General features: G+C 53.7%; 9 protein-coding genes and 2 long non-coding RNA genes across 85 annotated transcripts in view; 6 read left to right on the top strand and 5 right to left on the bottom strand.

The window, feature by feature from the left end:
- LOC107307746 (chromatin remodeling protein SRCAP-like) overlaps positions 1-25,423 on the top strand; it is a 33,469-nt gene extending 8,046 nt beyond the window's left edge. The window contains exons 5-12 of one of the 2 annotated variants that reach the window (XM_085533320.1): positions 2,739-2,908; positions 4,636-4,828; positions 8,608-8,744; positions 10,899-11,085; positions 19,090-19,259; positions 20,703-23,677; positions 24,086-24,235; positions 25,333-25,423. In XM_085533320.1, coding sequence (XP_085389446.1) covers positions 2,739-2,908; positions 4,636-4,828; positions 8,608-8,744; positions 10,899-11,085; positions 19,090-19,259; positions 20,703-23,677; positions 24,086-24,235; positions 25,333-25,376 — 4,026 coding nt within the window. In that variant the 3' untranslated portion in view covers positions 25,377-25,423. Of the gene's footprint in view, positions 1-2,738; positions 2,909-4,635; positions 4,829-8,607; positions 8,745-10,898; positions 11,086-19,089; positions 19,260-20,702; positions 23,678-24,085; positions 24,236-25,332 lie in introns of those variants that run through there. The other variant, XR_014941088.1, reaches the window with a different exon arrangement.
- A 24,102-nt stretch (positions 25,424-49,525) lies between these two features.
- Positions 49,526-71,367, top strand: LOC107307276 (uncharacterized). 13 transcript variants are annotated; one of them, XM_085533327.1, is made up of 7 exons: positions 49,526-49,577; positions 55,229-55,425; positions 58,768-58,882; positions 60,258-60,491; positions 62,712-62,879; positions 66,718-66,801; positions 68,935-71,367. In XM_085533327.1, the coding sequence occupies exons 1-7, from the start codon at positions 49,545-49,547 to the stop codon at positions 71,365-71,367; spliced, it is 3,264 nt and encodes a 1,087-aa protein (XP_085389453.1). In that variant the 5' UTR covers positions 49,526-49,544. The 13 variants fall into 13 exon arrangements, with proteins under 13 accessions (XP_085389453.1, XP_085389451.1, XP_085389450.1 ...); XM_085533325.1 differs by lacking the exon at positions 49,526-49,577 and adding an exon at positions 50,414-50,465; XM_085533324.1 differs by lacking the exon at positions 49,526-49,577 and adding an exon at positions 51,420-51,470.
- Positions 71,368-71,957: 590 nt separating this feature from the next.
- LOC146751975 (uncharacterized) lies at positions 71,958-73,926 on the bottom strand. Its single transcript, XR_014941090.1, has 3 exons — positions 72,334-73,926; positions 72,099-72,152; positions 71,958-71,973 (listed from the first exon to the last, which is right to left on the bottom strand). It is a non-coding gene; the product is annotated as an uncharacterized LOC146751975 (long non-coding RNA).
- Positions 73,927-74,710: 784 nt separating this feature from the next.
- On the top strand, positions 74,711-123,575 carry LOC107307273 (E3 ubiquitin-protein ligase BRE1B-like). Of its 9 annotated transcripts, none has more exons than XR_014941086.1 (20): positions 74,711-75,295; positions 77,012-77,179; positions 80,849-81,008; positions 81,941-82,183; positions 83,632-83,744; positions 84,984-85,130; positions 86,274-86,348; positions 88,647-88,766; positions 92,670-92,849; positions 96,159-96,294; positions 99,810-99,931; positions 101,262-101,797; positions 103,681-103,798; positions 104,892-105,041; positions 106,981-107,193; positions 108,508-108,633; positions 109,337-109,477; positions 111,863-111,964; positions 118,565-118,801; positions 119,727-123,575. XR_014941086.1 is itself a non-coding variant. In XM_085533312.1 (19 exons), the coding sequence occupies exons 1-19, from the start codon at positions 75,173-75,175 to the stop codon at positions 118,739-118,741; spliced, it is 3,150 nt and encodes a 1,049-aa protein (XP_085389438.1). In that variant the 5' UTR covers positions 74,711-75,172; the 3' UTR covers positions 118,742-123,575. The 9 variants fall into 9 exon arrangements, 3 of the variants coding, with proteins under 3 accessions (XP_085389438.1, XP_085389439.1, XP_085389440.1); XR_014941087.1 differs by having other exon boundaries at positions 118,565-118,927; positions 123,519-123,575; XR_014941085.1 differs by having other exon boundaries at positions 118,565-120,889; positions 121,318-123,575.
- A 936-nt stretch (positions 123,576-124,511) lies between these two features.
- On the top strand, positions 124,512-140,742 carry CD2BP2 (CD2 cytoplasmic tail binding protein 2). 4 transcript variants are annotated; one of them, XM_085533315.1, is made up of 9 exons: positions 124,520-124,791; positions 125,020-125,093; positions 127,646-127,760; positions 128,347-128,519; positions 129,418-129,619; positions 131,788-132,103; positions 133,881-134,197; positions 135,306-135,376; positions 140,619-140,742. In XM_085533315.1, the coding sequence occupies exons 1-9, from the start codon at positions 124,656-124,658 to the stop codon at positions 140,727-140,729; spliced, it is 1,515 nt and encodes a 504-aa protein (XP_085389441.1). In that variant the 5' UTR covers positions 124,520-124,655; the 3' UTR covers positions 140,730-140,742. The 4 variants fall into 4 exon arrangements, with proteins under 4 accessions (XP_085389443.1, XP_085389441.1, XP_085389442.1 ...); XM_085533316.1 differs by having other exon boundaries at positions 124,522-124,773; XM_085533317.1 differs by lacking the exon at positions 135,306-135,376 and having other exon boundaries at positions 124,512-124,791.
- Positions 140,743-147,229: 6,487 nt separating this feature from the next.
- Positions 147,230-154,234, bottom strand: LOC146751973 (uncharacterized). The gene is made up of 3 exons (XR_014941081.1): positions 154,169-154,234; positions 151,923-152,028; positions 147,230-147,405 (listed from the first exon to the last, which is right to left on the bottom strand). It is a non-coding gene; the product is annotated as an uncharacterized LOC146751973 (long non-coding RNA).
- A 170-nt stretch (positions 154,235-154,404) lies between these two features.
- Positions 154,405-177,602, top strand: THOC6 (THO complex subunit 6). The gene is made up of 11 exons (XM_085533305.1): positions 154,405-154,663; positions 157,550-157,653; positions 157,759-157,796; positions 162,258-162,306; positions 162,416-162,487; positions 163,392-163,491; positions 164,130-164,179; positions 165,559-165,621; positions 168,882-168,992; positions 171,723-171,851; positions 177,132-177,602. The coding sequence occupies exons 1-11, from the start codon at positions 154,426-154,428 to the stop codon at positions 177,213-177,215; spliced, it is 1,038 nt and encodes a 345-aa protein (XP_085389431.1). The 5' UTR covers positions 154,405-154,425; the 3' UTR covers positions 177,216-177,602.
- LOC146751972 (uncharacterized) lies at positions 177,583-202,047 on the bottom strand. 44 transcript variants are annotated; one of them, XM_085533281.1, is made up of 14 exons: positions 201,633-202,042; positions 198,777-199,037; positions 197,238-197,576; positions 193,700-195,739; positions 191,568-191,675; positions 190,110-190,152; positions 188,343-188,413; positions 187,088-187,177; positions 185,491-185,538; positions 183,927-183,965; positions 183,772-183,834; positions 182,423-182,482; positions 181,735-181,803; positions 177,583-178,937 (listed from the first exon to the last, which is right to left on the bottom strand). In XM_085533281.1, the coding sequence occupies exons 1-14, from the start codon at positions 201,865-201,867 to the stop codon at positions 178,885-178,887; spliced, it is 3,519 nt and encodes a 1,172-aa protein (XP_085389407.1). In that variant the 5' UTR covers positions 201,868-202,042; the 3' UTR covers positions 177,583-178,884. The 44 variants fall into 44 exon arrangements, 27 of the variants coding, with proteins under 27 accessions (XP_085389407.1, XP_085389403.1, XP_085389420.1 ...); XM_085533277.1 differs by having other exon boundaries at positions 187,088-187,243; positions 201,633-202,041; XR_014941063.1 differs by lacking the exon at positions 188,343-188,413 and having other exon boundaries at positions 187,088-187,243; positions 201,633-202,045.
- Positions 202,048-203,572: 1,525 nt separating this feature from the next.
- Positions 203,573-241,941, bottom strand: LOC107307526 (syntaxin-4-like). Of its 6 annotated transcripts, none has more exons than XM_085533308.1 (10): positions 241,500-241,941; positions 241,158-241,244; positions 239,795-239,894; positions 236,789-236,863; positions 235,558-235,625; positions 230,481-230,634; positions 216,420-216,496; positions 212,024-212,161; positions 206,016-206,126; positions 203,573-204,469 (listed from the first exon to the last, which is right to left on the bottom strand). In XM_085533308.1, exons 2-10 carry the CDS (start codon positions 241,209-241,211, stop codon positions 204,386-204,388), a joined length of 861 nt encoding a protein of 286 aa, XP_085389434.1. In that variant the 5' UTR covers positions 241,212-241,244; positions 241,500-241,941; the 3' UTR covers positions 203,573-204,385. The 6 variants fall into 6 exon arrangements, 5 of the variants coding, with proteins under 5 accessions (XP_085389434.1, XP_085389433.1, XP_085389432.1 ...); XM_085533307.1 differs by having other exon boundaries at positions 230,481-230,589; positions 241,341-241,937; XM_085533306.1 differs by lacking the exon at positions 241,500-241,941 and adding an exon at positions 241,341-241,474.
- A 4,031-nt stretch (positions 241,942-245,972) lies between these two features.
- Positions 245,973-273,614, top strand: LOC146751971 (syntaxin-1B). Of its 3 annotated transcripts, XM_085533273.1 has the most exons (10): positions 245,973-246,383; positions 251,528-251,602; positions 253,097-253,196; positions 255,465-255,539; positions 258,946-259,019; positions 262,786-262,894; positions 264,608-264,681; positions 266,292-266,429; positions 268,903-269,013; positions 270,853-273,614. In XM_085533273.1, exons 1-10 carry the CDS (start codon positions 246,354-246,356, stop codon positions 270,931-270,933), a joined length of 867 nt encoding a protein of 288 aa, XP_085389399.1. In that variant the 5' UTR covers positions 245,973-246,353; the 3' UTR covers positions 270,934-273,614. The 3 variants fall into 3 exon arrangements, with proteins under 3 accessions (XP_085389399.1, XP_085389400.1, XP_085389401.1); XM_085533274.1 differs by lacking the exon at positions 255,465-255,539 and having other exon boundaries at positions 246,073-246,383; XM_085533275.1 differs by lacking the exons at positions 258,946-259,019; positions 262,786-262,894 and having other exon boundaries at positions 246,073-246,383.
- A 4,767-nt stretch (positions 273,615-278,381) lies between these two features.
- LOC107307520 (uncharacterized) overlaps positions 278,382-288,358 on the bottom strand; it is a 17,893-nt gene continuing 7,916 nt past the window's right edge. Inside the window, exons 4-9 of the mRNA XM_085533272.1 lie at positions 286,844-287,644; positions 284,529-285,322; positions 282,414-283,276; positions 281,040-282,035; positions 279,682-279,833; positions 278,382-278,595 (exon numbers count right to left, since the gene is read on the bottom strand). Of these exons, the coding sequence (XP_085389398.1) occupies positions 278,448-278,595; positions 279,682-279,833; positions 281,040-282,035; positions 282,414-283,276; positions 284,529-285,322; positions 286,844-287,644 (3,754 nt within the window). The 3' untranslated portion in view covers positions 278,382-278,447. The remainder of the gene's footprint in view (positions 278,596-279,681; positions 279,834-281,039; positions 282,036-282,413; positions 283,277-284,528; positions 285,323-286,843; positions 287,645-288,358) is intronic.

The raw sequence follows: 288,358 nt of genomic DNA, 5'->3' as shown, positions 1-288,358 counted from the left end.
TCCCCCCATAACACCCTCATATACCCCCTTAACACCCCCATATCCCCCCATAACACCCTCATATCCCCTTATATTCTCCTATTACCCCCCATATCCCCCCATAACACCCTCATATCCCCCCATAACACCCTCATATCCCCCCATAACACTTTCATATCCCCCCATATCCCCCCATAACACCCCCATATCCCCCCATAACACCCCCATATCCCCCTATATCCCCCCATAACACCCTCATCCCCCCATATCCCCCCATATCCCCCCATAACACCCCCATATCCCCCATAACACCCTCATATCCCTTTATTACCCCCCATATCCCCCATATCCCCCCATAACACCCTCATATCCCCTTATATTCTCCTGTTACCCCCCATATCCCCCCATAACACCCCCATATCCCCCATAACACCCCCATATCCCCTCATATCCCTCCATAACACCCCCATACCCCCCATAACACCCTCATATCCCCCCATATCCCCCCATAACACCCCCATATCCCCCATAACACCCTCATATCCCCCTATGTCCCCCCATAACACCCTCATATCCCCTTATATTCTCCTATTACCCCCCATATCCCCCATAACACCCCCATATCCCCCATAACACCCTCATATCCCCCTATATTCTCCTATTACCCCCCAGATCCCCCCATAACACCCTCATATCCCCCCATAACACCCTCATATCCTTTTATATTCTCCTATTACCCCCCAGATCCCCCCATAACACCCCCATATCCCCCCTTAACACCCTCATATCCCCTTATATTCTCCTATATCCCCCCATATCCCCCCATAACACCCTGATATACCCCTATATCCCCCCATAACACGCTCGTATCCCCCATAACACCCTCATATCCCCCCATAACACCCCCATATCCCCCCATATCCCCCCATATCCCCTCATATCCCCCTATATCCCCCTATTACCCCCCATATCCCCCCATAACACCCTCATATCCCCCCATATCCTTCCATAACACCCCCATATCCTCGCATAACACCCTCATATCCCCCCATATCCCCCCATAACACCCCCATATCCCCCCATAACACCCCCATATCCCTCTGTTACCCCCCAGATCCCCCCATAACACCCCCATATCCCCCCATAACACTTTCATATCCCCCCATATCCCCCCATAACACCCCCATATCCCCCTATTACCCCCCATATCCCCCCATATCCCCCCATATCCCCCCATAACACCCCCATATCCCCCCATAACACCCTCATATCCCCCCATATCCCCCCATATCCCCCCATATCCCCCTATAACACCCCCATATCCCCCATATCCCCCCATAACACCCTCATATCCCCCTATATCCCCCCATATCCCCCCATAACACCCCCATATCCCCCTATATCCCCCCATATCCCCCCATAACACCCCCATATCCCCCCATAACACCCTCATATCCCCCCTGTACCCCCCTATATCCCCCCATAACACCCTCATATCCCCCTATATCCCCCATATCCCCCCCATATCCCCCATAACACCCCCATATCCCCCATAACACCCCCATATCCCCCTATAACACCCTCATATCCCCCTATTACCCCCCATATCCCCCCATATCCCCCCATAACACCCTCATATCCCCCCATATCCCCCCATAACACCCCCATACCCCCCATAACACCCTCATATCCCCCTATTACCCCCGTATCCCCCCATATCCCCCCATATCCCTCCATAACACCCCCATATCCCCCCATATCCCCCCATAACACCCCTATATCCCCCCATAACACCCCCATATCCCCCCATAACACCCCCATATCCCCCTATTACCCCCCATATCCCCCATAACACCCTCATATCCCCCTATTACCCCCCATATCCCCCATAACACCCCCATATCCCCCCATAACACCCTCATATCCCCCCATAACACCCTCATATCCCCCTATATTCTCCTATTACCCCCCATATCCCCCCATAACACCCTCATATCCCCCTATATTCTCCTATTACCCCCCATATCCCCCATAACACCCTCATATCCCCCTATATCCCCCTATTACCCCCATATCCCCCCATATCCCCCCATAACACCCTCATATCCCCCTATATTCTCCTATTACCCCCCATATCCCCCCATAACACCCTCATATCCCCCTATATTCCCCCATAACACCCCCCATACCCCCCATAACACCCCCATATTCCTCATAACACCCTCATATCCCCCTATATCCCCCTATATCCCCCCATATCCCCCCATAACACCCTCATATCCCCCTATTACCCCCCATATCCCCCCATATCCCCCTATAACACCCCCATATCCCCCCATAACACCCCCATATCCCCCCATAACACCCTCATATTCCCCCATATCCCCCTATAACACCCCCATATCCCCCATAACACCCTCATATCCCCCTATATCCCCCCATATCCAGCCATAACACCCCCATATCCCCCTATTACTCCCCATATCCCCCCATAACACCCTCGTATCCCCCTATATCCCCCCATAACACCCTCATATCCCCCCATATCCCCCCATAACACCCCCATATCCCCCCATAACACCCCCATATCCCCCTATAACACCCTCATATCCCCCTATATCCCTCCATATCCCCCCATAACACCCCCATATCCCCCCATATCCCCCTATTACCCCCCATATCCCTCCATATCCCACTCTATTCCCCCATACATCCCTACCCCGACCCCATATACATTCAATCTCTCCCTTATCCCATAGGGCTGGACGAAGCCCAACGCGTTCCACGTGTGCATCACGTCGTACAAGCTGGTGCTGCAGGACCACCAAGCGTTTCGCAGGAAGAACTGGAAGTATTTGATCCTGGACGAGGCCCAGAACATCAAGAACTTCAAGTCCCAGCGCTGGCAGTCGCTGCTCAACTTCAACAGGTGGAACAAGGGGGGGGTTTATTAGGGGAAATGGGGAGAAAATGGGGGGATATGGGGTCCCTATGGGGGGATATGGGGTGTTAATGGGGGGAATGGAGTCCTATGGGGGGATATGGGGGGAAATGGGGTCCCTATGGGGTGTTAATGGGGGGAATGGAGTCCTATGGGGGGATATGGGGAGAAATGGGGTCCCTATGGGGTGTTAATGGGGGGAATGGAGTCCTATGGGGGATATGGGGGGAAATGGGGAGGAAATGGGGGGATATGGGGGGAAATAGGGCCTTAGTAGGGGAAATGGGGTCCCTATGGGGGGATATGGGGTCCCTAAGGGGGGATATGGGGGGATATGGGGTCCCTAGGGGGATATGGGGGGATATGGGGTCCCTATGGGGTGTTAATGTGGGGATATGGGGGGAAATAGGGCCTTAGTAGGGGAAATGGGGTCCCTATGGGGGGATATGGGGGGATATGGGGGTCCTATGGGGTGTTAATGGGGGGATATGGGGGGAAATAGGGCCTTAATAGGGGAAATGGGGTCCCTATGGGGGATATGGGGTCCCTATGGAGGGATATGGGGGGAAATAGGGCCTTAGTAGGGGAAATGGGGTCATATGGGGGATATGGGGGGAAATAGGGCCTTATTAGGGGAAATGGGGTCATATGGGGGGATATGGGGGGAAATAGGGCCTTAATAGGGGAAATGGGGACCCTATGGGCGGATATGGGGTCCCTATGGGGGGATATGGGGGGAAATAGGGCTTAGGGGGTTTTGGGGTCATTTTGGGGGGTTTGGGGGAGTTTTATCTGTACCCCCCCCCATCACCCCCCTCATCCCCCTGTTACCCCTCATATCCCCCTATTACACCTTCATACCCCCCCATATCCCCCTGTTACCCCCCATATCCCCCCATATCCCCTTATTACCCCCCCATATACCCCCATACCTCCCTATATCCCCCTATATCCCCCCATATCCCCCCTTATCCCCTTATTACCCCCCATATCCCCCCATGTACCCCCATATCCCCTATATCCCCTTATTATCCTCCCATATCCCCCCATATCCCCCCATATCCCCCCATATTCCCCCCATATCCCCTTATTACCCCCCCATATCCCTTCATATACCCCTCATATCCCCCCCAAACCCCCCTTATCCCCTTATTACCCCCCATATCCCACCATATCCCCCCATATCCCCCCATATCCCCCCATATTCCCCCCATATCCCCTTATTACCCCCCCATATACCCCCATACCTCCCTATATCCCCCCATATCCCCCCATATCCCCCCATATCACCCCATATCCCCCCATATCCCCCCATATCCCCCCATATCCCTCCATATCCCCCCATATCCCCCCATATCCCCCTATATCCCCCTATATCCCCCTATTACCCCCCATATCCTCCCATATCCTCCCATATTCCTCCCATAATCCCCCCATAATCCCCCTATATCCCCCCATATTCCCCCATATCCCCCCATATCCCTTCATATACCCCTATATCCCCCCATATACCCCCCCATATACCCCCATACCTCCCTATATACCCCCATATCCCCTATATCCCCCATATCCCCTTATTACCCCCCCATATACCCCCATATACCCTTATTACCCCCCATATCCCCCCATATCCCCCTATTACCCCCTATATCCCTTCATATCCCCCTATATCTCCCCATATCTCCCCTTATCTCTTATCTCTTGTCTCTTATCAGCCAGCGCCGCCTGCTGCTGACGGGGACCCCCCTGCAGAACAGCCTGATGGAGCTGTGGTCCCTGATGCACTTTTTGATGCCCCACGTCTTCCAGTCCCACCGCGAGTTCAAGGAGTGGTTCTCAAACCCATTGACCGGCATGATAGAGGGCAGCCAGGAGTACAATGATGGGCTGGTAAAGAGATTACATAAGGTAATTGATAAGAGATAAGAGATAAGAGATATGGGGTGATATGGGGGATATAGGGGGGGATATGGGGGGGATATAGGGGGATATGGGGGTATAATGGGGGTATATGGGGGTATAGGGGGGGATAAGGATAGAGGGCAGCCAGGAGTACAACGACGGGCTGGTCAAGAGACTGCACAAGGTAACTGATAAGAGATAAGAGATAAGAGATATGGGGTGATATGGGGGATATAGGGGGGTATATGGGGGTATATGGGGATATGGGGGGTATAGGGGGGTATAGGGGGGTATAAGGATAGAGGGCAGCCAGGAGTACAACGACGGGCTGGTAAAGAGACTGCACAAGGTAATTGATAAGAGATAAGAGATAAGAGATATGGGGTGATATGGGGGTATAAGGGGGGATATGGGGGTATTAAGGGGGATATGGGGGGTATAGGGGGGTATAAGGATAGAGGGCAGCCAGGAGTACAATGATGGGCTGGTAAAGAGATTGCACAAGGTAAGTGATAAGAGATAAGAGATAAGAGATATGGGGTGATATGGGGGATATAGGGGGGTATATGGGGGGGATATAGGGGTATATGGGGGTGTTAAAGGGGATATGGGGGTATAGGGGGGGATAAGGATAGAGGGCAGCCAGGAGTACAACGATGGGCTGGTCAAGAGATTACATAAGGTAATTGATAAGAGATAAGAGATAAGAGATATGGGGTGATATGGGGGATATAGGGGGGGATATGGGGGTATATGGGGGTATTAAAGGGGGATATGGGGGGTATATGGGGGTATAGGGGGGTATAAGGATAGAGGGCAGCCAGGAGTACAACGATGGGCTGGTCAAGACATTGCACAAGGTAACTGATAAGAGATAAGAGATAAGAGATATGGGGTGATATGGGGGATATAGTGGGTTATAAGGGGGGGATATAGGGGTATATGGGGGTGTTAAAGGGGGATATGGGGGGTATATGGGGGTATAGGGGGGTATAAGGATAGAGGGCAGCCAGGAGTACAATGATGGGCTGGTAAAGAGATTGCACAAGGTAACTGATAAGAGATAAGAGATAAGAGATATGGGGTGATATGGGGGATATAGAGGGGTATATGGGGGATATATGGGGGTATTAAGGGGGTATATGGGGGGTATAGGGGGGGATAAGGATAGAGGGCAGCCAGGAGTACAATGATGGGCTGGTAAAGAGGCTGCACAAGGTAACTGATAAGAGATAAGAGATATGGGGTGATATGGGGGTATAAGGGGGATGTAGGGGGGTATTAAGGGGGATATGGGGGTGTTAAAGGGGGATATGGGGGGTATATGGGGGTATAGGGGGGTATAAGGATAGAGGGCAGCCAGGAGTACAACGATGGGCTGGTAAAGAGATTGCACAAGGTAACTGATAAGAGATAAGAGATATGGGGTGATATGGGGGATGTAGGGGGGTATATGGGGGTATATGGGGGTATTAAGGGGGTATATGGGGGTATTAAAGGGGGATATGGGGGGTATATGGGGGTATAGGGGGGGATAAGGATAGAGGGCAGCCAGGAGTACAACGATGGGCTGGTCAAGAGATTGCACAAGGTAACTGATAAGAGATAAGAGATATGGGGTGATATGGGGGATATAGGGGGGTATATGGGGGGGATATAGGGGTATATGGGGGTATAAAAGGGGGTATATGGGGGTATATGGGGGTATAAGGATAGAGGGCAGCCAGGAGTACAACGATGGGCTGGTCAAGAGATTGCACAAGGTAACTGATAAGAGATAGGAGATAAGAGATATGGGGTGATATATGGGGGTATATGGGGGGCAAAAGGGGGTATATGGGGGTATTAAGGGGGATATGGGGGGTATATGGGGGTATAGGGGGGTATAAGGATAGAGGGCAGCCAGGAGTACAACGATGGGCTGGTAAAGAGACTGCACAAGGTAACTGATAAGAGATAAGAGATGAGAGATATGGGGTGATATATGGGGGTATATGGGGGGATATAGGGGTATATGGGGGTATTAAGGGGGGATATGGGGGGTATATGGGGGTATAGGGGGGTATAAGGATAGAGGGCAGCCAGGAGTACAACGACGGGCTGGTCAAGAGATTGCACAAGGTAACTGATAAGAGATAAGAGATAAGAGATATGGGGGATATAGGGGGGTATATGGGGGTATTAAGGGGGTATATGGGGGTATTAAAGGAGGATATGGGGGTATAAGGATAGAGGGCAGCCAGGAGTACAATGATGGGCTGGTCAAGAGATTACATAAGGTAATTGATAAGAGATAAGAGATAAGAGATATGGGGTGATATGGGGGTATATGAGGGATGTAGGGGGGTATATAGGGGTATATGGGGGTGTTAAAGGGGTATATGGGGGTATAGGGGGGGATAAGGATAGAGGGCAGCCAGGAGTACAACGACGGGCTGGTAAAGAGACTGCAGAAGGTAACTGGTAAGAGATAAGAGATAAGAGATAGGGGGTGATATGGGGTGATATGGGGGTATAAGGGGGTATATGGGGGTATTAAAGGGGGATATGGGGGGTATATGGGGGTATAAGGATAGAGGGCAGCCAGGAGTACAATGATGGGCTGGTAAAGAGACTGCACAAGGTAAGTGATAAGAGATAAGAGATATGGGGTGATATGGGGGTATATAGGGGTGTTAAAGGGGGATATGGGGGGTATATGGGGGTATAAGGATAGAGGGCAGCCAGGAGTACAACGACGGGCTGGTAAAGAGATTGCACAAGGTAACTGATAAGAGATAAGAGATAAGAGATATGGGGTGATATGGGGGATGTAGGGGGGTATATGGGGGTATTAAAGGGGGATATGGGGGTATTAAAGGGGTATATGGGGGTATATGGGGGTATTAAAGGGGGATATGGGGGGTATAGGGGGGTATAAGGATAGAGGGCAGCCAGGAGTACAACGACGGGCTGGTAAAGAGATTGCACAAGGTAACTGATAAGAGATAAGAGATATGGGGTGATATATGGGGGTATATGGGGGTATAAAGGGGGATATGGGGGGTATAAAGGGAGATATGGGAGGTATAGGGGGGGATAAGGATAGAGGGCAGCCAGGAGTACAACGACGGGCTGGTAAAGAGATTGCACAAGGTAACTGATAAGAGATAAGAGATAAGAGATATGGGGTGATATGGGGGATATAGGGGGGTATATGGGGGTATTAAAGGGGTATATGGGGGTATAGAAGGGGATATCTCCCCATTTTGACCCCACTGCCCCCCTATTTCCCCCCCATTTCCCCCCATATCTCCCCATTTTGACCCCATTTCTCCCCATATCTCACTATATCTCCCTATTTTGACCCCATATCTCCCCCATTTCTCCCCATTTCCCCCCCATTTCTCCCCCATTTCCCCCCATTTCTCCCCATTTCCCCCCATATCTCCCCATTCTGACCCCATTTCCCCCCATTTCTCCCCATTTTGACCCCATTTCCCCCCATTTTGACCCCATATCTCCCCATTTTGACCCCATATCTCCCCATTTCCCCCCATTTTGACCCCATTTCCCCCCATATCTCCCCATTTTCCCCCATTTTGACCCCATATCTCCCCATTGCCCCCCCATTTCCCCCCATTTCCCCCCATATCCCCCCATTTTGACCCTATATCTCCCCATTTCCCCCCATTGCCCCCCCATTCCCCCCATATCTCCCCATTTCTCCCCATTCCCCCCCATATCTCCTCATTCTGACCCCATTTTCCCCCATATCTCCCCCATTTCCCCCCATTCCCCCCCAGGTGCTCCGTCCGTTCCTGCTGCGCCGGCTCAAGGTGGACGTGGAGAAGCAGATGCCCAAGAAATACGAGCACGTCTTGAGGTGCCGCCTGTCCAAGAGGCAGCGGTTCCTGTACGACGACTTCATGGCTCAGGCCAGGTGGGGAAATGGGGGGATATGGGGTCCCTATGGGGGGATATGGGGGTCCTATGGGGGTATATGGGGGGAAATAGGGCCTTATTAGGGGATATGGGGGTCCTATGGGGGGATATGGGGGTCCTATGGGGGGATATGGGGGTTTTATGGGGGGATATAGGGGGATATAGGGCCTTAATAGGGGAAATGGGGTCCCTATGGGGGGATATGGGGGTCCTATGGGGGGATATGAAGTCCTATGGGGGGATATGGGGAGATATAGGGGTCCTATGGGGGGATATGGGGGTCCTATGGAGGGATATGGGGGTCCCTATGGGGGGATATGGGGTAATATGGGGGGATATGGGGGTCCTATGGGGGGATATGGGGTCCTATGGGGGGATATGGGGGGAAATAGGGCCTTAGTAGGGGAAATGGGGTCTCTGTGGGGGGATATGGGGGTCCTATGGGGGGATATGGGGGTCCTATGGGGGGATATAGCGGTCCTATGGGGGGATATGGGGGGATATAGGGGTCCTATGGGGGATATGGGGGGATATGGGGGTCCTGTGGGGGGATATGGGGGTCCTATGGGGGGATGTGGGGGGAAATAGGGCCTTATTAGGGGATATGGGGGTCCTATGGGGGGATATGGGGGTCCTATGGGGGGATATAGCGGTCCTATGGGGGGATATGGGGGGATATAGGGGTCCTATGGGGGGATATGGGGGGATATAGGGGTCCTATGGGGGGATATGGGGGTCCTATGGGGGGATATGGGGGATATAGGGGTCCTATGGGGGGATATGGGGGTCCCTATGGGGGGATATGGGGTCCTATGGGGGGATATGGCGGGATATGGGGGGATATGGGGGTCCTATGGGGTGTTTAATGGGGGGAAATGGGGTCCTATGGGGGGATATGGGGGTCCTATGGGGGGATATGGGGGGAAATAGGCCTTAGTAGGGGAAATGGGGTCCCTATGGGGGGAAATGGGGGTCCCTATGGGGGATATAGGGCCTTATTAGGGGAAATGGGGTCCCTATGGGGGGATATGGGGTCCTATGGGGGGATATGGGAGTCCTATGGGGGGATATGGGAGTCCTATGGGGTGTTAATGGGGGAAATGGGGTCTTTTGGGGGGATATAGGGGTCCTATGGGGGGATATGGGGGTCCTATGGGGGGATATAGGGGTCCTATGGGGGGATATAGGGGTCCCTGTGGGGGATATAGGGGTCCTATGGGGGGATATGGGGGGATATAGGGGTCCTATGGGGGGATATGGGGGTCCTATGGGGTGTTAATGGGGGGAAATGGGGTCCTATGGGGGGATATGGGGGTCCTATGGGGGGATATAGGGGTCCTATGGGGGGATATAGGGGTCCTATGGGGGGATATGGGGGGATATGGGGGGATATAGGGGTCCTATGGGGGGATATGGGGGTCCTATGGGGTGTTAATGGGGGGGAAATGGGGTCCTATGGGGGGATATGGGGGGAAATAGGGCCTTATTAGGGGAAATGGGGTCCCTATGTGGGGATATGGGGGTCCTATGGGGGGATATGGGGGTCCTATGGGGGGATATGGGGGGAAATGGGGTCCTATGGGGGGATATGGGAGTCCTATGGGGGGATATGGCCCAATTTGGGGTCTTTGGGGGTCGGTAACCCCATAGGGGGGGATATGGGATATGATCACCCCCCAGCCCCCCAAGTCAGCCCCATAAGTGCCTTTTGGGGGTCAAAATGGCCCCATTTTGGGGTCAGATTGGCCCAATTTGGGGTCTTTGGAGGTCAATAACCCCATAGGGGGGGGGATATGGGATATAGGATACCATCACCCCCCAAGTCAGCCCCATAAGTGCCTTTTGGGGGTCTAAATGGCCTCATTTTGGGGTCAGATTGGCCCAATTTGGGGTGTTTGGGGTCAATAACCCCATAGGGGGGGGGATATGGGATATGATCACCCCCTAGCCCCCCAAGTCAGCCCCATAAGTGCCGTTTCCTGCCCCATAGCACCATAAGTGCCTTTTGGGGGTCAAAATGGCCCCATTTTGGGGTCAGATTGGCCCAATTTGGGGTCTCTGGGGGTCGATAACCCCATTGGGGGGGGATATGGGATATAGGATACCATCACCCCCCAAGTCAGCCCCATAAGTGCCGTTTCCTGCCCCATAGCACCAAGGCGACGTTGGCCAGCGGCCACTTCATGAGCGTCATCAACGTCCTGATGCAGCTGCGCAAGGTCTGCAACCATCCCGACCTGTTCGACCCGCGGCCCATCCACTCCCCATTCATCACCGACGGCATCTGCTTCGTTACCGCCTCCCTCGTTATCAGAGCGTTGGACCCAGACCCATTTCAGGTGATAATATGGGGTTATAGGGGGGTTATAGGGCGGTAATGGGGGTTATAGGGGGATTTGGGGGGTATATTAGGGGGATTTGGGGGGTTATAGGGGAATTTGGGGGGTTACAGGGGGATTTGGGGGTAATTGGGGGGTTATAAGGGGATTTGGCGGGTTATAGGGGGGTTATAGGGGGGATTTGGGGAGTAATAGGGGGGTTATAGGGGGGTTATAGGGGGGTTTGGGGGGTTATAGGGGGGTTATAGGGGGATTTGGGGGGTTATAGGGGGGATTTGGGGGTAATTGGGGGGTTATAGGGGGTAATAGGGGGGTATTGGGGGTATCTGCTTCGTTACCGCCTCCCTCGTTATCAGGGCGTTTGACCCAGACCCATTTCAGGTGATAATATGGGGTTATAGGGGGTAATTGGGGGGTTATAGGGGGATTTGGGGGTGTATTGGGGGGTAATGGAGAGGATTTGGGGGTATATTGGGGGTATTGGGGGTATCTGCTTCGTTACCGCGTCCCTCGTTATCAGGGCGTTGGACCCCGACCCATTTCAGGTGATAATATGGGGTTATAGGGGGGTAATTGGGGGTTATAGGGGGGATTTGGGGGGTTATAGGGGTAATTTGGGGGGTTATAGGGGGGTTATAGGGGGATTTGGGGGGTTATAGGGGGATTTGGGGGTAATTGGGGGGTTATAGGGGGATTTGGGGGGTTATAGGGGGGATTTGGGGGGTTATAGGGGGGTCATAGGGGGGATTTGGGGGGTTATAGGGGATTTGGGGGGTTATAGGGGGTTATAGGGGGTAATAGGGGGGTATTGGGGGGTTTATAGGGGGATTTAGGGGGTAATTGGGGGTTATAGGGGGGATTTGGGGGGTTATAGGGGGTATATTGGGGGGTATTGGGGGTATCTGCTTCGTTACCGCATCCCTCGTTATCAGGGCGCTGGACCCCGACCCATTTCAGGGTGATAATGGGGGGTAATAGGGGGGTTATAGGGGGATTTGGGGGTTATAGGGGGGTTATAGGGGTACTTGGGGGGTTATAGGGGTAATTGGGGGGTAATAGGGGAGTATTGGGGGTATCTGCTTCGTTACCGCATCCCTCGTTATCAGGGCGCTGGACCCAGACCCATTTCAGGTGATAATATGGGGTTATAGGGGGGATTTGGGGGGTTATAGGGGGGTTATAGGGGCTATTGGGGGTATTTTGGGGGGTTATAGGGGGGTATTGGGGGTATCTGCTTCGTTACCGCCTCCCTCGTTATCAGGGCGCTGGACCCCGACCCATTTCAGGTGATAATATGGGGTTATAGGGGGGATTTGGGGGGTTATAGGGGGGTTATAGGGGGCTATTGGGGGTATTTTGGGGGGTTATAGGGGGGTATTGGGGGTATCTGCTTCGTTACCGCCTCCCTCGTTATCAGGGCGCTGGACCCAGACCCATTTCAGGTGATAATGGGGGGTTATAGGGGGGTTATAGGGGGGTAATGGGGGTTATAGGGGGGATTTGGGGGTATATTGGGGGGTTATAAGGGGGGATTTGGGGGGTTATAGAGGTAATTGGGGGGTTATAGGGGGTAATTGGGGGGTTATAGAGGGGTAATGGGGGTATATTGGGGGGTATTGGGGGTATCTGCTTTGTTACCGCGTCCCTCGTTATCAGGGCGCTGGACCCAGACCCATTTCAGGTGATAATATGGGGTTATAGGGGGGTAATGGGGGGTTATAGGGGGTTATAGGGGGGTTTTATAGGGGGGATTTGGGGGGTAATAGGGGGCTATAGGGGGGTATTGGGGTATCTGCTTCGTTACCGCCTCCCTCGTTATCAGGGCGCTGGACCCAGACCCATTTCAGGTGATAATGGGGGGTTATAGGGGGGATTTGGGGGGTTATAGGGGGGTAATGGGGGGGATTTGGGGGGTTATAGGGGGGGTAATGGGGGGTATTGGGGGTATCTGCTTCGTTACCGCGTCCTCGTTATCAGGGCGCTGGACCAGACCCATTTCAGGTGATAATATGGGTTATAGGGGGGTAATTGGGGGGTTATAGGGGGATTTGGGGGGTAATAGGGGGGTTATAGGGGGGATTTGGGGGGTTATAGGGGTATATTGGGGGGTATTGGGGGTATCTGCTTCGTTACCGCATCCCTCGTTATCAGGGCACTGGACCCCGACCCATTTCAGGTGATAATATGGGGTTATAGGGGGGATATAGGGGGATTTGGGGGGTTATAGGGGGGTAATGGGGGGGATTTGGGGGTATATTGGGGGGTAATGGGGTATATTGGGGGGTATTGGGGGTATCTGCTTCGTTACCACATCCCTCGTTATCAGGGCGCTGGACCCCGACCCATTTCAGGTGATAATATGGGGTTATAGGGGGGTTATAGGGGGATTTGGGGGGTTATAGGGGGGTTATAGGGGGATTTGGGGGGTTATAGGGGGGTATATTGGGGGGTATTGGGGGTATCTGCTTCGTTACCGCATCCCTCGTTATCAGGGCGCTGGACCCAGACCCATTTCAGGTGATAATATGGGGTTATAGGGGGTAATTGGGGGGTTATAAGGGGGATTTGGGGGGTTATAGGGGGGTAATGGGGTTATTTGAGGGGTTATAGGGGGATTTGGGGGGTTATAGGGGGGATTTGGGGGGTTATAGGGGGGTATTGGGGGTATCTGCTTCGTTACCGCGTCCCTCGTTATCAGGGCGCTGGACCCCGACCCATTTCAGGTGATAATATGGGGTTATAGGGGGGTTATAGGGGGATTTGGGGGGCTATAGGGGGGTAATGGGGGGTTATAGGGGGGTTATAGGGGGATTTGGGGGATTATAGGGGGTATATTGGGGGGTTATAGGGGGGGTATTGGGGTATCTGCTTCGTTACTGCATCCCTCGTTATCAGGGTGCTGGACCCAGACCCATTTCAGGTGATAATGGGGGGTTATAGGGGGGTTATAGGGGGGTAATGGGGGTTATAGGGGGGATTTGGGGGTATATTGGGGGGTTATAGGGGGGATTTGGGGGGTTATAGAGGTAATTGGGGGGTTATAGGGGGTAATTGGGGGGTTATAGAGGGGTAATGGGGGTATATTGGGGGGTATTGGGGGTATCTGCTTTGTTACCGCGTCCCTCGTTATCAGGGCGCTGGACCCAGACCCATTTCAGGTGATAATATGGGGTTATAGGGGGGTAATGGGGGGTTATAGGGGGTTATAGGGGGGTTTTAGGGGGGATTTGGGGGGTAATAGGGGGCTATAGGGGGGTATTGGGGGTATCTGCTTCGTTACCGCCTCCCTCGTTATCAGGGCGCTGGACCCAGACCCATTTCAGGTGATAATGGGGGGTTATAGGGGGGATTTGGGGGGTTATAGGGGGGTAATGGGGGGGATTTGGGGGGTTATAGGGGGGGTAATGGGGGGTATTGGGGGTATCTGCTTCGTTACCGCGTCCCTCGTTATCAGGGCGCTGGACCCAGACCCATTTCAGGTGATAATATGGGGTTATAGGGGGGTAATTGGGGGGTTATAGGGGGATTTGGGGGGTAATAGGGGGGTTATAGGGGGATTTGGGGGGTTATAGGGGTATATTGGGGGGTATTGGGGGTATCTGCTTCGTTACCGCATCCCTCGTTATCAGGGCACTGGACCCCGACCCATTTCAGGTGATAATATGGGGTTATAGGGGGGATATAGGGGGATTTGGGGGGTTATAGGGGGGTAATGGGGGGGATTTGGGGGTATATTGGGGGGTAATGGGGTATATTGGGGGGTATTGGGGGTATCTGCTTCGTTACCACATCCCTCGTTATCAGGGCGCTGGACCCCGACCCATTTCAGGTGATAATATGGGGTTATAGGGGGGTTATAGGGGGATTTGGGGGGTTATAGGGGGGTTATAGGGGGATTTGGGGGGTTATAGGGGGGTATATTGGGGGGTATTGGGGGTATCTGCTTCGTTACCGCATCCCTCGTTATCAGGGCGCTGGACCCAGACCCATTTCAGGTGATAATATGGGGTTATAGGGGGTAATTGGGGGGTTATAAGGGGGATTTGGGGGGTTATAGGGGGGTAATGGGGTTATTTGAGGGGTTATAGGGGGGATTTGGGGGGTTATAGGGGGGATTTGGGGGGTTATAGGGGGGTATTGGGGGTATCTGCTTCGTTACCGCGTCCCTCGTTATCAGGGCGCTGGACCCCGACCCATTTCAGGTGATAATATGGGGTTATAGGGGGGTTATAGGGGGATTTGGGGGGCTATAGGGGGGTAATGGGGGGTTATAGGGGGGTTATAGGGGGATTTGGGGGATTATAGGGGGTATATTGGGGGGTTATAGGGGGGGTATTGGGGTATCTGCTTCGTTACTGCATCCCTCGTTATCAGGGTGCTGGACCCAGACCCATTTCAGGTGATAATGGGGGGTTATAGGGGGGTTATAGGGGGGTAATGGGGGTTATAGGGGGGATTTGGGGGTATATTGGGGGGTTATAGGGGGGATTTGGGGGGTTATAGAGGTAATTGGGGGGTTATAGGGGGTAATTGGGGGGTTATAGAGGGGTAATGGGGGTATATTGGGGGGTATTGGGGGTATCTGCTTTGTTACCGCGTCCCTCGTTATCAGGGCGCTGGACCCAGACCCATTTCAGGTGATAATATGGGGTTATAGGGGGGTAATGGGGGGTTATAGGGGGTTATAGGGGGGTTTTAGGGGGGATTTGGGGGGTAATAGGGGGCTATAGGGGGGTATTGGGGGTATCTGCTTCGTTACCGCCTCCCTCGTTATCAGGGCGCTGGACCCAGACCCATTTCAGGTGATAATGGGGGGTTATAGGGGGGATTTGGGGGGTTATAGGGGGGTAATGGGGGGGATTTGGGGGGTTATAGGGGGGGTAATGGGGGGTATTGGGGGTATCTGCTTCGTTACCGCGTCCCTCGTTATCAGGGCGCTGGACCCAGACCCATTTCAGGTGATAATATGGGGTTATAGGGGGGTAATTGGGGGGTTATAGGGGGATTTGGGGGGTAATAGGGGGGTTATAGGGGGGATTTGGGGGGTTATAGGGGTATATTGGGGGGTATTGGGGGTATCTGCTTCGTTACCGCATCCCTCGTTATCAGGGCACTGGACCCCGACCCATTTCAGGTGATAATATGGGGTTATAGGGGGGATATAGGGGGATTTGGGGGGTTATAGGGGGGTAATGGGGGGGATTTGGGGGTATATTGGGGGGTAATGGGGTATATTGGGGGGTATTGGGGGTATCTGCTTCGTTACCACATCCCTCGTTATCAGGGCGCTGGACCCCGACCCATTTCAGGTGATAATATGGGGTTATAGGGGGGTTATAGGGGGATTTGGGGGGTTATAGGGGGGTTATAGGGGGATTTGGGGGGTTATAGGGGGGTATATTGGGGGGTATTGGGGGTATCTGCTTCGTTACCGCATCCCTCGTTATCAGGGCGCTGGACCCAGACCCATTTCAGGTGATAATATGGGGTTATAGGGGGTAATTGGGGGGTTATAAGGGGGATTTGGGGGGTTATAGGGGGGTAATGGGGTTATTTGAGGGGTTATAGGGGGGATTTGGGGGGTTATAGGGGGGATTTGGGGGGTTATAGGGGGGTATTGGGGGTATCTGCTTCGTTACCGCGTCCCTCGTTATCAGGGCGCTGGACCCCGACCCATTTCAGGTGATAATATGGGGTTATAGGGGGGTTATAGGGGGATTTGGGGGGCTATAGGGGGGTAATGGGGGGTTATAGGGGGGTTATAGGGGGATTTGGGGGATTATAGGGGGTATATTGGGGGGTTATAGGGGGGGTATTGGGGTATCTGCTTCGTTACTGCATCCCTCGTTATCAGGGTGCTGGACCCAGACCCATTTCAGGTGATAATGGGGGGTTATAGGGGGGTTATAGGGGGGTAATGGGGGTTATAGGGGGGATTTGGGGGTATATTGGGGGGTTATAGGGGGGATTTGGGGGGTTATAGAGGTAATTGGGGGGTTATAGGGGGTAATTGGGGGGTTATAGAGGGGTAATGGGGGTATATTGGGGGGTATTGGGGGTATCTGCTTTGTTACCGCGTCCCTCGTTATCAGGGCGCTGGACCCCGACCCATTTCAGGTGATAATATGGGGTTATAGGGGGGTAATGGGGGGTTATAGGGGGTTATAGGGGGGTTTTAGGGGGGATTTGGGGGGTAATAGGGGGCTATAGGGGGGTATTGGGGGTATCTGCTTCGTTACCGCCTCCCTCGTTATCAGGGCGCTGGACCCTGACCCATTTCAGGTGATAATATGGGGTTATAGGGGGGATATAGGGGGTTATAGGGGGGTTATAGGGGGTAATAGGGGGGTTATAAGGGGATTTGGGGGTATATTGGGGGGTTATAGGGGGGGTAATGGGGGTATTGGGGGTATCTGCTTCGTTACCGCGTCCCTCGTTATCAGGGCGCTGGACCCTGACCCATTTCAGGTGATAATGGGGGGCAATGGGGGGATATAGGGGGTAATTGGGGGGTTATAGGGGGGATTTGGGGGGTTATAGGGGGGATTTGGGGGGTTATAGGGGGGTTATAGGGGGGTAATGGGGATTATAGGGGGTTATAGGGGGGATTTGGGGGGTTATAGGGGGATTTGGGTGGTAATTGGGGGGTTATAGGGGGATTTGGGGGGTAATTGGGGGGTTATAGGGGGATTTGGGGGGTAATTGGGGGGTTATAGGGGGGATTTGTGGGGTTATAGGGGGATTTGGGGGATAATGAGGGGGATTTGGGGGGTAATTGGGGGGCTATAGGGGGATTTGGGGCATTATAGGGGGATTTGGGGGGTAATTGGGGGGTTATAGGGGGGATTTGGGGGGTAATTGGGGGGTTATAGGGGGATTTGGGGGGTTATAGGGGGATTTGGGGGGTAATTGGGGGGTTATAGGGGGATTTGGGGGGTAATTGGGGGGTTATAGGGGGGATTTGTGGGGTTATAGGGGGATTTGGGGGATAATGAGGGGGATTTGGGGGGTAATTGGGGGGCTATAGGGGGATTTGGGGCATTATAGGGGGATTTGGGGGGTAATTGGGGGGTTATAGGGGGGATTTGGGGGGTAATTGGGGGGTTATAGGGGGATTTGGGGGGTTATAGGGGGATTTGGGGGGTAATAGGGGGGATTTGGGGGGTTATAGGGGGATTTGGGGGGTAATTGGGGGGTTATAGGGGGGTAATGGGGATTATAGGGGGGATTTGGGGGGTTATAGGGGGGATTTGGGGGGTAATTGGGGGGTTATAGGGGGATAATGGGGTTATAGGGGGTAATTGGGGGGTTATGGGGGGGATTTGGGGGGTTATAGGGGGATTTGGGGGGTAATTGGGGGGTAATAGGGGGGATTTGGGGGGTTATAGGGGGGATTTTGGGGGGTTATAGGGGGATTTTGGGGGGTTATAGGGGGATTTGGGGGGTTATAGGGGGGTTATAAGGGGGATTTGGGGGATAATGAGGGGGATTTGGGGTTAATTGGGGGGTTATAGGGGGATTTGGGGGTAATTGGGGGGGTTATAGGGGGGATTTGGGGGGTTATAGGGGGGTTATAGGGGGGATTTGGGGGGTTATAGGGGGGATTTGGGGGGTTATAGGGGGGATTTGGGGGGCTATAGGGGGATTTGGGGGTATTTGGGGGTATTTGGGGGGGTTATTGGGGTATATGGGGGGTAATGGGAGGGTTTAGGGGTATTTGGGGGGTAATGGGGGGCATTTGGGGGGGAATAGGGGGGATTTGGGGGCCCCCATTGACCCTATTGAGCCCCATTGACCCTATTGTGCCCCATTGACCCTATTGTGCCCCCATTGATCTCATAGTGCCCCCATTGATGTCATAGTGCCCCCATTGATCCTATTGTGCCCCCATTGATCTCATAGTGCCCCCATTGATCTCATAGTGCCCCCATTGATCTCATTGTGCCCCCATTGATCCTATTGTGCCCCCATTGATCTCATTGTGCCCCCATTGATCCCCTATAGCGCGTGGACCTGTCAGCGTTTGACCTGCTCTCATTGGAGGGCCGCGTGTCGCGCTACGCAGCTGATTGGTTCCTGCCTCGCTTCCGGGTCACACGGCGTTTCATTGAGGACGTCGCTGCCGCCCCCGACCCACCACCAAGACCCAAAGCCGTGCGCATGAAGGTCAACCGGTATGGGGGTATATGGGGTTCTATGGGGTTCTATGGGGTTCTATGGGGTTATATGGGGTTATATGGGGTTATATGGGGTTATATAGGGTTATATGGGGTTATATGGGGTTATATGGGGTTATATGGGGGGATATGGGGTTATATGGGGTTATATGGGGTTATATGGGGGTATATGGGGTTATATGGGGTTATATGGGGTTATATGGGGTTATATGGGGTTATATGGGGTTATATGGGGTTATATGGGGGTATATGGGGTTATATGGGGTTATATAGGGTTATGTGGGGTTATGTGGGGTTATATGGGGTTATATGGGGTTATATGGGGTTCTATGGGGTTATATAGGGTTATATGGGGTTATATGGGGTTATATGGGGGTTATATGGGGTGATCTATGGGGTTATATGGGGTTATATGGGGTTATATGGGGTTATATGGGGTTATATGGAGTTACATGGGGTTATATATGGGGTTATATGGGGGGATATGGGGTTATATGGGGTTATATGGGGGGATATGGGGTTATATGGGGTTATATGGGGTTATATAGGGTTATATAGGGTTATATGGGGTTATATGGGGTTATATGGGGTTATATGGGGGATATATGGGGTTATATGGGGTTATATGGGGTTATATGGGGTTATATGGGGATATATGGGGTTATATGGGGTTATATGGGGTTATATAGGGTTATATGGGGTTATATGGGGATATATGGGGTTATATGGGGTTATATGGGGATATATGGGGTTATATGGGGTTATATGGGGATATATGGGGTTATATGGGGTTCTATGGGGTTCTGTGGGGTTCTGTGGGGTTCTATGGGGTTATATGGGGTTATATGGGGTTCTATGGGGTTGTATGGGGTTGTATGGGGTTATATGGGGTTGTATAGGGTTATATAGGGTTATATAGGGTATATATAGGGTATATATAGGGTTATAATGGGGTTATATAGGGTTATATGGGGTTATATGGGGTTATATAGGGTTATATGGGGTTATATAGGGTATATATGGGGTTCTATGGGGTTCTATGGGGTTCTATGGGGTTATATGGGGTTATATGGGGATATATGGGGTTATATGGGGATATATGGGGTTATGTAGGGTATGTATGGGGTTATATGGGGTTCTATGGGGTTCTATGGGGTTCTATGGGGTTATATAGGGCTATATAGGGTTATATGGACCCATATATAGGGTATAGGGTTATATGGACCCATATATAGGGTTATATGGACCCATATATAGGGTTATATAGGGTTATATGGACCCATATATAGGGTTATATTATGTGGGCGTGGCTATGCAAATGCTATGCAAATGAGCCCTGTGTTTAACTTTAGGGGGGGGGTGGGGGATACTGTGTGGCCGTGGGCGTGGCTATGCAAATGCTATGCAAATGCCATGCAAATGATCTCTTTCCTTTCCCAGCATGCTCCAGCCGGTCCCGAAGGCGGAGCCTCGCGCCGTCCTGCTCCTCAACAGCCCCCGCCCCCTCCTCGTCAGCCCCGCCCCCTCGGCCTCCACCAATCAGGGAGTGACCTTGACCCCACAGGGGGTGACCTTGACCAATCAGGGCGTAGCATTGGCGGGGCAGGGCTTAACGTTGACCAATCAGGGCGTAGCGCTGGCCAATCAGAGCGTGGCGTTGGCGGGGCAGGGGGTGACGCTGGCCAATCAGGGGGTGACATTGACGGGGCAGGGGGTGACGTTGGCCAATCAGGGCGTGGCTTTGGCCAATCAGAGCGTAGCGTTGCCTGGGCAGGGTGTGACATTGGCCAATCAGGGCGTGGTGTTGGCTGGGCAGGGGGTAGCGGCCAATCAGAGCGTAGCATCGCCTGGGCAGGCAGTAACGTTGGCCAATCAGGGCGCAATGCTGCCAGGGCAGGGGGTAACGTTGACCAATCAGGGCGTAGTGGTGCCAGGGCAGGGGGTAGCGGCCAATCAGAGCATAGCACTGCCTGGGCAGGGGGTAACGTTGACCAATCAGAGTGTAGCGTTGCCAGGGCAGGGGGTAACGTCGGCCAATCAGAACGTAGTGGTGCCAGGGCAGGGTGTAACGTTGGCCAATCAGAGCGTAGGGCAGGGGGTAACATTGGCCAATCAGAGCGTAGTGGTACAAGGGCAGGGAGTATCATTGGCCAATCAGAGCGTAGCGTTGCCTGGGCAGGCGGTAACACTGGCCAATCAGGGCACAGTGCTGCCAGGGCAGGGGGTAACATTGGCCAATCAGAGCGTAGCATTGCCTGGGCAGGGTGTAACAGCCAATCAGAGTGCAGCATTGTCAGGGCAGGGGGTAACGTTGACCAATCAGGGCTCAACGCTGCCAGGGCAGGGGGTAACATCGGCCAATCAGAGCGTAGCATTGTCAGGGCAGGGGGTAACGTTGACCAATCAGGGCTCAACGCTGCCAGGGCAGGGGGTAACATCGGCCAATCAGAGCGTAGCATTGCCAGGGCAGGGGGTAACATCGGCCAATCAGAGCGTAGCATTGTCAGGGCAGGGGGTAACATCGGCCAATCAGAGCGTAGGGCAGGGGACAACCAGCCTTACAGTCACAGTGACGACCCAGGGGGTCTCTATGGGGTCCCAAGGGGTCCCTATGGGGTCTCAAGGTGTCCCTATGGGGTCTCAGGGGGTCCCTATGGGGTCTCAAGGGGTCTCTATGGGGTCCCAGGGGGTCTCTATGGGGTCTCAGGGGGTCTCTATAGGGTCACAGGGGGTCCCTATAGGGTCCCAAGGGGTCCCTATGGGGTCCCAAGGGGTCCCTATGGGGTCTCAGGGGGTCTCTATAGGGTCTCAAGGGGTCTCTATAGGGTCACAGGGGGTCCCTGTGGGGTCTCAGGGGGTCCCTATGGGGTCTCAAGGGGTCACAGTGGGGTCTCAGGGGGTCCCTATGGGGTCTCAAGGGGTCTCTATAGGGTCACAGGGGGTCCCTGTGGGGTCCCAAGGGGTCTCTATGGGGTCTCAGGGGGTCTCTATGGGGTCTCAAGGGGTCTCTATAGGGTCTCAAGGGGTCTCTATGGGGTCTCAAGGGGTCTCTATAGGGTCTCAGGGGGTCTCTATGGGGTCCCAAGGGGTCACTATGGGGTCCCAAGGGTCACCAGGGGTCTCTATGGGGTCTCATGGAGTCCCTATGGGGTCCCAAGGGGTCACTGTAGGGTCCCAAGGGGTCACTATAGGGTCACAGGGGGTCTCTATGGGGTCACAGGGGGTCTCTATGGGGTCAGCAGGGGCCGCAATAGGGTCCCAGGGGGTCACAGTGGGGTCTGAAGGTGTCCCTATAGGGTCTCAGGGGGTCAATATAGGGTCCCAAGGGGTCCCTATGGGGTCCGAAGGGGTCTCTATGGGGTCTCAAGGTGTCCCTATAGGGTCTCAAGGGGTCTCTATGGGGTCCCAAGGTGTCTCTATAGGGTCTCAAGGGGTCACTATGGGGTCTCAAGGGGTCAATATAGGGACACAGGGGGTCACAGTGGGGTCCCAAGGTGTCTCTATGGGGTCTCAGGGGGTCTCTATGGGGTCCCAGGGGGTCTCTATAGGGTCCCAAGGGGTCACTATAGGGTCCCAGGGGGTCTCTATGGGGTCTCAAGGGGTCTCTATGGGGTCTCAGGGGGTCACTATGGGGTCCCAGGGGGTCTCTATAGGGTCCCAAGGGGTCTCTATGGGGTCTCAAGGGGTCCCTGTAGGGTCTCAGGGGGTCTCTATGGGGTCCCAAGGTGTCCCTATAGGGTCCCAAGGTGTCTCTATGGGGTCTCAAGGGGTCAATATAGGGTCCCAGGGGGTCTCTATGGGGTCCCAGGGGGTCCCTATGGGGTCTCAAGGGGTCTCTATGGGGTCCCAGGGGGTCTCTATAGGGTCCCAAGGGGTCTCTATGGGGTCTCAGGGGGTCCCTATGGGGTCCCAAGGGGTCAATATAGGGTCTCAAGGTGTCCCTATAGGGTCTCAGGGGGTCTCTATGGGGTCCCAGGGGGTCTCTATGGGGTCTCAAGGTGTCCCTATAGGGTCTCAAGGTGTCTCTATGGGGTCCCAAGGGGTCAATATAGGATCTCAAGGGGTCTCTATGGGGTCGCAGGGGGTCTCTATGGGGTCTCAAGGTGTCCCTATAGGGTCCCAAGGGGTCACTATGGGGTCCCAAGGGGTCTCTATGGGGTCCCAGGGGGTCTCTATGGGGTCTCAAGGTGTCCCTATAGGGTCTCAGGGGGTCTCTATGGGGTCTCAGGGGGTCTCTATGGGGTCCCAGGGGGTCTCTATGGGGTCCCCAAGTGTCCCTATGGGGTCCCCCGGGGTCTCAGTGACCCCCAGTGCCCCCCAAGCTCTAGGGCTGAACCTGGGCCTGACCTTGGCCACGCCCCGGGCCACGCCCCCCGCCACCCTATTGGCTGCGGCTCCTGCAGGCCCCGCCCACCGTGAGTATTAACCAATGGGAATGGCTATAGGGAGAGAAGGGGCGGGGCTTATGCATGATTGACGTCCTGGTTGTACAGAAGGGGCGGGGCTTCACAAGGGGGCGGGGCTTGAGAAGTGGAGGGGGTTGTATCAGCCAATGGGAGGGGAAAGGGGGCGGGGCTATGATCAAAAGGGGGCGGGGCTTGAGAAGTGGGGCGGGGCTTGACACAACAGCCAATGGGAAAAGAGAGGGGGCGGAGCTTCGTAAGGAGCCGTGTCCCCGTTGAAGGCGTGGCTTATGGGATTGGGGGGCGGGGCTTGTCACAACAGCCAATAGGAGGAGAGAAGGGGCGGGGCTTGCCCCTGGGGGGGGGGGCTTGTTGCATGTGGGCGTGGCTTAACCCTAAAGTGGGCGTGTCTCTTTGTAGCCCCGCCTCCAGGCTCCCAGCCCCGCCCCCCGGCTCCAAGCCCCGCCCCCCCGAAGCCAGGCTCCGCCCCCTTGGCGGCCATTGCTGTCCCCATGGGGGGGGGCCCCCAGCGGCTCCTATTGGCTCCCGACCTGACGGCCCGGCTGCCCTGTAAGTCCCAAAATGGCTCTTTTTCACCCCAAAATCCCACCCCCTTCATTAACAGGGGGGGGGTCAGTTAATGAGACCCCATAAGATTCACCCTAGACCCCCATAATGCCCCCATAGACCCCTATAAACCCCCCATAGACCCCTATAAACCCCCTATAGACCCCCATAATGCCCCCATAGACCCCCATAATGCCCCCATAGACCCCCATTACCCCCCATAACCCCCCATAGACCCCCATAGACCCCCATCAGCTCATCATAAACCCCCTATAGACCCCCATAGACCCTCATAACCCCCCATAGACCCTCATAGACCCCCATAAGCTCATCATAGACCCCCCATAACCCCCCATAGACCCCCATAACCCCCCCTAGACCCCCATATCCCCCCATAGACCCCCAATAGAGCTCTATAGACCCCCATAGACCCCCCTAAGCTCATCATAGACCCCCATAACCACCCATAGACCCCCATAATACCCCCATAACCCCCCATAGACCCCTATAGACCCCCATAGACCCCCCATAACCCCCCATAGCCCCCCCAATAGACCCCTATAGACCCCCCATATCCCCTCATAGACCCCCATAGACCCCCCATAGACCCTCGTAACCCCCCTAGACCCCCATAATACCCCCATAGAACCCATAGACCCCTATAGACCCCCATAACCCCCCATAGACCCCTCTAGACCCCCATAGACCCCCATAACCCTCTCTAGACCCCCCATAACCCCCTATAGACCCCCATAGACCCCCATATCCCCCCATAGACCCCCCATAGACCCCTATAGACCCCCCATAGACCCCCCATAACCCACTCTAGACCCCCGTAGACCCCTATAGACCCCCTATAGACCCCTCATAGACCCCTATAGACCCCCTATAGACCCTCATAATACCCCCATAACCCCCCATAGACCCCCCATAGACCCCCATATCCCCCCATAGACCCCCATAGACCCCCAATAGAGCTCTATAGACCCCCATAACCCCCTATAGACCCCCATAACTCCCCATAGACACCCCATAGACCCCCATAATACCCCAATAGACCCTTAAATTAACCAAAATCCCCGTTTTTTGCCCCAAACCAGCCGGAGAGCTGCTGTCCATCTCCCACTTGGCCGCCCCACTCTAGACCCCCATAGACCCCCGTAGACCCCCCATAGACCCCCATAACCCCCCATAGACCCCCCATAGACCCCCATAGACCCCCCATAGACCCCCATAGACCCCCATAATACCCCCATAACCCCCCATAGACCCCCATAATACCCCCATAACCCCCCATAACCCCCCATAGACCCCCATAGACCCCCATAAGTTCATCATAGACCCCCATAGACCCCCATAATACCCCCTTACCCCCCCATAACCCTCTCTAGACCCCCATATCCCCCCATAGACCCCTATAGACCCCCTATAGACCCCCCATAGACCCCCATATCCCCCCATAGACCCCCATAGACCCCCAATAGACCCCCATAACTCCCCATAGACCCCCATAGACCCCGTATAGACCCTTAAATTAACCAAAATCCCCCTTTTTCCCCCCAAAATAGCCGGAGAGCTGCTGTCCATCTCCCACTTGGCCGCCCTGGCCCAGCCCCGTCCTTCCTCCCTTGGGGGCGGGGCCGGGGGCGGGGCTGGGGGCGTGGCTTCGTTACCGGCCCCGCCCCCTCCGAGCTCGAATCCGATTGGCTCGTCGCCTCCTCCGGCCCCGCCCACCCAGAAGGCGCTGACCCTCCAACTTCCGGGCGGGGGCAAAGTGCTGGGACCACCCACAGTGAGGGGGATAACGAGTAAGGGTTAATTAGCGGTAATTAATTAGGGGGAATTGGGGGTAATTAGTGGGTAATTAGTGGTAATTAGTGGGTAATGAGGGGCTGGGGGGGTTAATTAGGGCGTTAATTAGGGGCTGGGGGGTTAATTAGGGGGTTAATTAGGGTTAATTGGGGGTAATTAGTGGGAATTGGGGGTAATTAGGGGGTAATTAGTGGGTAATGAGGGGCTGGGGGGGTTAATGAGGGGGTAATTGGGGTTAATTAGGGGTAATTGGGGTTAATTAGGGGGTTAATTATGGGTAATTGGGGGTAATTAGGGTTAATTGGGGGTAATTTGGGGGTTAATTAGGGGTAATTAGGGTTAATTGGGGGTAATTAGTGCTGGGACCCCCCACAGTGAGGGGGATAACGAGTAAGGGTTAATTAGCGGGAATTAATTAGGGTTAATTGGGGGTAATTAGTGGGAATTGGGGGTAATTAGGGGGTAATTAGTGGGTAATGAGGGGCTGGGGGGGTTAATTACGGTGTTAATTAGGGGCTGGGGGGTTAATTAGGGGGTTAATTAGGGGGAAATTAGGGTTAATTGGGGGTAATTAGTGGGAATTGGGGGTAATTAGGGGGTAATTAGTGGGTAATGAGGGGCTGGGGGGTTAATGAGGGGGTAATTGGGGTTAATTAGGGGTAATTGGGGGGTAATTAGTGGGAATTGGGGGTAATTAGGGGGTAATTAGTGGGTGATGAGGGGCTGGGGGGGTTAATGAGGAAGTAATTGGGGTTAATTAGGGGGTTAATTATGGATAATTGGGGGTAATTAGGGTTAATTGGGGGTAATTTGGGGGTTAATTAGGGGTAATTAGGGTTAATTGGGGGGTAATTAGGGTTAATTGGGGGGTAATTAGGGTTAATTGGGGGTAATTAGTGCTGGGGCCACCCACAGTGAGGGGGATAACGAGTAAGGGTTAATTAGGGGGAATTAATTAGGGGGAATTGGGGGTAATTAGTGGGAATTGGGGGTAATTAAGGGGTAATTAGTGGGTAATGAGGGGCTGGGGGGGTTAATTATGGTGTTAATTAGGGGCTGGGGGGTTAATTAGGGGGTTAATTAGGGGGTAATTGGGGTTAATTAGGGGGAAATAGGGGTTAATTAGGGGTAATTAGTGGGAATTGGGGGTAATTAGGGGGTAATTAGTGGGTAATGAGGGGCTGGGGGGGCTAATGAGGGGGTAATTGGGATTAATTAGGGGTAATTGGGGTTAATTAGGGGGTTAATTATGGATAATAGGGGGTAATTAGGGTTAATTGGGGGTAATTAGTGCTGGGGCCACCCACAGTGAGGGGGATAACGAGTAAGGGTTAATTAGCGGGAATTAATTAGGGGTAATTAGGGGTGATTAGTGGGAATTGGGGGTAATTAGGGGGTAATTAGTGGGTAATGAGGGGCTGGGGGGGTTAATTATGGTGTTAATTAGGGGCTGGGGGGGTAATTGGGGGTTAATTAGGGTTAATTGGGGGTAATTAGGGGTAATTGGGGGGTTAATTAGGGTTAATTGGGGGGTAATTAGGGTTAATTGGGGGTAATTAGTGGGAATTGGGGGTAATTAGGGGGTAATTAGTGGGTAATGAGGGGCTGGGGAGGTTAATGAGGGGCTGGGGGGGGTAATTGGGGGGTTAATTGGGGTTAATTAGGGTTAATTGGGGGTAATTAGTGGGAATTGGGGGTAATTAAGGGGTAATTAGTGGGTAATGAGGGGCTGGGGGGGTTAATGAGGGGGTAATTGGGGGGTTAATTAGGGGTAATTGGGGTTAATTAGGGGGTTAATTATGGGTAATTGGGGGTAATTAGGGTTAATTGGGGGTAATTGGGGGGTTAATTAGGGGTAATTAGGGTTAATTGGGGGTAATTAGTGCTGGGACCCCCCACAGTGAGGGGGATAACGAGTAAGGGTTAATTAGCGGTGATTAATTAGGGGTAATTAGGGGTAATTAGTGGGAATTGGGGGTAATTAGGGGGTAATTAGTGGGTAATGAGGGGCTGGGGGGGTTTAATGAGGGGGTAATTGGGGTTAATTAGGGGTAATTGGGGGTAATTAGGGGGTTAATTAGGGGTAATTGGGGGTAATTAGGGTTAATTGGGGGTAATTGGGGGGTTAATTAGGGGTAATTAGTGGGAATTGGGGGTAATTAGTGGGAATTGGGGGTGATTAAGGGGTAATTAGTGGGTAATGAGGGGCTGGGGGGGGTTAATGAGGGGCTGGGGGGGTAATTGGGGGGTTAATTGGGGTTAATTGGGGTTAATTAGGGTTAGTTGGGGGTAATTAGGGGGTAACGAGGGGCTGAGGGGGTTAATTATGTTGTTAATTAGGGGCTGGGGGGGTTAATTGGGGGGTTAATTAAGGGGTGGGGGGGTTAATTAAGGGGTTGGGGGGTTAATGAGGGGCTGGGGGGGTTAATTAGGGCATTAATTAGGGGCTGGGGGGGTTAATTGGGGGGTTAATTAAGGGCTGGGGGGTTAATTAAGGGCTGGGGTGTTAATTAAGCCTGCTGTAATGAAGCTAATTAATGATGTTAATTAATTACCCCCCCCCATAGGGAACGTGCTGCATCTCCTGGCCCCCCCAGCCCAGGTCGCCCTGTTGGCCCCACTGACCCCCCCCCAAAACGCCGCCCCCCCCCACAACAACTGCCCCACAACCGCTATGGGGCTGAACATCCAGGGTTAGTTATGGGGCTGGGAACCGCTATGGGGCTGAACATCCAGGGTTAGTTATGGGGCTGGGAACCGCTATGGGGCTGAACATCCAGGGTTAGTTATGGGGCTGGGAACCGCTATGGGGCTGAACATCCAGGGTTAGTTATGGGGCTGGGAACCGCTATGGGGCTGGACATCCAGGGTTAGTTATGGGGCTGGGAACCGCTATGGGGCTGGGAACCGCTATGGGGCTGAACATCCAGGGTTAGTTATGGGGCTGGGAACCGCTATGGGGCTGAACATCCAGGGTTAGTTATGGGGCTGGGAACCGCTATGGGGCTGAACATCCAGGGTTAGTTATGGGGCTGGGAACCAACCGCTATGGGGCTGAACATCCAGGGTTAGTTATGGGGCTGGGAACCGCTATGGGGCTGAACATCCAGGGTTAGTTATGGGGCTGGGAACCGCTATGGGGCTGAACATCCAGGGTTAGTTATGGGGCTGGGAACCGCTATGGGGCTGAACATCCAGGGTTAGTTATGGGGCTGGGAACCGCTATGGGGCTGAACATCCAGGGTTAGTTATGGGGCTGGGAACCAACCGCTATGGGGCTGAACATCCAGGGTTAGTTATGGGGCTGGGAACCGCTATGGGGCTGGACATCCAGGGTTAGTTATGGGGCTGGGAACCGCTATGGGGCTGAACATCCAGGGTTAGTTATGGGGCTGGGAACCGCTATGGGGCTGAACATCCAGGGTTAGTTATGGGGCTGGGAACCGCTATGGGGCTGAACATCCAGGGTTAGTTATGGGGCTGGGAACCGCTATGGGGCTGAACATCCAGGGTTAGTTATGGGGCTGGGGGGCAGTTATGGGGCTGAACATCCAGGGTTAGTTATGGGGCTGGGAACCGCTATGGGGCTGAACATCCAGGGTTAGTTATGGGGCTGGGAACCGCTATGGGGCTGAACATCCAGGGTTAGTTATGGGGCTGGGAACCGCTATGGGGCTGAACATCCAGGGTTAGTTATGGGGCTGGGAACCGCTATGGGGCTGGACATCCAGGGTTAGTTATGGGGCTGGGAACCGCTATGGGGCTGAACATCCAGGGTTAGTTATGGGGCTGGGAACCGCTATGGGGCTGAACATCCAGGGTTAGTTATGGGGCTGGGAACCGCTATGGGGCTGAACATCCAGGGTTAGTTATGGGGCTGGGAACCGCTATGGGGCTGAACATCCAGGGTTAGTTATGGGGCTGGGGGGAACCGCTATGGGGCTGAACATCCAGGGTTAGTTATGGGGCTGGAGTTATGGGGCTGAACATCCAGGGTTAGTTATGGGGCTGGGAACTGCTATGGGGCTGAACATCCAGGGTTAGTTATGGGGCTGGGGGGGGAGTTATGGGGCTGGAGTTATGGGGCTGAACATCCAGGGTTAGTTATGGGGCTGGGAACCGCTATGGGGCTGAACATCCAGGGTTAGTTATGGGGCTGGGAACCGCTATGGGGCTGAACATCCAGGGTTAGTTATGGGGCTGGGAACCGCTATGGGGCTGAACATCCAGGGTTAGTTATGGGGCTGGGGGGAACCGCTATGGGGCTGAACATCCAGGGTTAGTTATGGGGCTGGGAACCGCTATGGGGCTGGGAACCGCTATGGGGCTGAACATCCAGGGTTAGTTATGGGGCTGGGAACCGCTATGGGGCTGGACATCCAGGGTTAGTTATGGGGCTGGGAACCGCTATGGGGCTGAACATCCAGGGTTAGTTATGGGGCTGGGAACCGCTATGGGGCTGGGAACCGCTATGGGGCTGAACATCCAGGGTTAGTTATGGGGCTGGGAACCGCTATGGGGCTGGACATCCAGGGTTAGTTATGGGGCTGGGAACCGCTATGGGGCTGAACATCCAGGGTTAGTTATGGGGCTGGGGGTAACCGCTATGGGGCTGGACATCCAGGGTTAGTTATGGGGCTGGGAACCGCTATGGGGCTGAACATCCAGGGTTAGTTATGGGGCTGGGAACCGCTATGGGGCTGAACATCCAGGGTTAGTTATGGGGCTGGGAACCGCTATGGGGCTGAACATCCAGGGTTAGTTATGGGGCTGGGAACCGCTATGGGGCTGAACATCCAGGGTTAGTTATGGGGCTGGGAACCGCTATGGGGCTGAACATCCAGGGTTAGTTATGGGGCTGGGGGGCAGTTATGGGGCTGAACATCCAGGGTTAGTTATGGGGCTGGGAACCGCTATGGGGCTGAACATCCAGGGTTAGTTATGGGGCTGGGAACCGCTATGGGGCTGAACATCCAGGGTTAGTTATGGGGCTGGGGGGAACCGCTATGGGGCTGAACATCCAGGGTTAGTTATGGGGCTGGGAACCGCTATGGGGCTGAACATCCAGGGTTAGTTATGGGGCTGGGAACCGCTATGGGGCTGAACATCCAGGGTTAGTTATGGGGCTGGGAACCGCTATGGGGCTGAACATCCAGGGTTAGTTATGGGGCTGGGGGGGTAATTATGGGGCGCTATGGGTCTCTATGGGTCTCTATGGGTCCCTATGGGGTCTCTATGGGGTCTCTATGGGTCCCTATGGGTCTCTATGGGTCTCTATGGGTCCATATGGGTCCCTATGGGGTCTCTATGGGGTCTCTGGGTCACTGTGGGTCTCTATGGGGTCTCTATGGGTCCCTATGGGTCTCTATGGGGTCTCTATGGGTCCCTATGGGTCCCTATGGGTCTCTATGGGTCTCTATGGGTCTCTATGGGGTCTCTATGGGTCTCTATGGGTCTCTATGGGTCTCTATGGGTCTCTATGGGGTCTTTGGGTCTCTATGGGTCTCTGTGGGTCCCTATGGGTCTCTATGGGGTCTCTATGGGTCTCTATGGGTCTCTATGGGTCTCTATGGGTCCCTATGGGTCTCTATGGGGTCTTTGGGTCTCTATGGGTCTCTATGGGTCCCTATGGGTCCCTATGGGTCTCTATGGGGTCTTTGGGTCTCTATGGGTCCATATGGGTCCCTATGGGGTCTCTATGGGGTCTCTGGGTCACTGTGGGTCTCTATGGGTCCCTATGGGTCTCTATGTGGTCTCTATGGGGTCTCTATGGGGTCTTTGGGTCTCTATGGGTCTCTATGGGGTCTATGGGTCCATATGGGTCCCTATGGGGTCTCTATGGGGTCCCTATGGGTCTCTATGGGTCTCTATGGGGTCTCTATGGGTCTCTATGGGTCTCTATGGGTCCCTATGGGTCTCTATGGGTCTCTATGGGTCTCTATGGGTCTCTATGGGGTCTCTATGGGTCTCTATGGGTCCCTATGGGTCTCTAAGGGTCCCTATGGGTCTCTATGGGTCTCTATGGGTCCCTATGGGTCTCTATGGGGTCTCTGGGTCACTGTGGGTCTCTATGGGGTCTCTATGGGTCCCTATGGGTCTCTATGGGTCTCTATGGGGTCTTTGGGTCTCTATGGGTCTCTATGGGTCCCTATGGGTCTCTATGGGTCTCTATGGGGTCTCTGGGTCACTGTGGGTCTCTATGGGGTCTCTATGGTTCCCTATGGGTCTCTATGGGTCCCTATGTGTCTCTATGGGTCTCTATGGGGTCTTTGGGTCCCTATGGGTCTCTATGGGGTTTCTATGGGTCTCTATGGGTCTCTATGGGGTCTTTGGGTCTCTATGGGTCCATATGGGTCCCTATGGGGTCTCTATGGGGTCTCTGGGTCACTGTGGGTCTCTATGGGTCCCTATGGGTCTCTATGTGGTCTCTATGGGGTCTCTATGGGGTCTTTGGGTCTCTATGGGTCTCTATGGGGTCTATGGGTCCATATGGGTCCCTATGGGGTCTCTATGGGGTCCCTATGGGTCTCTATGGGGTCTCTATGGGTCTCTATGGGTCTCTATGGGTCCCTATGGGTCCCTATTGGTCTCTATGGGGTCTCTATGGGTCCCTGTGGGTCTCTATGGGGTCTTTGGGTCTCTATGGGTCTCTATGGGGTCCCTATGGGTCTCTATGGGGTCTCTATGGGTCTCTATGGGGTCTCTATGGGTCTCTATGGGTTTCTATGGGTCCCTATGGGTCTCTATGGGTCTCTATGGGTCCATATGGGTCCCTATGGGGTCTCTATGGGGTCTCTGGGTCACTGTGGGTGTCTATGGGGTCTCTATGGGGTCTCTATGGGTCCCTGTGGGTCCCTATGGGTCTCTATGGGTCTCTATGGGGTCTTTGGGTCTCTATGTGTCCCTGTGGGTCCCTGTGGGGTCTCTATGGGGTCTCTGGGTCACTGTGGGTCTCTATGGGGTCTCTATGGGTCCCTATGGGTCCCTATGGGTCTCTATGGGGTCTCTATGGGTCTCTATGGGTTTCTATGGGTCCCTATGGGTCCCTATGGGGTCTCTATGGGTCCCTATGGGTCTCTATGGGGTCTCTATGGGTCTCTATGGGTTTCTATGGGTCTCTATGGGTCTCTATGGGGTCCCTATGGGTCTCTATGTGTCTCTATGGGTCTCTATGGGTCTCTATGGGTCCCTATGGGTCCCTATTGGTCTCTATGGGGTCTCTATGGGTCCCTATGGGTCTCTATGGGGTCTCTGGGTCACTGTGGGTCTCTATGGGGTCTCTATGGGTCTCTATGGGGTCTCTATGGGTCCCTATGGGTCTCTATGGGGTCTTTGGGTCTCTATGGATCTCTATGGGGTCTATGGGTCCATATGGGTCCCTATGGGGTCTCTGGGTCACTGTGGGTCTCTATGGGGTCTCTATGGTTCCCTATGGGTCTCTATGGGTCCCTATGTGTCTCTATGGGTCTCTATGGGGTCTTTGGGTCCCTATGGGTCTCTATGGGGTTTCTATGGGTCTCTATGGGTCTCTATGGGGTCTTTGGGTCTCTATGGGTCCATATGGGTCCCTATGGGGTCTCTATGGGGTCTCTGGGTCACTGTGGGTCTCTATGGGTCCCTATGGGTCTCTATGTGGTCTCTATGGGGTCTCTATGGGGTCTTTGGGTCTCTATGGGTCTCTATGGGGTCTATGGGTCCATATGGGTCCCTATGGGGTCTCTATGGGGTCCCTATGGGTCTCTATGGGGTCTCTATGGGTCTCTATGGGTCTCTATGGGTCCCTATGGGTCCCTATTGGTCTCTATGGGGTCTCTATGGGTCCCTGTGGGTCTCTATGGGGTCTTTGGGTCTCTATGGGTCTCTATGGGGTCCCTATGGGTCTCTATGGGGTCTCTATGGGTCTCTATGGGGTCTCTATGGGTCTCTATGGGTTTCTATGGGTCCCTATGGGTCTCTATGGGTCTCTATGGGTCCATATGGGTCCCTATGGGGTCTCTATGGGGTCTCTGGGTCACTGTGGGTGTCTATGGGGTCTCTATGGGGTCTCTATGGGTCCCTGTGGGTCCCTATGGGTCTCTATGGGTCTCTATGGGGTCTTTGGGTCTCTATGTGTCCCTGTGGGTCCCTGTGGGGTCTCTATGGGGTCTCTGGGTCACTGTGGGTCTCTATGGGGTCTCTATGGGTCCCTATGGGTCCCTATGGGTCTCTATGGGGTCTCTATGGGTCTCTATGGGTTTCTATGGGTCCCTATGGGTCCCTATGGGGTCTCTATGGGTCCCTATGGGTCTCTATGGGGTCTCTATGGGTCTCTATGGGTTTCTATGGGTCTCTATGGGTCTCTATGGGGTCCCTATGGGTCTCTATGTGTCTCTATGGGTCTCTATGGGTCTCTATGGGTCCCTATGGGTCCCTATTGGTCTCTATGGGGTCTCTATGGGTCCCTATGGGTCTCTATGGGGTCTCTGGGTCACTGTGGGTCTCTATGGGGTCTCTATGGGTCTCTATGGGGTCTCTATGGGTCCCTATGGGTCTCTATGGGGTCTTTGGGTCTCTATGGATCTCTATGGGGTCTATGGGTCCATATGGGTCCCTATGGGGTCTCTATGGGGTCTCTGGGTCACTGTGGGTCTCTATGGGGTCTCTTATGGGTCCCTATGGGTCTCTATGGGTCCCTATGGGTCCCTATGGGTCTCTATGGGGTCTTTGGGTCTCTATGGGTCCCTATGGGTCTCTATGGGTCTCTATGGGTCTCTATGGGGTCTCTATGGGGTCTCTATGGGTCTCTATGGGGTCTTTGGGTCTCTATGGGTCCCTATGGGGTCTCTATGGGGTCTCTGGGTCACTGTGGGTCTCTATGGGGTCTCTATGGGTCCCTATGGGTCTCTATGGGTCCCTATGGGTCTCTATGGGTCTCTATGGGGTCTTTGGGTCTCTATGGGTCCATATGGGTCCCTATGGGGTCCCTATGGGGTCTTTGGGTCACTGTGGGTCTCTATGGGGTCTCTATGGGTCTCTGTGGGTCCATATGGGTCTCTATGGGGTCTCTATGGGTCTCTATGGGGTCTTTGGGTCTCTATGGGTCCATATGGGTCCCTATGGGGTCTCTATGGGGTCTCTGGGTCACTGTGGCTTTCTGTGGGGTCTCTATGGGGTCTCTATGGGTCCCTATGGGTCTCTATGGGGTCTCTATGGGTCCCTATGGGTCTCTATGGGGTCTATGGGTCCATATGGGTCCCTATGGGGTCCCTATGGGGTCTCTGGGTCACTGTGGGTCTCTATGGGGTCTCTATGTTTTCCTATGGGTCCCGCTGTTCCCCCCTCCCCTAATTAACCCCCCTGTTAATTACCTTTATTGCAGTGCCCCCCCCCTTGGTGAACAGTGGGGGGGTGGTGAAGATCGTGGTCCGCCAGGCTCCGCCCCACACATCCAACATGGCCGCCGCCCCACAACCAGCCCCCCCCTGCCCCACAACTCCCCGCCCCCCCACACAGACCCCCCCCCCCCCACATAACCCTACAACTGCCCCACAAGTCGCTGCCCCCCCCCCAGGACATCGACCCGTATTGAGGCTGCTGACCCCCAGCGGGGGGGCTGACGGAGGGGGTGAGTTGGGGGGCTGACCCATAAGTGGGGGGGGGGACCCATAAGTGGGGGGGGGTCCCATAAGTTGGGGGGCTGACCCATAAGTTGGGGGGTTGGGGGGCTGACCCATAAGTGGGGGGCTGGGGGGGGTGCACGGGACTGGGGCTGACCCATAAGTGGGGTGGGGGGACCCATAAGTGGGGGGGGACCCATAAATTGGGGGGGGACCCATAAGTGGGTGGGGACCCATAAGTTGGGGGGCTGGGGGGGTCTTTGGGGTGACCCATAAGTTGGGGGGGGACCCATAAGTTGGGGGGGGACCCATAAGTTGGGGGGCTGACCCATAAGTTGGGTGGGGACCCATAAGTGGGGGGGGACCCATAAGTTGGGGGGCTGACCCATAAGTTGGGGGGGGACCCATAAGTTGGGGGGGACCCATAAGTGGGGGGGGACCCATAAGTTGGGGGGCTGACCCATAAGTTGGGGGGGGACCCATAAGTGGGGGGGGGTCCCATAAGTTGGGGGGGGGACCCATAAGTGGGGAGGGGACCCATAAGTTGGGGGGCTGACCCATAAGTGGGGGGGGACCCATAAGTGGGTGGGGACCCATAAGTTGGGGGGGACCCATAAGTTGGGGGGCTGGCGGGGGGCTTTGGGGAGACCCATAAGTTGGGGGGCTGACCCATAAGTGGGGGGGGACCCAAAAGTTGGGGGGCTGACCCATAAGTTGGGGGGGGACCCATAAGTGGGGGGGGGACCCATAAGTTGGGGGGCTGACCCATAAGTGGGTGGGGACCCATAAGTGGGGGGGACCCATAAGTGGGGGGGGACCCATAAGTTGGAGGGCTGACCCATAAATTGGGGAAGGACCCATAAGTGGGTGGGGACCCATAAGTGGGGGCTGACCCATAAGTGGGTGGGGACCCATAAGTTGGGGGGGCTGACCCATAAGTGGGGGGGCTGACCCATAAGTGGGGGGGGACCCATAAGTTGGGGGGCTGACCCATAAGTTGGGGGGGGACCCATAAGTGGGGGGGGACCCATAAGTTGGGGGGGGTCCCATAAGTGGGGAGGGGACCCATAAGTGGGGGGGGACCCATAAGTTGGGGGGCTGACCCATAAGTTGGGGGGGCTGACCCATAAGTTGGGGGGCTGACCCATAAGTGGGGAGGGGACCCATAAGTTGGGGGGCTGACCCATAAGTGGGGGGGGACCCATAAGTTGGGGGGGACCCATAAGTTGGGGGGCTGACCCATAAGTTGGGGGGCTGACCCATAAGTGGGGGGGGACCCATAAGTGGGGGGGGACCCATAAGTTGGGGGGCTGACCCATAAGTTGGGGGGCTGACCCATAAGTGGGGGGGCTGACCCATAAATTGGGAGGGGACCCATAAGTGGGGGGGCTGACCCATAAGTGGGGGGGGACCCATAAGTTGGGGGGGGGACCCATAAGTTGGGGGGCTGGCGGGGGGCTTTGGGGAGACCCATAAGTTGGGGGGCTGACCCATAAGTTGGGGGGGGGACCCATAAGTGGGGGGGGGACCCATAAGTGGGTGGGGACCCATAAGTGGGGGGGGACCCATAAGTTGGGGGGGCTGACCCATAAGTTGGGGGGGGACCCATAAGTTGGGGGGGGGACCCATAAGTTGGGGGGCTGGCGGGGGGCTTTGGGGAGACCCATAAGTTGGGGGGCTGACCCATAAGTTGGGGGGCTGACCCATAAGTTGGGGGGGGACCCATAAGTTGTGGGGCTGGGATCCTGGCGCCCCCCACTTGTGGGTCTGCCCCACACTTATGGGTCCCCCCCCCCTTGTTCCGTTCCAGCCCCCCAAGTGCTGCCCCATAAGGACGAGCCCCCGGAGCCGCCCCCCAGCCCCCCCCCCCCACGGCCGCCCCCCATCCGACGGCAGCCGCCGCCCCCCCCACGGTCCCCGTTTTATTTGGTGAGTAATTAACGAGGGACCGAATTAATTAATGGGGGGGTCATTAAGGACCAGAATTGCCCCATAGACCCCATAGACCCCCCATAGACACCCATAGACCCCCAATAGAGCTCTATAGACCCCCATAACCCCCCATAGACACCCCATAGAACCCCATAAGCACCCCATAGACCCCCCATAGACCCCCATAGACTCCCCATAAGCCCCCCATAGACCCCCATAGACCCCCAATAGAGCTCTATAGACCCCCATAGACCCCCCATAGACCCCCATAACCCCCCATAGACCCCCATAGACCCCCCATAGACCCCCATAGACCCCCCCTAGAGCCCCATAAGCACCCCATAGAGCCCCATAGACCCCCATAGACCCCCCATAGACCCCCCATAGATCCCCATAGACCCCCCATAGACCCCCATAAGCACCCCATAGACCCCCCATAACCCCCCATAGACCCCCCATAGATCCCCATAGACCCCCCATAGACCCCCATAAGCACCCCATAGACCCCCATAGACCCCCCCATAACCCCCCATAGACCCCCATAGACCCCCATAGACCCCCCATAACCCCCCATAGACCCCCATAGACCCCCAATAGAGCTCTATAGACCCCCATAGACCCCCATATGCCCCCCATAGCCCCCCATAGACCCCCCCTAACCCCCATATCTCCCCATAGGAAAGCCTGGAGGCCAAGCGTTGCCGTGCCCCCATAGAACCCCATAAACCCCCCATAGACTCCAAATAGACCCCCCATAGACCCTCATAGACCCCCATAGACCCCCATAAACCCCCCCTAGACTCCCATAAGCCCCCCATAGACCCCCATAAACCCCCCTAGACCCCCAATAGCCCCCCATAAACCCCCCATAGACCCCCATAGACCCCCATAAGCACCCCATAGACCCCCATAGACCCCCATAAGCACCCCCTAGAGCCCCATAGACCCCCATAAACCCCCAATAGTCCCCCATAGACCCCCATAGACCCCCATAGAGCCCCATAAGCTCATCATAGACCCCCATAGACCCCCAATAGAGCTCTATAGACCCCCATAGACCCCCCATAGAGCCCCATAGAGCCCCATAGCCCCCCATAGACCCCCCTAACCCCCGTATCTCCCCATAGGAAAGCCTGGAGGCCAAGCGTTGCCGTGCCCCCATAAACCCCCAATAGTCCCCCATAGACCCCCATAGTCCCCCATAAGCACCCCATAGAGCCCCATAGACCCCCATAGACCCCCAGTAGCCCCCCATAGACCCCCATAGACCCCCATAGACCCCCAATAGCCCCCCATAGACCCCCATAGAGCCCCAGTAGCCCCCCATAGACCCCCATAAACCCCCAATAGAGCTCTATAGACCCCTATAAGCACCCCATAGAGCCCCATAAGCCCCCCATAGACCCCCATAAACCCCCAATAGTCCCCCATAGACCCCCATAAGCCCCCCATAGACACCCCATAGAGCCCCATAGACCCCCCTAACCCCCTTATCTCCTGCCCCATAGGAAAGCCTAGAGGCCAAGCGTTGCCGTGCCCCCATAGACCCCCATAGACCCCCAATAGACCCCCCATAGACCTCCATAGACCCCCATAGACACCCCATAGACCCCCATAGATCCCCATAAACCCCCCATAGACCCCCATAACCCCCCATAGAGCCCCAATAGCCCCCCATAGACCCCCATAGAGCCTTATAAGCTCATCATAGACCCCCATAGACCCCCATAGACCCCCAATAGAGCTCTATAGACCCCCATAGACCCCCCATAGACCCCCATAGACCCCCATAGACCCCCATAGACCCCCATAAGCCCCCCATAGCCCCACATAGACCCCCATAAACCCCCCCTAGACCCCCAATAGCCCCCCAATAGACCCCCATAGACCCCCAATAGCCCCCCATAGACCCCCATAGAGCCCCATAAGCCCCCCATAGACCCCCATAGAGCCCCATAGACCCCCATAGAGTCCCATAAGCTCATCATAGACCCCCATAGACCCCCATAAACCCCCCCTAGACTCCCATAAGCCCCCCATAGACCCCCATAAACCCCCCCTAGACCCCCAATAGACCCCCAATAGCCCCCCATAGACCCCCATAGAGCCTTATAAGCTCATCATAGACCCCCATAGACCCCCATAGACCCCCATAGACCCCCATAAACCCCCAATAGACCCCCATAAGCCCCCCATAGACCCCCATAGACCCCCCTAACCCCCATATCTCCCCATAGGAAAGCCTGGAGGCCAAGCGTTGCCGTGCCCCCATAAGCCCCCCATAGCCCCCCATAAGCACCCCATAGACCCCCATAGAGCCCCATAAGCACCCCATAGAGCCCCATAGAGCCCCATAGACCCCCATAAACCCCCAATAGAGCCCCATAAGCACCCCATAGACCCCCCATAGACCCCCATAGCCCCCCATAGACCCCCCCTAGACCCCCATAGACCCCCATAGACCCCCAATAGAGCTCTATAGACCCCTATAAGCACCCCATAGAGCCCCATAAGCCCCCCATAGACCCCCATAGAACCCATAGACCCCCATAGACACCCCATAGACCCCCATAAGCCCCCCATAGACCCCCATAAACCCCACGTTGACCCCCAATAGCCCCCCATAAACCCCCATAAAGCCCCCATAGACCCCCAGTAGCCTCCCATAGACACCCCATAGACACCCCATAGACCCCCATAGAACCCCATAAGCACCTCATAGACCCCCATAAGCCCCCCCTAGACCTTCATAAGCACCCCATAGAGCCCCATAGCCCCCCATAGACCCCCAATAGACCCTCATAACTCCCCCTAGACCCCCATAGAGCCCCATAAGCTCATCATAGACCCCCATAGACCCCCAATAGAGCTCTATAGACCCCCATAGACCCCCATAGACCCCCATAGAGCCCCATAAGCTCATCATAGACCCCCATAGAGCCCCATAGACACCCCATAGACCCCCATAGCCCCCCATAGACCCCCCCTAGGCCCCCAATAGCCCCCCATAGACCCCCATAACCCCCCATAGAGCCCCATAGACACCCCATAGACCCCCATAAACCCCCAATAGAGCTCTATAGACCCCCATAGACACCCAATAGAGCTCTATAGACCCCCATAACCCTCCATAGACCCCCATAGACACCCATAGACCCCCATAGACCCCCAATAGAGCTCTATAGACCCCCATAAACCCCCCATAGACCCCCATAGTCCCCCATAAACCCCCCATAGACCCCCATAAGCACCCCATAGACCCCCATAGACCCCCATAAGCCCCCCATAGCCCCACATAGACCCCCATAACCCCCCCATAGAGCCCCATAAGCACCCCATAGACCCCCCATAGACCCCCATAGACCCCCCCTAGACCCCCATAGAGCCCCATAAGATCATCATAGCCCCCCATAGACCCCCATAGACCCCCCCTAGACCCCAATAGCCCCCCATAGACCCCCATAGAGCCCCATAAGCTCATCATAGATACCCCATAGACCCCCATAGAGCCCCATAAGCACCCCATAGACCCCCATAGACCCCCATAGACCCCCAATAGAGCTCTATAGACCCCCATAGTCCCCCATAGACACCCCATAGACCCCCATAGAACCCCATAAACCCCCCATAGAGCCCCATAGACACCCCATAGACCCCCATAGACCCCCATAAACCCCCAATAGCCCCCCATAGACACCCCATAGACCCCCATTAACCCCCAATAGCCCCCCATAGACACCCCATAGACCCCCATAGACCCCCATAGACCCCCATAAACCCCCCATAGACCCTCATAGACCCCCAATAGACCCTCATAACTCCCCCTAGATCCCCATAGACCCCCATAAGCACCCCATAGAGCCCCATAGCCCCCGATAGACCCCCATAAGCCCCTCCTAGACTCCCAGTAGCCCCCCATAGACCCCCATAGACATCCCATAGACCCCCATAGCCCCCCATAGACCCCCCCTAGGCCCCCAATAGCCCCCCATAGACCCCCATAGAGCCCCATAAGCTCATCATAGACACCCCATAGACCCCCATAGACCCCCATAGAACCCCATAGACCCCCATAGACCCCCATAGACCCCCATAAAACCCCCATAGACCCCCATAGACCCCCATAGACCCCCATAGAGTCCCATAAGCTCATCATAGACCCCCATAGCCCCCCATAAGCCCCCCCTAGACCCCCAATAGCCTCCCATAGACCCCCATAAACCCCCCATAGCCCCCCATAGACCCCCCATAGACCCCCAATAGCCCCCCATAGACCCCCATAGACCCCCAATAGAGCTCTATAGACCCCCATAGACCCCCTTAAACCCCCCATAGACCCCAAATAGACCCCCCATAGACCCTCATAGACCCCCATAGACCCCCATAGAGCCCCATAGACCCCCCCTAGGCCCCCAATAGCCCCCCATAGACCCCCATAGAGCCTTATAAGCTCATCATAGACCCCCATAGACCCCCATAAACCCCCCATAGACCCCCATAAGCCCCCCATAGACCCCCATAAACCCCCCCCTAGACCCCCAATAGCCCCCCATAGACCCCCAAAAGCCCCCGATAGACCCCCCTAGACCCCCTTAAACCCCTCCTAGACTCCCAGTAGCCCCCCATAGACCCCCATAGACCCCCAATAGAGATCTGTAGACCCCCATAGACCCCCCCTAGACCCCCAATAGCCCCCCATAGACCCACGTAAACCCCCAATAGAGCTCTATAGACCCCCATAGTCCCCCATAAGCCCCCCACAGACCCCCATAGAACCCCATAAACCCCCCATAGACCCCAAATAGACCCCCATAGCCCCCCATAGACCCCCATAGACCCCCATAGACCCCCCCTAGGCCCCCAATAGACCCCCATAGACCCCCATAAACCCCCAGTAGAGCTCTATAGACCCCCATAGACCCCCAATAGAGCTCTATAGACCCCCATAAACCCCCCATAGCCCCCCATAGACCCCCAATAACCCCCATATCTCCCCATAGGAAAGCCTGGAGGCCAAGCGTAGCCGTGCCCGCTCCGAGCGCCTGGAGCGGCTGCTGCGTCTGAACGAGCTGCGCTGTAACCTCAGCCCCATCTACGGCACCGAAGTGCTGCACCTCTGCACCCTGCTGCCCCATAACCTGCCCCATAGCCCGCCCCATAGCCCACCCCATAGCCCACCCCATAGCCCGCCCCATAGCCCGCCCTATAGCCCGCCCTATAGCCGCCCTAAGGGGCCCAGCACAGGGTGGGAGCGGTGCTGCCTGGCTCAGCTCAATGGGACCCCGAGGAGACTGGAGGACTATTGGGATCGGGGGGGGGCTCTGGGGGGAGCCATTATGGGGCCACAGCAGAGACTGGAGCAGATGGAGGATGTGCTGGACAGGTAAGGGGGGATATGGGGTGTATGGGGGGATATGGGGTGATATGGGGGGGATATGGGGGGATATGGGGTTATAGGGGGGGTATATGGGGGGATATGGGGCTTATATGGGATATATAGGGTTATATGGGGTTATAGGGGGGATATATGGGGGGATATGGGGTTATAGGGGAGATATATGGGGTTATATGGGGGGGATATGGGGTTATAGGGGGGATATATGGGGTTATAGGGGGGATATATGGGGGGATATGGGGTTATAGGGGAGATATATGGGGTTATATGGGGGGGATATGGGGTTATAGGGGGGATATATGGGGTTATAGGGGGGATATATGGGGGGATATGGGGTTATAGGGGGGAGATATGGGGGGATATGGGGTTATATGGGGGGATATGGGGGTATAGGGGGGATATGGGGTTATATGGGGGGGATATGGGGGGATATGGGGTTATATGGGGGGATATGGGGTTATAGGGGAGATATATGGGGTTATATGGGGGATATGGGGGATATATAGGGTTATATGGGGTTATAGGGGGGGATATATGGGGTTATATGGGGTTATAGGGGGAGATATGGGGAGATATGGGGGGGATATGGGGTTATATGGGGGGATATGGGGTTATAGGGGGGGAATATGGGGTTATATGGGGGAGATATGGGGGGATATGGGGGGGATATGGGAGTATATGGGGTTATAGAGGGGGTATATGGGGTTATAAGGGGTTATAGGGGGTTATATGGGGGGGATATGGGGTTATATGGGGGAGATATGGGGTTATATGGGGTTATAGGTGGGTATATGGGGCTTATATGGGATATATGGGGTTATATGGGGTGATATGGGGGGGTATGGGGTTATAGGGGGGATATGTGGGGTTATAGGGGGGGATATGGGGTTATAGGGGGGATATATGGGGTTATAGGGGGTTATATGGGGCTTATATAGGGTTATATGGGGTTATAGGGGGGGATATGTGGTTATAGGGGGGGATATGGGAGATATATAGGGCTATATGGGGTTATAGGGGGGATATATGGGGTTATATGGGGGGGTATGGGGTTATATGGGGGGATATGGGGTTATATGGGGTTATATGGGGGGATATATGGGGTTATAGGGGGAGATATGGGGGGGTATGGGGTTATAGGGGGGGGATATGGGGTTATATGGTGTTATAGGGGGGATATATGGGGTTATATGGGGGGATATGGGGTTATAGGGGGGATATATGGGGTTATAGGGGGGAGATATGGGGTTATAGGGGGGAGATATGGGGTTATAGGGGGGATATATGGGGTTATATGGGGGGATATGGGGTTATATGGGGTTACATGGGGTTATAGGGGGGATATATGGGGTTATAGGGGGGGATATGGGGTTATATGGGGGGATATATGGGGTTATAGGGGGGATATGGGGTTATAGGGGGAATATGGGGTTATAGGGGGGATATATGGGGTTATAGGGGGGATATGGGGTTATAGGGGGAATATGGGGTTATATGGGGGATATATGGGGTTATAGGGGGGATATGGGGTTATATGGGGGGATATGGGGTTATAGGGGGGATATATGGGGTTATAAGGGGGGGATATGGGGTTATATGGGGGAGATATGGGGGGATATGGGGTTATATGGGAGATATATGGGGTTATGGGGGGATATATGGGGTTATAGGGGGGATATGGGGGGGTATGGGGTTATAGGGGGGATATATGGGGTTATAGGGGGGATATGGGGGTATATGGGGTTATAGGGGGGGTATATGGGGCTTATATGGGATATATAGGGTTATATGGGGTTATATGGGATCTATGGGGTTATATGGGGTTATATGGGGTTATATGGGGTTATATGGGATCTGTGGGGTTATATGGGTTTCTATGGGTTTCTATTGGGCTCTATGGGGCTCTATGGGGTTAATCCCATATATCCCCTATATCCCCTATAGGTTCACGCTGGTGCTGCCCCCCGTGGCCGCCCGTTCCCTATCCCTCCATACATCCCACCCTGCCCCATGGCGGCAGCGGGAGGCGGCGCTGCTGGAGGAACAGCTGAGGAATGAGATAAGGGCCAGGAGCTGCGGGGTCCATACGCTGATAAGGAACAGGATCACGTTGTTCCCGGACCTCAGGCTCATACAGTATGACTGCGGTATGGTATAGGGGATCTATGGGGTTATATGGGGTTATATGGGATCTATAGGGTTATATGGGGTCTATGGGGTTCTATGGGTGTTATTACATCCAGTGGCCACCAGGTGGCGCTGTGGAGTGATGGGCTCTATGGGTGTAGTTACATGCAGTGGCCACCAGGGGGCGCTGTGGGGTCTTATGGGGTTATATGGGGATATATGGTATATATGGGGTTATATGGGATATATGGGATTATATAGGGTTATATGGGGTTATATGGGGGTATATGGGGTTATATGGGGTTATATGGGGTTATATGGGGTTATATGGGGTTATATGGGGATATATGGGGATATATGGGGTTATATAGGGTTATATGGGGTTATACGGGGTTCTATGGGGTTATATGGGGTTATATGGGGGTACACACACTGATAAGGAACAGGATCACGTTGTTCCCGGACCTCAGGCTCATACAGTATGACTGCGGTATGGTATAGGGGATTATATAGGATCTATGGGGTTATATGGGGTCTATGGGGTTATATGGGGTTATATGGGGTTCTATGGGTGTAGTTACATGCCTTGGCCACCAGGTGGCGCTGTGGAGTGATGGGCTCTATGGGTGTAGTTACATGCAGTGGCCACCAGGGGGCGCTGTGGGGTCTTATGGGATTATATGGGGTTATATGGGAGTATATGGGGTTATATGGGGTTATATGGGGTTATGGGGGATATATGGGGTTATATGGGGTTATATGGGGGTTATATGGGGGTATATGGGGTTATATGGGGATATATGGGGTTATATGGGGTTATATGGGGGTATATGGGGTTATATGGGGTTATATGGGGTTATATGGGGTTATATGGGGGTCCACACGCTGATAAGGAACAGGATCACGTTGTTCCCGGACCTCAGGCTCATACAGTATGACTGCGGTATGGTATAGGGGATATATGGGGTTATATGGGGTTATATGGGGTCTATGGGGTTATATGGGGTTATATGGGGTTATATGGGTGTAATTACATGCCTTGGCCACCAGGTGGCGCTGTGGAGTGATGGGCTCTATGGGTGTAGTTACATGCAGTGGCCACCAGGTGGCGCTGTGGGGTATATGGGGTTATATGGGGGTATATGGGGTTATATGGGATCTATGGGGTTATATGGGATATATGGGGTTCTATGGGGATATATGGGATCTATGGGGTTATATGGGGTATATGGGGTTCTATGGGGATATATGGGATCTATGGGGTTATATGGGGTATATGGGGTTATATGGGGGTATATGGGGTTATATGGGGTCTGTGGGGTTATATGGGGGTATATGGGGTTATATATGGGGTTATATGGGGGGATATGGGGTTATATGGGGTTATATGGGGGGATATGGGGTTATATGGGGTTATATGGGATCTATGGGGTTATATGGGATATATGGGGTTATATGGGATTATATGGGGTTATATGGGGTTATATGGGGTTATATGGGATCTATGGGGTTATATGGGGTCTATGGGGTTATATGGGGGTATATGGGGTTATATGGGGTTATATGGGATTTAATGGGGTTTTATGGGGTTATATGGGGGTATATGGGGTTATATGGGGTTATATGGGATTATATGGGGTTATATGGGGTTATATGGGGGTATATGGGGTTCTATGGGGTTATATGGGGTTATATGGGGGTCCACACGCTGATAAGGAACAGGATCACGCTGTTCCCTGATCTGAGGCTCATACAGTATGACTGCGGTATGGTATAGGGGATATATGGGATTAATAGGGTTATATGGGATCTATAGGGTTATATGGGGTTATATGGGGTTATATGGGATCTATAGGGTTATATGGGGTTCTATGGGTGTAATTACATGCCTTGGCCACCAGGTGGCGCTGTGGAGTGATGGGCTCTATGGGTGTAGTTACATGCAGTGGCCACCAGGGGGCGCTGTGGGGTCTTATGGGGTTATATGGGGTTATATGGGGTTATATGGGATCTATGGGGTTATATGGGGTTATATGGGATATATGGGGTTATATGGGGTTATAGGGGGTTATAGGGGGTTATATGGGATTTAATGGGGTTATATGGGGTTATATGGGGTTATATGGGGTTACACACACTGATAAGGAACAGGATCACGTTGTTCCCTGACCTGAGGCTCATACAGTATGACTGCGGTATGGTATAGGGGATCTATAGGGTTATATGGGATCTATAGGGTTATATGGGGTTATATGGGGTCTATGAGGTTCTATGGGTGTTATTACACCCAGTGGCCACCAGGTGGTGCTGTGGAGTGATGGGCTCTATGGGTGTAGTTACATCCAGTGGCCACCAGGGGGCGCTGTGGGGTCTTATGGGGTTATATGGGGTTACATGGGGCTCTATGGGTTTCTATGGGTCTCTATGGGTCTCTATGGGGTTCTATGGGGTTCTATAGGGTTCTATGGGTTCTATCTGCCCCATAGGGAAGCTGCAGACGCTGTGTGTTATATGGGGCTCTATGGGTGTAGTTACATGCAGTGGCCACCAGGGGGCGCTGTGGGGTCTTATGGGGTTATATGGGGTTATATGGGGCTCTATGGGTTTCTATGGGGCTCTATGGGTTTCTATGGGTTTATATGGGTCTCTATGGGTCTCTATGGGTTTCTATGGGTCTCTATGGGTTTCTATGGGGCTCTATGGGGTCTCTATGGGTCCCTATGGGTCCCTATGGGTCCCTATGGGTGTCTATGTGTCCCTATGGGGTCTCTATGGGTCTCTATGTGTCCCTATGTGTCTCTATGGGTCTCTATGGGTCCCTATGGGTCCCTATGGGTCTCTATGTGTCTCTATGGGTCTCTATGGGTCTCTATGGGTCTCTATGTGTTCCTATGGGTCTCTATGGGTCTCTATGGGTTTCTATGGGGCTCTATGGGTTTCTATGGGGCTCTATGGGTCTCTATGGGTTTTCTATGGGGCTCTATGGGTCTTTGGGGTCTCTATGGGTTTTCTATGGGGCTCTATGGGTCTCTATGGGTCTCTGTGGGTCTCTATGGGTCTCTATGGGGTTCTATAGGGTTCTATAGGGTTTCTATGTCCCTATAGGGAAGCTGCAGACGCTGTGTGTCCTGTTGCGCCGGTTGAAGTCGCGCTGTCGCCGCGTTTTGATCTTCACCCAAATGACCCGAATGTTGGACGTACTCGAAACCTTCCTCACATACCACGGGCACCTGTATCTAAGGATGGACGGGAGCACCAGGGTGGAACAGAGACAGGTACTTATGGGGCAGGACCCACAACTTGTGGGGCAGACCCATAAGTTGTGGGGCAGGGAACCAGTTATGGGGCAGGGCATCTGTACCTAAGGATGGATGGGAGCACCAGGGTGGAGCAATGGCAGGTATGGGGCCAGACCCACAAGTTGTGGGGCAGGACCCATAAGTTGTGGGGCAGGGAACCAGTTATGGGGCAGGGAATGAGTTATGGGGCAGGGTGAGAAGTTATTATACCACGGGCACCTGTATCTGCGGATGGATGGGAGCACCAGGGTGGAGCAGAGACAGGTACTTATGGGGCAGGACCCATAAGTTGTGGGGCAGGGAACAAGTTATGGGGCAGGGTGAGAACTTATGGGGCAGGGAAGCCATAGGACACACCATGGGCATCTGTATCTATGGATGGATGGGAGCACCAGGGTGGAGCAGAGACAGGTACTTATGGGGCAGACCCACAACTTGTGGGGCAGGGTGAGAAGTTATGGGGCAGGGAACCAGTTATGGGGCAGAGCAATATGTTATTATACCACGGGCACCTGTATCTAAGGATGGATGGGAGCACAAGGGTGGAGCAGAGACAGGTACTTATGGGGCAGGACCCACAAGTTGTGGGGCAGGACCCATAAGTTATGGGGCAGGGAATGAGTTATGGGGCAGAACAATATGTTATTATACCACGGGCACCTGTATCTAAGGATGGATGGCAGCACCAGGGTGGAGCAGAGACAGGTCAGTTATGGGGCCAGACCCACAAGTTGTGGGGCAGGGAATGAGTTATGGGGCAGGGTGAGAAGTTATGGGGCAGGGAACCAGTTATGGGGCAGCACACAACTAAGTTATACCACGGGCATCTGTATCTAAGGATGGACGGGAGCACCAGGGTGGAGCAGAGACAGGTCAGTTATGGGGCCAGACCCACAAGTTGTGGGGCAGGACCCATAAGTTATGGGGCAGGGAATGAGTTATGGGGCAGGGAAGCAGTTATGGGGCAGGGAAGCCATAGGACACACCACGGGCACCTGTATCTAAGGATGGATGGGAGCACAAGGGTCGAACAACGGCAGGTATGGGGCCAGACCCACAACTTGTGGGGCAGGACCCATAAGTTGTGGGGCAGGGAACCAGTTATGGGGCAGCACACAACTAAGTTATACCACGGGCATCTGTATCTAAGGATGGACGGGAGCACAAGGGTGGAGCAGAGACAGGTACTTATGGGGCAGACCCACAAGTTATGGGGCAGGGAATGAGTTATGGGGCAGAGAATGAGTTATGGGGCAGGGATCCAGTTATGGGGCAGGGCATCTGTATCTGCGGATGGACAGCAGCACCAGAGTGGAGCAGAGACAGGTACTTATGGGGCAGACCCACAACTTATGGGGCAGGGAATGAGTTATGGGGCAGGCAACATGCTATGGGGTAAAGCAATGTGTTATTATACCACGGGCACCTGTATCTATGGATGGACGGGAGCACAAGGGTGGAACAGAGACAGGTCAGTTATGGGGCAGGACCCACAACTTATGGGGCAGGGAATGAGTTATGGGGCAGGGAACCAGTTATGGGGCAGGGAACATGGTATGGGGCAGGGCACCTGTACCTAAGGATGGATGGGAGCACCAGGGTGGAGCAGAGACAGGTACTTATGGGGCAGGACCCACAAGTTGTGGGGCAGGGAATGAGTTATGGGGCAGGGAATGAGTTATGGGGCAGGGTGAGAAGTTATGGGGCAGGGAACAAGTTATGGGGCAGGGCACCTGTATCTAAGGATGGACGGCAGCACAAGGGTGGAGCAGAGACAGGTACTTATGGGGCAGGACCCACAAGTTGTGGGGCAGGGAATGAGTTATGGGGCAGGGAACCAGTTATGGGGCAGGGAAGCCATAGGACACACCACGGGCACCTGTATCTAAGGATGGATGGGAGCACCAGGGTGGAGCAGAGACAGGTCAGTTATGGGGCCAGACCCACAAGTTATGGGGCAGACCCATAAGTTGTGGGGCAGGGAACCAGTTATGGGGCAGAGCAATATGTTATTATACCACGGGCACCTGTACCTAAGGATGGATGGGAGCACAAGGGTGGAGCAGAGACAGGTACTTATGGGGCCAGACCCACAACTTGTGGGGCAGGACCCATAAGTTGTGGGGCAGGGAAGCCATAGGACACACCATGGGCACCTCACCTGTATCTAAGGATGGACGGGAGCACCAGGGTGGAGCAACGGCAGGTATGGGGCCAGACCCACAACTTGTGGGGCAGGGAATGAGTTATGGGGCAGGGAATGAGTTATTGGGCAGAGCAATATGTTATTATACCACGGGCACCTGTACCTAAGGATGGATGGGAGCACCAGGGTGGAACAGAGACAGGTCAGTTATGGGGCTGACCCACAAGTTGTGGGGCAGGGAATGAGTTATGGGGCAGGGAACATGTTATGGGGCAGGGTGAGAAGTTATTATACCACGGGCACCTGTATCTAAGGATGGATGGGAGCACCAGGGTGGAACAGAGACAGGTCAGTTATGGGGCAGGACCCACAAGTTGTGGGGCAGGGAATGAGTTATGGGGCAGGGAATGAGTTATGGGGCAGGGAAGCCATAGGACACACCACGGGCACCTGTACCTACGCATGGATGGGAGCACCCACGTGGAGCAGAGACAGGTCAGTTATGGGGCAGACCCACAAGTTGTGGGGCAGGACCCATAAGTTGTGGGGCAGGGAATGAGTTATGGGGCAGGGAACCAGTTATGGGGCAGGGCATCTGTATCTAAGGATGGATGGGAGCACCAGGGTGGAGCAGAGACAGGTACTTATGGGGCAGACCCACAAGTTGTGGGGCAGGACCCATAAGTTGTGGGGCAGGGAACAAGTTATGGGGCAGGGCACCTGTATCTAAGGATAGATGGGAGCACCAGGGTGGAACAGAGACAGGTACTTATGGGGCAGGACCCACAAGTTGTGGGGCAGGGAATGAGTTATGGGGCAGGGTGAGAAGTTATAGGGCAGGGAACCAGTTATGGGGTAAAGCAATATGTTATTATACCACGGGCACCTGTATCTAAGGATGGATGGGAGCACAAGGGTGGAACAGAGACAGGTACTTATGGGGCAGGACCCACAAGTTGTGGGGCAGGGAAGCAGTTATGGGGCAGGGTGAGAAGTTATGGGGCAGGGAAGCCATAGGACACACCACGGGCATCTGTATCTACAGATGGATGGGAGCACCAGGGTGGAGCAGAGACAGGTACTTATGGGGCAGACCCACAACTTGTGGGGCAGGACCCACAACTTGTGGGGCAGACCCATAAGTTGTGGGGCAGGGAATGAGTTACAGGGCAGGGAACCAGTTATGGGGCAGGGCATCTGTACCTAAGGATGGATGGGAGCACCAGGGTGGAGCAGAGACAGGTCAGTTATGGGGCAGGACCTACAAGTTATGGGGCAGGGAACCAGTTATGGGGCAGGGCATCTGTATCTGCGGATGGACGGCAGCACCAGGGTGGAGCAGAGACAGGTCAGTTATGGGGCAGACCCACAACTTATGGGGCAGGGAACCAGTTATGGGGCAGGGTGAGAAGTTATGGGGCAGGGAAGCCATAGGATACACCATGGGCATCTGTATCTAAGGATGGATGGGAGCACAAGGGTGGAACAGAGACAGGTACTTATGGGGCTGACCCACAAGTTGTGGGGCAGACCCATAAGTTATGGGGCAGACCCATAAGTTATGGGGCAGACCCATAAGTTATGGGGCAGGGAAGCCATAGGACACACCACGGGCATCTGTATCTATGGATGGATGGGAGCACCAGGGTGGAGCAACGGCAGGTATGGGGCCAGACCCACAAGTTGTGGGGCAGGGAATGAGTTATGGGGCAGGGTGAGAAGTTATGGGGCAGGGAACCAGTTATGGGGCAGGGCATCTGTATCTAAGGATAGATGGGAGCACAAGGGTGGAGCAGAGACAGGTACTTATGGGGCGGGACCCACAACTTGTGGGGCAGAGTGAGAAGTTATGGGGCAGACACACAACTAAGTTATACCACGGGCACCTCCACCTGCCCATGGCTGCCCCGTTGCTGCCCTGTTTCTGCCCCACATCCACCCCGTTTCTACCCCATAGCTGCCCCATGGCTGCCCCCTTTCTACCCCACATCAGCCCCACATCAGCCCCACATCCACCCTGTTTCTGCCCCACATCAGCCCCATAGCTGCCCCATGGCTGCCCCATAGCAGCCCCCTTTCTGCCCCACATCAGCTCCACATCCACCCCGTTTCTGCCGCACATCAGCCCCACATCCACTCTGTTTCTGCCGCACATCAGCCCCCTTTCTGCCCCATAGCTGCCCCACATCAGCCCCATAGCTGCCCCATGGCTGCCCCCTTTCTACCCCACGGCTGCCCCATAGCTGCTCCACATCAACCCCACATCCACCCCATTTCTGCCTCACATCAGCCCCATAGCTGCCCCATGGCTGCCCCGTAGCTGCCCCCTTTCTGCCCCACATCAGCCCCCTTTCTGCCCCACATCCGCCCCACATCAGCCCCATAGCTGCCCCACATCAGCCCCATAGCTGCCCCATGGCTGCCCCACATCTCCGCTCTATTGCAGGCCCTGATGGAGCGTTTCAACGCGGACAAGCCCCACATCAGCCCCGTTTCTGCCCCATAGCTCCCCCCTTTCTGCCCCACATCAGCCCCATGGCTGCCCCACATCCGCCCCACATCAGCCCCATAGCTGCCCCACATCCACCCCACATCTCCCCATTGCGTTCCAGGCCCTAATGGAGCGTTTCAACGTGGACCTGCCCCACATCAGCCCCGTTTCTGCCCCACATCAGCCCCACATCCACCCCGTTTCTGCCCCACATCAGCCCCATAGCTGCCCCATGGCTGCCCCATAGCAGCCTCCTTTCTACCCCACATCAGCCCCACATCCACCCCGTTTCTGCCCCACATCAGCCCCACATCAGCCCCATAGCTGCCCCATTTCTGCCCCACATCTGCCCCACATCAGCCCCATGGCTGCCCCACATCTGCCCCACATCAACCCCACATCCGCCCCACATCCGCCCCACATCTCCGCTCTATTGCAGGCCCTGATGGAGCGTTTCAACGCAGACAAGCCCCACATCAGCCCCGTTTCTGCCCCACATCTGCCCCACATCAGCCCCACATCAGCCCCGTTTCTGCCCCACATCAGCCCCATGGCTGCCCCATAGCTCCCCCCTTTCTGCCCCATGGCTGCCCCACATCAGCCCCACATCCACCCCGTTTCTGCCCCACATCAGCCCCATGGCTGCCCCCTTTGTGCCCCATGGCTGCCCCACATCAGCCCCATAGCTGCCCCATGGCTGCCCCATAGCTGCCCCATAGCTGCCCCACATCTGCCCCATGGCTGCCCCACATCCACCCTGTTTCTGCCCCACATCCGCCCCACATCAGCCCCATAGCTGCCCCATGGCTGCCCCATGGCTGCCCCATTTCTGCCCCACATCCACACCATTTCTGCCCCACATCAGCCCCATAGATCCCCACTTTCTGCCCCATTTCTGCCCCACATCCACCCCCTTTCTGCCCCACATCTGCCCCACATCTCCCCATTGCATTCCAGGCGCTGATGGAGCGTTTCAACGCGGACAAGCGGATCTTCTGCTTCATTTTATCCACCCCACATCAGCCCCGTGGCTGCCCCCTTTCTGCCCCACATCCACCCTGTTTCTGCCCCTCATCAGCCCCATAGCTGCCCCATGGCTGCCCCACATCAGCCCCCTTTCTGCCCCACATCTGCCCCATAGCTGCCCCACATCCGCCCCACATCTGCCCCATAGCTGCCCCCTTTGTGCCCCACATCAGCCCCATGGCTGCCCCACATGTCCCCATTGTATTCCAGGCCCTGATGGAGCGTTTCAACGCGGACCTGCCCCACATCAGCCCCGTTTCTGCCCCATAGCTCCCCCCTTTCTGCCCCATGGCTGCCCCACATCAGCCCCACATCCACCCCCTTTCTGCCCCATAGCTGCCCCATGGCTGCCCCACATCTCCGCTCTATTCCAGGCCCTAATGGAGCGTTTCAACGCAGACAAGCGAATCTTCTGCTTCATTTTATCCACCCCACATCCACCCCATTTCTGCCCCACATCAGCCCCATAGCTCCCCCCTTTCTGCCCCATAGCTGCCCCACATCAGCCCCCTTTCTGCCCCATAGCTCCCCCCTTTCTGCCCCACATCTGCCCCATGGCTGCCCCATTTCTGCCCCACATCCACCCCATTTCTACCCCACATCAGCCCCCTTTCTGCCCCATAGCTCCCCCCTTTCTGCCCCATAGCTGCCCCATAGCTGCCCCACATCTCCGCTCTATTCCAGGCCCTAATGGAGCGTTTCAATGCAGACAAGCGAATCTTCTGCTTCATTTTATCCACCCCACATCAGCCCCATAGCTCCCCCCTTTCTGCCCCATAGCTGCTCCACATCAGCCCCATAGCTGCCCCATGGCTGCCCCCTTTCTACCCCACATCCGCCCCACATCAGCCCCACATCCACCCCGTTTCAGCCCCATGGCTGCCCCATAGCTGCCCCACATCAGCCCCACATCTGCCCCATGGCTGCCCCATAGCTGCCCCACATCCACCCTGTTTCTGCCCCACATCAGCCCCATAGCTGCCCCCTTTCTGCCCCACATCAGTCCCATTTCTGCCCCACATCAGCCCCATAGCTGCCCCACATCCACCCCATAGCTCCCCCCTTTGTGCCCCATAGCTGCCCCATAGCTGCCCCCTTTCTGCCCCACATCCACCCCATTTCTGCCCCACATCTGCCCCACATCCGCCCCACATCTCCCCATTCTATTCCAGGCCCTGATGGAGCGTTTCAACGCAGACAAGCGAATCTTCTGCTTCATTTTATCCACGCGCTCTGGGGGTGTCGGTGTGAACCTGGCGGGCGCCGACACCGTCGTGTTCTATGACAGCGACTGGAACCCGACCATGGACGCGCAGGCACAGGATCGCTGCCACCGGATTGGACAGACCAGGGATGTGCATATATACAGGTACGGAGCGACAGCCAATCACAGCTCTTGGAGGGATAGAGGGCAGCCAATAGGGGCTCTGAGGGATAGTAGGTGGCCAATAGGGGGGCTTAGAGGCACATAATGGACGCGCAGGCACAGGATCGCTGCCACCGGATTGGACAGACCAGGGATGTCCATATATACAGGTACGGAGCGACAGCCAATCACAGGGCTTCAGGGGTAGTAGGTGGCCAATCAGGAGGCTTGGGGGGCAATGGGTGGCCAATAGGGGGGCTTAGAGGAGCCACCATGGATGCGCAGGTGTAGGATTGATGCCACCGGATTGGACAGACCAGGGATGTGCATATATACAGGTATAGACAACAGCCAATCACAGGGCTTGGAGGGATAGCAGGCAGCCAATAGGGGCTCTGGGGGATAGTAGGTGGCCAATAGGGGGGCTTAGAGGCACATAATGGACATGCAGGCGCAGGATTGATGTCACCGGATTGGACAGACCAGGGATGTGCATATATACAGGTACGGAGCGACAGCCAATCAGAGCTGGTCAGGGGTAGTAGGTGGCCAATCAGGAGGCTTGCAGGGCAATGGGTAGCCAATAGGGGGGCTTGTCGGAGCCACCATGGATGCGCAGGTGTAAGATTGATGCCACCGGATTGGACAGACCAGGGATGTCCATATATACAGGTATAGACAACAGCCAATCACAGCTCTTGGAGGGATAGAGAGCAGCCAATGGGGGCTCTGGGGGATGGTAGGTGGCCAATAGGGGGGCTTAGAGGCACATAATGGACGCGCAGGCGCAGGAGTGATGCCACCGGATTGGACAGACCAGGGATGTACATATATACAGGTACGGAGCAACAGCCAATCACAGGGCTTCAGGGGTAGTAGGTGGCCAATCAGGAGGCTTGGGGGGCAATGGGTGGCCAATAGGGGGGCTTAGAGGAGCCACCATGGATGCGCAGGTGTAGGATTGATGCCACCGGATTGGACAGACCAGGGATGTGCATATATACAGGTACGGAGCGACAGCCAATCACAGGGCTTCAGGGGTAGTAGGTGGCCAATCAAAAGGCTTGGGGGGCAATGGGTAGCCAATAGGGGGGCTTAGAGGAGCCACCATGGATGCACAGGTGTAGGATTGATGCCACCAGACTGGACAGACCAGGGATGTGCATATATACAGGTACGGAGCGACAGCCAATCAGAGCTGGTCAGGGGTAGTAGGTGGCCAATCAGGAGGCTTGCGGGGCAATGGGTGGCCAATAGGGGTTCTGACTGATGGTGGCCAATGGGGGCTCTTGGCTGCGCTGCCACCAGATTGGACAGACCAGGGATGTGCATATATACAGGTACGGAGCGACAGCCAATCACAGGGCTTGGAGGGATAGAGGGCAGCCAATGGGGGCTCTGGGGGATAGTAGGTGGCCAATAGGGGGGCTTAGAGGAGCCAACATGGATGTGCAGGCACAGGATTGATGCCACTGGATTGGACAGACCAGGGATGTGCATATATACAGGTACGGAGCGACAGCCAATCATAGGGCTTCAGGGGTAGTAGGTGGCCAATCAGGAGGCTTGCGGGGCAATGGGTGGCCAATAGGGAGGCTTAGAGGAGCCACCATGGATGCGCAGGTGTAGGATTGATGTCACCGGATTGGACAGACCAGGGACGTACATATATACAGGTACGGAGCGACAGCCAATCACAGGGCTTGGAGGGATAGCGGGCAGCCAATGAAGGGTTGTGGGGGATAGTGGGCAGCCAATCACAGCTCTTGGAGGACTAGTGGGCTATAGGTTGACCTATGGGGTATGCTATGGGGCAGGCTACGGGGCAGGTTATGGGGCAGGCTATGGGGCAAACTATGGGGCAGGCTATGGGCTGTGCTATGGGGCAGGTTATGGGGCAGGCTATGGGGCGCTATGGGACAGGCTATGGGGCACTATGGGGCAGGCTATGGGGCTGGTTATCATGCTATGGGGCTGGTTATCATGCTATGGGGCGCTATGGGGCAGGCTATGGGGCTGGTTATCATGCTATGGGGTGCTATGGGACAGGCTATGGGGCTGGTTATCATGCTATGGGGCGCTATGGGGCAGGCTATGGGGCAGGCTATGGGGCTGGTTATCATGCTATGGGGCAGGCTATGGGGCAGGCTATGGGGCTGGTTATGCTATGGGGCGCTATGGGGCAGGCTATGGGGCAGGCTATGGGGCGCTATGGGGCAGGCTATGGGGCTGGTTATGCTATGGGGCGCTATGGGGCAGGCTATGGGGCTGGTTATGCTATGGGACAGGCTATGGGGCAGGCTATAGGGCAGGCTATGGGGCAGGCTATGGGGCTGGTTATCATGCTGTGGGGCGCTATGGGGCGCTATGGGGCGCTATGGGGCAGGCTATGGGGCGCTATGGGGCAGGCTATGGGACAGGCTATGGGGTGCTATGGGGCAGGCTATGGGGCAGGCTATGGGGCAGGCTATGGGGCAGGCTATGGGGCGCTATGGGGCAGGCTATAGGGCAGGCTATGGGGCAGGCTATGGGGCGCTATGGGGCAGGCTATGGGGCAGGCTATGGGGCGCTATGGGGCAGGCTATAGGGCAGGCTATGGGGCAGGCTATGGGGCGCTATGGGGCAGGCTATGGGGCAGGCTATGGGGCAGGCTATGGGGCGCTATGGGGCAGGCTATGGGGCTGGTTATCATGCTATGGGGCACTATGGGGCAGGCTATGGGGCGCTATGGGGCAGGCTATGGGGCTGGTTATCATGCTATGGGGCGCTATAGGGCAGGCTATGGGGCGCTATGGGGCAGGCTATGGGGCGCTATGGGGCTGGTTATCATGCTATGGGGCAGGCTATGGGGCGCTATGGGGCAGGCTATGGGGCTGGTTATGCTATGGGGCGCTATGGGACAGGCTATGGGGCAGGCTATGGGGCTGGTTATCATGCTATGGGGCGCTATGGGGCAGGCTATGGGGCTGGTTATCATGCTATGGGGCGCTATGGGGCAGGCTATGGGGCTGGTTATGCTATGGGGCGCTATGGGGCTGGTTATCATGCTATGGGGCGCTATGGGACAGGCTATAGGGCAGGCTATGGGGCAGGCTATGGGGCGCTATGGGGCAGGCTATGGGGCTGGTTATGCTATGGGGCGCTATGGGGCTGGTTGTCATGCTATGGGGCGCTATGGGGCAGGCTATGGGGCGCTATGGGACAGGCTATGGGGCGCTATAGGGCAGGCTATGGGGCGCTATGGGACAGGCTATGGGGCGCTATAGGGCAGGCTATGGGGCGCTATGGGGCAGGCTATGGGGCAGGCTATGGGGCTGGTATTGACGATGTGTCCCTGCCCCACAGGCTGATCAGTGAGCGGACGGTGGAGGAGAACATCCTAAAGAAAGCCAACCAGAAACGGATGCTGGGGGACATGGCCATCGAGGGGGGCAACTTCACCACGGCCTACTTCAAACAGGTGGGGGGCTATGGGGCGCTATGGGGCGCTATGGGGTCTGTGTGTCCCTATGGGGCTCTATGGGGTCCCTGTGGGGCTCTATGGGGCTCTATGGGGTCTGTGGGTCTCTATGGGGCTCTATGGGGTCTGTGTGTCCCTATGGGGTCCCTATGGGGTCCCTATGGGGCTCTGTGGGTCTCTATGGGGTCCCTATGGGGCTCTATGGGGCTCTATGGGGTCTCTATGGGGCTCTATGGGGTCCCTATGGGGCTCTATGGGGCGCTTTGGGGCGCTATGGGGCGCTATGGGGCTCTATGGGGTCCATGTGGGGCTCTATGGGGCGCTATGGGGCGCTATGGGGCGCTATGGGGCTCTATGGGGTCCCTGTGGGTCTCTATGGGGCGCTATGGGGCGCTATGGGGTCCCTGTGGGTCTCTATGGGGTCTCTATGGGGCTCTATGGGGTCTCTATGGGGCGCTATGGGGTCCCTATGGGGCTCTGTGGGTCTCTATGGGGTCCCTATGGGGCTCTATGGGGTCTGTGTGTCCCTATGGGGTTGCTATGGGGTCCCTATGGGGCTCTGTGGGGCTCTATGGGGTCTGTGTGTCCCTATGGGGTCTCTATGGGGCGCTATGGGGTCCCTGTGGGGCTCTATGGGGTCTGTGTGTCCCTATGGGGTCTCTATGGGGTCTATGTGTCCCTATGGGGTCTCTATGGGGTTCTATGGGGTCCCTATGGGTCTCTGTGGGGTCTGTGTGTCCCTATGGGGTCTCTATGTGTCTCTATGGGTCTCTATGGGTCTCTATGGGGTCTCTATGGGTCTCTATGGGGTCTCTATGTGTCTCTATGTGTCTCTATGGGGTCCCTATGGGTCTCTATGGGTCTCTATGGGGTCCCTATGGGTCTCTATGTGTCTCTATGGGGCTCTATGGGGTTCCTATATGTCCCTATGGGGTCTCTATGGGTCTCTATGGGTCTCTATGTGTCTCTATGGGTCTCTATGGGTCTCTATGGGGTCTCTATGTGTCTCTATGGGTCTCTATGGGGTCTCTATGGGGTCTCTATGTGTCTCTATGGGGTCTCTATGGGTCTCTATGGGGTCTCTATGGGTCTCTATGGGTCTCTGTGGGTCTCTATGTGTCTCTATGGGTCTCTATGGGTCTCTATGGGTCTCTATGTGTCTCTATGGGGTCCCTATGGGTCTCTATGGGTCTCTATGGGTCTCTGTGTGTCTCTATGGGTCTCTATGGGTCTCTATGGGTCTCTATGGGGTCTCTATGGGTCTCTATGGGTCTCTATGGGGTTCCTATGTGTCCCTATGGGGTCTCTATGGGTCTCTATGGGTCCCTATGGGTCCCTATGTGTCTCTATGGGTCTCTATGGGTCTGGTTGGCAGCAAACCATCCGGGAGCTGTTTGATGTGGTTCCCGATGGGGATCAACGGGATCAGAACCGGGATCAAAGAGATAAGGAGCAACGAGATAAGGACGGAGATAAGGACCGAGATGATAAGGATGGAGATAAGGACGGAGATGATAAGGATGGAGATAAGGATGGAGATAAGGATGGAGATAAGGACGAGGACGACGAGGACCCCACAAGCACACGGCGCACACACATCCTGGAGCAGGTCTGAGCCCATAACCACGCAGCCCCATAGACCCCAATGACCCCATAGCCCCCCATAGCCCCCCATAGCCCTCCATATCCCCCCATAGCCCCCCATTGACCCCATTACCCCCATAGCCCCCTATTGACCCCATTACCCCCCATATCCCCATTGACCCCATAGCCCCCCATAGCCCCCTATTGACCCCATTACCCCCATAGCCCCCTATTGACCCCATTACCCCCATATCCCCCTATTGACCCCATTACCCCCCATATCCCCATTGACCCCATAGCCCCCCATAGCCCCCCATAGCCCCCTATTGACCCCATTACCCCCATAGCCCCCTATTGACCCCATTACCCCCATATCCCCATTGACCCCATAGCCCCCATTAACCCTATTGACCCCATAGCCCCCTATATCCCCATTGACCCCATAGCCCCCCATAGCCCCCTATTGACCCCATAGCCCCCCATAGCCCCCAATGACCCCATAGCCCCCCATAGCCCCCCATAGCCCCCATATCCCCCCATAGCCCCCCATAGCCCCTCATATCCCCGTTGACCCCATAGCCCCCCATAGCCCCATTGACCCCATTGACCCCATAGCCCCCTATTGACCCCATAGCCCCCCATATCCCCCCATAGCCCCCCATAGCCCCATTGACCCCATAGCCCCCTATTGACCCCATAGCCCCCCATATCCCCCCATAGCCCCCCATAGCCCCATTGACCCCATAGCCCCCTATTGACCCCATAGCCCCCCATATCCCCCCATAGCCCCCCATAGCCCCATTGACCCCATAGCCCCCTATTGACCCCATAGCCCCCCATATCCCCCCATTGGCCCCATATCCCCCCATATCCCCATTGACCCTATATGTCCCATTGACCCCATAGCCCCCCATATCCCCATAGCCCCCCATAGCCCCCTATTGACCCCATATCCCCCCATAGCCCCCATATCCCCATTGACCCCATAGCCCCCCATAGCCCCCTATTGACCCCATAGCCCCCATTATTACCCCTATATGTCCCATTGACCCCATAGCCCCCCATATCCCCCTATTGACCCCATTACTCCCATAGCTCCCCATATCCCCACTGACCCCATAGCCTCCCATATCCCCATTGACCCCCATATCCCCATTGACCCCATAGCCCCCCATAGCCCCCCATAGCCCCACTGACCCCATAGCCCCCCATAGCCCCATTGACCCCATAGCCCCATTGACCCCATAGCCCCCCATAGCCTCCCATATCCCCATTGACCCCATATCCCCCCATATCCCCATTGACTCCATAGCCCCCCATAGCCCCCATTAACCCTATTAACCCCATATCCCCCCATATCCCCCTATTGACCCTATATCCCCCCATAGCCCCCATTACCCCCATAGCCCCCATAGCCCCCGTATCCCCCCCTTAACCCCATTGACCCCATATCCCCCCATTGATCCTATTGGCCCTATATCTCCCCCAGGCCCTATGTGGGGCAGAGGACCCCATATCCCCCTATATCCCCATTAACCCCCATATCCCCCCATATCCCCCATTACCCCCATAGCCCCCATGTCCCTCATTAACCCCATATCCCCCCATTAACCCCATATCCCCCCATATCCCCATTAACCCCCATATCCCCCCATATCCCCCCATTAACCCCATATCCCCCCATATCCCCATTAACCCCCATATCCCCCCATATCCCCCCATTAACCCCATATCCCCCCATATCCCCATTAACCCCCATATCCCCCCATATCCCCCATATCCCCCTATTGACCCCATATCCCCCATTAACCCCATATCCCCCCATATCCCCATTAACCCCCATTGATCCTATTGGCCCTATATCTCCCCCAGGCCCTATGTGGGGCAGAGGACCCCATATCCCCCCATATCCCCCTATTGACCCCATATCCCCCCATATCCCCCATTACCCCCATAGCCCCCATATCCCCCTATTGACCTCATTAACCCCCATTGATCCTATTGCCCCTATATCCCCCCAGGCCCTATGTGGGGCAGAGGACCCCATATCCCCCCATATCCCCCATTAACCCCCATATCCCCCCATATCCCCCATGGCCCCCCATATCCCCCATTAACCCCATATCCCCCCATTAACCCCATATCCCCCCATATCCCCATTAACCCCCATTGACCCCATATCCCCCCATATCCCCCCATATCCCCATATCCCCCCATTGATCCTATTGGCCCTATATGTCCCCAGGCCCTATGTGGGGCAGAGGACCCCGAGGACATCCGGGCAGCGTCCCAGGCTCAGGCCGAGCGCGTGGCGGCCATGGCTGAGTTCAGCGACAACAACAGCCCCGAAGGGGAGCGGGACGATGAGGAGACGTCGAAGGCCGAGATGGAGATCGCCGCCCTGGTGGAGCAGGTGGGAATTACATGGGGTATATGGGGTTATATGGGGGGATATGGGGTTATATGGGGTTATATGGGGGTATATGGGGGGATATGGGGGTATATGGGGGTCTATATGGGGTTATATGGGGGTATATAGGGGGATATGGGGTTATATGGGGGTATATGGGGGTCTATATGGGGTTATATGGGGGTATATGGGGTTATATGGGGGTATATGGGGTTATATGGGGGGATATGGGGGGATATGGGGTTATATAGGGGTATATGGGGTTATATGGGGGGTTAGATTGGGATATATGGGGGTATTAATAGGATAGGGGGGGGTATTTGGGGTTATATGGGGTTATATGGGGGGATATGGGGGGATATGGGGGTCTGTAGGGGGGATATGGGGTTATATGGGGGTATATGGGGGTCTATATGGGGGTATATGGGGGTATATGGGGTTATATGGGGGGATATGGGGGTCTATATGGGGGTATATGGGGTTATATGGGGTTATATGGGGGTATATGGGGGGATATGGGGGGTTAGATTGGGATATATGGGGGTATTAATAGGATATGGGGGGGTATATGGGGTTATATGGGGGTACATGGGGGTATATATGGGGTTATATGGGGTTATATGGGGTTATATGGGGGTATATGGGGGGATATGGGGGTCTATATGGGGTTATATGTGGGGTATATGGGGTTATATGGGGGTCTATATGAGGTTATATGGGGGGATATGGGGGTATATGGGGTTATATGGGGGGATATGGGGGGATATGGGGTTATATGGGGGTCTATATGGGGATGATGAGGAGACGTCGAAGGCCGAGATGGAGATCGCCGCCCTGGTGGAGCAGGTGGGAATTACATGGGGGTATATGGGGGGATATGGGGGTTATATGTGGGGTATATGGGGTTATATGGGGGTATATGGGGGGTTAGATTGGGATATATGGGGGTATTAATAGGATATCGGGGGGTATATGGGGTTATATGGGGGGATATGGGGGTCTATATGGGGACGATGAGGAGACGTCGAAGGCCGAGATGGAGATCGCTGCCCTGGTGGAGCAGGTGGGAATTACATGGGGTATATGGGGTTATATGGGGGTATATGGGGGGATATGGGGGTCTATATGGGGTTCTATGGGGGTCTATATGGGGAGGATGAGGAGACGTCGAAGGCCGAGATGGAGATCGCCGCCCTGGTGGAGCAGGTGGGAATTACATGGGGTTATATGGGGTTATATGGGGGGATATGGGGTTATATGGGGGTATATATGGGGTTATATGGGGGTATATAGGGTTATATGGGGTTATATGGGGGTATATGGGGTTATATGGGGGTATATGGGGGTATATGTGGGGTATATGGGGGGATATGGGGGTATATGGGGGTCTATATGGGGTTATATAGGGGTATATGGGGTTATATGTGGGGTATATGGGGGTATATGGGGGTCTATATGGCATTATATGGGGGGATATGGGGGTCTATATGGGGGGATATGGGGGTCTATATGGGGTTATATGGGGGTCTATATGGGGACGATGAGGAGACATCGAAGGCCGAGATGGAGATCGCCGCCCTGGTGGAGCAGGTGGGAATTACATGGGGTTATATGGGGGGATATGGGGTTATATGGGGGTATATGGGGTCTATATGGGATTATATGGGGTTATATGGGGTTATATGGGGTTATATGGGGGTATATGGGGTTATATGGGGGTATATGGGGTTATATGGGGGTCTATATGGGGGTATATGGGGGTCTATATGGGGTTATATATGGGGGTATATATGGGGACGATGAGGAGACGTCGAAGGCCGAGATGGAGATCGCCGCCCTGGTGGAGCAGGTGGGAATTACATGGGGTGTATGGGGTTATATGGGGGTATATGGGGTTATATGTGGGGTATATGGGGTTATATGGGGGTATATGGGGTTATATGGGGGCATATATGGGGTTATATGGGGGTATATGGGGTCTATATGGGGTTATATGGGGGTCTATATGGGATTATATGGGGGTCTATATGGGGAGGATGAGGAGACGTCGAAGGCCGAGATGGAGATCGCTGCCCTGGTGGAGCAGGTGGGAATTACATGGGGTATATGGGGGGATATGGGGGTATATGGGGGGATATGGGGGTATATATGGGGTTATATGGGGTTATATGGGGGTCTATATGGGGTTATATGGGGGTATATAGGGGTATATGGGGTTATATGGGGGTCTATATGGGGTTATATGGGGGTATATGGGGTTATATGGGGGTATATGGGGGTCTATATGGGGTTATATGGGGGTATATGGGGTTATATGGGGGGATATGGGGGTATATGGGGTTATATGGGGGTATATGGGGGGATATGGGGGTCTATATGGGGATATATGGGGGTATATGGGGGGATATGGGGGTCTGTATGGGGGGATATGGGGTTATATGGGGGTATATGGGGGTATATGGGGTTATATGGGGTTATATGGGGGTATATGGGGGGTTAGATTGGGATATATGGGGGTATATGGGGGTATATGGGGGTCTATATGGGGATGACGAGGAGACATCGAAGGCCGAGATGGAGATCGCCGCCCTGGTGGAGCAGGTGGGAATTACATGGGGTATGTGGGGTTATATGGGGGGATATGGGGGTATATGGGGGGATATGGGGTTATATGTGGGGTATATGGGGTTATATGTGGGGTATATGGGGTTATATGGGGTTATATGGGGTTATATGGGGGTATATGGGGGGATATGGGGGGATATGGGGGTCTATATGGGGTTATATGGGGTTATATGGGGGTCTATATGGGGTTATATGGGGGTCTATATGGGGATGATGAGGAGACGTCGAAGGCCGAGATGGAGATCGCCGCCCTGGTGGAGCAGGTGGGAATTACATGGGGTATATGGGGTTATATGGGGGGATATGGGGGGATATGTGGGGTATATGGGGTTATATGGGGGGATATGGGGGTCTATATGGGGTTATATGGGGGTCTATATGGGGAGGATGAGGAGACGTCGAAGGCCGAGATGGAGATCGCCGCCCTGGTGGAGCAGGTGGGAATTACATGGGGGATATGGGGGTATATGGGGGGATATGGGGGTATATGGGGGGATATGGGGGGTTAGATTGGGATATATGGGGGTATTAATAGGATAGGGGGGAATATATGGGGTTATATGGGGGGATATGGGGTTATATGGGGTTATATGGGGGGATATGGGGTTATATGGGGGGATATGGGGGTATATAAGGCTTTATGGGGTTATATGGGGGGATATGGGGGGATATGGGGGCATATATGGGGTTAGATGGGGGCATATAGGGGTTCTTAATGGGGTTCTCTGGGGTTCTTAATGGGTTCTATGGGGTTCTTAACGTGTTCTATGGGGTTCTTAATGGGATATATAGGGGTACATGGGGGTTCTATGGGGTTCTTAATGGGATATATAGGGGTACATGGGGGTTCTCTGGGGTTCTTAATGGGATATATAGGGGTACATGGGGGTTCTATGGGGTTCTATGGGGTTCTTGACGTGTTCTATGGGGTTCTTAATGGGATATATAGGGGTACGTGGGGGTTCTATGGGGTTCTTAATGGGATATATAGGGGTACATGGGGGTTCTATGGGGCTCTTAATGGGATATATAGGGGTACATGGGGGTTCTATGGGGTTCTTAATGGGATATGTAGGGGTACATGGGGGTTCTATGGGGTTCTTAATGGGATATATAGGGGTACATGGGGGTTCTATGGGGTTCTTTATGGGATATATAGGGGTACATGGGGGTTCTATGGGGTTCTATGGGGTCTGTGCCCCCCATCCCGTTCCAGCTGACCCCCATCGAGCGCTACGCCATGAACTTCCTGGAGGCGTCGCTGGAGGACGTCAGCCGGGAGGAGCTCAAACAGGCCGAGGTCAGCGGGTGGGATGGCTGGGGGGCGGCCATATTGCAACATGGCGGCCGAGGGACAAGATGGCGGCCGGGTTTAAAGATGGCGGCCGTGGGACAAGATGGCGGCCGGGTTTAAAGATGGCTGCCATGGGACAAGATGGAGGCTGGGTTTAAAGATGGCGGCCGTGGGACAAGATGGCGGCCATATTGCAAGATGGCGGCCGTGGGACAAGATGGCGGCCGGGTTTAAAGATGGCGGCCATATTGCAAGATGGCGGCTGTGGGACAAGATGGCGGTCGGGTTTAAAGATGGCTGCCATGGGACAAGATGGCGGCCGGGTTTAAAGATGGCAGCCATATTGCAAGATGGTGGCTGTGGGACAAGATGGCGGCCGGGTTTAAAGATGGCGGCCGGGTTCAAAGATGGCGGCCGGGTTTAAAGATGGCGGCCGGGTTCAAAGATGGCAGCCGGGTTTAAAGATGGCGGCTGGTTTTAAAGATGGCGGCCGGGTTTAAAGATGGCAGCTGGGTTTAAAGATGGCGGCCGTGGGACAAGATGGCGGCCGGGTTTAAAGATGGCGGCTGTGGGACAAGATGGCGGCCATATTGCAAGATGGCGGCCGTGGGACAAGATGACAGCTGGGTTTAAAGATGGCGGCCATATTGCAAGATGGCGGCCGTGGGACAAGATGGCGGCCATTTTGCAAGATGGCGGCCATATTGCAAGATGGCGGACGGGTTTAAAGATGGGATGGTGGCCATTGTGGGATGGCGGCCATGTTACAAGATGGCGGCCATGTTGTGGGACGGGATGGCGGCCATGTTACAAGATGGCGGCCATGTTGTGGGATGGCGGCCATGTTGTGAGATGGGGGCGTTATTATGGTCTATCGTCTTGGGTCCTATTATGGGCTGGGGTCCTATTATGGTCTGGGGTCCTATTATGGCCTATGGAGGCCTATTATGGGCTGGGGTCCTATTATGGGCTGGGGTCCTATTATGGCCTATGGAGGCCTATTATGGGCTGAGGTCCTATTATGGGTTGGGGTCCTATTATGGTCTGGGGTCCTATTACGGCCTGGGGTCCTATTATGGTCTGGGGTCCTATTATGGTCTGGGGTCCTATTATGGGCTGGGGTCCTATTACGGCCTGGGGTCCTATTATGGCCTATGGAGGCCTATTATGGTCTGGGGTCCTATTATGGTCTGGGGTCCTATTATGGCCTATGGAGGCCTATTATGGCCTATGGAGGCCTATTATGGGTTGGGGTCCTATTATGGCCTATGGAGGCCTATTATGGTCTGGGGTCCTATTATGGCCTATGGAGGCCTATTATGGGTTGGGGTCCTATTATGGGTTGGGGTCCTATTATGGCCTATGGAGGCCTATTATGGGTTGGGGTCCTATTATGGGCTGGGGTCCTATTATGGCCTATGGAGGCCTATTATGGTTTGGGGTCCTATTATGGTCTGGGGTCCTATTATGGTCTGGGGGCTTATTATGGCCTATGGAGGCCTATTATGGCCTATGGAGACTTATTATGGGGCCTATTATGGTCTGGGGTCCTATTATGGCCTATGGAGGCCTATTATGGTCTGGGGTCCTATTATGGGCTGGGGTCCTATTATGGCCTATGGAGGCCTATTATGGGTTGGGGTCCTATTATGGGCTGGGGTCCTATTATGGTCTGGGGTCCTATTACGGCCTGGGGTCCTATTATGGCCTATGGAGGCCTATTATGGTCTGGGGTCCTATTATGGGTTGGGGTCTTATTATGGTCTGGGGTCCTATTATGGCCTGGGGTCCTATTATGGGCTGGGGTCCTATTATGGTCTGGGGTCCTATTATGGTCTGGGGTCCTATTATGGGCTATGGAGGCCTATTATGGGCTGTGGAGGCCTATTATGGCCTATGGAGGCTTATTATGGGCTGGGGTCCTATTATGGCCTATGGAGGCCTATTATGGGCTGGGGTCCTATTACGGCCTGGGGTCCTATTATGGCCTATGGGGTCCTATTATGGCCTGGGGTCCTATTATGGTCTGGGGGCTTATTATGGTCTGGGGTCCTATTATGGCCTATGGAGGCCTATTATGGTCTGGGGTCCTATTATGGCCTGCAGACCCTCACCCTCCCCTTCCCCCCATGTAACCAGGAGCAGGTGGAGGCGGCCCGGAAGGACATTGACCAGGCCAAGGGCGAAGGTCGCTTCCGGCTTCCGGATGAGGAAGAGGAAGAGGAAGCGGCCACGGCGGCCATGACGGTTGGGGAGGAAGGACCCAACCCCAGGAGAGCCCGCAAAGCGCGAGGACCCCCAAAGCCAAACCCAGGAACCAGGGTCAGCCAAAGGCTGCGGGCCGCGGCTGCCAACACTCCCAAGATGGCCGCCGTCACCACGGCCACCACGGCATCCAAGATGGCGGCCACCGTGACAACAACAGCCAAGATGGCGGCTGTGACAACAACGGGATCCAAGATGGCGGCCGCTGTGACAACAACATCCAAGATGGCGGCTGTGACGACAGCGGGATCCAAGATGGCAGCCACCGTGACAACAACATCCAAGATGGCAGCCATGACAACAACGGCATCCAAGATGGCGGCTGTGACGACAACGGCATCCAAGATGGCAGCCACAACGACAATGGCATCCAAGATTGCGGCCATGACGACGACGACAGCATCCAAGATGGCGGCCACGACAACAACGGCATCCAAGATGGCGGCCATGACGACGACGACAGCATCCAAGATGGCGGCCATGACGACGACGGCATCCAAGATGGCGGCCATGACGACAACAACATCCAAGATGGCGGCCACCGTGACAACAACATCCAAGATGGCGGCCACGACGATGGCGGCATCCAAGATGGCGGCCATGACGGGATCCAGGGGGCCCGTGAGCCAATGGCGGAGCCCCACACACCCCACACACAGGACGGCGCCACCCGGGGGGGGGATGACGTCACAGGGCGAGGTGATGACGTCACAGCCGGCGGCCATGACGGCGGCGTCTGGACCAATGGCGTCGCAGGAAGAGGCGATGACGTCACAGGCGGAAGCGATGACGTCACAGGCGGAAGCGATGACGTCGCAGGCGGCGGCCATGATGATGACGTCACAGGCGGAAATGGCGCCCTCGCAACAGGAAGTGACGTCATCAAAGCCGGAAGTGATGACGTCACAGCAGGAGGCGATGACGTCACAAGATGAATCGATGACGTCACAACCGGAAGTGATGACGTCACAACCGGAAGCGATGACGTCATCGCCGTCCCCTCGCGGCAGCGCCCCATTGGAGGTTGGGGGGCCAATCACGGAGCCCCCCACGGCCGCCATGATGGGAACCCAGGACCCCCAGCCCCACAGCGGACCCACAGCGGAAGCTCCGCCCATCCCAGCCGACCAATCAGATCGTTCCCAATCCAACCAATCGGATCATTCCCAACCGAACCAATCAGATCGTCCCACACCCAACCAATCGGATCGTCTCCAACCCAACCAATCGGATCGTCTCCAACCCGACCAATCGGATCGTTCCCAACCCGACCAATCAGAATCTCCTCCCCCCCAATCCAACGAATCAGAACGTCCCCCGCCCCAACCCAACCAATCAGAACATCCTCCCTCCCAACCCAACCAATCAGATCGCCCCCCGCCCCAACCCAACCAATCAGATCGCCCCCCACCCCGCCGTCGCCGTAGCGCCGACGTCGAGATCCGCCAGAGTCGACTTCCGGGTCCATCGGCCAAAGTCCTTCGACAACTTCCGGGTCGCCTGGTCACCATCTTGGAGACCCCCGCCCCCCCCATCCAATATGGCCGCCGCCGACGCTGCCCCCCCCCCCCACAACAACCCCCCAATGAAGACGACGAGGACGAGGCCGCCATGACGGCGGCGGCCATGACACCCAACCACACCCACCATCATCATCATCACCCCCCGCCCCCACCCAAACGCCGCCGGGGTCGCCCCCCCAAGCGCCGCCATCCCCCCGGTGGGGGGGGGGTCTCCTCTTCCTCTTCCTCCTCATCCTCCTCCTCCTCTTCCTCCTCCCGCCGCCGACGCCGCCGCCATCTTGGCCGCCATCTTGGCCGCCATCATGGCCGACGGAGACCTCCCCCCCCTCCTCCTCCTCCTCCTCCTCCTCCTCCTCCTCCTCCTCCCCCCCCTCAGGACCCCAAACGTCGCGGTCGCCCCACGCGGGGACCCCCCAACAACCCCCCAAATTCCTCATCGTCCCCTTCCTCTTCCTCCCCCCCCCATCATCTTCCTCTTCCTCCTCCTCCTCCATCCAGCCCAGGCAAACGCCGGCGGGGTCGGCCTCCCAAGATGGCCGCCGCTCCTTCCTCATCCTCCTCTCAACCCCCCGCCCCATTGAGGGGCACCCGGCGACACCCCCCACCCACTTTAATGGCCCCGTTGGAACGGGAGCCGGGGGGGGGTGGCCAGGAGGAGGAAACGAGCCCCCAGCCCCCAAGCGGAGCCCCCCGAGACCCCCCCACAACAGCCGCCATCGCCACCCCCTTCCTCCCGCTCTTCCTCCCCTTCCCCTTCCTCTTCCTCCTCCTCGTCCTCGGATGAAGGCCCCCCCCCGGCCAAGAGGAGGAAGAGGAGCCGACCCGGGGGCTCCATTGAGAAGGATTCGGATATTGGGGGGGGGGCCACGCGAAGCCGAAGGAGACGCCCCCAAACTCAAGGGACCCCCCCCCCACCGGACCCTCATCCATCCAAGATGGAGGACGGGAGGAAGAGGAAGAGGAGGAGGAACCCCCCCCGCCGTTGTGCCCTCGGAGCCGCCCGGCCTCCATCCGCTTCCTCCTCCACTTCCTCGGCCTCGTCCGCCATGGCTCCATTGGGCTCCATTGAAGCCCCCAACCCAACCGGGAGGGGGAGGAAGGCCAAGACGTGACCCCCCCCTATGTCCCTCCTCTTCCTCCTCCCTTTAGACCCCTTGGGTTGGGTTGAAGGTTCGGTGGAAGATGGATGACCCAGCCAAGATGGCCGACCCAGCCAAGATGGCTGACCGAGCCAAGATGGCTGACCGAGCCAAGATGGCTGAACCAGCCAAGATGGCTGACTGAGCCAAGATGGCCGACCCAGCCAAGATGGCGGATGGGGGAGCCAAGATGGCTGACCAGCCAAGATGGCTGACTGAGCTAAGATGGCTGACCAAGCCAAGATGGCTGACTGAGCCAAGATGGCTGACCGAGCCAAGATGGCTACGCCAAGATGGCGGATGGGGGAGCCAAGATGGCTGACCAGCCAAGATGGCTGACTGAGCTAAGATGGCTGACCAAGCCAAGATGGCCGACCCAGCCAAGATGGCTGACCGAGCCAAGATGGCCGACCCAGCCAAGATGGCTGACCTAGCCAAGATGGCCGACCAAGCCAAGATGGCTGACCGAGCCAAGATGGCTGATGGGAAGGCCAAGATGGCTGAGCCAAGATGGCGGATGGCGGAGCCAAGATGGCTGACCAGCCAAGATGGCTGACTGAGCCAAGATGGCCGACCCAGCCAAGATGGCCGACCAAGCCAAGATGGCTGACTGAGCCAAGATGGCTGATGGGAAAGCCAAGATGGCCGACCCAAAATGGCTGCCTAAGCCAAGATGGCTGACGAGTAACCAGACCATGTGACCACGAAATAGCCAATGGGCGTTGCCGCTTTGGAACGCCAATATGGCCGCCCTGGGGGGTGTGTGATGACGTCACGGCGGCGGCCATCTTGAACCGGAAGCTGTCAGGGATTGAATGCGGTTTTCCTGTTGGAGCTGGTGGCGGCCATCTTGGAAATGGCGGCGGCAGTGGGCGATGGCGGCCATCTTTAATGAACCCGGATGACCTCAGAGCTGGCGGCGGCTATCTTTGATCCAGAGGAGTCAAGAGGAGTAATGGCGGCCATCGTGACGTCATCGTGACTCATGACGTCATCAAGAGGAGACGTGGCGGCCATCTTGACTACAAAGGACTCTGCCTCACGGCGGCCATCTTGGATTCAGGAGGAGGAATCATGGCGGCCATCTTGGATTCAGGAGGAGGAATCATGGCGGCCATCTTGGATTCAGGAGGAGGAATCATGGCGGCCATCTTGGTTCCACTGCAGACGTGATAGAGGCGGCCATCTTGGATTCATTGGATAGCAGGTTATGGCGGCCATCTTGGATTCATTGGACACATGATCGAGGCGGCCATCTTGGATTCATTGGATACCAGGTTATGGCGGCCATCTTGGATTCATTGGACACGTGATCGTGGCGGCCATCTTGGTTCCATAGGACACATGATCATGGCGGCCATTTTGTATTCATTGGATACCAGGTTATGGCGGCCATCTTGGATTCATTGGACACATGATCGAGGCGGCCATCTTGGATTCATTGGATACCAGGTTATGGCGGCCATCTTGGATTCATTGGACACGTGATCATGGCGGCCATCTTGGTTCCATAGGACACATGATCATGGCGGCCATCTTGGATTCATTGGATACCAGGTTATGGCGGCCATCTTGGATTCATTGGACACTTGATCACGGCAGCCATCTTGGTTCCATAGGACACATGATCACGGCGGCCATCTTGGTTCCGTAGGACGCATGATCATGGCGGCCATCTTGGTTCCATAGGACACGTGATCACGGCAGCCATCTTGGTTCCATAGGACACGTGATCGAGGCAGCCATCTTGGTTCCATAGGACGCGTGATCATGGCGGCCATCTTGGTTCCATAGGACACGTGATCATGGCGGCCATCTTGGCTCCATTGGACACGTGATCGTGGCGGCCATCTTGGTTCCATAGGACACATGATCATGGCGGCCATCTTGGTTCCATAGGACACATGATCATGGCGGCCATCTTTGCTCCATAGGACACGTGATCATGGCGGCCATCTTCCCCCCCACCAACAGACTCAACACCCGGCGGCCATCTTTCTTTCCCCCTTCCCACATCGGCGGCCATTTTGACTCCATGTTCCCCCCCCCCCCCCTCCATGAGCTCCGATGTGATTTGGGGGGGGGGGGTTGTGGGATGGGGGGGGGGGGGGGGGGTCGTTTTATACCCGTGTACATTGACGGGGGCCCGACCCCCCTGTACAGCCCCATGTAAAATAGGTTCCTTTTCAACACGATCTATGCAACCCTGCTTTGTACCATTGGGGGGCGGTTATGGGGGACTCTATGGGGCTGAGGGGTCTCTATGGGGCTGAGGGGTCTCTATGGGGCTGAGGGGTCTCTATGGGGTTGATAGGGGTCTCTATGGGGTTGATAGGGGTCTCTATGGGGCTGAGGGGTCTCTATGGGGCTGAATGGGGTCTCTATGGGGTTGAATGGGGTCTCTATGGGGCTGAGGGGTCTCTATGGGGCTGAGGGGTCTCTATGGCGTTGAAGGGGGTCTCTATGGGGCTGAGGGGTCTCTATGGGGCTGGGGGTGTTTTATGGGGTTATGGGGGGTTCTATGGGGCAGAGCATTATGGGGGGGGGGGTCCGTGTCAGGATAAAGGGGGTTTCTATGGGGCTTTGAGGAGGGGGGGTGGGGGGATCTGTGGGTTTCTATGGGGCTGAAGGTGTTTCTATGGGGTTGAATGGGGTCTCTATGGGGTTGAGGGGTCTCTATGGGGTTGAAGGGGGTCTCTATGGGGTTGAAGGGGGTCTCTATGGGGCTGAGGGGTCTCTATGGGGTTGAAGGGGGTCTCTATGGGGCTGAGGGGTCTCTATGGGGTTGAAGGGGGTCTTTATGGGGCTGAGGGGGTCTCTATGGGGTTGAATGGGGTCTCTATGGGGCTGAAGGCGTTTCTATGGGGTTGAATGGGGTCTCTATGGGGCTGAGGGGTCTCTATGGGGTTGAAGGGGGTCTCTATGGGGCTGAGGGATCTCTATGGGGCTGGGGGTGTTTTATGGGGTGTTTCTATGGGGCTGAGGGGTCTCTATGGGGCTGGGGGTGTTTCTATGGGGCTGATGGGGTCTAATCTGTGGGGCTGAAGGCATTCTGTGAAGCTGGGGCTGTTGTTATGGGGCTGAAGGGCTCGCTGTGCGGCTCAGGGTGTTCCTATGGGGCTGAAGTGCTCCCTATGGGGCTGGGGGTGTCTCTATGGGGCTGGGGTCGCTCCTTATGGTGCTGCTGATGTCCAACAGACATCGCCCTTTTAAGAGCCGAGCGGTCCCCACCTTCACCCTCATCGCCGCTTTAAGAGCGAAGCTCCTCCTCCCGTTCCCACGGCACCGCCCGCGCATGCGCGCTGCTAACAGCCTCCCAGCCGCGCATGCGCAGCGCCTGGCGGCCCCTGAGGCGCCTGGGCCGGGCCGCTCTCCCTCCCTATTAAAAAACCATTAAAAAAACGCCTTAAATTCGCTTTTTTTGCCCCAAAATCGCTTCTTTTAAGCGCAATGTCCGGCGTTGGAACCAAACGGGGCCCTTCGGATGGAGGCGGAGCCCCACCGGAAAAAAGGCCGCCCCCCCCACCCACGACCCTCATCGAACCGCTTCGGTTGGGCGGAATTTCCTCTACGGTAAGAGAAGCTGTTTTTTTTTTAACCATTTTTGGCCTTTTTTACCCTATTTCGAGGCTTTGTTCCGATCCAAGATGGCGGCGCTCGGCTCCTCCCCTCACGGCGGCGGTTGGCGGCTTCACTTCCGGTTGGCGGCCTACTTCTTCCGGTTTGAGGCCGGAAGTGCGGGGCGCGCTGTCATGGCGGCGCACACGGGGCGAGTGATGGCGGCCGCCTGTGGGGGGAGCGGGGGGCGCCATTGAGGCCCGTAGTGGAGCACGTAGAGGAGCCATAGGGACACATAGGAGCCCATAGAGACCCATAGGGACCCATAGGGACCCATAGAGACCAATAGGGACCCATAGAGACCCCATTGAGACCCATAGAGACCCCATTGAGACCCATAGAGACCCCATTGAGACCCATAGAGACCCATAGAGACCCATAGGGACCCATAGAGACCCCATTGAGACCCATAGAGACCCCATTGAGACCCATAGAGACCCATAGAGACCCATAGGGACCCATAGAGACCCCATTGAGACCCATAGGAGCCCATAGAGACCCCATAGAGACCCATAGGAGCCCATTGAGACCCATAGAGACCCATTGAGACCCATAGGGACCCATAGGGACCCATAGAGACCCATAGGGACCCATTGAGACCCATAGGAGCCCATAGAGACCCATAGGGACCCATAGGAGCCCATTGAGACCCATAGAAGCCCATAGGGACCCATTGAGACCCATAGGAGCCCATAGAGACCCATTGAGACCCATAGAGACCCCATAGAGACCCATAGGAGCCCATAGGGACCCAAAGAGACCCATAGGAGCCCATAGAGACCCATTGAGACCCATAGGAGCCCATAGAGACCCATAGAGATCCTATAGGAGCCCATTGAGACCCATAGGGACCCCATAGAGACCCATAGGGACCCATACAGACCCCATATCCCCATATAACCCCCTATCCCCCCTGCAGAAGGAGATGGACCTGAAGGTGCTGCAGTTCACCATAGCACCCCATAGCCCCCTATAACACCTCCTATAACACCCCATATCCCCCCTTATCCCCCCATAACACCCCATATCCCCCCATAACACCCCATATACCCCCCATATCCCCCTATATCCCCCCATATCCCCCTATAACACCCCCTACCCCCCCATATCCCCATATAACCCCCTATAACACCTCATATGCCCCCATATCCCCCCATAGCCCCCCATATCCCCCCATATCCCCCTATAACACCTCATATACCCCCATAACACCCCCCATAACACCCCATATCCCCCCATATCCCCCTATATCCCCGTATAACCCCCTATACCCCCCATATTCCCCCCATATCCCCCCATATCCCCCTATAACACCCCCTATAACACCCCATATCCCCCCATATCCCCCCATATACCCCCCGTATCCCCCCATATACCCCCCATATCCCCCCATATCCCCCCATAACCCCCCATATCCCCCCCATATCCCCCCATATCCCCCTATAACACCCCATATCCCCCTATATCCTCCTATTATACCCCACATCCCCCTATATCCCCCCATAACACCCCATAACCCCCCATATATCCCCCCATATCGCCCCCATAACCCCCTATAACACCCCATATCCCCCCATATCCCCCTATAACACCCCATATACCCCCATATCTTCCCATATCCCCCCCATATCCCCCCATATCCCCATATAACCCCCTGTACCCCCCATACAGGAGGAGATGGACCTGAAGGTGCTGCAGTTCAAGAACAAGAAGCTGGCCGAGCGGCTGGAGCAGCGTCAGGCCGTGGAGGACGAACTGAGGGAGAGGATCGAGAAGCTGGAGAAGAGACAGGCCACGGACGATGCCACCTTAATGCTGGTCAACAGATACTGGGGGCAGGTGGGACATGGAGACACATAGAGACACATAGAGGAGCCATAGAGACACATAGGGACACATAGAGACACATAGAGACACATAGAGACACATAGGGACACATAGAGACCCATAGAGGAGCCATAGAGACACATAGGGACACATAGAGACCCATAGGGGCACATAGAGACACATAGGGACACATAGGGACATATAGGGACACATAGAGGAGCCATAGGGACACATAGATCCCCTGTATAACCCCATAGAGACCCTTAGGTACCCCATAAAGACCCATAGAGAGACATAGGGACACATAGAGACACATAGGGACACATAGGGACACATGGAGACACATAGAGGAGCCATAGGGACCCATAGGGACCCATAGGGACACATAGAGACACATAGACACCCATAGAGACACATAGAGACACATAGGGACACATTGAGGAGGCATAGAGACCCATAGGGACCCATAGAGACACATAGGGACACATAGAGACACATAGATCCCCTGTATAACCCCATAGATCCCCATAGAGACCCTTAGGGACCCCATAGAGACCCATAGAGACACATAGGGACCCATAGGGACACATAGGGACATATAGAGACCCATAGAGACACATAGAGATTCATAGAGATCCATAGAAACACATAGAGACCCATTGAGGAGCCATAGAGACCCATAGGGACACATAGAGACCTCATAGGAACCCATAGAGACACATAGAGGAGCCATAGGGACCCATAGAGACACATAGAGACCCATAGGGACACATAGGGACACATAGAGACACATAGAGACCCATAGGGACCCATAGAGACACATAGGGACACATAGAGACACATAGAGACACATAGATCCCCTGTATAACCCCATAGAGACCCTTAGGGACCCCATAGAGACCCATAGGGACACATAGGGACACATAGAGACACATAGAGACACATAGAGGAGCCATAGAGACACATAGGGACACATAGAGACACATAGGGACACATAGAGACCCATAGGGGCACATAGAGACACATAGGGACACATAGAGGAGCCATAGGGACATATAGGGACACATAGAGGAGCCATAGGGACATATAGGGACACATAGAGGAGCCATAGAGACACATAGAGAGACATAGATCCCCTGTATAACCCCATAGAGACCCATAGAGACACTTAGGGACCCCATAGAGACCCATAGAGACACATAGGGACCCATAGGGACACATAGGGACACATAGAGGAGCCATAGGGACATATAGGGACACATAGAGACACATAGAGACCCATAGGGACCCATAGGGACACATTGAGGAGCCATAGAGACACATAGAGACACATAGATCCCCTGTATAACCCCATAGAGACCCCATAGATCCCCATAGAGACCCTTAGGGACCCCATAGAGACCCATAGGGACACATAGAGGAGCCATAGAGACACATAGGGACACATAGAGACCCATAGAAACACATAGAGACCCATAGAGACACATTGAGGAGCCATAGAGACACATAGAGACACATAGAGGAGCCATAGAGACCCATAGGGACACATAGAGACACATAGACACCCGTAGAGGAGGAGTAGAGATACATAGAGACCCATAGAGACACATTGAGGAGCTATAGAGACACATAGGGACACATAGAGACCCATAGAGACACATAGAGACACATAGAGACACCATAGAGACACATAGATCCCCTGTATAACCCCACAGAGACCCCATAGATCCCCATAGAGACCCTTAGGGACCCCATAGAGACCCTTAGGCACCCCATAGAGACCCATAGAGAGACATAGGGACCCATAGGGACCCATAGCGACCCATAGGGACCCATAGAGACACATTGAGGAGCCATAGAGACACATAGAGACCCATAGCGACCCATAGGGACACATAGAGACACATAGAGGAGCCATAGGGACCCATAGAGACACATAGAGACCCATAGGGACACATAGAGGACACATAGGGACACATAGGGACCCATAGAGACACATAGAGGAGCTGTAGAGACCCATAGAGGAGCCATGGAGACCCATAGGGACACATAGAGACCCCATAGGAACCCATAGGGACCCATAGAGACACATTGAGGAGCCATAGGGACACATAGAGACACATAGAGACCCATAGAGACACATAGAGACCCATAGGGACACATAGAGACACATAGAGACACATAGAGGAGCCATAGAGACCCATAGGGACCCATAGGGACACATAGAGACACATAGACACCCGTAGAGGAGCCGTAGAGATACATAGAGACACATAGAGACCCATAGAGACACATTGAGGAGCCATAGAGACACATAGGGACACATAGAGACCCATAGAGATACATAGAGACACATAGGGGACCCATAGAGACACATAGAGACCCATAGGGACACATAGAGACACATAGGGACACATAGAGGAGCCATAGAGACACATAGAGGAGCCATAGAGACACATAGGGACACATAGAGACACATAGGGACACATAGAGACACATAGAGACACATGGAGGAGCCATAGAGACACATAGAGACACATAGATCCCCTGTATAACCCCATAGAGACCCCATAGATCCCCATAGAGACCCTTAGGGACCCCATAGAGACCCATAGGGACACATAGAGGAGCCATAGAGACACATAGGGACACATAGAGACCCATAGAAACACATAGAGACCCATAGAGACACATTGAGGAGCCATAGAGACACATAGAGACACATAGAGGAGCCATAGAGACCCATAGGGACACATAGAGACACATAGACACCCGTAGAGGAGCCGTAGAGATACATAGAGACCCATAGAGACACATTGAGGAGCTATAGAGACACATAGGGACACATAGAGACCCATAGAGACACATAGAGACACATAGAGACACCATAGAGACACATAGATCCCCTGTATAACCCCACAGAGACCCCATAGATCCCCATAGAGACCCTTAGGGACCCCATAGAGACCCTTAGGCACCCCATAGAGACCCATAGAGAGACATAGGGACCCATAGGGACCCATAGCGACCCATAGGGACCCATAGAGACACATTGAGGAGCCATAGAGACACATAGAGACCCATAGCGACCCATAGGGACACATAGAGACACATAGAGGAGCCATAGGGACCCATAGAGACACATAGAGACCCATAGGGACACATAGAGGACACATAGGGACACATAGGGACACATAGAGACACATAGAGACACATTGAGGAGCCATAGAGACACATAGGGACACATAGAGGAACCATAGAGACACATAGAGGAGCCATAGGGACACATAGAGACACATAGGGACACATAGAGACACATAGAGACACATAGAGACCCACAGAGGAGCCATAGGGACCCATAGAGACACATAGAGACCCCATTCCAACCCCAAATCTCCCCATTCTAACCCCAAATCTCCCCATTCTAACCCCCAAATCTGCCCATTCTGAGCCCAAATCTTCCTTTTCTGACCCCAAAATGCCCCTTTTCGCCCCCAAATCCCTTTCAATCCATCACCCAGCCTCCCCCCCACCCCCCAAATATCCCCAAACCACCCCAAAATCCCTTTAATTTCTTCCTCCTTAACAAAAACCTGTTAAATTAATGTGGGGGGGGACCCAAAAAGTGCTTTTTTCACCCCAAAATGTGCCCCCCCCCCCCCCCCCCCCTTTCTCTTGCAGCTGGATACTGAAGTCCAGGCCTTGCTGCACCGTTACCATGGGGAGGGGGCTGCCCCCCCCGCCCCCCCCGAGCCCCGAATGGATGGGGCCGAACCCCCCCCCAATGCTCCCCCACCCCCACCAGGGACCCCCGGAGACACCGAGGGGGCTGAGAGGAGGGGTGAGTTATGGGGGGGGGGGGGATATGGGGGGGAAATGGGGGCTATGGGGTGAGATTTGGGGGTCTAGGGGGGTCTATGGGGTGAATTGGGGTCTATGGGGTGGGATTTGGGGGTCTATGGGGTGAATTGGGGTCTGGGGGGTGGGATATGGGGGGTCTATGGGGTATGGGGGGGGTCTGTGGGGTGAAATGAGGTCTATGGGGTGGGATATGGGGGGTCTGTGGGGTATGGAGGGGGGTCTATGGGGTGGGATTTGGGGGGTCTATGGGGTATGGGGGGGGTCTATGGGGTGAATTGGGGTCTGGGGGGTGGGATATGGGGGGACTATGGGGTGAAATGGGGTCTGGGGGGTGGGATATGGGGGGTCTATGGGGTGAATTGGGGTCTGGGGGGTGGGACTTGGAGGGCTGGGGGAGGTCTATGGGGTTCTGTGGGGTTTCTATGGGGCACTATGGGTGTCTATGGGGTCTCTATGGGGTTTCTATGGGACGCTATGGGGTTTCTATGGGGCTCTATGGGGCACTATGGGGTCTCTATGGGGCTCTATGGTCTCTATGGGGTTTCTATGGGTCTCTATGGGGTCTCTATGGGGCTCTATGGGTCTCTATGGGGTTTCTATGGGTCTCTATGGGTCTCTATGGGGTCTCTATGGGGTTTCTATGGGTCTCTATAGGTCTCTATAGGTCTCTATGGGGTCTCTATGGGGTTTCTATAGGTCTCTATAGGTCTCTATGGGGTTTCTATAGGTCTCTATAGGTCTCTATGGGGTTTCTATGGGTCTCTATAGGTCTCTATGGGGTTTCTGTGGGGTCTCTATGGGGTTTCTATGGGTCTCTATGGGGTCTCTATGGGGCTCTATGGGGTTTCTATGGGTCTCTATGGGTCTCTATGGGGTTTCTATGTCCCCTCACCCCCCTTTCTCCCCCCCCAGACCCCTGGGCCGCCCCTCCCCTCCCCCCCCCTTCCCTGGCCCCGCCCCTTCCAGCCACACCCTCATTGGCTCCAGCCACGCCCCCCTTGTCTCTGATTGGAGGAGGAGCTGTCAATCAAGAGGGGGATTTAAGGCTCCGCCCCCCCCTGGCTTTTGCCCCCGCTGCCGTAGCCCGGCTGCTGGAGGGGCTGGGGGGGGCACAGCAGAGGGCACACGAGCTGGGGGCACGGCTGGCTAATAAAGGTGGGTATTGGGGGCTGGGGGGTCTTATATGGGTCTGGGGGCTACGATGTGGGGGGGGGAGTGGGCAGAAATGGGGCTGGGGGCGAGGATTTGGGGGGGTCCCATCAGATGGGAGGATATGGGTTGACCTGGCCAACATCTTGGTATAATGATTCCTTATGGGTTGACCTGGCCGACATCAGGGTTATAATGATTCCCTATGGGTTGACCTGGCCGACTTACCTGTACGATGATTCCCTGTGGGTTGACCTGGCCGACATGAGGATATAATGATTCCCTATGGGTTGACCTGGCTGACAGTGTACAATGATTCCCTATGGGTTGACCTGGCCGACATCAGTGTATAATGATTCTCTATGGGTTGACCTGGCCGACTTACAGTGTATATAATGATTCCCTATGGGTTGACCTGGCCGACTTACCTGTACAATGATTCCCTATGGGTTGACCTGGCCGACATCAGGATATAATGATTTCCTATGGACTGACCTGGCCGACTTATCCTATGTAATGATTCTCTATGGGTTGACATGATGTCTTTATGATTCCCTATGGGTGGAGGGGCTGGGGGGGGCACAGCAGAGGGCACACGAGCTGGGGGCACGGCTGGCTAATAAAGGTGGGTATTGGGGGTGGGGGGGGGGTCTTATATGGGTCTGGGGGCTACGATGTGGGGGGGGGAGCGGGCAGAAATGGGGCTGGGGGCGAGGATTTGGGGGGGGTCGCAAGACATGGGAGGCTATGGGTTGACCTGGCCGACTTATTGTGTAATGATTCCCTATGGGTTGACCTGGCCGACATCAGGATATAATGATTCCCTATGGGTTGACCTGGCCAACATCAGTGTATAATGATTTCCCTATGGGTTGACCTGGCCAACATCAGTGTATAATGAATCCCTATGGGTTGACCTGGCCGACATCAGTGTATAATGATTTCCCTATGGGTTGACCTGGCCGACATCAGGGTATAATGATTCCCTATGGGTTGACCTGGCCGACATAAGTGTATAATGATTTCCCTATGGGTTGACCTGGCCAGCATCCCTACACAGTGATTTCCCTATGGGTTGACCTGGCCAACATCCTTGTATAATGAATCCTTATGGGTTGACCTGGCCGACATCAGGGTATAATGATTTCCCTATGGGTTGACCTGGCCGACTTACAGTGCAATGATTTCCCTATGGGTTGACCTGGCCGATATCACTGTATAATGATTCCCTATGGGTTGACCTGGCCGACTTACAGTGTAATGATTCCCTATGGGTTGACCTGGCCGACATCAGTGTATAATGATTTCCCTATGGGTTGACCTGGCCAACATCCCTACACAGTGATTCCCTATGGGTTGACCTGGCCAACATCCCCATGCAATGACTCCCTATGTGTTGACCATTGGGGTTGACTATAGGGTTAACATTGGGGTCGTTGTGTCCCACCCCATAGCGGAGCTGGGGGAGTCGGGCCGGGCGCTGCTGCGGGAGCTGCTGCGGGAGCACCGGAGGCTGCATGACGTGGTGCTGCAGCTGCACGACAAACACCACCGGGTCTCCATGGAGGTAAAGGGGGCTGCGCCATGTCGGGTCACCCCTTGTTCCCCCGTGTTTCCCTATGGGTTGACCTGGCCTCTATTTATTCAATGCTTCCCTATGGGTTGACCTGTCTGCCATCGGTACGTTTTTATATGGGTTGACCTGTCCGCCCTGTATTCAATGTTTCCCTATGGGTTGACCTGTCCGCCCTGTATTCAATGCTTCCCTATGGGTTGACCTGGCTTCTACTGGTTCAATGCTTCCCTATGGGTTGACCTGGCCTCTACTTATTCAATGCTTCCCTATGGGTTGACCTGTCCGCCATCTATACAATGCTTCCCTATGGGTTGACATGGCTTCTATTTGTTCAATGCTTCCCTATGGGTTGACCTGGCTTCTACTTGTCCAATGGTTCCCTATGGGTTGACCTGTCCCCCATCTATACAATGCTTCCCTATGGGTTGACCTGGCTTCTACTTGTCCAATGCTTCCTTATGGGTTGACCTGTCCCCCATCTATACAATGCTTCCCTATGGGTTGACATGGCCTCTATTTATTCAATGCTTCCCTATGGGTTGACCTGTCCCTTATCTATCCAATGCTTCCCTATGGGTTGACCTGGCTTCTACTTGTCCAATGATTCCTTATGGGTTGACCTGGCCACCATCTATACTTCCCTATGGGTTGACCTGGCTTATATTTGTTCAATGCTTCCCTATGGGTTGACCTGTCCGCCCTGTGTACAATGATTCCCTATAGACTGGCCTGACCCCATCTATACAATGCTTCCCTATGGGTTGACATGGCCTCTATTTATTCAATGCTTCCCAATGGGTTGACCTGTCCATTGTCTATACATTTCCTTGTGGATTGACCTGGCTGTCATGTATAGAATGCTTCCCTATGGGTTGACCTGTCCGCCATCTATACAATGCTTCCCTATGGGTTGACCTGTCCGCCATCTGTACAATGCTTCCCTATGGGTTGACCTGTCCGCCATCTGTACAATGCTTCCCTATGGGTTGACCTGTCCGCCCTGTGTTAAATGCCTCCCTATGGGTTGACCTGTCCGCCATCTATACAATGCTTCCCTATGGGTTGACCTGTCCACCCTGTATTCCATGCTTCCCTATGGGTTGACCTGTCCGCCCTGTATACAATGCCTCCCTATGGGTTGACCTGGCCGACCCTCCCATTCCCCCTATGTCTCACCCCATAAGTTCCCCCTCTGGGTCCTGACCCCCCGGCCCCATTGCTGCCCCCCAGCTGGCCGAGCTGCAGGACAAGGCCACGTCAGCCGAGACCAAAGTGCTGGAGATGGAGACCACGGTGGAGGGGCTGCAATGGGACAGTGCCAAGCTGAGGAAGAGGGAAGGACGGCTGGACCGGCACCTGGCCGAGGCCATGGAGCAGGTCTCTATGGGGCTCTGTGGGGCTCTGTGGGTCTCTGTGGGGCTCTATGGGTCCCTATGGGTCTCTATGGGGCTCTATGGGGCTCTATGGGGCTCTATGGGTCCCTATGGGGCTCTATGGGTCCCTATGGGTCTCTGTGGGGCTCTATGGGTCCCTATGGGTCCCTATGGGTCTCTATGGGTCTCTATGGATCCCTATGGGTCTCTATGGGGCTCTATGGGTCTCTATGGATCCCTGTGGGGCTCTATGGGTCCCTATGGATCCCTATGGGGCTCTATGGGGCCCTATGGGTCCCTATGGATCTCTATGGGGTCTCTATGGGTCTCTGTGGGGTCCCTATGGGTTACCTTGGGTCCCTTTGTGTCTCTATGGGTCTCTATGGATCCCTATGGGTCTCTATGGGGCCCTATGGTCCCTATGGATCTCTATGGGGTCTCTATGGGTCTCTGTGGGGTCCCTATGGGTCGCCTTGGGTCCCTTTGTGTCTCTATGGGTCTCTATGGGGTCCTATGGGGTCTCTATGGATCTCTATGGGGTCTCTATGGGTCCCTATCGAGTCCCTATGGATCCCTATGGGGTCTCTATGGGTCCCTATGGGGTCTCTCTCTATGGGTCCCTATGGGGTCTCTCTCTATGGGTCCCTATGGGGTCTCTCTCTATGGGTCCCTATGGGGTCTCTCTCTCTGGGTCTGTATGGGGTCTCTGTGGGTCCCTGTCGAGTCCCTATGGATCCCTATGGGGTCTCTATGGGTCCCTATGGGGTCTCTCTCTATGGGTCCCTATGGGGTCTCTCTCTATGGGTCTCTATGGGGTCTCTGTGGGTCCCTATGGGTCTCCCTGGGCTCCTATGGGGTCCCTATGGGTCCCTGTGGGCTCTCTCTCTATGGGTCCCTATGGGCTCTCTCTCTATGGGTCCCTATGGGCTCTCTCTCTATGGGTCTCTATGGGGTCTCTGTGGGTCCCTGTGGGTCCCTCTGGGCTCCTATGGGTTCCCTATGGGTCCCTATGGGGTCTCTCCCTATGGGTCCGTATGGGGTCTCTCTCTATGGGTCCCTATGGGGTCTCTCTCTATGGGTCTCTATGGGGTCTCTGTGGGTCCCTATGGGTCCCTTTAATCCGGTGTTGCCCCACATCTCCCCCCAGTTGACTTCAGGCTCTTACGGCTCCGGCAGCTCCGGGGGATTCCAGGGGGGTCAAATCACCCTCAGCATGCAGAAGGTGTGGGGAAATCTATGGGGCAGGGGGGAAATCAATGGGGTTGGGGGGGAAATCAATGGGGTTTGAGGGGGAAATCAATGGGGTTTGAGGGAAAATCTATGGGGGGGAAATCAATGGGGTTTGAGGGGAAATCTATGGGGCAGGGGGGAAATCAATGGGGTTGGGGGGGAAATCTATGGGGCAGGGGGGGAAATCTATGGGGCAGGGGGGGAAATCAATGGGGTTGTGGGGGAAATCTATGGGGCAGAGGGGAAATCTGTGGGGCTGGGGGGGAAATCTATGGGGTTTGAGGGGAAATCTATGGGGCAGGGGGGAAATCAATGGGGCAGGGGGGGAAATCTATGGGGTTGGGGGGGAAATCAATGGGATTTGGGGGTCTTGGGTGGGATTTGGGGTAATTCAATGGGATTTGGGGTCTTTGGGTGGGATATGGGGGGTAATTCAATGGGATTTGGGGTCTTTGGGTGGGATTTGGGGTAATTCAATGGGATTTGGGGTCTTTGGGTGGGATATGGGGGTAATTCAATGGGGTTATGGGGAGATCAATGGGACTTGGGGGTCCTGGGTGAAGATTTGGGGTAATTCAATGGGACTTGGGGGTCTTGGGTGGGATTTGGGGGTAATTCAATGGGATTTGGGGTCTTTGGGTGGGATATGGGGGTAATTCAATGGGGTTATGGGGTAATTCAGTGGGACTTGGGGGTCTTGGGTGAAGATTTGGGGTAATTCAATGGGATTTGGGGTCTTTGGGTGGGATTTGGGGTAATTCAATGGGATTTGGGGGTCTTTGGGTGGGATTTGGGGGAAATCAGTGGGGTTTTATGGTTCTGGATGGGATATGGGGGGAGATTCAATGGGATTTGGGGGAGTAATGGGGTCTTTGGGTGGGATTTGGGGTAATTCAATGGGATTTGGGGGTTCTGGATGGGATATGGGGGGAATTGAATGGGACTTGGGGTAATTCAATGGGATTTGGGGTAATTCAATGGGATTTGGGGTAATTCAATGGGATTTGGGGGTCTTGGGTGGGATATGGGGGGGTAATTCAATGGGATTTGGGGTAATTCAATGGGATTTGGGGTCTTTGGGTGGGATTTGGGGTAATTCAATGGGATTTGGGGTAATTCAATAAGGTTATGGGGAAATCGATGGGATTTGGGGTAATTCAATGGGACTTGGGGGTCTTGGGTGGGATTTGGGGTAATTCAATGGGGTTATGGGGAGATCAATGGGATTTGGGGTAATTCAATGGGATTTGGGGTTCTTGGGTGGGATTTGGGGTAATTCAATGGGATTTGGGGTCTTTGGGTGGGATATGGGGGGGAATTCAATGGGACTTGGGGGTCTTGGGTGGGATTTGGGGGAAATCAGTGGGGTTTTATGGTTCTGGATGGGATATGGGGGGAGATTCAATGGGATTTGGGGGGTAATGGGGTCTTTGGGTGGGGATTTGGGGTAATTCAATGGGATTTAGGGTTTTTGGGTGGGGTATGGGGGTAATTCAATGGGGTTATGGGGAAATCAATGGGATTTGGGGTGATTTAATGGGATTTGGGGGTAATTCAATGGGGTTATGGGGAGATCAATGGGATTTGGGGGTAATTCAATGGGGTTATGGGGAGATCAATGGGATTTGGGGGTAATTCAATGGGGTTATGGGGAAATCAATGGGATTTGGGGTAATTCAATGGGACTTGGGGGTCTTGGGTGAAGATTTGGGGTAATTCAATGGGATTTGGGGGTCTTGGGTGGGGATTTGGGGTAATTCAATGGGACTTGGAGGTCTTGGGTGGGATATGGGGGTAATTCAATGGGGTTATGGGGAGATCAATGGGATTTGGGGTAATTCAATGGGACTTGGGGGTCTTGGGTGGGATTTGGGTTAATTCAATGGGATTTGGCGTCTTTGGGTGGGATATGGGGGGTAATTCAATGGGATTTGGGGGGTAATGGGGTCTTTGGGTGGGGATTTGGGGTAATTCAATGGGATTTGGGGTCTTTGGGAGGGATATGGGGGTAATTCAATGGGGTTATGGGGAGATCAATGGGATTTGGGGTAATTCAATGGGACTTGGGGTAATTCAATAAGGTTATGGGGAGATCGATGGGATTTGGGGTAATTCAATGGGGTTATGGGGGAATCAATGGGATTTGGGGTAATTCAATGGGATTTGGGGGTCCTGGGTGAAGATTTGGGGTGATTTAATGGGATTTGGGGTCTTTGGGTGGGATATGGGGGAATTCAATGGGACTTGGGGGTCATTTTTGGGGTCTCCCCCCCCCATATTTGTGTCCCAGTTTGAGATGCTGAACGCGGAGCTGGAGGGGAACCAGGAATTGGCCAACAACCGAATGGCCGAGCTGGAGAAACTGCAGCTGGAGCTGCAACAGGCTGTTAGGGGGCACGAGAGGCTCAAGGTGGGGCGATATGGGGAGATATGGGGCGATATGGGGCAATATGGGGCGATATGGGGAGATATGGGGCAATATGGGGCGATATGGGGCAATATAGGGAGATATGGGGCAATATGGGGGGAGATATGGGGTGATATAGGGCAATATGGGGAGAGATATGGGGCGATATGGGGAGATATGGGGCGATATGGGGCGATATGGGGCAATATGGGGCGATATGGGGGGAGATATGGGGCAATATGGGGCGATATGGGGGGAGATATGGGGAGATATGGGGTGATATGGGGCAATGGGGGGAGATATGGGGCGATATGGGGGTCAATGGGGGGTGATGGGGGGCAGTGGGCTGGAGAAACTGCAGCTGGAGCTGCAACAGTCAGTTAGGGGGCACGAGAGGCTCAAGGTGGGGCAATATGGGGAGATATGGGGCGATATAGGGAGATATGGGGCAATATGGGGGGAGATATGGGGCGATATGGGGCAGTATGGGGCGATATGGGGCGATATGGGGCAGTATGGTGCGATATGGGGGTCAATGGGGGGTGATGGGGGGCAGTGGGCTGGAGAAGCTGCAGCTGGAGCTGCAACAGGCCATTAGGGGGCACGAGAGGCTCAAGGTGGGGCGATATGGGGAGATATGGGGCGATATGGGGCAGTATGGGGTGATATGGGGCGATATGGGGCAATATGGGGTGATATGGGGCGATATGGGGAGATATGGGGCGATATGGGGCGATATGGGGAGATATGGGGCAATATGGGGCAATATGGGGGGAGATATGGGGCGATATGGGGGGAGATATGGGGCGATATGGGGCAATATGGGGCGATATGGGGGGAGATATAGGGCGATATGGGGCGATATGGGGCAATATGGGGTGATATGGGGCAATATGGGGGGAGATATGGGGCGATATGGGGAGATATGGGGCAATATGGGGCGATATGGGGCAATATGTGGAGATATGGGGCGATATGGGGCAATATGGGGCGATATGGGGCAATATGGGGGTCAATGGGGGGGGTTGGGGGGCAGTGGGATGGAGAAGCTGCAGCTGGAGCTGCAACAGGCCGTTAGGGGGCACGAGAGGCTCAAGGTGGGGCAATGGGGGGAGATATGGGGCGATATGGGGTGATATGGGGCGATATGGGGCGATATGGGGCGATATGGGGGGGGAATGGGGGGCAGTGGGCTGGAGAAACTGCAGCTGGAGCTGCAACAGGCAGTTAGGGGGCACGAGAGGCTCAAGGTGGGGCAATATGGGGAGATATGGGGCGATATGGGGCGATATGGGGCAATATGGGGCGATATGGGGCGATATGGGGCGATATGGGGCGATATGGGGGTCAATGGGGGGGAGAAGCTGCAGCTGGAGCTGCAACAGGCTGTTAGGGGGCACGAGAGGCTCAAGGTGGGGCAATGGGGGGAGATATGGGGTGATATGGGGTGATATGGGGTAATATGGGGCGATATGGGGGGAGATATGGGGCGATATGGGGAGATATGGGGCGATATGGGGAGATATGGGGCAATATGGGGCGATACGGGGGGAGATATGGGGTAATATGGGGCGATATGGGGTAATATGGGGCAATATGGGGCAATATGGGGAGATATGGGGCGATATGGGGAGATATGGGGCAATATGGGGCGATATGGGGTGATATGGGGCGATATGGGGCGATATGGGGCGATATGGGGGTCAATGGGGGGGGGGATGGGGGGCAGTGGGCTGGAGAAACTGCAGCTGGAGCTGCAACAGGCCGTCAGGGGGCACGAGAGGCTCAAGGTGGGGCGATATGGGGAGATATGGGGCGATATGGGGAGATATGGGGCAATATGGGGAGATATGGGGCAATATGGGGGTCAATGGGCTGGAGAAGCTGCAGCTGGAGCTGCGATAGTATGGGGTTGATGTGGGGTCAGTATGGGGCCCCATGATAGGGTCAGCGTGCTATGGGGCTGATATGGGGTCACTATGGGTCAGTATGGGGCCCCATGATAGGGTCAGCGTGCTATGGGGCTGATATGGGGTCAGTATGGGTCAGTATGGGGCCCCATGATAGGGTCAGCGTGCTATGGGGCTGATATGGGGCTGATATGGGGTCACTATGGGTCAGTATGGGGTTGATATGGGGTCAGTATGGGGTTGATGTGGGGTCAGTATGGGGCCCCATGATAGGGTCAGCGTGCTATGGGGCTGATATGGGGCTGATATGGGGTTGATATGGGGTCAGTAAGGGGCCCCATGATAGGGTCAGCGTGCTATGGGGCTGCTATGGGGTCACTATGGGTCAGTATGGGGCCCCATGATAGGGTCAGCGTGCTATGGGGCTGATATGGGGCTGATATGGGGTCACTATGGGTCAGTATGGGGCCCCATGATAGGGTCAGCGTGCTATGGGGCTGATATGGGGTCACTTTGGGTCAGTATGGGGTTGATATGGGGCCCCATTATAGGGTCAGCGTGCTATGGGGCTGATATGGGGTCACTATGGGTCAGTATGGGGCTCCATGATAGGGTCAGCGTGATATGGGGCTGATATGGGGTCACTATGGGTCAGTATGGGGCCCCATGATAGGGTCAGCGTGCTATGGGGCTGATATGGGGTCACTGTGGGTCAGTATGGGGTTGATATGGGGTCAGTATGGGGCCCCATTATGGGGTCAGCATGCTGTGGGCCTGCTATGGGGCTGTTATGGGGCCGCTATGGGGCAGATCCGAGGTCAGTATGGGTCTGCTATGGGGCTGTTATGGGGCCGCTATGGGGCTGATCCGAGGTCAGTATGGGTCTGCTATGGGGCTGATCCGAGGTCAGTATGGGTCTGCTATGGGGCTGTTACGGGGCCGCTATGGGGCAGATCCGAGGTCAGTATGGGTCTGCTATGGGGTGCTATGGCCTCCCTCCCCTAGGTGGCGCTGCGCTCGCTGGGCTATTCTGGGGCTGATATGGGGTCACTATGGGTCAGTATGGGGCCCCATGATAGGGTCAGCGTGCTATGGGGCTGATATGGGGCTGATATGGGGTCACTGTGGGTCAGTATGGGGTTGATGTGGGGTCAGTATGGGGCCCCATGATAGGGTCAGCGTGCTATGGGGCTATTCTGGGGCTGATATGGGGTCACTGTGGGTCAGTATGGGGCCCCATGATAGGGTCAGCGTGCTATGGGGCTGATATGGGGCTGATATGGGGTCACTATGGGTCAGTATGGGGCCCCATGATAGGGTCAGCGTGCTATGGGGCTGATATGGGGTCACTATGGGTCAGTATGGGGCCCCATGATAGGGTCAGCGTGCTATGGGGCTGATATGGGGCTGATATGGGGTCACTGTGGGTCAGTATGGGGTTGATATGGGGTCAGTATGGGGCCCCATTACGGGGTCAGCATGCTGCGGGCCTGCTATGGGGTGCTATGGGGCTGTTACAGGGCTGCTATGGGGCAGATCCGAGGTCAGTATGGGGCTGTTACGGGGCCGCTATGAGGCTGATCTGAGGTCAGTATGGGTCTGCTATGGGGCTGTTATGGGGCCGCTATGGGGCAGATATTAGGTCAGTATGGGTCTGCTATGGGGCTGTTATGGGGCCGCTATGGGGCTGATCCGAGGTCAGTATGGGGCTGCTATGGGGCTGTTATGGGGCCGCTATGGGGCAGATATGAGGTCAGTATGGGTCTGCTATGGGGCTGTTATGGGGCTGATCCGAGCTCGGTATGGGTCTGCTATGGGGCTGATCCGAGGTCAGTATGGGTCTGCTATGGGGCTGATCCGAGGTCAGTATGGGTCTGCTATGGGGCTGATCCGAGCTCAGTATGGGCCTGCTATGGGGTTGTTATGGGGCCGCTATGGGGCAGATCCGAGGTCAGTATGGGGCCGCTATAGGTCCATTATGGCCTCCCACCCCTAGGTGGCGCTGCGCTCGCTGCCGGAGGAGGCGGTGAAGGAGACGCTGGAGTACAAGGTGCTGCAGTCGCAGTTCTCCCTCCTGTACCACGAGAGCCTCCAGGTGAAGACGCAGCTGGACGAGGCGCGCGCCCTCCTGCTGGCCACCAAGAACAGCCACCTGCGCCACATCGAGCACATGGAGGTACGGGGGGGGCAACATGGCCGACAACATGGCCGACAACATGGCCGACAACATGGCCGACAACATGGCCGACGGGGGGACAAGGTGGCTGCTGGGGGGACAAGATGGCTGCCAAGATGGCTGCCAAGATGGCTGACGGGGAGACAAGGTGGCTGCTGGGGGGACAAGATGGCTGCCAACATGGCCGACAACATGGCCGACAACATGGCCGACAAGATGGCCGACGGGGGGACAAGGTGGCTGCTGGGGGGGCAAGATGGCCGACAACATGGCTGACAAGATGGCTGCTGGGGGGACAAGATGGCTGCCAAGATGGCTGCCAAGATGGCTGCTGGGGGGACAAGATGGCTGCCAAGATGGCTGTCAAGATGGCTGCTGGGGGACAAGATGGCTGCCAAGATGGCTGCCAAGATGACCACTGGGGGGACAAGATGGCTGACAAGATGGCTGCCAAGATGGCTGCCAAGATGTCTGTCAAGATGGCCGCGGGGGGACAAGATGGCCGCGAAGATGGCTGCCAAGATGGCCGCCAAGATGGCCGCTTGGGGACAAGATGGCTGCCAAGATGGCTGCTGGGGGACAAGATGGCTGCCAAGATGGCCGACAAGATGGCCGCCAAGATGGTTGCTGGGGGACAAGATGGCTGCCAAGATGGCTGCTGGGGGACAAGATGGCTGACAAGATGGCTGCCAAGATGGCTGCCAAGATGGACGCTGGGGGACAAGATGGCCGACAAGATGGCCGACAAGATGGCCGACGGGGGGACAAGATGGCCAACAAAATGGCTGCCAAGATGGCTGCCAAGATGGCCGCTGGGGGGCAAGATGGCCGCCAAGATGGCTGCCAAGATGGCTGCTGGGGGACAAGATGGCCGACAAGATGGCCGACAAGATGGCTGCTGGGGGGACAAGATGGCCGCCAAGATGGCTGCCAAGATGGCCGCTGGGGAACAAGATGGCCGACAAGATGGCCAACAAGATGGCTGCCAAGATGGCTGCTGGTGGACAAGATGGCTGCCAAGATGGCTGCTGGGGGACAAGATGGCTGACAAGATGGCTGCCAAGATGGCTGCCAAGATGGACGCTGGGGGACAAGATGGCCGACAAGATGGCCGACAAGATGGCCGACGGGGGGACAAGATGGCCAACAAAATGGCTGCCAAGATGGCTGCCAAGATGGCCGCTGGGGGGCAAGATGGCCGCCAAGATGGCTGCCAAGATGGCTGCTGGGGGACAAGATGGCCGACAAGATGGCTGCTGGGGGGACAAGATGGCCGCCAAGATGGCTGCCAAGATGGCCGCTGGGGAACAAGATGGCCGACAAGATGGCCAACAAGATGGCTGCCAAGATGGCTGCTGGTGGACAAGATGGCTGCCAAGATGGCTGCTGGGGGACAACATGGCTGCCAAGATGGCTGCCAAGATGGCCGCTTGGGGACAAGATGGCTGCCAAAATGGCTGCCAAGATGGCCGCCAAGATGGCTGCCAGGGGGACAAGATGGCTGACTTGTGGCTATCCCCACCTGACCCCATTGACCCCATTGATTCCATTGACCCCATTGACTCCATTGACTCCATTGACCCCATTGACTCCATTGACCCCATTAACCCCATTGACTCCAATGACTCCATTGATTCCATTGACCCCATTGACCCCATTGACTTCATTGACCCCATTGACTCCATTGACTTCAATGAACTCATTGACACTATTGGCCCAATTGACCTTATTGACTCTAATGACCCCATTGACCCCATTAACCCCATTGACTCCATTGACCCCATTGACCCCATTGGCCCTATTGACCCCATTGGCCCTATAGATCCCAATAACCCCATTGGCCCTATTGACCCCATTGACCCCATTGACCCCATTGACTCCATTGACCCCATTGACTCCATTGACCCCATTGACCCCATTGACTCCATTGACCCCATTGACTCCATTGAATCCATTGACTCCATTGACTCCAATGACTCCATTGACTCCATTACCCCCATTGACTCCATTGACTCCATTGACCCCATTGACTCCATTGACTGTATTGACTCCATTGACTCCATTGACCCCATTGACTCCATTGACCCCATTGACCCCATTGACCCCATTGACTCCATTGACCCCATTGACCCCATTGACTCCATTGACCCCATTGACTCCATTGACCCCATTGACTCCATTGACTTCAATGAACTCATTGACTCCATTGACTCCATTGACCCCATTGACTCCATTGACTCCATTGACCCCATTGACTCCATTGACTCCATTGACTTCATTGACCCCATTGACTCCATTGACTCCATTGACCCCATTGACTCCATTGACCACATTGACCCCATTGACTCCATTGACCCCATTGACCCCATTGACTCCATTGACCCCATTGACTCCATTGACTCCATTGGCCCTATTGACTCCATTGACCCCATTGACTCCATTGACTCCATTGACTTCAATGAACTCATTGACACCATTGGCCCAATTGACCTTATTGACTCTAATGACCCCATTGAGCCCATTAAGCCCATTAACCCCATTAACCCCAATGACCCCATTAACCCCACTGACCCCATTAACCCCATTGGCCCTATTGACCCCATTGGCCCTATTGACCCCATTGGCCCTATAGATCCCAATAACCCCATTGGCCCTATTGACCCCATTGGCCCTATAGATCCCAATAACCCCATTGACTCCATTGACCCCATTGACCCCATTGACCCCATTGGCCCCATTGGCCCCATAGGCCCTATTGATTCCAATGACCCTATTATCCCCTATTAGAGTGACGAGCTGGGGGTGCAGAAGCGGCTCCGTACCGAGGTGATCCAGCTGGAGGACAATGACCCCATTGACCCCATTAACCCCAATAACCCCATTAACCCCAATAACCCCATTGACTCCATTGACTCCATTGACCCCATTGACCCCATTGACTCCATTATCCCCATTGACCCCATTGACCCCATTGACTCCATTGACCCCATTGACTCCATTGACTCCATTGACCCCATTGACCCCATTGACCCCATTGACTCCATTGACTCCATTGACTCCATTGGCCCTATAGATCCCAATAACCCCATTGGCCCTATTGGCCCCATTGGCCCTATTGACCCCATTAACCCCATTGGCCCTATTGACCCCATTGGCCCTATAGATCCCAATAACCCCATTGGCCCTATTGACCCCATTGGCCCTATAGATCCCAATAACCCCATTGGCCTTATTGACCCCATTGGCCCCATAGGCCCTATTGACTCCAATGACCCTATTAATCCCATTGACCCTATTATCCCCTATTAGAGTGACGAGCTGGGGGTGCAGAAGCGGCTCCGTACCGAGGTGATCCAGCTCGAGGACACCCTGGCCCAGGTTCGCAAGGAATACGAGATGCTGCGCATCGAGTTCGAGCAGAACCTGGCGGCCAACGAGCAGGCGGGTCCGAACCAAGGGGGTTATATGGGGAATGGGGGGAGATATGGGGGGTTATATGGGAAATGGGGGGTTATGGGGGGATATAGGGGGAGATATGGGGGGATTATATGGGGGGTGGGTTATATGGGGGAATTATATGGGGGGTGGTTATGGGGTGGGTTATATGGGAAATGGGGGGTTATGGGGTGGGTTATATGGGGGGATTATATGGGGGGTGGTTATGGGGTGGGTTATATGGGGGTTATATGGGATATGGGGGGATTATAGGGGGGGATATAGGGGGAGATATGGGGGGATTATATGGGGGGTTATATGGGGGGATATAGGGGGATATATGGGGGGGTTATATGGGAAATGGGGGGAGATATGGGGGGATTATATGGGGGGTGGGTTATATGGGGGGATATAGGGGGAGATATGGGGGGATTATATGGGAAATTGGGGGTTATGGGGTGGGTTATATGGGAAATGGGGGGTTATGGGGTGGGTTATATGGGAAATGGGGGGAGATATGGGGGGGTTATATGGGGAGATATGGGGGGATATAGGGGGAGATATGGGGGGATTATATGGGGGGTTATATGGGGAGATATGGGGGGATATAGGGGGAGATATGGGGGGATTATATGGGGGGTGGGTTATATGGGGGGATATAGGGGGAGATTATATGGGGGGTGGGTTATATGGGGGGATATAGGGGGAGATTATATGGGGGGGTTATATGGGAAATGGGGGGAGATATGGGGGGTTATATGGGAAATGGGGGGAGATATGGGGGTTATATGGGAAATGGGGGGGTATATGGGGGGTTATATGGGAAATGGGGGGAGATATGGGGGTTATATGGGAAATGGGGGGAGATATGGGGGTTATATGGGAAATGGGGGGAGATATGGGGGTTATATGGGAAATGGGGGGAGATATGGGGGGTTATATGGGAAATGGGGGTTATATGGGGGGTTATATGGGAAATGGAGGTTATATGGGGGGTTATATGGGGGGTTATATGGGAAATGGGGGGTTATGTGGGGGGTTATAAGGGGGGTTATATGGGAAATGGGGGGAGATATGGGGGGATTATATGGGGGGATATAGGGGGAGATATGGGGGTTATATGGGAAATGGGGGGAGATATGGGGGGTTATATGGGAAATGGGGGGAGATATGGGGGTTATATGGGAAATGGGGGGAGATATGGGGGGGTTATATGGGAAATGGGGGGAGATATGGGGGTTATATGGGAAATGGGGGGAGATATGGGGGGATTATATGGGGGGATATAGGGGGAGATATAGGGGGGTTATATGGGGAATGGGGGGAGATATGGGGGGATTATATGGGGGGTGGGTTATATGGGGGGATATAGGGGGAGATATGGGGGATATGGGGGGATATAGGGGGTTATATGGGAAATGGGGGGAGATATGGGGGTTATATGGGAAATGGGGGGAGATATGGGGGGTTATATGGGAAATGGGGGGAGATATGGGGGTTATATGGGAAATGGGGGGAGATATGGGGGGTTATATGGGAAATGGGGGGAGATATGGGGGTTATATGGGAAATGGGGGGAGATATGGGGGGTTATATGGGAAATGGGGGGAGATATGGGGGTTATATGGGAAATGGGGGGAGATATGGGGGGATTATAGGGGGTGATATGGGGGGTTATATGGGGAATGGGGGAGATATGGGGGTTATATGGGGGGTTATATGGGAAATGGGGGGTTATATGGGGGGTTATAAGGGGGGTTATATGGGAAATGGGGGGAGATATGGGGGTTATATGGGGGGTTATATGGGGAATGGGGGGAGATATGGGGTGGGTTATATGGGGGGTTATATGGGAAATGGGGGGAGATATGGGGGGATTATATGGGGGGATATAGGGGGAGATATGGGGGGATTATATGGGGGGATATATATGGGGATATATGGGGGGGTTATATGGGAAATGGGGGGAGATATGGGGGGATATAGGGGGAGGTATGGGGGGATTATATGGGGGGTGGGTTATATGGGGGGATATAGGGGGAGATATGGGGGGTTATATGGGGAGATATGGGGGGATATAGGGGGAGATATGGGGGGATTATATGGGGGTTATATGGGAAATGGGGGGATTATATGGGGGTTATATGGGAAATGGGGGGAGATATGGGGGGATGATATGGGGGGTTATAGGGGGAGATATGGGGGGGTTATATGGGAAATGGGGGGAGATATGGGGTGGGTTATATGGGGGGATATAGGGGGAGATGGGTTATATATGTCCCTATGGGTCCCTATGTGTCCCTATGGGGTCTCTATGTGTCCCTATGGATCCCTATGGGTCTCTATGTGTCCCTATGTGTCTCTATATGTCCCTATGTGTCCCTATGGGGTCTCTATGGGTCCCTATGGGGTTCAATGGATTCCTATGTGTCCCTATGGGGTCCCTATGTGTCCCTATGGGGTCTCTATGGGTCCCTATGTGTTCCTATGGGTCCCTATGTGTCCCTATGGGGTCTCTATGGGTCCCAATGTGTCCCTATGGATTCCTATGGGTCCCAGTGTGTCCCTATGGGTCCCTATGTGTCCCTATGGGGTCCCTATGGGTCCCTATGGGTCTCTATGGGTCCCTATGGGTCTCTATGTGTCCCTAGGTGTCCCTATGTGTCCCTATGTGTCCCTATGGGGTCCCTATGGGTCCCTATGGGTCCCTATGGGGTCTCTATGGGTCCCTATGGGTCCCTATGGAGTTCAATGGATTCCTATGTGTCTCTATGTGTCCCTATGGGGTCTCTATGTGTCCCTATGTGTCCCTATGGGTCCCTGTGGGGTCTCTATGTGTCCCTATGTGTCCCTATGAGGTCCCTATGGGTCCCTATGGGGTCTCTATGTGTCCCTATGGGGTCTCTATGTGCCCCTATGGGGTCCCTATGTGTCCCTATGGGGTCCCTATGGGTCTCTATGTGTCCCTATGAGTCCCTATGGATCCCTATGGGGTCCCTATGTGTCCCTATGGGGTCTCTATGGGTCCCTATGGGGTTCAATGGATTCCTATGTGTCCCTATGGGTCCCTATGTGTCTCTATGTGTCCCTATGGGTCCCTGTGGGGTCTCTATGTGTCCCTATGTGTCCCTATGTGTCCCTATGGGGTCCCTATGGGTCCCTATGGGTCCCTATGTGTCCCTATGGGGTCTCTATGTGCCCCTATGGGGTCCCTATGGGGTCCCTATGGGTCTCTATGTATCCCTATGGGTCCCTATGGACCCCTATGGGGGCTCTATGGGTCCCAATGTGTCCCTATGGATTCCTATGGGTCCCAGTGTGTCCCTATGGGTCCCTATGTGTCCCTATGGGGTCCCTATGTGTCCCTATGGGTCTCTATGTGTCCCTATGTGTCCCTATGGGTCCCTATGGGGTTCAATGGATTCCTATGGGGTCCCTATGGGGTCCCTATGGGGTTCAATGGATTCCTATGGGTCTCTATGTGTCCCTATGGGTCTCACTGTTGGTTCTATCCCCGCCCCACAGGCCCCATCAACCGCGAGATGCGTCACCTGATCAGCAGCCTCCAGAACCACAACCACCAGCTGAAGGGCGACGTGCAGCGCTACAAGAGGAAACTGCGCGAGGTGCAGGCCGAGATCGGAAAGGTGGGTGGGGACCACTTCCTGTGTAAGGGGGGCGGGACTTCCTGTTTATGGGGGTGAGACTTCCTGTATGGGGGAGGGGCTTCCTGTTTGGGGGCGGGACTTCCTGTCTGAGGGGCGGGACTTCCTGTTTTGGGGCAGGACTTCCTGTGGAAGGGGTGACTTCCTGTTTGGGGGGAGGAACTTCCTGTTTGGGGGAGGAACTTCCTGTCTGAGGGGCAGGACTTCCTGTTTTAGGGCGGGACTTCCTGTTGGGGGGCGGGACTTCCTGTCTGAGGGCGGGACTTCCTGTTTAGGGATGAGACTTCCTGTTTGGGGGGCAGAACTTCCTGTTTGGGGATGAGACTTCCTGTTTGGAAGAGGGACTTCCTGTTTATGGGGGTGGGACTTCCTGTTTGGGGGGTGGGACTTCCTGTTTATGGGGGTGAGACTGAGACTTCCTGTTTATGGGGAGGGACTTCCTGTTTATTCGGGTGACTTCCTGTTTGGGGGAGGAACTTCCTGTTTAGGGGGATGGGACTTCCTGTTTGGGGATGAGACTTCCAGTTTGGGGGGCGGGACTTCCTGTTTATGGGGTTGGGACTTCCTGCTTGGGGGAGGGACTTCTTGTTTATGGGGGCGGGACTTCCTGTTTGGGGGGTGGGACTTCCTGTTTATGGGAGTGAGACTGAGACTTCCTGTTTATGGGGAGGGACTTCCTGTTTGGGGGGTGGGACTTCCTGTTTGGGGGCGGGACTTCCTGTTTATGGGGGCGGGACTTCCTGTTTGGCCAGGGACTTCCTGTTTATGTAGGTAACTTCCTGTTTGGGGGGAGGGACTTCCTGTATGAGGGGGTGGGATTTCCGGTGTAGAAGAGCTTAAAAGGGTAACACCAGCCTGCGGTCCTATGGTCCCATGTTAGAGATAGGGCTTTGGCGTTGCCCCTTTAAGAAAAAGAGGAGCTTAAAAGGGTAATGCCGGCAGTGTCATCTGGGCCCATGTTAAGAGATAGGGCTTTGGCGTTGCCCCTTTAAGAAAAAGAGGAGCTTAAAAGGGTAATGCCGGCAGTGTCATCTGGGCCCATGTTAGAGATAGGGCTTTGGCGTTGCCCCTTTAAGGCAAGAAGAGCTTAAAAGGGCAACGCAGGCGTTAGTCTGGGGTCATGTTAGAGATGACATTGTGTGGCGTTGCCCTTTTAAGAAGCTCCAAAAGGATGAATGGCGCTGAGTTGGCCGTCTTAAAAGGGCAACGCCACCGAGCTTGGTTATGTTAGGTCAATATCTTAAAAGGGCAATGCCCCAATCCAGGTGGGTCCCACCTGCTGCTGATTTCCCCCTATTTCTCTCCCTTTTAGCACCGTTTCCAGCCCAGCTCCGCCCCTCCCCCCCCCAGCTCCGCCCCTCCCCCCCCACCCCCTCCAAGCTCCGCCCCTTCGGACGACACCCAATCAGGAGCCGGAACAATGACAACAGGGGGCGGAGCCACCCCAGCAGGCCCCACCCCTCTTAAAGAGGAAGACACCGCGGGCCCACCCGGCCCCACCCCTATAGGGGAAGCCAAGCGGGACCCCCCCCCCCCTACAACCAACCCAGCCCCACAACAACCTGAGGCCGCCCCACGGAGACCCACAGATGATGAGGAGCCCCCCACAACCTCATCCACAGCCCCACCCCCACCTCAACCCCCTCCCCCCCCCCCCCAACCCCGACCCAAGGAGCCCCCCACCCCCCAAGTAACAACCAGACCCATGGGGGGGGGGGGGGGGGGGGCGTCGTCCAGGGGGGTAGAAAGGGGGGACAGGGGGGGGGGAAGGGAGAGACCCAAAGGGGCTCAAGAGGAGGCCAAGAAAAAGGACTCGGATGTGCTCAAACAGCTCCGGGCCGAGCTCAAGTGAGTTGTGGGGCAAATGGGGGGGGGGTTATGGGGCAGGGGGGGCTGTTATGGGGTGGGTATGGGGGTTGGGGGGGGGTTATGGGGCAGGGGGGGCTGTTATGGGGCAAAGGGGGGGGGTTATGGGGCAGGGGGGGCAGTTATGGGGTGGGTATGGGGCTGGGGGGGAGTTATGGGGCAGTTGTGGGGTGGATATTGGGCCTAGGGGGGCAGTTATGGGGTCTGGGGAGCAGTTATGGGGTGGGTATAGGGGTAGGGGGGCAGTTATGGGGCAGTTAGGGGGTGGATATGGGGCCTAGGGGGGCTGTTATGGGGTCTGGGGGGCAGTTATGGGGTGGGTGGGAGGCAGTAATGGGGTGGGTATGGGGCTATTATGGGGTCAGGGGGGCAGTTATGGGGTGGGTATGGGGCCTAGGGGAGAGCTAAGGGGCTTGGGGGGTGGTTATGGGGTGGGTATGGGGCAGTTATGGGGTGGATATGGGGGTTGGGGGGCAGTTATGGGGTCTGGGGGGCAGTTATGGGGTGGGTATGGGGCTGTAATGGGGGGGGGAGGCAGTTATGGGGTGGGTATGGGGCTGTTATGGGGTGGGTATGGGGCTGTAATGGGGCAAAGGGGGGGGGTTATGGGGCAGGGGGGGCACTTATGGGGCAGGGGGGGGGTTATGGGGCAGGGGGGGGCTGTTATGGGGCAGGGGAGGCAGTTATGGGGCAAAGGGGGGGGGTTATGGGGCAGGGGGGGCAGTTATGGGGTCTGGGGGGCAGTTATGTGGTCTGGGGGGCTGTTATGGGGCAGGGGAGGCAGTTATGGGGTGGATAAGGGCTGTAATGGGGTGGGTATGGGGCAGTTATGGGGTGGGTATGGGGGTTGGGGGGCAGTTATGGGGTGGGTATGGGGCAGGGGGGCAGTTATGGGGTGGGTATGGGGCAGTTATGGGGTGGGTATGGGGCAGTTATGGGGTGGGTATGGGGCTGTAATGGGGCAAAGGGGGGGGTTATGGGGCAGGGGGGGCAGCTATGGGGTGGGTATGGGGCTGGGGGGGAGTTATGGGAGCTGGGGGGCAGTTATGGGGTGGGTATGGGGCTGTAATGGGGTGGGTATGGGGCACTTATGGGGTGGATATGGGGCAGTTATGGGGTGGATATGGGGCACTTATGGGGCAGTGATGGGATGTGGGAGGCACTTATGGGTCGGGGGGGTCAGTTATGGGGTGGGTATGGGGCAGTTATGGGGTGGGTATGGGGCAGTTATGGGGTGGATATGGGGCAGTTATGGGGTGGATATGGGGCAGTTATGGGGTGTGGGGGGCACTTATGGGTCAGGGGGGGTCAGTTATGGGGTGGCTGGGAACTGATTTGAATGGGGGGGGGGGCCGGGCATGAGACGCGTTATGGTAATGAGATGCAAATGAGGCTAAATGAGATGCAAATGTATTCAGGAAGGCTCAGGAGAGCCAGAAAGAGATGAAGCTTCTGCTTGGGGGGGGGCATCAGAAGCGTTATGGTAATGAGATGCAAATGAGGCTTTGATGAGATGCAAATGAGGCTCGATGAGATGCAAATGAGATGCAAATGTATTCAGGAAGGCTCAGGATAGCCAGAAGGAGATAAAGCTTCTGCTTGGGAGGGGGGGGCATCAGAAGCGTTATGGTAATGAGATGCAAATGAGGCTTTTGATGAGATGCAAATGAGGCTCGATGAGATGCAAATGAGATGCAAATGTATTCAGGAAGGCTCAGGAGAGCCAGAAGGAGATGAAGCTGCTGCTTGGGGGGGGGGGGGGGGGGGGGGGGGTGTACAAACGTTATGTTAATGAGATGCAAATGAGGCTTGATGAGATGCAAATGAGGCTTGATGAGATGCAAATGAGATGCAAATGTATTCAGGAAGGCTCAGGAGAGCCAGAAGGAGATGAAGCTGCTGCTGGACATGTACAAATCGGCCCCAAAGGAACAAAGGGACAAAGTGCAGCTCATGGCGGCAGAGCGCAAGAGCAAGGCCGAGGTATGCTAATTACATGCTAATTACATGCTAATTAGATGGTAATGTATGTAAATCAGGCGGTGGAGTATGCGAATCAGGTGGAGGTGGAGGTTACATTACGTAGGCACACATAACGTAGGCACGAAGAGTGAGCGAATTATGCAAATTAGATGCAAATATATGCTAATTAGATGCTGATATATGCAAATCAGGCGGTAATGTATGCGGATCATACACGAGGTGGAGGTTGCGTTACACACATAACGTAGGCACGAACAAGAGTGAGTGAGTGATGCAAATTGTATGGGGATGTATGCTAACTATATGCTAATTAGATGTTAATTTATGCAAATCAGACGGTGGTGTATGCTAATCATACACAGGGTGGAGGTTGCATTACACACATAATGTAGGCACGAGCAAGAGTGAGCGAGTTATGCAAATTATATGGGGATGTATGCAAATTAGATGCTAATTAGATGCTAATATATGCAAATCAGGCGGTGGTGTATGCGACTCATACACGAGGTGGAAGTTGCATTGCACACATAACGTAGGCACGAACAAGATGCAAATTATTTGGGGATGTATGCAAATTAGATGCTAATGTAACGTGGTTATGCAGATTAGATGCAAATCAAGTATGCAAATCATGTATGTGACACTATATAGATAGTATATAGTATATATAATATCTATATAGTATTATATAGAGTTATATAGATTATATAAAGTCTAATGTATGCAAATCAAGTGCTAATGTATGCAAATTGAATGCTAATTGATGCATAAATGGATGAGGTTTCCCTTAATTAAGTGATAATGTATGCAAAACATATGCTGGTGTATGCAGATAATATGCTAATCATGGGCTGGTCTCACAGGGTAATTAAGCCCTTAATTAAGGCTCCTAATGAAGCGGTGGTTAATTACCCCTTAATGAGGCATATTAATTATGTTAATTAATTATGCTAATGAAGGCGGATGAGCTTCATGGCTACACATCTTAATGACATCTTAATTGGAGCTGGTGTTGCATTGACTCAGTGTTAATGAGTCCATTGATGATGTTAATGAATTATGCTAATTATGTTAATTAATTATGCAAATGAAGGCCGAGGAGCTTCGTGGCCGTGCCCGGGAGCTGGAGGAACGTGAGAGGAGGGAGAGCAAGAAACTGGCGGACGAAGAGGCCTTGAGGAGACTGAGGGCGGCCGAGGAGAGCATTGAAGGCCTGCAGAGGAGGCTGGCCGCCACCAAACAGGTCATTAATTAGCTTAATTAACGGCCTTAATTAGCCCTGGGGTGTTAATTAGTGGTTATTAAGGGTAATGGGGGGGGTAGGTTGTAAGAGGGAGTCATAAATGGGTGGGGAAAGGGGTTGAGGCCTACTAGGCCCAGCGGCCATCTTGGCCCTGCAGAGGAGGCTGGCCGCCACCAAACAGGTCCTTAATTAGCTTAATTAGCAGCCTTAATTAGCTCTGGGGTGTTAATTAGTGGTTATTAATTAAGGGTAATGTTAATTAAGGGTAATGGGGGGGGTAGGTTGTAAGATGGAGCCTTAAGTGGGTGGGGAAAGGGGTTGAGGCCTACAAGGCCCGGCGGCCATCTTGTCCCTGCAGAGGAGGCTGGCCACCACCAAACAGGTCCTTAATTAGCTTAATTAACGGCCTTAATTAGCTCTGGGGTGTTAATTAGTGGTTATTAAGGGTAATGGGGGGGTTAGTGGTAAGATGGAGTCATAAATGGGTGGGGAAAGGGGTTGAGGCCTACTAGGCCCGGCAGCCATCTTGGCCCTGCAGAGGAGTCATAAAGGGGTGGGGAAAGGGGTTGAGGCCTACTAGGCCCGGCAGCCATCTTGGCCCTGCAGAGGAGGCTGGCCGCCACCAAACAGGTTTTTAATTAGCTTAATTAACGGCCTTAATTAGCTCTGGGGTGTTAATTAGTGGTTATTAAGGGTAATGGGGGGGTTGGTTGTAAGATGGAGTCATAAATGGGTGGGGAAAGGGGTTGAGGCCTACTAGGCCCGGCAGCCATCTTGTCCTGTCAGCCATCTTGTCTTGGCAGCCATCTTGTCCTGGCAGCCATATTGTCTTGGCAGCCATCTTGTCCTGGCAGCCATCTTGTCCTGTCAGCCATCTTGTCTCGGCAGCCATCTTGTCCCGGCAGCCATCTTTTCTCAGCAGCCATCTTGTCTTGGCGGCCATCTTGTCTTGGCAGCCATATTGTCTTGGTGACCATCTTGTGGTGGCCATCTTGCCCTGCCAGCCATCTTGTCCCGGCAGCCATCTTGTCTTGGCGGCCATCTTGTCTTGGTGACCATCTTGTGGCGGCCATCTTGTCCCGGCGGCCATCTTGTCTTGGCGGCCATCTTGTCCTGGCAGCCATCTTGTCCTGGCAGCCATCTTGTCTTGGCAGCCATTTTGTCCCGTCATCCATCTTGTCTTGGCAGCCATCTTGTCCCGGCAGCCATCTTGTCTTGGCGGCCATCTTGTCTTGGTGACCATCTTATGGCGGTCATCTTGTCTTGGCAGCTATATTGTCATGGCGGCCATCTTGTCCTGTCAGCCATATTGTCTTAGTGACCATCTTGTCCCGGCGGCCATATTGTCTTGGTGACCATCTTGTGGCGGCCATCTTGTCCCGGCGGCCATCTTGTCCTGGCAGCCATCTTGTCCTGTCAGCCATCTTGTCATGACGGCCATCTTGTGGCAGCCATCTTGTCTTGGCAGCCATCTTGTCCCAGCAGCCATCTTGTCCCGGCAGCCATCTTGTCTTGGCGGCCATCTTGTCCTGGCAGCCATCTTGTCTTGGCAGCCATCTTGTCCCGGCAGCCATATTGTCTTGGTGACCATCTTGTGGTGGCCATCTTGTCCTGATGGCTATCTTGTCCCGGCAGCCATCTTGTCTTGGCAGCCATCTTGTCTTGGCCATCTTGTCCTGTTAGCCATCTTGTCTTGGCGGACATCTTGTCTTGGCAGCCATCTTGTCTCGGCAGCCATCTTGTCTAGGCAGCCATATTGTCTTGGTGACCATCTTGTGGCGGCCATCTTGTCCTGGCAGCCATATTGTCTTGGTGACCATCTTATGACGGCCATCTTGTCTTGGTGGCCATCTTGTGGCAGCCATCTTTTCCTGGCAGCCATCTTGTCCCGGCGGCGGCCATCTTGTCCCCAATCCCCACCTATTCCTCCCTTGGTCAGGAGGAGGAGGCGCTGCTGTCGGAGATGGACGTGACGGGCCAGGCCTTTGAGGACATGCAGGAGCAGAACCTGCGTCTGCTGCAGCAGCTGCGCGAGAAGGACGACGCCAACTTCAAGCTGATGTCGGAGCGCATCAAGGCCAACCAGATCCACAAGCTGCTCAGGGAGGAGAAGGATGAGCTGGCGGAGCAAGTGCTGGCGCTCAAGGCACAGGTGGGGATAAAGGGGGGGATAAAGGGGGGAGTTGGGGGTCTGGGGGGGTGTAAGGGGGGACCTGGAACGTGTTGGGGGATCTAGAACGTCTTGGGGGACCTAGGGTGACCTAGAACCCCTTGGAGGACCTGGAACCCCCCTAGGATGGTCTAGAACCCCCCCTAGGATGGCCTAGAATCCCTTGAAGGCCCTAGAACCCCCCTAGGATGACCTAGAACCTCTCCTAGGATGACCTAGAATCCCTTGAAGGACCTAGAACCCCCCTAGGATTATTTAGAACCCCCCCTAGGATGGCCTAGAACCCCCGTAGGATGACCTAGAACCCACTGAAGGATCTAGAACCCCTGTAGAATGACCTAGAATCCCTTGAAGGACCTAGAACCCCCGTAGGATGACCTAGAATCCCTTGAAGGACCTAGAACCCCCGTAGGATGACCTAGAATCCCTTGAAGGACCTAGAACCCCCGTAGGATGGCCTAGAACCCCCCTAGGATGGCCTAGAACCCCCCTAGGATGACCTAGAATCCCTTGGAGGACCTAAAACCCCCCTAGGAGGACCTAGAATCCCTTGGATGACCTAAAAACCTTGTAGGATGACCTAGAATCCCTTGAAGGACCTAGAACCCCCCTAGGATGACCTAGAATCCCTTGAAGGACCTAGAACCCCCCCATAGGAAGACCAAGAACCCCCCTAGGATGACCTAGAACCTCCCCTAGGATGGCCTAGAACCCCCCCTTGAGGACCTAGAACCCCCTTAGGATGGCCTAGAACCCCCCATAGGAAGACCAAGAACCCCCCTAGGATGACCTAGAACCCCTCCTAGGAGGACTAAGAATCCCTTGGAGGACCAAGAACCCCCCTTGGATGACCTAGAACCCGTAGAACGCCCCCGTTGTGGTTCCCAGGTGGACCTGGAACCCCCCTAGGATGACCTAGAATCCCTTGAAGGACCTAAAACCCCCCTAGGATGGCCTAGAACCCCCCCTTGGAGGACCTGGAAGCCCCCTAGGATGACCTAGAACCCCCCATAGGAAGACCAAGAACCCCCCTAGGATGACCTAGAACCCCTCCTAGGATGACCTAGAACCCCTTGGATGACCTAGAACCCCTTGGAGGACCTAGAACCCCCCTAGGATGACCTAGAACCCCTTGAAGGACCTGGAACCCACTGAAGGACCTAGAACTCCCCCATAGGAAGACCAAGAACCCCCCTATGATGACCTGGAACCCCCCTATGATGGCCTAGAACCCCCCTAGGATGGCCTAGAACACCCCTAGGATGACCTAGAACCCATAGAACCTGTGGTTCCCAGGTGGACGCCCAGCTGCTGGTGGTGCAGAAGCTGGAGGAGAAGGAGCGAGTCCTGCAGGGCAGCCTGGCCGCCGTGGAGAAGGAGCTGGCCATCAGGACACAGGCCCTGGAGCTCAACAAGAGGAAGGTACATGGGGGGCAATAGGGGGCTATAGGGGGCAATAGGGGGCAATGGGGGGCAATAGGGGGTAATAGGGGGACGTGGGGGGCAATGGGAGTCAATGGGGGGCAATAGGGGGCAATACGAGGCAATGGGGGGCAATAGGGGGCAGTGGGGGGCAATAGGGGGCTATAGGGGGACATGGGGGGCAATAGCGGGCAATAGGGGGCAATACGAGGCAATGGGGGGCAATAGGGGGCACTTGGGGGGCAATAGGGGGCAATAGGGGGACATGGGGGGCAATAGGGGGACATGGAGGGCAATAGGGGGCAATGGGAGGCAATAGGGGGCAATAGGGGGACATGGGGGGCAATAGGGGGACATGGGGGGCAATGGGGGGCAATAGGGGCAATAGGGGGCAATGGGAGTCAATGGGGGGCAATAGGGGGCAATAGGGGGACATGGGGAGCAATAGGGGGACATGGGGGGCAATAGGAGGCAATAGGGGGCAATAGGGGGACATGGGGGGCACTTGGGGGGCTGGGGGAGGGTTGTCCGCCATGATGGTTCCCCATTGACCCCCATCGTGTCCGCCATATTGGTTCCTTCATCCCATTACTTATGGGTCAGCTCTGGGGGGTCCCAATGGGTCCCAATGGTGGGGTCAGGGTCTGTGTGTCCCTATGGGGTGGTCGTGGCCCCATAGACCCCTTGTTTCCGTGCCCCATAGGCCGTGGAAGCGGCTCAATTGGCCGAGGACCTTCGAGCTCAGGGGGAGCACGTTCAGAGTCGGCTCAGGGAGCTGCAGGCCTGCGCCGCTGAGAACAGGGCGGCCAAGGACAAGGAGTCCCTCAGCCTCAAGAGGGCGCAGGTGGGTCCTATGGGGTGATATGGGGTGATATGGGGTGTCTATGGGGTCCTATGGGGTGATATGGGGTGTCTATGGGGTGTCTATGGGGTCCTATGGGGTGATATGGGGTGTCTATGGGTTACTATTGGGTCTCTATGGGGGTCTATGGGGTCCTATGGGGCAGTGGAGGGAGTCTATGGGGCATTAGGGGGCCCTATGGGGTACTATGGGGTGCCTATGGGGGTCTATGGGGTGATGGAGGGGGTCTATGGGGTCCTATGGGGGATCTACGGGGTACTATGGGGTACTATTGGGGGTCTATGGGGTCCTATGGGGCAGTGGAGGGAGTCTATGGGGCATTAGGGGGCCCTATGGGGTGCTATGGGGTGTCTATGGGGTGATATGGGGTGATATGGGGCCCTATGGGGTGCTATGGGGTGTCTATGGGGTGCTATGGGGGTCTATGGGGTACTATTGGGGGTCTATGGGGTCCTATGGGGCTGTGGAGGGAGTCTATGGGGCATTAGGGGGCCCTATGGGGTGCTATGGGGTGTCTATGGGGTACTATGGGGGGTCTATGGGGGATCTACGGGGTACTATGGGGTACTATTGGGGGTCTATGGGGGTCTATGGGGTCCTATGGGGCAGTGGAGGGAGTCTATGGGGCATTAGGGGGCCCTATGGGGTGCTATGGGGTGTCTATGGGGTCCTATGGGGTGATGGAGGGGGTCTATGGGGTACTATGAGGGGTCTATGGGGGTCTATGGGGTGATGGAGGGGGTCTATGGGGTACTATGGGGGGTCTATGGGGTCCTATGGGGCAGTGGAGGGAGTCTATGGGGCATTAGGGGGCCCTATGGGGTGCTATGGGGCCCTATGGGGTGCTATGGGGTGCCTATGGAGTCCTATGGGGTGATGGAGGGGGTCTATGGGGTACTATGGGGGATCTATGGGGTACTATGGGGTACTATTGGGTCTCTATGGGGGTCTATGGGGTCTATGAAGCATTAGGGGGCCCTATGGGGTGCTATGGGGTGTCTGTGGGGTCCTATGGGGTGATGGAGGGGGTCTATGGGGTACTATGGGGGTCTATGGGGGTCTATGGGGTACTATTGGGTCTCTATGGGGGTCTATGGGGTCCTATGGGGCAGTGGAGGGAGTCTATGGGGCATTAGGGGGCCCTATGGGGTGCTGTGGGGTGTCTATGGGATCCTATGGGGTGATGGAGGGGGTCTATGGGGTACTATAGGGGGTCTATGGGGTGTCTATGGGGGTCTATGGGGGTCTATGGGGTACTATTGGGGGTCTATGGGGTCCTATGGGGCAGTGGAGGGAGTCTATGGGGCATTAGGGGGCCCTATGGGGTGCTATGGGGTGTCTATGGGGTGATGGAGGGGGTCTATGGGGTACTATGGGGGGTCTGTGGGGTCCTATGGGGGGTCTATGGGGGTCTATGGGGTGATGGAGGGGGTCTATGGGGTACTATGGGGGGTCTATGGGGTGATGGAGGGGGTCTATGGGGTACTATGGGGGGTCTATGGGGTCCTATGGGGGGTCTATGGGGGTCTATGGGGTACTATTGGGGGTCTATGGGGTCCTATGGGGCAGTGGAGGGAGTCTATGGGGCATTAGGGGGCCCTATGGGGCCCTATGGGGTGCTATGGGGTGTCTATGGGGTGCTATGGGGTGTCTATGGGGTGTCTATGGGGCGCTATGGGGTGTCTATGGGGTCCTATGGGGTGATATGGGGTGTCTATGGGGCATTAGGGGGTGCTATGGGGTGTCTATGGGGTGTCTATGGGGTGCTATGGGGTGATGGAGGGGGTCTATGGGGTACTATGGGGGGTACTATGGGGGTCTATGGGGTCCTCTGGGGGGTCTATGGGGTCCTAATGGGGGATCTACAGGGTTCTATGGGGGTCTATGGGGTACTATTGGGTCTCTGTGGGGGTCTATGGGGTCCTATGGGGCAGTGGAGGGAGTCTATGGGGCACTAGGGGGCCTATGGGGTGCTATGGGGTGTCTATGGGGTCCTATGGGGTGATGGAGGGGGTCTATGGGGTCCTATGGGGGGTCTATGGGGGTCTATGGGGTACTATTGGGGGTCTATGGGGTCCTATGGGGCTGTGGAGGGAGTCTATGGGGCATTAGGGGGCCCTTTGGGGTGCTATGGGGTGTCTATGGGGTCCTATGGGGTGTCTATGGGGTCCTATGGGGGATCTATGGGGTACTATTGGGTCTCTATGGGGGTCTATGGGGTCCTATGGGGCAGTGGAGGGAGTCTATGGGGCATTAGGGGGCCCTATGGGGTGCTATGGGGGGTCTGTGGGGTCCTATGGGGTGATATGGGGTGTCTATGGGGGTCTATGGGGGTCTATGGGGTGCTATGGGGTGTCTATGGGGCAGGAGGAGCTGTCGAGGCTGCGTCGGAAGCTGGAGAAGCAGCGGAAGGTGGAGGTGTACGCGGACGCCGACCAGATCCTACAGGAGGAGATCAAGGAATATAGGGTGAGTTATGGGGCTGTGGGGCTATGGGGTGGGTTATGGGGTTATGGGGTGGGTTATGGGGCAGGTTATGGGGTTATGGGGTGGGTTATGGGGCTATGGGGTGGGTTATGGGGTTATGGGGTGGGTTATGGGGCTGTGGGGTTATGGGGTGGGTTATGGGGCAGGTTATGGGGCTATGGGGTGGGTTATGGGGTGGGTTATGGGGTTATGGGGCTGCGGGGCTATGGGGTGGGTTATGGGGTTATGGGGTGAGTTATGGGGCTGCGGGGTTATGGGGTGGGTTATGGGGCTATGGGGTGGGTTATGGGGCTGTGGGGTTATGGGGTGGGTTATGGGGTGGGTTATGGGGCAGGTTATGGGGTTATGGGGCTGTGGGGTTATGGGGCTGTGGGGTTATGGGGTGAGTTATGGGGTTATGGGGTGGGTTATGGGGCAGGTTATGGGGTTATGGGGAGGGTTATGGGGTTATGGGGTGGGTTATGGGGTTATGGGGTAGGTTATGGGGCTATGGGGTGAGTTATGGGGCAGGTTATGGGGTTATGGGGCTGTGGGGTTATGGGGTGGGTTATGGGGTTATGGGGTGGGTTATGGGGCAGGTTATGGGGTTATGGGGCTGTGGGGTTATGGGGCTGTGGGGTTATGGGGTGGGTTATGGGGTTATGGGGTTATGGGGTGGGTTATGGGGTTATGGGGTGGGTTATGGGGCAGGTTATGGGGTTATGGGGTGAGTTATGGGGCTGTGGGGTGGGTTATGGGGTTATGGGGTGAGTTATGGGGTTATGGGGTGGGTTATAGGGTGGGTTATGGGGCTATGGGGTGGGTTATGGGGCAGGTTATGGGGTTATGGGGCTATGGGGTGGGTTATGGGGTTATGGGGTGGGTTATGGGGCGGGTTATGGGGCAGGTTATGGGGTTATGGGGTGGGTTATGGGGTGGGTTATGGGGTTATGGGGCAGGTTATGGGGTTATGGGGCAGGTTATGGGGCAGGTTATGGGGTTATGGGGTGGGTTATGGGGTTATGGGGTGGGTTATGGGGCAGGTTATGGGGCTATGGGGCAGGTTATGGGGCAGGTTATGGGGTGGGTTATGGGGCAGGTTATAGGGTGAGTTATGGGGTTATGGGGCTATGGGGTGGGTTATGGGGCAGGTTATGGGGTTATGGGGTGGGTTATGGGGCTATGGGGTGGGTTATGGGGTGGGTTATGGGGTTATGGGGCAGGTTATGGGGTGGGTTATGGGGCTATGGGGTGGGTTATGGGGTTATGGGGTTATGGGGTTATGGGGTGGGTTATGGGGCAGGTTATGGGGTTATGGGGCAGGTTATGGGGTGGGTTATGGGGCTATGGGGTGGGTTATGGGGTTATGGGGTTATGGGGTGGGTTATGGGGTTATGGGGCTGTGGGGTTATGGCGTGGGTTATGGGGTTATGGGGTGGGTTATGGGGCAGGTTATGGGGTGGGTTATGGGGCTATGGGGTGGGTTATGGGGTTATGGGGTTATGGGGTGGGTTATGGGGCTATGGGGTGGGTTATGGGGTTATGGGGTTATGGGGTGGGTTATGGGGTTATGGGGTGGGTTATGGGGTGGGTTATGGGGTTATGGGGCAGGTTATGGGGTTATGGGGCAGGTTATGGGGCAGGTTATGGGGTTATGGGGTGGGTTATGGGGTTATGGGGTGGGTTATGGGGTTATGGGGTGGGTTATGGGGTGGGTTATGGGGCAGGTTATGGGGCTATGGGGTGGCTTATAGGGTTATGGGGTGGGTTATGGGGCAGGTTATGGGGTGGGTTATGGGGTTATGGGGCTGTGGGGTGGGTTATGGGGCTGTGGGGTTATGGGGTTATGGGGCAGGTTATGGGGTTATGGGGTGAGTTATGGGGCAGGTTATGGGGTTATGGGGTGGGTTATGGGGCAGATTATGGGGCTATGGGGTGGGTTATGGGGCAGGTTATGGGGTTATGGGGTGGGTTATGGGGCAGGTTATGGGGTTATGGGGTGGGTTATGGGGCAGGTTATGGGGTTATGGGGCTGTGGGGTTATGGGGTGGGTTATGGGGTTATGGGGTGGGTTATGGGGTTATGGGGTTATGGGGCTGCGGGGTTATGGGGTGGGTTATAGGGTTATGGGGTGGGTTATGGGGCAGGTTATGGGGTTATGGGGTGGTTTATGGGGCTATGGGGTGGGTTATGGGGCAGGTTATGGGGCTATGGGGTGGGTTATAGGGTTATGGGGTGGGTTATGGGGCGGGTTATGGGGTTATGGGGTGGGTTATGGGGCTATGGGGTGGGTTATGGGGCTATGGGGTGGGTTATGGGGTTATGGGGCGGGTTATGGGGCAGGTTATGGGGTTATGGGGTGGGTTATGGGGCTGCGGGGTTATGGGGTGGGTTATGGGGTGGGTTATGGGGCTGTGGGGTTATGGGGTGGGTTATGGGGTTATGGGGCTGTGGGGTTATGGGGTTATGGGGTGGGTTATGGGGCAGGTTATGGGGCTATGGGGTGGGTTATGGGGTTATGGGGTTATGGGGTGGGTTATGGGGCAGGTTATGGGGTTATGGGGTGGGTTATGGGGCTGTGGGGTTATGGGGTGGGTTATGGGGCTATGGGGTGGGTTATGGGGTTATGGGGTGGGTTATGGGGCAGGTTATGGGGCTATGGGGTGGGTTATGGGGTTATGGGGTGGGTTATGGGGCGGGTTATGGGGCTATGGGGTGGGTTATGGGGTTATGGGGCAGGTTATGGGGCAGGTTATGGGGCTGTGGGGCGGGTTATGGGGTTATGGGGTGAGTTATGGGGCAGGTTATGGGGCTATGGGGTGGGTTATGGGGCAGGTTATGGGGCTATGGGGTGGGTTATGGGGTTATGGGGTGGGTTATGGGGTTATGGGGTGGGTTATGGGGCAGGTTATGGGGCTATGGGGTGGGTTATGGGGTTATGGGGTGGGTTATGGGGTTATGGGGTGGGTTATGGGGCAGGTTATGGGGCTATGGGGTGGGTTATGGGGTTATGGGGCAGGTTATGGGGCAGGTTATGGGGCAGGTTATGGGGCTGTGGGGCGGGTTATGGGGTTATGGGGTGAGTTATGGGGCAGGTTATGGGGCTATGGGGTGGGTTATGGGGCAGGTTATGGGGCTATGGGGTGGGTTATGGGGTTATGGGGTGAGTTATGGGGCAGGTTATGGGGCTATGGGGTGGGTTATGGGGTTATGGGGTGGGTTATGGGGCAGGTTATGGGGTTATGGGGTGGGTTATGGGGCTATGGGGTGGGTTATGGGGTTATGGGGTGAGTTATGGGGCAGGTTATGGGGCTATGGGGCAGGTTATGGGGTTATGGGGTGGGTTATGGGGCAGGTTATGGGGTTATGGGGTGGGTTATGGGGCTATGGGGTGGGTTATGGGGTTATGGGGTGGGTTATGGGGCAGGTTATGGGGCTATGGGGCAGGTTATGGGGTTATGGGGTGGGTTATGGGGGGAAATGAGGGGAAATGGAAAGGAAATGAGGCTGAATGTGGGTCCCATTGGATCCCTATGGGTCCCTATGGGGTTCTATGGGTCGCTATGGGTCTCTATGTGTCTCTATGGGTCCCCATGGGTCCCTATGGGTCTCTATGGGTCTCTATGTGTCTCTATGGGGTCTCTATGGGTCTCTATGGGGTTCTGTGGCTCCCTATGGGTCCCATTGGATCTCTATGGGTCCCTATGGGTCTCTATGGGTCTCTATGGGGTCTCTATGGGTCCCTATGGGGTCTCTGTGGGGTCTCTATGTGTCTCTATGGGTCTCTATGGGTCTCTATGGGGTCTCTATGGGTCTCTATGGGTCTCTATGGGTTTCTATGGGTCTCTATGGGTCTCTATGGGTCTCTATGGGTCTCTATGGGTCCCTATGGGTCTCTATGGGTCTCTATGGGTCTCTATGTGTCTCTATGGGTCCCATTGGATCTCTATGGATCCCTATGGATCCCTATGGGTCTCTATGGGTCTCTATGGGTCTCTATGTGTCTCTATGGGTCCCTATGGGTCTCTATGGGTCCCTATGGGTCCCTATGGGTCCCTATGGGGTCTCTGTAGGTCTCTAAGTGTCTCTATGGGTCCGTATGTGTCTCTATGGGGTCTCTATGGGGTTCTATGGCTCCCTATGGGTCCCCATGGGTCCCATTGGATCTCTAAGTGTCTCTATGGATCTCTATGGGTCTCTATGGGTCTCTATGGATCTCTATGGGTCTCTATGGGTCGCTATGGGTCTCTTACCCCCACGCCGCCCCCCATAGGCCCGCCTGACATGTCCATGGGGAAATGGGTGGGAAATGAGGCTGAACATGGGTCCCATTGGATCCCTATGGGTCCCATTGGATCTCTATGTGTCCCTATGGGTCTCTATGTGTCTCTATGGGTCCCATTGGATCCCTATGGGTCTCTATGGGTCCCATTGGATCTCTATGGATCTCTATGGGTCTCTATGGATCTCTATGGGTCTCTATGGGTCTCTATGGATCTCTATGGGTCTCTATGGGTCTCTATGGGTCTCTATGTGTCTCTATGGGTCTCTATGGGTCTCTATGGATCTCTATGTGTCTCTATGTGTCCCTATGGGGTCTCTATGGGTCTCTAAGTGTCTCTATGGATCTCTATGGGTCTCTATGGGGTCTCTATGGGTCTCTATGGGGTTCTGTGGCTCCCTATGGGTCCCATTGGATCTCTATGGATCTCTATGGATCCCTATGGGTCTCTTTGGGTCCCATTGGATCTCTATGGGTCTCTATGGGTCCCTATGGGGTCTCTATGTGTCCCTATGGGTCTCTATGTGTCTCTATGGGTCTCTATGGGGTCTCTAAGTGTCTCTATGGGTCCCTATGGATCTCTATGTGTCTCTATGGGTCTCTATGGGTCCCATTGGATCTCTATGGATCCCTATGGGTCTCTATGGGTCTCTATGGGTCCCATTGGATCCCATTGGATCCCTATGGGTCTCTATGGATCTCTATGGGTCTCTATGGGTCTCTATGGATCCCTATGAGTCCCATTGGATCTCTATGGGTCTCTATGGGTCTCTATGGGTCCCATTGGATCTCTATGGATCCCTATGGGTCTCTATGGGTCTCTATGGGTCCCCATGGATCCCTATGGGTCTCTATGGGTCTCTATGGGTCTCTAAGTGTCTCTATGGGTCTCTATAGGTCTCTAAGTGTCTCTATGGATCTCTATGTGTCTCTGTGTGTCTCTATGGGTCTCTATGGGTCGCTATGGGTCTCTATGGGTCTCTATGGGGTTCTATGGATCTCTATGGGGTCTCTATGGGGTTCTGTGGCTCCCTATGGGTCCCATTGGATCTCTATGGGTCTCTATGGGTCCCATTGGATCCCTATGGGTCTCTATGGGTCTCTATGGGTCCCATTGGATCCCTATGGGTCTCTATGGGTCTCTATGGATCTCTATGTGTCTCTATGGGTCCCATTGGATCCCTATGGATCTCTATGGGTCCCATTGGATCTCTATGGGTCTCTATGGGTCCCTATGTGTCCCTATGGGTCCCTATGGGTCTCTAAGTGTCTCTATGGGTCTCTATGGATCCCTATGGGTCCCATTGGATCTCTATGGATCTCTATGGGTCCCTATGGGTCCCTATGGGGTCTCTATGGGTCTCTAAGTGTCTCTATGGGTCCCATTGGATCTCTGTGTGTCTCTATGGGTCTCTATGGGTCTCTATGGGTCTCTATGGGTCTCTATGGATCTCTATGGATCTCTATGGGTCTCTATGGGTCTCTATGGGTCCCTATGGGTCTCTATGGGTCTCTATGGGTCCCTATGTATCCCTATGTATCCCTATATGTCTCTATGGGTCTCTATGGGTCACTATGGATCTCTATGGGTCTCTATGGATCTCTATGGGTCCCATTGGATCTCTATGGGTCTCTATGGGTCTCTATGGGTCCCTATGGATCTCTATGGGTCCCATTGGATCCCTATGGGTCCCTATGGGTCCCATTGGATCCCTATGGATCTCTATGGGTCTCTATGGGTCTCTATGGGTCCCTATGGGGTCTCTATGGGTCCCTATGGGTCTCTATGGGTCTCTATGGGTCCGTATGGGGTCTCTATGGGTCTCTAAGTGTCTCTATGGATCCCTATGGGGTCTCTATGGGTCTCTGTGTGTCTCTATGGGGTCTCTATGGGTCTCTATGGATCCGTATGCGTCTCTATGGGTCTCTGTGGGTCCCATTGGATCTCTATGGATCTCTATGGGTCCCATTGGATCTCTATGGGGTCTCTAAGTGTCTCTATGGGTCCCATTGGATCTCTATGGATCTCTATGTGTCTCTATGTGTCTCTATGGATCTCTATGGGTCTCTATGGGTCTCTATGGGTCCCTATGGGTCTCTATGTGTCTCTATGTGTCCCTATGGATCTCTATGTGTCCCTATGTGTCCCTATGTGTCTCTATGGGTCTCTATGGGTCCCATTGGATCCCTATGGGTCTCTATGGGTCTCTATGGGTCCCATTGGATCTCTATGGGTCTCTATGGGTCCCATTGGATCTCTATGGGTCCCTATGTGTCCCTATGGGTCCCTATGTGTCTCTATGGGTCCGTGCCCCCCATAGGCCCGCCTGACGTGCCCCTGCTGTAACGCCCGTAAGAAGGACGCGGTGCTGACCAAGTGCTTCCACGTGTTCTGCTTCGAGTGCGTCAAGAGCCGCTACGACACGCGGCAGCGCAAGTGCCCCAAGTGCAACGCGGCCTTCGGGGCCCACGACTTCCACCGCGTCTACATCAGCTGAGACCCACGGCTGCCCCATAGCTGCCCCATAAGTGGACCCATATAGCGCCTATGGGCGGCCATTGGGGGTCTTGGGTTGGGTTATGGCTGTCCATTGGGGTCTTGAGCCCATTGGGGGTCTTGAGTTGGGTTGGGTTGATTCAATGGGGGGAGGTGGCCCCATAGCTGCCCCATAGCTGCCCCATAAGTGGCCCTATAGCGCCTATGGGTGGCCATTGGGGGTCTTGGGTTGGGTTATGGGGGTCTATTGGGGTCTTGAGCCCATTGGGGGTCTTGAGTTGGGTTGGGTTGACTCAATGGGGGGAGGTGGCCCCATAGCTGCCCCATAAGTGGCCCCATATAGCGCCTATGGGTGGCCATTGGGGGGTCTTGGGTTGGGTTATGGGTGTCTATTGGGGTCTTGAGCCCATTGGGGTCTTGGGTTGGGTTATGGGTGTCTATTGGGGTCTTGGGTTGGGTTATGGGTGTCCATTGGGGTCTTGGGTTGGGTTATGGGTGTCTATTGGGGTCTTGGGTTGGGTTATGGGTGTCTATTGGGGTCTTGAGCCCATTGGGGGTCTTGAGTTGGGTTGGGTTGACTCAATGGGAGGAGGCTGCCCCATAGCTGCCCCATAGCTGCCCCATAAGTGGCCCTATATAGCGCCTATGGGTGGCCACTGGGGGTCTTGGGGTCTTGGGTTGGGTTATGGGTGTCTATTGGGGTCTTGGGTGGGTTATGGGTGTCTATTGGGGTCTTGGGTTGGGTTGGGTTGATTCAATGGGAGGAGGCTGCCCTATAGCTGCCCCATAAGTGGACCTATATAGCGCCTATGGGTGGCCATTGGGGGGTCTTGGGTTGGGTTATGGGTGTCTATGGGGGTCTTGGGTTGGGTCAAGTCAATGGGTCTTGAGTTGGGTTGAGTTGGGTTGACTCAATGGGGGCAGGTTGCCCCATAGATGCCCCATAGCTGCCCCATAAGTGGACCCATATAGCGCCTATGGGCGGCCATTGGGGGTCTTGGGTTGGGTTATGGGTGTCTATTGGGGTCTTGGGTTGGGTTATGGGTGTCTATTGGGGTCTTGAGTTGGGTTATGGGTGTCTATTGGGGTCTTGGGTTGGGTTATGGGTGTCCATTGGGGTCTTGGGTTGGGTTATGGGTGGCCATTGGGGTCTTGGGTTGGGTTATGGGTGTCTATTGGGGTCTTGGGTTGGGTTATGGGTGTCTATTGGGGGTCTTGGGTTGGGTTGGGTTGATTCAATGGGGGGAGGTTGCCCCATAGCTGCCCCATAAGTGGCCCTATATAGCACCTATGGGTGGCCATTGGGGGTCTTGGGTTGGGTTATGGGTGTCTATTGGGGGTCTTGAGCCCATTGGGGGTCTTGATTTGGGTCAAGTCAATGGGTCTTGGGTTGGGTTGACACAGTGGGGGCAGGTGGCCCCATAGCTGCCCCATAAGTGGCCCTATATAGCACCTATGGGTGGCCATTGGGGGTCTTGGGTTGGGTTATGGGTGTCTATTGGGGGTCTTGAGCCCATTGGGGGTCTTGATTTGGGTCAAGTCAATGGGTCTTGGGTTGGGTTGACACAGTGGGGGCAGGTGGCCCCATAGCTGCCCCATAAGTGGCCCTATATAGCACCTATGGGTGGCCATTGGGGGTCTTGGGTTGGGTTATGGGTGTCTATTGGGGGTCTTGAGCCCATTGGGGGTCTTGATTTGGGTCAAGTCAATGGGTCTTGGGTTGGGTTGACTCAGTGGGGGCAGGTGGCCCCATAGCTGCCCCATAAGTGACCCTATAGCGCCTATGGGTGGCCATTGGGGTCTTGGGTTGGGTTGGGTTGATTCAATGGGGAGAGGTTGCCCCATAGCTGCCCCATAAGTGGCCCTATAGTGTGCCTATGGGTGGCCATTGGGGGTCTTGGGTTGGGTTATGGGTGTCTATTGAGTTGGGTCAAGTCAATGGGTCTTGGATTGGGTTGGGTTGGGTTGAGTTGGGTTGATTCAATGGGGGCAGGTGGCCCCATAGCTGCCCCATAAGTGGCCCCATATAGCGCCTATGGGTGGCCATTGGGGGTCTTGGGTTGGGTTATGGGTGTCTATGGGGGTCTTGAGTTGGGTTGGGTTGGGTTGGGTTGGGTTGAGTTGAGTCAGCCCCATAGCTGCCCCATAAGTGGCCCTATATAGAGCCTATGGGCGGCCATTGGGGGTCTTGGGTTGGGTTATGGGTGTCTATTGGGGTCTTGAGCTCATTGGGGTCTTGGGTTGGGTTGGGTTGAGTTGAGTCAGCCCCATAGCAGCCCCATAAGTGGCCCTATAGCACCTATGGGTGGCCATTGGGGGTCTTGGGTTGGGTTATGGGTGTCTATTGGGGGTCTTGGATTGGGTTGGGTTGACTCAATGGGGGGAAGTTGCCCCATAGCTGCCCCATAAGTGGCCCCATATAGCGCCTATGGGTGGCCATTGGGGGTCTTGGGTTGGGTTATGGGTGTCTATTGGGGTCTTGGGTTGGGTTATGGGTGTCTATTGAGTTGGGTCAAGTCAATTGGTCTTGGGTTGAGTTGGGTTGGGTTGACTCAATGGGAGGAGGCTGCCCCATAGCTGCCCCATAAGTGGACCTATATAGCGCCTATGGGTGGCCATTGGGGGTCTTGGGGTCTTGAGTTGGGTTATGTGGGGTCTTGAGCCCATTGGGGTCTTGGGTTGGGTTGAGTTGGGTTGGGTTGACTCAATAGGGGGAGGTGGACCCACAGCTGCCCCATAGCTGCCCCATAAGTGGCCCTATATAGCACCTATGGGTGGCCATTGGGGGTCTTGGGTTGGGTTGGGTTGGGTTGAGTCAGCCCCATAGCTGCCCCATAAGTGGCCCCATATAGCGCCTATGGGTGGCCATTGGGGGGTCTTGGGTTGGGTTATGGGTGTCTATGGGGGTCTTGGGTTGGGTTATGGGTGTCTATTGGGGTCTTGGGTTGGGTTATGTGTGTCTATTGGGGTCTTGAGTTGGGTTATGGGTGTCTATTGGGGTCTTGGGTTGGGTTATGGGTGTCTATTGGGGGTCTTGGGTTGGGTCAAGTCAATGGGTCTTGGGTTGGGTTGGGTTGGGTTGGGTTGAGTTGAGTCAGCCCCATAGCTGCCCCATAAGTGGACCCATATAGCGCCTATGGGTGGCCCATTGGGGGTCTTGGGTTGGGTTATGGGTGTCTATTGGGGTCTTGGGTTGGGTTGGGTTGGGTCTTGGGTTGGGTTGACTCAATGGGGGCAGGTGGCCCCATAGATGCCCCATAGCTGCCCCATAAGTGGCCCTATATAGCACCTATGGGTGGCCATTGGGGGTCTTGGGGTCTTGGGTTGGGTTATGGGTGTCTATTGGGGTCTTGGGTTGGGTCAAGTCAATGGGTTGGGTTGGGTTGAGTTGAGTCAGCCCCATAGCTGCCCCATAAGTGGCCCTATAGCGCCTATGGGCGGCCATTGGGGGTCTTGGGTTGGGTTATGGGTGTCTATTGGGGTCTTGAGCCCATTGGGGTCTTGGGTTGGGTTGGGTTGAGTTGAGTCAGCCCCATAGCTGCCCCATAAGTGGCCCCATATAGCACCTATGGGTGGCCACTGGGGGTCTTGGGTTGGGTTATGGGTGTCTATTGGGGTCTTGGGTTGGGTTATGTGGGGTCTTGAGCCCATTGGGGTCTTGGATTGGGTTGGGTTGACTCAATGGGGGGAGGTTGCCCCATAGCTGCCCCATAAGTGGCCCCATATAGCACCTATGGGTGGCCATTGGGGGTCTTGGGTTGGGTTATGGGTGTCTATTGGGGTCTTGGGTTGGGTTATGGGTGTCTATTGGGGTCTTGGGTTGGGTCAAGTCAATGGGTCTTGAGTTGGGTTGACTCAATGGGGGGAGGCTGCCCCATAGCTGCCCCATAAGTGGCCCCATATAGCGCCTATGGGTGGCCATTGGGGTCTTGGGTTGGGTTGGGTTGATTCAATGGGGGTAAGTTGCCCCATAGCTGCCCCATAAGTGGCCCTATATAGCGCCTATGGGTGGCCATTGGGGGTCTTGGGTTGGGTTATGGATGTCTATTGGGGGTCTTGGGTTGGGTTGGGTTGAGTCAGCCCCATAGCTGCCCCATAAGTGGCCCCATATAGCGCCTATGGGCGGCCATTGGGGGTCTTGGGTTGGGTTATGGGTGTCTATTGGGGTCTTGGGTTGGGTTATGGGTGTCTATTGGGGTCTTGGGTTGGGTTATGGGTGTCCATTGGGGTCTTGAGCCCATTGGGGTCTTGGGTTGGGTTGGGTTGGGTTGGGTTGACTCAATGGGAGGAGGTGGCCCCATAGATGCCCCATAGCTGCCCCATAAGTGGCCCTATAGCACCTATGGGTGGCCATTGGGGGTCTTGGGTTGGGTTATGGGTGTCTATTGGGGTCTTGGGTTGGGTTGGGTTGACTCAATGGGGGGAGGTTGCCCCATAGCTGCCCCATAGCTGCCCCATAAGTGGACCCATATAGCGCCTATGGGTGGCCATTGGGGGTCTTGGGGTCTTGGGTTGGGTTATGGGTGTCTATGGGGGTCTTGAGCCCATTGGGGTCTTGGGTTGGGTTGGGTTGAGTTGAGTCAGCCCCATAGCTGCCCCATAAGTGGCCCCATATAGCGCCTATGGGTGGCCATTGGGGGTCTTGGGTTGGGTTATGGGTGTCTATTGGGGTCTTGGGTTGGGTTATGGGTGTCCATTGGGGTCTTGAGCCCATTGGGGGTCTTGGGTTGGGTTGGGTTGATTCAATGGGGGGAGGTGGCCCCATAGCTGCCCCATAGCTGCCCCATAGCACCCATGGGTGCCCCCCAGCTGTCAATAAAAGCGGAAGGCTCGAATTCTTTGGGTGCCGTGTGCTTTTCTTGGGGTGAAATGGGGGAATTTTGGGGTTCCTGGGTGTGGGGGGTGGAATCTATGGGGCTCTATAGGGCTCTATGGGGCTCTATGGGGTTCTATGGGGTCTATGGTGTTCTATGGGGTCTCTGTGGTTCTCTATGGGGTTCTATGAGGTCCCTATGGGTCCCTATGGGTCTCTATGGGGTCCCTATGGGTCTCTATGGGTCTCTATGGGCTCTCTATAGGGCTCTATGGGGCTCTATGGGGTCTGTGGCGTTCTATGGGACTCTATGGGGCTCTGTGGGGTTATATGGGGTCTATGGGGTTATATGGAGCTCTATGGGTCCCTGTGGGTCTCTATGGGTCTCTATGGGTCCCTATGGGGCCTCTATGGGTCTCTATGTGTCTCTAAGGGTCTCTATGGGTCCCTATGCGTCTCTATGGGGTCTCTATGGGTCTCTATGGGGTTCTGTGGCTCCCTATGGCTCCCCATGGGTCCCTATGGGGTTCTATGGGGCTCTATGGGTCCCTATGGGGTCCCTATGGGTCCCTATGGGTCTCTATGGGTCCCTATGGGTCTCTATGGGTCTCTATGGGTCTCTATGGGTCTCTATTGGTCCCTATGGGGTCTCTATGGGTCTCTATGGGTCCCTATGGGTCCCTATGGGTCTCTATGGGTCCCTATGGATCCCTATGGGTCTCTATGGGTCCCTATGGGGTCTCTATGGGTCTCTATGGGTCTCTATGGGTCTCTATTGGTCCCTATGGGTCTCTATGGGGCTCTATGGGTCCCTATGGGTCTCTATGGGTCTCTATGGGTCTCTATGGGTCTCTATGGGTCTCTATGGGTCTCTATGGGTCCCTATGGGGTCTCTATGGGTCTCTATGGGTCCCTATGGGTCCCTATGGGTCTCTAAGTGTCTCTATGGGTCCCTATGGGGTCTCTATGGGTCTCTATGGGTCTCTATTGGTCCCTATGGGGTCTCTATGGGGCGCTGTTTCTTTAAGAGCGCTCCGCACTTCCGCTCCGAGCGTCTTCCGCCAGCACTGACGTCACTTCCGCCTGCAGAACTTCCGCCCGGATGTCGCCATTTCCGCTCATAGCACTTCCGCCCCCGACTTACGTCATTTCCGCTCCCATCTTGCCTTACACCGGAAGTTCCATCGGACCATCCGACTTCCGGCGCGAGTCGGAGAGCGGTGAGCGCGGCCTACTCTGTTCGTCTCAATTTGCATATGCAAATGAGGGTTAATTAGAGCCCAGCGAACCTAATTACAATCATTAGTGTCTAATTAGTGGCCGGGGGGTGTTAATTAGGGCTCATTTAATTTGCATAGCGGCTTAATGAACTCAATTGTCTTGAATGGGCCGCGGGAGGGGGTGGTGTTAATGAATATTAATGAGGGGTTAATTAATATTCATGATTGTGCATGAATATTCATTAGGGGGCGCCATGGCCAAACGGAAAGTGACGTTTGAGGAGCCCGAGGAGGAGGGGGGGGCGCCGGCCCCAAAGAGGGTGAGGGGCGCTATGGGGGGATATGGGGTCTATGGGGTCTATGGGGTCTATGGGGCTCTATGGGGTCTATGGGGTTATATGGGGGGGTATGGGGTTATATGGGGGGATATGGGGGATCTATGGGGTTATATGGGGGGATATGGGGTTATATGGGGTTATATGGGGGGATATGGGGGATCTATGGGGTTATATGGGGGGATATGGGGTTATATGGGGTTATATGGGGTTATATGGGGGGATCTGGGGGGATATATGGGGTTATATGGGGGTATATGGGGGTATATGGGGTTATATGGGGGGATATGGGGTCTATGGGGTTCTATGGGGTCTATGGGGTCTATGGGGTTCTATGGGGTTATATGGGGGGATATGGGGTTATATGGGGTCTATGGGGTCTATGGGGTTCTATGGGGCCCTATGGGTTCTATGGGGTCTATGGGGTTGTATGGGGTTATATGGGGTTATATGGGGTTATATGGGGGTCTATGGGGTTTCTATGGGGTCTATGGGGTTATATGGGGTTATATGGGGTTATATGGGGGTCTATGGGGTTTCTATGGGGTCTATGGGGTTATATGGGGTCTATGGGGCTCTATGGGGTTATATGGGGGGATATGGGGTTATATGGGGTTATATGGGGTCTATGGTGCTCTATGGGGTTATATGGGGGGATATGGGGTTATATGGGGTTATATGGGGGGATATGGGGTTATATGGGGTTATATGGGGTTATATGGGGATATATGGGGGTATATGGGGTTATATGGGGATATATGGGGGTATATGGGGGGATATGGGGGGATATGGGGTTATATGGGGTTATATGGGGTCTCTATGGGTCTCTATGGGGCTGTGTGGGGTCTATGGGGCTCTATGGGGTTTCTATAGGGTTATATGGGGTTATATGGGGTTATATGGGGTTATATGGGGTTATATGGGGATATATGGGGTTATATGGGGTTATATGGGGATATATGGGGGTATATGGGGGGATATGGGGTTATATGGGGTTATATGGGGTTATATGGGGTCTATGGGGTTCTATGGGGTCTATGGGGTCTATGGGGTTATATGGGGTCTATGGGGTCTATGGGGTCTATGGGGTTATATGGGGGGATGTGGGGTTATATGGGGTTCTATGGGGTTATATGGGGTTATATGGGGTCTATGGGGTTCTATGGGGTCTATGGGGTTATATGGGGTCTATGGGGCCCTATGGGGTCTATGGGGTTCTATGGGGGTATATGGGGGGATATGGGGTTATATGGGGTTATATGGGGTTATATGGGGGTATATGGGGTTATATGGGGGGATATGGGGTTATATGGGGATATATGGGGTCTATGGGGTTATATGGGGTTCTATGGGGTCTATGGGGTTATATGGGGTTATATGGGGGGATATGGGGTTCTATGGGGTCTATGGGGTTATATGGGGTTATATGGGGGGATATGGGGTTATATGGTGTTATATGGGGGTTATATGGGGTTATATGGGGGGATATGGGGTTATATGGGGTTATATGGGGGGATATGGGGTTATATGGGGGGATATGGGGTTATATGGGGTTATATGGGGTTATATGGGGTTATATGGGGGTTATATGGGGTTATATGGGGTTATATGGGGTTATATGGGGGGATATGGGGTATATGGGGTTATATGGGGGTTATATGGGGTTATATGGGGTTATATGGGGGGATATGGGGTTATATGGGGGTTATATGGGGTTCTATGGGGTCTATGGGGGTATATGGGGTTATATGGGGGGATATGGGGTTATATGGGGTCTATGGGGTCCATGGGATTATATGGGGTCTATGGGGTCTATGGGGTCTATGGGGTTCTATGGGGTCTATGGGGTTTCTATGGGGTTTCTATGGGATCTAATGGGTTATATGGGGGGATATGGGGGGATATGGGGTTTCTATGGGGTCTATGGGGTCTCTATGGGGTCTATGGGGTTATATGGGGTCTATGGGGTCTATGGGGTTCTATGGGGTCTATGGGGTTATATGGGGTTATATGGGGTTATATGGGGTTATATGGGGGGATATGGGGTTATATGGGGGGATATGGGGTTATATGGGGTCTATGGGGTTCTATGGGGCCCTGTGGGGTCTATGGGGTTCTATGGGGCTCTATGGGTCTCTATGGGTCTCTATGTGTCCCTATGGGTCTCTATGGGTCCTTATGGGGTCCCTATGTTTCTCTATGGGTCTCTATGTGTCTCTATGGGTCCTTATGGGGTCCCTATGTTTCTCTATGGGTCTCTATGTGTCTCTATGGGTCCTTATGGGGTCTCTATGGGTCTCTATGTGTCTCTATGGGTCCTTATGGGGTTTCTATGGGTCCTTATGGGGTCTCTATGTGTCTCTATGTGTCTCTATGGGTCTCTATGGGTCTCTATGTGTCTCTATGGGTCCTTATGGGGTCTCTATGGGGTCTCTGTGTGTCTCTATGGGTCTCTATGTGTCTCTATGTGTCTCTATGGGTCTCTATGGGTCTCTATGTGTCTCTATGGGTCCTTATGGGGTCTCTATGGGGCACAGATGGGGGGCGGCCCCGGGAGCCGCTTTTCGGGGAAGCCTTCGTTGGACAGCGATGAAGAGGAGGAGGAGGAAGAGGAGCAGTGGGGCGGGGAGCTGGGAATGGCCGACATCCCCGGTTAGTTCTATGGGGTCTATGGGGTCTATGGGGTGCTATGGGGTGCTGTGGGGCTCTATGGGGCGCTATGGGGCTCTATGGGGCTCTATGGGGCACTGTGGGGCTCTATGGGGCACTGTGGGGCTCTATGGGGCTCTGTGGGGCTCTATGGGGTTCTATGGGGCTCTATGGGGCGCTATGGGGCTCTATGGGGCTCTATGGGGCACTGTGGGGTTCTGTGGGGCTCTGTGGGGCTCTGTGGGGCTCTATGGGGCGCTATGGGGTTCTATGGGGCACTGTGGGGCGCTATGGGTCCCTATGGGTCTCTATGGGTCTCTATGTGTCCCTATAGGTCTCTGTGGGTCCCTATGTGTCCCTATGTGTCCCTATGGTGTCTCTATGGGTCCCAGTGTGTCTCTCTGTGTATCTATGGGGCAGGACAGGAGGCAGCCCCGCAGTGGGGCGGTGAGGAGTCACTTGTGGGGCAGTGCCCCATAACTCCCTTCTATGGGTCCCTATGGGTCCCTATGTGTCCCTATGTGTCCCTATGGTTCCCTATGTGTCCCTATGGGTCCTTATGGGGTCTCTCTGTGTATCTATGGGGCAGGACAGGAGGCAGCCCCGCAGTGGGGCGGTGAGGAGTCACTTGTGGGGCAGTGCCCCATAACTCCCTTTAACCTGGAGGAAGAAATGGAGAGCGGCAGCTTCGACAGGGCCGGGAATTATCGACTACGGGAACCCCAAGAAAAACCTGACCCATGGCTGGATACAGTGCAATGGGTATGGGGTGATCTATGGGGTGATATGGGGTGATCTATGGGGTGATCTATGGGGTGATCTATGGGGTGATCTATGGGGTGATCTATGGGGAGATGTGGGGGGATATGGGGTTATATGGGGTGATATGGGGTTATATGGGGTGATATGGGGGGATATGGGGTGATATGGGGGGATATGGGGGGATATGGGGTTATATGGGGGGATATGGGGTTATATGGGGTGATATGGGGGGATATGGGGTTATATGGGGTTATATGGGGGGATATGGGGTGATATGGGGGGATATGGGGGCATATGGGGTTATATGGGGTTATATGGGGTTATATGGGGGGATATGGGGTGATATGGGATCTATGGGGTGATATGGGGTGATATGGGGAGATATGGGGTTATATGGGGTGATATGGGGTGATATAGGGGGATATGGGGTGATATGGGGTGATATGGGATCTATGGGGTGATATGGGGTGATATGGGGGGATATGGGGTTATATGGGGTGATGTGGGGTGATATGGGGTGATATGGGGTTATATGGGGGGATATGGGATCTATGGGGTGATATGGGGTGATATGGGGGGATATGGGGTGAAATGGGGTTATATAGGATCTATGGGGTGATATGGGGTTATATGGGGTGATATGGGGGGATATGGGATCTATGGGGTGATGTGGGGTTATATGGGGTGATATGGGGGGATATGGGGTGATGTGGGGTGATATGGGGTTATATGGGGGGATATGGGGTTATATGGGGTTATATGGGGCGGTTATGGGGTTATATGGGATTATATGGGGTTATATGGGGTTATATGGGATTATATGGGGTTATATGGGATTATATGGGGTGATATGGGTGTTATCTCTGCCCCACTGACCCCCTTTCTCTCTGCCCCATAGATGGAGCTGCAGTGCCGTCCCCCCCGCGTCCCCCGACCCCAAATCCCCCCGGATTCGGAAGTTCCCCCCCCCCCCCCCATGGAAACCCTATTGATTTCCCTATTGGATTTAATGCGCCCCAATGAATCTGTGGGGGGGGCCATGAGGAGAATGGGGGGGGTCCTGAACAATAGGGGCAGGGGGCAGAGAAGGAGGGGGAGAGGTGAGTATATGGGGTTATATAGGGGGTATATGGGGTTATATGGGGTTATATGGGGTTATATAGGGGATATATGGGGTTATATAGGGTTATATGGGGTTATATAGGGGATATATGGGGTTATATGGGGTTATATGGGGTTATATAGGGGATATATGGGGTTATATGGGGTTATATGGGGTTATATAGGGGATATATGGGGTTATATGGGGTTATATGGGGTTATATGGGGGGGATATGGGGTTATATGGGGTTATATGGGGTTATATAGGGGATATATGGGGTGATATGGGGTTATATGGGGTTATATAGGGGATATATGGGGTTATATGGGGTGATATGGGGTTATATGGGGGGGATATGGGGTTATATGGGGTTATATGGGGTTATATAGGGGATATATGGGGTGATATGGGGTTATATGGGGTTATATAGGGGATATATGGGGTTATATGGGGTGATATGGGGTTATATGGGGGGGATATGGGGTTATATGGGGTTATATAGGGGATATATGGGGTTCTATGGGGTTATATGGGGGAATATGGGGTTATATGGGGTTATATGGGGGGGATATGGGGTTATATGGGGTTATATGGGGTTATATGGGGGGATATGGGGTTATATGGGGTTATATGGGGAGATATGGGGTTATATGGGGTTATATGGGGTTATATAGGGGATATATGGGGGAATATGGGGTTATATAGGGGATATATGGGGTTATATAGGGGATATATGGGGGGATATGGGGTTATATAGGGGATATATGGAGTTATATGGGGGGATATGGGGTTATATGGGGTTATATAGGGGATATGTGGGGTTATATGGGGGGATATGGGGTTATATGGGGTTACATGGGAGGATATGGGGTTATATGGGGGTTATATGGGGTTATATGGGGTTATATAGGGGGTATATGGGGTTATATGGGGTTATATGGGGTTATAGGGGGGATATGGGGTTATATGGGGTTATATAGGGGATATATGGGGTTATATGGGGGGATATGGGGTTATATGGGGTTATATAGGGGATATATGGGGTTATATGGGGGGATATGGGGTTATATAGGGGATATATGGGGTTATATGGGGTTATATGGGGTTATATAGGGGGGATATGGGGTTATATGGGGTTATATAGGGGATATATGGGGAGATATGGGGTTATATGGGGTTATATGGGGGATATATGGGGTTATATGGGGTTATATGGGGGAGATATGGGGTTATATAGGGGATATATGGGGTTATATGGGGGGGATATGGGGGGATATGGGGTTATATGGGGGGATATGGGGGAGATATGGGGTGATATGGGGTTATATAGGGGACATATGGGGTTATATAGGGGATATATGGGGGGATATGGGGTTATATGGGGTTATGTAGGGGATATATGGGGTTATATAGGGGATATATGGAGTTATATGAGGGGATATGGGGTTATATGGGGGGATATGGGGTTATGTAGGGGATATATGGGGAGATATGGGGTTATATAGGGGATATATGGGGTTATATGGGGGGGATATGGGGATATATGGGGGGATATGGGGTTATATAGGGGATATATGGGGTTATATGGGGGGATATGGGGTTATATGGTGGGGATATGGGGATATATGGGGGGATATGGGGTTATATAGGGGATATATGGGGTTATATGGGGGGATATGGGGTTATATGGGGGGATATGGGGTTATGTAGGGGATATATGGGGTTATATGGGGTTATATAGGGGATATATGGGGTTATATAGGGGTTATATGGGGTTATATGGGGGGATATGGGGTTATGTAGGGATATATGGGGTTATATGGGGTTATATAGGGGATATATGGGGTTATATGGGGGGATATGGGGTTATATGGGGGATATATGGGGTTATATAGGGGATATATGGGGTTATATGGGGTTATATGGGGGATATGGGGTTATATGGGGGGATATGGGGTCAAAGGGGGAATATGGGGGTATATGGGGTGATATATGGGGTGATATGGGGGGTAATAATGTGGATATGGGGTGCTTATGGGGAGATATGGGGGTAAAGAGGGGATATATGGGGTGTTATAGGGTTATATGGGGGTCAATATGGGGCTGTGACGCCATGATGTCGTACGGATTCAAAATGGCCGCCGCCATCCCCCCCTCTCCTTACAGGTTCCGGCCCTTCTTCTTCCGGTCCTCCCACTTCCGGTTCTCCTGCAACTTCCGCTCCACCTCCTTCCGCTGTTTGCGTAACTCCCTCCCCTTGCGTAACTCCGTCTCCTTGCGTAACTCCCGCTCCTTACGCAAGTCCCGCTATTCCCGACGCCGTTTCCGCCGATCCCGCCGATTCCGCCCCATCTCTATCCGAGGTCCGTGCGCAATTGGACTCGTTGGTGGAAGCGGCCGATGCGCTGGTTGCGCACGGGCTGCACGGAGTGTACGGAGAGAGCCGGGAACGGCTGCGGTGGAGGCTGGACCAGTTACGGAGGTGACGTAACGGGGTCCATAGGGGTATATAGGGATATATAGGGGTATATAGGGATACATAGGGATACATAGGGACCCCATAGTGCCCCATAGAGTCCCCATAGAGACCCATAGGGACCCATAACCACCCCATAGGGACACATAGGGACCCCATAGGGACACATAGAGACCCCATAGGGACACATAGGGACCCATAGAGATGCATAGGGACCCCATAGAGATACATAGGGACCCATAGAGACCCCATAGAGACCCATAGAGACCCATAGGGACCCATAACTACCCCATAGGGACACATAGAGACCCCATAGAGACCCATAGGGACCCATAACCACCCCATAGGGGCACATAGAGACCCCATAGGGACACATAGGGACCCATAGAGATACATAGGGACCCCATAGGGATACATAGGGATCCATAGATACCCATAGGGACCCATAGAGACCCACAGAGACCCCATAGGGACACATAGAGACCCATAGGGACCCTTAGAGACCCCATAGAGACCCATAGGGACCCCATAGAGATACATAGGGACCCATAGAGATACATAGGGACCCCATAGAGATACATAGGGATACATAGGGACCCCATAGGGATATATAGGGACCCATAGAGATGCATAGGGACCCCATAGGGATACATAGGGACCCCATAGTGCCCCATAGAGTCCCCATAGAGACCCATAGGGACCCATAACCACCCCATAGGGACACATAGAGACCCCATAGGGACACATAGAGACCCCATAGGGACACATAGGGACCCATAGAGATGCATAGGGACCCCATAGGGATACATAGGGATACATAGGGACCCCATAGTGCCCCATAGAGTCCCCATAGAGACCCATAGGGACCCATAACCACCCCATAGGGACACATAGGGACCCCATAGGGACACATAGAGACCCCATAGGGACACATAGGGACCCATAGAGATACATAGGGACCCCATAGAGATACATAGGGATACATAGGGACCCATAGAGACCCACAGAGACCCCATAGAGACCCCATACGGACCCATAGGGACCCTTTAGAGACCCATAGGGACCCATAGAGACCCACAGAGACCCCATAGGGACACATAGAGACCCATAGGGACCCATTAGAGACCCCATAGAGACCCATAGGGACCCCATAGAGATACATAGGGACACATAGAGATACATAGGGACCCCATAGAGACACATAGGGACCCATAGAGATACATAGGGACCCCATAGAGATACATAGGGATACATAGGGACCCCATAGTGCCCCATAGAGTCCCCATAGAGACCCATAGGGACCCATAACCACCCCAAAGGGACCCATAGGGACACATAGAGACCCTTAGAGACTCCATAGAGACCCCATAGAGATACATAGGGACCCCATAGAGATACACAGGGACCCATAGAGACCCATAGGGACCCATAGAGACCCCACAGGGTCCCATAGAGACCCATAGAGATGCCATAGCTACCCATAGAGACCCATAGGGACCCATAGAGACCCCATAGAGACCCATAGAGACCCATAGAGACCCCATAGAGACCCATAGAGACTCCATAGGGAGCCATAGAGACCCCATAGAGACCCATAGAGACCCATAGAGACCCCATAGGGAGCCATAGAGACCCCATAGAGACCCATAGGGACCCATAGAGACCCCATAGAGACCCCCAGAGACCCCATAGAGACCCATAGGGACCCACAGAGACCCCATGGTGCCCCATAGAGACCCCATATCACCCCATAACAGCCCCATATCCCCCCCTATCCCCACAGGAAGTCCACACGACGCCATATTGATGATGATGATGATGAAGATCAAGATGGCGGGGGTCCCACCCGCGTCCAATCAGAAGCCATCGATATGTTTGCTAATGAGGAAGAGGAGAGCAGACAAGAAGTGAAGGACAAACAGGCCCTGGAGGACCGACAGGCTTCGGAGGACCGACAGGCCTCGGAGGACCGAGAGCTGGAGGACCAAAGAGTCCTGGAGGACAAACAGGCCCTGGAGCATAGAGAGGTGAAGGACAAACAGGCCTTGGAGGACCGACAGGCTTTGGAGGACCAACAGGCCTCGGAGGACCAGGCAGAGGGTGAGGGGATTTTGGGGTGATTTAAGGGGATTTTGGGTCATTTTAGGGTTTTTTAGGTGATTTTTGGGGTCATTTGGGGGTTTTTAGGGGTTTTTTGGGGTCATTTTGGGTTTTTTAGGGTTTTTTTGGGGTCATTTTGGGGTTTTTTGGGGGTATTTTGGGTCATTTTTGGGGTCTTTTGGGTCATTTTTGGGTCATTTTGGGGTTTTTGGGGGGTTTTTTTGGGGTCATTTGGGGGTTTTTTGGGGTTTTTTTGGGTCATTTTGGGTCATTTTGGGGTATTTTGGGGTCATTTGGGGGTTTTTTAGGGGTTTTTTTGGGGTTTTTTGGGGTCATTTTGGGTTTTTTAGGGGTTTTTTTGGGTCATTTTGGGGTTTTTTGGGGGTATTTTGGGTCATTTTTGGGTCATTTATGGGTCTTTTTTGGGGTAATTTATGGGGATTTTGGGGTCTTTTGGGTTTTTTAGGGGTTTTTTGGGGTTTTTTTGGGGTATTTTGGGTCATTTTTGGGTCATTTTAGGGTTTTTTTGGGGTCATTTTGGGGTTTTTTTGGGGTATTTTGGGTCATTTTGGGGGTTTTTGGGGGTATTTTAAGTCATTTTTGGGGTCTTTTGGGTCATTTTGGGGTTTTTTGGGGTTTTCTTGAGTTTTTTTGGGGTCATTTTGGGGGTTTTTGGGGTTTTTTGGGTCATTTTAGGGTTTTTTAAGGGTTTTTTGGGGTCATTTTTGGGGTTTTTTGGGGTCTTAATGGGGATTTTGGGGTCATTTCAGGGTTTTTTGGGATCATTTTGTGGTTTTTTGGGGTTTTTTTGGGGTCTTTTATGGGTTTGGGGTCATTTGGGGTTATTTTGGGGCCATTTTGGGGTTATTTTGGGGTTATTTTGGGTCATTTTGGGGTTTTTTTGGGGTCTTTTATGGGTTTGGAGGCATTTTTGGGGGGTTTTGGAGCAGTTTTTGGGGTCATTTCAGGGGTTTTTGGGGTCTTTTGGGGTCATTTTTGGGGTATTTTTGGGTCCTTTTTGTGTCTTTTTGAGGGGTCTTTGTGGGGTTTCATTTTGGGGTCAATTAATGGGATTTGGGGGGTCTCAATGCTGTTCCCCACCCCATAGAAGTGATGTGGGAATATAAATGGGAGGAGAGTGAACGACTCTACGGCCCCTTCAGCAGCGCCCAAATGCAGGTGAGACCCCCAAGTGTGGGGCTGGGACCCCCAAGTGTGGGGCTGGGACCCCATAAGTGGGGCTGGGAACCCCATAAGTGGGGCTGGGACCCCCAAGTGTGGGGCTGGGACCCCATAAGTGGGGCTGGGAACCCCATAAGTGGGGCTGGGACCCACAAGTGTGGGGCTGGGACCCCATAAGTGGGGCTGGGACCCCATAAATGGGGCTGGGACCCACAAGTGTGGGGCTGGGACCTTCATAAATGGGGCAGGGACCCTATAAGTGGAGCTGAGACCCCTAAGTGTGGGGCTGGGACCCCATAAGTGGGGCTGGGACCCCCAAGTGTGGGGCTGGGACCCCATAAGTGGGGCTGGGACCCCCAAGTGTGGGGCTGGGACCCCCAAGTGTGGGGCTGGGACCCCCAAGTGTGGGGCTGGGACCCCATAAGTGGGGCTGGGAGCTCAAAAATGGGGCTGGGAGCTCAAAAATGGGGCTGGGACCCCATAAATGGGGCTGGGGACCCCCAAGTGTGGGGCTGGGACCCCATAAGTGGGGCTGGGACCCACAAGTGTGGGGCTGGGACCCCATAAGTGGGGCTGGGACCCCTAAGTGTGGGGCTGGGACCCCCATAAGTGGGGCTGGGACCCACAAGTGTGGGGCTGAGACCCCCAAGTGTGGGGCTGGGACCCCATGAGTGGGGCTGGGACACCCAAGTGTGGGGCTGGGACCCCCAAAATGGGGCTGGGACCCCCATAAGTGGGGCTGGGACCCCTTAAGTGGGGCTGGGACCCCCATAAATGGGGCTGGGACCCCATAAGTGGGGCTGGGACCCCAAAAGTGGGGCTGGGACCCCATAAGTGGGGCTGGGACCCACAAGTGTGGGGCTGGGACCCCATAAGTGGGGCTGGGACCCCCATAAGTGGGGCTGGGACCCCCAAGTGTGGGGCTGGGACCCCAAGTGTGGGGCTGGGACCCCCAAGTGTGGGGCTGGGACCCCATAAGTGGGGCTGGGAACCCCATAAGTGGGGCTGGGACCCCCAAGTGTGGGGCTGGGACCCCATAAGTAGGGCTGGGAACCCCATAAGTGGGGCTGGGACCCCCATAAGTGGGGCTGGGACCCCATAAGTGGGGCTGGGACCCCCATAAGTGGGGCTGGGAACCCCAAGTGTGGGGCTGGGACCCCCAAGTGTGGGGCTGGGACCCCATAAGTGGGGCTGGGACCCACAAGTGTGGGGCTGGGACCCCATAAGTGGGGCTGGGACCCCCAAGTGTGGGGCTGGGACCCCATAAATGGGGCTGGGACCCCATAAGTGGGGCTGGAAACCCCAAGTGTGGGGCTGGGACCCCATAAGTGGGGCTGGGAACCCCATAAATGGGGCTGGGGACCCCAAGTGTGGGGCTGGGACCCCCAAGTGTGGGGCTGGGACCCCATAAGTGGGGCTGGGACCCCCAAGTGTGGGGCTGGGACCCCATAAGTGGGGCTGGGACCCCCAAGTGTGGGGCTGGGACCCCATAAGTGGGGCTGGGAACCCCATAAATGGGGCTGGGGACCCCAAGTGTGGGGCTGGGACCCCCAAGTGTGGGGCTGGGACCCCATAAGTGGGGCTGGGAACCCCATAAATGGGGCTGGGGACCCCAAGTGTGGGGCTGGGACCCCCAAGTGTGGGGCTGGAACCCCATAAGTGGGGCTGGGACCCCCATAAATGGGGCTGGGACCCCCAAGTGTGGGGCTGGGACCCCATAAGTGTGGGGCTGGGACCCCATAAGTGGGGCTGGGACCCCCATAAATGGGGCTGGGGACCCCAAGTGTGGGGCTGGGACCCCCAAGTGTGGGGCTGGGACCCCCATAAATGGGGCTGGGGACCCCAAGTGTGGGGCTGGGACCCCGTAAGTGGGGCTGGGAACCCCATAAGTGGGGCTGGGACCCCCAGGTGTGGGGCTGGGTCCCCATAAGTGGGGCTGGGACCCCCAAGTGTGGGGCTGGGACCCACAAGTGTGGGGCTGGGACCCCATAAGTGGGGCTGGGACCCCCATAAATGGGGCTGGGGACCCCAAGTGTGGGGCTGGGACCCCATAAGTGGGGCTGGGAACCCCATAAGTGGGGCTGGGACCCCAAGTGTGGGGCTGGGACCCACAAGTGTGGGGCTGGGACCCCATAAGTGGGGCTGGGGACCCCAAGTGTGGGGCTGGGACCCCATAAATGGGGCTGGGACCCCCATAAGTGGGGCTGGGACCCACAAGTGTGGGGCTGGGACCCCATAAGTGGGGCTGGGACCCCCATAAGTGGGGCTGGGACCCCATAAGTGGGGCTGGGACCCCATAAATGGGGCTGGGACCCACAAGTGTGGGGCTGGGACCCCATAAGTGGGGCTGGGAACCCCAAGTGTGGGGCTGGGACCCCCAAGTGTGGGGCTGGGACCCACAAGTGTGGGGCTGGGACCCCATAAGTGGGGCTGGGACCCCCAAGTGTGGGGCTGGGACCCCTTAAGTGGGGCTGGGAACCCCATAAGTGGGGCTGGGACCCCCAAGTGTGGGGCTGGGAACCCCATAAGTGGGGCTGGGACCCCCATAAATGGGGCTGGGACCCCAAGTGTGGGGCTGGGACCCCCATAAGTGGGGCTGGGAACCCCATAAGTGGGGCTGGGATCCCATAAGTGGGGCTGGGACCCACAAGTGTGGGGCTGGGACCCCATAAGTGGGGCTGGGACCCACAAGTGTGGGGCTGGGACCCCATAAGTGGGGCTGGGACCCCCAAGTGTGGGGCTGGGACCCCATAAGTGGGGCTGGGAACCCCAAGTGTGGGGCTGGGACCCCATAAGTGGGGCTGGGACCCCCAAGTGTGGGGCTGGGACCCCCAAGTGTGGGGCTGGGACCCCATAAGTGGGGCTGGGACCCCCATATAAGGGGCTGGGGACCCCAAGTGTGGGGCTGGGAACCCCATAAGTGGGGCTGGGACCCCATAAATGGGGCTGGGACCCCATAAGTGGGGCTGGGACCCCCAAGTGTGGGGCTGGGACCCCATAAGTGGGGCTGGGATCCCCATAAATGGGGCTGGGGACCCCAAGTGTGGGGCTGGGAGCTCAAAAATGGGGCTGGGACCCCCAAGTGTGGGGCTGGAACTCCCCATTTTTGGCCTCAAACCCCCCATTTTTGGCCTCAAAACCCCCATTTTTAGGCTGAAACCCCCCATTTTGGGGCTCAAATCCCCCATTTTGGGGCTAAAACCCCCCATTTCTGGGTCTCAACCCCCCATTTTTGGCCTCAAACCCCCCATTTTTGGACTGAAACCCCCCATTTTTGGGCTCAAACCCCCCCATTTTTGGGCTCAAACCCCCATTTTTGGCCTCAAAACCCCCATTTTTAGGCTGAAACCCCCCATTTTTGGACTGAAACCCCCCATTTTTGGGCTGAAACCCCCCATTTTGGGGCTAAAACCCCCCATTTTTGGCCTCAAAACCCCCATTTTTGGGCTAAAACCCCCCATTTTTGGTCTGAAACCCCCCATTTTTGAGCTAAAACCCCCCATTTTTGGCCTCAAACCCCCCATTTTTGGGCTAAAACCCCCCATTTTGGGGCTAAAACCCCCCATTTCTGGGTCTCAACCCCCCATTTTTGGCCTCAAACCCCCATTTTTGAGCTAAAACACTCCATTTTTGGGCTAAAACCCCCCATTTTTGGGCTCAAACCCCCCATTTTTGGCCTCAAACCCCCCATTTTTGGCCTCAAAACCCCCATTTTTGGGCTCAAACCCCCCATTTTTGGGCTCAAACCCCCCATTTTTGAGCTAAAAACCCCCATTTTTGGGGCTCCCAACTCCATTTTTGGTCTGAAACCCCCCATTTTTGGGCTGAAACCCCACATTTTTGGACTGAAACCCCCCATTTTTGGCCTCAAACCCCCCATCTTTGGGGCTCCCAACTCCATTTTTGGGGCTAAAACCCCCCATTTTTGGGCTGAAACCCCCCATTTCTGCGGCTCAAAACCCCATTTTTGGTCTGAAACCCCCCATTTTTGGCCTCAAAACCCCCATTTTTGGGGCTCCCAACTCCATTTTTGGGCTGAAACCCCCCATTTTTGGCCTCAAATCCCTCATTTTTGGGCTGAACTCCCCCATTTTTGGGCTAAAACCCCCCATTTTTGGACTGAAACCCCCCATTTTTGGCCTCAAATCCCCCATATTTGGCCTCAAAACCCCCATTTTTGGCCTCAAAACCCCCATTTTTGGGGCTCCCAACTCCATTTTTGGGCTGAAAACCCCCATTTTTGGGCTAAAACCCCCCATTTTGGGGCTGAAACCCCCCATTTTTGGGCTCAATCCCCCCATTTTTGGCCTCAAATCCCCCATTTTTGGCCTCAAACCCCCCATTTTTGGGCTGAAACCCCCCATTTTTGGCCTCAAAACCCCCATTTTGGGGCTCAAAACCCCATTTTTGGGCTCAAATCCCCCATTTTTTGGCTGAAACCCCCCATTTTTGGCCTCAAAACCCCCATTTTTGGGGCTCCCAACTCCATTTTTGAGCTAAAACCCCCCATTTTTGGCCTCAAAACCCCCATTTTTGGGGCTCCCAACTCCATTTTTGGGCTAAAACCCCCCATTTTTGGCCTCAAACCCCCCATTTTTGGCCTCAAAACCCCCATTTTTGGGGCTCCCAACTCCATTTTGGGGCTAAAAACCCCCATTTTGGCCTCAAATCCCCCAATTTTGGCCTCAAAACCCCCATTTTTAGGCTGAAACCCCCCATTTTTGGCCTCAAACCCCCCATTTTTGGCCTCAAATCCCCCTTTTTTGGCCTCAGAACCCCCATATTTGGCCTCAAACCCCCCATTTTTGGGGCTAAAACCCCCCATTTCTGGGTCTCAACCCCCCATTATAGGGGTCCCACCCCCCATTATAGGGGTCCCACCCCCATTATAGGGTCCCACCCCCCATTATAGGGGTCCCACCCCCATTATAGGGTCCCACCCCCATTATAGGGGTCCCACCCCCATTATAGGGTCCCACCCCCCCATTATAGGGGTCCCACCCCCATTATAGGGGTCCCACCCCCATTATAGGGTCCCACCCCCCCATTATAGGGGTCCAATTTGGGGCTCAAACCCCCCATTTTTGGGCTCAAATCCCCCATTTTTGGGCTAAAACCCCCCATTTTTGGGGCTCCCAACCCCATTTTTGGCCTCAAACCCCCCATTTTTGGGCTAAAATCCCCCATTTTTGGCTTCCCCCCCCCCATAACTTTCCCTTTCTCCCCTTTTCTTTTCCAGGCCTGGACAGAACAGGGTTATTTTGGGGGGGGGGTTTTATGTCGTCGAGCCCGAAACCCCCCAGGCCCCTTTTACAGCTCGGATCGGATTGATTTCACCCTATATACGTGACCCCATAGGAAGACCCCCACCCTATAAGGACCCTATAAGGGGGGGGGGCCTATAATGGGGGTGGGACCCCTATAATGGGGGGTGGGACCCTATAATGGGGGGTGGGATCCTATAATGGGGGATGGGACCCCTATAATGGGGGATGGGACCCCTATAATGGGGGGTGAGACATCTATAATGGGGGTGAGACCCCTATAATGGGGAGTGGGACCCTATAATGGGGGGTGGGACCCTATAATGGGGGTGGGACCCCTATAATGGGGGTGGGACCCTATAATGGGGGGTGGGATCATATAATGGGGGTGGGACCCCTATAATGGGGGGGTGGGACCCTATAATGGGGGGTGGGACCCTATATGGGGGGGTGAGACCCCTATAATGGGGGTGGGACCCTATAATGGGGGGTGGGACCCTATAATGGGGGTGGGACCCTATAATGGGGGTGGGACCCCTATAATGGGGGTGAGACCCCTATAATGGGGGTGGGATCTTATATGGGGGGTGGGACCCCTATAATGGGGGTGGGACCCCTATAATGGGGGGTGGGACCCTATAATGGGGGGTGGGATCATATAATGGGGGTGGGACCCTATAATGGGGGTGAGACCCCTATAATGGGGGGTGGGACCCTATAATGGGGGTGGGACCCCTATAATGGGGGTGGGACCCTATAATGGGGGGTGGGACCCCTATAATGGGGGGTGGGACCCCTATAATGGGGGGTGGGATCATATAATGGGGGGTGGGACCCCTATAATGGGGGTGGGACCCCTATAATGGGGGTGGGACCCTATAATGGGGGGTGAGACCCCTATAATGGGGGGTGGGACCCTATAATGGGGGTGGGACCCCTATAATGGGGGGTGGGATCATATAATGGGGGGTGGGACCCCTATAATGGGGGTGGGACCCCTATAATGGGGGGTGGGACCCCTATAATGGGGGGTGAGACCCCTATAATGGGGGGTGGGATCCTATAATGGGGGGTGGGATCATATAATGGGGGTGGGACCCCTATAATGGGGGTGGGACCCCTATAATGGGGGGTGGGACCCTATAATGGGGGTGGGACCCCTATAATGGGGGGTGGGACCCTATAATGGGGGGTGGGACCCTATAATGGGGGTGGGACCCTATAATGGGGGGTGGGACCCCTATAATGGGGGGTGGGACCCCTATAATGGGGGGTGGGATCATATAATGGGGGTGGGACCCCTATAATGGGGGGTGGGATCATATAATGGGGGGTGGGACCCCTATAATGGGGGTGGGACCCTATAATGGGGGTGGGACCCTATAATGGGGGGTGGGACCCTATAATGGGGGTGGGACCCTATAATGGGGGGTGGGATAATGGGGGTGGGACCCCTATAATGGGGGTGGGACCCTATAATGGGGGGTGAGACCCCTATAATGGGGGGTGGGACCCCTATAATGGGGGTGGGACCCCTATAATGGGGGGTGGGATCATATAATGGGGGGTGGGACCCCTATAATGGGGGGTGGGACCCCTGTAATGGGGGTGGGACCCTATAATGGGGGGTGGGACCCCTATAATGGGGGGTGGGACCCCTATAATGGGGGTGGGACCCTATAATGGGGGGTGGGACCCTATATGGGGGGTGAGACCCCTATAATGGGGGTGGGACCCTATAATGGGGGTGGGACCCTATAATGGGGGGTGGGATCATATAATGGGGGGTGGGATCATATAATGGGGGTGGGACCCCTATAATGGGGGGTGAGACCCTATAATGGGGGGTGAGACCCCTATATGGGGGGGTGGGATCATATAATGGGGGTGGGACCCTATATGGGGGGTGGGACCCCTATAATGGGGGGTGGGACCCTATAATGGGGGGTGAGACTCCTATAATGGGGGTGGGACCCCTATAATGGGGGGTGAGACTCCTATAATGGGGGTGGGACCCTATAATGGGGGGTGGGATCATATAATGGGGGTGGGACCCCTATAATGGGGGTGGGACCCCTATAATGGGGGGTGGGACCCCTATAATGGGGGTGGGACCCTATAATGGGGGGTGGGACCCTATAATGGGGGTGGGACCCTATAATGGGGGGTGGGACCCTATAATGGGGGTGGGACCCCTATAATGGGGGTGGGACCCTATAATGGGGGTGGGACCCCTATAATTGGGGGTTAGACCCCTATAATGGGGGTGGGACCCCTATAATGGGGGTGGGACCCTATAATGGGGGTGGGACCCCTATAATGGGGGGTGGGACCCTATAATGGGGGTGGGACCCCTATAATGGGGGGTGGGACCCTATATTGGGGGTGGGACCCCTATAATGGGGGTGGGACCCTATAATGGGGGGTGGGACCCCTATAATGGGGGTGGGATCATATAATGGGGGGTGGGACCCCTATAATGGGGGGTGGGATCATATAATGGGGGTGGGACCCCTATAATGGGGGTGGGACCCTATAATGGGGGTGGGACCCCTATAATGGGGGGTGGGACCTTATAATGGGGGGTGGGACCCCTATAATGGGGGGTGGGACCCCTATAATGGGGGTGGGACCCTATAATGGGGGTGGGACCCCTATAATGGGGGTGGGACCCTATAATGGGGGGTGGGACCCCTATAATGGGGGTGGGACCCTATAATGGGGGTGGGACCCTATAATGGGGGGTGGGACCCTATAATGGGGGTGGGACCCTATAATGGGGGGTGGGACCCCTATAATGGGGGTGGGATCATATAATGGGGGTGGGACCCTATAATGGGGGGTGGGACCCTATAATGGGGGGTGGGACCCCTATAATGGGGGGTGAGACCCCTATAATGGGGGTGGGACCCCTATAATGGGGGGTGGGACCCCTATAATGGGGCCTGGGATCATATAATGGGGGGTGGGACCCCTATAATGGGGGTGGGACCCTATAATGGGGGGTGAGACCCCTATAATGGGGGGTGGGACCCCTATAATGGGGGTGGGACCCTATAATGGGGGTGGGACCCTATAATGGGGGGTGGGATCATATAATGGGGGGTGGGACCCCTATAATGGGGGTGGGACCCTATAATGGGGGGTGGGACCCTATAATGGGGGGTGGGACCCCTATAATGGGGGGTGGGATCATATAATGGGGGGTGGGACCCCTATAATGGGGGGTGGGACCCTATAATGGGGGGTGGGATCATATAATGGGGGTGGGACCCTATAATGGGGGTGGGACCCTATAATGGGGGGTGGGACCCCTATAATGGGGGGTGGGACCCTATAATGGGGGTGGGACCCCTATAATGGGGGGTGGGACCCTATAATGGGGGGTGGGACCCTATAATGGGGGGTGAGACCCCTATAATGGGGGGTGGGACCCCTATAATGGGGGTGGGACCCTATAATGGGGGTGGGACCCTATAATGGGGGGTGGGACCCTATAATGGGGGGTGGGACCCCTATAATGGGGGTGGGACCCTATAATGGGGGGTGGGACCCTATAATGGGGGGTGGGACCCCTATAATGGGGGTGGGACCCTATAATGGGGGGTGGGACCCCTATAATGGGGGGTGGGATCATATAATGGGGGGTGGGACCCCTATAATGGGGGGTGGGACCCTATAATGGGGGGTGGGATCATATAATGGGGGTGGGACCCTATAATGGGGGGTGGGACCCCTATAATGGGGGGTGAGACCCCTATAATGGGGGTGGGACCCTATAATGGGGGTGGGACCCCTATAATGGGGGTGGGACCCCTATAATGGGGGTGGGACCCCTATATTGGGGGCTATTAAAGATGGCTGGCAACATATAGGGGGGCAGTGGGGTGTTCTTTGTTGGGGGGCAGGAAATAGGGGATCTCCCCCCACCTTCTGCCCCACATCTCCCCCCACCACCCCACATATCCCACCCCACATCCCCCCTTCTGCCCCACATATCCCCCCTTCTGCCCCATATCCCCCCCTTCTGCCCCATATTTCCCCCCTTCTGCCCCACATATCCCCCCTTCTGCCCCATATCCCCCCCTTCTGCCCCACATATCCCCCCTTCTGCCCCACATCCCCCCCTTCTGCCCCATATTACCCCATTCTGCCCCACATATCCCACCCCATATCCCCCCTTCTGCCCCACATATCCCCCCTTCTGCCCCATATCCCCCCCTTCTGCCCCATATTACCCCATTCTGCCCCACATATCCCACCCCACATCCCCCCTCCTACCCCATTTTACCCCCCTTCTGCCCCACATCTCCCCCTTCTGCCCCATATTTCCCCCCTTCTGCCCCACATATCCCCCCTTCTGCCCCATATCCCCCCCTTCTGCCCCATATTTCCCCCCTTCTGCCCCATATTACCCCCTTCTGCCCCATATTTCCCCCCTTCTGCCCCATATTACCCCCTTCTGCCCCATATTTCCCCCCTTCTGCCCCATATCCCCCCCTTCTGCCCCACATATCCCCCCTTCTGCCCCACATCCCCCCTCTTCTGCCCCATATTACCCCCTTCTGCCCCATATCCCCCCCTTCTGCCCCATATTACCCCCTTCTGCCCCATATTTCCCCCTTCTGCCCCACATCTCCCCCTTCTGCCCCATATTTCCCCCCTTCTGCCCCATATCTCCCCCTTCTGCCCCATATTGCCCCCCTTCTGCCCCATATTTCCCCCCTTCTGCCCCACATATCCCCCCTTCTGCCCCACATATCCCCCCTTCTGCCCCACATATCCCCCCTTCTGCCCCATATTACCCCCTTCTGCCCCATATCCCCCCCTTCTGCCCCATATTACCCCCCTTCTGCCCCACATATCCCCCCTTCTGCCCCATATCCCCCCATTCTGCCCCATATTTCCCCCCTTCTGCCCCACATATCCCCCCTTCTGCCCCATATCCCCCCCTTCTGCCCCATATTACCCCCCTTCTGCCCCATATCCCCCCCTTCTGCCCCATATTTCCCCTCTTCTGCCCCACATCTCCCCCCCCTTCTGCCCCACATCCCCCCCCCTTCTGCCCCACATCTCCCCCCCTTCTGCCCCACATCTCCCTCCATTCTGCCCCACATCTCCCCCCCCTTCTGCCCCACATCTCCCCCTCTTCTGCCCCACATCTCCCCCCACCAGCCCCACATCTCCCCCCACCAGCCCCACATCTCCCCCCCTTCTGCCCCACATCTCCCCCCCTTCTGCCCCACATCTCCCCCCCTTCTGCCCCACATCTCCCCCCCCTTCTGCCCCACATCCCCCCCCTTCTGCCCCACATCTCCCCCCCCTTCTGCCCCACATCTCCCCCCCCTTCTGCCCCACATCTCCCCCCCACCAGCCCCACATCTCCCCCCCTTCTGCCCCACATCTCCCCCCCCCTTCTGCCCCACATCCCCCCCCCTTCTGCCCCACATCTCCCCCCCACCAGCCCCACATCTCCCCCCCCTTCTGCCCCACATCCCCCCCCTTCTGCCCCACATCTCCCCCTCTTCTGCCCCACATCTCCCCCCACCAGCCCCACATCTCCCCCCATTCTGCCCCACATCTCCCCCCACCAGCCCCACATCTCCCCCCCTTCTGCCCCACATCTCCCCCCCATTCTGCCCCACATCTCCCCCCACCAGCCCCACATCCCCCCCCTTCTGCCCCACATCTCCCCCCATTCTGCCCCACATCTCCCCCCACCAGCCCCACATCTCCCCCCCCTTCTGCCCCACATCTCCCCCCCCCATTCTGCCCCACATCTCTCCCCCCACCAGCCCCACATCTCCCCCCATTCTGCCCCACATCTCCCCCCCTTCTGCCCCACATCTCCCCCCCCCTTCTGCCCCACATCTCCCCCCATTCTGCCCCACATCTCCCCCCCTCTTCTGCCCCACATCTCCCCCCCCTTCTGCCCCACATCTCCCCCCATTCTGCCCCACATCTCCCCCCATTCTGCCCCACATCTCCCCCCCTTCTGCCCCACATCTCCCCCCCTTCTGCCCCACATCTCCCCCCCCTTCTGCCCCACATCTCCCCCCCTTTCTGCCCCACATCTCCCCCCCCTTCTGCCCCACATCTCCCCCCACCAGCCCCACATCTCCCCCCCTTCTGCCCCACATCTCCCCCCCTTCTGCCCCACATCTCCCCCCCTTTCTGCCCCACATCTCCCCCCACCAGCCCCACATCTCCCCCCCTTCTGCCCCACATCTCCCCCCCTTCTGCCCCACATCTCCCCCCCCCTTCTGCCCCACATCTCCCCCCACCAGCCCCACATCTCCCCCCCTTCTGCCCCACATCTCCCCCCCCCTTCTGCCCCACATCTCCCCCCCTTTCTGCCCCACATCTCCCCCCATTCTGCCCCACATCTCCCCCCCATTCTGCCCCACATCTCCCCCCACCTTCTGCCCCACATCTCCCCCCACCAGCCCCACATCTCCCCCCTTTCTGCCCCACATCTCCCCCCACCAGCCCCACATCCCCCCCCCTTTCTGCCCCACATCTCCCCCCACCAGCCCCACATCTCCCCCCATTCTGCCCCACATCTCCCCCTTCTGCCCCACATCTCTCCAACCCATTTCTCATTTATTTTGGGGTGAAAAACAACAATTTCGGGTTCAACAAGGAAAACCGAAGCCCCACACATTGGGGTCAGCCCCACATATTGGGGTCAGCCCCACACATTGGGGTCATTATCTTGGGGGGGGCTCAAGGTGACATCGCCGACGTCTGTGGGTGGGGGACCTGTGGGGGGAACACGGTGTGGGTCCCATAGCTGCCCCATAAGTAGACACCCTGCCCCATAGCTGCCCCATAAGTGGCCATTCTGCCCCATAAGTGCCCCATAAGTAGCTGCCCTGCCCCATAGCTGCCCCATAAGTGTCCCTTTGGCCCCATAGATGCCTCATAACTGTCCCTTCTGCCCCATAAGTGTTCTTTCTGCCCCATAGCTGCCCCATAAGTAGCTGCCCTGCCCCATAGCTGCCCTATAAGTGTCAATTCTGCCCCATAGCTGCCCCATAAGTGGCCATTCTGCCCCATAAGTGCCCCATAAGTAGCTGCCCTGCCCCATAGCTGCCCCATAAGTGTCCCTTTGGCCCCATAGATGCCTCATAACTGTCCCTTCTGCCCCATAAGTGTTCTTTCTGCCCCATAGCTGCCCCATAAGTAGCTGCCCTGCCCCATAGCTGCCCTATAAGTGTCAATTCTGCCCCATAGCTGCCCCATAAGTGGCCATTCTGCCCCATAAGTGCCCCATAAGTAGCTGCCCTGCCCCATAGCTGCCCCATAAGTGTCCCTTCTGCCCCATAGATGCCCCACAACTGTCCCTTCTGCCCCATAAGTGTTCTTTCTGCCCCATAGCTGCCCCATAAGTAGCTGCCCTGCCCCATAGCTGCCCTATAAGTGTCAATTCTGCCCCATAGCTGCCCCATAAGTGTCCCTTCTGCCCCATAGATGCCCCACAACTGTCCCTTCTGCCCCATAAGTGTCCCTTTGGCCCCATAGCTGCCCCATAAGTAGCTGCCCTGCCCCATAGCTGCCCCATAAGTGACCTTTCAGCCCCATAGCAGCCCCATAAGTGTCCTTTCAGCCCCATAGCTGCCCCACAAGTGTCCCTTCTGCCCCATACGTCTCCCTTTGGCCCCATAGCAGCCCCATAAGTAGCCACCCTGCCCCATAGCTGCCCCATAAGTGACCTTTCAGCCCCATAGCTGCCCCATAAGTAGCCACCCTGCCCCATAGCTGCCCCATAAGTGACCTTTCAGCCCCATAGCAGCCCCATAAGTGTCCTTTCAGCCCCATAGCTGCCCCATAAGTGTCCCTTTGGCCCCATAGCTGCCCCACAACTGTCCCTTCTGCCCCATAAGTCTCCCTTTGGCCCCATAGCTGCCCCATAAGTAGCCACCCTGCCCCATAGCTGCCCCATAAGTGACCTTTCAGCCCCATAGCTGCCCCATAAGTAGCCGCTCTGCCCCATAGGTGCCCCATAAGTGTGTCTTCTGCCCCATAGCTGCCCCACAACTGTCCCTTCTACCCCATACGTCTCCCTTTGGCCCCATAGCAGCCCCATAAGTAGCCACCCTGCCCCATAGCTGCCCCATAAGTAGCCGCCCTGCCCCATAGCTGCCCCATAAGTAGCCACCCTGCCCCATAGCTGCCCCATAAGTGACCTTTCAGCCCCATAGCTGCCCCATAAGTAGCCGCTCTGCCCCATAGGTGCCCCATAAGTGTCTCTTTCAGCCCCATAGATGCCCCATAAGGAGCCATCCTGCCCCATAGCTGCCCCATAAGTGTCCCTTCTGCCCCATAAGTGTTCTTTCTGCCCCATAGCTGCCCCATAAGTAGCTGCCCTGCCCCATAGCTGCCCTATAAGTGTCAATTCTGCCCCATAGCTGCCCCATAAGTGGCCATTCAGCCCCATAGCTGCCCCATAAGTAGCCGCTCTGCCCCATAGCAGCCCCATAAGTGTCCTTTCAGCCCCATACCAGCCCCATAAGTGTCCTTTCAGCCCCATAGCTGCCCCATAAGTGTCCTTTCAGCCCCATAGCAGCCCCATAAGTGTCCTTTCAGCCCCATAGCTGCCCCATAAGTGTCCCTTCAGCCCCATAGCAGCCCCATAAGTAGCCGCCCTGCCCCATAGCTGCCCCATAAGTGACCTTTCAGCCCCATAGCTGCCCCACAACTGTCCCTTCTGCCCCATAAGTGTCCCTTTGGCCCCATAGCAGCCCCATAAGTAGCCACCCTGCCCCATAGCTGCCCCATAAGTGACCTTTCAGCCCCATAGCTGCCCCATAAGTGTCCTTTCAGCCCCATAGCTGCCCCATAAGGAGCCATCCTGCCCCATAGCTGCCCCATAAGTGTCTCTTTCAGCCCCATAGATGCCCCATAAGGAGCCATCCTGCCCCATAGCTGCCCCACAACTGTCCCTTCTGCCCCATGTGTCCCTTTGGCCCCATAGCTGCCCCATAAGTAGCTGCCCTGCCCCATAGCTGCCCTATAAGTGTCAATTCTGCCCCATAGCTGCCCCATAAGTGGCCATTCTGCCCCATAGATGCCCCATAAGTAGCTGCCCTGCCCCATAGCTGCCCCATAAGTGTCCCTTTGGCCCCATAGATGCCTCATAACTGTCCCTTCTGCCCCATAAGTGTTCTTTCTGCCCCATAGCTGCCCCATAAGTAGACACCCTGCCCCATAGATGCCCCATAAATGACCTTTCAGCCCCATAGCTGCCCCACAAGTGTCCCTTCTGCCCCATAGATGCCCCATAAGTAGCTGCCCTGCCCCATAGGTGCCCCATAAGTGTGTCTTCTGCCCCATAGCTGCCCCACAACTGTCCCTTCTGCCCCATACGTCTCCCTTTGGCCCCATAGCAGCCCCATAAGTAGCCACCCTGCCCCATAGCTGCCCCATAAGTGACCTTTCAGCCCCATAGCTGCCCCATAAGTAGCCGCTCTGCCCCATAGGTGCCCCATAAGTGTCTCTTTCAGCCCCATAGATGTCCCATAAGGAGCCATCCTGCCCCATAGCTGCCCCATAAGTGTCCATTCTGCCCCATAGATGCCCCACAACTGTCCCTTCTGCCCCATACGTCTCCCTTTGGCCCCATAGCAGCCCCATAAGTAGCCACCCTGCCCCATAGCTGCCCCATAAGTGACCTTTCAGCCCCATAGCTGCCCCATAAGTAGCCGCTCTGCCCCATAGCTGCCCCATAAGTGTCCCTTCTGCCCCATAGATGCCCCATAAGTAGCTGCCCTGCCCCATAGGTGCCCCATAAGTGTGTCTTCTGCCCCACAGCTGCCCCACAACTGTCCCTTCTGCCCCATACGTCTCCCTTTGGCCCCATAGCAGCCCCATAAGTAGCCACCCTGCCCCATAGCTGCCCCATAAGTGACCTTTCAGCCCCATAGCTGCCCCATAAGTGTCCTTTCAGCCCCATAGCAGCCCCATAAGTGTCCTTTCAGCCCCATAGCTGCCCCATAAGTGTCCCTTCTGCCCCATAGATGCCCCATAAGTAGCTGCCCTGCCCCATAGCTGCCCCATAAGTGTCCCTTCTGCCCCATAGCTGCCCCACAACTGTCCCTTCTGCCCCATAAGTCTCCCTTTGGCCCCATAGCAGCCCCATAAGTAGCCACTCTGCCCCATAGCTGCCTCATAAGTGACCTTTCAGCCCCATAGCTGCCCCATAAGTAGCCGCTCTGCCCCATAGATGCCCCGTAAGTAGCTGCCCTGCCCCATAGCTGCCCCATAAGTGGCCACTCTGCCCCATAAGTGCCCCATAAGTAGCCACCCTGCCCCATAGCTGCCCCATAAGTAGCTGCCCTGCCCTATAGCTGCCCCATAAGTAGCCACCCTGCCCCATAGCTGCCCCATAAGTAGCTGCCCTGCCCTATAGCTGCCCCATAAGTAGCCACCCTGCCCCATAGCTGCCCCATAAGTAGCCACCCTGCCCCATAGCTGCGCCATAAATGACCTTTCAGCCCCATAGATGCCCCATAAGGAGCCATCCTGCCCCATAGGTGCCCCATAAGTGTGTCTTCTGCCCCATAGCTGCCCCACAACTGTCCCTTCTGCCCCATACGTCTCCCTTTGGCCCCATAGCAGCCCCATAAGTAGCCACCCTGCCCCATAGCTGCCCCATAAGTGACCTTTCAGCCCCATAGCTGCCCCATAAGTAGCCGCTCTGCCCCATAGGTGCCCCATAAGTGTCTCTTTCAGCCCCATAGATGTCCCATAAGGAGCCATCCTGCCCCATAGCTGCCCCATAAGTGTCCCTCCTGCCCCATAGATGCCCCACAACTGTCCCTTCTGCCCCATAAGTGTCCCTTTGGCCCCATAGCAGCCCCATAAGTAGTCGCCCTGCCCCATAGCTGCCCCATAAGTGTCCCTTCAGCCCCATAGAAGCCCCGCCCCCCCTCTTCTCCCATAGGCCACCCTCAGCAACAAGCCCCGCCCCCTCCCTTCCCCCCCAAACATCCCATTGGCCAGCAGCCCCGCCACACACACAACCCGCTCCCCCATTGGCTGAGCCCAACACTAAGCCCCGCCCACAGGAAGTAAATCCCCGCTTCCTATTGGCTGATCCCTCTTAAGCCCCGCCCACCCTCTGGAGCACAAAGCCCCACCCACCACTATCCCCCCCATGCCAAGCCCCGCCCACAAAGAGGAATCCCCGCTTCCTATTGGCTGATCCCTTTTAAGTCCCGCCCACAGGAGGGCAATCCCCGCTCGCTATTGGCTGCTCCCCGTTAAGCCCCGCCCACCTGGGGCAGCCCGTTGCCGCCATATTGGTGGTCGTGGTGTAGGCCCCAGGAGCGGAGTCGGGCGGCCGCCATCACTTCCGGTAGGGAGCGCTTAGGGGGCGGGGCTCTGACCGGAAGTAGGAAGTAGGAGATGGGGGGTGACCCATAGAGACCCATAGGGACACATAGGGACCCCATAGAGCCCTATAGAGCCCCATAGGGACCCATAGGGACCCATAGAGACCCCATAGGGACCCATAGGGACACACAGAGACCCATAGAGACACATAGAGACCCATAGAGACCCCATAGGGACACATAGAGACCAATAGGGACCCCATAGAGCCCTATAGAGCCCTATAGAGCCCCATAGGGACCCATAGGGACCCATAGAGACCCCATAGGGACCCATAGAGACCCATAGAGACCCATAGGGACCCCATAGAGACCCATAGAGACCCATAGGGACACATAGAGACCCATAGGGACCCATAGAGACCCATAGGGACCCATAGAGACCCATAGGGACACATAGAGACCCATAGGGACCCATAGAGACCCATAGAGACCCCATAGAGACCCATAGGGACCCATAGAGACCCCATAGGGACACATAGGGACCCATAGAGCCCCATAGGGACCCCATAGGGACCCATAGAGACCCCATAGAGACCCATAGGGACCCCATAGAGGCACATAGAGCCCCATAGGGACTCATAGAGACCCCATAGGGACACATAGGGACCCATAGAGACCCATAGGGAACCATAGAGACACATAGAGACCCATAGGGACCCATAGGGACCCATAGAGACCCCATAGGGACCCATAGAGACCCCATAGAGACCCCATAGAGACCCATAGAGACCCATAGGGACCCATAGAGACCCCATAGAGACCCCATAGAGACCCATAGAGACCCATAGGGACCCATAGAGACCCCATAGGGACCCCATAGAGACCCATAGAGACCTATAGAGCCCCATAGGGACCCATAGGGACCCCATAGAGACCCATAGAGACCCCATAGAGACCCCATAGAGACCCATAGAGACCTATAGAGCCCATAGGGACCCATAGGGACCCCATAGGGACACATAGAGACCCATAGGGACACATAGAGACCCATAGGGACCCCATAGAGACCCATAGAGACCCATAGGGCCCTATAGAGCCCATAGGGACCCATAGGGCCCTATAGAGCCCTATAAAGCCCCATAGGGACCCATAGAGACCCATAGGGACACATAGAGACCCATAGGGACCCCATAGGGCCCTATAGAGCCCCATAGGGACCCATAGGGACCCCATAGGGACCCATAGAGACCCCATAGAGACACATAGAGACCCATAGAGACACATAGAGACCCATAGGGACCCCATAGGGACACATAGAGACCCCATAGAGACCCATAGGGACCCCATAGAGCCCTATAGAGCCCCATAGGGACCCATAGGGACCCCATAGGGACCCATAGAGACCCCATAGAGACCCATAGGGACCCATAGAGACCCCATAGGGACACAGAGAGACACATAGAGACCTATAGAGACCCATAGGGCCCTATAGAGCCCTATAAAGCCCCATAGGGACACATAGGGACCCATAGAGCCCCACAGGAACCCCATAGGGACCCATAGAGACCCCAATAGAACCCCATAGGGAACCATAGAGACCCATAGCGGCCCATAGACACCCCATAGAGCCCCATAGAAACCCCATAGCGCCCCATAGAACCCCATAACAACCCCATACAGCCCCATAGAGACCCATAGGGACCCATAGAGCCCCATAGGGACCCCATAGATACCCATAGATTCCATACGACCCCATAGGGCCCCATAGAGCCACATAGAAACCCCTTAGAAACCCCATAGAACCCCATAGACACCCCAAAGCCCCCCCATAGAGCTTTATAGAGTCCCATATGGACCCATAGAGCCCCATAGACCCCATAGAGACCCCATAGAACCCCATAAGACCCCATAGAGCCCCATAGATTCCATAGGACCCCATAGAGACCCCATAGAGCCCCATAGAGACCCCATAGAGACCCCATAGGGACCCCATAGAGCCCTATTGATCCCAATGGAGCCCCATAGAGACCCCATAAAGACCCCATAGCCCCCCCCCATGACCCTTAGCGCCTCCCATAATACACCGCGCCCACCCCGCCGCCATCTTGTCCCCCTCCCATCACCCCCTGCGCTTCCCCCCCCCCCCATGACCACGTGACCCACCCCGGGTTGCCCACGTGACCCCTCACCCCTCTCCGTTCTCCGCTCTCCTCTTCCCGCGGCGCCCGGAGTCCTCCAACATCCCGTCAACCCCCGCGGCGACGCGCACAGCGCATGCGCTAAACCTCTACGGCCACACCCACTTCCGGTTCCAACCCCCACTTCCGGTTTCCCACCCACTTCCGGCCTCAGTGCGTAAGCCGTGGGCTTGGCGCGCATGCGCCGCTCTTCCCGCCGTTTTCCCCCCTGGTGACGTCATCACGCTGCGACAAAGAGAAGGCCCAACATGGCGGCGCCCATCGAAGAGGAACCGGAGGCGGCCGAACGTGGCTCGGTTTGTCCAACCGGACCCGAACGCGATCGTCAATTGCTTCATATGAGCGTTTTATCGCAGAGTCCTTCACCTTGCGGTCGGTATTTGGCGGCGGGGAATAATTACGGGGAAATCGCCATCTTTGGCCTAGCGGCGGCATTGGGAGCCGGGGCGACGGAAGAGAGTAAAAAACCGCTGTTCTGCTTCCGGGGTGAGAGGTCAAAGGGGGGGGGGGGGGGGGAGGCGACACATAGAGACCCATAGAGACACATAGGGACCCATAGAGACCCATAGAGACCCATAGAGACCCATAGAGACCCATAGAGACCCATAGGGACACATTGAGATCCATAGGAACCCATAGAGACCCATAGAGACCCCATAGGGACCCATAGAGACCCATAGAGACTCATAGAGACCTATATGGACCCATAGAGACCCACTGTGACCCCATAGAGAGCCATAGGGACCCCGTAGAGACTCACAGACCCTATAGACACCCCATGGGGACACATAGAGACCCATAGAGACACATAGGGACCCATAGAGACCCATAGAGACCCACATAGGGACACATTGAGACCCATAGGAACCCATAGAGACCCATAGAGACCCCATAGGGACCCATAGAGACCCATAGAGACACATAGGGACCCATAGGGACCCATAGAGACCCATAGAGACCCATAGAGACCCATAGGGACACATAGAGACCCATAGGGAACCATAGAGACCCCATAAAGACACATAGGGACCCCATAGAGGCCCATAGAGACTCATAGAGACCCATAGGGACCCATAGAGACCCGCTGTGACCCCATAGAGACCCATAGGGACCCCGTAGAGACTCACAGACCCTATAGGGACACATAGAGACCCATAGAGACACATAGGGACACATTGAGACCCATAGGAACCCGTAGAGACCCATAGAGACCCCATAGGGACACATAGAGACCCATAGAGACACATAGAGACCCATAGGGACCCATAGAGACCCATAGGGACCCATAGGGAGCCATAGAGACACATAGAGACCCATAGAGACCCATAGAGACCCATAGGGACCCATAGAGCCCCATAGATTCCATAGGACCCCATAGAGACCCCATAGAGACCCATAGGGACCCATAGGGACCCATAGGGACACATAGGGAACCATAGAGACCCATAGAGACCCATAGAGACCCACATAGGGACACATTGAGACCCATAGGGACCCATAGAGACCCATAGAGCCACATAGGGACCCATAGAGACCCATAGGGACACATTGAGACCCATAGAGACGCATAGGGACCCATAGGGACCCATAGGGAACCATAGAGACCCATAGAGACACATAGAGACCCATAGAGACACATAGGGACCCATAGAGACCCATAGGGACACATTGAGACCCATAGAGACACATAGGGACCGATAGAGACCCCATAAAGACACATAGGGACCCCATAGAGGCCCATAGAGACTCATAGAGACCTATATGGACCCATAGAGACCCACTGTGACCCCATAGAGAGCCATGGGGACCCCGTAGAGACTCACAGACCCCATAGACACCCCATGGGGACACATAGAGACCCATAGAGACCCACATAGGGACACATTGAGACCCATATGAACCCATAGAGACCCATAGAGACCCCATAGGGACACATAGAGACCCACAGAGACACATAGGGACCCATAGAGACCCATAGAAACACATAGAGCCTCACAGCCCCCATAGAGACCCACTGAGCCCATAGAGCTTCATAGGGACCCCATAGAGACCCATAGGGACCCATAGAGACCCATAGAGACCCATAGGGACCCATAGGGACCCATAGAGACCCATAGAGACCCATAGAGACCCATAGAGACCCATAGAGACCCACTGTGACCCCATAGAGAGCCATAGGGACCCCGTAGAGACTCACAGACCCCATAGACACCCCATGGGGACACATAGAGACCCATAGAGACCCACATAGGGACACATTGAGACCCATATGAACCCATAGAGACCCATAGAGACCCCATAGGGACACATAGAGACCCACAGAGACACATAGGGACCCATAGAGACCCATAGAAACACATAGAGCCTCACAGCCCCCATAGAGACCCACTGAGCCCATAGAGCTTCATAGGGACCCCATAGAGACCCATAGGGACCCATAGAGACCCATAGAGACCCATAGGGACCCATAGGGACCCATAGAGACCCATAGAGACCCATAGAGACCCATAGAGACCCATAGAGACCCACTGTGACCCCATAGAGAGCCATAGGGACCCCGTAGAGACTCACAGACCCTATAGACACCCCATGGGGACACATAGAGACCCATAGAGACACATAGAGACCCACATAGGGACACATTGAGACCCATATGAACCCATAGAGACCCCATAGGGACCCATAGGAACCCGTAGAGACACATAGAGACCCCATAGGGACACATAGAGACCCATAGGGAACCATAGAGACCCCATAGGGACACGTAGAGACCCATAGGGACCCATAGAGACCCATAGAAACACATAGAGCCTCACAAACCCCATAGAGACCCACTGAGCCCATAGAGCTTCATAGGGACCCCATAGAGACCCATAGGGATCCATAGAGACCCATAGAGACACATAGGGAGCCATAGAGACCCATAGGGAGCCATAGAGACACATAGGGACCCATAGGGAGCCATAGAGACCCATAGAGACACATATGGACTCATAGAGACCCACTGTGGCCCCATAGAGCCCCATAGGGACCCACAGAGACCCATAGAGACCCATAGAGACCCATAGGGACCCATAGAGACCCATAGAAACACATAGAGCCTCACAGACCCCATAGAGACCCACTGAGCCCATAGAGATTCATAGGGACCCATAGAGACCCATAGAGACACATAGAGACCCATAGAGACCCATAGAGCCCCATAAAGACCCCATAGAGCCCCATAGGGACCCATAGAGACCCCATTGAGCTCTGTCCTGACCTTCTGATCCCTTGACCCCATAGACCCCATACCCCTTGACCTCTGACCCCGTGACCTCTGACCCTCTGACCCCATGACCTCTGACCCCTTGACCTCTGACCCCTCGGTAGCGCATCGAGGCCCGGTCTATGCTCTGGCCTGTGGGGAACGGCAACTGCTGAGCGCCAGCGATGGGGAAATCAAGGCCTGGAACTGGGCCGACCTGGCTAAAAAGGTGACCTTTGACCTTTGACCTTTTGACCCTTTGACCTTTTGACCTCTGGGCCTTGACCTCTGACCTTTGGTGTGGGGTTGGGGGGGGGGGTCTTTCTCTCTATAGGGTTGTAAAGAGGTTTGGACCAGGAGACCACCCTGCAGGTGAGTGACCCCAAATGTGACCCCAAGTGACCCCTTATTAATGTGGGGGGATATGGGGTTATAGGGTCTCTATGGGTCTCCATGGGTCTCTATGGGTCCCTATGGGGCTCTATGGGTCTCTATGGGTCTCTATGGGGTCTCTATGGGGCTCTATGGGGTCTCTATGGGTCTCTATGGGGCTCTATGGGGTCTCTATGGGGCTCTATGGGTCTCTATGGGTCTCTATGGGGTCTATGGGTCTCTATGGGTCTCTATGGGTGTCTATGGGGTCCCTATGGGTCTCTATGGGGTCTCTATGGGGTCTATGGGGTCTCTATGGGTCTCTATGGGTCTCTATGTGTCTCTATGGGGTCTCTGTGGGTCCCTATGTGTCTCTATGGGGTCTATGGGTCCCTATGGGTTTCTATGGGTCTCTATGGGTCTCTATGGGTCTCTATGGGGTCTATGGGGCTCTATGAGTCTCTGTGGGGTCTCTATGGGTCTCTATGGGTCCCTATGGGTCTCTATGGGTCTCTATGGGTCTCTATGGGGTCTATGGGGTCTATGGGGCTCTATGGGTCTCTATGGGGTCTCTATGGGGCTCTATGGGGTCTATGGGGCTCTATGGGGTCTCTATGGGTCTCTATGGGGTCTATGGGTCTCTATGGATCTCTATGGGTCTCTATGGGTCCCTATGGGTCTCTATGGGTCTCTATGGGGTCCCTATGGGTCTCTATGGGTCTCTATGGGGTCTCCATGGGGTCTCTATGGGTCCCTATGGGTCTCTATGGGGTCTATGGGGTCTCTATGGGGTCTATGGGTCCCTATGGGTCTCTATGGGGTCTATGGGGCTCTGTGGGTCTCTATGGGGTTTCTATGGGTCCCTATGGGTCTCTATGGGGTCTATGGGTCTCTATGGGTCTCTATGGGTCTCTATGGGTCTCTATGGGGTCTATGGGTCTCTATGGGTCTCTATGGGGTCTCTATGGGTCTCTATGGGTCTCTATGGGTCTCTATGGGGTCTATGGGGCTCTATGGGGCTCTATGGGTCTCTATGGGGTCTATGGGGCTCTATGGGTCTCTATGGGGTCTCTATGGGGCTCTATGGGGTCTATGGGGCTCTATGGGTCTCTATGGGGTCTCTATGGGGTCTCTATGGGTCTCTGTGGGTCCCTATGGGTCTCTATGGGGTCTATGGGGCTCTATGGGGTCTATGGGGTCCCTATGGGTCTCTATGAGTCTCTATGGGTCTCTATGGGGTCTATGGGGTCTCTATGGGTCTCTATGGGCTCTATGGGGCTCTATGGGTCTCTATGGGTCCCTATGGGTCTCTATGGGGCTCTATGGGTCTCTATGGGGTCTATGGGGCTCTGTGGGTCTCTATGGGTCTCTGTGGGTCTCTATGGGTCTCTATGGGGTCTCTATGGGGCTCTATGGGTCTCTATGGGGCTCTATGGGGCTCTATGGGTCTCTATGGGGTCCCTATGGGGTCTCTATGGGTCTCTATGGGTCTCTATGGGTCTCTATGGGGTCTCTATGGGGCTCTATGGGGCTCTATGGGTCTCTATGGGGTCCCTATGGGGTCTCTATGGGTCTCTATGGGTCTCTATGGGTCTCTATGGGGTCTCTATGGGGCTCTATGGGGCTCTATGGGGTCTCTATGGGTCTCTATGGGTCTCTATGGGTCTCTATGGGGTCTATGGGGCTCTATGGGTCTCTATGGGGTCTCTATGGGGCTCTATGGGGTCTATGGGGCTCTATGGGTCTCTATGGGGTCTCTATGGGTCTCTATGGGGTCTCTATGGGTCTCTATGGGTCTCTATGGGTCTCTATGGGCTCTATGGGGCTCTATGGGGTCTCTATGGGTCTCTATGGGGTCTCTATGGGTCTCTATGGGTCTCTATGGGTCCCTATGGGGTCTATGGGGTCTGTGGGGCTCTATGGGTCTCTATGGGGTCTCTATGGGTCCCTATGGGTCTCTATGGGTCTCTATGGGGTCTGTGGGGCTCTATGGGTCTCTATGGGGTCTCTATGGGTCCCTATGGGTCTCTATGGGTCTCTATGGGGTCTATGGGGCTCTATGGGTCTCTATGGGGTCTCTATGGGGCTCTATGGGTCTCTATGGGTCTCTATGGGGTCTCTATGGGTCCCTATGTGTCTCTATGGGGTCTATGGGTCCCTATGGGTTTCTGTGGGTCTCTATGGGCTCTATGGGGTCTCTATGGGTCTCTATGGGTATCTATGGGGTCTCTATGGGTCTCTATGGGTTTCTATGGGTCTCTATGGGTCTCTATGGGTCTCTATGGGGTCTCTATGGGTCCCTATGGGTCTCTATGGGGCTCTATGGGGCTCTATGGGGTCTCTATGGGTCTCTATGGGTCTCTATGGGGTCTCTATGGGTCTCTATGGGTCTCTATGGGTCTCTATGGGGTCTCTATGGGTCTCTATGGGTCTCTATGGGTCTCTATGGGGTCTATGGGGCTCTATGGGTCTCTATGGGGTCTCTATGGGGCTCTATGGGGTCTATGGGGCTCTATGGGTCTCTATGGGGTCTCTATGGGTCTCTATGGGGTCTCTATGGGTCTCTATGGGTCTCTATGGGTCTCTATGGGGTCTCTATGGGGCTCTATGGGGCTCTATGGGGCTCTATGGGGTCTCTATGGGTCCCTATGTGTCTCTATGGGGTCTATGGGTCCCTATGGGTTTCTATGGGTCTCTATGGGCTCTATGGGGTCTCTATGGGTCTCTATGGGTATCTATGGGGTCTCTATGGGTCTCTATGGGGTCTCTATGGGTCTCTATGGGTCCCTATGGGTCTCTATGGGTCTCTATGGGCTCTATGGGGCTCTATGGGTCCCTATGGGTCTCTATGGGTCTCTATGGGTCCCTATGGGTCTCTATGGGTCTCTATGGTCTCTATGGGTCCCTATGGGTCTCTATGGGGTCTCTATGGGTCTCTATGGGTCCCTATGGGTCTCTATGGGTCTCTATGGGCTCTATGGGGCTCTATGGGTCCCTATGGGTCTCTATGGGTCTCTATGGGTCCCTATGGGCTCTATGGGGCTCTATGGGGTCTCTATGGGTCTCTATGGGGTCTCTATGGGTCTCTATGGGTCTCTATGGGTCCCTATGGGGTCTATGGGGTCTGTGGGGCTCTATGGGTCTCTATGGGGTCTCTATGGGTCCCTATGGGTCTCTATGGGTCTCTATGGGGTCTGTGGGGCTCTATGGGTCTCTATGGGGTCTCTATGGGTCCCTATGGGTCTCTATGGGTCTCTATGGGGTCTATGGGGCTCTATGGGTCTCTATGGGGTCTCTATGGGGCTCTATGGGTCTCTATGGGTCTCTATGGGGTCTCTATGGGGCTCTATGGGGTCTCTATGGGTCCCTATGTGTCTCTATGGGGTCTATGGGTCCCTATGGGTTTCTGTGGGTCTCTATGGGCTCTATGGGGTCTCTATGGGTCTCTATGGGTATCTATGGGGTCTCTATGGGTCTCTATGGGTTTCTATGGGTCTCTATGGGTCTCTATGGGTCTCTATGGGGTCTCTATGGGTCCCTATGGGTCTCTATGGGGCTCTATGGGGCTCTATGGGGTCTCTATGGGTCTCTATGGGTCTCTATGGGGTCTCTATGGGTCTCTATGGGTCTCTATGGGTCTCTATGGGGTCTCTATGGGTCTCTATGGGTCTCTATGGGTCTCTATGGGGTCTATGGGGCTCTATGGGTCTCTATGGGGTCTCTATGGGGCTCTATGGGGTCTATGGGGCTCTATGGGTCTCTATGGGGTCTCTATGGGTCTCTATGGGGTCTCTATGGGTCTCTATGGGTCTCTATGGGTCTCTATGGGGTCTCTATGGGGCTCTATGGGGCTCTATGGGGCTCTATGGGGTCTCTATGGGTCCCTATGTGTCTCTATGGGGTCTATGGGTCCCTATGGGTTTCTATGGGTCTCTATGGGCTCTATGGGGTCTCTATGGGTCTCTATGGGTATCTATGGGGTCTCTATGGGTCTCTATGGGGTCTCTATGGGTCTCTATGGGTCCCTATGGGTCTCTATGGGTCTCTATGGGCTCTATGGGGCTCTATGGGTCCCTATGGGTCTCTATGGGTCTCTATGGGTCCCTATGGGTCTCTATGGGTCTCTATGGTCTCTATGGGTCCCTATGGGTCTCTATGGGGTCTCTATGGGTCTCTATGGGTCCCTATGGGTCTCTATGGGTCTCTATGGGCTCTATGGGGCTCTATGGGTCCCTATGGGTCTCTATGGGTCTCTATGGGTCCCTATGGGTCTCTATGGGTCTCTATGGGTCTCTATGGGTCTCTATGGGTCTCTATGGGGCTCTATGGGTCTCTATGGGGTCTCTATGGGTCCCTATGGGGCTCAATGAGGCTCTATGGGGGACCCCTAAGGGTGACCCCATGTGACCCCATTGTATGACCCCAAATAACCCCATATCCCCCCCCCCCCTTCCCCTATAGGAGCAGCCTGGAGGTCCCGGAGCTCAACAGCATCCAGATCAACCATAGGGTAACTATGACGTCACACCTTGATGACGTCATCATCCCCCGATGACGTCATCATCCCCCGATGACGTCATCACCCCGATGACGTCATAGCGTGGCCTTTAATTACCCAGGATAACTCGTTAGTGATGGCGGGGGGGGACGGGGTGGTCAGAGCCATGGACCTGGAGAGCGGGGCCTTCACTGTGAGTTATGGGGTTAATATGGGGTTATATGGGGGATATGGGGTTATATGGGGGGATATGGGGGATCTATGGGGGGATATGGGGTTATATGGGGGATCTATGGGGGATTATGGGGTTATATGGGGTTAATATGGGGTTATATTGGGGGATATGGGGTTACATGGGGGATCTATGGGGTTATATGGGGTTAATATGGGGTTATATGGGGGGATATGGGGTTATATGGGGGGATATGGGGTTATATGGGGGGATATGGGGTTATATGGGGGGATATGGGGTGATATGGGGGATCTATGGGGTTATATGGGGGGATATGGGGTTATATGGGGGGATATGGGGTTATATGGGGGATCTATGGGGGGATATGGGGTTATATGGGGGGATATGGGGTTATATGGGGGGATATGGGGTTATATGGGGGATCTATGGGGGGATATGGGGTTATATGGGGTTATATGGGGGGATATGGGGTTATATGGGGGTGATATGGGGGTTTATGGGGTTATATGGAGGGATATGGGAGGATATGGGGTTATATGGGGGGATATGGGGTTATATGGGGGGATATGGGGGATCTATGGGGTTATATGGGTCTCTATGGGGTCTATGGGGCTCTATGGGGTCTCTATGGAGAGATATGGGGGATATATGGGGGGATATGGGAGTATATGGGAGGATATGGAGTTATATGGGGTTATATGGGGGGATATGGGGGATCTATGGGGTGATATGGGGGGATATGGGGTGAGATGGGGGGATATGGGGTTATATGGGGGGATATGGGGTCACTATGGGGTGATATGGGGGATCTATGGGGTGATATGGGGGGATATGGGGGATCTATGGGTCTCTATGGCGTTCTATGGGGCGCTATGGGGTGACCCCACTGTTCTCCACCCCATAGCACGAGCTTCGGGGTCACCGTGACTGCGTCCATTGCCTGGCCCTACGGGACCCCCCCCAATGTCTGTCGGGGGGGGAGGACGGAACAGTGAGGTTATGGGGTGAGTGGGGACCCCACACCCTATAGGGACCCTATAGGGACTCTATAGGGCCTCATATGGGTCTATATGGGCCTTATATGGCCCTAAATGGACCCTATAGGGCCCTATATGGGGCTATGTGGACCCTATATGGCCCTAAATGGATCCTATATGGACCCTATATGGGGCTATGTGGACTCTATATAGCCCTAAATGGATTCTATATGGACCCTATAGGGCCCTATATGGGGCTATGTGGACCCTATATGGCCCTAAATGGATCCTATATGGACCCTATAGGGCCCTATATGGGGCTATGTGGACCCTATATGGCCCTAAATGGATCCTATATGGACCCTATAGGGCCCCATATGGGGCTATGTGGACCCTATATAGCCCTAAATGGATCCTATATGGACCCTATATGGGGCTATGTGGACCCTATATGGTCCTTTATGGCCCTAAATGGATCCTATATGGCCCTATATGGTCCTAAATGGATCCTATATGGCCCTATATGACCCTATGTGGCCCTATATGGTTTTATATGGCCCTAAATGGATCCTATATGGCCCTAAATGGATCCTATATGGATCCTATATGGCCCTATATGGCCCTATATGACCCCATAAGCCCCCATAGATCCCCCATTGTTTCAGATCTGCGCCATGGATCCCAAGTGCAGCTGATCGAGGTGCACAAATACCCGGTGAGTGGGGTCTATGGGGTTCTATGGGGCGCTATGGGGTCTATGGGGTCTCTATGGTGCTCTATGGGGTTCTATGGGGCTCTATGGGGTCTCTATGGTGCTCTATGGGGTTTCTATTGTGCTCTATGGGGTCTCTATGGGGTCTCTATGGGTTTCTATTGTGCTCTATGGGGTCTCTATGGGGTCTCTATGGGGCTCTATGGTGCTCTACGGTGTCTCTATGGGGCTCTATGGTGTTCTATGGGGTCTCTATGGGCTCTATGGGGTTTCTATGGGGCTCTATGGGGTCTATGGGGCTCTGTGGGCTCTATGGGGTCTCTATGGTGCTCTATGGGGTCTCTATGGTGCTCTATAGGGTTCTATGGGGCTCTATGGTGCTCTATGGGGGCTCTATGGGGTTCTATGGGGCTCTATGGGGTCTCTATGGGGCTCTATGGTGCTCTATAGGATTCTATGGGGCTCTATGGGGTCTCTATGGGGCTCTATGGGGTCTCTATGGGGCTCTATGGTGCTCTATGGGGTCTCTATGGGGCTCTATGGGGTCTCTATGGGGTTTCTATGGTGCTCTATGGGGTCTCTATGGGGCTCTATGGGTCTCTATGGGGTCTCTATGGGGTCTCTATGGTGCTCTATAGGGTTCTATGGTGCTCTGTGGGGTCTCTGTGGGGCTCTATGGGGTTTCTTTGGGGCTCTATGGGGCTCTATGGGGGCTCTATGGTGCTCTATGGGGTCTCTATGGGGCTCTATGGGGTCTCTATGGGGCTCTATGGTGCTCTATAGGGTTCTATGGTGCTCTATGGGGCTCTATGGGGCTCTATGGGGCTCTATGGGGTCTCTATGGGGTCTCTATGGTGCTCTATGGGGTTCTATGGGGCTCTATGGGGCTCTATGGGGGGCTTATGGGGTCTATGGTGCTCTATGGGGTCTCTATGGGGTTCTATGCGGCTCTATGGTGCTCTATGGGGTCTATGGGGTTTCTATGGGGCTCTATGGGGTTCTATGGTGCTCTATGGGGTTCTATGGGGCTCTATGGGGTTTCTATGGGGCTCTATGGGGTCTCTATGGGGCTCTATGGGGCTCTATGGGGTCTCTATGGTGCTCTATGGGGTTCTGTGGGGGGCTTATGGGGTTCTATGGGGTTCTATTGGGTTCTATGGGTCTCTATGGGGTCTCTATGGTGCTCTATGGGGCTCTATGGTGCTCTATGGGTCTCTATGGGGTTCTATGGTGCTCTATGGGGTCTCTATGGGGCTCTATGGTGCCCTATAGGGTTCTATGGGCTCTATAGGGTTCTATGGGGCTCTATGGGGTCTCTATGGGGCTCTATGGGGTTTCTATGGGGCGCTATGGGGCTCTATAGGGTCTCCCACCCCATATAGGAATGCAGCCGACCCCAACATGGGAAATGGATCCGCTGTGTGGCCACTGACTCTGACTGGATGGTGAGTTATGGGGGGGGGGGGGGGTCTTTTTTGGGGTCAAAAAGGGATTTTTTGGGGTCAGTGGGTGGTTTTATGGGGTCTATGGGAGTTTTATGGGGTCAATGGGGGCCTTTTTGGGGTCAAAATGGGGCTTTTTGGGGTTATTTGGGGTTAATGGGGGGTTTTATGGGGTCTATGGGAGCTTTATAGGGTCAATGGGGGCCTTTTTGGGGTCAATATGGGGCTTTTTGGGGTCAATATGGGGCTTTTTTGGGGGGTATTTAGGGCCTTTTAGGGTCAATGTGGGGCTATTGGGGTCAGTGGGACCTTTGTGGGGTTAATGGGGGCCTTTTTGGGGTCAAAATGGGCCTTTTTGGGGCTTTTTGGGGTCAATATGGGGTTTTATGGGGTCAATATGGGGTTTTATGGGGTCAATATGGGGCTTATGGGGTCAATGGGGGCCTTTTTGGGGTCAATATGGGGCTTTTGGGGTCAATATGGGGCTTTTTGGGGTCAATATGGGGCTTTTGGGGTCAATATGGGGCTTTTTGGGGGGTATTTAGGGCCTTTTAGGGTCAATGTGGGGCTATTGGGGTCAGTGGGACCTTTGTGGGGTTAATGGGGGCCTTTTTGGGGTCAAAATGGGCCTTTTTGGGGCTTTTTGGGGTCAATATGGGGTTTTATGGGGTCAATATGGGGTTTTATGGGGTCAATATGGGGCTTATGGGGTCAATGGGGGCCTTTTTGGGGTCAATATGGGGCTTTTGGGGTCAATAGGGGGCTTTTTGGGGTCAATATGGGGCTTTTTGGGGTCAATATGGGGCTTTTTTGGGGGGTATTTAGGGCCTTTTAGGGTCAATGTGGGGCTATTGGGGTCAGTGGGACCTTTGTGGGGTTAATGGGGGCCTTTTTGGGGTCAAAATGGGCCTTTTTGGGGCTTTTAGGGGTCAATATGGGGTTTTATGGGGTCTATGGGAGCTTTATAGGGTCAATGGGGGCCTTTTTGGGGTCAAAATGGGCCTTTTTGGGGCTTTTTGGGGTCAATATGGGGTTTTATGGGGTCAATGGGGGCCTTTTGGGGGTCAATATGGGGCTTTTTGGGGTCAATATGGGGCTTTTTGGGGTCAATATGGGGCTTTTTTGGGGGGTATTTAGGGCCTTTTAGGGTCAATGTGGGGCTATTGGGGTCAGTGGGACCTTTGTGGGGTTAATGGGGGCCTTTTTGGGGTCAAAATGGGCCTTTTTGGGGCTTTTTGGGGTCAATATGGGGTTTTATGGGGTCAATGGGGGCTTATGGGGTCAATGGGGGCCTTTTTGGGGTCAATATGGGGCTTTTTGGGGTCAATATGGGGCTTTTTTGGGGGTATTTAGGGCCTTTTAGGGTCAATGTGGGGCTATTGGGGTCAGTGGGACCTTTGTGGGGTTAATGGGGGCCTTTTTGGGGTCAAAATGGGCCTTTTTGGGGCTTTTTGGGGTCAATATGGGGTTTAATGGAGTCAATATGGGGCTTATGGGGTCAATGGGGTCCTTTATGGGGTGGATTTGGGGCTTTTTGGGGTCAATGGGGGGTTTTATGGGGCCATTTGGGGCTTTTTGGGGTCAATTTGGGGCTTTTTGGGGTGGATTTGGGGCCTTTTCATGGGAAATTTGGGGCTATTTGGGGTTTTTTGGGGTCTTTTGGGTCTTTCTGGGGCCTCAACTGCTGATTTGGGCTCATTTTTGGGTTAAAAAAGGGCTTTTTTGGGGTCTTTAGATGAGGATTTAGGGTCGTTTTTGGGGTGGATTTGGGGTCATTTTGGGGTGGATTTGAGGCTTTTTGGGGTGGATTTGGGGCTTTTTGGGGGTATTTAGAGCGAATTTGGGTTTTTGGGGGTCTTTTGGGTCTTTCTGGGGCCTCAGCTGCTGATTTGGGCTCATTTTTGGGTTAAAAAAGGGCTTTTTTGGGGTCTTTAGATGAGGATTTGGGGTCGTTTTTGGGGTGGATTTGGGGTCATTTTGGGGGGATTTGGGGCTTTTTGGGGTGGATTTGGGGCTTTTTGGGGGGGATTTAGGACCATTTGGGGTTTTTTGGGGTCTTTTGGGTCTTTCTGGGGCCTCAGCTGCTGATTTGGGCTCATTTTTGGGTTAAAAAAGGGCTTTTTGGGGGTCCTTAGATGAGGATTTGGGGTCTTTAGATGAGGATTTGGGGTCATTTTGGGGTGGATTTGGGGTCATTTTGGGGTGGATTTGGGGCTTTTTGGGGTGGATTTGGGGTTTTTTGGGGTCTTTTGGGTCTTTTTGCGGCCTCAGCTGCTGATTTGGGCTCATTTTTGGGTTAAAAAAGGGCTTTTTTGGGGTCTTTAGATGAGGATTTAGGGTCGTTTTTGGGGTGGATTTGGGGCTTTTTGGGGTGGATTTGAGGCTTTTTGGGGTGGATTTAGGGCCAATTGGGGTTTTTTGGGGTCTTTTGGGTCTTTCTGGGGCCTCAGCTGCTGATTTGGGCTCATTTTTGGGTTAAAAAAGGGCTTTTTTGGGGTCTTTAGATGAGGATTTGGGGTCGTTTTTGGGGTGGATTTGGGGTCATTTTGGGGGGATTTGGGGCTTTTTGGGGTGGATTTGGGGCCTTTTCATGGGAAATTTGGGGCTATTTGGGGTTTTTTGGGGTCTTTTGGGTCTTTCTGGGGCCTCAGCTGCTGATTTGGGCTCATTTTTGGGTTAAAAAAGGGCTTTTTTGGGGTCTTTAGATGAGGATTTGGGGTCGTTTTTGGGGTGGATTTGGGGTCATTTTGGGGTGGATTTGGGGCTTTTTGGGGGGGATTTAGGGCCATTTGGGGTTTTTTGGGGTCTTTTGGGTCTTTCTGGGGCCTCAGCTGCTGATTTGGGCTCATTTTTGGGTTAAAAAAGGGCTTTTTTGGGGTCTTTAGATGAGGATTTAGGGTCGTTTTTGGGGTGGATTTGGGGTCATTTTGGGGGGATTTGGGGCTTTTTGGGGTGGATTTGGGGCTTTTTGGGGTGGATTTAGGGCCAATTGGGGTTTTTTGGGGTCTTTTGGGTCTTTCTGGGGCCTCAGCTGCTGATTTGGGCTCATTTTTGGGTTAAAAAAGGGCTTTTTTGGGGTCTTTAGATGAGGATTTAGGGTCGTTTTTGGGGTGGATTTGGGGTCATTTTGGGGGGATTTGGGGCTTTTTGGGGTGGATTTGGGGCTTTTGGGGCGGTTTTGGGTCTTTTTGGGGTCTTTATTTGAGGCTTTGGGTTGTTTTTTGGGTTAAAAAAGGCTGATTTTGGGGTCGTTTTGTGTTCAGGTCTGTGGGGGGGGCCCAGCATTGACCCTATGGCACCTTCGTTCCGTCACCCCAACCACTGTGTTCCCATTGGCTCCAGGGCAGCAACACGTCCTATTCCATCAGGATCTGGTCTGTCCTGCCCCATAGCGACCCATAGAACCCCATAAAACCCCATAGGACCCCATAGAATCCCATAGAACCCGATAGGACCCCATAGAATCCCATAGAACTCCATTAAACCCTATAGAACCTCCAGGGCAGCAACACGTCCTATTCCATCAGGATCTGGTCTGTCCTGCCCCATAGCGACCCATAGAACCCCATAGGACCCCATAGAACCCGATAGGACCCCATAGAATCCCATAGAGTCCCATAGAGTCCCATAGAACTCCATTAAACCCTATAGAACCTCCAGGGCAACAACACGTCCTATTCCATCAGGATCTGGTCTGTCCTGCCCCATAGAACCCCATAAAACCCCATAGGACCCCATAAAACCCCATAGAACCCGATAGGACCCCATAGGACCCCATAGAATCCCATAGAACCCGATAGGACCCCATAGAATCCCATAGACCTCCATTAAACCCTATAGAACCTCCAGGGCAGCAACACGTCCTATTCCATCAGGATCTGGTCTGTCCTGCCCCATAGCGACCCATAGAACCCCATAAAACCCCATAAAACCCCATAGGACCCCATAGAACCCTATAGAACCCCATAGGACCCCATAGAACCCCATAGAATCCCATAGAATCCCATAGAACTCCATTAAACCCTATAGAACCTCCAGGGCAGCAACACGTCCTATTCCATCAGGATCTGGTCTGTCCTGCCCCATAGCGACCCATAGAACCCCATAAAACCCCATAAAACCCCATAGAACCCCATAGAACCCCATAGAATCCCATAGAATCCCATAGAACTCCATTAAACCCTATGGAACCTCCAGGGCAACAACACGTCCTATTCCATCAGGATCTGGTCTGTCCTGCCCCATAGCGACCCATAGAACCTCATAGGACCCCATAGAACCCCATAGGACCCTATAGAACCCCATAGGACCCCATAGAACCCGATAGGACCCCATAGAACGCCATAGAACTCCATTAAACCCTATAGAACCTCCAGGGCAGCAACACGTCCTATTACATCAGGATCTGGTCTGTCCTGCCCCATAGCGACCCATAGAACCCCATAAAACCCCATAGGACCCCATAGAACCCCATAGAACCCAATAGGACCCCATAAAACCCCATAGAACCCCATAGAACCCCATAGAATCCCATAGAGTCCCATAGAACTCCATTAAACCCTATAGAACCTCCAGGGCAGCAACACGTCCTATTCCATCAGGATCTGGTCTATCCTGCCCCATAGCGACCCATAGAACCCCATAAAACCCCATAGAATCCCATAGAACACATAGGACCCCATAAAACCCCATAGAACCCGATAGGACCCCATAAAACCCCATAGAACCCCATAGAACTCCACTGAACCCCATAGAATTCCATTGGACCCCCATAGAACACCACTGAACTCCATTGAACCCCATAGAATCCCATAGCGCCCTATAGAGCCCCCTTAATGCCCCCTAATTGCCCCCTACCCCCTTACTACCCCCCTAATTTCCCCCTACCCCCTTTATTACCCCCTTATTACCCCATATTACCTCCTTATTACCCCTTATTACTCCCTACCCCCCCCATTACCCCCTAATTATCCCCTATCCCCTTATTACCCCCATATTACCACCTTATTACCCCCTTATTACCCCTATTACCCCCTTATTACCCCTTATTGCCTCCTATTATCCCCTTATTACCCCCTATTACCCCTATTACCCAATTATTACCCCCTATTACCCCCTTATTACCCCTTATTACCCCATTATTACCCCTTATTCCCCCCTTATTACCCCATATTACCCCCTATTATCCCATATTACCCCCCTAATTGCCCCCCACCTCCTTTATTACCCCCTTATTACCCCCTATTTCCCCTTATTACCCCATTATTACCCCCTATTTCCCCCTTATTACCCCCTATTACCCCCTTATTACCCCTATTACCCCCTATTACCCCATTATTACCCCTTATTGCCCCCTATTACCCCCTCATTACCCCCTACGACCCCCTTATTACCCCCTTATTACCCCCTATTACCCCCTTATTACCCCCTATCACCCCCTTATTACCCCCTTATTACCCCCTATTACCCCCTTATTACCCCCTATTACCCCTTATTACGCCCTATTACCCCTATTACCTCTTATTACCCCCTATTACCCCTTATTACCCCCTATTACCCCATTATTACCCCCTTATTACCCCTATTACCCCTTATTACACCCTATTATCCCCTATTACCCCCTTATTACCCCCTATTACCCCCATATTACCCCCCATTACCTCCTTATTACCCCTTATTACCCCCTTATTACCCCCTATTACCCCCTTATTTCCCCCTATGACCCCCCTATTACCCCCTATTACCCCTTATTGCCCCCTATTACCCCCTCATTACCCCCTATGACCCCTTATTAACCCCCTATCACCCCCTAATTGCCCCTAATTACCCTCCCCTATTAATTAACCTCCTTTATTACCCCGTTATTACCCCCTTATTACCCCTTATTACCCCCTATTACCCCCTTATTACCCCCTATTACCCCTTATTACCCCCTTATTACCTCCTTATTATCCCCTATTACCCTCTATTACCCCCTTATTACCCCTTATTACCCCTTATTACCCCCTTATTACCCCCTATCACCCCTTATTAACCCCCTATTACCCCCTAATTGCCCCTAATTACCCCCCTATTAATTAACCCCCCATTAATTACCCCCCCAGCTCCTGGCCTGTGGTCAGGGCTCATCCCTGCACCAACTTCAGCTCAGTGGGGAATTAAAGGGCCGGGTCCCCTGCACCCCCCCGGCCCTACGCTGCCTCTGCCTGCACCCCCCAGCCCCAGAGCATAAGGTGGGTCTATGGGGTGATCTATGGGGTCCTATGGGGCTCTATGGGGGATATATGGGGTTCTATGGGGCTCTGTGGGGCTCTATGGGGCCCTACGCTGCCTCTGCCTGCACCCCCCAGCCCCAGAGCATAAGGTGGGTCTCTATGGGGCGCTATGGGGTCTCTATGGGGGTCTATGGGGGATATATGGGGTTCTGTGGGGTCTCTATGGGGTCCTATGGGGCTCTATGGGGGATATATGGGGTTCTATGGGGTCTCTATGGGGCTCTATGGGGCCCTACGCTGCCTCTGCCTGCACCCCCCAGCCCCAGAGCATAAGGTGGGTCTATGGGGTGATCTATGGGGCTCTATGGGGCTCTATGGGGTCTCTATAGGGCTCTATGGGGGTATATGGGGTTCTATGGGGGATCTATGGGGGATATATGGGGTTCTATGGGGTTCTATGGGGCTCTGTGGGGCTCTATGGGGCCCTACGCTGCCTCTGCCTGCACCCCCCAGCCCCAGAGCATAAGGTGGGTCTCTATGGGGCGCTATGGGGTTCTATGGGGCGCTATGGGGTCTCTATGGGGGTCTATGGGGGATATATGGGGTTCTATGGGGCTCTATGGGGCTCTATGGGGCCCTACGCTGCCTCTGCCTGCACCCCCCAGCCCCAGAGCATAAGGTGGGTCTCTATGGGGCTCTATGGGGTTCTATGGGGTCTCTGTGGGGCTCTATGGGGTTCTATGGGGGATCTATGGGGCTCTATGGGGATATATGGGGGCTCTATGGGGTTCTATGGGGTCTCTGTGGGGCTCTATGGGGTTCTATGGGGGATCTATGGGGCTCTATGGGGTTCTATGGGGCTCTATGGAGTCTCTATGGGGGTCTATGGGGGATATATGGGGTTCTATGGGTCTCTATAGGGCTCTATAGGGGATATATGGGGTTCTATGGGGCTCTATGGGGCTCTATGAGGCCCTACGCTGCCTCTGCCTGCACCCCCCAGCCCCAGAGCATAAGGTGGGTCTATGGGGTGATCTATGGGGCTCTATGGGGTTCTATGGGGGATATATGGGGCTCTATGGGGTTCTATGGGGATCTATGGGGTTCTATGGGGGATCTATGGGGCTCTATGGGGCGCTATGGGGTCTTTATGGGGCTCTATGGAGGGTTTATGGGGTTCTATGGGGCTCTATGGGGTTCTATGGGGTCTCTGTGGGGCTCTGTGGGGTTCTATGGGGGATCTATGGGGCTATATGGGGATATATGGGGGATCTATGGGGGTTTATGGGGCTCTATGGGGGATCTATGGGGGGTTTATGGGGTTCTATGGGGCTCTGTGGGGGATATATGGGGCTCTGTGGGGTTCTATGGGGCTCTATGGGGGCTCTATGGGGGATCTATGGGGTTCTATGGGGCTCTATGGAGTCTCTATGGGGCTCTATGGGGGATATATGGGGTTCTATGGGGTTCTATGGGGTCTCTATAGGGCTCTATAGGGGATATATGGGGTTCTATGGGGTTACTATGGGGCTCTATGGGGCCCTACGCTGCCTCTGCCTGCACCCCCCAGCCCCAGAGCATAAGGTGGGTCTATGGGGTGATCTATGGGGTTCTATGGGGCTCTATAGGGGATATATGGGGTTCTATGGGGTTCTATGGGGGATATATGGGGTTCTATGGGGCTCTATGGGGCTCTATGGGGAGTTTGGGGGGGGTAGAGGGGTCTATGGGGGATATATGGGGCTCTATGGGGTCTCTATGGGGCTCTATGGGGCCCTACGCTGCCTCTGCCTGCACCCCCCAGCCCCAGAGCATAAGGTGGGTCTATGGGGTGATCTATGGGGCTATATGGGGCTCTATGGGGGATATATGGGGTTCTATGGGGTTCTATGGGGCTCTATGGGGGATCTATGGGGTTCTATGGGGCTCTATGGGGCTCTATGGGGCTCTATGGGGTTCTATTGGGTCTCTGTGGGGCTCTATGGGGTTCTATGGGGGATCTATGGGGCTATATGGGGATATATGGGGGATCTATGGGGGTTTATGGGGCTCTATGGGGGTTTTACGGGGTTCTATGGGGCTCTATGGGGTTCTATGGGGTCTCTGTGGGGCTCTATGGGGTTCTATGGGGCCTCTATGGGGCTCTGTGGGGGATATATGGGACTCTGTGGGGTTCTATGGGGCTCTATGGGGGATCTATGGGGTTCTATGGGGCTCTATGCGGCTCTATGGGGGATCTATGGGGGGTTTATGGGGTTCTATGGGGTTCTATGGGGCTCTATGGGGGATATATGGGGTTCTATGGGGTCTCTATGGGGATCTATGGGGCCCTACGCTGCCTCTGCCTGCACCCCCCAGCCCCAGAGCATAAGGTGGGTCTCTATGGGGCGCTATGGGGCTATATGGGGCTCTATGGGGGATATATGGGGTTCTATGGGGCTCTATGGGGGATATATGGGGTTCTATGGGGCCTCTATGGGGCTCTGTGGGGGATATATGGGGCTCTGTGGGGTTCTATGGGGCTCTATGGGGGATCTATGGGGTTCTATGGGGTTCTATGGGGTCTCTGTGGGGTTCTATGGGGCTCTACGGGGCCTCTATGGGGCTCTGTGGGGGATATATGGGGCTCTGTGGGGTTCTATGGGGCTCTATGGGGGATCTATGGGGTTCTATGGGGCTCTATGGAGTCTCTATGGGGGTCTCTATGGGGCTCTATGGGGCCCTACGCTGCCTCTGCCTGCACCCCCCAGCCCCAGAGCATAAGGTGGGTCTCTATGGGGCGCTATGGGGTTCTATGGGGCTCTATGGGGTTCTATGGGGCTCTATGGGGTCTCTATGGGGTCCTATGGGGCTCTATGGGGTTCTATGGGGGATCTATGGGGCTCTATGGGGCGCTATGGGGTCTCTATGGGGCTCTATGGGGGATATATGGGGGTTTATGGGGTCCTATGGGGGCTATGGGGTTCTATGGGGATTTATGGGGTTCTATGGGGGATCTATGGGGCTCTATGGGGATATATGGGGGATATATGGGTGTTTATGGGGTTCTGTGGGGCTCTATGGAGGATCTATGGGGTTCTATGGGGGATCTATGGGGCTCTATGGGGATATATGGGGGATATATGGGTGTTTATGGGGTTCTGTGGGGCTCTATGGAGGATCTATGGGGTCTCTATGGGGTTTATGGTGTTCTATGGGGTCTCTATGGGGCTCTATGGGGTTCTATGGGTCTCTATGGGTCCCTATGGGTCGCTATGGGTCTTTATGGGGTCCCTATGGGGCACAGTGTCTCTATGGGTCTCTATGGGGTCTCTATGGGGTTCTATGTGTCTCTATGTGTCCCTATGTGTCTCTATGGGGTCTCTATGGGGCTCTATGGGGGTTCTATGGGGTCTCTATGGGGCGCTATGGGGTTCTATGGGTCTCTATGGGTCTCTATGGGTCTCTGTGTGTCTCTATGGGGTCTCTATGGGTCCCTATGTGTCTCTATGGGGTCTCTATGGGGCTCTATGGGGGTTCTATGGGGCTCTATGGGGCTCTATGGGGGTTCTGTGGGGTTCTATGGGGTCTCTATGGGTCTCTATGGGTCCCTATGTGTCTCTATGGGTCCCTATGTGTCTCTATGGGGTCTCTATGTGTCTCTATGGGGTCTCTATGGGGCTCTATGGGGGTTCTATGGGGTCCCTATGTGTCTCTATGGGTCCCTATGTGTCTCTATGGGGTCTCTATGGGTCCCTATGTGTCTCTATGGGTCCCTATGTGTCTCTATGGGGTCTCTATGGGTCTCTGTGGGGCACAGTGTCTCTATGTGTCTCTATGGGGTCTCTATGTGTCTCTATGGGTCTCTATGGGTCTCTATGGGTCTCTATGGGGTCTCTATGGGGCTCTATGGGGGTTCTATGGGGTTCTATGGGGTCTCTATGTGTCTCTATGTGTCCCTATGTGTCTCTATGGGGTCTCTATGGGTCCCTATGTGTCTCTATGGGGTCTCTATGGGGCTCTATGGGGGTTCTATGGGGCTCTATGGGGGTTCTATGGGGTTCTATGGGGTCTCTATGGGTCTCTATGGGTCCCTATGTGTCTCTATGGGGTCTCTATGGGGCTCTATGGGGGTTCTATGGGGTTCTATGGGGTCCCTATGTGTCTCTATGGGGTCTCTATGGGTCCCTATGTGTCTCTGTGGGTCCCTATGTGTCTCTATGGGGTCTCTATGGGTCTCTGTGGGGTCTCTATGGGGTCTCTATGGGGTCCCTATGTGTCTCTATGGGGTCTCTATGGGTCCCTATGGGTCTCTATGGGTCCCTATGGGTCTCTATGGGGTCTCTATGGGTCTCCATGGCTCCCTATGGGTCCCTATGTGTCTCTATGGGTCCCTATGTGTCCCTATGTGTCTCTATGTGTCTCTATGGGGTCTCTATGGGGCTCTATGGGGTTCTATGGGTCTCTATGGGTCCCTATGGGTCGCTATGGGTCTTTATGGGGTCCCTATGGGGCACAGTGTCTCTATGAGTCTCTATGGGGTCTCTATGGGTCTCTATGTGTCCCTATGGGTCTCTATGGGGTCTCTATGGGGTCTCTATGGGGTTCTATGGGGTCTCTATGGGTCTCTATGGGGTCTCTATGGGTCTCTATGTGTCCCTATGGGTCTCTATGGGGTCTCTATGGGGCTCTATGGGGGTTCTATGGGGCTCTATGGGGGTTCTATGGGGTTCTATGGGGTCTCTATGGGGTTCTATGGATCCCTATGTGTCTCTATGGGGTATCTATGGGTCTCTATGGGTCTCTATGGGGTCTCTATGGGTCTCTATGTGTCCCTATGGGTCTCTATGGGGCTCTATGGGGGTTCTATGGGGCTCTATGGGGGTTCTATGGGGTTCTATGGGGTCTCTATGGGGTTCTATGGATCCCTATGTGTCTCTATGGGGTTTCTATGGGTCTCTATGGGGTTCTATGGGGCTCTATGGGGGTTCTATGGGGTTCTGTGGGGTCCCTATGTGTCTCTATGGGGTCTCTATGGGGTCCCTATGTGTCTCTATGGGGTCTCTATGGGTCCCTATGGGTCTCTATGGGGTCTCTATGGATCCCTATGTGTCTCTATGGGGTCTCTATGTGTCTCTATGTGTCTCTATGGGTCCCTATGTGTCTCTATGGGTCTCTATGGGTCCCTATGGGTCTCTATGTGTCTCTATGTGTCTCTATGTGTCTCTATGGGTCTCTATGGGTCTCTATGGGTCCCTATGGGTCCCTATGTGTCTCTATGGGGTCTCTATGGGGCTGACCCCATTTCTCCCCCTATAGGTTCTGACGGCCGCAGGGAACAGCCCCAAAATCGACGTGTTCACCAACCTGGGATACAGAGCGTTCTCATTGGCCTTCACATGACACCGCCCCATAGCGCCCCATAACCACCCCATAACTGCCCCATAACCGCCCCATAACCGCCCTATAGCCCCCTATAACCCCATATCCCCCCCATATAACCCCATATCCCCCCATATAACCCCATATAACCCCATATAACCCCATATAACCCCATATCCCACCCCATATCCCCCCATATAACCCCATATCCCCCCCATATCCCACCCCATACCCCCATATAACCCCATATATCCTCATATCCCTCCCATATAACCCCATATCCCCCCATAACCCCATATCCCCCCATATCCCACCCCATATCCCCCCCTTATAGCCCCATATCCCACCCCATAACCCCATATAACCCCATAGAGGTTCACTTTGTTCATTAGTGATTCCAGTTTTTAATTACAGCCTCGTTTGTCTTCATTAAGGTGGGGGGGGGGGGGGGGGGACAGCGTGGGGGTCTCTATGGGGCTCTATGGGGTCTCTATGGGGTCTATGGGGTCTCTATGGGGCTCTATGGGGTCTCTATGGGGTCTATGGGGTCTCTATGGGGCTCTATGGGGTCTCTATGGGGTCTATGGGGTCTCTATGGGGCTCTATGGGGTCTCTATGGGGTCTATGGGGTCTCTATGGGGCTCTATGGGGTCTCTATGGGGTCTATGGGGTCTCTATGGGGCTCTATGGGGTCTCTATGGGGCTCTATGGGGTCTGTGGGGTCTCTGTGGGGCTCTATGGGGTCTCTGTGGGGCTCTATGGGGTCTCTGTGGGGCTCTATGGGGTCTCTATGGGGTCTATGGGTCTCTATGGGGTCTATGGGGCTCTATGGGGTCAGGGGGTCTCTATGGGGTTTCTAGGGGGCTCTATGGGGTCAGTGGGACTCTATGGGGTCTCTAGGGGTCTCTATGGGGCTCTATGGGGTCTCTATGGGGTCAGTGGGGCTCTAAGGGCTCTATGGGGTCTCTATGGGGTCAGTGGGTCTCTAAGGGCTCTATGGGGTCTCTATGGGGTCAGGGGGTCTCTATGGGGCACTATGGGGTCAGGGGGTCTCTATGGGGCTCTATCGGGTTTGTAGGGGCTCTATGGGGTCTCTATGGGGCCTCTATGGGTCCCTATAGGGCCCTATGGGGCCTCTATGGGGTTCTATAGGGTCTCTATGGGGCTCTATGGGGTTTCTAGGGGTCTCTATGGGGCCCTATGGGGTCTCTATGGGGTTCTATAGGGTCTCTGTGGGGCTCTGTGGGTCCCTATAGGGCCCTATGGGGTCTCTATGGGGCTCTATAGGGTCTCTGTGGGGCTCTATGGGGTTTCTAGGGGTCTCTATGGGGCCTCTATGGGGCTCTATGGGTCCCTATATGGCTCTATGGGGCCTCTATGGGGCTCTATAGGGTCTCTGTGGGGCTCTATGGGGTTTCTAGGGGTCTCTATGGGGCCCTATGGGGTCTCTATGGGGTTCTATAGGGTCTCTGTGGGGCTCTGTGGGTCCCTATAGGGCCCTATGGGGTCTCTATGGGGCTCTATGGGGTTTCTAGGGGTCTCTATGGGGCCTCTATGGGGCTCTATGGGTCCCTATATGGCCCTATGGGGTCTCTATGGGGTCTCTATGGGTCTCTGTGGGGCTCTATGGGGTTTCTATGGGGTCTCTATGGGGTCCATCATCCAGGAGGGTCCCATCAAGGTTATGGGGTCACATCATCGGGGTCAGCTCGGCGCCCGCCATGTTCTCATAGGAGCCGCCATCTGTGGGGCAGAACGACCCCATTGGCCCCATAGACCCCATTGATCCTATAGGCCCCATAGACCCCATTGATCCTATAGGCCCCATTGATCCTATAGGCCCCATTGATCCCATTGATCCCATTGACCCCATTGATCCCATTGACCCCATTGATCCTATAGACCCCATTGACCCCATAGACCCCATTGATCCTATAGGCCCCATAGATCCCATTGACCCCATTGATCCCATTGACCCCATAGACCCCATAGACCCCATTGATCCCATTGATCCCATTGATCCCATTGATCCCATTGGCCCCATTGACCCCATAGACCCCATTGATCCCATTGGCCACATTGATCCTATAGACCCCATTGATCCCATTGGCCCCATTGATCCCATTGACCCCATTGATCCCATTGACCCCATAGACCCCATTGGCCCCATAGACCCCATTGGCCCCATAGACCCCATTGATCCTATAGGCCCCATAGACCCCATTGACCCCATAGACCCCATTGATCCTATAGGCCCCATTGATCCCATAGACCCCATAGACCCCATTGGCCCCATAGACCCCATAGACCCCATTGACCCCATAGACCCCATTGGCCCCATAGACCCCATTGGCCCCATTGACCCCATAGACCCCATTGGCCCCATAGACCCCATTGACCCCATTAACCCTATAAACCCCATTGATCCCATATTCCCCCCATAGCCCCCCATTACCCCCCATAACCACCCCATAACCACCCCATATCACCCAATATCACCCCATATCACCCCATAGCGCCCCATAACCACCCCATATCACCCCATAACCACCCCATATCACCCCATATCACCCCATAACCCCCCCATAAACCCCATAACCACCCCATAGCGCCCCATAACCACCCCATAACCACCCCATATCACCCCATAACCCCCCATAAACCCCATAACCACCCCATAACCACCCCATATCACCCCATAACCACCCCATATCACCCCATAACCACCCCATATCACCCCATAACCACCCCATAGTGCCCCATAACCACCCCATATCACCCCATATCACCCCATATCACCCCATAACCACCCCATAAACCACATAACCACCCCATATCACCCCATAGCGCCCCATAACCACCCCATATCACCCCATAACCACCCCATAGCACCCCATAACCACCCCATAACCACCCCATATCACCCCATATCACCCCATAACCACCCCATAACCACCCCATATCATCCCATAACCACCCCATATCACCCCATAACCACCCCATAACCCCATAACCACCCCATAGTGCCCCATATCACCCCATAGCGCCCCATAACCACCCCATATCACCCCATAACCACCCCATAGTGCCCCATAACAACCCCATAGTGCCCCATAACCACCCCATATGACCCCATAACCACCCCATATCACCCCATAACCACCCCATAACCACCCCATATCATCCCATAACCACCCCATATCACCCCATAACCACCCCATAACCCCATAACCACCCCATATCACCCCATATCACCCCAAAGTGCCCCATAACCACCCCATATCACCCCATAACCAGCCCATATCACCCCATATCACCCCATATCACCCCATAACCACCCCATATCACCCCATAACCACCCCATATCACCCCATAACCACCCCATATCACCCCATATCACCCCATAACCACCCCATATCACCCCATAACCACCCCATATCACCCCATATCCCCCCATAACCACCCCATAGCGCCCCATAACCACCCCATAGCGCCCCATAACCACCCCATATCACCCCATAACCACCCCATAACCCCATAACCACCCCATATCACCCCATAACCACCCCATAGCGCCCCATAACCACCCCTTATCACCCCATAACCACCCCATATCACCCCATAACCACCCCATATCACCCCATATCACCCCATATCACCCCATAACCACCCCATAGCGCCCCATAACCACACCATATCCCCCCATAACCACCCCATAGCGCCCCATAACCACCCCATATCACCCCATAACCACCCCATAGTGCCCCATAACCACCCCATATCACCCCATAACCACCCCATAGCGCCCCATAACCACCCCATAACCACCCCATATCATCCCATAACCACCCCATATCACCCCATAACCACCCCATATCACCCCATATCACCCCATAACCACCCCATATCACCCCATAGCGCCCCATAGCGCCCCATAACCACCCCATAGCGCCCCATAACCACCCCATATCACCCCATATCACCCCATAACCACCCCATAACCACCCCATAGTGCCCCATAACCACCCCATATCACCCCATAACCACCCCATAGCCCCATAACCACCCCATATCACCCCATATCACCCCATATCACCCCATATCACCCCATAACCACCCCATATCACCCCATAACCACCCCATATTACCCCATAACCACCCCATATCACCCCATATCACCCCATATCACCCCATAACCACCCCATAACCACCCCATAGCGCCCCATAACCACCCCATATCACCCCATAACCACCCCATATCACCCCATATCACCCCATATCCCCCCATAACCACCCCATATCACCCCATAACCACCCCATATCACCCCATATCACCCCATATCCCCCCATAACCACCCCATATCACCCCATAACCACCCCATAGCCCCATAACCACCCCATAGCCCCATAACCACCCCATATCACCCCATAACCCCATAACCACCCCATATTACCCCATATCACCCCATATCACCCCATAACCACCCTATAGCACCCCATAACCCCATAACCCCATAACCCCCCCATATCCCCATCTCACCATCCTCACATCCATCCCTTTGTGCTGCTGCCCCCCTGCTGCCCCCCATCTCCTCGTAGGGCTGCGACCCTATAAGTGTGGGGTGAGGGGGGGACACTTATGGGGTGCCATATTGTCTCCCCCCCCCCCCATTTATGGGTCCCACCAGCCCCCCATAGGGGACAATGGGGCAGCTATGGGGTCCCTATGGGGTCTCTATGGGGCAGCTATGGGGTCCCTATGGGGCAGCTATGGGGTCCCTATGGGGTCTCTATGGGGCAGCTATGGGGTCTCTATGGGGCAGTTATGGGGTCCCTATGGGGCAGCTATGGGGCAGTTATGGGGTCTCTATGGGGTCTCTATGGGTCTCAATGGATCTCAATGGAACTCAATGGCTCCCTATGGGGTCTTCATAGGGACTCTATGGGGTAGTTATGGGGTCTCTATGGGGCACTTATGGGGTCTCTATGGGGCAGCTATGGGGTCTCTATGGGGTCCCTATGGGGTCTCTATGGGGCAGCTATGGGGTCCCTATGGGGCAGCTATGGGGTCTCTATGGGGTCTCTATGGGGTCCCTATGGGGTCCCTATGGGGCAGCTATGGGGTCCCTATGGGGTCCCTATGGGTCCCTATGGGTCCCTATGGGTCTCTATGGGGTCTCTATGGGTCTCTATGGGTCTCTATGGGTCGCTATGGGGCAGCCCCCCACCTGCAGATCCATCACTGCGTCCATCCCAGCGCTGAGCCGCCAACAGCACCTGCTGCAGCCCTGGGATCAATGGGGTTAATGGGGTCAATGGGGTCTATGGGGTCAATGGGGTTAATAGGGTCTATGGGGTCTATGGGGTCAATGGGGTCTATGGGGTCTTTGGGGTCTATGGGGTCAATGGGGTCTATGGGGTCAATGGGGTCTATGGGGTCTATGGGGTCAATGGGGTCAATGGGGTCAATGGGGTCAATGGGGTCAATGGGTTCAATAGGGTCAATGGGGTCTATGGGCTTAATAGGGTCAATGGGATCAATGGGGTCAATGGGGTCAATGGGGTCAATGGGTTCAATGGAGTCAATGGGGTTAATAGGGTCAATGGGGTCTATGGGGTCAATAGGGTCAATGGGGTTAATAGGGTCAATGGGGTCAATGGGGTTAATAGAGTCAATGGGGCTCAATGGGTTCAATGGGGTCAATAGGGTCAATGGGGCCAATGGGATCAATGGGGCCAATGGGGGTCAATGGGGTCTATGGGGTCCTATGACCCTATAGGGCTATCTAACCCTATAGGGCTGATTCTATAGGGCTGGCTGACCCTATAGGGCCGATCCTATAGGGCAGTGTGACTCTATAGGGCCATATAACCCTATAGGGCTGATCCTATAGGGCAGTGTGACCCTATGGGGCTGATCCTATAGGGCAGTGTGACCCTATAGGGCCATATAACCCTATAGGGCTGATCCTATAGGACCATATAACCCTATGGGGCTGATCCTATAGGGCCATATAACCCTATAGGGCTGATCCTATAGGACCATATAACCCTATAGGGCTGATCCTATAGGGCCATATAACCCTATAGGGCCATATAACCCTATGGGGCTGATCCTATAGGGCAGTGTGCCCCTATAGGGCCATATAACCCTATAGGGCTGATCCTATAGGGCCATATAACCCTATAGGGCTGATCCTATAGGGCCATATAACCCTATAGGGCTGATCCTATAGGACAGTGTAACCCTATAGGGCCATATAACCCTATAGGGCTGATCCTATGCGGCCTTATAACCCTATAGGGCTGATCCTATAGGGCCATATAACCCTATAGGACTGATCCTATGGGGTACTGTGACCCTATAGGGCCATATAACCCTATAGGGCTGATCCTATAGGGCCATATAACCCTATAGGGCCATATAACCCTATGGGGCTGATCCTATTGGGCAGTGTGCCCCTATAGGGCCATATAACCCTATGGGGCTGATCCTATAGGGCCATATAACCCTATAGGGCTGATCCTATAGGGCCATATAACCCTATAGGGCCATATAACCCTATAGGGCCGTTACCTGTGATGAGTTTGGCAGCTCCGGTGCTCAGCTCTATGGGGTCGTTCACCTTCGGGGTCTGGGCTATAGGGCGGCAATGGGGCGGCCCCATTGAAGTCAGCTCTGCCCCATAAGTTGTGGGGCTGGATGGGGGTTGGATTCTATGGGGCGCTCACCGGGATCTGGGGCTGATTTGGGGTCGTTCTCGTAGCTCCCTGTTGGGGGGCAGAGGGATGTTATGGGGCCGCTATGGGGCTCTATGGGGTCTCTATGGGGTGGCTATGGGGCACTATGGGGTGGTTATGGGGCACTATGGGGTGGTTATGGGGCTCTATGGGGTGCTATAGGGTGGCTATGGGGTGGTTATGGGGCCGCTATGGGGCTCTATGGGGTCTCTATGGGGTGGTTATGGGGTGATATGGGGTGGTTATGGGGTTATGGGGTGATATAGGGTGATATGCGGTGGCTATGGGGTGGTTATGGGGTGATATGGGGTGGTTATGGGGCGCTATGGGGTGGTTATGGGGTGATATGGGGTGGTTATGGGGCGCTATGGGGTGGTTATGGGGTGATATGGGGTGATATGGGGTGGTTATGGGGCTCTATGGGGTGGTTATGGGGTGATATGGGGTGGTTATGGGGCTCTATGGGGTGGTTATGGGGTGGTATGGGGCTCTATGGGGTGGTTATGGGGTGATATGGGGTGGTTATGGGGTCATATGGGGTGGTTATGGGGTGATATGGGGTGGTTATGGGGCACTATGGGGTGGTTATGGGGCTCTATGGGGTGGTTATGGGGTCATATGGGGTGGTTATGGGGTGATATGGGGTGTTTATGGGGTGATAAGGGGTGTTTATGGGGTGATATGGTGTGGTTATGGGGCGCTATGGGGTGGCTATGGGGTGATATGGGGTGGTTATGGGGTGCTATGGGGTGGTTATGGGGTGCTATGGGGTGGCTATGGGGTGATATGGGGTGGTTATGGGGTGGTTATGGGGTGATAAGGGGTGATATGGGGTGGTTATGGGGTGGCTATGGGGTGATATGGGGTGGTTATGGGGTGGTTATGGGGTGGCTATGGGGTGATATGGGGTGATATGGGGTGGTTATGGGGTGATATGGGGTGGCTATGGGGTGATATGGGGTGGTTATGGGGTGATATGGGGTGATATGGGGTGGTTATGGGGTGATATGGGGTGATATGGGGTGGTTATGGGGTGATATGGGGTGGTTATGGGGTGATATGGGGTGATATGGGGTGGTTATGGGGTGATATGGGGTGGTATGGGGCTCTATGGGGTGGTTATGGGGCTCTATGGGGTGGTTATGGGGTCATATGGGGTGGTGTGGGGTGATATGGGGTGTTTATGGGGTGATAAGGGGTGTTTATGGGGTGATATGGTGTGGTTATGGGGCACTATGGGGTGGTTATGGGGTGATGTGGGGTGGTTATGGGGCCGCTATGGGGCTCTATGGGGTCTCTATGGGGTGGCTATGGGGTGGTTATGGGGCACTATGGGGTGGTTATGGGGTGCTATGGGGCTCTATGGGGTCTCTATGGGGCTCTATGGGGTCTATGGGTCTCTATGGGGTCTCTATGGGGCACTATGGGGTCTCTATGGGTCGCTATGGGGTCTCTATGGGGCTCTATGGGGTGTCTATGGGGCTCTATGGGGTCGCTATGGGGTCTCTATGGGGTATCTATGGGGCACCATGGGTCTCTATGGGGCAGCACTCACCAATAGAGCTCCGTGCTGTGGATGCTCCTGGTTCGTTCTCGTATCCATCTATGGGGCAGGGATCAGTGGGGCAGCGCCCCATAGCGCCCCATATCCACCCCATAACCACCCCATAGAGCCCCATAGCGCCCCATAACCACCCCATAGAGCCCCATAGCGCCCCATAACTACCCCATAGCGCCCCATAACCACCCCATAGAGCCCCATAGCGCCCCATATCCACCCCATAACCACCCCATAGAGCCCCATAGCGCCCCATAACCACCCCATAGCGCCCCATAACCACCCCATAGAGCCCCATATCCACCCCATAACCACCCCATATCACCCCATAACCACCCCATAGCGCCCCATAACCACCCCATATCACCCCATAACCACCCCATATCACCCCATATCACCCCATAACCACCCCATATCACCCCATAACCACCCCATAGCGCCCCATAACCACCCCATAGAGCCCCATATCCACCCCATATCACCCCATAACCACCCCATAGCGCCCCATAACCACCCCATATCGCCCCATAACCACCCCATATCACCCCATAACCACCCCATAGCGCCCCATAACCACCCCATATCACCCCATAACCACCCCATATCACCCCATATCACCCCATAACCACCCCATATCACCCCATAACCACCCCATATCACCCCATAACCACCCCATATCATCCCATATCACCCCATAACCACCCCATATCAACCCATAACCACCCCATAGAGCCCCATAGCGCCCCATAACCACCCCATAGCGCCCCATAACCACCCCATATCACCCCATAGCGCCCCATAACCACCCCATAACCCCATAACCACCCCATATCACCCCATATCACCCCATAGTGCCCCATAACCACCCAATATCACCCCATATCACCCCATAACCACCCCATAACCACCCCATAACACCCCATATCACCCCATATCACCCCATAACCACCCCATATCACCCCATAACCACCCCATATCACCCCATATCACCCCATAACCACCCCATATCACCCCATATCACCCCATAACCACCCCATAGCGCCCCATAACCACCCCATTGTGCCCCATAACCACCCCATATCACCCCATAACCACCCCATATCACCCCATATCACCCCATAATCGCCCCATAACCACCCCATAACACCCCATATCACCCCATATCAACCCATAACCACCCCATAGCGCCCCATAACCACCCCATTGTGCCCCATAACCACCCCATATCACCCCATAACCACCCCATATCACCCCATAACCACCCCATATCACCCCATATCACCCCATAACCACCCCATAGTGCCCCATAACCACCCCATATCACCCCATAACAACCCCATATCACCCCATAGTGCCCCATAACCACCCCATATCACCCCATAACCGCCCCATAACCACCTCATAACACCCCATATCACCCCATAACCACCCCATAACCACCCTATAGCCCCATAACCACCCCATATCACCCCATAGCGCCCCATAACCACCCCATAACCACCTCATAACACCCCATATCACCCCATAACCACCCCATAACCACCCTATAGCCCCATAACCACCCCATAGCGCCCCATAGCGCCCCACATCTGACCGCTGTTGCTGCTGTCCGGCTGCTCGTATCCTTCCTCATCCTCCTCCTCTTCCTCCTCCTGTTGCTGTGGGTCGCTGCCCCACGGCGTCCCTATGGGGTTCCCTATGGGGCTCCCTATGGAGCTCCCTATGGGGCTGCCCAGCTCTGCAGGGGGGGCTGGGGGGGAGATGTGGGGCAGGATATGGGGCAGGATGTGGGGCAGGATGTGGGGCAGAAGGGGAGATGTGGGGCAGAGATGTGGGGCAGGATGTGGGGCAGATAAGGGACAGAAATTGAGGCAGTTATGGGGCAGTTATGGGGCAGATGGGGGGCAGGATATAGGGCAGAGGAGTTATGGGGCAGGATGTGGGGCAGAAGGGGAGATATGGGGCAGGATATAGGGCAGAGGAGTTATGGGGCAGGATGTGGGGCAGAAGGGGAGATATGGGGCAGGATATGGGGCAGGATGTGGGGCAGGATGTGGGGCAGAAGGGGAGATGTGGGGCAGAGATTTGGGACAGGATGTGGGGCAGATAAGGGACAGAAATTGAGGCAGTTATGGGGCAGTTATGGGGCAGATGGGGGGCAGGATATAGGGCAGAGGAGTTATGGGGCAGGATGTGGGGCAGAAGGGGAGATGTGGGGCAGGATATAGGGCAGAGGAGTTATGGGGCAGGATGTGGGGCAGAAGGGGAGATATGGGGCAGGATATGGGGCAGAGGAGTTATGGGGCAGGATGTGGGGCAGAAGGGGAGATGTGGGGCAGAGATGTGGGGCAGGATGTGGGGCAGAAGGAGAGATATGGGGCAGGATATAGGGCAGAAGAGTTATGGGGCAGGATGTGGGGCAGAAGGGGAGATATGGGGCAGGATATAGGGCAGAGGAGTTATGGGGCAGGATGTGGGGCAGAAGGGGAGATGTGGGGCAGGATATAGGGCAGAGGAGTTATGGGGCAGGATGTGGGGCAGAAGGGGAGATATGGGGCAGGATATAGGGCAGAGGAGTTATGGGGCAGGATGTGGGGCAGAAGGGGAGATGTGGGGCAGGATATGGGGCAGGATGTGGGGCAGAAGGGGAGATATGGGGCAGGATATAGGGCAGAGGAGTTATGGGGCAGGATGTGGGGCAGAAGGGGAGATGTGGGGCAGGATATAGGGCAGAGGAGTTATGGGGCAGGATGTGGGGCAGAAGGGGAGATGTGGGGCAGGATATAGGGCAGAGGAGTTATGGGGCAGGATGTGGGGCCCGCTATGGGGCAGCTATGGGGCACACTCACAGGGATGGGCCGTGGGGCAGAGCACGTTCCCATAGCTGTTGTGGGGCCCAGGATCTGACACCCGCAGAAATCTATGGGGCAGAGGGATGGGTCTGCCCCATAGATCCCAGCCCCATAGATCCCAGCCCCATAGATCCCAGCCCCACAGATCCCAAGCCCCATAGATCCAAGCCCCACAGATCCCCAGCCCCATAGATCCCAGCCCCACAGATCCCCAGCCCCATAGATCCCAGACCCATAGATCCCAGCCCCACAGATCCCCAGCCCCACAGATCCCCAGCCCTATAGATCCCAGCCCCATAGATCCCCAGCCCCATAGATCCCAGACCCATAGATCCCAGCCCCACAGATCCCCAGCCCCATAGATCCCAGCCCCACAGATCCCCAGCCCCACAGATCCCAGCCCCACAGATCCCAGCCCCATAGATCCCAGCCCCACAGATCCCAGCCCCATAGATCCCCAGCCCAACAGATCCCCAGCCCCATAGATCCCAGCCCCACAGATCCCAGCCCCATAGATCCCAGCCCCATAGATCCCCAGCCCCATAGATCCCAGCCCCACAGATCCCAGCCCCATAGATCCCAGACCCATAGATCCCAGACCCATAGATCCCAACCCATAGATCCCAGCCCCATAGATCCCCAGCCCCACAGATCCCCAGCCCTATAGATCCCAGCCCCATAGATCCCAGCCCCATAGATCCCAGCCCCATAGATCCCAGCCCCACAGATCCCCAGCCCCATAGATCCCAGCCCCACAGATCCCCAGCCCCATAGATCCCAGCCCCATAGATCCCAGCCCCATAGATCCCAGCCCCACAGATCCCAGCCCCATAGATCCCAGACCCATAGATCCCCAGACCCATAGATCCCAGCCCCATAGATCCCAGCCCCACAGATCCCCAGCCCCATAGATCCCAGCCCCACAGATCCCCAGCCCCATAGATCCCAGACCCATAGATCCCAGACCCATAGATCCCCAGCCCCATAGATCCCAGCCCCATAGATCCCAGCCCATAGATCCCCAGCCCCACAGATCCCCAGACCCACAGATCCCCAGCCCCATAGATCCCCAGCCCCATAGATCCCAGCCCCATAGATCCCAGCCCCATAGATCCCCAGCCCCATAGATCCCCAGACCCACAGATCCCCAGCCCCATAGATCCCAGCCCCATAGATCCCCAGCCCCACAGATCCCCAGCCCCATAGATCCCAGCCCCACAGATCCCCAGCCCCATAGATCCCAGCCCCATAGATCCCCAGCCCCACAGATCCCCAGCCCCATAGATCCCAGCCCCATAGATCCCCAGCCCCACAGATCCCCAGCCCCATAGATCCCAGCCCCATAGATCCCCAGCCCCACAGATCCCCAGCCCCACAGATCCCCAGCCCCATAGATCCCAGCCCCATAGATCCCCAGCCCCACAGATCCCCAGCCCCATAGATCCCAGCCCCATAGATCCCAGCCCCATAGATCCCCAGCCCCATAGATCCCAGCCCCATAGATCCCCAGCCCCACAGATCCCCAGCCCCACAGATCCCCAGCCCCATAGATCCCAGCCCCATAGATCCCCAGCCCCACAGATCCCCAGCCCCATAGATCCCAGCCCCATAGATCCCAGCCCCATAGATCCCAGCCCCATAGATCCCCAGCCCCACAGATCCCCAGACCCACAGATCCCCAGCCCCATAGATCCCCAGCCCCATAGATCCCCAGCCCCATAGATCCCAGCCCCATAGATCCCAGCCCCATAGATCCCCCCCCACCTGCGGTCCCACAGGCGATGCTGCCGTGCGTGGATCTGTCGAGCTGTGGGGCAGAGAGGGGGGTGGGTCTCGTGTGCCCCATAGAGACCCATAGAACCCCATAGAGACCCATAGAGACCCCATAGAGACCCATAGAGACACATAGAGACCCATAGAGACCCCACAGAGACCCATAGAGACACAATAGAGCCCCATAGAGACCCATAGAGACCCCATAGAGACCCATAGAGACCCCATAGACCCCCATAGAGACCCCACAAAGCCCCATAGAGACCCCACAGAGCCCCATAGAGACCCATAGAGACACAATAGAGCCCCATAGAGACCCACAGAAACCCCACAGAGCCCCATAAAGACCCATAGATCCCGATATAACCCCATAGAGCCCCATAGGGACCCATAGGGACCCATAGGGACCCCATAGAGACCCCGTAGAGATCCAGAGTGCCCCATAGAAACCCCATAGATCCCCATAGGGACCCATAGAGCCCCATAGAGACCCCATAGAGACCCTTAGAGACCCATAGAAACCTATAGAGACCCATAGAAACCCCATAGAGACACATAGAGACCCCACAGAGCCCCATAGAGACCCATAGGGACCCCATAGAGACCCATAGAGACCCATAGGGACCCCATAGAGACCCCGTAGAGATCCATAGTGCCCCATAGAGACCCCATAGAGACCCATAGAACCCCATAGATCCCCATAGAGACCCTTAGAGACCCAGAGACCCCATAGAGACCCATAGAGACCCATAGGGACACATAGAGACCCATAGAACCCCATAGATCCCCATAGAGACCCCATAGCAATCCATAGAGACCCATAGGACCCCATAGAGACCCCATAGCAATCCATAGAGCCCCATAGAGCCCCATAGAGACCCCATAGATCCCCATAGAGACCCCAATAGAGCCCCATAGAGACCCCATAGCAATCCATAGAGACCCATAGGACCCCATAGAGACCCCATAGAGACCCATAGAGACCCCATAGAGACCCATAGAGACCCATAGGGACACATAGAGACCCATAGAACCCCATAGATCCCCATAGAGACCCCATAGCAATCCATAGAGACCCACAGGACCCCATAGAGACCCCATAGCAATCCATAGAGACCCATAGAGACCCCATAGAGACCCATAGAGACCCATAGAGACCCCATAGGGACACATAGAGACCCCATAGAGACCCATAGAGACCCATAGAGACCCATAGAGACCCATAGAACCCCATAGATCACCATAGAGACCCATAGAGACCCATAGGGACACATAGAGACCCATAGAACCCCATAGATCACCATAGAGACCCATAGAGACCCATAGGGACACATAGAGACCCATAGAACCCCATAGATCACCATAGAGACCCCATAGCAATCCATAGAGCCCCATAGTGCCCCATAGAGGCCCCATGACCTCCCGTGCCCCACAAGTGACCCCACTGACCCCGGTGGCGCCTCCACAGCCCCACAGCGACGGCCGACCCCACAGCGACGTATAGGGCAGCAAATAACCCCAAAGGAGCCGCGCGGCCCCACAGCGCCGGGAACAGACCTGGGGGGCAATGGGGGGTAGTACTGCCCCATAGATCCCATCTCCGCCCCATAGATCCCATCACTGCCCCATAGATTCCAGCAAGGCCCTATAGAACCCATTATCCCCCCATATCCCCCCATATCCCCCCATATCCATCTCATAGCCCCCCATATCCCCCCATATCCACCCCATATAACCCCATATATCCCCCATATAACCCCATATATCTCCCCATATAACCCCATATAACCCCATATAACCCCATATAACCCCATATCCCCCCATATAACCCCATATAACCCCATATAACCCCATATATCCCCATATATCCCCATATAACCCCATATAACCCCATATAACCCCATATAACCCCATATATCCCCATATAACCCCATATAACCCCATATCCCCCCATATAACCCCATATAACCCCATATAACCCCATATAACCCCATATATCCCCATATAACCCCATATACCCCCATATAACCCCATATAACCCCATATCACCCCATATCCCCCCATATACCCCCATATAACCCCATATAACCCCCATATAACCCCATATAACCCCATATAACCCCATATAACCCCATATAACCCCATATAACCCCATATAACCCCATATAACCCCATATATCCCCTATATAACCCCATATAACCCCATATAACCCCATATATCCCCTATATGACCCCATATACCCCCATATCCCCCCATATAACCCCATATAACCCCATATATCCCCATATAACCCCATATAACCCCATATAACCCCATATAACCCCATATAACCCCATATAACCCCATATAACCCCATATAACCCCATATAACCCCATATAACCCCATATAACCCCATATCCCCCCATATAACCCCATATAACCCCATATAACCCCATATAACCCCATATATCCCCATATAACCCCATATACCCCCATATAACCCCATATAACCCCATATCACCCCATATCCCCCCATATACCCCCATATAACCCCATATAACCCCCATATAACCCCATATAACCCCATATAACCCCATATAACCCCATATAACCCCATATAACCCCATATAACCCCATATATCCCCTATATAACCCCATATAACCCCATATAACCCCATATATCCCCTATATGACCCCATATACCCCCATATCCCCCCATATAACCCCATATAACCCCATATATCCCCATATAACCCCATATAACCCCATATAACCCCATATAACCCCATATAACCCCATATAACCCCATATAACCCCATATAACCCCATATATCCCCATATAACCCCATATAACCCCATATAACCCCATATAACCCCATATAACCCCATATAACCCCATATCCCCCCATATAACCCCATATAACCCCATATAACCCCATATAACCCCATATAATCCCATATAACCCCATATAACCCCATATAACCCCATATAACCCCATATAACCCCATATATCCCCATATAACCCCATATAACCCCATATAACCCCATATAACCCCATATAACCCCATATAACCCCATATAACCCCATATAACCCCATATAACCCCATATCCCCCCATATAACCCCATATAACCCCATATAACCCCATATAACCCCATATAACCCCATATAACCCCATATAACCCCATATAACCCCATATCCCCCCATATCCCCCCATATAACCCCATATAACCCCATATAACCCCATATCCCACCATATCCCCCCATATATCCCCATATCCCCCCATATCCCCCCATATAACCCCATATATCCCCATATAACCCCATATAACCCCATAGAACCCCATATAACCCCATATAACCCCATATAACCCCATATAACCCCATATATCCCCATATATCCCCATATAACCCCATATATCCCCATATAACCCCATATAACCCCATATAACCCCATATAACCCCATATATCCCCATATAACCCCATATAACCCCATATCCCCCCCATATAACCCCATATATCCCATATAACCCCATATAACCCCATATAACCCCATATAACCCCATATAACCCCATATAACCCCATTATAATCTCACCATCCGGGTCATTCACTTCCAGCTCCACTTCCTGGTACCCCCCCACGTCACTTCCTGTTTCCTCTTCCTCCACTTCCTCTTCCTCCTCCTCCTCCACTTCCTCTTCCTGTCCCCCCGTCCAATCAGCTTCCGCCTTTAAAGGCGGGAAGGGAGGGAAATCCCAGCCAATAGGAAAGGATGTAACATGGGCAAGGTTCAAAGAGGAGGCGTGGCGTGAGGAAGGGGCGTGGCTTAAAGGAGGGGTGTTGTCCAATGAGAAGGTGTGGTTTAATGAGGGGGCGTGGCCTAAAGGCTGTGATTGACGGGGAGAGGGGGCGTGGCCTAAGGAAGGGGCGTGGCCTAAGGGCTGTGATTGACGGGGAGAGGGGGCACGGCCTGATGAGGGGGCGTGGCCTAAGGGCTGTGATTGACGGGCTAAGGGGGCGTGGCCTGTCGGGTGGGCGTGGCTTATGGAGGGGGCGTGGCCTAAAGGATGTGATTGACTGGGAAAAGGGGCGTGGCCTGAAGAGGGGGCGTGGCCTAAAGGCCGAGATTGACGGGCTAAGGGGGCGTGGCCTAAAGGCTGTGATTGACGGGCTAAGGGGGCGTGGCTTAAAGAGGGGGCGTGGCCTAAAGGATCTGATTGACGGGTTAAGGGGGCGTGGCCTAAAGGCTGTGATTGACGGGCTAAGGGGGCGTGACCTAAAGGCTGTGATTGACGGGGAGAGGGGGCGTGGCCTAAAGGCTGAGATTGACGGGGAGAGGGGGCGTGGTTTGTAGATGGGGCGTGGCCTAAAGGCTGTGATTGACGGGCTAAGGGGGCGTGGCTTATAAAGGGGGCGTGGCCTAAAGGCCGTGATTGACGGGCTAAGGGGGCGTGGCCTGTCGGATGGGCGTGGCTTATGGAGGAAGCGTGGCCTAAAGGCTGTGATTGACGGGCTAAGGGGGCGTGGCTTATAGAGGGGGTGTGGCCTAAAGGCTGTGATTGACGGAGTAAGGGGGCGTGGCCTAAGGAGGGGGCGTGGCCTAAAGGCTGTGATTGACGGGCTAAGGGGGCGTGGCTTATAGAGGGGGCGTGGCCTAAAGGCTGTGAATGACGGGCTAAGGGGGCGTGGCTTGAAGAGGGGGCGTGGTCTAAAGGCTGTGATTGACGGGTTAAGGGGGCGTGGCCTAAAGGCTGAGATTGACGGGGAGAGGGGGCGTGGCCTAAGGAAGGGGCGTGGCCTAAAGGCTGTGATTGACGGGCTAAGGGGGCGTGGCCTAAGGAAGGGGCGTGGCCTAAAGGCTGTGATTGACGGGCTAAGGGGGCGTGGCCTAAAGAGGGGGCGTGGCCTAAAGGCTGTGATTGACGGGGAGATGGGGCGTGGCCTAAGGAGGGGGCGTGGCCTAAAGGCTGTGATTGACGGGCTAAGGGGGCGTGGCCTGTCGGATGGGCGTGGCCTAAAGAGGGGGCGTGGCCTAAAGGCTGTGATTGACGGGCTAAGGGGGCGTGGCCTGAAGAGGGGGCGTGGCCTAAAGGCTGTGATTGACGGGCTAAGGGGGCGTGGCCTAAGGAGGTGGCGTGGCTTATAGAGTGGGCGTGGCCTAACGACTGTGATTGACGTGCTAAGGGGGCGTGGACTGGAGAGGGGGCGTGGCCTAAAGGCTGAGATTGACGGGCTAAGGGGGCGTGGCCTAAAGAGGGGGCGTGGCCTAAGGACAGTGATTGACGGGCTAAGGGGGCGTGGCCTAAAGGCTGTGATTGACGGGTTAAGGGGGCGTGGCCTGTCGGGCCAATGGGGGCGTGGCTTAAGCCTTTAAGCCCCGCCCACTCGCATCGGTACCTCCCACTTTGGGATCTCCTGAGCCCCCATAAGTGCAGCCCCCCCATAGGACCCAACCCAGCCCCCCCCCCATAATAACCCGGGGCTGCCCAGCCTTTCAAGATGGCGGCACCGGAAGTCCTGCCCCATAAGTTCAAGCGGAACCACGTGATTCGGGATGGTGGGGGGAGGGGATTCGACGTCGGACCGCAGGGAACAACCAGAGTCGAACCCGGAAGTGACCAATGGGAGTCTGCCTCTGTGGGGACACAGAGAGACCCATAGGGAGACATAGGGACCCCATAGAAGCCCCATAGGAACCCATAGGGTCCCATAGAGACCCATAGGGAGTCATAGGGACTCCATAGGGACCCCATAGAGCCCTATAGAGACTCATAGGGACCCATAGAGACCCCACAGAGACCCATAGAGACCCATAGTGACCCCATAGAGACCCATAGAGACCCATAGAGACCCCACAGGGACCCATAGAGACCCATAGGGACCCCATAGAGACCCATAGGGACCCATAGAGACCCCACAGGGACCCATAGGGAGTCAAAGGGACCCCATACAGACCCACAGAGACCCATAGGGACCCATAGAGACCCATAGAGATCCATAGGGACCCATAGAGACCCATAAAGACCCCATAGAGCCCCATAGCCCCACAGAGACGCATAGAGACCCCATACAGCCCCATAGAGACCCCATAGAGACCCCATAGAGCCCCATAGAGACCCCATAGAGACCCCATAGAGCCTCATAGAGACCCCATAGAGCCCCATAGAGACCCCATAGAGACCCATAGAGACCCATAGAGACCCATAGAGACCCCACAGCCCCATAGAGACCCATAGAGACCCCATAGAGAGACATAGAGACCCCATAGAGCCCCATAGAGCCCCATGAGACCCCATAGAGCCCCATAGAGACCCCATAGAGCCTCATAGAGACCCCTTAGAGCCCCATAGAGCCCCATAGAGCCCCATAGAGACCCCATAGGGACCCATAGAGACCCCATAGAGACACATAGAGACCCATAGAGACCCATAGAGACCCCATAGCCCCGTAGAGACCCATAGAGACCCCATAGAGCCCCATAGAGACCCATAGAGACCCCATAGAGCCCCATAGAGACCCCATAGAGCCTCATAGAGACCCCATAGAGCCCCATAGAGACCCCATAGAGCCCCATAGAGACCCATAGTGACCCCATAGAGCCCCATAAAGACCCCATAGAGCCCCATAGCCCCACAGAGACACATAGAGACCCATAGAGACCCCATAGGGACCCATAGAGACCCATAGAGACCCATAGAGACCCCATAGCCCCGTAGAGACCCATAGAGACCCCATAGAGACCCATAGAGACCCCATAGAGACACATAGTGACCCCATAGAGACCCATAGAGACCCATAGAGACCCCATAGAGACCCCACAGGGACCCATAGGGAGTCAAAGGGACCCCATACAGACCCAAAGAGACCCACAGAGACCCATAGGGACCCATAGAGACCCATAGGGACCCATAGAGACCCACAGAGACCCATAGAGCCCCATAGAGCCCCATAGAGCCCCATAGAGACCCCATAGAGACCCATAGAGACCCATAGAGACCCCATAGCCCCATAGAGACCCATAGAGACCCATAGGGACCCAAAGAGACCCATAGAGACCCATAGAGACCCATAGAGACACATAGAGACCCATAGAGACCCATAGAGACCCATAGAGACACATAGGGACCTCTGACCTCCCAACACCACGTGAACGGTTCCGGCTCTTTCACCAATAGCACAATCGTAACGACCGGCATCGACGTTTCTGATTGGTCCTAACCGAAGCCACGCCCCTTCAGGCCACGCCCCTTTCTCTTTATGAATGGGGCGGCCCCGGTGGAACCAACGGGCGGGGGGCGTGGCCTCGTAAAGGGGCGTGGCCTCGTAAAGGGGCGTGGCCTCATGAATGGGCGTGGCCTCCAAAGGGGGCGTGGCCGCGGAGCCATTTGTGGGCGTGGCTTCCGAAGGGGGCGTGGCCACGGGGCAGCGCAGCGTCACATTGGATCCAATGGGGGCGGCCACAAAGAGCTTCTCTATGGAGGGGGGGGGGGGGGGGGGGTAAATTTTGGGTTATTTGGGTCTTTTTGCTTATTTTCCTGCCCATTTCCACCTTCCCTCCTATTGGTACCACCCCATTTTAACCAATTTTACCCCAATTTTCCCCATTTTACCCCAATTTACCCCAATTTTCCCCATATATACCCCAATTTTTCCCACATTTCCCCCATTTTCCCCATATTTTCCCCATTTCTCCCCATATTTTCCCCATTTTCCCCATTTTCCCCCATTTTCCCCCATATTTTCCCCATTTTTCCCTATTTTCCCCCATATTTTCCCCATTTCTCCCCATATTTCCCCCATTCTTCCCCATTTTTCCCCCATATTTTACCCATTTTTACCCATTTTTACCCATATTTTTCCCATTTTCCCCCATTCTTCCCCATTTTTCCCCATTTTCCCCCATATTTTCCCCATTTCTCCCCATATTTTCCCCATTTCCCCCCATATTTTCCCAATTTTCCCCCACATTTCCCCATTTCTCCCCATATTTCCCCCATTTTTCCCCATTTCTCCCCATATTTTCCCCATTTTCCCCCATTTTCCCCCATATTTTCCCCATTTCTCCCCATATTTTCCTCATTTTCCCCATTTTCCCCCATTTTCCCCCTATTTTCCCCCATATTTTCCCCATATTTTCCCCATTTTCCCCCATATTCTTTCCATTTTTCCCCATTTCCACCCATTTTCCCCCATATTTTCCCCATTTTCCCCCATTTCTCCCCATATTTTCCCCATTTTTCCCCAATTTTTCCCACATTTCCCCCATTTCTCCCCATTTTTCCCCATTTTCCCCAATTTTCCCCCATTTTCCCCCATATTTTCCCCATTTTCCCCCATTTTCCCCCATATTTCCCCCATTCTTCCCCATTTTCCCCCTAATTTCCCCATATTTCCCCCATTCTTCCCCATTTCTCCCCATATTTTCCCAATTTTCCCCCACATTTCCCCATATTTCCCCCATTCTTCCCCATTTCTCCCCATATTTTCCCCATTTTACCCCATTTTTCCCCATATTTCCCCCATTTCCCCCATTCATTCCCCCATTCATCCCCATTCATTCATTCCCATTCATTATTTCCCCCCATTCATTCATCCCCATTCATCCCCATTCATTCATTCATTCATTCATTCACTCATTCATTCATAATTCCCCCCCCCCTATTCTAACTCACCTCCTCCCACCACATTCACCACCGCTCTCCTCTCGGCCCCGCCCACTCGACAAACGTAAGGTCCCGATTGGCTGAGCCGGAGGCGGGGTAACACTAAAGCCCCGCCTACTCCTAACCCTATTGGTCCGTTCCCACGACCGACGGCCAATAGGAGGAGGGGATGGGGCTCGGCCACGCCCACTCGTGTCCAACGTAACCGGGGGGGGAGGGAGAGGGGGGGGGAACCGAGGAGGGCGGGGTCACAGCGGAGCACGATGGAACCTATAGGGGATATAGGGGGATATAGGGGATATAGGGGATATATAGAAATATATAGGGGATATAGGGGGATATAGGGGATATATGGGGATATATAGGGATATATAGGGGATATAGGGACCTATAGGGACCTATAGAGGGGATATAGGGGGGATATAGGGGGATATAGGGGGGATATATAGGGGATATAGGGGGATATAGGGGATATAGGGGATATATAGGGGATATAGGGGGATATAGGGGGGATATAGGGGGATATATAGGGGATATAGGGGATATATAGGGGATATATAGGGATATATAGGGGATATAGGGGATATAGGGCCATATAGGGACCTATAGAGGGGATACAGGGGGATATAGGGGGGATATAGGGGGATATAGGGGATATAGGGGGGTATGGGGGGGATATAGGGGGATATAGGGGAATATATAGGGATATATAGGGATATATAGGGGATATAGGGGATATAGGGGATATATAGGGATATATAGGGGATATAGGGGATATATAGGGGATATATAGGGGATATAGGGGATATAGGGGATATAGGGCCATATAGGGACCTATAGAGGGGATATAGGGGGATATAGGGGGGTATGGGGGGGATATAGGGGGATATAGGGGGATATAGGGGGATATAGGGGGATATAGGGGGGATATAGGGGATATATAGGGATATATAGGGGATATAGGGCCATATAGGGATATATAGAGGGGATATGGGGGGATATAGAGGGGTATGGGGGGGATATAGGGGGATATGGGGGGATATTGGGGGGATATGGGGGGATATAGGGGGGATATAGGGGGATATAGGGGGATATAGAGGGATATAGAGGGATATATAGGGGATATAGGGGGATATAGGGGATGTGGGGAGATATAAAGGGATATATAGGGGATATAGGGGGATATAGGGGATATAGGGCCATATAGGGACCTATAGAGGGGATATAGGGGGATATAGGGGGATATAGGGGATATAGGGGATATAGGGGATATATAGGGGATATAGGGGATATATAGGGATATATAGGGATATATAGGGGATATAGGGGATATATAGGGATATATAGGGATATATAGGGGATATAGGGGATATAGGGCCATATAGGGACCTATAGAGGGGATATAGGGGGATATAGGGGGGATATAGGGGATATAGGGGATATAGGGGATATATAGGGGATATAGGGGATATATAGGGATATATAGGGGATATAGGGGATATATAGGGGATATAGGGCCATATAGGGACCTATAGAGGGGATATGGGGGGATATAGGGGGATATAGGGGGGATATAGGGGAATATATAGGGATATATAGGGATATATAGGGGATATAGGGGATATAGAGGAATATATAGGGATATATAGGGATATATAGGGGATATAGGGGATATAGGGCCATACAGGGACCTATAGAGGGGATATAGGGGGATATAGGGGGGATATAGGGGGATATAGGGGGGATATAGGGGGATATATAGGGGATATAGGGGGATATAGGGGATATATAGGGATATATAGGGGATATATAGGGGATATAGGGGATATAGGGGATATATAGGGACGACCCCATAGAGACCCATAGGGACCCATAGAGACCCATAGAACCCCATAGAACCCCATAGACCCCATAGAGAACACATAAGAACCCATAGAGCCCCATAGAACACCATAGAGTCCCATAGAGAGCCATAGAGACACATAGGGACCCATAGAGACCCCATAGAACCCCATAGAACCCCATAGGGACCCATAGAGACTCATAGAGACCCCATAGAACCCCATAGAGCCCCATAGAACCCCATAGAACCCCCATAGCGCCCCATAGAACCCCATAGAGACCCCATAGATCCCCATAGAGACCCCATAGAACCCCATAGCGCCCCATAGAACCCCATAGAGACCCCATAGAACCCCATAGAGCCCCATAGATCCCCATAGAAACCCCATAGAGACCCCATAGAGACCCCATAGAACCCCATAGAGACCCATAGAACCCCATAGAGCCCCATAGAACCCCCATAGACCCCATAGATACCCCATAGATCCCCATAGAGACCCCATAGAACCCCATAGCGCCCCATAGAACCCCATAGAGACCCCATAGATCCCCATAGAAACCCCATAGAGACCCCATAGAGACCCCATAAAACCCCATAGAGACCCCATAGAACCCCATAGCGCCCCATAGAACCCCATAGAGACCCCATAGAGCCCCACAGAACCCCATAGAGACCCCATAGAACCCCATAGAGCCCCATAGAACCCCATAGAGACCCATAGAGACCCATAGAGCCCCATAGAACCCCATAGAGACCCCATAGCGCCCCATAGAACCCCATAGAGACCCCATAGAGCCCCACAGAACCCCATAGAGACCCCATAGAACCCCATAGAGCCCCATAGAACCCCATAGAGACCCATAGCGCCCCATAGCGCCCCATAGAACCCCATAGAGACCCCATAGAGCCCCATAGAGCCCCATAGATCCCCATAGAGACCCCATAGAACCCCATAGAGCCCCATAGACCCCATAGAGACCCCATAGATACCCCATAGACCCCCATAGCGCCCCATAACTGACCGGTAGCCGTTGCTTTTAGGGTCACCCCATAAGTGGCCCCAAAGCCCATAAGGCAGAGCAGCGCCGTCATGGCCGCCATCGCTATAGGGTCCCATATAGGGCCAGGAAGTGACGTCAATGTGGGGCTATGGGGCGTGAAAATGGGGGGGTCCCTGGGGACCCCACAGGTGCCAACAAGGCCCCAACTCCGCCCCATTGATTCCCTATGGGGCACAGGCCCCATATCTGGCCCCATAATTAGACTCTATGGGGCACTGGCCCCATATCTGGCCCCATAACTGGCATTCTATGGGGCACTGGCCCCATATCTGGCCCCATAATTAGACTCTATGGGGCACTGGCCCCATATCTGGCCCCATAACTGGCATCCTATGGGGCACTGGCCCCATAACTGGCACTCTATGGGGCACTGGCCCCATATCTGGCACCCTATGGGGCACTGGCCCCATAACTGGCATTCTATGGGTCACTGGCCCCATATCTGGCCCCATATCTGGCATCCTATGGGGTGCTGGCCCCATAACTGGCACTCTGTGGGGCACTGGCCCCATATCTGGCCCCATATCTCCACCCCATTGATATGCTATGGGGCACTGGCCCCATATCTGGCCCCATAACTGGCATCCTATGGGTCACTGGCCCCATATCTGGCATCCTTTGGGGCGCTGGCCCCATAACTGGCACTCTATGGGGCACTGGCCCCATATCTGGCCCCATAACTGGAACCCTATGGGGCACTGGCCCCATATCTGGCCCCATAACTGGCACTCTATGGGTCACTGGCCCCATATCTGGCCCCATAACTGGCATTCTATGGGGCACTGGCCCCATATTTGGCATCCTATGGGGTGCTGGCCCCATAACTGGCCCCACTGACCCCCATGATGGAGCTGTGCTATGGGTCAGTGGGATCTATGGGGCGCTATGGGGCAGAAAGCAACACACACAACACACAAACAAAGCACTTTGGGGTCATTTATTACCCCATAACCACCCCATAGCGCCCCATAACCACCCCATAGAGCCCCATAACCACCCCATAGCCCCATAACCACCCCATAGTGCCCCATAACCACCCCATATCACCCCATAACCACCCCATAGCGCCCCATAACCACCCCATAGCGCCCCATAGCCACCCCATATCACCCCATAACCAGCCCATAGCACCCCATAACCACCCCATAGAGCCCCATAACCACCCCACAGTGCCCCATAACCACCCCATATCACCCCATAACCACCCCATAGTGCCCCATAACCACCCCATATTACCCCATAACCACCCCATATCACCCCATAACCCCATAACCACCCCATAGCGCCCCGTAACTATCCTATAGCCCCATAACCAGCACCCCACCCCCACCCCATAGCCCCATATCTATAGGGTTTTATGGGATTCTATGGGATTTTATGGAGTTCTATGGGGGTTCTATGGGGTTCTATGGGGTTTTATGGGGTTCTATGGGGTTTTATGGGGTTCTATGGGGCTCTAAGGTGTTTCTATGGGGTTCTATGGGGTTCTATGGGGTTTCTATGGGGTTTTATGGGGTTCTATGGGGTTTCTATGGGATTCTATGGGGTTTTATGGAGTGCTATGGGGTTCTATGGGGTTTTATGGGGTTCTATGGGGTTTCTATGGGTTTCTATGGGTTTCTATGGGGTTCTATGGGGTTCTATGGGGTTTCTATGGGGTTTTATGGGGGGATATGGGGTTTCTATGGGGTTCTATGGGGCTCTAAGGGGTTTCTATGGGGTTCTATGGGGTTCTATGGGGTTCTATGGGGTTCTATGGGGTTCTATGGGGTTTTAAGGGGTTCTATGGGGTTTCTATGGGGTTTTATGGGGTTCTATGGGGTTTCTATGGGGTTTTATGGGGTTCTATGGGGCTCTAAGGGGTTTCTATGGGGTTCTATGGGGTTTTATGGGGTTCTATGGGGTTTCTATGGGGTTCTATGGGGTTTCTATGGGGTTCTATGGGGTTTTATGGGGTTCTATGGGGCTCTAAGGGGTTTCTATGGGGTTCTATGGGGTTCTATGGGGTTTCTATGGGGTTTCTGTGGGGTCCTATGGGGTTTCTGTGGGGTCCTATGGGGTTTCTATGGGGTCCTATGGGGTTTCTATGGGGTTCTATGGGGTTTTAAGGGGTTCTATGGGGTCCCTATGGGGGTCTATGGGGTTCTATGGGGTTTTAAGGGGTTCTATGGGGTCTCTATGGGGGTCTATGGGCTCAATGGGGTCAATGGGGTCTATAGGGTCAATGGGATCAATGGGGTCTATAGGATCAATGGGGTCTATGGGGTCTATAGGGTCAATGGGATCAATGGGGTCAATGGGGTCAATGTGGTCTATAGGGTCAATGGGATCAATGGGGTCAATGGGGACAGGAAGTGACATCAGTAGTACCAGGAAGTGACGTCAAGAGACAGGAAGTGACGTCACTAGAACCAGGAAGTGCCATCAGTAGCAGCAGGAAGTGACATCAGCAGAGACAGGAAGTGACATCACTAGAACCAGGAAGTGACGCCATTAAAGACAGGAAGTGACGTCAAGTAGTGTCAGGAAGTGCCCAGCCCATTGCGCCGTCCAATCAGCATCGAGTAGGGCGGGCTTAAGGCACGGCATCGTCCAATCAGCATCGAGGAGGGCGGGCTTAAGGCACGGCATTGTCCAATCAGCATCGAGGAGGGCGGGCTTAAGGCACGGCATCGTCCAATCAGCATCGAGGAGGGCTGGGTGCCGGCCAATCATCATCCAGCGGCCACGGAGGAGGCGATGATGGCGACGAGGATGAGGACGGTGAGGACGAGGCAGGACGCCATGATGAGCCGCTTCTATGGGGGGTAATTAGGGGTAATTAGGGGTTAATTAGCAGTTAATTAGGGGTAATTAGGGGTTATTAGTGGTAATTAGGGGGTAATTAGGAGTAATTAGGGAGTAATTAGGGGTAATTTGGAGTAATTAGAGGGTATAAGGGGTAATTAGGGATAGTTAGGGGTAATTAGAGGGTAATTAGGGGGTAATTAAGCATAATTAGGGTTAATTAGGGCTAATTAGGGCTAATTAGAGGGTAATTAGGGGTAATTAGGGCTAATTAAGGGTAATTATGGGGTAATTAGGGGTAATTAGGGGGTAATTAGGGTTAATTAGGGGTAATTAGGGGTAATTAGGGGGTAATTAGTGGTAATTAGGGGGTAATTAAGGGTTATTAGTGGTAATTAGGGGGCAAATAGGAGTAATTAGGGGGTAATTAGGGGGTAATTAGGGGTAATTAGGGGTAATTAGTGGTAATTAGGGTGTAATTAGGGGGTAATTATAGGTAATTAGTGGTAATTAGGGGTAATTAGGGGGTAATTAGGGGCAATTAGGGGGCAATTAGGGGGTAATTTGGGGTAATTATGGGGAATTAGGGTTAACTAGGGGGTAATTAGAAGTAATTAGGGGTAATTAAGGGTAATTAGGGGGTAATTAGGGGTAATTGAAGGGTGATTAGGGGTAATTAGGAGGTAATTAGGGGGTAATTAGGGGTAATTAGGGGTACCCTATGGGGTCCCTATGTGTCCCTATGGGTCTCTATGGGTCTCTATGGGGTCTCTATGTGTCTCTATGGGGTCCCTATGTGTCTCTATGTGTCCCTATGGGGTCTCTATGGGTCTCTATGGGTCCCTATGGGTCCCTATGTGCCTCTATGGGTCTCTATGGGTCTCTATGGGTCCCTATGGGGTCCCTATGTGACCCTATGGGTCTCTATGGGTCCCTATGGGGTGCTGACCCTCCTGGCCTTGCCCTGCTGTCCTATGGGGTCTCTATGGGTCTTTATGGGGTCTCTATGTGTCCCTATGGGTCCTTATGGGGTCCCTATAGGTCTCTATGGGGTCTCTATGGGGTCCCTATGGGTCCCTATGGGGTGCTGACCCTCCTGGCCTTGCCCTGTGGGTCTCTATGGGGTCCCTATGTGTCCCTATGGGTCTCTATGGGTCCCTATGGGGTCTCTATGGGTCTCTATGGGGTCCCTATGGGGTCCCTATGGGTCCCTATGTGTCCTATGGGTCCCTATGGGTCTCTATGGGTCCCTATGGGTCTCTATGTGTCCCTATGGGTCCCTATGGGGTCTCTATGGGTCTCTATGGGTCTCTATGGGTCCCTATGGGTCCCTATGGGGTCTCTATGGGTCCCTATGGGGTCTCTATGGGTCTCTATGGGTCCCTATGTGTCCTATGGGTCCCTATGGGTCCCTATGTGTCCCTATGGGTCCCTATGTGTCCCTATGGGTCCCTATGGGTATCTATGTGTCCCTATGGGTCCCTATGGGTCTCTATGGGTCCCTATGTGTCCCTATGGGTCTCTATGGGTCTCTATGGGTCCCTATGGGGTGCTGACCCTCCTGGCCTTGCCCTGCTGTCCTTGTGCGTCCCTCAGTTGTCGCTGTCCCTTCATCACGGCCGTCCCCGACTGCAGGATGTGCTGCTCAATGCGATTGATGGCCTCACCCTATGGATCATACAGACCATAGAACCCCATAGAACCCCATAGAACACCATATAACCCCATATAACCCCATATAACCCCATATAACCCCATATAACCCCATATAACCCCATATATCCCATATAACCCCATATAACCCCATATAACCCCATATCCCCCCATATAACCCCATATCCCCCCATATAACCCCATATAACCCCATATCCCCCCATATAACCCCATATAACCCCATATATCCCCATATTACCCCATATATCCCCCATATAACCCCATATCCCCCCATGTAACCCCATATAACCCCATATAACCCCATATAACCCCATATCCCCCCATATAACCCCATATAACCCCATATAACCCCATATTACCCCATATAACCCCATATAACCCCATATAACCCCATATCCCCCCATATAACCCCATAGAACCCCATATAACCCCATAGAACCCCATATAACCCCATTAAACCCCTTTATATCCTATTAGCCCCCATATAACTCCATATAACCCCATATAACCCCATTAAACCCTATTACCCCCCATTACCCCATAGACCCCCATTAAACCCTATTACCCCCCATTAACCCCTATTACCCCCATAGAACCCCATTAAACCCTATTACCTCCCATTAAACCCCATTAAACCCCATAGACCCCCATTAGCCCCTATTACCCCCATTAAACCCCATTAACCCCATAGACCCCCATTAACCCCTATTACCCCCCATTAACCCCCATTACCCCCATAGACCCCCATTAAACCCTATTACCTCCCATTAAACCCCATTAACCCCATAGACCCCCATTAGCCCCTATTACCCCCATTAAACCCCATTAACCCCATAGACCCCCATTAACCCCTATTACCCCCCATTAACCCCCATTACCCCCATAGACCCCCATTAAACCCTATTACCCCCCATTAACCCCCATTACCCCCTATTACCCCCCATTAAATCCTATTACCCCCCATTAAACCCTATTACCCCCATAGACCCCCATTACCCCCATAGACCCCCATTAAACCCTATTACCCCCCATTAAACCCTATTACCCCCCATTAAACCCTATTACCCCCATAGACCCCCATTACACCCTATTACCCCCCATTACCCCCATAGACTCCCATTATATCCTATTACCCCCATTATATCCTATTACCCCCATTATATCCTATTACCCCCATAGACCCCCATTACCCCCATAGCCCCCCATTATATCCTATTACCCCCATTATATCCTATTACCCCCATTATATCCTATTACCCCCATAGACCCCTATTACCCCCATAGCCCCCCATTATATCCTATTACCCCCCATTAACCCCCATTACCCCCATAGACCCCCATATAACCCCATTAAATCCCATATCCCCCCATATAACCCCATATAACCCCATATAACCCCATATCCCCCCATATAACCCCATATAACCCCATAGAACCCCTTATAACCCCATATAACCCCATATAACCCCATATTCCCCCATATAACCCCATATAACCCCATAGAACCCCTTATAACCCCATATAACCCCATATAACCCCATATAACCCCATATAACCCCATATTCCCCCATATAACCCCATATAACCCCATATAACCCCATATAACCCCATATAACCCCATTATCCTCCATTACACCCCATTAAACCCCTTTATATCCTATTACCCCCCATATAACCCCATATAACCCCATTAAATCCCATATAACCCCATTAAATCCTATTAAATCCCATATAACCCCATTAAACCCTATTACCCCCCATTAAACCCTATTACTCCCCATTAAACCCCATTACCCCCATTGAACCCCCATTAAACCCTATTACCCCCCATTAAACCCTATTACCCCCCATTAAACCCTATTACACCCATAGACCCCCATTAAACCCTATTACCCCCATTAACCCCCATTACCCCCATAGACCCCCATTAACCCCCATTACCCCCATAGACCCCCATTAAACCCTATTACCCCCCATTAACCCCCATTACCCCCATAGACCCCCATTTCCCCCATAGCCCCCCATTATATCCTATTACCCCCATAGACCCCCATTACCCCCATAACCCCCCATTATATCCTATTACCCCCATTAACCCCCATTACCCCCATAGACCCCCATTAAACCCTATTACCCCCATTAACCCCATTACCCCCATAGACCCCCATTAACCCCCATTACCCCCATAGACCCCCATTAACCCCCATTACCCCCATAGACCCCCATTACCCCCATAGACCCCCATTAACCCCCATTAAACCCTATTACCCCCCGTTAACCCCCATTAAACCCTATTACCCCCCATTAACCCCCATTACCCCCATAGACCCCCATTAAACCCTATTACCCCCATATACCCCCATTAACCCCCTTTACCCCCATAGACCCCCATTACCCCCATAGACCCCCATTATATCCTATTACCCCCATTATATCCTATTACCCCCATAGACCCCTATTACCCCCATAGACCCCCATTAAACCCTATTACCCCCATTACCCCCCATTACCCCCATAGACCCCCATTAAACCCTATTACCCCCCATCACTCCCCATTAAACCCTATTACCCCCCATACACCCCCATTAAACCCTATTATCCCCATTAATGCCCATTACCCCCATAGACCCCCATTAACCCCTATTACCCCCATTAACCCCCATTACCCCCATTAACCCCCATTACCCCCATAGACCCCCATCAACCCCTATTACCCCCATAGACCCCCATATAACCCCATATCCCCCCATATAACCCCATTAACTCCCATATAACCCCATATAACCCCATATAACCCCATATAACCCCCTATAAACCCCTATAACCCCCTATAACCCCCTATAACCCCATAGAACCCCATAGAACCCCATAGAACCCCATATAACCCCATATCCCCCCATATCCCCCCATATAACCCCATATAACCCCATATCCCCCCATATAACCCCATATAACCCCATATAACTCCATATAACCCCATATAACCCCATATAACCCCATATAACCCCATATAACCCCATATCCCCCCATATATCCCATATAACCCCATTTAACCCCATATAACCCCATATAATCCCATATAACCCCATATCCCCCCATATAACCCCATATAACCCCATATAACCCCATATAGCCCCCATATAACCCCATATCCCCCCATAGAACCCCATATAACCCCATATCCCCCCATATAACCCCATATCCCCCCATATAACCCCATATAACCCCATATAACCCCCATATAACCCCATATCCCCCCATATAACCCCATATAACCCCATATAACCCCATATAACCCCATATAACCCCATATCCCCCCATATAACCCCATATCCCCCCATATAACCCCATATAACCCCATATAACCCCATATCCCCCCATATAACCCCATATACCCCATATAACCCCATAGAACCCCATAGAACCCCATATCCCCCCATATAACCCCATATAACCCCATATATCCCATATAACCCCATATAACCCTATTAAATCCCATATCCCCCCATATAACCCCATTATAACCCCATATCCCCCCATATAACCCCATTATAACCCCATATCCCCCCATATAACCCCATATAACCCCATATAACCCCATAGCCCCCCATATCCCCCCATTACCCCCATAGACCCCCATATAACCCCATATACCCCCATATACCCCCATATAACCCCATATAACCCCATACAACCCCATAGACCCCATATATCCCCCATATCCCCCCATATAACCCCATATAACCCCATATAACCCCATATAACCCCATAGAACCCCATAGAACCCCATATAACCCCATATAACCCCATATCCCCCAATATAACCCCATATAACCCCATATAACCCCATATAACCCCATATAACCCCATATAACCCCATATCCCCCCATATAACCCCATAGCCCCCCATATAACCCCATATAACCCCATATAACCCCATATAACCCCATATAACCCCATATAACCCCATATAACCCCATATCCCCCCATATAACCCCATATAACCCCATATAACCCCATATAACCCCACATAACCCCATATAACCCCATATAACCCCATATAACCCCATATAACCCCATATAACCCCATATAACCCCATATAACCCCATTACCTGTCCCTCTACGGCCGCCCCCATGGCATTGACCAGCTCGTGCAGTTCCCTCATTGACCGCTAACCCCATATAACCCCATATAACCCCATATAACCCCATATAACCCCATATCCCCCCATATCCCCCCATATAACCCCATATAACCCCATATCCCCCCATATAACCCCATATAACCCCATATAACCCCATATAACCCCATATAACCCCATATAACCCCATATAACCCCATATAACCCCATATAACCCCATATAACCCCATATCCCCCCATATAACCCCATATAACCCCATATAACCCCATATAACCCCATATAACCCCATATATCCCCCATATAACCCCATATAACCCCATATAACCCCATATAACCCCATATAACCCCATATAACCCCATATCCCCCCATATAACCCCATATAACCCCATATATCCCCCATATAACCCCATATAACCCCATATAACCCCATATAACCCCATATAACCCCATATAACCCCATATAACCCCATATAACCCCATATATCCCATATAACCCCATATAACCCCATATAACCCCATATAACCCCATATAATCCCATAGCCCCCCATTATATCCTATTACCCGCCATTAAACCCTATTACCCCCCATAGACCCCCATTAAACCCTATTACCCCCATTACCCCCCATTACCCCCATAGACCCCCATTAAACCCTATTACCCCCATTAACCCCATAGACCCCCATTAAACCCTATTACCCCCTATTACCCCCCATTATATCCTATTACCCCCCATTAAACCCTATTACCCCCCATTAAACCCTATTACCCCCCATTAAACCCCATTACCCCCATAGACCCCCATTAAACCCTATTACCCCCCATTACCCCCATAGACTCCCATTATATCCTATTACCCCCATTATATCCTATTACCCCCATTATATCCTATTACCCCCATAGACCCCCATTACCCCCATAGCCCCCCATTATATCCTATTACCCCCATTATATCCTATTACCCCCATTATATCCTATTACCCCCCATTAAACCCTATTACCCCCCATTAAACCCTATTACCCCCCATTAAACCCCATTACCCCCATAGACCCCCATTAAACCCTATTACCCCCCATTACCCCCATAGACTCCCATTATATCCTATTACCCCCATTATATCCTATTACCCCCATTATATCCTATTACCCCCATAGACCCCCATTACCCCCATAGCCCCCCATTATATCCTATTACCCCCATTATATCCTATTACCCCCATTATATCCTATTACCCCCCATTAAACCCTATTACCCCCCATTAAACCCTATTACCCCCCATTAAACCCCATTACCCCCATAGACCCCCATTAAACCCTATTACCCCCCATTACCCCCATAGACTCCCATTATATCCTATTACCCCCATTATATCCTATTACCCCCATTATATCCTATTACCCCCATAGACCCCCATTACCCCCATAGCCCCCCATTATATCCTATTACCCCCATTATATCCTATTACCCCCATTATATCCTATTACCCCCCATTAAACCCTATTACCCCCCATTAAACCCTATTACCCCCCATTAAACCCCATTACCCCCATAGACCCCCATTAAACCCTATTACCCCCCATTACCCCCATAGACTCCCATTATATCCTATTACCCCCATTATATCCTATTACCCCCATTATATCCTATTACCCCCATAGACCCCCATTACCCCCATAGCCCCCCATTATATCCTATTACCCCCATTATATCCTATTACCCCCATTATATCCTATTACCCCGCATTACCTGTCCCTCTACGGCCGCCCCCATGGCATTGACCAGCTCGTGCAGTTCCCTCATTGACCGCTCGAGGCGCTGTAGCTCCCGGTGCCGTGACGTCACCTCGTCCAAAGCCGCGCGGGTCGCACGGGCCGACCCTAAAACCTTGAATGGGAAAAGGACCCGGATGTGAGTCACACGGCGACACCATTGAGACACATAGGGGGACATAGGGATCTATAGGGACCCATAGAGACCCATAGAGACCCATAGAGACCCCATAGAGGCACATAGGGACCCATAGGGACCCATAGAGACCCCATAGAGACCCCATAGAGACCCATAGAGACCCCATAGAGACCCCATAGAGGCACATAGGGACCCATAGAGACCCATAGGGACCCATAGATACCCCATAGAGACCCCATAGAGACCCCATAGAGGCACATAGGGACCAATAGAGACCCATAGAGACCCATAGAGACCCCATAGAGACCCCATAGAGGCACATAGGGACCCATAGAGACCCCATAGGGACCCATAGAGACCCATAGAGACCCCATAGAGATCCCATAGAGGCACATAGGGACCCATAGAGACCCATAGAGACCCCATAGAGACCCCATAGAGGCACATAGGGACCCATAGAGACCCCATAGGGACCCATAGAGACCCACAGAGACCCCATAGAGACCCATAGAGACCCCATAGAGACCCATAGAGACCCCATAGAGACCCCATAGAGGCACATAGGGACCCATAGAGACCCCATAGGGACCCATAGAGAGCCTATAGAGACCCCATAGAGGCACATAGGGACCCATAGGGACCCATAGAGACCCATAGAGACCCCATAGAGACCCCATAGAGACAAATAGAGACCCATAGAGACCCCATAGAGACAAATAGAGACAAATAGAGACCCATAGAGACCCCATAGAGACAAATAGAGACCCATAGAGACCCATAGGGACCCATAGAGACCCATAGAGACCCCATAGAGGCACATAGGGACCCATAGAGACCCCATAGGGACCCATAGAGACCCATAGAGACCCCATAGAGACCCCATAGAGGCACACAGGGACCCATAGAGACCCATAGGGACCCATAGAGACCCATAGAGACCCCATAGAGACCCCATAGAGGCACATAGGGACCCATAGAGACCCATAGAGACCCCATAGAGGCACATAGGGACCCATAGAGACCCATAGGGACCCATAGAGGCACATAGAGACCCCATAGTGACCCCATAGAGACCTATAGGGACACATAGAGACCTATAGGGACCCCATAGAGACCCCATATAGACACATAGGGACCCCATAGGGACACATAGGGACCCCATAGAGCCCTATAGGGACACATAGAGACCCATAGAGACCCATAGAGACCCCATAGAGACCCCATATAGACACATAGAGACCTATAGAGACACATAGAGACCCCATAGAGACACATAGGGACACATAGAGCCCTATAGGGACCCCATAGAGACCCCATATAGACACATAGAGACCTATAGGGACCCCATAGAGCCCTATAGGGACACATAGAGCCCTATAGAGACCCCATAGAGACACATAGGGACCCATAGAGCCCTATAGAGACCCCATAGAGGGACATAGAGACCCCATAGAGACCCACAGTGACCCCATATAGGGACATAGGGACCCCATAGGGACACATAGGGACCCCATAGAGCCCTATAGGGACACATAGAGCCCCATAGCGACCCCATAGAGCCCTATAGGGACACATAGGGACCCCATAGAGGCACATAGAGACCCCATAGAGCCCTATAGGGACACATAGGGACCCATAGGGACCCATAGAGACCCATAGAGACACATAGGGACACATAGAGCCCTATAGAGACCCCATAGAGCCCTATAGGGACACATAGAGCCCTGTAGGGACCCCATAGAGGGACATAGAGACCCCATAGAGACCCATAGCAACCCCATAGAGCCCTATAGGGACCCATAGAGCCCTATAGAGACCCCATAGAGGGACATAGAGACCCCATAGAGACCCATAGTGACCCCATATAGGGACATAGGGACCCCATAGGTACACATAGGGACCCCATAGAGCCCTATAGGGACACATAGGGACCCATAGGGACCCATAGAGACCCATAGGGACCCATAGAGACCCATAGAGACCCATAGAGACCCCATAGAGACCCCATATAGACACATAGAGACCTATAGAGACACATAGAGACCCCATAGAGACACATAGGGACACATAGAGACCTATAGAGACCCCATAGAGCCCTATAGGGACACATACAGCCCTATAGAGACCCCATAGAGGGACATAGAGACCCCATAGAGACCCATAGTGACCCCATATAGGGACATAGGGACCCCATAGGTACACATAGGGACCCCATAGAGCCCTATAGGGACACATAGGGACCTATAGAGCCCTATAGAGACCCCATAGAGGCACATAGGGACCCATAGAGACCCACAGAGACCCCATAGAGATCCCATAGAGGCACATAGGGACCCATAGGGACCCATAGAGACCCATAGAGACCCCATAGAGACAAATAGAGACCCATAGAGACCCATAGAGACCCCATAGAGGCACATAGGGACCCATAGAGACCCATAGAGACCCCATAGAGACCCCATAGAGACCCCATAGAGGCATATAGGGACCCATAGAGACCCCATAGGGACCCATAGAGACCCCATAGAGACCCATAGAGGCACATAGGGACCCATAGAGACCCATAGGGACCCATAGAGACCCATAGAGATCCCATAGAGACCCCATAGAGGCACATAGGGACCCATAGAGACCCCATAGAGACCCATAGAGACCCACAGAGACCCCATAGAGATCCCATAGAGGCACATAGGGACCCATAGGGACCCATAGAGACCCATAGAGACCCCATAGAGACAAATAGAGACCCATAGAGACCCATAGAGACCCCATAGAGGCACATAGGGACCCATAGAGACCCATAGAGACCCCATAGAGACCCCATAGAGACCCCATAGAGACCCCATAGAGGCATATAGGGACCCATAGAGACCCCATAGGGACCCATAGAGACCCCATAGAGACCCATAGAGGCACATAGGGACCCATAGAGACCCATAGGGACCCATAGAGACCCATAGAGATCCCATAGAGACCCCATAGAGGCACATAGGGACCCATAGAGACCCATAGAGACCCCATAGAGACCCCATAGAGGCACATAGGGACCCATAGAGACCCCATAGAGACCCCATAGAGACAAATAGAGACCCATAGAGACCCATAGGGACCCATAGAGACCCATAGGGACCCATAGAGACCCATAGAGACCCCATAGAGGCACATAGGGACCCAAGGAGACCCATAGGGACCTATACAGACCCCATAGAAACCCATAGGGACCCATAGAGACCCCATAGAGACCCCATAGAGGCACATAGGGACCCATAGGGACCCATAGAGACCCCATAGAGACCCCATAGAGATCCCATAGAGGCACATAGGGACCCATAGGGACTCATAGGGACCCCATAGAGACCCATAAAGTCCTTATAAATACCCCATAGAGACCCCATAGATCCTATAGGGACCCCATAGAGACCCCATAGGGACCCATAGAGACCCATAGAGACCCCATAGAGACCCCATAGAGACCCCATAGAGACCCCATAGAGGCATATAGGGACCCATAGAGACCCCATAGGGACCCATAGAGACCCCATAGAGACCCATAGAGGCACATAGGGACCCATAGAGACCCATAGGGACCCATAGAGACCCATAGAGATCCCATAGAGACCCCATAGAGGCACATAGGGACCCATAGAGACCCATAGAGACCCCATAGAGACCCCATAGAGGCACATAGGGACCCATAGAGACCCCATAGAGACCCCATAGAGACAAATAGAGACCCATAGAGACCCATAGGGACCCATAGAGACCCATAGGGACCCATAGAGACCCATAGAGACCCCATAGAGGCACATAGGGACCCAAGGAGACCCATAGGGACCTATACAGACCCCATAGAAACCCATAGGGACCCATAGAGACCCCATAGAGACCCCATAGAGGCACATAGGGACCCATAGGGACCCATAGAGACCCCATAGAGACCCCATAGAGATCCCATAGAGGCACATAGGGACCCATAGGGACTCATAGGGACCCCATAGAGACCCATAAAGTCCTTATAAATACCCCATAGAGACCCCATAGATCCTATAGGGACCCCATAGAGACCCCATAGGGACCCATAGAGACCCATAGAGACCCCATAGAGACCCATAAAGCCCTTATAAAGACCCCATAGAGACCCCATAGATCCTATAGGGACCCCATAGAGACCCCATAGATCCCATAGGGACCCCATAGAGCCCCCCACAGATCTATGGGGCGCCCCACAACTCACATTGGAGACGAAGACCTCGCTCTGCCCACTCTCCAGCATCTCCTCCAGCTCCTCATCGGTCACCGCCGAGTTCCCGGCTATGGGGCACCCCATAGATCAGAAGGGACCCCAAAAGATGGGGCTCCCCCCATTAAAACCCCATAAGGACCCCAAAAACCCCATAAAATTAACCCAAAACCCCATTGAGAGCCACCCAAAGCCCATTCATAGCCCATAAACCCCATTAATAGACCCCAAAATCCCATTAATTGACCCCAAACCCCATTAATTAACCCCAAACCCCATTAATTAACCCCAAACCCCATTGATAGACCCCAAACCCCATTAATTAACCCCAAAACCCCATTGACAGACCCCAAACCCCATTGATAGGCCCCAAACCCCATTAATTAACCCCAAACCCCATTAATTAACCCCAAACCCCATTGATAGACCCCAAACCCCATTAATTAACCCCAAACCCCATTAATTAACCCCAAACCCCATTAATAGACCCCAAACCCCATTGATAGACCCCAAACCCCATTGATAGACCCCAAACCCCATTAATTAACCCCAAACCCCATTGATAGACCCCAAACCCCATTAATAGACCCCAAACCCCATTGATAGACCCCAAATCCCATTAATAGACCCCAAACCCCATTAATAGACCCCAAACCCCATTGATAGACCCCAAACCCCATTGATAGACCCCAAACCCCATTAATTAACCCCAAAACCCCATTAATAGACCCCAAACCCCATTGATAGACCCCAAACCCCATTGATAGACCCCAAACCCCATTAATTAACCCCAAACCCCATTAATAGACCCCAAACCCCATTGATAGACCCCAAACCCCATTAATTAACCCCAAACCCCATTAATGGACCCCAAACCCCATTAATTAACCCCAAACCCCATTGATAGACCCCAAACCCCATTGATAGACCCCAAACCCCATTAATAGACCCCAAAACCCCATTGATAGACCCCAAACCCCATTAATAGACCCCAAACCCCATTAATAGACCCCAAATCCCATTAATTAACCCCAAACCCCATTAATAGACCCCAAACCCCATTGATAGACCCCAAACCCCATTAATAGACCCCAAACCCCATTAATTAACCCCAAACCCCATTAATAGACCCCAAACCCCATTGATAGACCCCAAACCCCATTAATTAACCCCAAACCCCATTAATAGACCCCAAACCCCATTAATTAACCCCAAACCCCATTGATAGACCCCAAACCCCATTAATAGACCCCAAACCCCATTGATAGAACCCAAACCCCATTAATTAACCCCAAATCCCATTAATTAACCCCAAACTCCATTAATTAACCCCAAACCCCATTAATAGACCCCAAACCCCATTGATAGACCCCAAACCCCATTGATAGACCCCAAACCCCATTAATTAACCCCAAACCCCATTAATAGACCCCAAACCCCATTGATAGACCCCAAACCCCATTAATTAACCCCAAACCCCATTAATGGACCCCAAACCCCATTAATTAACCCCAAACCCCATTGATAGACCCCAAACCCCATTGATAGACCCCAAACCCCATTAATAGACCCCAAAACCCCATTGATAGACCCCAAACCCCATTAATAGACCCCAAACCCCATTAATAGACCCCAAATCCCATTAATTAACCCCAAACCCCATTAATAGACCCCAAACCCCATTGATAGACCCCAAACCCCATTAATAGACCCCAAACCCCATTAATTAACCCCAAACCCCATTAATAGACCCCAAACCCCATTGATAGACCCCAAACCCCATTAATTAACCCCAAACCCCATTAATAGACCCCAAACCCCATTAATTAACCCCAAACCCCATTGATAGACCCCAAACCCCATTAATAGACCCCAAACCCCATTGATAGACCCCAAACCCCATTAATTAACCCCAAACCCCATTAATAGACCCCAAACCCCATTAATAGACCCCAAACCCCATTAATTAACCCCAAACCCCATTAATAGACCCCAAACCCCATTGATAGACCCCAAACCCCATTAATTAACCCCAAACCCCATTAATTAACCCCAAACCCCATTGATAGACCCCAAACCCCATTAATTAACCCCAAACCCCATTAATAGACCCCAAACCCCATTGATAGACCCCAAACCCCATTAATTAACCCCAAACCCCATTAATAGACCCCAAACCCCATTAATTAACCCCAAACCCCATTGATAGACCCCAAACCCCATTAATTAACCCCAAACCCCATTGATAGACCCCAAACCCCATTAATAGACCCCAAACCCCATTAATTAACCCCAAACCCCATTGATAGACCCAAAACCCCATTAATAGACCCCAAACCCCATTGATAGACCCCAAACCCCATTAATTAACCCCAAACCCCATTAATAGACCCCAAACCCCATTAATTAACCCCAAACCCCATTAATAGACCCCAAACCCCATTAATTAACCCCAAACCCCATTAATAGACCCCAAACCCCATTAATAGACCCCAAATCCCATTAATTAACCCCAAACCCCATTGATAGACCCCAAACCCCATTAATAGACCCCAAACCCCATTGATAGACCCCAAACCCCATTAATTAACCCCAAACCCCATTAATTAACCCCAAACCCCATTAATTAACCCCAAACCCCATTAATAGACCCCAAATCCCATTAATTAACCCCAAACCCCATTGATAGACCCCAAACCCCATTAATTAACCCCAAAACCCCATTGACAGACCCCAAACCCCATTGATAGACCCCAAACCCCATTGATAGACCCCAAACCCCATTAATAGACCCCAAACCCCATTGATAGACCCCAAACCCCATTGATAGACCCCAAACCCCATTAATTAACCCCAAACCCCATTGATAGACCCCAAACCCCATTAATAGACCCCAAACCCCATTGATAGACCCCAAACCCCATTAATTAACCCCAAATCCCATTAATAGACCCCAAACCCCATTGATAGACCCCAAACCCCATTGATAGACCCCAAACCCCATTAATAGACCCCAAACCCCATTGATAGACCCCAAACCCCATTAATTAACCCCAAACCCCATTAATTAACCCCAAACCCCATTGATAGACCCCAAACCCCATTAATAGACCCCAAACCCCATTGATAGACCCCAAACCCCATTAATTAACCCCAAACCCCATTGATAGACCCCAAACCCCATTAATTAACCCCAAACCCCATTAATTAACCCCCAACCCCATTAATAGACCCCAAATCCCATTGATAGACCCCAAACCCCATTAATTAACCCCAAACCCCATTGATAGACCCCAAACCCCATTAATAGACCCCAAACCCCATTAATTAACCCCAAACCCCATTAATTAACCCCAAACCCCATTAATAGACCCCAAACCCCATTAATAGACCCCAAACCCCATTGATAGACCCCAAACCCCATTAATAGACCCCAAACCCCATTGATAGACCCCAAACCCCATTAATAGACCCCAAACCCCATTAATAGACCCCAAACCCCATTGATAGACCCCAAATCCCATTAATAGACCCCAAACCCCATTAATAGACCCCAAACCCCATTAATAGACCCCAAACCCCATTGATAGACCCCAAACCCCATTAATTAACCCCAAACCCCATTAATAGACCCCAAACCCCATTGATAGACCCCAAACCCCATTAATAGACCCCAAACCCCATTGATAGACCCCAAACCCCATTAATTAACCCCAAATCCCATTAATAGACCCCAAACCCCATTGATAGACCCCAAATCCCATTAATAGACCCCAAACCCCATTAATAGACCCCAAACCCCATTGATAGACCCCAAACCCCATTAATAGACCCCAAACCCCATTGATAGACCCCAAATCCCATTGATAGACCCCAAACCCCATTAATAGACCCCAAACCCCATTAATAGACCCCAAACCCCATTGATAGACCCCAAACCCCATTGATAGACCCCAAACCCCATTGATAGACCCCAAACCCCATTAATAGACCCCAAACCCCATTGATAGACCCCAAATCCCATTAATAGACCCCAAACCCCATTAATAGACCCCAAACCCCATTAATAGACCCCAAACCCCATTGATAGACCCCAAACCCCATTAATTAACCCCAAACCCCATTGATAGACCCCAAACCCCATTGATAGACCCCAAACCCCATTAATTAACCCCAAACCCCATTAATAGACCCCAAACCCCATTGATAGACCCCAAACCCCATTAATAGACCCCAAACCCCATTGATAGACCCCAAACCCCATTAATTAACCCCAAATCCCATTAATAGACCCCAAACCCCATTGATAGACCCCAAACCCCATTGATAGACCCCAAACCCCATTAATAGACCCCAAACCCCATTGATAGACCCCAAACCCCATTAATAGACCCCAAACCCCATTAATAGACCCCAAACCCCATTGATAGACCCCAAACCCCATTAATTAACCCCAAATCCCATTAATAGACCCCAAACCCCATTGATAGACCCCAAACCCCATTGATAGACCCCAAACCCCATTAATAGACCCCAAACCCCATTAATTAACCCCAAACCCCATTAATAGACCCCAAACCCCATTGATAGACCCCAAACCCCATTAATAGACCCCAAACCCCATTGATAGACCCCAAACCCCATTAATTAACCCCAAATCCCATTAATAGACCCCAAACCCCATTGATAGACCCCAAACCCCATTGATAGACCCCAAACCCCATTAATAGACCCCAAACCCCATTAATAGACCCCAAACCCCATTAATTAACCCCAAACCCCATTAATAGACCCCAAAACCCCATTAATAGACCCCAAACCCCATTGATAGACCCCAAACCCCATTAATTAACCCCAAACCCCATTAATAGACCCCAAACCCCATTAATTAACCCCAAATCCCATTAATTAACCCCAAACCCCATTAATAGACCCCAAACCCCATTAATTAACCCCAAACCCCATTAATAGACCCCAAACCCCATTAATAGACCCCAAACCCCATTGATAGACCCCAAACCCCATTAATTAACCCCAAACCCCATTGATAGACCCCAAACCCCATTAATAGACCCCAAATCATATTAATAGACCCCAAACCCCATTAATTAACCCCAAACCCCATTAATAGACCCCAAACCCCATTAATAGACCCCAAACCCCATTGATAGACCCCAAACCCCATTAATAGACCCCAAACCCCATTAATAGACCCCAAATCATATTAATAGACCCCAAACCCCATTAATTAACCCCAAACCCCATTGATAGACCCCAAACCCCATTGATAGACCCCAAACCCCATTAATTAACCCCAAACCCCATTAATAGACCCCAAACCCCATTAATTAACCCCAAACCCCATTGATAGACCCCAAACCCCATTAATTAACCCCAAACCCCATTAATAGACCCCAAAACCCCATTAATGGCCCCCAAACCCCATTAATTAACCCCAAACCCCATTAATAGACCCCAAACCCCATTGATAGACCCCAAACCCCATTAATTAACCCCAAACCCCATTAATTAACCCCAAATCCCATTAATAGACCCCAAACCCCATTGATAGACCCCAAACCCCATTAATTAACCCCAAACCCCATTAATTAACCCCAAACCCCATTAATTAACCCCAAATCCCATTAATAGACCCCAAACCCCATTGATAGACCCCAAACCCCATTGATAGACCCCAAACCCCATTGATAGACCCCAAACCCCATTAATAGACCCCAAACCCCATTGATAGACCCCAAATCCCATTAATAGACCCCAAACCCCATTAATAGACCCCAAACCCCATTAATAGACCCCAAACCCCATTGATAGACCCCAAACCCCATTAATTAACCCCAAACCCCATTGATAGACCCCAAACCCCATTGATAGACCCCAAACCCCATTAATTAACCCCAAACCCCATTAATAGACCCCAAACCCCATTGATAGACCCCAAACCCCATTAATAGACCCCAAACCCCATTGATAGACCCCAAACCCCATTAATTAACCCCAAATCCCATTAATAGACCCCAAACCCCATTGATAGACCCCAAACCCCATTGATAGACCCCAAACCCCATTAATAGACCCCAAACCCCATTGATAGACCCCAAACCCCATTAATAGACCCCAAACCCCATTAATAGACCCCAAACCCCATTGATAGACCCCAAACCCCATTAATTAACCCCAAATCCCATTAATAGACCCCAAACCCCATTGATAGACCCCAAACCCCATTGATAGACCCCAAACCCCATTAATAGACCCCAAACCCCATTAATTAACCCCAAACCCCATTAATAGACCCCAAACCCCATTGATAGACCCCAAACCCCATTAATAGACCCCAAACCCCATTGATAGACCCCAAACCCCATTAATTAACCCCAAATCCCATTAATAGACCCCAAACCCCATTGATAGACCCCAAACCCCATTAATAGACCCCAAACCCCATTAATAGACCCCAAACCCCATTAATAGACCCCAAACCCCATTAATTAACCCCAAACCCCATTAATTAACCCCAAACCCCATTAATTAACCCCAAACCCCATTAATAGACCCCAAAACCCCATTAATAGACCCCAAACCCCATTGATAGACCCCAAACCCCATTAATTAACCCCAAACCCCATTAATAGACCCCAAACCCCATTAATTAACCCCAAATCCCATTAATTAACCCCAAACCCCATTAATAGACCCCAAACCCCATTAATTAACCCCAAACCCCATTAATAGACCCCAAACCCCATTAATAGACCCCAAACCCCATTGATAGACCCCAAACCCCATTAATTAACCCCAAACCCCATTGATAGACCCCAAACCCCATTAATAGACCCCAAACCCCATTAATAGACCCCAAACCCCATTAATTAACCCCAAACCCCATTAATAGACCCCAAACCCCATTAATAGACCCCAAATCCCATTAATTAACCCCAAACCCCATTGATAGACCCCAAACCCCATTAATTAACCCCAAACCCCATTGATAGACCCCAAACCCCATTAATTAACCCCAAACCCCATTAATAGACCCCAAAACCCCATTAATGGCCCCCAAACCCCATTAATTAACCCCAAACCCCATTAATAGACCCCAAACCCCATTGATAGACCCCAAACCCCATTAATTAACCCCAAACCCCATTAATTAACCCCAAACCCCATTAATTAACCCCAAACCCCATTGATAGACCCCAAACCCCATTGATAGACCCCAAACCCCATTAATTAACCCCAAACCCCATTAATTAACCCCAAACCCCATTAATAGACCCCAAACCCCATTAATTAACCCCAAACCCCATTGATAGACCCCAAACCCCATTAATTAACCCCAAACCCCATTAATAGACCCCAAACCCCATTAATTAACCCCAATCCCATTAATAGACCCCAAACCCCATTAATAGACCCCAAACCCCATTGATAGACCCCAAACCCCATTAATAGACCCCAAAACCCATTAATTGACCCCAAAACCCCATTAATTAATCCCAAACCCCATTGATAGACCCCAAACCCCATTGATAGACCCCAAATCCCATTAATTAACCCCAAATCCCATTGATAGACCCCAAACCCCATTGATAGACCCCAAACCCCATTAATTAACCCCAAACCCCATTAATTAACCCCAAACCCCATTAATTGACCCCAAATCCCATTAATTGACCCCAAACCCCATTAATAGACCCCAAACCCCATTGATAGACCCCAAACCCCATTAATTAACCCCAAACCCCATTAATTAACCCCAAACCCCATTAATTAACCCCAAATCCCATTAATAGACCCCAAACCCCATTGATAGACCCCAAACCCCATTAATTAACCCCAAACCCCATTAATTAACCCCAAACCCCATTAATTAACCCCAAATCCCATTAATAGACCCCAAACCCCATTGATAGACCCCAAACCCCATTGATAGACCCCAAACCCCATTGATAGACCCCAAACCCCATTAATAGACCCCAAACCCCATTGATAGACCCCAAATCCCATTAATAGACCCCAAACCCCATTAATAGACCCCAAACCCCATTAATAGACCCCAAACCCCATTGATAGACCCCAAACCCCATTAATTAACCCCAAACCCCATTGATAGACCCCAAACCCCATTGATAGACCCCAAACCCCATTAATTAACCCCAAACCCCATTAATAGACCCCAAACCCCATTGATAGACCCCAAACCCCATTAATAGACCCCAAACCCCATTGATAGACCCCAAACCCCATTAATAGACCCCAAACCCCATTAATTAACCCCAAACCCCATTAATAGACCCCAAACCCCATTGATAGACCCCAAACCCCATTAATAGACCCCAAACCCCATTGATAGACCCCAAACCCCATTAATTAACCCCAAATCCCATTAATAGACCCCAAACCCCATTGATAGACCCCAAACCCCATTGATAGACCCCAAACCCCATTAATAGACCCCAAACCCCATTAATTAACCCCAAACCCCATTAATAGACCCCAAAACCCCATTAATAGACCCCAAACCCCATTAATAGACCCCAAACCCCATTAATTAACCCCAAATCCCATTAATTAACCCCAAACCCCATTAATAGACCCCAAACCCCATTAATTAACCCCAAACCCCATTAATAGACCCCAAACCCCATTAATAGACCCCAAACCCCATTGATAGACCCCAAACCCCATTAATTAACCCCAAACCCCATTGATAGACCCCAAACCCCATTAATAGACCCCAAACCCCATTAATAGACCCCAAACCCCATTAATTAACCCCAAACCCCATTAATAGACCCCAAACCCCATTAATAGACCCCAAATCCCATTAATTAACCCCAAACCCCATTGATAGACCCCAAACCCCATTAATTAACCCCAAACCCCATTGATAGACCCCAAACCCCATTAATTAACCCCAAACCCCATTAATAGACCCAAAACCCCATTAATGGCCCCCAAACCCCATTAATTAACCCCAAACCCCATTAATAGACCCCAAACCCCATTGATAGACCCCAAACCCCATTAATTAACCCCAAACCCCATTAATTAACCCCAAACCCCATTGATAGACCCCAAACCCCATTGATAGACCCCAAACCCCATTAATTAACCCCAAACCCCATTAATAGACCCCAAACCCCATTAATTAACCCCAAACCCCATTGATAGACCCCAAACCCCATTAATTAACCCCAAACCCCATTAATAGACCCCAAACCCCATTAATTAACCCCAATCCCATTAATTAACCCCAAACCCCATTAATTAACCCCAAATCCCATTAATTGACCCCAAACCCCATTAATAGACCCCAAACCCCATTGATAGACCCCAAACCCCATTAATTAACCCCAAACCCCATTGATAGACCCCAAACCCCATTGATAGACCCCAAATCCCATTAATAGACCCCAAACCCCATTGATAGACCCCAAACCCCATTGATAGACCCCAAACCCCATTAATTAACCCCAAACCCCATTAATTAACCCCAAACCCCATTAATTGACCCCAAATCCCATTAATTGACCCCAAACCCCATTAATAGACCCCAAACCCCATTGATAGACCCCAAACCCCATTAATTAACCCCAAACCCCATTAATTAACCCCAAACCCCATTAATTAACCCCAAATCCCATTAATAGACCCCAAACCCCATTGATAGACCCCAAACCCCATTAATTAACCCCAAACCCCATTAATTAACCCCAAACCCCATTAATTAACCCCAAATCCCATTAATAGACCCCAAACCCCATTGATAGACCCCAAACCCCATTGATAGACCCCAAACCCCATTGATAGACCCCAAACCCCATTAATAGACCCCAAACCCCATTGATAGACCCCAAATCCCATTAATAGACCCCAAACCCCATTAATAGACCCCAAACCCCATTAATAGACCCCAAACCCCATTGATAGACCCCAAACCCCATTAATTAACCCCAAACCCCATTGATAGACCCCAAACCCCATTAATTAACCCCAAACCCCATTAATAGACCCCAAACCCCATTGATAGACCCCAAACCCCATTAATAGACCCCAAACCCCATTGATAGACCCCAAACCCCATTAATAGACCCCAAACCCCATTAATTAACCCCAAACCCCATTAATAGACCCCAAACCCCATTAATTAACCCCAAACCCCATTAATTAACCCCAAACCCCATTAATAGACCCCAAACCCCATTAATTAACCCCAAACCCCATTGATAGACCCCAAACCCCATTGATAGACCCCAAACCCCATTAATTAACCCCAAACCCCATTAATTAACCCCAAACCCCATTAATAGACCCCAAACCCCATTGATAGACCCCAAACCCCATTAATAGACCCCAAACCCCATTGATAGACCCCAAACCCCATTAATAGACCCCAAACCCCATTAATTAACCCCAAACCCCATTAATAGACCCCAAACCCCATTGATAGACCCCAAACCCCATTAATAGACCCCAAACCCCATTGATAGACCCCAAACCCCATTAATTAACCCCAAATCCCATTAATAGACCCCAAACCCCATTGATAGACCCCAAACCCCATTGATAGACCCCAAACCCCATTAATAGACCCCAAACCCCATTAATTAACCCCAAACCCCATTAATAGACCCCAAAACCCCATTAATAGACCCCAAACCCCATTAATAGACCCCAAACCCCATTAATTAACCCCAAATCCCATTAATTAACCCCAAACCCCATTAATAGACCCCAAACCCCATTAATTAACCCCAAACCCCATTAATAGACCCCAAACCCCATTAATAGACCCCAAACCCCATTGATAGACCCCAAACCCCATTAATTAACCCCAAACCCCATTGATAGACCCCAAACCCCATTAATAGACCCCAAACCCCATTAATAGACCCCAAACCCCATTAATTAACCCCAAACCCCATTAATAGACCCCAAACCCCATTAATAGACCCCAAATCCCATTAATTAACCCCAAACCCCATTGATAGACCCCAAACCCCATTAATTAACCCCAAACCCCATTGATAGACCCCAAACCCCATTAATTAACCCCAAACCCCATTAATAGACCCAAAACCCCATTAATGGCCCCCAAACCCCATTAATTAACCCCAAACCCCATTAATAGACCCCAAACCCCATTGATAGACCCCAAACCCCATTAATTAACCCCAAACCCCATTAATTAACCCCAAACCCCATTGATAGACCCCAAACCCCATTGATAGACCCCAAACCCCATTAATTAACCCCAAACCCCATTAATAGACCCCAAACCCCATTAATTAACCCCAAACCCCATTGATAGACCCCAAACCCCATTAATTAACCCCAAACCCCATTAATAGACCCCAAACCCCATTAATTAACCCCAATCCCATTAATTAACCCCAAACCCCATTAATTAACCCCAAATCCCATTAATTGACCCCAAACCCCATTAATAGACCCCAAACCCCATTGATAGACCCCAAACCCCATTAATTAACCCCAAACCCCATTGATAGACCCCAAACCCCATTGATAGACCCCAAATCCCATTAATAGACCCCAAACCCCATTGATAGACCCCAAACCCCATTGATAGACCCCAAACCCCATTAATTAACCCCAAACCCCATTAATTAACCCCAAACCCCATTAATTGACCCCAAATCCCATTAATTGACCCCAAACCCCATTAATAGACCCCAAACCCCATTGATAGACCCCAAACCCCATTAATTAACCCCAAACCCCATTAATTAACCCCAAACCCCATTAATTAACCCCAAATCCCATTAATAGACCCCAAACCCCATTGATAGACCCCAAACCCCATTAATTAACCCCAAACCCCATTAATTAACCCCAAACCCCATTAATTAACCCCAAATCCCATTAATAGACCCCAAACCCCATTGATAGACCCCAAACCCCATTGATAGACCCCAAACCCCATTGATAGACCCCAAACCCCATTAATAGACCCCAAACCCCATTGATAGACCCCAAATCCCATTAATAGACCCCAAACCCCATTAATAGACCCCAAACCCCATTAATAGACCCCAAACCCCATTGATAGACCCCAAACCCCATTAATTAACCCCAAACCCCATTGATAGACCCCAAACCCCATTAATTAACCCCAAACCCCATTAATAGACCCCAAACCCCATTGATAGACCCCAAACCCCATTAATAGACCCCAAACCCCATTGATAGACCCCAAACCCCATTAATAGACCCCAAACCCCATTAATTAACCCCAAACCCCATTAATAGACCCCAAACCCCATTAATTAACCCCAAACCCCATTAATTAACCCCAAACCCCATTAATAGACCCCAAACCCCATTAATTAACCCCAAACCCCATTGATAGACCCCAAACCCCATTGATAGACCCCAAACCCCATTAATTAACCCCAAACCCCATTAATTAACCCCAAACCCCATTAATAGACCCCAAACCCCATTGATAGACCCCAAACCCCATTAATAGACCCCAAACCCCATTAATTAACCCCAAACCCCATTAATAGACCCCAAACCCCATTAATTAACCCCAAACCCCATTAATTAACCCCAAACCCCATTAATAGACCCCAAACCCCATTAATTAACCCCAAACCCCATTAATTAACCCCAAACCCCATTGATAGACCCCAAACCCCATTGATAGACCCCAAACCCCATTAATAGACCCCAAACCCCATTGATAGACCCCAAACCCCATTAATTAACCCCAAATCCCATTAATAGACCCCAAACCCCATTGATAGACCCCAAACCCCATTGATAGACCCCAAACCCCATTAATTAACCCCAAACCCCATTGATAGACCCCAAACCCCATTAATTAACCCCAAACCCCATTAATAGACCCCAAACCCCATTAATTAACCCCAATCCCATTAATAGACCCCAAACCCCATTAATAGACCCCAAACCCCATTGATAGACCCCAAACCCCATTGATAGACCCCAAACCCCATTAATAGACCCCAAAACCCATTAATTGACCCCAAAACCCCATTAATTAATCCCAAACCCCATTGATAGACCCCAAACCCCATTGATAGACCCCAAATCCCATTAATTAACCCCAAATCCCATTGATAGACCCCAAACCCCATTGATAGACCCCAAACCCCATTGATAGACCCCAAACCCCATTAATAGACCCCAAACCCCATTAATTAACCCCAAACCCCATTAATTGACCCCAAATCCCATTAATTGACCCCAAACCCCATTAATAGACCCCAAACCCCATTAATTAACCCCAAACCCCATTAATTGACCCCAAACCCCATTAATTAACCCCAAACCCCATTGATAGACCCCAAACCCCATTAATTAACCCCAATCCCAATTAGTAGCCTCAAAAACCCCCTTAACGGCCATTTTAGGGCCATTTTGGGGCCATTTTGTGCCATTTTGGGGCCATTTTAAGCTATTTTGGGGTCATTTAGTGCCATTTTGGGGCCATTTCTTTCCCTCTCGACTATTTCCGGCCCTTTCAGTTTCATTTTCGGCCCTATCGGGTCACTTCCGGCCCAGTATGAATCACTTCCGGCCCAGTATGAATCACTTCCGGCCCTTTCACAACCACTTCCGGCCCTTTCAGTTTCATTTCCGACCCTTTTGGTTCATTTCCGGCCCATTTCGGCTCACTTCCGGCCCTCTAACTGCCATTTCCGGCCCCCAGGGTTCACTTCCGCCCTTTCGTTGCCATTTCCGGCCCTTTCGGGCTCACTTCCGGCCCTCTAACAGCCATTTCCGGCCTATTTGGGCTCACTTCCGCCCTTTCTTTGCCATTTCCGGCCCATTTGGGCTCACTTCCGCCCTTTCGTTGCCATTTCCGGCCCTTTCGGGCTCACTTCCGGCCCTCTAAGAGCCATTTCCGGCCCCCCAGGGTTCACTTCCGCCCTTTCGTTGCCATTTCCGGCCCCCCAGGGTTCACTTCCTGCCCCTCAGGTTCACTTCCTGTCCCCCCAGGGTTCACTTCCTGTCCCCCCAGGGTTCACTTCCGGCACTGACTGATGTGCAAATGGCGGCGCACTCTGTGCAGGCAGCGCTGCCGGTATCGACTCTGAGCCGCGTGGAGCCGCCCCGTCACGTCCAGGAAGTGCTGCAGGAGGACGCCATGCTGGAAAACGGACACGGAAACGACATCGAGAGACCCGAAAAACACCTGAAATACCCCAAAAATACCCCGAAAACACCCCAAAAAGCGACAAATTGAGCCTAAAATGCCCCAAAAAGCCCCAAAAACGCAACAAATTGACCCAAAAACACCGTAAAAACCATAAAACACCCATAAAACCCCATAAAACACCCCAAAAAACAAGAAATTGAGCCAAAAATGCCCCAAAAACACAAGAAATTGCCCCAAAAACACATAAAACCCCCAAAAAGCCACCAAAAACGCAACAAATTGACCCAAAATGCCCCAAAAAGCAACAAATTGAGCCAAAAATGCCCCAAAAACACAAGAAATAACCCCAAAAAACACATAAAACCCCCTAAAAGCCACCAAAACACCCCAAAAACTGACCCAAAAATGCCCCAAAACCCAACAATTTGACCCAAAAACACGATAAAAACCCCATAAAACCACCCCAAAAAGCCCCAAAAACGCAACAAATTGACCCAAAACCACAATAAAAACCCATAAAACACCCATAAAACCCCATAAAACACCCCAAAAACACCCCAAAAAGCAACAAATTGAGCCAAAAATGCCCCAAAAACACAAGAAATCACCCCAAAAAACACATAAAACCCCCAAAAAGCCACCAAAAACGCAACAAATTGACCCAAAAACACCATAAAAACCCATAAAACACCCATAAAACACCCATAAAACCCCATAAAACACCCCAAAAAGCAACAAATTGAGCCAAAAATGCCCCAAAAAGCCCCAAAAACGCAACAAATTGACCCAAAAACACCGTAAAAACCCATAAAACACCCATAAAACCCCATAAAACACCCCAAAAACACCCCAAAAAGCAACAAATTGAGCCAAAAACACCGTAAAAACCCATAAAAACCCATAAAACACCCCAAAAACACCCCAAAAAGCAACAAATTGAGCCAAAAACGCCCCAAAAACCCCATAAAACATGCCAAAAATACCCCAAAAATGCATAAATTGACCCAAAAACACCATAAAACCCCATAAAACACCCTAAAAACACCCCAAAAAGCAACAAATTGAGCCAAAAACGCCCCAAAAACACAAGAAATTGCCCCAAAAAGCCCCAAAAACGCAACAAATTGACCCAAAAACACCATAAAAACCCATAAAACACCCATAAAACCCCATAAAACACCCTAAAAACACCCCAAAAAGCAACAAATTGAGCCAAAAATGCCCCAAAAACACAAGAAATCACCCCAAAAAACACATAAAACCCCCAAAAAGCCACCAAAAACGCAACAAATTGACCCAAAAACACCATAAAAACCCATAAAACCCCCATAAAACACCCATAAAACCCCATAAAACACCCTAAAAACACCCCAAAAAGCAACAAATTGAGCCAAAAATGCCCCAAAAACACAAGAAATTGCCCCAAAAAACACATAAAACCCCCAAATCACCCCAAAAACTGACCCAAAATGTCCAAAAAGCAACAAATTGAGCCAAAAATGCCCCAAAAACCCCATAAAACCACCCCAAAAAGCCTCAAAAAGCCCCAAAAACGCAACAAATTGACCCAAAAACACCATAAAAACACATAAAACACCCATAAAACACCCCAAAACACCCCAAAAAGCAAGAAATTGAGCCAAAAATGCCCCAAAAACCCCATAAAACCACCCCAAAAAGCCCCAAAAATGCAAGAAATTGACCCAAAAACACCATAAAAACCCATAAAAACCCATAAAACACCCTAAAAACACCCCAAAAAGCAACAAATTGAGCCAAAAATGCCCCAAAAACACAAGAAATTGCCCCAAAAAGCCCCAAAAACGCAACAAATTGACCCAAAAACACCATAAAAACCCATAAAACACCCATAAAACCCCATAAAACACCCATAAAACACCCTAAAAACACCCCAAAAAGCAACAAATTGAGCCAAAAATGCCCCAAAAAGCCCCAAAAACGCAACAAATTGACCCCAAAACACCATAAAAACCCATAAAACACCCATAAAACCCCATAAAACACCCCAAAAACACCCCAAAAAGCAACAAATTGAGCCAAAAACGCCCCAAAAACCCCATAAAACACGCCAAAAATACCCCAAAAATGCATAAATTGACCCAAAAACACCATAAAAACCCATAAAACCCCCATAAAACAGCCATAAAACCCCATAAAACACCCTAAAAACACCCCAAAAAGCAACAAATTGACCCCAAAACGCCCCAGAAACCCCATAAAACCACCCCAAAAGCCCCAAAAACGCAAGAAATTGACCCCAAAACACCATAAATCCCCCCAAAAACCCCCAAAATGCCCCCAAAACACCCCAAAAACCGAGAAATCGACCCCAAAACCACTACAAACCCCAAAAAGACCCAAAATTGACCCCAAAAATGCCTGCAAAACCCCATTAAAAAGACCCAAATAGGCCCCCAAAATGCCCCAAAAGGCCTCAAAAAGGCCTCAAAAGGCCCCAAAATGGCCATTTTTCACCCCAAAAAAGCCCTTTTTCACCCCAACCCTTCCCTAAAACCCCACTAAAAAGCCCCAAAAGGCCCCAAACCCCCCAAAAACCCCCGTTAAAAAGCCCCAAAAACCCCATTAAAAGGCCCTAAAAGGCCTCAAATAGGCCCCAAAAAGGCCTCAAAAGGCCCCAAAATGGCCATTTTTCACCCCAAAATGGCCCCCAAAAATCCCGTTTTTTACCCTACAACCCTCCAAATGGCCCAGAACCCCAAAAAAACCCCACTAAAATGCCCCAAAAGACCCAAAAAAGACCCCAAAAGGCCTCAAGTAGGCCCCAAAAAGGCCTCAAAAGGCCCCAAAAAGGCCATTTTTCACCCCAAAAAGACCCCGAAAAAGCCCTTTTTCATCCCAAAATCCTTACAGACCCCAAACCCTCCTTTCTCCCCTCCCAAAAATCCCATTTTTCACCCCAAAAACCCCATTAAAAACCCCAAAATGCCCAAAGTAGGCCCCAAAAGGCCTGAAGTAGGCCTCAAGTAGGCCCCAAAATAGCCATTTTTCAACCCAAAAAGACCCCAAAAATCCCATTTTTCACCCCAAAAACCCCACTAAAAAGCCCCAAAAGGCCCCAACCCCCCAAAAAAATCCCATTAAAAAGCCCAAAAATCCCCAAAAATCCCATTAAAAAGCCCAAAAAACCCCCCAAAAAACATTAAAAAGCCCCCAAAACCCCATTAAAAAGCCCCAAAAGGCCTAAAGTAGGCCCCAAAATAGCCATTTTTCACCCCAAAAAGAGACCAAAAATCCCATTTTTCACCCCAAAAAGGCTCCCCAAAATCCCATTTTTTATCCTACAACCCTCCAAATGGCCCAGAACCCCCCAAAAACCCCATTAAAAAGCCCCAAAAACCCCATTAAAAACCCCAAAATGCCCAAAGTAGGCCCCAAAAGGCCTCAAAAGGCCCCAAAAAGGCCATTTTTCACCCCAAAAAGACCCCAAAAAAGCCCTTTTTCATCCCAAAATCCTTACAGACCCCAAACCCTCCTTTCTCCCCTCCCAAAAATCCCATTTTTCACCCCAAAAACCCCATTAAAAACCCCAAAATGCCCAAAGTAGGCCCCAAAAGGCCTAAATTAGGCCTCAAGTAGGCCCCAAAATAGCCATTTTTCAACCCAAAAAGACCCCAAAAATCCCACTTTTCACCCCAAAACCCCCCCCAAAAAACCCATTTTCCACTCCAAAACCCCCTAAAAGACCCAAAACCCCAAAAAAAACCAGTAAAAAGCCCCAAAAGACCCAAAAAGACCCCAAAAGGCCTCAAGTAGGCCCCAAAAAGGCCTCAAAAGGCCCCAAAAAGGCCATTTTTCACCACAAAAAGACCCCAAAACCAGCATTTTTCACCCCAAAAAGACCCCCAAAATCCCATTTTTCACCCCAAAACCCCCTAAAAGACCCAACACCCCACAAAAAAAAACATTAAAAAGCCCCACAAAACCCCATTAAAAAGCCCCAAAATGCCCAAAGTAGGCCCTAAAAGGCCTAAAGTAGGCCCCAAGTAGGCCTCAAAAGGCCCCAAAATAGCCATTTTTCACCCCAAAAAGAGACCAAAAATCCCATTTTTCACCCCAAAAAGGCCCCCCAAAATCCCATTTTTTATCCTACAACCCTCCAAATGGCCCAGAACCCCCCAAAAACCCCATTAATAAGCCCCAAAACCCCATTAAAAACCCCCAAATGCCAGAAGTAGGCCCCAAAAGGCCTCAAGTAGGCCCCAAAAAGGCCTCAAAAGGCCCCAAAAAGGCCATTTTTCACCCCAAAAAGACACCAAAAATCCCATTTTTCACCCCAAAAACCCCACTAAAAAGCCCCAAAAGGCCCCAACCCCCCAAAAAATCCCATTAAAAAGCCCAAAAACCCCCAAAAATCCCATTAAAAAGCCCCCAAAACCCCATTAAAAAGCCCCAAAAGGCCTAAAGTAGGCCCCAAGTAGGCCTCAAAAGGCCCCAAAATAGCCATTTTTCACCCCAAAAAGACCCCAAAAATCCCATTTTTCACCCCAAAAAGGCCCCCCAAAATCCCATTTTTTATCCTACAACCCTCCAAATGGCCCAGAACCCCCCAAAAACCCCATTAAAAAGCCCCAAAAACCCCATTAAAAACCCCAAAATGCCCAAAGTAGGCCCCAAAAGGCCTAAAGTAGGCCCCAAAAAGGCCTCAAAAGGCCCCAAAAAGGCCATTTTTCACCCCAAAAAGACCCCAAAATCCCATTTTTCACCCCAAAAAGACCCCCAAAATCCCATTTTTCACCCCAAAACCCCCTAAAAGACCCAAAACCCCACAAAAAAAACATTAAAAAGCCCCCAAAACCCCATTAAAAAGCCCCAAAAGGCCTAAAGTAGGCCCCAAGTAGGTCTCAAAAGGCCCCAAAATGGCCATTTTTCACCCCAAAAAGACCCCAAAAATCCCATTTTTCACCCCAAAACGGGCACCTGTGTTCGCCTGACGCGGGCGCTGATGGAGTTGAGGTTCTCGATGTCGTCGGGGCTGGGTTCCAGAGCTGCATTTTGGGGTCAATTCCGGCAATTTTGGGGCATTTTGGAGGGGAAAAGGGGGGAAAATAGGGGAAGATTTGGGGTTGAAAAGGGGGATTTTGGGATCCTATAAAGGGATTTTTGGGGTGAAAAAGGGGGATTTTGGGGTCCTATAATGGGGTTTTGGGGTGAAAAAAGGGGATTTTGGGGACCTATAAAGGGATTTTTGGGGTGAAAAAGTGGGATTTTGGGATCCTATAAGGGAATTTTTGGGTTGAAAAAGAGGGATTTTGGGGTCTTATGGGTTTTCTTGGGGTCCTATAGGGGATTTTTGGGGTGAAAAATGGGGATTTTGGGATCCTATAATGGGGTTTTGGGTTGAAAAAGGGGGATTTTGGGATCTTATGGGTTTTTTGGGGGACCTATAATGGGGTTTTGGGGTGAAAATAGGGAATTTTGGGATCCTATAATGGGGTTTTGGGGTGAAAAAGGGGGATTTTGGGGTCCTATAAAGGGATTTTGGGGTCCTATGGGGTTATTTAGGAAGGAAATTGAGATTTTTGGGGTGAAAAAGGGGGATTTGGGGGTTCTATAGGGTTTTTTTGGGTTGAAAAAGGGGGATTTTGGGGTGGTGGGGGGGTGTTGTTTTTTGGGGTGAATAATGGGGTTTTTGGGGTCCTATAAAGGGATTTTGGGGTCCTATGGGGTTACTTAGGGGGAAAATGGAGCTTTTTGGGGTGAAAAAGAGGAATTCTGGGGTCTTATAGGGTTTTTTTGGGGTCCTATGGGGGATTTTTGGGCTGAAAAAGGGGGATTTTGGGGTCCTATAAAGGGATTTTGGGGTCCTATGGGGTTATTTAGGAAGGAAATGGAGATTTTGGGGGGAAAAATGGGGATTTTGGGATCCTATAAAGGGGTTTTGGGGTGAAAAAGAGGAATTTTAGGGTCTTATAGGGTTTTTTTGGGGTCCTATGGGGGATTTTTGGGCTGAAAAAGGGGGATTTTGGGGTCCTATAATGGGGTTTTGGGGTGAAAAAGGGGGATTTTGGGATCCTATAATGGGGTTTTGGGGTGAAAAAGGGGGATTTGGGGGTCCTATAATGGGGTTTTGGGTTGAAAAAGGGGGATTTTGGGGTGGTGGGGGGGGTGTTGTTTTTTGGGGTGAATAATGGGCTTTTTGGGGCCGTACCTTGCAGGCGGCTGCGGGTGCTGCTGGTGAGTTGCTGCAGTTCTTCCTGCTGGGCCTGAAGGGCTCGTTTCTGCTCTGATTTTGGGGTGAAAAACGGCAATTTTGGGGCTGCTGGAGCCCAATAGTGCTATTATAGAAACCCATAGACTCATAATGCCCTATAGAGACCCCATAGGGACCCATAGAGACCCATAGAACCCCATAGAGAACCCATAGGGACACACAGAGCCCCATAGAATCTTATAGATCCCCATAGACCCTATAGAGACCCCATAGAGCCCCATAGAGACCCCATAGACCCTATAAAAACCCCATAACCCCCCATATATCCCATATCCCCCCATATATCCCATAACCCCCCACATATCCCATAACCCCCCATATATCCCATAACCCCCCATATACCCCATAACCCCCCATATATCCCATAACCCCCCATATATCCCATATCTCCCCACATATCCCATAACCCCCCACATATCCCATAACCCCCCATATATCCCATAACCCCCCACATATCCCATAACCCCCCACATATCCCATAACCCCCCACATATCCCATAACCCCCCACATATCCCATAACACCCCATATATCCCATAACCCCCCACGTATCCCATAACCCCCCATATATCCCATATCCCCCCATATATCCCATATCCCCCCATATATCCCATAACCCCCCACATATCCCATAACCCCCCACATATCCCATAACCCCCCATATATCCCATAACCCCCCACATATCCCATAACCCCCCATATATCCCATAACCCTCCATATATCCCATAACCCCCCACATATCCCATAACCCCCCACATATCCCATAACCCCATATATCCCATAACCCCCCACATATCCCATAACCCCCCACATATCCCATAACCCCCCACATATCCCATAACCCCCCATATATCCCATAACCCCCCATATACCCCATATAACCCCATATATCCCATAACCCCCCGTATATCCCATATAACCCCATATATCCCATAACCCCCCACATATCCCATAACCCCCCATATATCCCATAACCCCCCACATATCCCATAACCCCCCATATATCCCATAACCCCCCACATATCCCATAACCCCCCATATATCCCATATAACCCCCCATATATCCCATAACCCCCCATATATCCCATAACCCCCCACATATCCCATAACCCCCCATATATCCCATAACCCCCCATATATCCCATATATCCCATAACCCCCCATATATCCCATAACCCCCCATATATCCCATAACCCCCCATATATCCCATAACCCCCCACATATCCCATAACCCCCCACATATCCCATAACCCCCCACATATCCCATAACCCCCCACATATCCCATAACCCCCCATATATCCCATATCCCCCCATATATCCCATAACCCCCCATATATCCCATAACCCCCCATATATCCCATAACCCCCCACATATCCCATATCCCCCCACATATCCCATAACCCCCCATATATCCCATAACCCCCCATATATCCCATAACCCCCCACATATCCCATATAACCCCATATATCCCATATAACCCCATATATCCCATAACCCCCCATATATCCCATAACCCCCCATATATCCCATAACCCCCCATATATCTCATATAACCCCATATATCCCATAACCCCCCATATATCCCATAACCCCCCATATATCCCATAACCCCCCACATATCTCATATAACCCCATATATCCCATAACCCCCCATATATCCCATAACCCCCCATATATCCCATAACCCCCCACATATCCCATAACCCCCCATATATCCCATAACCCCCCACATATCCCATAACCCCCCACATATCCCATATAACCCCATATATCCCATAACCCCCCATATATCCCATATCCCCCCACATATCCCATAACCCCCCACATATCCCATAACCCCCCACATATCCCATAACCCCCCATATATCCCATATCCCCCCATATATCCCATAACCCCCCATATATCCCATAACCCCCCATATATCCCATATCCCCCCATATATCCCATAACCCCCCATATATCCCATAACCCCCCATATATCCCATAACCCCCCATATATCCCATAACCCCCCATATATCCCATAACCCCCCATATATCCCATATCCCCCCATATATCCCATAACCCCCCATATATCCCATAACCCCCCACATATCCCATAACCCCCCATATATCCCATATCCCCCCATATATCCCATAACCCCCCATATATCCCATAACCCCCCACATATCCCATAACCCCCCATATATCCCATAACCCCACATATCCCATAACCCCCCATATATCCCATAACCCCCCACATATCCCATAACCCCCCACATATCCCATAACCCCCCATATATCCCATAACCCCCCACATATCCCATAACCCCACATATCCCATATCCCCCCATATATCCCATAACCCCCCATATATCCCATAACCCCCCATATATCCCATAACCCCCCACATATCCCATATAACCCCACATATCCCATAACCCCCCACATATCCCATAACCCCCCATATATCCCATAACCCCCCACATATCCCATAACCCCCCATATATCCCATAACCCCCCATATATCCCATAACCCCCCACATATCCCATATAACCCCACATATCCCATAACCCCCCACATATCCCATATCCCCCCACATATCCCATAACCCCCCACATATCCCATAACCCCCCATATATCCCATAACCTCCCACATATCCCATAACCCCCCATATATCCCATAACCCCCCACATATCCCATAACCCCCCACATATCCCATAACCCCCCACATATCCCATAACCCCCCACATATCCCATAACCCCCCACATATCCCATAACCCCCCATATATCCCATAACCCCCCATATATCCCATAACCCCCCACATATCCCATAACCCCTCATATATCCCATAACCCCCCACATATCCCATAACCCCCCACATATCCCATAACCCCCCACATATCCCATAACCCCCCATATATCCCATAACCCCCCACATATCCCATAACCCACCACGGTCAGGCAGGGCGTTTCCCAGCAGCGCCTCCTGCAGCGCCTCCAGCTCCGTCACCTTCTGCTCCATTGACTTCAATGCGGCACGGATAGCGCGGGCCTAATTACATGCAAATATATGCTAATTAGATGCTAATTAGGCACAATTAGGGTCATTAGGGCATTAATGGTGCCATAAACCCCCATAAACTCCATAAACCCCCATTAAACCCCATTAATGGCACCTTAATCCACCATTCAGTTGTCTATATGCTAATTGGATGTAAATTGCATGCTAATTAGATGCTAATTGTATGGTAATGAGAGCTAATTAAAGTCAATGGGGGCTCCTAGTGCCGTAAACCCCCATAGAATCCCATTAAACCTTCTGCTCCATTGACTTCAATGCGGCACGGATAGCACGGGCCTAATCATATGCAAATCATATGCTAATTAGATGCTAATTAGGCGTAATTAGGGTCATTGGGGCATTAACGGTGCCAGAAACCCCAATAAACCCCCATTAAAGCCCCATTAAACCCCATTAATGGCACCTTAATCCACCAATCTGCTGCCTATATGCTAATTAGACGCTAATTAGATGCAAATCGTATGGTAATGAGGGCAAATTAGGGTCATTAGGGCATTAACGGTGCCATAAACCCCCATAGAATCCCATTAAACATTGTGCTCCATTGACTTCAATGCGGCATTCAAATTAGATGCTAATTAGATGCTAATCGTATGCTAATGAGGCCACATTCAGGTTAATGGGGGCTCCCAGGTCCATCAACCCCCCAAGATAATAATTGGATGCTAATTAAATGCTAATTAGATGCTAATTAGGCCTAGATAAGGACCAATATACCCTATATCATCATCTGTATGCTAATTAGATGCTAATTAGGTGGGACCTCCCATACAACCCCCATTCGCTAATAACCACACGCTAATTGTATGCTAATTAGAAGCTAATTAGAATCTAATTAGCATCTACTTAGCTAATTAGCTCAAGACCATCCAACACGACCCCCAACCACATGCTAATTGCATGTTAATGAGATGCTAATTAAAAGCTAATTAACATCTAAACAGCTCAAGGCTTCTGCACTCAACACAACCCAATTATGCTAATTATATGCTAATCAGTCAGCAGTCATGTGATTGTCGTATGCTAATTAGATGCTAATCAGGCTGTGTATGTGGTGGATATATGCTAATTAGATGCTAATTAGATGCTAATTAGCCCCCTCTTGCAACATCGTCTGGCTGCCTTCAGCCCCTATTTATACCTCCGCCCTCATGCTAATTATACGCTAATTATATGCTAATCAGACCGTCATTATATGCTAATGATATGCTAATGATATGCTAATTAACCCACCTGCAACAGCGTCTCATCCTCTTTGGGTCCCTTCAGCCCGACCAAAGCCACCATCTCCTCCTCTTCCTCATCGCTGCCCACGTAACCCTACGGAGGCCTCGTTAATTAATGAGCTTAATTAGCCCTAATTAACATATTCATACTCGTTAATTAATGGACGCGGCCCCTTTAAGAAGCGCCCACCTCAAGCAGTTCCCGCGTCCGGTCCCTCATGGCGGCTTCAAAGCCCACTTCCGGTCTCGTGACCACGCCCCACTTCCGGCTTTAACCACGCCCATCCATTTCCGGTTTTAATCACACTCCCACTTCCGGTTTTAACCCCGCCCCTTTGCGGCTACTGACCGGAAGTGGGGTAGTGAGCAGGGTCCCTCATGGCGGCTTCACAGCCCACTTCCGGTCTCGTGACCACGCTCCACTTCCGTGTTTAACCACGCCCCCTTTATACCCACTTCCGGTCGTAACCCCGCCCCTTTGCGGCTACTGACCGGAAGTGGAGTAGTGCGCAGGGATCATAGAGATGGCCGCTCTAGGCGCGGGGTCCTCCAAGGGGGGGGAAATGCGGGTTAATGGGGTTTGCTATGGGGCAGCGCTATGGGGGCTGCTATGGGGCTTTCCTATGGGGTTTCCTATGGGGTTATGGGCTCCTATGGGGTTTTTATAATGGGATCTTGGGGTCTGTAGGGTTTCTATGGGGCTGGCAATGGATTCTATGGGGCTATGGGGACTGCTATGGGGTCTTCAATGGGGTTATGGGGTCTCTATGGGGCTATGGGGTCTGCTATGGGGTCTTCAATGGGGTTATGGGGTCTCTATGGGGTCTTCAATGGGGTTATGGGGTCTCTATGGGGCTATGGAGTCTGCTATGGGTCCCATGGTGTCTCCAATCGGGCTATGGGGTCTCTATGGGGTCTCCAATGGGGTCTCCAATGGGGCTATGAGGTTTGCAATGGGGCTATGGGGTCTGCTATGGGGTCTGCTATGGGGTTATGAGGTCTCTATGGGGCTATGGGGTCTGCTATGGGTCCCATGGGTCTTCAATGGGGCTATGGGGTCTTCTATGGGGCTATGGGGTCTGCTATGGGGCTATGGGGTCTCCAATGGGGTTATGGGGTCTCCAATGGGGCTATGGGGTCTCTATGGGGCTATGGGGTCTCTATGGGGTTATGGGGTCTCTATGGGGCTATGGGGTCTCTATGGGGTTATGGGGTCTCTATGGGGCTATGGGGTCTCTATGGGGCTATGGGGTCTCTATGGGGTTATGGGGTCTCTATGGGGCTATGGGGTCTCTATGGGGCTATGGGGTCTCTAATGGGGTTATGGGGTCTCCAATGGGGCTATGGGGTCTCCAGTGGGGTTTAAAATGGGGCTATGGGGTTTCTATGGGGTCTCCAATGGGGTTATGGGGTCTCTATGGGGCTATGGGGTCTGCTATGGGTCCCATGGTGTCTCCAATGGGGCTATGGGGTCTCTATGGGGTCTCCAATGGGGCTATGAGGTTTGCAATGGGGCTATGGGGTCTGCTATGGGGTCTGCTATGGGGTTATGAGGTCTCTATGGGGCTATGGGGTCTGCTATGGGTCCCATGGGTCTTCAATGGGGCTATGGGGTCTCCAATGGGGCTATGGGGTCTCTATGGGGTCTTCAATAGGTCCTATGGGGTCTTCTATGGGGCTATGGGGTCTCTATGTGGTCTCCAATGGGGTTATGGGGTCTCTATGGGGTCTGCAATGGGGCTATGGGGTCTCTATGGGGCTATGGGGTCTCTATGGGGTCTCCAATGGGGCTATGGGGTCTCTATGGGGTCTCCAATGGGGTTATGGGGTCTCTATGGGGTCTGCAATGGGGCTATGGGGTCTCTATGGGGCTATGGGGTCTCTATGGGGTCTCTATGGGGCTATGGGGTCTCTATGGGGTCTCCAATGGGGCTATGGGGTCTCTAATGGGGTCTCCAATGGGGCTATGGGGTTTCTATGGGGTCTCCAATAGGTCCTATGGGGTCTCCAGTTGGGCTATGGGGTCTCTATGGGGTCTCTATGGGGTCTCCAATAGGTCCTATGGGGTCTCTATGGGGTCTCTATGGGGCTATGGGGTCTCTATGGGGTCTGCAATGGGGCTATGGGGTCTCTATGGGGTCTCCAATGGGGCTATGGGGTCTCTATGGGGTCTCCAATGGGGCTATGGGGTCTCTATGGGGCTATGGGGTCTCTATGGGGTCTGCAATGGGGCTATGGGGTCTCTATGGGGTCTCAAATGGGGTTATGGGGTCTCTATGGGGTCTGCAATGGGGCTATGGGGTCTCTATGGGGTCTCCAATAGGTCCTATGGGGTCTCTATGGGGTCTCCAGTTGGGCTATGGGGTCTCTATGGGGTCTCTATGGGGCTATGGGGTCTCTATGGGGTCTGCAATGGGGCTATGGGGTCTCTATGGGGTCTCAAATGGGGTTATGGGGTCTCTATGGGGTCTGCAATGGGGCTATGGGGTCTCTATGGGGTCTCCAATAGGTCCTATGGGGTCTCTATGGGGTCTCCAGTTGGGCTATGGGGTCTCTATGGGGTCTCTATGGGGCTATGGGGTCTCTATGGGGTCTCCAATGGGGCTATGGGGTCTCTATGGGGTCTCTATGGGGCTATGGGGTCTCTATGGGGTCTGCAATGGGGCTACGGGGTCTCTATGGGGTCTCCAATGGGGTTATGGGGTCTCTATGGGGTCTCCAATAGGTCCTATGGGGTTTCTATGGGGTCTCCAATAGGTCCTATGGGGTCTCTATGGGGCTATGGGGTCTCTATGGGGTCTCCAATGGGGCTATGGGGTCTCCAGTTGGGCTATGGGGTCTCTATGGGGTCTCTATGGGGCTATGGGGTCTCTATGGGGTCTCTATGGGGCTATGGGGTCTCTATGGGGTCTCCAATGGGGCTATGAGGTTTGCAATGGGCTCTATGGGGTTTCCTATGGGGTCTGCAAGAGACCCTATAGGGCTCCCGCAAAGTCTGACTTTTACATCCTGAGAATCCCATTTTTCCCCCCAAAAAACCCCATAGGGCCCCCAAATCCCCCCTTTTTACCCCAATAAACCCCATATCCCCACCATAAACCCCATATTCACAACCTATAACCCCATTTCCCACCCCATAACTCCCCTATAACCCCATATCCCCCCATATAACCCCATATCCCCTCTATAAACCCCATATCCCCCCCTATAACCCCATATCCCCCCCTATAACCCCATATCCCCCCATATAACCCCATATCCTCCTATATAACCCCATATAACCCCATATCCCCCCATTTAACCCCATTTACCCCCCATATAACCCCATATTCCCCCCTATAAACCCCATTTCCCACCCCATAACCCCTCTATAACCCCATTTCCCCCCTATAAACCCCATTTCCCACCCCATAACCCCCATATCCCCACCATATAACCCCATATCCCCTCTATAAACCCCATATCCCCTTATATAACCCCATATCCCCCATATAACCCCATATCATCCCATATATCCCCTATATAACCCCATATCCCCCCCCGAACCCATATCCACCATATATCACCCCATATCCCCCCCATAAACCCCATATTCACAACCTATAACCCCATTTCCCACCCCATAACTCCCCTATAACCCCAGATCCCCCCATAAAACCCCATATCCCCTCTATAAACCCCATATCCCCCCCTATAACCCCATATCCCCCCATATAACCCCATATCCTCCTATATAACCCCATATAACCCCATATCCCCCCATTTAACCCCATTTCCCCCCCATAAACCCCATATTGCCCCCCATATAACCCCATATTGCCCCCCATATAACCCCATATCCCCCCCATAAAACCCCATTTCCCACCCTATAACCCCATTTCCCACCCCATAACCCCCATATCCCCCCCATATAACCCCATATCCCCCATATAACCCCATATCATCCCATATATCCCCTATATAACCCCATATCCCCCCTCCAGAACCCATATCCACCATATATCACCCCATATCCCCCCATAAAACCCCATTTCCCACCCTATAACCCCATTTCCCACCCCATAACCCCCATATCCCCCCCATATAACCCCATATCCCCTCTATAAACCCCATATCCCCCCATATAACTCCATATCCCCCCCATATAACCCCATATCCCCCTATATAACCCCATATAACCCCATATCCCCCCCTATAAACCCCATATCCCCTCATATCCCCCCATATAACCCCATATACCCCATATAACCCCATATAACCCCATATCCCCCCCTATAAACCCCATATCCCCCCATATAACCCCATATAACCCCATATTCCCCCCTATAACCCCCATTTCCCCCCCTATGTCCCCATTTCCCGCCCCATAACCCCCATATAACCCCATATCCCCTCTATAAACCCCATATCCCCCCATATAACCCCATATATCCCCCCATATCCCCCCATATCCCCCCTATAAACCCCACATCCCGCCCCATATCCCCCCATTTCCCGCCCCATATCCCCCCATTTTCCCGCCCCCAGCCCCATTTTCCCGCCCTAAACCCCCCATTTCCCGCCCTATAACCCCCATTTTCCCGCCACCCCCCATTTTCCCGCCCCCCCCCTTTCCCATTTCCCGCGCGCGCGCTCCCGTTCCCGCGCCGCACTGCGCTTTCCCCCCCCCCCACCTCCCCCCTTCATTTACATACCGACCCCCTTCATCTTAATTAACCCCTTCATTTACATACCGACCCCCTTAATTAACCCCTTCATTTACATACCGACCCCCTTAATTAACCCCCTCATTTACATACCGACCCCCCCTTTATCCCGCGCTTATTCCCTCCCCAATTTCCCGCGCGCGCGCCCCCCACTTTTAACCACGCGGTTGTTTTTTTTCTCTCTTTTCCCGCGCGCGCGCTCGGACCACGCGCTTTTTTCCCGCGCGCGCGCCCCGAACCACGCGCTTTTTTCCCGCGCGTGCGCAGCGTCCCCCCCCCCCCCCCCCCCAATTATAGGGGAATATTGGGGAGAAAAACCCCAAATCTGTGGGGTTTTACCTCATTTTATGGGGGGGGGCTGGGAAATAACCCTAAAAAGGGCTTAAAATTGAAGCCCTGGGGGGAATCGAAGCGATTTTGGGGTGAAAAAGGTGGATTTTGGGGGCGTTTTTAGCGCTATTTTGGTAGACCCCCCCCCCCCCCCCCCCCCCACAGACATGAAGGACCGGACACAGGAGCTGCGCAGCGTATGTGGGGGGTATAGGGGGATCTATGGGGAGATATGGGGATCTATGGGGATCTATGGGGATTTATGGGGAGATATGGGGATCTATGGGGAGATATGGGGAGCTATGGGGAGATATGGGGAGATATGGGGCTGGGGGGGGATATGGGGAGATATGGGGAGATATGGGGATCTATGGGGAGATATGGGGCTGGGGGGGGGATATGGGGGGATATGGGGATCTATGGGGCTGGGGGGGGATATGGGGGATCTATGGGGCTGGGGGGGATATAGGGGATCTATGGGGATCTATGGGGCTGGGGGGGGGGATAAGGGGGATATATGGGGGATCTATGGGGCTGGGGGGATATGGGGATCTATGGGGCTGGGGGGGGGATATGTGGGGCTAGGAGGGGGGGATATGGGGGATCTATGAGGCTGGGGGGGGTCATCTGTGGGGCTGGAGGGGGGGAGATGTGGGGCTGGGGGGGATATGGGGCTGGGGGCGTCATCTATGGGGCTGGGGGGGGGGAATATAGGGGGCTGGAGGGGGGATATGGGGGGAGATAGGGGGCTGGGGGGGAGATGGGGGGCTGAGGGGGGAACTATGGGGCTGGGGGGAGATCTATGGGGCTAGGGAGGGGGGAATATAGGGGGCTGGGGGGGTATCTATGGGGCTGGGGGGGATATAGGGGATCTATGGGGATCTATGGGGCTGGGGGGGGGGGATAAGGGGGGATATATGGGGGATCTATGGGGCTGGGGGGTGGGTATGTGGGGCTAGGAGGGGGGGATATGGGGGATCTATGAGGCTGGGGGGGTCATCTGTGGGGCTGGAGGGGGGGAGATGTGGGGCTGGGGGGGACATGGGGGGCTGGGGGGGTCATCTGTGGGGCTGGGGGGGGGAATATAGGGGGCTGGAGGGGGGATATGGGGGGAGATAGGGGGCTGAGGGGGGAGATGGGGGGCTGAGGGGGGATCTATGGGCTGGGGGGAGATCTATGGGGCTAGGGAGGGGGGAATATAGGGGGCTGGGGGGGGTATCTATGGGGCTGGGGGGGATATGGGGGAGCTATGGGGGATATGGGGCTGGGGGAGGTATGGGGGGCAGGGGGGCTGGGGGGGGATATGGGGCTGGGGGGGGTCATCTATGGGGAGCTATGGGGCTGGGGGAGATGGGGGATCTATGAGGCTGGGGGGGTCATCTATGGGGCTGGAGGGGAGGAGATGTGGGGCTGGGGGGACATGGGGGGCTGGGGGGGTCATCTATGGGGCTGGAGGGGGGGAGATGTGGGGCTGGGGGGGTCTATGGGGCTGGGGGGGAAATATGGGGCTGGGGGGTCATCTATGGGGATCTATGGGGCTGGGGGGGATGTATGGGGCTGGGGGGGATGTATGGGGCTGGGGAGGGGGGATATGGGGGATCTATGGGCTGGGGGGGGGATATGGGGGATCTATGGGGCTGGGGGGTCATCTATAAGGACCTATGGGGCTGGGGGGGGGGTCTGTGGGGGGATCTATGGGGCAGGAGGGGTCTGTGGGGGGGATATGTGGGGCTGGGGGGTCATCTATGGGGCTGGGGGGTCATCTATGGGGCTGGGGGTGATCTATGGGGCTGGGGGGTCATCTATGGGGCTGGGGGTGATCTATGGGGCTGGGGGGTGATCTATGGGGCTGGGGGTGATCTATGGGGCTGGGGGTGTCTATGGGGCTGGGGGGTGATCTATGGGGCTGGGGGTGATCTATGGGGCTGGGGGTGATCTATGGGGCTGGGGGTGTCTATGGGGCTGTGGGGGTCTATGGGGCTGTGGGGGTCTATGGGGCTGGGGGTGTCTATGGGGCTGGGGGTGTCTATGGGGCTGGGGGTCATCTATGGGGCTGGGGGGTGATCTATGGGGCTGGGGGGTCATCTATGGGGCTGGGGGTGATCTATGGGGCTGGGGGGTGATCTATGGGGCTGGGGGTGATCTATGGGGCTGGGGGGTCATCTATGGGGCTGGGGGTGATCTATGGGGCTGGGGGGTGATCTATGGGGCTGGGGGTGATCTATGGGGCTGGGGTGTCTATGGGGCTGGGGGGTGATCTATGGGGCTGGGGGTGTCTATGGGGCTGGGGGTGATCTATGGGGCTGGGGGGGTCTATGGGGCTGGGGGGTCATCTATGGGGCTGGGGGTGTCTATGGGGCTGGGGGTGATCTATGGGGCTGGGGGTGTCTATGGGGCTGGGGGTGATCTATGGGGCTGGGGGGGTCTATGGGGCTGGGGGTGATCTATGGGGCTGGGGGTGATCTATGGGGCTGGGGGTGATCTATGGGGCTGTGGGGGTCATCTATGGGGCTGGGGGGGGTCTGTGGGGGGATCTATGGGGCAGGAGGGGTCTGTGGGGGGGATATGTGGGGCTGGGGGGTCATCTATGGGGCTGTGGGGGTCTATGGGGCTGTGGGGGTCTATGGGGCCGTTCAGTTGGTGCTGGTGCTGCAGTGCGGCGCAGTGCTGCAGTGGGGGATTGCACAGCGCTAACACGGGACCCGCTGTGGGGCGGCCTATGGGGCGGGCTATAGGGCTGGTTATGGGGCTGGCCTATAGGGCTGCTTATGGGGCTGGGCTATAGGGCTGCTTATGGGGCTGGGCTATGGGGCTGCTTATGGGGTGGCCTATGGGGCGGCCTATAGGGCTGCTTATGGGGCTGGGCTATAGGGCTGGCTATAGGGCTGGTTATGGGGCGGACTATGGGGCTGGTTATAGGGCTGCTTATGGGGCTGGGCTATAGGGCTGGCTATGGGGCGGACTATGGGGCTGGTTATAGGGCTGCTTATGGGGCTGGGCTATAGGGCTGGCTATGGGGCGGACTATGGGGCTGGGCTATAGGGCTGCTTATGGGGCTGGGCTATAGGGCTGGCTATAGGGCTGCTTATGGGGCTGGGCTATAGGACTGCTTATGGGGCTGGTTACGGGGCTGCTTATGGGGCTGGGCTGTAGGACTGCTTATGGGGTGGCCTATGGGGCTGGTTATAGGGCTGCTTATGGGCTGGGCTATAGGGCTGGCTATGGGGCGGACTATGGGGCGGCCTATAGGGCTGCTTATGGGGCGGCCTATGGGGCGGCCTATAGGGCTGCTTATGGGGCTGGGCTATAGGGCTGGCTATAGGGCTGGCTATGGGGCTGGTTATAGGGCTGCTTATGGGGCTGGGCTATAGGGCTGGCTATGGGGCGGACTATGGGGCTGGTTATAGGGCTGCTTATGGGGCTGGGCTATAGGGCTGGCTATGGGGCGGCCTATGGGGCTGGTTATAGGGCTGCTTATGGGGCTGGGCTATAGGGCTGGCTATAGGGCTGGCTATGGGGCGGACTATGGGGCTGGTTATAGGGCTTCTTATGGGGCTGGGCTATAGGACTGCTTATGGGGTGGCCTATGGGGCTGGTTATGGGGCTGCTTATGGGGCAGTGGGGGGCCTATGGGGCTGGCTATAGGGCTGCTTATGGGGCGGCCTATGGGGCGGCCTATAGGGCTGCTTATGGGCTGGTTATAGGGCTGCTTATGGGGCTGGGCTATAGGGCTGGCTATGGGGCGGACTATGGGGCGGCCTATAGGGCTGCTTATGGGGCTGGGCTATAGGGCTGGGCTATGGGGCGGACTATGGGGCTGGTTATAGGGCTGCTTATGGGGCTGGGCTATAGGGCTGCTTATGGGGCTGGGCTATAGGGCTGCTTATGGGGCTGGTTATAGGGCTGCTTATGGGGCTGGGCTATAGGACTGCTTATGGGGTGGCCTATGGGGCTGGTTATGGGGCTGCTTATGGGGCAGTGGGGGGCCTATGGGGCTGGCTATAGGGCTGCTTATGGGGCTGGGCTATAGGGCTGGCTATGGGGCAGACTATAGGGCTGCTTATGGGGCTGGGCTATAGGGCTGGCTATGGGGCAGACTATAGGGCTGCTTATGGGGCTGGGCTATAGGGCTGGCTATGGGGCAGACTATAGGGCTGCTTATGGGGCTGGGCTATAGGGCTGGCTATGGGGCGGCCTATGGGGCTGCTTATGGGGCTGGGCTATAGGACTGCTTATGGGGTGGACTATGGGGCTGGTTATAGGGCTGCTTATGGGGCTGGGCTATAGGGCTGGCTATAGGGCTGCTTATGGGGCTGGTTATGGGGCGGACTATGGGGCTGGTTATAGGGCTGGTTATGGGGCTGGGCTATAGGGCTGCTTATGGGGCTGGTTATGGGGCGGACTATAGGACTGCTTATGGGGCTGGTTATGGGGCTGCTTATGGGGCTGGGCTATAGGGCTGGCTATGGGGCTGCTTATATGGCAGGTTATGGGGCAGTGGGGGGCCTATAGGGCTGGCTATAGGGCTGGCTATGGGGTGGACTATGGGGCTGGTTATAGGGCTGGCTATGGGGCTGGTTATGGGGCAGTGCGGGGCCTATAGGGCTGGGCTATGGGGCTGCTTATATGGCAGTCTGTGGGGCAGGTTATGGGGCAGTGGGCTGCCTATAGGGCTGGGCTATGGGGCTGGTTATGGGGCAGTGGGGGGCCTATGGGGCTGGGCTATAGACCTGGTTGTGGGGCTGCTTATGGGGCACAGTGGGGTTCTATGGGGCTCTATGGGGTGCTATGGGGCTCTATGGGTTCTATGGGGCTCTATGGGGTGCTATGGGGCTCTATGGGTTCTATGGGGTTCTGTGGGGTTCTATGGGCTCTATGGGCTCTATGGGGCTCTGTGGGGTTCTATGGGGCTCTATGGGCTCTATGGGCCTCTATGGGGCTCTATGGGGTTCTATGGGGCTCTATGGGGCTCTATGGGGCTCTATGGGGCTCTATGGGGCTCTGTGGGGTTCTATGGGGCTCTATGGGTTTCTATGGGGCTCTATGGGGCTCTATGGGGCTCTATGGGCTCTATGGGGCTCTATGGGGCTCTATGGGCTCTATGGGCTCTATGGGTCTCTATGGGTTCTATGGGGCTCTATGGGGCTCTATGGGGCTCTATGGGGTTCTATGGGTTCTATCGGGCTCTATGGGCTCTATGGGGCTCTATGGGGCTCTGTGGGGCTCTATGGGGCTCTGTGGGGCTCTATGGGGCTCTATGGGCTCTATGGGGCTCTATGGGCTCTATGGGCTCTATGGGGCTCTATGGGCTCTATGGGGCTGACCCCCATCTCCCCTATAGGCCAAGGACAGCGATGATGAGGACGAGGTGGTTCACGTCGACCGCGACCATTTCATGGATGAGTTCTTCGAGCAGGTGCTGCCCCATAGCGACCCATAGCGACCCCATAGAAACCCTATAGAGACCCCATAGGGACCCCATAGAGACCCTATAGTGACCCCATAGGGATCCATTGAGTCCCATTGAGTTCCATTGAGATCCATTGAGACCCATAGCGACCCATAGAGACCCTATAGCGACCCCATAGAGACCCCATAGGGACCCCATAGGAACCCTATAGGGACCCATTGAGTACCATTGAGATCCATTGAGATCCATATAACCCCATATCCCCCCATATAACCCCATATCCCCCCATATAACCCCATATAACCCCATATAGCCCCATATAACCCCATATAACCCCATATAATCCCATATAACCCCATATAACCCCATATAACCCCATATCCCCCCATATAACCCCATATCCCCCCATATCCCCCCATATAACCCCATATAACCCCATATAACCCCCTATAACCCCATATAACCCCATATCCCCCCATATCCCCCCATATATCCCCATATAACCCCATATAACCCCATATCACCCCATATAACCCCATATAACCCCATATAACCCCATATAACCCCATATCCACCCATATCCCCCCATATCCCCCCATATAACCCCATATAACCCCATATCCCCCCATATCACCCCATATCCCCCCATATAACACCATATAACCCCATATCCCCCCATATAACCCCATATCCCCGCATGTAACCCCATATAATCCCATATAACCCCATATAACCCCATATAACCCCATATAACCCCATATCCCCCCATATCCCCCCATATAACCCCATATCCCCCCATATAACCCCATATAACCCCATATAACCCCATATCCCCCCATATAACCCCATATAACCCCATATAACCCCATATCCCCCCATATCCCCCCATATAACCCCATATAACCCCATATCCCCCCATATAACCCCATATAACCCCATATCCCCCCATATAACCCCATATAACCCCATATAACCCCATGTCCCCCCATATAACCCCATATAACCCCATATAACCCCATATCTCCCCATATAACCCCATATCTCCCCATATAACCCCATATCCCCCCATATCCCCCCATATAACCCCATATAACCCCATATAACCCCATATAACCCCATATAACCCCATATAATCCCATATAACCCCATATCTCCCCATATCTCCCCATATAACCCCATATAACCCCATATAACCCCATATCCCCCCATATAACCCCCTATAACCCCATATAATCCCATATAATCCCATATAACCCCATATAACCCCATATCTCCCCATATAACCCCATATCCCCCCATATCCCCCCATATAACCCCATATATCCCCATATAACCCCATATCCCCCCATATAACCCCATATATCCCCATATAACCCTATATAACCCCATATAATCCTCTGACCCTATATCCACCCTATATCCACCCCATATAATCCCATATAACCCCATATCCCTCCCTGACCCTATATCCACCCCATATAACCCCATATAACCCTATAGGTGGAGGAGATCCGGGGCTGCATAGAGAAGCTGTCTGAGGACGTGGAGCAGGTGAAGAAGCAGCACAGCGCCATATTGGCCGCCCCAAACCCCGATGACAGTGAGTCTATGGGGTCTATAGGGTTTATAGGGTCTAAGGGGTCTATGGGGTCTATGGGGTACATGGGGGCTATGGGGGCTATGGGGGCAATGGGAGCTATGAGGTCTATAGGGTGAGTGGGGCTCTATGGGGCCTATGGGGTTCTATGGGGTCAATGGGGCCTATGGGGTCTATGGGGTCTATAGGGTCTATAGGGTCAATGGGGTCTATAGGGTCTATGGGGTCAATGGGCTCTATGGGGTCTATAGGGTCTATGGGGTCTATGGGGTACATGGGGGCTATGGGGTACATGGGGTCTATGGGGTCTATGGGGGCTATGGGGTCAATGGGGTCTATAGGGTCTATGGGGTCAATGGGGTCTATAGGGTCTATGGGGTCTATGAGGTCAATGGGCTCTATGGGGTCTATGGGGTCTATAGGGTCTATGGGGTCTATGGGGTACATGGGGTCTATGGGGTCTATGGGGTCCATGGGGTACATGGGGCCTATGGGGTCTATGGGCTCAATGGGCTCTATGGGTTTCTATGGGTTCCTATGGGGGCTATGGGGTCTATGGGATCTATACGGTCTATGGGGTCTATGGGGTCTATAGGGTCTAGGGGGTCTATGGGGGCTATAGGGTCTATGGGGTACATGGGGGCTATGGCGTCTATGGGGGCAATGGGGTCTATGAGGTCTATAGGGTGAGTGGGGGCCTATAGGGCTCTATGGGGTTCTATGGGGTCTATAGGGTTTATAGGGTCTATGGGGTATATGGGGTACATGGGGTCTATGGGGTCTATGGGGTTAATGGGGTCTATAGGGTCTATGGGGGCAGTGGGAGCTATGAGGTCTATAGGGTGAGTGGGGGCCTATAGGGCTCGATGGGGTCTATGGGGTCTATAGGGTCTATGGGGTTCTATGGGGTCAATGGGGTCTATGGGGTCTATGGGGTTTATAGGGTCTATGGGGTCTATGGGGGCTATAGGGTCTATGGGGGCTATGGGAGCTAAGAGGTCTATAGGGTGAGTGGGGTTCTATGGGGCTCTATGGGGCCTATGGGGTTCTATGGGGTCTATGGGGTCAATGGGGTCTATAGGGTCAATGGGGTCTATGGGGTCTATGGGGTCAATGGGTTCTATGGGGTCTATGGGGTCTATAGGGTCAATGGGGTCTATAGGGTCTATGGGGTCTATGGGGTACATGGGGGCTATGGGGTACATGGGGTCTATGGGGTCAATGGGGTCTATAGGGTCAATGGGGTCTATAGGGTCTATGGGGTCTATGGGGTCAATGGGCTCTATGGGGTCTATGGGGTCTATGGGGTCAATGGGCTCTATGGGGTCTATGGGGTCTGTAGGGGTCTATTGGGTGAGTGGGGTTCTATGGGGTCTATGGGGTCAATGGGCTCTATGGGGTCTATGGGGTCTGTAGGGGTCTATTGGGTGAGTGGGGTTCTATGGGGTCTATGGGGTACATGGGATCTATGGGGTCTATAGGGTCTATGGGGGCTATGGGGGCAATGGGAGCTATGAGGTCTATAGGGTGAGTGGGGGCCTATAGGGCTCTATGGGGTTCTATGGGGTCTATAGGGTCTATGGGGTCTATGGCGTCTATAGGATTTATAGGGTCTATGGGGTACATGGGGTCTATGGGGGCTATGGGGGCAATTGGGCTCTATGGGGCTCTATGGGGCCTATGGGGTTCTATGGGGTCTATGGGGTTTATAGGGTCTATGGGGTCTGTGGGGTCTATAGGGTCTATGGGGGCAATGGGGTGATTGGGGTCTATGGGGTACATGGGGTCTATGGGGTCTATAGGGTCTATGGGGGCAATGGGGTGATTGGGGTCTATGGGGTACATGGGGCCTATGGGGTCTATGAACTCAATGGGAGCTATGGGGCTCTATGGGGTCTATGGGGTTCTATAGGGTTTATAGGGTCTATGGGGGCTATGGGGTACATGGGGCCTATGGGCTCAATGGGAGCTATGGGGCTCTATAGGTTTCTATGGGGTTCTATGGGGCCTATGGGGTATCTATGGGGTTCTATGGGGCTCTATGGGGCTCTATGGGGTTCTATGGGGTTTATGGGTTTCTATGGGGTCTCTATGGGGTCTCTATGGGGTTCTATGGGTTCTATGGGGTTCTATGGGTCTCTATAGGTCTCTATGGGGTTCTATGGGTTTCTATGGAGCTTTATGGGTCTCTGTGGGGTTCTATGGGTCTCTATGGGTCTCTATGGGGTCTATGGGGCGCTATGGGGCGCTGAGTGTCCCCTGACCCCATAGAGACGAAGCAGGAGCTGGAGGATCTGACGGCCGACATCAAGAAGACGGCCAACAAAGTGCGCTCCAAGTTGAAAGGTGGGACCTATGGGGTCTATGGGGTCTGTGGGGTCTCTATGGGGCTCTATGGGGTCTCTATGGGGTCTATGGGGCTCTATGGGGTCTCTATGGGGTCTCTATGGGTCTCTATGGGTCTCTGTGGGGTCTCTATGGGGTCTCTATCGGGTCTATGGGGTCTCTATGGGGCTCTATGGGGTCTCTATGGGTCTCTATGGGGTCTATGGGGTCTCTATGGGTCTCTATGGGGTCTCTATGGGTTTCTATGGGTCTCTATGGGGTCTCTATGGGTCTCTATGGGCCTCTGTGGGGTCTATGGGGTCTCTATGGGTCTCTATGGGGTCTCTATGGGGTCTCTATGGGGACTCTATGGTGTCTATGGGGTCTCTATGGGGTCTCTATGGGGTTTCTATGGGTCTCTATGGGGCTCTGTGGGGTCTCTGTGGGGTCTGTATGGGGTCTCTATGGGTCTCTATGGGGTCTCTATGGGGTCTATGGGTCTCTATGGGGTCTATGGGGTCTATGGGTCTCTATGGGGTCTATGGGGTCTCTATGGGGCTCTATGGGGTCTGTGGGGTCTCTGTGGGGTCTCTATGGGGTCTCTATGGGGTCTATGGGGTCTCTATGGGTCTCTATGGGGCTCTGTGGGGCTTTATCGGGTCTATGGGTTCTCTATGGGGTCTCTATGGGGTCTCTATGGGTCTCTATGGGGCTCTGTGGGGTCTGTATGGGGTTTCTATGGGGTCTCTATGGGGTCTCTATAGGGTCTATGGGGTCTCTATGGGGTTCTATGGGGTCTCTATGGGGTCTCTATGGGGTCTCTATGGGGTCTATGGGGTCTCTATGGGGTTCTATGGGGACTCTATGGGGTCTATGGGGTCTCTATGGGGTCTATGGGGTCTATGAGGTCTATGGGGTTCTATGGGGTCTCTATGGGGTTTCTATGGGGTCTCTATGGGGTCTCTATGGGTCTCTATGGGTCTCTATGGGGTCTCTATGGGTCTCTATGGGGTCTCTATGGGGTCTCTATGGGGTCTCTATGGGTCTCTATGTGTCTCTATGGGTTTCTATGGGGTTTCTATGGGGTCTCTATGGGTCTCTATGGGGTCTATGGGGTCTCTATGGGGTCTCTATGGGTCTCTATGGGTCTCTATGGGTCTCTATGTGTCTCTATGGGTTTCTATGGGTCTCTATGGGGTCTCTGTGGGGTCTCTGTGGGTCTCTATGGGTCTCTATGGGTCTCTATGGGTCTCTATGGGTCTCTATGTGTCTCTATGGGTCTCTATGGGTCTCTATGGGGTCTATGGGGTCTCTGTGGGTCTCTATGGGTCTCTATGTGTCTCTATGGGGTCTCTGTGGGTCTCTATGGGTCTCTATGGGGTTTCTATGGGTCTCTATGGGGTCTCTATGGGGTCTCTATGGGGTCTCTATGGGGTCTCTATGGGTCTCTATGGGTCTCTATGGTTCTCTATGTGGTCTCTATGGTTCTCTATGGGGTCTCTATGGGTCTCTATGGGTCTCTATGGGTCTCTATGGGGTCTCTATGGGTCTCTATGGGTCTCTATGGGTCTCTATGGGTCTCTATGGGGTCTCTATGGGTCTCTGTGGGTCTCTATAGGGTCTCTATGGGTCTCTATGGGTCTCTATGGGGTCTCTGTGGGTCTCTATGGGGTTTCTATGGGTCTCTATGGGGCTCTATGGGGTCTCTGTGGGTCTCTATGGGGTCTCTATGGGTCTCTGTGGGTCTCTATAGGGTCTCTATGGGTCTCTATGGGTCTCTATGTGTCTCTATGGGTCTCTATGGGTCTCTATGGGGTCTCTATGTGTCTCTATGGGTCTCTATGGGTCTCTATGGGTCTCTATGGGTCTCTATGGGGTCTCTATGGGGTCTCTATGTGTCTCTATGGGTCTCTATGGGTCTCTGTGGGGTCTCTATGGGTCTCTATGGGGTTCTATGGGGTCTATGGGGTCTCTATGGGGTCTATGGGGTCTGTGGGGTCTCTATGGGGTCTCTATGGGTCTCTATGGGTCTCTATGGGTCTCTATGGGGTTTCTATGGGTCTCTATGTGTCCCTATGGGTCTCTATGTGTCCCTATGGGTCTCTATGGGTCTGTATGGGGTCTATGGGGTCTCTATGGGGTCTATGGGGTTTTATGGGGTCTCTATAGGGTCTATGGGGTCTCTATGGGTCTCTATGTGTCCCTATGGGTCTCTATGGGTCTCTATGGGTTTCTATGGGGTCTATGGGGTCTATGGGGTCTCTATGGGTCTCTATGGGGTCTCTGGGTCTCTATGGGGTCTCTATGAGTCTCTATGGGTCTCTATGGGGTCTCTATGGGGTTTCTATGGGTCTCTATGGGGTCTCTATGGGGTCTATGGGTCTCTATGGGTCTCTATGGGTCTCTATGGGGTCTCTATGGGGTCTCTATGGGTCTCTATGGGTCTCTATGGGGTCTCTATGGGGTCTATGGGGTCTCTATGGGTCTCTATGGGTCTCTATGGGTCTCTATGGGTCTCTATGGGGTCTCTATGGGGCTCTGTGGGGTCTCTATGGGGTCTCTATGGGTCTCTGTGGGTCTCTATGGGTCTCTATGGGTCTCTGTGGGTCTCTATGGGTCTCTATGGGGTCTCTATGGGGTCTATGGGGTCTCTATGGGGTCTCTATGGGTCTCTATGGGGTCTCTATGGGGTCTCTATGGGTCTCTATGGAGTCTCTATGGGTCTCTATGGGTCTCTATGGGGTCTCTATGGGTATCTATGGGGTCTATGGGTCTCTATGGGTCTCTATGGGTCTCTGTGGGTCTCTATGGGGTCTCTATGGGGCTCTATGGGGTCTCTATGGGGTCTCTATGGGGTCTGTGGGGTCTCTATGGGGTCTCTATGGGTCTCTATGGGGTCTCTATGGGTCTCTATGGGTCTCTATGGGTCTCTATGGGTCTCTATGGGGTCTCTGTGGGTCTCTATGGGTCTCTATGGGTCTCTATGGGGTTTCTATGGGTCTCTATGGGTCTCTATGGGTCTCTATGGGGTCTCTATGGGTCTCTATGGGTCTCTATGGGGTCTCTATGGGGTCTCTATGGGTCTCTATGGGTCTCTATGGGGTCTCTATGGGTCTCTATGGGGTCTCTATGGGTCTCTATGGGGTCTCTATGGGTCTCTGTGGGTCCCTATGGGTCTCTATGGGTCTCTATGGGTCTCTGTGGGTCCCTATGGGTCTCTATGGGTCTCTATGGGTCTCTATGGGTCTCTATGGGTCTCTATGGGTCCCTATGGGTCCCTATGGGTCTCTATGGGTCTCTATGGGGTCTATGGGGTCTCTATGGGTCTCTATGGGGTCTATGGGGTCTCTATGGGTCTCTATGGGGTCTATGGGGTCTCTATGGGGTCCCTATGGGTCTCTATGGGTCTCTATGGGTCCCATTGCAGCCATAGAGCAGAGCATTGAGCAGGAGGAAGGCCTGAACCGCTCCTCAGCCGACCTGCGCATCAGGAAGACGCAGGTGGGACTCATTAATTAACTAATTAACACCCCCCCTAATTAACATATCCCCTAATTAACATATCCCCTAATTAGCACATCCCCTAATTAACATATCCCCTAATTAACATACCCCCTAATTAATTAATAACCCCCCCCCCCCCAATTAATTGTGGACCCCCCCCTAATTCAGGATCCCCCCCTTCTAATTAAGGACCTTCCCCCCCAATTAACGCTATCTCCCTAATTAAGGACCCCCCCTAATTAACACCCCCCCCCCAATTAATTAAGGACCCCCCCTAATTAATCAACTCCCCCTAATTAAGGATCCCCCCTAATTAATTGAGGACCCCCCCCAATTAATTAAGGACCTCCCCTAATTAAGGACCCCATTCCTAATTAAGGACCCCCTCCAATTAATTAAGGACCTCCCCTAATTAATCAACCCCCTCTAATTAATTGAGGACCCCCCCACTTAATTAAGGACCCCCCCTAATTAAGGACCCCCTTCCTAATTAAGGAACCCCCCCAATTAATTAAGGACCCCCCCTAATTAATCAACCCCCCCTAATTAAGGACCCCCCCCCACTTAATTAAGGACCCCCATCCCTAATTAATTAAGGACCTCTCTCAAATTAATTAAGGACACCCACCCCAATTAAGGACCCCCCCCTTATTAATTAAGGACCCCCTTCCTAATTAAGGAACCCCCACCAATTAATTAAGGACCCCCCCTAATTAATCAACCCCCTCTAATTAAGGACCCCCCCCCCAATTAATCAACCCCCTCTAATTAAGGACCCCCCCACACTTAATTAAGGACCCCCCCAATTAATTAAGGACCCCCCCTAATTAATCAACCCCCTCTAATTAAGGACCCCCCCCCACTTAATTAAGGACCCCCATCCCTCATTAATTAAGGACCTCTCCCAAATTAATTAAGGACACCCACCCCAATTAAGGACCCCCCCCCAATTAATTAAGGACCCCCCCTAATTAATCAACCCCCCCTAATTAAGGACCCCCCCTAATTAACACCACCCCCTTCCTAATTAAGGACCCCCCCCTAATTAATTAAGGACCCCCCCCAATTAATCAACCCCTTCTAATTAAGGACCCCCCCTAATTAATTGAGGACACCCCCAATTAATTAAGGACCCCCCCCTAATTAATCAACCCCCCCTAATTAAGGACCCCCCCCTAATTAATTGAGGACCCTCCCAATTAATTAAGGACCCCCCCTAATTAAGGACCCCCTTCCTAATTAAGGACCCCCCCCCAATTAATTAAGGACCCCCCCCAATTAATTAAGGACCCCCTTCCTAATTAAGGACCCCCCCCAATTAATTAAGGCCCCCCCCAATTAATCAACCTCCCCTAATTAAGGACCCCCCCAATTAATTAAGGACCCTCCCAATTAATTAAGGACCCCCCCTAATTAAGGACCCCCCCCACTTAATTAAGGACCCCCCCCTAATTAATCAACCCCCCCTAATTAAGGACCCCCCCCCTAATTAATTGAGGACCCTCCCAATTAATTAAGGACCCCCCCTAATTAAGGACCCCCCCCACTTAATTAAGGACCCCCCCCTAATTAATCAACCCCTTCTAATTAAGGACCCCCCCAATTAATTAAGGACCCCCCCACTTAATTAAGGACCCCCCCCTAATTAATCAACCCCCCCTAATTAAGGACCCCCCCCTAATTAATTGAGGACCCTCCCAATTAATTAAGGACCCCCCCTAATTAAGGACCCCCCCCACTTAATTAAGGACCCCCCCCTAATTAATCAACCCCCCCTAATTAAGAACCCCCCCCCTAATTAATTGAGGACACCCCCAATTAATTAAGGACCCCCCCTAATTAAGGACCCCCTTCCTAATTAAGGAACCCCCCCAATTAATTAAGGACCCCCCCTAATTAATCAACCCCTTCTAATTAAGGACCCCCCCTAATTAATTGAGGACCCTCCCAATTAATTAAGGACCCCCCCTAATTAAGGACCCCCTTCCTAATTAAGGACCCCCCCCCAATTAATTAAGGACCTCCCCTAATTAATCAACCTCCCCTAATTAAGGACCCCCCCCAATTAATTGAGGACCCTCCCAATTAATTAAGGACCCCCCCTAATTAAGGACCCCCTTCCTAATTAAGGACCCCCCCCCAATTAATTAAGGACCCCCTTCCTAATTAAGGACCCCCCCCAATTAATTAAGGACCCCCCCTAATTAATCAACCCCTTCTAATTAAGGACCCCCCCTAATTAATTGAGGACCCTCCCAATTAATTAAGGACCCCCCCTAATTAAGGACCCCCTTCCTAATTAAGGACCCTCCCCAATTAATTAAGGACCCCCCCTAATTAATCAACCCCCCCTAATTAAGGACCCCCCCCAATTAATTGCGGACCCTCCCAATTAATTAAGGACCCCCCCTAATTAAGGACCCCCTTCCTAATTAAGGACCCCCCCCCAATTAATTAAGGACCCCCTTCCTAATTAAGGACCCCCCCCAATTAATTAAGGACCCCCCCTAATTAATCAACCCCTTCTAATTAAGGACCCCCCCTAATTAATTGAGGACCCTCCCAATTAATTAAGGACCCCCCCTAATTAAGGACCCCCTTCCTAATTAAGGACCCTCCCCAATTAATTAAGGACCCCCCCTAATTAATCAACCCCCCCTAATTAAGGACCCCCCCCAATTAATTGAGGACCCTCCCAATTAATTAAGGACCCCCCCTAATTAAGGACCCCCTTCCTAATTAAGGACCCCCCCCCAATTAATTAAGGACCCCCTTCCTAATTAAGGACCCCCCCCAATTAATTAAGGACCCCCCCTAATTAATCAACCCCTTCTAATTAAGGACCCCCCCTAATTAATTGAGGACCCTCCCAATTAATTAAGGACCCCCCCTAATTAAGGACCCCCTTCCTAATTAAGGACCCTCCCCAATTAATTAAGGACCCCCCCTAATTAATCAACCCCCCCTAATTAAGGACCCCCCCCAATTAATTGAGGACCCTCCCAATTAATTAAGGACCCCCCCTAATTAAGGACCCCCTTCCTAATTAAGGACCCCCCCCCAATTAATTAAGGACCCCCTTCCTAATTAAGGAACCCCCCCAATTAATTAAGGACCCCCCCTAATTAATCAACCCCCCCTAATTAAGGCCCCCCCCCTAATTAATTGAGGACACCCCCCAATTAATTAAGGACCCCCCCTAATTAAGGACCCCCTTCCTAATTAAGGACCCCCCCCAATTAATTAAGGACCCCCCCTAATTAATCAACCCCTTCTAATTAAGGACCCCCCCTAATTAATTGAGGACCCCCCCACTTAATTAAGGACCCCCCCTAATTAAGGACCCCCTTCCTAATTAAGGACCCCCCCCAATTAATTAAGGACCCCCCCTAATTAATCAACCCCTTCTAATTAAGGACCCCCACTAATTAATTAAGGACCCCCACCCCTAATTAAGGACCCCCCCATAATTAAGGCCTCCCCCAATTAATTAAACCCCCCCAATTAATTAACCCCCCCAATTAATTAATGAACCTAATTAACCCTTCTTAATTAATTAACTCCCCTAATTAATTAACTCCCCCCTAATTAACTAATTAATTCCCTCCTCATTAAGGACCCCCCCCAACTAATGAACCCCCTCCCTAATTCATTAAACCCCCCAATTAATTAATTAACCCCCTTATCTAATTAACCCCCCCCCCCCCCAATTAACTAATTAATGAACGCACTAATTAACCGCTTGTTAATTAATTAATTCCAGCACTCGACGCTGTCCAGGAAGTTCGTGGAGGTGATGACGGAATATAATGCAACCCAATCCAAGTACAGGGATCGCTGCAAGGACCGGATCCAGAGACAGCTGGAGATCAGTGGGTCACTGCCCCATAGCTGCCCCATAGCTGCCCCATAGCTGCCCCATAGCCACCCCATAGAGACCCATAGAGATCCATAGGGACCCCATAGAGATCCTATAGGGATCGCTGCAAGGACCGGATCCAGAGACAGCTGGAGATCAGTGGGTCACTGCCCCATAGCTGCCCCATAGCTGCCCCATAGCTGCCCCATAGCCACCCCATAGAGACCCATAGAGATCCATAGGGACCCCATAGAGATCCTATAGGGATCGCTGCAAGGACCGGATCCAGAGACAGCTGGAGATCAGTGGGTCACTGCCCCATAGCTGCCCCATAGCTGCCCCATAGCTGCCCCATAGCCACCCCATAGCCGCCCCATAGCCGCCCCATAGAGACCCCATAGAGATCCTATAGGGACCCATAACGGATCCAGAGACAGCTGGAGATCAGTGGGTCACTGCCCCATAGCTGCCCCATAGCTGCCCCATAGCCGCCCCATAGAGACCCCATAGAGACCCCATAGGGACCCCATAGAGATCCTATAGGGAGCCCATAGGGACCCATGATCAATGCAAGGACCGGATCCAGAGACAGCTGGAGATCAGTGGGTCACTGCCCCATAGCCGCCCCATAGCTGCCCCATAGCCGCCCCATAGAGACCCTATAATGGCCCCATAGGGAGCCATTGAGATCCATTGAGTTCCATTGGGAGCCATTGAGATCCATTGAGACCCATTGAGATCCATTGAGACCCATAGCCGCCCCATAGCCGCCCCATAGCCGCCCCATAGGGACCCATAGAGATCCTATAGGGACCCCATAGGGAGCCATTGAGACCCATTGAGATCCATTGAGACCCATTGAGTTCCATTGGGAGCCATTGAGATCCATTGAGACCCATTGAGATCCATTGAGACCCATAGCCGCCCCATAGCCGCCCCATAGCCGCCCCATAGGGACCCATAGAGATCCTATAGGGACCCCATAGGGAGCCATTGAGACCCATTGAGATCCATTGAGACCCATTGAGTTCCATTGGGAGCCATTGAGTTCCATTGAGACCCATTGAGATCCATTGAGACCCATAGCCGCCCCATAGCCGCCCCATTGCCACCCCATAGAGACCCCATAGAGATCCTATAGGGACCCCATAGGGAGCCATTGAGATCCTATAGGGACCCATAACGGATCCAGAGACAGCTGGAGATCAGTGGGTCACTGCCCCATAGCCGCCCCATAGCTGCCCCATAGCCGCCCCATAGGGAGCCATAGAGATCCTATAGGGACCCCATAGGGAGCCATTGAGATCCTATAGGGACCCATAACGGATCCAGAGACAGCTGGAGATCAGTGGGTCACTGCCCCATAGCTGCCCCATAGCCGCCCCATAGAGATCCTATAGGGACCCCATAGGGACACCATAGATAGTCTATAGGGAGCCATTGGGAGCCATTGAGTTCCATTGAGCCACATTGAGTTCCATTGAGATCCATTGAGACCCATAGCTGCCCCATAGGGACCCATAGCTGCCCCATAGGGACCCATAGAGACCCTATAGGGACCCATTGAGATCCCATAGAGACCCCATAGGGACCCATTGAGTTCCATTGAGATCCATTGAGTTCTATTGAGTTCCATTGAGATCCATAGGGACCCCATAGAGCCCCACACCCAGCCCCATAACCAGCCCCATATCCAGCCCCACAAGTTGTTTGTGCTGCCCCACAGCCGGTCGGACGACCACCAACGAGGAGCTGGAGGACATGTTGGAGAGCGGCAAGCTGGCCATATTCACTGATGATGTACATGGGGATATGGGGGATATGTGGGGTTATATGGGGTTATATGGGGAGATATGGGGTTATATGGGGGTTATATGGGGTTATATGGGGTTATATGGGGTTATATGGGGTTATATGGGGGGATATGGGGTTATATGGGGGATATATGGGGTTATATGGGGTTATATGGGGTTATATGGGGGATATATGGGGGGATATGGGGTTATATGGGGGATATATGGGGTTATATGGGGTTATATGGGGTTATATGGGGGATATATGGGGTTATATGGGGGGATATGGGGTTATATGGGGGATATGTGGGGTTATATGGGGAGATATGGGGGATATATGGGGGGATATGGGGAGATATGGGGGATATATGGGGTGGATGTGGGGTTATATGGGGAGATATGGGGTTATATGGGGGATATATGGGGTTATATGGGGAGATATGGGGTTATATGGGGGGATATGGGGTTATATGGGGGATATATGGGGGATATATGGGGTTATATGGGGGATATATGGGGGGATATGGGGAGATATGGGGTTATATGGGGGGATATGGGGGATATATGGGGGGATATGGGGGGATACAGGGGGATATGAGGGATATATTGGGTGGATATGGGGTTATATGGGGGATATATGGGTGGATATGGGGTTATATGGGGTTATATGGGGAGATATGGGGTTATATGGGGTTATGTGGGGGTTATATGGGGTTATATGGGGTTATATGGGGTTATATGGGGGGATATGGGGTTATATGGGGAGATATGGGGTTATATGGGGGATATATGGGGTTATATGGGGTTATATGGGGAGTTATGGGGTTATATGGGGGATATATGGGTGGATATGGGGTTATATGGGGGATATATGGGGAGATATGGGGTTACATGGGGGATATATGGGGAGATATGGGGTTATATGGGGATATATGGGGGGAGATGGGGTTATATGGGGGATATATGGGGTTATATGGGGAGATATGGGGTTATATGGGGGATATATGGGGTTATATGGGGTTATATGGGGTTATATGGGGATATATGGGGTTATATGGGGTTATATGGGGTTATATGGGGGTTATATGGGGTTATATGGGGGATATATGGGGTTATATGGGTGATATATGGGGTTATATGGGGGATATATGGGGGATATATGGGGTTATATGGGGGATATGTGGGGATATATGGGGTTATATGGGGAGATATGGGGTTATATGGGGGATATGTGGGGATATATGGGGTTATATGGGGAGATATGGGGTTATATGGGGGATATGTGGGGATATATGGGGTTATATGGGGAGATATGGGGTTATATGGGGGATATATGGGGCTATATGGGGTTATATGGGGAGTTATGGGGTTATATGGGGTTATATGGGGTTATATGGGGTATATGGGGTTATATGGGGGATATATGGGGTTATATGGGGTTATATGGGGTTATATGGGGGGATATGGGGTTCTATGGGGTTATATGGGGGTTATATGGGGTTATATGGGGTTATATGGGGGTTATATGGGGTTATATGGGGTTCTATGGGGTTATATGGGGTTATATGGGGTTATATCCCATGGGTGGGTTCTAGATCTCTGTCCTGTGGGTTCTAGATCAAGATGGACTCCCAGATGACCAAACAGGCCCTGAACGAGATCGAGACGAGGCACAACGAGATCATTAAACTGGAGAGCAGCATCCGGGAACTGCACGACATGTTCGTGGACATGGCCATGCTGGTCGAGAGCCAGGTTAGGGGGCAGCTATGGGGCGCTATGGGGCGCTATGGGGTCCTATGGGGGCTCTATGGGGGCTCTATGGGGGTCTATGGGGCTCTATGGGGTCTCTGTGGGGCTCTATGGGGCGCTATGGGGGCTCTATGGGGCTCTATGGGGTCCCTATGGGGTTCTATGGGGCTCTATGGGGTGCTATGGGGGTTCTATGGGGCTCTGTGGGGCTCTATGGGGCTCTATGGGGTCCTATGGGGGTCTATGGGGCTCTATGGGGTCCCTATGGGGGTCAGGAGGGCTCTATGGGGTCCCTATGGGGTCTGTGGGGCTCTATGGGGTCCTATGGGGTTCTATGGGGCTCTATGGGGTCCCTATGGGTCTCTATGGGGCAGCATCCGGGAACTGCACGACATGTTCGTGGACATGGCCATGCTGGTCGAGAGCCAGGTTAGGGGGCAGCTATGGGGCGCTATGGGGCTCTATGGGGTCCTATGGGGGCTCTATGGGGCTCTATGGGGTCCTATGGGGTCTCTATGGGGTCTGTGGGGCTCTATGGGGTCCCTATGGGTCTCTATGGGGCAGCATCCGGGAACTGCACGACATGTTCGTGGACATGGCCATGCTGGTCGAGAGCCAGGTTAGGGGGCAGCTATGGGGCGCTATGGGGCGCTATGGGGTCCTATGGGGGTCTATGGGGCTCTATGGGGTCCTATGGGGTCTCTATGGGGTCCTATGGGGGCTCTATGGGGTCCTATGGGGTCTCTATGGGGTCCTATGGGGGCTCTGTGGGGCGCTATGGGGTCCTATGGGGTCCTATGGGGTCTCTGTGGGGTCCTATGGGGGCTCTGTGGGTCTCTATGGGGTCCTATGGGGGCTCCATGGGGCTCTATGGGGGTCAGGAGGGCTCTATGGGGTCTCTATGGGGTTCTATGGGGCTCTATGGGGTCCTATGGGGGTCTATGGGGGCTCTATGGGGTCCTATGAGGCTCTATGGGGTCCTATGGGGGTTCTATGGGGCTCTATGGGGCTCTATGGGGTCCCTATGGGTCTCTATGGGGCAGCATCCGGGAACTGCACGACATGTTCGTGGACATGGCCATGCTGGTCGAGAGCCAGGTTAGGGGGCAGCTATGGGGCGCTATGGGGCGCTATGGGGGTCTATGGGGCTCTATGGGGTCCCTATGGGGGTCAGGAGGGCTCTATGGGGTCTCTGTGGGGCTCTATGGGGTCCTATGGGGTACCTGTGGGGGTCTATGGGGCTCTATGGGGTCCCTATGGGGCTCTATGGGGTCCTATGGGGGTTCTATGGGGTCTGTGGGGCTCTATGGGGGCTCTATGGGTCTCTATGGGGCAGCATCCGGGAACTGCACGACATGTTCGTGGACATGGCCATGCTGGTCGAGAGCCAGGTTAGGGGGCAGCTATGGGGCTCTATGGGGCGCTATGGGGGTCTGTGGGGCTCTATGGGGTCCCTATGGGGGTCAGGAGGGCTCTATGGGGTCTCTATGGGGTTCTATGGGGCTCTATGGGGTCCTATGGGGTACCTATGGGGCTCTATGGGGTCCTATGGGGTACCTATGGGGCTCTATGGGATCTATGGGGTGCTATGGGGGTTCTATGGGGCTCTGTGGGGCTCTATGGGGCTCTATGGGGTCTGTGTGTCCCTATGGGGTTGCTATGGGGTCCCTATGGGGCTCTATGGGTCTCTATGGGGTCTCTGTGGGTCTCTATGGGGTCTCTCTGGGTCTCTTCATCTCTCTATGGGTCTCTATGGGGTCTCTATGGGGTCTCTATGGGTCTCTATGGGGTCTCTATGGGGTCTCTATGGGTCTCTATGGGGTCTCTATGGGTCTCTATGGGGTCTCTATGGGGCTCTATGGGGTCCCTATGGGTCTCTATGGGGCAGCATCCGGGAACTGCACGACATGTTCGTGGACATGGCCATGCTGGTCGAGAGCCAGGTTAGGGGGCAGCTATGGGGAGCTATGGGGCTCTATGTGGCTCTATGGGGTCTGTGGGGTCTCTGTGGGGCTCTGTGGGGCGCTATGGGGTTCTGTGGGGCTCTATGGGGGTCTGTGGGGTCTCTATGGGGTCCTATGGGGCTTTATGGGGCTCTATGTGGTCTGTGGGGCTCTATGGGGTCCTATGGGGTCCTGTGGGGCTCTATGGGGTTAACTTATGGGGTCTATGGGATTCTGTGGGGCTCTATAGGGTCTCTATGGGGCTCTATGGGCTCTATGGGGATCTATTGGGTCTCTATGGGGGTTTATGGGGTTCTATGGGTCTCTATGGGGTCCTATGGGGTCCTATGGGGCTCTATGGGGATCTATGGGGTTCTATGGGGTCCTATGGGGCTCTATGGGGGTTTATGGGGTTCTGTGGGGTTCTATGGTGTCCTATGGGGCTCTATGGGGGTTTATGGGGTTCTATGGGGTTCTATGGGGCTCTATGGGGCAACAGCGTGCCCCACATGATCCTGCCCCACACGTTGTAGGGTGAGATGATCGACCGCATCGAGTACAACGTGGAGCACTCGGTGGATTACGTGGAACGCGCCGTGTCCGACACCAAAAAGGCCGTCAAGTACCAGAGCAAGGCCAGGAGGGTCAGTGTGTGGGGCTGACCCATAGATGTGTGGGGCGGGAGGGTCAGTGTGTGGGGCTGCCCCATAGATGTGTGGGGCTGACCCATAGATGTGGGGCCAGGAGGGTCAGTGTGTGGGGCTGCCCCATATATATGTGGGGCAGGAGGGTCAGTGTGTGGGGCTGCCCCATAGATGTGTGGGGCTGACCCATAGATGTGGGGCAGGAGGGTCAGTGTGTGGGGCTGACCCACAGATATGTGGGGCAGAGGGAACTTGGGGGGCTGACATATAGATGGTGGGCTGACCCATAGATGTGTGGGGCAGGAGGGTCAGTGTGTGGGGCTGCCCCACAGATATGTGGGGCTGACCCATAGATGTGGGGCAGGAGGGTCAGTGTGTGGGGCTGACCCACAGATATGTGGGGCAGGAGGGTCAGTGTGTGGGGCTGCCCCATAGATGTGGGGCGGGAGGGTCAGTGTGTGGGGCTGCCCCATAGATGTGTGGGGCTGACCCATAGATGTGTGGGGCAGGAGGGTCAGTGTGTGGGGCTGCCCCATAGATATGTGTGGGGCAGGAGGGTCAGTGTGTGGGGCTGCCCCACAGATATGTGGAGAAGAGGGAACTTGGGGGGCTGCCCCATAGATGTGGGGCCAGGAGGGTCAGTGTGTGGGGCTGACCCATAGATGTGTGGGGCAGAGGGAACTTGGGGGGGGCTGACCCATAGATATGGGCCAGGAGGGTCAGTGTGTGGGGCTGCCCCATAGATGTGTGGGGCGGGAGGGTCAGTGTGTGGGGCTGACCCACAGATGTGTGGGGCAGGAGGGTCAGTGTGTGGGGCTGCCCCATAGATGTGGGGCAGAGGGAACTTGGGGGGCTGCCCCCATAGATTTTATTGGGGGGGGGTGGGAAATTGGAGGGCTGCCCCATAGATATGGGCCAGGAGGGTCAGTGTGTGGGGCTGCCCCATAGATGTGTGGGGCAGAGGGAACTTGGGGGGCTGCCCCATAGATACTGGGAGGAGGCAGGTAAGTGACGCTGTGGGGCGGGAGCTTGTGGGGCTGCCCCATAGATATGTGGGGGGGGTTATAACTTATGGGGCAGCCCCATAGATATGTGGGGGTGCTATAACTTATGGGGCAGCCCCATAGATAATGGGGGGGCCAGTAACTTATGGGGCTGCCCCATAGATTCTATGGGGTGAATGTGGAGCTCTGTGTTAACATTCCTCTCTTCTCCTCCTCAAATGCTGCCCGGATTTGCATAATTAATCACCTCTTTATGTTAATTACCCTTTATGTTAATTACTCTTTATGTTAATGACCCTTTATGTTAATGACCCTTTATGCTAATCCCCCATTAACCCCCTTTATGTTACTATCCCTTTATGCTAATTACCCTCCATTTATGCTAATTACCCCTCACTTATGCTAATTACCCTCCTTTAAACTAATTACCCTCCCCCTTATGCTTATTACCACCCCCCTTATGCTAATTACCCTCCCTTTATGCTAATTACCCCCTTTATGCTAATTACCCACCCTTTTATGCTAATTACCCTCTCCCTTATGCTAATTAACCCTCCCCTAATTCCTTTATTCCCTTTATGCCAATTACCCTTTATGCTAATTACCCTTTATGCTAATGACCCTCTATGCTAATTACCCTCTATGCTAATTACCTTTATGCTAATGACCCCTTATGCTATTCCCCCTACGTCAACCCCCCTTTCCATTAACCCCCCTTTATGCTAATTACCTTTATGCTAATCACCCCATATGCTAATAACCCCTCACACTAATTAACCGGGGGTTCTCCCTCTATGCTAATTAACGCTAATTAACGCTAATTACCCCCCTATAGAAGAAGATAATGATCATCATCTGTTGCGTGGTGCTGGGGGTTGTCCTGGCCTCCTCCATTGGGGGAACGTTGGGCTTATAAATGGGGGGGGGGGGGGGACACTAATTAACACTAATTAACACTAATTAATAGCACTAATTAACACCCCCCCCCCCACTTTACCCCCGTCCCCCCTTTACCTTGAGCTCTCATTAATTAACATTAATTAATGGCAACTTCTTCCCCCCCCCCCCCCCCCCCCCCTTTCCTGCTTAATGGGGGGGCTCTCATTAATTAACGCTAATTAACACTAATTAATTAACCCTAATTAACACCCCCCCCCCTTTTCCCCTTCCCCCCCCCCCCTTTAACCTTGGGCTCTCATTAATTAATTAACATTAATTAATCTCCCCCTCCTCACCTTAAGCTTAATGGGGCGGCTCTCATTAATTAATTAACGCTAATTAACACTAATTAATTAACCCTAATTAACACCCCCCTCTCTCCCCTTTATCCCCCCCCCTAATTTGGGCTCTCATTAATTAATTACCATTAATTAAAGCCCATTATCCACCCTCCCCCCCCCACCCCCACCTTAGGCTTAATGGGGGGGGCTCTCATTAATTAATTAACGCTAATTAACAATAATTAATCCTAATTAACATAACGACCCCATAACAACCCCATAACGACCCCATAACAGCCAAAGAACCCCCCCCCTCCTGCCCCATAGATCTCTGATATAGGGCACCCCATAAGCCCCCCCTGGATATAGGGCACCCCATAACGACCCTATAAACCCCCTGGATATGGGGCACCCTATAAACCCCCTGGATATAGGGTACCCTATAAACCCCCCTGGATATGGGGTGCCCCATAACCACCCCATAAGCCCCCCTGGATATAGGGCACCCTATAAACCCCCCCTGGATATGGGGTGCCCTATAACGACCCTATAAGCCCCCCCTGGATATGGGGCACCCTATAAACCCCCCTGGATATAGGGCACCCTATAAACCCCCTGGATATGGGGTGCCCCATAACCACCCTATAAGCCCCCCCTGGATATAGGGCACCCCATAACGACCCTATAAACCCCCCCTGGATATGGGGTGCCCCATAACCACCCTATAAGCCCCCCTGGATATGGGGCACCCTATAAGCCCCCCTGGATATAGGGCGCCCCATAACCACCCTATAAACCCCCCCTGGATATAGGGTGCCCTATAAGCCCCCCCTGGATATAGGGTGCCCTATAAACCCCCCTGGATATGGGGTGCCCTATAAGTGCCCTATAAACCCCCCTGGATATAGGGCACCCTATAAACCCCCTGGATATGGGGTGCCCTATAACCACCCTATAAGCCCCCCCTGGATATGGGGTACCCTATAAACCCCCCTGGATATGGGGTGCCCTATAAACCCCCCTGGATATGGGGTGCCCCATAACCACCCTATAAGCCCCCCCTGGATATAGGTCACCCTATAAACCCCCTGGATATGGGGTACCCTATAAGTGCCCTATAAGCCCCCCCTGGATATGGGGTGCCCCATAACCACCCTATAAACCCCCCTGGATATGGGGTGCCCTATAAACCCCCCCTGGATAAGGGGCGCCCCATAACCACCCTATAAGCCCCCCTGGATATGGGGTGCCCTATAAGCCCCCCCTGGATATGGGGTGCCCTATAAACCCCCCCTGGATATGGGGTGCCCTATAAGCCCCCCTGGATATAGGGCACCCTATAAGCCCCCCCTGGATATGGGGCACCCTATAAACCCCCCCTGGATATGGGGTGCCCCATAACCACCCTATAAGGCCCCCCCTGCATATGGGGCACCCTATAAACCCCCCCTGGATATGGGGTGCCCCATAACCACCCTATAAGGCCCCCCCTGCATATGGGGCACCCTATAACCCCCTGGATATGGGGTACCCTATAAACCCCCTGGATATGGGGTGCCCCATAACCACCCTATAAGCCCCCCCTGGATATGGGGCACCCTATAAACCCCCCTGGATATGGGGTGCCCCATAACCACCCCATAAGCCCCCCCTGGATATAGGGTACCCTATAAACCCCCCCTGGATATGGGGTGCCCTATAAACCCCCCCGGATATGGGGCACCCTATAAGCCCCCCTGGATATGGGGTGCCCTATAAGCGCCCTATAAGCCCCCCCAGCTATTATACCCTATACCCTATACCCTATATCCTATACCCTATACCCTATACCCTATACCCTATACCCTATACCCTATACCCTATACCCTATATCCTATATCCTATACCCTATATCCTATACCCTATACCCTATATCCTATACCCTATACCCTATACCCTATATCCTATACCCTATACCCTATATCCTATACCCTATACCCTATACCCTATACCCTATACCCTATACCCTATACCCTATACCCTATATCCTATATCCTATACCCTATATCCTATATCCTATACCCTATATCCTATACCCTATATCCTATATCCTATACCCTATACCCTATATCCTATATCCTATACCCTATATCCTATATCCTATACCCTATATCCTATACCCTATATCCTATACCCTATACCCTATATCCTATATCCTATACCCTATATCCTATACCCTATATCCTATACCCTATATCCTATACCCTATACCCTATATCCTATACCCTATATCCTATACCCTATACCCTATACCCTATACCCTATACCCTATACCCCATCCCCTATATCCCACCCCATTGTGCTGTATTTGCTACTAAATCCCATTGGCACAAACTGAGTCTGAGTGCGGGATTGTTCGGCCCTATAGGGGATATGGGGGATATGGGGTGGATATGGGGTTATATGGGGGATATGGGGTGGTTATGGGGGGATATGGGGTGGATATGGGGTGGTTATGGGGTTATATGGGGGGATATGGGGGATATGGGGTGGTTATGGGGTCATTATGGGGGGATATGGGGTGATATGGGGAGTATGGGGTGGTTATGGGGTGGATATGGGGTTATATGGGGTGATATGGGGTGGTTATGGGGGGATATGGGGGGATATGGGGTTATATGGGGGGATATGGGGTGGTTATGGGGGGATATGGGGGTATATGGGGTTATATGGGGGGATATGGGGTGGTTATGGGGTGGTTATGGGGTCATTATGGGGGGATATGGGGTGGTTATAGGGGGATATGGGGCGGATATGGGGTGGATATGGGGTGGATATGGGGTTATATGGGGGATATGGGGTGGTTATAGGGGGATATGGGGTGGATATGGGGAGTAATAAAGAGAATATGGGGTGGTTATGGGGTCATTATGGGGGGATATGGGGTGGATATGGGGTAATAAAGGGGATATGGGGGGATATGGGGTGGTTAATGGGGGATATGGGGTGGATATGGGGGGATGTGGGGGGATATGGGGGGGATATGCGTCCGCCCCACACTTCTGGGTCCAACCCCACACTTATGGGTCCGGGATGTCGTCGCAGAGCCCCTATAGAGACCCCATAGAGCCCCATAGAGCCCCATAGACCCCATAAAACCACACTGAGCCCCATAGACCCCATAGAGCCCCACAGACCCCATAGAGACCCCATAGAGACCCATAGACCCCATAATACCACACTGGGCCCCATAGACCCCACACAGCCCCATAGAGACCCATAGAGACCCACAGACCCCATAGAGACCCCATAGACCCCATAGAGACCCCATAGACCCCATAGAGACCCCATAGATGTATCCCATACAAAAGGATTTAATGGGGTTGTGGGTCCAGCCCCACACTTATGGGTCCCACCCCACACTTATGGGTCGGGGATGTCGTCGCAGAGCCCCATAGAGACCCCATAGACCCCGTAGAGACCCCATAGACCCCACACAGCCCCATAGACCCCATAGAGTCCCCATAGACCCCATAGACCCCATAGACCCCATAGAGACCCCATAGACCCCATAGAGCCCTATAAACCCCATAGAGCCCCATAGACCCCATAGACCCCACACAGCCCCATAGAGACCCCATAGAGCCCCATAGAGACCCCACAGACCCCATAGATTCCCATACAAAAGGATTTAATGGGGTTGTGGGTCCCCCTGTTCACTTATGGGTCCCACTGTTCACTTATGGGTCCCACTGTTCACTTATGGGTCCAGCCCCACACTTATGGGTCCAGCCCCACACTTATGGGTCGGGGATGTCGTCGCCCAGCGCCATAGAGACCCCATAGACCCCATAGATTCCCATAGAGACCCCATAGACCCCATAGATTCCCATAGAGACCCCATAGAGACCCCATAGAGCCCCATAGACCCCATAGAGCCCCATAGACACCATAGAGACCCCACAGGGACCCCATAGACCCCATAAAACCACTCTGAGCCCCATAGACCCCACACAGCCCCATAGAGACCCCACAGACCCCATAGATTCCCATACAAAAGGATTTAATGGGGTTGTGGGTCCCCCTGTTCACTTATGGGTCCCACTGTTCACTTATGGGTCCCACTGTTCACTTATGGGTCCCACCCCACACTTATGGGTCCCACCCCACACTTATGGGTCCAGCCCCACACTTATGGGTCGGGGATGTCGTCGCCCAGCGCCATAGAGACCCCATAGACCCCATAGAGACCCCATAGACCCCATAGATGTATCCCATACAAAAGGCTTTAATGGGAAGGGGTCTGCCCCACACTTATGGGTCCCACCCCACACTTATGGGTCCCACTGTTCACTTATGGGTCCAGCCCCACACTTATGGGTCGGGGATGTCGTCGCCCAGCGCCATAGAGACCCCATAGACCCCATAGAGACCCCATAGACCCCATAGAGACCCCATAGACCCCACAGAGCCCCATAGAGACCCCATAGACCCCACAGAGCCCCATAGAGACCCCATAGACCCCACAGAGCCCCATAGAGACCCCATAGAGACCCATAGAGACCCCATAGACCCCACACAGCCCCATAGAGACCCCATAGAGCCCCATAGAGACACCATAGAGACCCCATAGACCCCATAGATGTATCCCATACAAAAGGCTTTAATGGGAAGGGGTCTGCCCCACACTTATGGGTCCCACCCCACACTTATGGGTCCAGCCCCACACTTATGGGTCGGGGATGCCATCGCCCAGCGCCATAGAGACCCCATAGACCCCATAGATTCCCATAGAGACCCCATAGATTCCCATAGAGACCCCATAGATTCCCATACAAAAGGATTTAATGGGGTTGTGGGTCCCCCTGTTCACTTATGGGTCCCACTGTTCACTTATGGGTCCCACCCCACACTTATGGGTCCAGCCCCACACTTATGGGTCGGGGATGTCGTCACCCAGCGCCATAGAGACCCCATAGATTCCCATAGATTCCCATAGAGACCCCATAGACCCCATAGATTCCCATAGAGACCCCACAGACCCCATAGATTCCCATACAAAAGGATTTAATGGGGTTGTGGGTCCAGCCCCACACTTGTGGGTCCAGCCCCACACTTATGGGTCGGGGATGTCGTCGCCCAGCGCCATAGAGACCCCATAGACCCCACAGATTCCCATAGATTCCCATAGAGACCCCATAGACCCCATAGATTCCCATAGAGACCCCATAGACCCCATAGATTCCCATACAAAAGGATTTAATGGGGTTGTGGGTCCCCCTGTTCACTTATGGGTCCCACTGTTCACTTATGGGTCCCACCCCACACTTATGGGTCCAGCCCCACACTTATGGGTTGGGGATGTCGTCGCCCGGCGCCATAGAGACCCCATAGATGTATCCCATACAAAAGGCTTTAATGGGAAGGGGTCTGCCCCACACTTATGGGTCCCACCCCACACTTATGGGTCCAGCCCCACACTTATGGGTCGGGGATGTCGTCGCCCAGCGCCATAGAGACCCCATAGACCCCATAGAGACCCCATAGATGTATCCCATACAAAAGGCTTTAATGGGAAGGGGTCTGCCCCACACTTATGGGTCCCACTGTTCACTTATGGGTCCCACCCCACACTTATGGGTCCAGCCCCACACTTATGGGTCGGGGATGTCGTCGCCCAGCGCCATGGGGGATCCCATAGACCCCATAGAGACCCCATAGAGACCCCATAGAGCCCCATAGACCCCATAGAGACCCCATAGACCCCATAGACCCCATAGAGCCCCACAGAGACACATAGACCCCACACAGCCCCATAGAGACCCATAGAGACCCCATAGACCCCACACAGCCCCATAGAGACCCCATAGAGCCCCATAGAGACCCCATAGAGACCCCATAGACCCCATAGATGTATCCCATACAAAAGGCTTTAATGGGAAGGGGTCTGCCCCACACTTATGGGTCCAGCCCCACACTTATGGGTCCAGCCCCACACTTATGGGTCGGGGATGTCGTCGCCCAGCGCCATGGGGGATCCCATAGACCCCATAGAGACCCCATAGAGACCCCATAGAGACCCCATAGACCCCATAGATTCCCATAGAGACCCCACAGACCCCATAGATTCCCATACAAAAGGATTTAATGGGGTTGTGGGTCCCACCCCACACTCATGGGTCCCACCCCACACTTATGGGTCGGGGATGTTGTCGCAGAGCCCCATAGAGACCCCATAGACCCCATAGACCCTACACAACCCCATAGACCCCATAGAGACCCCACAGACCCCATAGAGACCCCATAGACCCCATAGAGACCCCATAGACCCCATAGAGACCCATAGAGCCCCACAGAGACACATAGAGACCCACAGACCCCACACAGCACCATAGAGACCCCATAGAGTCCCATAGAGACCCATAGAGACCCCATAGACCCCCATAGACCCCATAGATGTATCCCATACAAAAGGCTTTAATGGGAAGGGGTCTGCCCCACACTTATGGGTCCCGCCCCACACTTATGGGTCCAGCCCCACACTTATGGGTCGGGGATGTCGTCACCCAGCGCCATAGAGACCCCATAGACCCCATAGATTCCCATAGAGACCCCATAGACCCCATAGATTCCCATAGAGACCCCATAGACCCCATAGATTCCCATACAAAAGGATTTAATGGGGTTGTGGGTCCAGCCCCACACTTATGGGTCAGGGATGTCATCGCCCAGCGCCATAGAGACCCCATAGACCCCATAGAGACCCCATAGACCCCACACAGCCCCATAGACCCCATAGAGACCCCATAGATGTATCCCATACAAAAGGCTTTAATGGGAAGGGGTCTGCCCCACACTTATGGGTCCAGCCCCACACTTATGGGTCGGGGATGTCGTCGCCCAGCGCCATAGAGACCCCATAGACCCCATAGAGACCCCATAGAGACCCCATAGAGCCCCATAGACCCCATAGAGACCCCATAGACCCCATAGAAACCCCATAGAGACCCCATAGACCCCACACAGCCCCATAGACCCCATAGAGACCCCATAGACCCCATAGAGACCCATAGAGCCCCACAGAGACACATAGACCCCACACAGCCCCATAGAGACCCCATAGAGCCCCATAGAGACACCATAGAGACCCCATAGACCCCATAGATGTATCCCATACAAAAGGCTTTAATGGGAAGGGGTCTGCCCCACACTTATGGGTCCAGCCCCACACTTATGGGTCGGGGATGTCGTCGCCCAGCGCCATGGGGGATCCCAGCTGTAGGTCTCGTTGTAGGGTCTCGAAGGCTGCGGGGCTGAGTCGATGCACCTCCAACCAGTCGGCCAATAGGGACGCGGATAATGGGGCCGAGTCCCCCTGGCTATGGGGTGATGGGGGTCAGCCCCATAGAGAGACCACACGGCCCCATAGATGTGTGGGGCAGGGGGGTATGGGGTGATATGGGGTGATATGGGGTGATATGGGGAGATATGGGGTGGGTTATGGGGTGATATGGGGTGATATGGGGAGATATGGGGCCCAATGTGTGGGGCAGGGGGATATGGGGTGGGATATGGGGTGATATGGGGAGATATGGGGTGATATGGGGTGGGTTATGGGGTGATATGGGGTGATATGGGGCTGAGTCCCCCTGGCTATGGGGTCAGGGGGGTTATATAGGATTTAGGATCCCCTCTATGGGATATAGGGTTTCCCTCTATAGGATCCCCTATATGGGCTATAGGATCCCCTATATGTGCTATAGGATCCCCTATACGTGCTATAGGATCCCCTATATGGGCTATAGGGTTTCCCTCTATAGGATCCCCTATATGGGCTATAGGATCCCCTCTATGGGCTATAGGATCCCCCATATGGGCTATAGGATCCCCTATATGTTATATAGGATCCCCTATATGGGCTATAGGGTTTCCCTCTATAGGATCCCCCATATGTGCTATAGGATCCCCTATATGGGCTATAGGATCCCCTATATGTGCTATAGGATCCCCCATATGGGCTATAGGATCCCCTATATGGGCTATAGGATCCCCCATATGTGCTATAGGATCCCCTATATGGGCTATAGGATCCCCCATATGGGCTATAGGATCCCCTATATGGGCTATAGGATCCCCCATATGGGCTATAGGATCCCCTATATGTGCTATAGGATCCCCTATATGGATATAGGATCCCCTATATGTTATATAGGATCCCCTATATGTGCTATAGGATCCCCTATATGTGCTATAGGATCCCCTATATGTTATATAGGGTTTCCCTCTATAGGATCCCCTATATGTGCTATAGGATCCCCCATATGTTATATAGGATCCCCTATATGTTATATAGGATCCCCTATAGGTTCTATAGGATCCCCCATATGTGCTATAGGATCCCCTATATGTTATATAGGATCCCCTATATGTTATATAGGATCCCCTATAGGTTCTATAGGGTTTACCTGTCCCTGGTGTCCCCGTCCATATCCAACGAGTGACTGAGAAACTCGTCCAGGTCGAAGCCGACCCCGTAAGCGGCCCCATAACCCACCCCATAACCGGCCCCACTGCCCTTAGGGGTCACCGGGAACACGGGGGGCAGCACGTCCTCCACCTTATGGGGGAAACACACAGACCCCATAGAGACCCCATAGCCCCATAGAGACCCCATAACCCCATATAGACCCCATAACCCCATATAGACCCCATAGAGACCCCATAACTCCATAGAGACCCCATAGCCCCATAGAGACCCCATAGCCCCATAGAGACCCCATAACCCCATAGAGACCCCATAGAGACCCCATAACCCCATAGAGACCCCATAACCCCATAGAGACCCCATAGAGACCCCATAACCCCATAGAGACCCCATAACCCCATAGAGACCCCATAGAGACCCCATAACCCCATAGAGAGACCCCATAACCCCATAGAGAGACCCCATATGAGACCCCATAACCCCATAGAGAGACCCCAGAACCCCATAGAGACCCCATAGACCCCATAGAGACCCCATAACCCCATAGAGAGTCCCCATAACCCCATATATAGACCCCATAACCCCATAGACTGACCCTATAACCCCATAGACTGACCCTATAACCCTATAGACCCCATAACCCCATAGAGAGACCCCATAGAGACCCCATAACCCCATAGAGAGACCCCATAGAGACCCCATAACCCCATAGAGAGACCCCATAACCCCATAGAGAGACCCCATAACCCCATAGAGAGACCCCATATGAGACCCCATAACCCCATAGAGAGACCCCAGAACCCCATAGAGACCCCATAGACCCCATAGAGACCCCATAACCCCATAGAGAGTCCCCATAACCCCATATAGACCCCATAACCCCATAGACTGACCCTATAACCCCATAGACTGACCCTATAACCCTATAGACCCCATAACCCCATAGAGAGACCCCATAGACCCCATAGATTGATCCCATAGATAAATCCCATAGACCCCATAGATAGACCCCATAGATAGACCCCATAGATAGACCCCATAGATAGACCCCATATCCCCAAATGGAGACCCCATAGACCCCATAGGCCCCATAGACCCCATAGCCCCAAATGGAGACCCCATAACCCCATAGACCCCATAGGCCCCATAGGCCCCATAGACCCCATAACCCCATAGACCCCATAACCCCATAGCCCCAAATGGAGACCCCATAGACCCCATAGGCCCCATAGACCCCATAGCCCCAAATGGAGACCCCATAACCCCATAGACCCCATAGGCCCCATAGGCCCCATAGACCCCATAGACCCCATAGACCCCATAACCCCATATCCTCACCTGGGACTTGGACAGCTGCTGTGTCACCGTGGCCACATCGGGGTCGGCCCATCCCCCATTGCCCCCCATGTTATGGGGCTGGGGGTCGCTATGGGGTGGCTGTATATTATGGGATGGCTGGGGGTCCTTATGTGAGGCCTGTAGGTTATGTGAGGCCTGTAGGTTATGTGAGGCCTGTAGGCCGCTATGTGAGGCCTGTAGGTTATGTGAGGCCTGTAGGCCGCTATGGGGCGGCTGTGGGTTATGGGGTGGCTGTGGGTTGCTATGTGAGGCCTGTAGGTTATGGGGTGGCTGTAGGTCGCTATGGGGCGGCTGTATATTATGGGATGGCTGCTGGTTGCTATGGGAGGCCTGTACGTTGCTAAGGGAGGCCTGTAGGCTTTGTGAGGCCTGTAGGCCGCTATGTGAGGCCTGTAGGCCGCTATGGGGTGGCTGGATATTATGGGATGGCTGTTGGTTGCTATGTGGCAGCTGTATATTATGGGATGGCTGTGGGTTGCTATGGGGCGGCTGTATATTATGGGCTGGCTGCTGGTTGCTATGTGAGGCCTGTACGTTGCTAAGGGAGGCCTGTAGGTTATGTGAGGCCTGTAGGCTTTGTGAGGCCTGTAGGCCGCTATGGGGCAGCTGTGGGTTATGGGGTGGCTGTAGGTTATGGGGTGGCTGTAGGTCACTATGGGGTGGCTGTGCATTATGTGGGGCCTGCAGGTTACTATGGGGCGGCTGTATATTATGGGCTGGCTGCTGGTTGCTATGGGAGGCCTGTACGTTGCTAAGGGAGGCCTGCAGGTTATGTGAGGCCTGTAGGCTTTGTGAGGCCTGTAGGCCGCTATGGGGCGGCTGTAGGTTATGGGGTGGCTGCTGGTTATTATGGGATGGCTGCAGGTTGCTATGGGGGCCCTGCTGGTTATGGGGCAGCTCTACACTATGGGGCGGCTGTATATTATGGGCTGGCTGCTGGTTGCTATGGGAGGCCTGTACGTTGCTAAGGGAGGCCTGTAGGCTTTGTGAGGCCTGTAGGTTATGTGAGGCCTGTACGTTGCTATGGGGCAGCTGCTGGTTATTATGGGATGGCTGTTGGTTGCTATGTGGCAGCTGTATATTATGGGATGGCTGTTGGTTGCTATGGGTTGGCTGTATATTATGGGCTGGCTGCTGGTTGCTATGTGAGGCCTGTACGTTGCTAAGGGAGGCCTGTAGGTTATGTGAGGCCTGTGGGTTGCTAAGCGAGGCCTGCTGGTTGCTAAGAGACTGTGGGTTGCTATGGGCTGGCTGTATATTATGGGATGGCTGTTGGTTGCTATGGGAGGCCTGCAGGTTATTATGGGTTGGCAGTGGCTTATTATGGGCTGGCTGCTGGTTGCTATGTGAGGCCTGTACGTTGCTAAGGGAGGCCTGTAGGCTTTGTGAGGCCTGTAGGCCGCTATGTGAGGCCTGTAGGCCGCTATGGGGTGGCAGTGGGTTATTATGGGCTGGCTGTGGGTTGCTATGTGAGGCCTGTAGGTTATTATGGGCTGGCTGTATATTATGGGATGGTGGCTGTATATTATGGGCTGGCTGCTGGTTGCTATGTGAGGCCTGTACGTTGCTAAGGGAGGCCTGTAGGTTATGTGAGGCCTGTACGTTGCTATGGGGCGGCTGTATATTATGGGCTGGCTGCTGGTTGCTAAGGGAGGCCTGTACGTTGCTAAGGGAGGCCTGTAGGCTTTGTGAGGCCTGTAGGCCGCTATGGGCTGGCTGTATATTATGGGATGTTGGCTGTATATTATGGGCTGGCTGCTGGTTGCTAAGGGAGGCCTGTACGTTGCTATGTGAGGCCTGTAGGTTATTATGGGCTGTCTGTATATTATTATGGGCTGTCTGTATATTATTATGGGCTGTCTGTAGGTTATTATGGGCTGTCTGTGTATTATTATGTGCTGCCGTCTGCGTGTTGGCCCCGTCCCTCATCTTTGTCCACCGTTCCAGCAGGTTCCGGTCGTCGTCGCTGAGCACGAAGCCCCGGAGCCGTTGAAGGTCCCGGTTAAATTGAGGATCCCGGAAGTTCCGGTCCCGATCCCGGAAGTTCCTCTCCCGGAAGTTCCGGTCTCGTAGCTCTTTCTCGCGTTGTTTCCTCTCTCGTTCTTTGGCTCGTTCCTGTCGGCGTCGCCGTTTTTCTTCCCGTTCCCGTTGTCGTTCCGCCGCCGTTACCGACTTCCGGTTTTCCGGTACTTCCGGTGGAGCCGCGCATGGAGCGTCTGGGGCAGGAACCGGAAGTCGGACGGGGGGGCGGAAGTTGAAGGGAGGGCGGAAGTTGAAGAGGCCGGAAGTTGGGGAGGGGGGAAGCCGGAAGTTGGACGGGGCCCGGAAGTTGAAGAGGCCGGAAGTTGGGGAAGGGGGGGAAGCCGGAAATTGGACAGGGGCCGGAAGTTTGAGACCGGAAGTTGAAAGGAGGCCGGAAGTTGAAGAGAAGCCGGAAGTTGGAGCGGAACAAGGCCGGAAGTTGGGGAGGGGGAAGGCCGGAAGTTGGACGGGGGCCGGAAGTTGAAGGGAGGCCGGAAGTTGGAGTGAATGGAAGCCGGAAGTTGGACGGGGGACCGGAAGCCGCCCTCCTTTTGGCTCCCCCCATCCCCTCAAAACCTCCCCCTTTTGGGCCCCCCCCTTTTTGGGTCCCCCCCTCCCCATAGACCCCCATATATGGGTCCTATCCCCGCCATAGCCCCCCATATTTGCCCCCCACTCCCCCATAGACCCCCATATATGGCTCCCACCCCATATATGGCGCCCCCCCACCCCACTGCCCCCCATATATGGGTCATCCCCCCCCCCAACACCCCCCATATATGGCTCCCCCACCCATATATTGCTCCCCCCCCACCCCAAAGCCCCCCATATATGGGTCCCCCACCCCATAGCCCCCCATATATGGCTCCCTCCCCATATATGGGTCCCCCACAGACCCCCATATATGGGTCATCCCCCCCCCAACACCCCCAAATATGGCTCCCCACCCATATATGGCTCCCCCCCACCCCATAGCCACCCATATATGGGTTCTCCCCCCATATATGGTCCTGTCCCCCCCCATAACCCGCCATATATGGCTCCCCCCACCCCATAGCCCCCCATATATGGCTCCCCCCACCCCATAGCCCCCCATATTCCCCCCATAGACCCCATATATGGCTCCCCCCACCCCATATCCCCCCATATTCCCCCCATAGAACCCATATATGGGTCCCCCCACCCCATATCCCCCCATATTGCCCCCATAGACCCCATATATGGCTCCCCCCACCCCATAGCCCCCCATATATGGGTGTCGCCCCCAAAGACCCCCATATATGGGTCCCCCCACCCCATATCCCCCCATATTCCCCCCATAGACCCCATATATGGGTCCCCCCACCCCATATCCCCCCATATTGCCCCCATAGCCCCCCATATTCCCCCCATAGACCCCATATATGGGTCCCCCCCCCCCATATTGCCCCCATATCCCCCCATTACCTCTGCTCTTATTCCTCAATGCGGATTTCAAGATGGCGGCCTTCAGCGCCGCTTTGGTGTCATCCGAGATGGCGCCGTCCCGTTTCGGTACCACCATCATGGCCGCCGTCGTCGTCACTTCCGGTTCCGTCGCCACCACCATCATGGCCGCCGCCGTCCTCACTTCCGGTTCCGTCGCCACCACCATCATGGCCGCCGCCGTCCTCACTTCCGGTTCCGCCGCCACCACCATCATGGCCGCCCTCGTCGTCGTTTCCGGTTCCGCCCCCCCCACCATCATGGCCGCCCTCGTCGTCGTTTCCGGTTCCGCCCCCCCCCCCACCATCATGGCCGTCGCTTCCGGTTCCGCTTTGACCCGCGGTGACTCCATGGGGCAGTCGTGGGGCGCCGTGGGGCCGGGACTCGCCATGTCCACGTCAGTACAAGGCCAAGGGTCAGGAATGGGGGCCGCCATCTTGGATCCGGCGGCGGCCATATTGGATCCGGCGGCCGCCATATTGGGATTGTCGGCCATGTTGGATTTGGCGGCGGCCATATTGGATCCGATGGCGGCCATATTGGATCCGATGTCGGCCATATTGAATCCAATGGCGGCCATATTGGACTTGGCGGCGGCCATATTGGATTTGGCGGCGGCCATATTGGATCCAATGGCGGCCATATTGGATCCGATGTCGGCCATATTGGTTCTAATGTCGGCCATATTGGATCCGATGTCGGCCATATTGGATTCGGCGTCGGCCATATTGGCATCAACGTTGGCCATATCGATATTAGTGTCGGCCATATTGGCCCTATTGATCATATTGAGGCCAGTGTCGGCCATATTGGCATCAACGTTGGCCATATTGGCCCTATTGGCCATATTGGCATCAATGTCGGCCATATTGGCCCTATTGGTACCAGTGTTGGCCCTATTGGCCATATTGGACCCAACGTTGGCCATATTGGTTCCAACATTGACCTTATTGGCCATATTGGCCCCAATATTGGTCCTATTGGCCATATTGGCCCCAACATTGGCCCTATTGGCCATATTGGGACCAGTGTTGGCCCTATTGGCCATATTGGGACCAGTGTTGGCCCTATTGGCCATATTGATACTGGTGTTGGCCTTATTGGCCATATTAACCCCAACGTTGGCCCTATTGGCCATATTGATACTGGTGTTGGCCATATTGGCCCCAACATTGGCCATATTGGTACCAGCGTTGCCCATATTGGCCACATTGACCCCAATATTGGCCGTATTGCCCCCAATTTTGCCCCCATTGCCCCCAATTTTGGCCGCGTTGACCCCAACATTGGCCATATTACCCTCATTGCCCCCAACATTGGCCATATTGCCCCCATTACCCCCAATACTGCCCCCATTGCCCCCAACACTGCCTATATTACCCCTTTTGCCCCCAATATTGCCCATATTACCCCCAATATTGCCCCCAACACTGCCCGTATTGCCATCATTGCCCCCAATAGTGCCGATATTGCCCCCAATACCGCTAATAGTGCCCCCATTACCCCCAATATTACCCCCATTACCCCCAATAGTGCCCCCAATAGAGCCCGTATCACCTCCATTGCCCCCAATACCCCCCATATTGCCCCCATTGCCCCCAATACTGCCCATATTACCCCCAATACCACCCCCATTGGCCCCAATCCCCCCCATATTACCCCCAATTCCCCCCATATTACCCCCAATACCCCCAATATTACCCCCATTGCCCCCCGTATTCCCCCCATTGCCCCCCATATTGCCCCCATTGCCCCCAATCCCCCCCATATTGCCCCCATTGCCGCCCATATTACCCCCAATCCCCCCCATATTACCCCCATTGCCCCCAATACCCCCAATATTACCCCCAATCCCCCCCGTATTACCCCCATTGACCCCCATATTGCCCCCATTGCCCCCAATCCCCCCCATATTGCCCCCAATCCCCCCAATATTACCCCCATTGCCCCCAATATTACCCCCAATACCCCCAATATTACCCCCATTGCCCCCCATATTGCCCCCATTGCCCCCATTGCCCCCAATACCCCCCATATTACCCCCATTACCCCCCATATTGCCCCCATTGCCCCCAATCCCCCCCATATTACCCCCATTGCCCCCCATATCGCCCCCATTGCCCCCAATCCCTCCCATATTATCCCCAATCCCTCCCATATTACCCCCATTACCCCCCATATTGCCCCCATTGCCCCCAATATTGCCCCCATTGCCCCCAATCCCCCCCATATTGCCCCCATTGCCCCCCATATTGCCCCCACTGCCCCCCATCTCTCCCGCCTGTCCTCCCGCGTACGCGATGTGCCTGCGGATCCCGTCCCGTCTCTGATGGAAGTCGTCGATCTCCGCCAAGATGGCCGCCTTGATCTCTTCCTTGGTCAACACCCTTCGTTCGAAGGCGAAGTCGAAGGCCGGGACGCAATCGGGTTCGTCGTCGGGATCGTGATATTTAGCCAAAAACGGGTGTTTTAAAGCCTCCCCGACCCCGACTCTCTCCCTGGGGTCGAAACGTAACATCCTCCCTAACAACCCCAAAGCTTCCGCTTCGATCCCCCCATATAAACTCTCCCAAGGAACCGCAGGACGAGGGGGAAGACTTTGAAGATAAGCCCGGACCCTTTCGGCCCCGATAGCGGCCATGACGGCGGGTGGAGGAGTCCCTAAAACAGCCATAATGAGTTGGAGTTGATGGACGTAATTTCTACCCGGGAACAGTTGCCTCCTCCCCAACATCTCGGCGAAGATACAACCCACAGACCACATATCGATGGCCCTACTGTAACGATGGAGGGATAACAGGAGCTCGGGGGCTCGGTACCATCGCGTGGCCACGTATTCGGTGAGGAAAGCTTTGCTATGGGGCGGATCTAAACCCAAACCTCTGGCCATGCCGAAGTCTCCGATCTTTAACTCGCAATTCTCATTGACCAATAGGTTGGAAGGTTTTAAATCCCGATGGAGGACGTTGGCGGAGTGGATGTATTTCAGACCCCGTAAGAGCTGGTAGAGGAAATAACGCACGTGTTCCAGGGATAAAGGTTGGGATGAGTGGATGATCTGGTGAAGGTCCGACTCCATCAGGTCCAGGACCACGTAGCTGGGGGGAGATAGAAGAGATAACGGGGTTATGGGGGGAGATATGGGGGGATATGGGGTTATATGAGGGTGTATGGGGTGGATATGGGGGTATAGGGGGGGATAATAAGGGTTGGGAGGAAAGGATGATCTGGTGAAGGTCCGACTCCATCAGGTCCAGGACCACGTAGCTGGGGGGAGATAGAAGAGATAACGGGGTTATGGGGGGAGATATGGGGTTATATGGGGTGGATATGGGGGGATATGGGCGGATATGGGGTGGATATCGGGGGATAATAAGGGTTGGAAGGAAAGGATGATCTGGTGAAGGTCAGACTCCATCAGGTCCAGGACCACGTAGCTGGGGGGAGATAGAAGAGATAACGGGGTTATGGGGGGAGATATGGGGTTATATGGGGTGGATATGGGGTTATAGGGGGGATATGGGGTTATATGGGGTGGATATGGGGTTATAGGGGGGATATGGGGGTGTATGGGGGGGATATGGGGGTATAGAAAGAGATATGGGGGGGATATGGGGGGATAATAAGGGTTGGGATGAGTGGATGATCTGGTGAAGGTCAGACTCCATCAGGTCCAGGACCACGTAGCTGGGGGGAGATAGAAGAGATAACGGGGTTATGGGGGGAGATATGGGGTTATATGGGGTGGATATGGGGGGATATGGGGTTATATGGGGGGGATATGGGGTTATAGGGGGGATATGGGGGTGTAT

This window comes from Coturnix japonica, unplaced genomic scaffold (assembly GCF_054131305.1).
Source record: "Coturnix japonica strain WE unplaced genomic scaffold, WE-NBRP24 Scf058, whole genome shotgun sequence".
Taxonomy (NCBI): Eukaryota; Metazoa; Chordata; class Aves; order Galliformes; family Phasianidae; genus Coturnix; species Coturnix japonica.
Note: the sequence above shows the minus strand (reverse complement) of the source record. Positions and strands in the feature narration are given on the sequence as shown.

Coding starts and splice junctions, on each gene's coding strand:
- LOC107307276 (XM_085533327.1), top strand. CDS start 49,545: ATGGACGGGAGCACAAGGGTGGAGCAGAGACAG. Junction 49,578..55,228: donor CAAGGGTGGAGCAGAGACAG/GTACTTATGGGG, acceptor ATTCTATTCCAG/GCCCTGATGGAGCGTTTCAA. Junction 62,880..66,717: donor TCGCCGCCCTGGTGGAGCAG/GTGGGAATTACA, acceptor ATCCCGTTCCAG/CTGACCCCCATCGAGCGCTA.
- LOC107307273 (XM_085533312.1), top strand. CDS start 75,173: ATGTCCGGCGTTGGAACCAAACGGGGCCCTTCGGATGGAGGCGGAGCC. Junction 75,296..77,011: donor TGGGCGGAATTTCCTCTACG/GTAAGAGAAGCT, acceptor CCCCCCATACAG/GAGGAGATGGACCTGAAGGT. Junction 96,295..99,809: donor GGCGGCCAACGAGCAGGCGG/GTCCGAACCAAG, acceptor CCCGCCCCACAG/GCCCCATCAACCGCGAGATG.
- CD2BP2 (XM_085533315.1), top strand. CDS start 124,656: ATGTCGCCATTTCCGCTCATAGCACTTCCGCCCCCGACTTACGTCATT. Junction 127,761..128,346: donor GGGAATGGCCGACATCCCCG/GTTAGTTCTATG, acceptor TCTATGGGGCAG/GACAGGAGGCAGCCCCGCAG. Junction 134,198..135,305: donor CTCGGAGGACCAGGCAGAGG/GTGAGGGGATTT, acceptor CCCACCCCATAG/AAGTGATGTGGGAATATAAA.
- THOC6 (XM_085533305.1), top strand. CDS start 154,426: ATGGCGGCGCCCATCGAAGAGGAACCGGAGGCGGCCGAACGTGGCTCG. Junction 157,797..162,257: donor ACCAGGAGACCACCCTGCAG/GTGAGTGACCCC, acceptor CTTCCCCTATAG/GAGCAGCCTGGAGGTCCCGG. Junction 162,488..163,391: donor TGGAGAGCGGGGCCTTCACT/GTGAGTTATGGG, acceptor TCCACCCCATAG/CACGAGCTTCGGGGTCACCG.
- LOC146751972 (XM_085533277.1), bottom strand. CDS start 201,867: ATGGGGCCAGATATGGGGCCTGTGCCCCATAGGGAATCAATGGGGCGG. Junction 199,038..201,632: donor CCTAAAAGCAACGGCTACCG/GTCAGTTATGGG, acceptor TATCCCCTATAG/GTTCCATCGTGCTCCGCTGT. Junction 183,966..185,490: donor CACAGCACGGAGCTCTATTG/GTGAGTGCTGCC, acceptor GCCCCCCAACAG/GGAGCTACGAGAACGACCCC.
- LOC107307526 (XM_085533306.1), bottom strand. CDS start 241,370: ATGAGGGACCGGACGCGGGAACTGCTTGAG. Junction 239,895..241,157: donor AGGATGAGACGCTGTTGCAG/GTGGGTTAATTA, acceptor GCATGTAATTAG/GCCCGCGCTATCCGTGCCGC. Junction 235,626..236,788: donor CACCCGCAGCCGCCTGCAAG/GTACGGCCCCAA, acceptor CCCAAAATGCAG/CTCTGGAACCCAGCCCCGAC.
- LOC146751971 (XM_085533273.1), top strand. CDS start 246,354: ATGAAGGACCGGACACAGGAGCTGCGCAGC. Junction 253,197..255,464: donor CGCCCCAAACCCCGATGACA/GTGAGTCTATGG, acceptor CTGACCCCATAG/AGACGAAGCAGGAGCTGGAG. Junction 262,895..264,607: donor CCAGAGACAGCTGGAGATCA/GTGGGTCACTGC, acceptor GCTGCCCCACAG/CCGGTCGGACGACCACCAAC.